The sequence below is a fragment of the Rhipicephalus microplus genome, unplaced genomic scaffold, assembly GCF_043290135.1.
Source record: "Rhipicephalus microplus isolate Deutch F79 unplaced genomic scaffold, USDA_Rmic scaffold_74, whole genome shotgun sequence".
Lineage (NCBI taxonomy): Eukaryota > Metazoa > Arthropoda > Arachnida > Ixodida > Ixodidae > Rhipicephalus > Rhipicephalus microplus.
Genome location: NW_027464647.1, coordinates 806,688 through 1,060,000, shown reverse-complemented (window position 1 = coordinate 1,060,000; position 253,313 = coordinate 806,688). Strand labels below are relative to the sequence as shown.

General features: G+C 44.0%; 1 protein-coding gene across 3 annotated transcripts; it reads right to left on the bottom strand.

Moving 5' to 3' along the window:
* Positions 1-11,476: 11,476 nt before the first annotated feature.
* On the bottom strand, positions 11,477-251,245 carry LOC119171577 (thrombospondin type-1 domain-containing protein 7A). Of its 3 annotated transcripts, XM_075885158.1 has the most exons (29): positions 251,003-251,138; positions 217,056-217,304; positions 188,528-188,723; positions 185,911-186,133; positions 184,667-185,067; positions 183,169-183,438; positions 181,611-181,714; positions 179,176-179,340; positions 178,163-178,368; positions 175,619-175,814; positions 170,187-170,382; positions 169,925-170,037; positions 167,527-167,769; positions 166,358-166,603; positions 160,382-160,561; positions 158,120-158,298; positions 156,246-156,382; positions 151,952-152,102; positions 150,700-150,954; positions 149,552-149,672; positions 148,690-148,835; positions 147,664-147,822; positions 145,744-145,843; positions 143,055-143,153; positions 142,353-142,433; positions 113,587-113,937; positions 18,548-18,638; positions 14,289-14,325; positions 11,774-11,912 (listed from the first exon to the last, which is right to left on the bottom strand). In XM_075885158.1, exons 1-28 carry the CDS (start codon positions 251,019-251,021, stop codon positions 14,307-14,309), a joined length of 4,896 nt encoding a protein of 1,631 aa, XP_075741273.1. In that variant the 5' UTR covers positions 251,022-251,138; the 3' UTR covers positions 11,774-11,912; positions 14,289-14,306. The 3 variants fall into 3 exon arrangements, with proteins under 3 accessions (XP_075741275.1, XP_075741274.1, XP_075741273.1); XM_075885160.1 differs by lacking the exon at positions 14,289-14,325 and having other exon boundaries at positions 11,477-11,912; positions 251,003-251,245; XM_075885159.1 differs by lacking the exons at positions 14,289-14,325; positions 113,587-113,937 and having other exon boundaries at positions 11,477-11,912.
* Positions 251,246-253,313: the final 2,068 nt, after the last annotated feature.

Here is a 253,313-nt window from a genome sequence, read left to right as displayed (position 1 = left end):
AGCGTCCGTGTTAAGAAAGCGCATTTATGTATCGAGATTAACACAAACTAACCTGCCTTATAGTTCTTCTCAATGTAATAGGTGTGGTAAATAAAATAAAACAAACTACTTTAATTTTCCAGCGCTGGGATCCCCAGAAATCGGATCCCCGCGGTCTGAAAGTGAGTGTCTTGAGCACCAGGCTACGCATCCGTGCTTGCCAAATATAAACTGAACCATATGAGTGCTTTCTACCGACGATTACAAAAAAAAAAAAAGAGAGAGAAAATATTGGAAGCAGGGCATTTCTTGTAGCGGCGTCATTTCAATGTTTCGTTTTCCGGTATTCCGACATCGAGAAAATCGAATTACTAAACCACGTTTTTGTGGTCTCAACAGATTGATTGATATGTCGGGTTTAACGTCCCAAAACCACCATATGATTATAAGAGACGCCGTAGTGGAGGGCTCCGGAAATTTCGACCACCTGGGGTTCTTTAACGTGCGCTCTAATCTGAGCACACGGGCCTACAACATTTCCGCCTCCATCGGAAATGCAGCCGCCGCAGCCGGGATATGAACCCGCGAACTGCGGGTCAGCGGCCGAGTACCTTAGCCACTAGACCACCGCGGCGGGGCGTGGTCTCAGCAGAAATTTTGATATTATGGCATAGTGGCTACTGGAAGTGTGCTCGTAGCAGTTAGCCAAAGCAGTGCCGCCACTATTATATCAATGCCAGCCAGATAAGCCCGATGCAGCTGTTCACCACCCTCTCCTCTAGTACTTTCCTGTTCTCGCCCTTCGCCTAGCCTCTGGTGTCATGGAGGAGAGAGCCCCTCAATTGTGTGCAGACCCGTGGGGCGGCGTCTTGCTTTCCTCGTGTTCCCAATATTGGCGGTCACGCTGGCTTTGTAAAAGATACGATGGTTTGAGATAGCAAGTCGCCGTTCGTCACGCTAAGCGGGCAGCCAATGGGAAAGCACCGCATCACAGCGCATGAGCTGTGATGCAGTGGCGGCGTTACTTCAAGCTACAAAGAAGGAGCACAAAGGAACAGATCTGACAGACCTAAGATATCGGAGTGGGAAACACGTCTATCGCATCTCCGAGTGAAAGGGTTCGGAAGCACATGTGATGAAAGCAGCGCTACCCATCATGTAGCGTCACGTCACGGCCACTCTCTGAACTAAGGCAGACCGACGGGAAAAGCGAGCGTTTGCACTGGTATTGGAAGAAATAAAGGAGGCCTTGCCCCAAAGGGCGTTTAAAAAGGCAAGGCCGCTCTTCCAGCTTTTGTAGCGACTGGGCTGCGCATTCCGCGCAGGCCTGGAGGATTTTTTAAAAAAGTAAAAAAAGATATAAAAAGGCCATGTTTTACTATAGTTGCTGCTTATCGAACGATAGTAGCAAGATTTCATGGCTTGTCACTTCGACAATCGATGGGACGGAATGACGCCCATTTTCATGACGTAGTCTATACTGAGCACTGTAGCGCCCCACCGCGGTGATCTAGTGGCTAAGGCACTCGGCTGCTGACCCGCAGGTCGCGGGTTCGAATCCCGGCTGCGGCGGCTGCATTTTCGATGGAGGCGGAAATGTTGTAGGCCCGTGTGCTCAGATTTAGGTGCACGATAAAGAACCCCAGGTGGTCGAAATTTCCGGAGCCTTCCACGACGGCGTCCGTCATAATCATAAGGTGGTTTTGGGACGTTAAACCCCACATATCTATCTGAGTACTGTATTATTTGGCCACCAGCTTTGGTTACACACGGACATTACAGAAGCGTTTATGGTGTCGCATCGATGAAGTAAAAACCATAAGAATAGCACGCTACGCAAATTTGAAGACGAATGATGGCCTGCGAGATACGCGCTGATCTCAAGCTTAGCGTGTTTTATCAGTGCTCGATTTATTTCTTGTGCGCTTACTTCTTCTATTTCGATTTTGTTCTATTTCAAGAGAACGCTACACGTCCAATAGATTTCACTCTCTTCTCAGAAATGAGCCTATACCCAGCATCCCCCCCCCCCCCCCCGTCTGTTCTTTCTTCATTTAACAGGAGAAATCGTCAGCGAGATCTTACAAACCCTGGTTTCTTCATTCTATTTTAACTGCTCCTAAAGCTGTAGCAATAGCGAGGGTGATCTCGCACTCATCTTCTAGCAATCAACACTGATATACCCGCGCATCCCTGCAAGGAAACGGACGTGGGACCCGACACGCTGCAGGAAATCACGCGTTCCATTTAACGAATTATCGCAGCATTGTACTAATTTAGCGATTACATTCGGCACTACGACCGCGCGGAAATTTATTCGGTTCGCAGAACTATCTATCGGAAGCCTGGCTCTCGTGAACAGCTGCCCGTGAGAGATTCGAGAGCGTGGCGTGAAATGTGACGGGCGCAGAGGCGAGTAATGGATGCGCCGACGCGGCTGCTCTTGGCGGCGACTGTTACGCTCTGATGCCCAAATGTCGTGACCAGAAAGTGTTGCGCCGGCATCGGCACATATCAGCGAGTCGCAGTTACGGCCGTGCCTGGCGTCAGCACATGACCGGAATAGTTTGGCCGCATTCGCATAGGAAGGCTCCCAAAACCAGGCCGCTTCCCGGTCATCCACACGCCTCGCAGAGACGATATACAGGCACGCAGTCCCCAGATAAAAAACAAAACAAAACAAAACAAAAACAAACATTAGGGATGACATAATAATAATATATATTGTTTTGCGCCCTCGAACTGCTATATGATTATAAGAGACGACGCACTGGAAGGCTGCGGGAATTCTGAACATCTGGTGTTCTTTAACGTGCACTGGAGAAGGACATTGGTACGCGCTTCATCATTTTACATGGTTCCGCGTTGAATGCACGGACGACAATCTCTAAAAGATACCATGCGTCTTGATAGGTCGGTCTCAAGTTGCATGACAATAGCTTGTTGATGCCTCTCATAATACGGATGCTAAATCTGTGTCACTCTTTGGAATGTTACTGTTGCTAGTGCTGAAGGAATCGGATGTGCAAACATGTTTTTTCTTTATTTTTTATTTTGTAGTGACGCGTTTCCATTGCTTTGCCGTAACTTTACGGTGCCAGAAATAAGGACTCGGAAGCCATGGATCTCGTAGAGTCTTGATACGCTTTTTCCGAACGACACCGTTACGTTATCGTCATCGAACGCAGTGAAAAAAAATTACGCCGTCTCCCACTAAAGGGAACCGTGCGTAGATGCGAAACTGCGGGCGCTACCGCTTACACTGGCGGTGACGTCGACGTTGGCGCTCATCGCGGCGTTGCGCAGGATAGAAACTGAGAAGGCGCAAACACATGTAGTGATGGAAGGTTGTTTTCTGCTGGAACATGTAAATCACTGATAATGGGCAGAGAGAAACAGAATACTCCGGTTGGAGACACAGCGGCCCGCTGCCCGCTTCTATAGTTAACACGCAGGCTGCGAATTTTGTTCAACAACGCACACGAGAAATCTGCCACCGGCACTACCTTGGAGGTCAAAATCCAGTGCCTATGTGTACAGTGAACGAAGAGCAAAGGGAGGGGCTTGTTGGAGAGAGATAAGAAAGGGAGTTGCCCATGTGTGGTGTGAGTGCGGATGCCGACGCCGCGGGACATAGACCCGAGCAAGAGATGCTCCGCATCTTTATAATTATCTTGTTGCTGAGCGCGCATTTTTATCTATGAAACTTTTGTTTATTTTTTCCTTTTTTCTCTTCAAGTGTTGGGCGGCGAAACACGTGCAAATTTGGCCGACCTCTCATCGTTCTTTCTGCTTCTTCTTGGCAGAAACACGAATGTAACACAATAAGGTGTTAAGTATGAGGTTGGTTGGAGCGTACCAGGAGAACTGAGTAACAGCGCAAGGATGCCATTAACCGACTTGTAGAAACGAAGCGCTTGCTATCGACAACATGGTTGACAGTGAGCGCTTCGTTTGCGTCAGTGAGTATCTGTCTTTTTCTTGCACTGTTCTCCAGTTCTTCTAACGAAGTTACTAATGTCCTTTAATTATTGTCTTTTCCCCCATTACAAAGTGACGAAACATTGCGAATGCACCGTAATAATTCACACAAATGTATCAGAGTAAAGAGAATGGCCACTTACTATTAATAAAAATTGATGAGTCAACAAAAAGCTGTAATCAAACCCAATATATCTATGAATACTGTGTGAACCATGAATAGGGGTTATAAAAGGCGAACCTCAAATTACGAGGCGATAGAAGAAAAGCGATTAGATGAGCTCACAAACAAAAGTAAATTGGCAGGCAGTAAGTAACAGTAAGGCAGTAAGTGTTTATTTTACCGTAAGGTGAAGTTGCGCATTTTTTAACATGGACAAGAGGGATAATAAGGACGCTACTGAACCTTACTATAAAATGATCAGTGACCAAATAGCCAAGTTATCAACAATATTGAACTGATGTTGAATAAAATTTTATTGTTTTCTTATGGTACCTTCCTATTATTTCGGAAATAACAGTAATTGCGAGAAGCCAGACTATCTGCACTTGCTTGCAGACCACGTATCACCACTGATACTTCCACGAATACGCAAAGAAATGAAAGAAGTATAGAAAAAAAAAGAAAACGTTTCGATTCTTCATATTCGCTAGGCTATACGGGTGCAGCCAATGCAGCTGCGTTCTCATACGACGAAGAAACACAGAGAGTGCATGCGTAACTACAACGGTAATCTCCTGGCGCACTTACGTATGCACACCACGGAAGCTTGCTATTGGAGCATGGATAAATATGACGGTAAGGCAATGTTCGTGCCTTGAGGGAAGATCGAGATGACCGTCGTGAACAGGCCAGAGAACCGACCGTGCTTTCAACTTTTGACTGCGGTTGAATGTTATTACCATAATGTTTTCGTTCGTTTTGTGTCTTTTTTTCGCCAATCCAATTTTTATCATGCAGTTCAACCTCTTGGTGACAAACAAGTGTTGTCATTGGTGGAATAATATGCATGTGTTTATAGACATTTCATATGACCACGCATGCTTATTTGAATTTTTTGAAGAAGCCCGATCACATAGGAGCAAAGAAGCAATGACGCGTGTTAATATTTAGATGAAAGCCGCCTTCGGAATCTTGCACACACGAGCCACATCTCAACTCTTTAAAACACAAACATAATAACACGCAGTGTTATACAACTTCAGCACTCGGTAAATGCTGGGTGTTTGAAAGGGATCCTTGGCAGTAAACGACTTAAAGGAAAGGCCATTGAACTCGGAAATCAGTTGCGGCGTGTTGCATTCTTTATAAGCCGACCAAAACGAATTCGCTGCTTCGTGCTGTGTGCAGAAAGATACAGCGGGCCCCGCCCAAGCGAAGCGTTCTTTTTAGCTGCGGAGCCAGTGTATTAACATCGACAACCCATTTGCTGCAGAAAACTGTGTCACGACACGGGCCAAGAATCAAAACTATTTATACCAGAGGCCTCACTGTAGCAAGGAGAGACTATCTATTTGAGCTTTCCGTGCCCTTAATGGTTTTACGATAAAGGGTGCTCATAAAAACAGCGACTTCAAGTAGATATATTGAATACGTAATGTATTGTCCGCAGTGCCGATTCTGGAAACGTGTCAGATATGGTTGAACGGCCACTTCGAACGCTGGTAATTTCTATTGCTCGTAACGTTCGGCAAATCATTTTAGTTTGATCTCTCGTGAATATTTGCTGAAACGTGGTCGAAACACAACTCAGAATGAATTGTTATATGACTTATATAAAAGTCAATCCAAAACATTTTCTTGATGAACTGATTTATCGATAATATGTTTGAAAAAAAAAACACTTAAACTCGTGGCACTTAACATTGGCTTAAAACAGGAACATGCAAAGTACCGGTTCCCGCGCAACTGGTTGGGAGTCCTCCAGGAAGAGTAAGCTTCACCACTGGGGTGACGCGTCACAGCCCATCGAAGCCCACCTGTACCCATTTTAGAAACCAGTGAGTGGCCGGTCGGCACTGGACATTGAACCCCGTACCTCGCGTAGCTGAAGCGGACGTGCACGAGCAATCCCACAGCTACGGTAACATGCAGAGGTAGAAAATGTTTAGTGGTAACCAGAGTGCGACTTGTGCAATCTTCAAGCAGTGCAATGTCTGTACGAAGCCAGGATAAAGGCTGTGGGACAGCGTGACAATATATTTATAGGCCACCTGTTGCCATTTTTGTAGTCGTTTATTGTTTCCAGGTGAATGTTTCATCTTAGCACCGTTTGGTGTGCCGGAAAAATCACGCCACTTACTTGGAAGCGATGCCACATTGATTATTAGCAGTTGTGACCTATGTTGCACGAAGTGTTATGAGAATTACTTTTCCAACGCCTCTGAAATTTTGTTCAGTGTCACTGCAAATGCGCGCTCTAAGTGATAATAAAAGGAAAGGAAAAGAAAAGTATGAGAAAATTTCCTCAAGCCAATGTTGCGAAAATACATTGTGGAATTTCTTGTGTCACGGGCGGCAATCATGACTCAGAATTAAAAAAAAGTAAAATTCCACATTCATTTTGTCCGCTAACAATGAGCTTATGACATAGACAATTACGAGAGTTTTCTGAGTGCGGTTTATCAATCTAAAACAACTGGTTGTTTCTTGTTAGAGTCCCTTTAAGTAAACTTGTCGAACTGGCAGCCATGTTCGTCCCGTGTTTCCTTGGTTTCGGCAATATCGAAAACAAATGATTTATTGCGGTGTTACAAATAGAAAAATACGGGCACAGGCCCTCCAAATGTCTGCACAAGCTATTGCACTATTGCTACAAAGTATGAAGTATACTGCGGTACCTGTAAGACTAAAAGATGCATGTGGTAAACTCATCTTCTATTAAACTCCTCGGCACGACAGGATGGTAAAAAAATAAATGCAAATCAGATGAGCGCTTCCTTGCTTTTCTTCTGCCCTGTCGCGCTGTTTCATAGAAGAATTCGCACCAGCTCGCCTAACTTTTCATGCGATACTTAATGTTCGATCCAAGGAGGTTCTGTAGAACCTCTGGAGTGGTAGTCCCGGCCGCCGTCAACGGGAGCAAGTGTAGCCGCCGGCGGCCATATTGCTAAAGGAAAAACAGGGTGGAATCGTCATAGACCGCAATGAAATACGCGCGTTGCGCGCGTCGGTTTGCAGTTCAACAATAAAAAAAGATGAGACGGAAACCACATTTAGTTTACACCAACGAATACTTGGCTCTTCTTGTCTATGAAACAAATTATTTCATGCACCCATTGTCAGCTGCACGCTGTCAGATCAATCTGTTGTCGAGAGATGCTTCGCATATCGAGCTTGTTGGAGCATTATTGCGTTACAAAAGGGTTGTAGTATATATTGGGTGTTTTAAAGAAAATGTGCCTGCAGATACTCAAGATCAAGGGGAACACGACGTTTGCTCGCCTCTATTGATTGATTTGTGGGGTTTAACGTCCAAAAACCACCATATGATTATGAGAGACGCCGTAGTGGAGGGCTCCGGAAATTTAGACCACCTGGGGTTCTTTAACGTGCGCCCAAATCTGAGCACACGGGCCTACAACATTTCCGCCTCCATCGGAAATGCAGCCGCCGCAGCCGGGATTTGAACCCGTGACCTGCGGGTCAGCAGCCGAGTACCTTAGCCACTAGACCACCGCGGCGGGGCATGCTCGCCTCTATCACATATGTGCTTGTGTGAGTGTGTCGGCAGAATACCAGAGAATATATGAGGAAGCTGAAATAATTAAAGCTGAAGTTAGAATAGAGAGGATATTGAGTAAACTGGGAGTCACCAGTAATTTTTCTAGAGTTATCGAATTCTAACCAATTTAAAGGCGGAACCAAAACTGAAACACCGATGCCGCGTGCACTGCCGACAAACTCCAGGAGACGTACCCCAAACGAACCATTTATAAGAACGATTGCAGTGGTGTTATAGTTCTGCATAATATTTATCAACTTCCGTTGGCGACGTGTGTTGTCATGGCAAGCGCAGCCTTCAGAGCCTAGGAACGAGGTAGATCGATGTTTGATATAACGCCTCTCACTCACTTCGGCAACTTCGTCTATCGGCGTTTTGGTTTCGGTTTCGTCGGCAAGATAGAACGGATTTCAAAGGTGTCTCCTCTTGTTTTAGACGCAATTGCTTATTTTCATCACTACACTCCATTGAATCTACGTGAAGCAGGTAGAAACTAACAGGTTTCTGCAGATGCGATCGGAAAGCAGGAAAAATAGAAGGTGCACTGCCAGGCCGCAGATCTGGTTGTCTGCCCCGTTCTGTCAAGCAGCCTCTTTCGAAGTGAATGCAACTAAGGCGTTCACCATCCGTAGCCCTTCAACTACTTCTTTGAACAGGACGTTCCCAGGCAGAACGCAGCGCACTGTCTTTTGTAAACATGTACTATGCATAATCACGGCATGGAATATTTTCTACGTTTGCGAATTCCTCGATAAACATGCAGCAAATTCGATATTCACTCGCCAAAAAAAAATAAATATGTATGCACGCCGCCAGTCTTCCCTTGTAAGACAACACCAGAAAACTTAGAATTCAAAGGGCATTCAGACGTCCTACTTGTTCCAATGTTTGATACGTGCAGCCATAGACCACGAGTGCTTCGTTCATAAACTTAAAACTCGTGGACAACGTTGTGTCAACGAGCATTTAAAGCTTAGAGTTACCTTCCATACAGCTATACGCATCTATTGCACGCATGCGCACCTTCCATATTTTTTTCTAATTTCACAGCATGCGCGAAAAAACAGGCGGTCGTCAGGGAACAAGCGAGAATACTTACACGTGCAAAGTGATCCCGGGCTTCTTCTTCATGCAATTTGTGTAGCCATAAGCGACGCACGAAGTCACGATGTCCTTGTAAAACCTTTCACTGCTTTACAAAAGCATGTCACAGTCTCCTAAGGCCATTGCGAGGGCGGAGCTACGAAGCGCGCTTTGTTGTCTGCTTCCGAGTCTTTCTTTTTCCAATATGGCGGCGACCAGTGTCACCTATCGGGCCGCACCTCCACTCCAGAAGACATAGCATAGAACCTCGTTGGTTTGACCTTAAAAGAGCACTTAGGTCGATGTACACATGCCATTTTGTTCTGCAAATGCCACCAAGGCTCTTCTTCGCTGCTGCTTGTAATGAAATCATCGTGCTATATGCTATAACGCCATTGTGAAAAAAAATCGAAACTTTTAGCATAATGCACTATTCGAAGTAAGCAGATGCCTTCCCAAAAGACTTCTCAGTCACAAAAGGTATGAAAGGGAACATTCAAAATAGTACAACTTTTTGTTCGCCAAGTACTGAAAAACTGAAAACAATGAGACCTGCATTTGTCACAATACCTTTCAGGGAAAAAAATGCAAAGATAAAGAAAGTATATGGTCACGAGTGTATAAGTTTCTTAAGATACAATTTATTGAAAAAATTTTTCCTGTATCACAACGAGAGATAAAGTCAGCTTCGACACCGGCGCCCTTCAATTCATGAAAGCGCATGTGGCATTAATGCAGCCAAGCGAACATTGTCTCTGTGGAATGTACACATACGCGACAACAACAATGGTAGGTTAGTGAGGTTCTAGCTAGATGAGTAACTAAACAGACACGCTGATGTGTCCATGGCACGATACACTCTTCCTCCACTTCACGGATGATGAGGCTAAATGCCAAAAATAGATGAAAGAGCTTTCATTGTACAAAAACGATAGCTTATGGAACCGCCATGATATATCTTTGGCAATTGACAATCGAGATTCGCGGTACGTCTTTCTTGGGAGCAGACTTTCAACGTGAACAACCAGGCGTGAGGTCATGAGGTACATTCGATATTGTACAGTTTGATAACACCTAAACTCGGAAATGTTTTCGAACTACCTGAATGCCCAATGTTGGCGAGTACCACATAGACAAGAAGAAAAGAAACAATACCATTAATATGACAACAGTATCCTTTGAGGAATACCAAACTTAGACGTTTTACTATAAGCTTATTCACTTTTCTAGTGCGTCTGCTTATGAATAATTCCAGAAGTATATCAAATGTACTGATTAGAAGCCCGTAGGACTATACTTGTACTATACAAGTACAAAGATATGCAGCTGTGAAAAGAATTTAAAGAGTAGGCACGGTACAAGACATTTCACATAACAAGAAGAATTTCTCACATGTATAGACCATTTTCCGCAGCTAATTTGTCTTTGCAAAACTAGATGGTGCCACCGCACTGATGCGCCACGGCCTTCTCCTGGCTGGCGCGGCCACCATGTGCATGTGGTGGACGTTGCCCTGCAGCCTATGGCTAGAAACGATGGTGGCAGTAATTCCTCAACGAAAAAAAGCCCCCCAATTTCTGTCAGCCATAAGGCGCCACGGCGCAGTGCCCAAGGGAGAAAAAAAAATTAAAAGAAATACGGGTAGCGTGGACTGTGCGCTGCGCCCGCTTTGCTGGCTTTCAACCCACGAGCGGCGGTGGCAAATCGGCCGGCCGTCGGCGACGGGGAAGAAGTGGAAATGAGGAGGCCATTATATCACGCGTTCAAACGTGTCACCGCTTTCTCGCAGCTGCGAAAAACCGTCTTTAAGTACTCCAACCTGGTTAGTTTCAGTATGCGTCCGATAAGTACAGCTTGCTAATGATTTGACGGCATGGACAGTAATGTATTGATCGTGTCATTCGCGAGTCTAATGCAACCTTATTCTTGCTGATTAGCAACAAACATGGCCAAACTTAGTGGCTACATGGTGCATTTAATGCATTTTCGCACGCAGTCTCACGATTAGTTTTCAGAAAGGTACCTCCGCTACGGTGATCTGCTATGCCATAGCACGCATTGTGTTGAAGTTCTCAGGTGCTCTTGGGAAAAAGACAGGCAACAAATGCTGAAGTCTCTTTACCATATTAAGCCCCGAAAAAAAATGCCACAGAAAAAAGTACATTCCATGCGATGCACCAGAGAAACGGGGAACAACACTTGTGCTTCCTTCTTACTAAACAAGAGATGGAGCCAGATTACACGAGACATTCGTTTACACATTTCGCAGTCACAGGGTGATCACAGGAGTCTGGGTCAAAGGTACGCACAACACAGTACAGTCATCGAAGTTGCCTTTTATGGAAACTTCACGAATCGTAACGTAGGCCCCACTCATGGAACCTCTTCCTCATGAAGGGGGTGCGTTTCTGCCAGTCACTGGGAGTTCCGCTGTCTTTAGCAGCAGTCTTCATTGTGCGTCGACTCATTGCGAACTTCGTAAAACGGAGGGCAGGAGAACTTCCACACCATTACTTCAATCGCCAGTTCTGTCGACCTTGGAGGTATTAACGCTGACACCATTCTTCAAGGTCCAGTACGTAGGAATGTTAGAGCAGGCAAGCACACAGTGGGCAGCATTCGTCACAGCGCGTTGTGTTTGTTACACTCTCACAGAAAGAGCGGTGGCAGCAAAGGCGCGTACGAAGCCTGCAGAAACGCACAGGGATTCGCTAAATCGCGCACGAGTGCCGTTTTCGTGTCACCACGGCTCCCCTGGAATGCTTTGAACCACTTAACACCGTCTGTTTAGCGGCAGTTTCTCGAGCGCCACGTTCAGATCTTCCCGACGTTCGAGTGCTGTGTTCACGTGAGAGTATACGTGGCACATCTGGAATGGGCTACGTGTTTCCTAGGGCCTTCGCTGCATCCATGGCGGCGTTGTTGGCAGCGCAAGCTGACCAGCGTGCAGCGCTGCCCTTGGCGTTGTGTCAGTACAGCTGCGTGGTGGACACCGCCGTGCAAGACGATGACGTGGGCGCCGGCTCGTAGGCGCAGCAGGCATTGCTCCTCGCCACCATGCTGGTGCTGGCGGCCGAGGAGTTGGACCGGTGTCGTGAGCTGAACGAGTAGCTATTCTTCAGCCGCTGACGCACGGAGGAATGGCTGCGAGAGAGAGAAGAGTTACCGTTTTGGATCAGTTCCGTTCAACATATGTTCTGCCGTGTATCAAATCCCAAGCCAGCCAGAAGACACAGGGAAAAGTTATCCGCGTTGCTAACACTATATAGCTGCCAACGAGGGGTTTGCGAGGGATTGCGGATACGCTGTATTGGCAAGTAGTTGAAACTGGACATGACTATGCATACACAGCCTGAGGAATACTTTCGAAAAAAGCAGAAACGTTTACAGCCAGTTCAGTGATGCGCTGATTATGGTTACTAGAAGATATACCATTATATACTCGTTATCAATAATTAGTATGGGAGAAAGAAGAGATTGCGAAAGCTACCTATTTGTGACTTGACGCGCGTAATTGCACAATGCTCGGTTACATACTCGCCCGTTTCTACAACAACAAATTGTAGATGAACTGATGTTTGTAAATACTGCGTTACTGAAACTGTGGCAGAGTTAGAGTAGAGTCTTCAGTACGCGAAATCACTCCATCTATCAACTGCGCATACAACAACGCTTTCAAGCATCCATAGACATGCTGGGATGTGTGAAAGCATGCTTCGTTCACAAGCTTTTGAATGAAGCGAAACTGATTAAGCACGAGGATTAACGAGCTTTTATTCCTAAACTGCATTAAACCGACATTGAACGAAAAGTTTAGATGAACATAAGCAATGATAGCAGCAGCTTACATTCGTTACGAGAGCTGCAGACATTAAATCAACCTCTTGCTTACAAATTGTCTGATGTAGGGTGATGCGCTCCGCCGCGGTGGTCTAGTGGCTAAGGTACTCGGCTGCTGACCCGCAGGGCGCGGGTTCGAATCCCGGCTGCGGCGGCTGCATTTCCGATGGAGGCGGAAATGTTGTAGGCCCGTGTGCTCAGATTTGGGTGCACGTTAAAGAATCCCAGGTGGTCTAAACTTCCGGAGCCCTCCACTACGGCGTCTCTCATAATCAGATAGTGGTTTTGGGACGTTAAACCCCACATATCAATCAATCATGTAGGGTGATGCGGGGACTACTCTTCTGCAGAGTTATTTCGTATCAGGCCTTCACACAATGATTCATGAAATATGCAGGCATGCTGCGTATCTGCACGCACTACTAAATTTCACGCGTGCTTTTGTAAGAGTTGTGCTCAGAAGAGCGATGATGTAAAATTTCACGTAACGGGCAGAGAGCTCTTAGTAGCACTGACACGATTACTGTGCCAATCGATCGTAATGTAGTTCAGCACTTACGTTATGAACAAGGGATACGAAAAATCATCTGTCGAGGTTGAATTACAAGATAATGTACGATAGTCGTTTGCTTTCGTTGCGACAAGCAATGAACTCGCCTCCTTTTCACCCAACACTGGCGCACACATTGCTATCTTTTTTTTTTGTCCTGAGGGCACCCACATGAAATTCTGATCAAAGGAGATTTTTTCAGGTTATCAGGTTAAGACATCTTAAGTATGAGCTAGTCATGCGACACCCTTCATTCTTGCTTTGCGCATTTGTCTTGAATATAATCCCCTTTTTAGAAAGTGTTCATTAATAAGCACTACGATGGAAGCTTTTACGACAGATAGCGTGGTGTTCCGTTGCTGGACAAAAGACTACCGCGATAGGTAGGCCAACGCAATAAATAAAAAGAAGTTCCCCAAGAAATATCCATCCATTCATTCCGCCAAAATATCACACGTTACAAATACTTTTGTGCTAAGAACACTTTTATATATATATATATATATATATATATATATATATATATATATATATATATATATATATATATATATATATATATATATATATATATATATATATATATATATATATGCATGTTACTGTAATCGGGAAAATATAATTACGTTGATAAGAAGTACCACCTAAATAATTGCAACGCTTCTTTTTACCTGCTTCACGGAAGTTCGTTAAGGAAGTCTTTCATTACATTTCCCATTCGCTGCCACTGCTCCAACTCATTTGTTTCAATACGAATAGATAAATAATGACTTGTCTCTGGTGACCTTCTCAGACTACATGGTTGAAATAAAGACTGAGTCAAGTTCCACTAGATACTGTTGGTTTAATCTGTTTATTATATCCGTCCTATATTCCAAGTTAGAAGAATAACTGTACGCTCCTTCTTAATTTTCATCTACAGAAAATATATATTGGTTAGTTTTTACCAGACGTTTCGTTAATTTCTTTAATCGTTTGTTTTTGTGCGAGTCAAGGAAACGTAAGCTGAGTAATTTACATGATAAACGCACTATTAAAACGTCTCGCGACAGGTAAAAAAAAATAAACTCAGCGATGTATCTCGGGTGACAAATATTGGATGATAGCATACGCATCGCTAGAAAACTTACATCTCCTCCATATCTTCTCTATTCACGCTCTGGAATGCTGCGGTCACGTGATAGCGTGCAGGGAAAGAGGAAAGAGAGAGAGAGAGATAGAAAAAGAGAAAATAGCAGCTGTTAGAGAACGCTCGTTTCTCGCTATTGCGACGTTCGTAAAATAAAGCCGCATATTTTTGTGGGATGACTACTTACGAGTTCATAGTGAAGGAGTTCATTTTTTTCAAAGGTTTGCTTAGATCTGAACGCATTTTTGGCAGACGCAATAAAATTTAACTTAAGTAAGATTATTTTAAAAACCTGTGTTGATGTCTTCCTCTTTTCTTCTTAAAAGTACTCTGCAAATATTCATTGTATATATATCTAGAAACCCATTTACATAAAACATACCGCTTCTCAGTTTTCTTGACTACACTTTGCTGCATAAATTTTCATTCTGACGGAGAACTACATAGATATATGTCGTTTTTCGAGCGATTCAATTGGCGTTAGAAATGTTTTCACACATTTTTTTTCTCATTTCTGAGCATTAGCAAATGACATATCTGAAGTGTTTAGCCCAGATCGCACAAGACGCGTAGAAGACTATGGGGGCATACACACTGGCGCTACGTGTGCCACACCTTAGTATTGTCTCGTTTTGGCACATGTACGCTAAACAGAAAAATTGTGCCAACGAAGCCAGAAGATAGCTCTATAGCAATTGCGGTACGTTGATTACAAGACCAATATAGGGCAGCGTCTCGTTCATACCAAACAAAACAAAATACCGGAACTATACAAACTGGGAGAAATATATAGCAAACTACGTGAATGGCGTACTCTCGGTTTATACGTATGTGGGCGAAGACGTTTAACACATCAGCGCTACCGCAAGCCATCCGCATGTGGATGGATCTTTCCGATAATATCGCCTCAGATAGTCATTCTAACATGTTTCGGCAAAAACTTGAGATACATTTTTTTATTATAGCATCGTGAGGTTGTTTTACTTATTTAACTTTCGAGCTGTTTTATGTTGTGAAATGTTGGCCTTTATTTTCATCAGCAAGTTGTACACTCTTGTTTTAAGTAATCCTGACTTATTGAATTGTTAGTTTTTGTTACACCACATTACGTTATTATTAACCTGTAATGTAGAGTTGCTCCTCAGAAGTTCACCTCCGCATTCACTGCAACCCCCCTTACTCAATGCCTTTGGACCTGTAAGGTATTTTGCATTAAATAAATAAGCAAAGTATGAAGTTGAAAGGTGCTAAAATATACACGTTCGGCAGGAAAAGCAGAAGCGTTGCAAATGAAGTGCAGCATATCAATACCGCATGCAAATTCAATATAACTAAATAAATATGAACGCCGAGAGAAAAAAATAATATCAGAACTGTAGTATTGTGTACGCGTCTAAACCTATATATGATTATAAGCCACTCTTTTGTGGGATAATGTGGATTATAGTTGAACTCTTGAGGTTTCTTAGCCCATTGCACGATACAGGTATGTTTTCGTATTCCGTTTTTTTAGGATGTAGCCATCGCAGGCGAGATTCTAACGCGCGACCTCGCGCTTTCTGACCTAATCCTGTATTCATTGAACCAATGTCAGTAAAATACGAAGCAACGCAATTGCATGCAGTAAAACTGCGCTTGCCGAGTAGTTTGTCTCTGTTACAAAGTGGCAGAACTGCAACAAACGAGGCGCTTGCACGAAATAAAAAATTGCTTGCAGCTGAAATGCATTGGTTCGTGTAACATAATGCGGTGGCACAACCGTCACCGAGCTCGGCTGCCGACTCGGCGGTCGCAGGTTTAATCCAAGTCATGGCAGTCGCATTTCGATGCATGGGGGCGTAAAGCTAGAGGACCTTGTGACTTCAGCGCCAGTAAAAAAAATACCAGGTGGTAACAATTTTTTTCGGCGCCCCATACTACGACATCCCTTTTAATCATGTTGTTTTGACACGCGAAATCCGAGATGAAATTATTATTAAGCAGCAGAGTAAAATAAGCAAGGCCACTGATGATGATGAAAGCATTTTCTTTTATAATATTCAAAGAAAACGGTGAGGGTATTTGTTGCAGGACACCCATGACAACCTCTGTGACTGCCCGGGTCTGCAGAACGAGCACCCGACAGACTTATGGGGCGCCGTAGCGAAGGGTGCTTTCCCATTGCTCCGGGGTATACGAGTGGACCGAAGAATTGGTGGGAGGGCAGGGAAGTATAGGCAGCGGTGCAGTCTACGGCAACGCATAGAGGTTGTGGGGATAGGTCAGTGAGACTAGTTCAACTTGCATAGAATTTGACGCATTGAATATAGATCGGTGACGCTGCGCGAGTATTTATTTGCGCATTGCTACACCTCGGAGCTGGCTTCCTATATAGCGTTTTAGTAGAGTTCTATTTCCCCATTTCACTCAATGCAATCTTTAAAAATTAAGCCGCGAATCAAAATTGAATGGACTCAGTACGTGGAGATGTTGCGCTAACAAAGCGGCGACTGCATTTGCGCGTCAGTGCCTTATCTCCGACTGAAAGACAGAAGCAAAACAAAGCTATTGTTGCGAACTAAAAAAACGTAGTATTGTTCGCCGCGTGTAAACCCGGTGGATCCAGACGCTATAGTAATGGGTGAATTCTACGGGCGTCTTATTTCAAGCATACGGGGGCGGATGATAGCACGCAGTGTTAGATATAATCTGTTAGATATAATCGCCAGTTGTGTATTAACTTAGCAAGTCTGAAATTAGCAAGGCATGGGAAACCGGCGTCAGCTACGAGGGGTTGTGGTAGTTTTAGCGTTTAACTTAGATAGACCAACGTGGTAGAATAGGAGATGTCACAAAATGGCGTCACAGTTCGAGCTATAAGAAACGAGTGTGCCTCTTAGGTTACACGTCAGATCAATGCATCTGTGCAGAATCCACACGTGTCATTTGCACACGTGAAATGGACTCGTGTAATTTGGTGGTGAGTGGTAAAAATACGATTGGAAAGTGGACATGGGCTATTGTTTTCAGTGATTGCCGTGTGTTACCGTACGTCTATTTTTTAGTGCGTCCATTCCTGTCCTATCTTTACGTCTAAATTCAATAAAAGTGTTTAATACATGCGTGCTTCAGTGCTCGAGATTATTTGAGACGTCAAAATCCCTACATTTCTATTAAGATGAGCAGTTAAGTCGCTGGCACCAAATCACAGCACACGTGACAACTGTCGCTTCCTCCAGACAAAAATTTTTTTAGACTCGCGCATTGATTTTGCGCGCGCTCAGTTGGGTGGAAGCGCGGTCAACGCTTTATCAAGGAGCGCAATAAAAGGCCTCATTATTTTCATTATCACTTGCGAAATGGCAAACAAACTCTTATTTTGACTTGCTCATCCGAACCTATAGATGTACCTTGCACGTGCCTTAGAAAGAAAAAAAAAGTGCGCTTGTCTGTTTCACACGTAAATTCTTGTCCCTAGGCACACCTTGCACCAATGGGCATCAGTGGGCATTCACGCACAAAAGTTAACCAGATTTTCTAGGAATGCAAGGGGTGTCATTTGTGGTAACGAAAAAAATTTTAAACTGTCCTCACAGCGTTGCTCTACCTTGCATACTTGGCATAGCAATTCAAGAGTCATTGTGTATATTATTATGAAAAATATAAAATGACACTACCTGTAATTATTTGGTGACTGCTTAGGATTTCTGTAGAGTACTCTCTTATGCCTCATGACGTGAAAGCTCCATTAATGAAATGCTAGTAGAAGAATATTTGCAGAAAAGGCCCAACACGTCACGCCTGTAGCAGAGCAACGTTATGTCTACAGCCTACTGAGATAGAGAAACATACAATCTGAACTGCTAGCGTTATTTCATTCATGGAAGAAACCAGTAGTCAACACAAAAAAGAAAAGATGTCTTCAGGCACCAGCGCTGCAGTCAGCTTTGTACTGGATTAAAAAAAAAAAGCACTGCATCCTATGGTCTATTTCAGCTGTAGGGTGCTGGGGTAGAAAAATATCTGCACAATCAACTAAAAGAAAAAAAATAATAGAAAAAAAATAAAGCAAGATAGAAACTAACAAAGAAACAAACAACGAAAGAAAGAAACAAAAATAAACGACCGACTAAAGTGAGTGACAAGTTTGTTCGGCACTGTAGGGCTAAGGTTACTTAGAATGCAAGATGTGCTGTAGAATTCATGGTTTCTGACAGATGACGGAAAAATTAAAAGAAAGAAAAAGCAACAGACTGCAATTCAAAGTACTGCCCGACTTACCACATCAGGTACACGGTGACGGCGACGAATATCACGAAGGCAGAACCCACTGAGATCATGGCGTACATCCAGAAGCTGTATTCGTTGTCGTCTGAAAAGAGAAGACAGGACAGACAAGTTCGTGAATATGGGGCGCACGTCTGTAGCGCGCTTTTTACAATACAAACCGGGGAAAGTGGTACTGCGGCTACCGATTTTTAGGGTTGAAGCTCCTCAGGGTCGAGCCATGTCCCCTGTCCGTCGGCGTGACACGCTATATATATTCATATGGATATTTATATGGATATCCACATTTATATGGATACCATATGGATATTCATATGGTTATTCATGTCCATATGAGTATCAATATTTATACGGATATGGATTTCCGGACACCTCAACACGATATGCACATTGTGACTAATAAACAATTTTGTATATATTGTACTGTACTCACGTGTTGCACGTCTTTGCATTACCGAGTGGGCAATGTACGAGGTTTAATGATCCTTTGAGGTTCGCCAACTCGTCATCATTCACTTCGTGGATATGCTGCAATTTTTTTGAAGACAATAGTCTTTCTTGGCGACTTTCGACGCCAAAAAGTTTGGTCTGTCTGTCTTTCTGTGTGTACATTTGTCTGTTTGCCCGTGGTAACGATCCCCCTAAAGGCACCAAACGATACCTCAGACGGCCAACCCCATCCGCAGCGCCCTCCAATATCGCTCAAGTTTCAGAGTTCATACTTGTGCGATTGTCAATTTAAAAAAACAATTATTGCGCATATTTGAGGCACCATAACAACATGTCGATGTTTTGTATCTGTGCCTTTACACTAGAGAGGGCACACACCAGTGCCCTCTCTAAGGAGCGTAGCGTTTATCACGATGCGCTGACAGGGCAACGCAATGCTCAAAAAAGCAAGTGTTTCCAACGCTTTGCTAAGACGACAGGGTGGTGGCAACTGCCCGTTGCTTTGCGTTCAACTCCTTATCACCTCCGAGACAGGCGCGCATCTTTATCCGCGGCCGCGCACGCCTTCTTTCGTTTTAGAAGATAACTGCCAGATGGCGCTCGTGTATAACGTGCCTCGAGGTGCCCATTTGCCTTCGCTGCACGGATCGAGACTCTCTAACACAGCGCTTCCAGAATACAATTCACCCACTTTCTCGCTCAGAACATCAAATAAACGTTTTGTTCAATCTCTCCACACGCACGACTATCGTCTTTCGACAACATTTGCAGTAAAACATGCAGATACGGGGCCAATTTTTTTTATCTCCCTCGTCTTCGTGAAAGAGAGACAAGGAAAATGAAAGAAGGGCATGTAATACCAGTGCCACACGGCCGGAGAAAATGGCATTTATTTTCTAAAGCCTTCAGACTGAAGGTCATTCCCGCGGTGCTACACAGATGAACGAAATGGCATTCGCCCAAATTTCATTCGTCACCTAATGGCATCGCCAGAACTCATTCAACGGAGAAGTGCGTACACTCGACGGCACAGCTGATGAAGTAATTGTATAAAACAACATTTGATTCGACTGGAAGGAAATTTTTCGCGTATTTTATTTACACCAATCACTTAAACAACTGCTTAAGAGCTTCTCTCCAGCCAGTAGATGCTGTAAAATAAATGCACCAGGCGCCATTTTATTTTTACGCTGCGGAACTGACTAGCTTTGGTTTAAGTTGCTACACGGTCAGTTGCAACATCGCGAAACAAAGTAACGGACGAAATCTAACGGCAGCGTAATATGTTTATTTATACTTTTAATTATTATCGGTGTGCACACGTGTGCTGTCGAATGTGCTGTGTTTATCTCTCTTCCCTCTCTGCTCTCTATCTTTCATCTCCCGCATCCTCCTCACATGCGCAGGGTAGCAAACCGGCTGCCCGTAGGCTGGTTAACCTCCCTGCCGTTCTTTTCCTCCTATGTTCCTTCCTTCCTTAATTATTATCGGATGTGCATGAAGCTTGTAAACGCTTGTTTATATTTTTACTGCCACTCACCGAATGCTCACGAGGAAGGTGCTGCGATCGAAATCATCAAGTCGAATGTCATTCGCTTTGGACGTGTAGCAGCGCCGCCGAAAAAATGTCATTCGGGAACTGAATGCCTTCGCCAGCGAATGTCATTTTCTCTGCCCATGTGGCATGGGTATTAGGCAAGTTTACCTCCATTTGCTGCCTTACTGAGGGTAGGAGAGCGGGCGGAAGCTGAATAAGAATAGAGAAGAAGGAAAGAGGGAAGAAGCACACCCACGAGAATTCCTCATGCAAGCACAGGTGCATGGTTGTCTTGAGAAAGCGTAGAAGTGCTCATGAAGGTCGCATATGAAATCAAGGTATAGGCACCATGATCTCGGCATGTTAATGCATAAGCAGTCCTTAGCGAGGTATCAAGAGGGAAACGTGTGTAAGTGTGGCTCTGCACCTCAGCAGAGCATGCAGTGTTACGATAAGCCCCGCCATAACATGTAACCCCCCCGTCCAGCCTCCCCCCCACCTTCCTTGCCTCTAAGTTCTTACATAGTGCTCTGAATCCAGTTTTCCGAACGAAGACGTGGGACATAAATATAAATCAGGCTACATATAACCACGATATGATTATGACGCACTCCTGAGTGAGGAACTTTTGATTAGTTTTGACCACCCGGGATTCTTTACGATAAATCTAAAATCACTTCTCGTATTCATTGCATTTCTCTCCCATCGAAATAAGGCCGCAGTGTTCGAGAATCAAAGTCGTGCTTCCGTACCACTGCTGTCCCGTGGTTGCATCCTATAAGCTACGCTGTAAGAAAAATAAAAACAGTACTGAGACTATATATTTTCATGCGAGCGTCTTTATTTGCCGCAGAGCAGCTTCATTTAAGAGAATAACAGCTCACTTTAGATATTATTGCATTCCCTTCGGGAAGTCGTTAATAAAGAGAGTGAATGTGTGGCGACCGAGGATTCGCGGAAAATGTTATGTAACTTTGTTGTTTTTTTTTTCACCATCACGGGCAAAAACAAGTGAAGAGACAAGATAAATGCATGACTTTGAATTACAAATATATTTTGTAACAATCAAGTGATTTGATAGCAACGCGAGTTTTTTTTTTATGTCCTGCAAAAACCGAAGGAAACGAAAGAACTTACCAAGTGAACAAACAAAATGAACCGAATATAATACTAACAAACAACAAAATATGGCGACTCAGCGTATGTACGTGAAAACATGAACAAAATACAAAGAACAAGCATAGTTATCGGCCATTTTTCCGGTGAGTTTCTCAAGCATCAACATCGACAAGCTGGCTTAGTTCGTTATCGTAATGGCAGCGAGCGGCCCGCCGTCCATTTGCCTCTCTGTTCGACTTTCTGTACAGTTTCAACTTTCCCGAGAATAAATAGCACCGTAAGCTTTTGTTCAGACAACAGAAGTCGAGGCATTATGCAAAGTTTTTGCGGGGAAGCATGAGCGAAGAATTCTCAGAGAAAGAAAAAAAAACAAGCGACGGTCACTTTATAAGTTCGCAGCATGGCGGCATTGATCGCGTCTGGACCAGTTCTTATACTAGCTAGTTCCCTGCACTATAAAGACGGGCAACAAAAAAAGGTAACTGTCTATGCGAATGCGTGTGCCGCATTCGCTAACGCATCAATCTTGTACCCCAGATCAAACTTGGTTTTCCGGAACCCAACTTCTTCGATGGGCTCATTAGAGCCTAGAGATGCATTCAGTCAAAGGCTACCCGTCTTCATGTTTTTTCTCTTTTCAAAATGTTTAAGACATCGGCATATTTCCACCAGAACGTTACTATAAAAAAAGCCTGTGTCAGAGAAAACAGATCTGATGCATCTCCAAAGTCTGCACAATACAGCATAGAAAATTACGACTGTTCCTCATGTATACGTGTTTGAAAGCCTAATAAATCAAAAGAAAATTTGAGACAGCATGTGCGGACGATGCGAGAATGCAAAATGAATATCTGGTTGTGTCAGTGATACGACTAAGACTGAGCGGATCATTATTCCTCAGATGTGCATTTATAATTTGAGCAAACGAGGTGCAGAGAATGACGACGGATTGCTTTAATTAGTGCGGCGTTCTCTTAACTAAGCCGCACTATGCTCAACTTTTCTTCCATTTCGACCGAAATGCAAATGATGCCGTTGCCATTGGTAATGCACCCTCAAATCTTGCTCAGCAGTGCTGGGACATAACATAATGTGCTGGTTTTGTTCGTCGTGCATTAAAACGTACAAAAATATTCTGCATAGGCGATCATACGTAAGCAGAGGTAATAGTTATTGGGGTTTACCACACGTCCCTAAAGACGTACAAATATATTCTGCCAAGCCCATCGCACGTCACTACGGTTGATTGCTTGATATGTGGAGTTTAACGTCCCAAAACTACCATATGATTATGAGAAACACCGTAGTGGGGGGCCCCAGAAATTTCTAATAGCTGGGGTTCTTTAACGTGCTCACAAATCTGAGCACACTGTAGCTATTAGGGTTAAACATACGTCCCTAAACACGTACAAAAATATGCAAAGCCCATCACACGTAACCAGATTTATTAGCTATGTAGGTACGTCCCTAAACAAGTGCAATTATATCCTGCAAAGCCCATCATACGTCAGAATATTTAATAGTTATTGGTGTTTAACGTATCTAAGCACGTACAAATATTTTCAGCAAAGACCACCGTACGCCAGCAGATTCAATAGTTATCGATGATGACATTGCCTGCATGAGTAACAAAAAGACGAATTACAGCTCATGATTACTGAATTGGGCACGGTAAGCCGAAGAGCAGGTGTGAAAATTAATATGCACGAAACTAAAGTAATGTGCAACAGTCTCGGCAGAAAGCAGCATGCATTTGGCGATTGATGGAGGTACTCTGAAAGTTGTAAATGAGTATGCCTTCTTAGGACAGGTAGTAACCGCGGAGTTGAACTGTGAGACTGAAATAACTAGAATAACAAGATCGGAGTGAATCACATGCGGCAAGCATTTTCAAATCATGAATGGTAATCTGCCATTAACCCTCAAGAAAAAGTTATACAACAGCAGCATCTTGCCAATACTTATCTACGGAGTAGAAACCTGGAGGCTTACCAAGAGGGTTCATGTTAAATCGAGGCCGACGCAGTGAGCGATGAAAAAAAAATGATAGGTGTAACATTAAGAAACAAGAAGATAGAGTGGGTCAGGGAACAAACCGGGGTTAAGGATATCATAGTTGAAATGAAAAAAAAAAAATAGGTGGACATGGATTGCGCACGTAGCACATATAGGCAGTATAACCGCTGGCCATTAAGCGCAACTGACCGGACTCCCAGAGAAGGTAAACACACGAAGGGGAGAAAAAGTTAGGTGGGCCGATAAGATTTAAAATTTAGGATGCAGGCATAACGTGGCAACACAAAGCACGAGACAGGCTTGATTGGCGGATCATGGGAGAGGCTTTTGCCCTGCATTGATCGTACTCAGGCTGGTGATAATGATGAGGTTCAAAGTCCCTAAACCACAATATTGCGAGAAACGCTGTATAATGGAGAGGTCCAAAAACTTCGACCACTTGGGTTTTTTAACGTGTACCTATTTAAAAATTAACGAGAAGCAATTATTTGCCCCTCATTCGAAAATGCGGCTGCCACAGCCGAGATTCAATACCGCGGCCACCGGGTCAGCACCATATAGCTACTGAAGCACAGCGGCGGGGTGTAAGTAAATTTAGTTTCGTAAACGAAAATTAGAGGTTAAATATGACGACAATAAGGAAAACAACATTTTTTTTCAATATTACTGTAGAAGTTATGTCAGGGCGATCCGCTCACGGTTCATTACTTAACTTTTCTAACGAACATCGGAGATGGTATTTCTAATAAACCGTTAGCTTTAGATCTGATAGTTTTGTTGAAACCAGCTTTTCAGGAAGACTGATTGCCATGAAGAGAAGGATTTAGCCATCCGCTTTGACATTAAGAACCGACTTTTTCGACAAGGCCAAACACAAACGCGGGGAAGCCGAGTGAATAATGAAAGTTTCGACATTATGGCGCTAGACCCTCGGTGTGGTTACTTAGGGCATAGTTACCAGTGTTCGCATTAATAATGGAACGTTGATTGATGTATTAAAAGGTGTAATTCAAAAGAGGCTTTCACGAGGAATTATCGTACGCAAATTAATTTACGCCACTCACGAGGCTGACCAAACAGCAAAGGCTTCTACTTCTACAATACCTTCTTCTACTTCTACAATACCGTGGCTTCTACTGAGCGGTGTGTGTGTATGTGTGTGTAAAACCCCACATACACACACACACGAGTAGAGTGGATCAGGGAACAAACCAGGGTTAATGATATCATAGTTGAAATCGAAAATTCGCCCCGTATCTGCATGTTACACCGCAAATGTCGTCGAAAGACGAAAGTCTTGCTATTGTGGAGGCTTATGTATATATATATATATATATATATATATATATATATATATATATATATATATATATATATATATATATATATATATATATATATATATATATATATATATATCTTGAGGGTTTTGCCTCTGCTCTTTCGTCTGGTGTGTAACAATTTCAACATCAAACAACATTGCCGCCGTAGTGCGAAAGGCACGGGAACCTTCACACCCGTACAGCCAGACATTGCGAATAAGAAACACCTCTCTTGTGACGAAAGAAGGGAGAGAGGGATTTGCTTTTCCCGCAACAAGGAACAAACAGAACCACCTCATTTATCAAGGCGCCACCGAGTACACAGAGAACGGCAAGATGAGGGCGAATGAGGACGAGGTGTAGCGCGGCCAAATGTATGCGCGGCCAGCATTCTCGCGAGCCCGGGGCTGATAAATCTCCCACAGATTCCCTGGCTGTGGACAACGAAGGCACGCTTTGACTGTGATGGTATTCGGCCGTGAGGCAGCGCCGCCACCAACGTGCCTTTGCGCCAGACGCCGAGCGCCGTACGTCACAGACCCGGCCTGCTGCGTTTGTGTGGGTCTCTTTGGTTCTATCTCTGTCGGCTTTTGTCCGTATATTTGTTTCTGTCTTGCGCGGCCTGCTCACACCCTCAGTCTCTGTGCGAGACCCTCACAGCTTACCCAACAACACAAACATGGAGAGGGGGGATGGAGGAGGGTCTGCCCTGCAAGCACGAGTCACAGCGGTCGCTCCGCCCTCCTTGCCCACTGAGGCCGTATGTCGCCCCTGGGAGACATTTGAGCGAGGCGCCACGCAACTCTCGCATGGCACGTAGTACAACGAACAAACGCCGCCGCGTTATCTCTCGTCCGCCTCCCGTGACAGGATAAATGGCAGCAGGGCCAACTTTGTTTGGGCGGCCACTTGGAAGGGCGCGCGATGCCTCGGCCACGAGGCACGGTGCTACTGCGGGCACTCTGTGCCTCTTCGCTCACGTCAGACCCCATAAGTTGTGCGTAATCAAATTTCCCCGCTTACGCACCCGAGCCGTTAATTCGTTGGAGTATCAAGAAAGTTGATACACGCCTTGTACAGTAGCAAGATTCCGTGGTGATGCACCGGAGTCTCCTGCGAATACCTTGAATCGCGCAGAAAGATGCACCTTCTCTTTTCCTGACAGCTTTTTTTTTTTCTTGTGTGGTTTTTAAAGAGAAAAGAAGAGAAAAGTGAGCCCCGTAACTGTCTGCATCAGAGTGGGACACCTGCACAGTAGCTCACGAGGGATGGGGGTAAGGAGGGATTAAAAGGATAGGATTAAAAGGTAAATAGATATAGAAAGGAGAGAAAGAGCGAGGCGCGGAACAGCGAACGACAGGAAACGATGGAAGTAAAGAGGAGATAGGAAAGATGGACATTGTCACAGGAGTCCGAGGACGGGGCATCACTCGGCGAGAGCTCTTGTCGGCATCAGGAGATGGCGTAGGGGGAGCCTAGTCGGCCAGAGCTGCGCTGTCGTCGGAGATCGCGGGGGCACAACCGGTCGGCACGAAATCCAGCGAGCGAGTGACCCCTTCCTGACAGCTTCAAGGCTAGCTCACTATACTGTGGCCAGTATTTCAAGCTCGAGCTCGGCGGGCTGTCCAAGCCAGAGGGTTTCTGGAATAAGGGACCCTCCCACCTTCACTCACAAGCTTCTTTCAATAAATGTTTTCTCTCTCTAGGCATTCCCCAAGTGCGTGATTGAAGCGAACCTCTAACGCTCGGAAGGTAAAGTGGATGCTTAGTTCGTCATTAAAAGACGCACAAGGTCCAAAGCGTACTGGCGCACAGAAGTCTCACAGGCAGTAGTAGCCATACCAGTTTGTAGCTTTTGTTATTTCGTACACCCCTTGGTCGATCACAGCCGTCTCTGGTACGCTTGACCTCACACGCGCCGAATCAATTTTTATTGTGCTTGTAGCGCATAGATATCGAATTTCCAGCGAAAAGCTGACAATCAATTCTATCATCAATGAATACGATGATGACGTGTGTGGCTTTGATATTATCTGTTGATTCTAGAATGTCGAAATCCTACCAACTTCTTACCGTTCTTAAATCTGGACCGAATTTCTCATTCGGAATGCGTTTTCAGCGTGTCCATAACAACATTGAAAAGCGTTGACGTATCTGAAGAAACTGCGGAACAGGGTGATAGGTGATAATCGTTATAAGAGTGATGAATGCGTGGTAAGCACGTGTGACTTTACGAGCTGTTAACTATCACAGTACTGCATGCAACGTCCACATGGCTTCACGGTTCCGCAAACATTACCGCGTTTTTCCGTGTCCTCGTTGGCCGAAGCATGGCCATCAGGCGTAATTAAGTTCCGAGTTTCCCCGAGTCGTCGGATATACGCTCGCTTGGCGCCAGAGTGGCACACACCAGTCTCCAGCGCGTCGCTTTGAGAATTAAGCCCTTATCTGCATGTCTTCAGTTATCCTGCACCACTACATTTGGCTCCCCAATCAGCCTTAATTTGATCACTCCTACAGCACAGCCGACGGGTCTCTTATTTTAAAGTATTACGAAATAGGCATCGGCACTAAGGCAGTGCTGCCTTGGTGCCGACAGCGTCGACAGGAAGTTAGGTTAGTGCGCGGTCAGTGTCGCAACGACCGAGCACGTCATGTCGTGATAGACGTGCTTACCCAAAGAGCCACCCAACATCCGGGCCACCTTTGGCGGAAAACTTCTCTTACGATGACTAGTTCTGTTACCACCATCATAGTTGTGTACCAGCACAGTTACCATGTATCATCGTAAGTGTTCCAAGTACCACGTAGACCTTAGTAGTTCTGTCGTTCTCTTGGATCCTTTCTTCTGTTTTGTAAGAGAAGATACGGAACCAAAAAGTACGTAATCTATACAGATTGCTCTGCACCTATTTTGTAAACGACGATAATAAATGGCGTATTCCTGAAAACTAACGCTCGATGTTTTTTGTGAACCAACTACGCAGTACTAATTTAACTATATTTTGAAAACAATCAACCTGCTTGCATAATTCCCTATTCCTGATGTAATTTTGCACAGCATATTTTTGTACTTGCTGCAAAAATATTTCTTGCAGGGCACCTTGGCATTGACGATAAGCGGGAACACGCTCCTGCGAGTCATACTGTAGCAAGACGCTTCACAATACGCAGATTGCTCTGTGTGATTTTAACAACGTATCATCACGATGTGACCACAACGCCTATGTTCGACAGGAAATAATGCTCTTATGCGGTAATTATCTTCTGTGCGTGCAAGTTTTTGGTAACAAATCTTTCACCTGAATAGCAGATAAACACTGAGCGGAATCTGTATGGTTTTTTGTCCCGCAGCAGTGGTTGACATTGTCGACCAACCTTTATTACAGTTGTTCAGTTTACAGTCGTGTTTTTACACATATGCTGTTGCGGACGACCGCAATTTGATTTATAGTTAGTTTTTATTCTCCAGCAGGACTTTGTGTTCTGTGTATGTATGTGTATGATGTGCTTGTGTCTTCGTCCTTTTGGGGCTGTTTTCCCGAGATAAGAACTACTTTTTGTCACACTTATTTCTTAGTTTTTACACGTTTTTATATAGCTGATCTGTGAGATTATTACGATGCGGCATCTGTGGTAATAAAATGTGTACATTAAAAAAAGCAAAATGATTTTGTGTCAGCTCTTGTTACGTATTCTCGTTTGTCGAAATCTGGCCACATCTTTAATATGCGCTGCTTATTGAGCTTTTTCCAACACCCCTAGATTCTACCAGTGTGCAGGTTAGTCAACTGGTCAACCGAGCCAGCCAACCTGTGGGCTTGCAGATTTGTCAGCACTCACAAGAGTATCAGTTTGCGCCAGTTGGCATACAATGACGTTTAGAGTGTTTAGAGCAGCCGAGGGTGAACAGGAAACCAAGGTATGCGCGTAGAAGGGAGTGGAAGATGACACAGCGCTCACGTGGTCTTGTCCTCCCAAACATTTCTACCGTTGTTTCCCTTTGCACTGTCTGAGTTGAACAAGACACACAGAATGTCAAGGTTGTGTCTTTCCTCGTCATACCTTTCTTGTTACGCTCTGAACGTGAATCACCGACTAATTTCAATAACTATTTCGACAAAAGCTGGTATTAGTCGAGCGACTGGTTTTGTTTTCTTATGTGTTATGCTAAATGTCGAAAATTAAAAGTAAATTAACAGTTTTGTTAATACCCCCAATGCTTATTCTGCATAACGCCTGTCTTTTCAGCATATCTGCGAACGCACCCGACGAATGTGTTTGTGCATTTTGTGTGCATTGCTGACTCAACACATAACACATGCGCCACTTGTAGGTAAAGTCACTGTGAATATTTTAGTTTCTGCACCGCTGGAACAAATATTCCAACAACTATTCGTGCCAACAGTTCCAGAAGTGCCAGAAAAGTTCAAAGTGGCAGTTATCAGGAGCAAAAGATTTGTGCCTGTGTCATGCTCTCTTTACGTTTTTTTTTTCTGTTCTCGAGTGAAATTCAACACATTTTTGTTTTCTTGTGCAACTCGCTGGAGCTTTTCTCTTCCTGTCACATCGATTTCGATTCCTATTCGGTGACGACCTGCATTAGAACTGCAACTTTCTACGACAAAGTCCACTCGTAGTAGGAGAAATTCTGAAGAATCTCGGAAGGTGATAAGAAGCTAAGAACACGGGTGAGAAAAAATACGCATCCCAAGCGCTTATTTTTATTCTGCGCAGCCGCACGGTAGACGTCGCTCAGCCAAGATGCAGATATACGTTAAAAAATTCAGATATCGGGTCCACAAAAATGTGCAATGTTTTTAAGGCTGACGCAACACGTGCATTCAAGGGGCCCCCATATTGAAGTTCTGTACGGCAGTTTTGAAATTCAGAGTTTTAATCAGTGTATACATACTTTGAATTAGTGATGTGAGACATTGTTTGTACCAACTGTTCACCAGAAAACAAATTTGCAGACAAATATACTGTTAACAAAACCCTTTACAAAAGTATTAGAACTAGATGAAAATTAACTTAGCTGGCTTTTTTCCCTTTACCCCAATTTGATGCAAGAAATTTCGGCATCGTGCTTTTTTATTTTTTGTAATAAGCCATGTATCTATCTGCATAAATAAACGCAATATTTTTTTCAAAGTCATCAAGCATACATGAATACAACCTGCTTTAACAAATCGATCGAAGGTAATCGATGATACGTGAACGTGGATTTCATAATAGACCCCCATGGTTGCATATATTTGACAGCTTGCGTATAGGCAATAAAATTAACCAAGCAGGATATGACAAAGTGATTACCAAGGACTAATAAATGCAACAAGGGCTTCATTGCGCGAAACATTGGGTAACGTATTGTTGCTACATCACTCATGATGTTCATTTAAACCTTGACGAATATTCCACCCAATGCTCTATTCCTAGGTTTTGAAAACGCATTCGATAAGGTTCCTGATTCCCGTCTTCTGTTAACATCATCACGCCTGAACATCCAACCACTTGTTCATAACTGGATCAAATGTTTATCTAACCTATAATAGTTCGTACATGCTAACAACTTCACATCATTTTCCTTCCCAGTTCTGTCCGGTGTACACCAAGGCGCTGTTTTCAGGCCGCCCCACAATGACTTGCCTAGTGATGTAACCTCTGCAATACGTATTTTTGCAGACGATCACGTCTTGTACCGCCCCAATAATAACCCTTATGACGTGTCTTTCCTCCAGGAAGACCTGCAGAGTATTCAAGACTGGTGTGCTACGTGGCTCGCGTCACTGAACACCAATAAGACTGTGCACATTTCATTCCATCGTTGACCGAATTGCATTACCTTCGCGTACATTATCAGTATTCCTTTAAGTATTTAGGTCTTAACTAGACTAAACATTTGTCTTAAACGGGGCATGTAACATACATAATAAACTCGGCTAACAAAAGGCTTGGTTATCCTCGCCACAATTTCTTCACGGCTCAGTCGCACGTAAAATTGCTCGCCTACTAAAACACTTGAGCGATCGAAGCTTGAATACGCTTCTGCTGTCTTTGACCCATACCAATCTAAACTCAGAAATGGTCTCGAATGTTTTCAGAACCGTTCTGCTAGATTTGTTCTATCCGACTGTCTTCGAGACTAATTTTAAGGCTATTTTTGCAATTGCTTCATCATTGTCACATGGGTGTTTCGTCACTAGAATCTACAACGGAACTATTTTCACTTTCCTCTCGTCGTCGCAGCTCTTGCCTGTGCCTCTATCAATTTTAATCACGCCTTACCCCGTGACAGCCAGCTGGTTCAACTGGCTCGCCGTACTTACTGAGCAGGCCACTAATTGCCTTACTGAGCTCGCACCACTATTTGCCTGGAGTCGTTCTTCGTCCGAACTCACCGGGGAAGCATCGCTCATCCGCGATGCAATGCGCTTTCGATCTGCTACCGGGTGCCTAGACTAATCTTTCCAACTGCTGTTTCGTGCCTTATTTTTAAAGGTCTGACTAACTTTCTAAGTCTATTTTTGCAAATTGATCATCACTGACATCCGTGTTTTCTCCGTGTTTTCTTTTTACTCTCTATCTGTGTTTTATATTTTAATGTCCACTCCTCACGCAATGTCCTACTTAGCACCCTTGAAATATCAATAAATAATGATGCTTCTGAATATTTAATGTATTTTACACATGTTGAAATTCTTCCTAAACCCCCCCTATTTAATGCCCTCCGGGGTCCTTAGGCTATGTAAATAAATAAATAAATAAATAAACGAAATAAATGAATAATATAAACAAGCACGAAATTAGTGCGTGCTTAAGCATAGAGAATGTGGGAGCGTCATCATGACACCGGCAACTATGACACATTCTGTTACCGGCCTACGCTCATGACGGTCATTAGGAGACGGATGGAGCTCATTTATATCGGCACCATCTGGCTGCAGTGGTTTTTCTAGCACCACAGACATGGTCGGTGCACTTAACTTCGCGGCTGCCACACGGGGTTTCTTAAAACGCCAGAACAAAGGTTTATTACAGGCAACTCATTCTGCTTGTGCCACCTCTCCATACTTTCCGTCGACGCGGGAAATCTTGTGCCGTCATTCCGGGGCACTGGCTCAGATTGAGTCAGAAGGTCGTCACCAGCAGCCATTTCAGAAGTTGAGCCATTTGAGAATGAGGTTACAATTTCCTGCAAGCGCCACCCTGTATGGCGCACCAACTGCGTATACGCCTCAGGCTGGAGGGTCGATGAGACCATAAAAACCTCGTTTCAAACTGCCCTCCCTGTGAGATGGCCAATAAGCATGGTCCGCAATCCGCAGTTCAGAGGTCCTCCCAACCCCACACCCCGTGTATATTTTGGTTCGATTTTACTATAATTGTCCTTCGTCCTGCAATCCGGGAAATGGGCAAACGCCATATATGTACGCGGAGCATTGTGCGGTGCGCCGTCATCACTTCTTTATTTCAGATTTCTTTGCGTCTGATTGTTTCAGCTTTCTGAGCCGAAGGTCAGAACAATGCGTTACATTATAATTCTGTTTTGCCTGGCTGTACCGAAACGTATTCTTTCGAGTAAAAGATGCCACGATGATAAAGTTATGCAGCCTTACGTGATCACCTTTGCTTAACTACCTTCAACTTGTGTCATTCTCGCTTGCAGAAAGTGGCTAGCTTATGGGCGTCATACGGCGCCCCGTTCTATTGATGGCGCTGGAAAGCAAGCGCAAGGGAGCGCTTCAGCGCAGTTGTCTTCTTTTCTCAAAGAATATATATATATATATATATATAATATATATATTTTGTACTATATATATATATATATAGTACAAAAAAGAAGAGGGTGCAGTGTTGATAACTAGCGTGTAAAAAAAAAAAACAGAATTTGTATTATATTTTGGTAGTGTCTCTAAGGTGGCAAAGGTCTATATATTATTTTAGTGATCATAACTTATTTTTAGAGGCTACTGCTCTCTCAATATAAGAAAGGGAAAAGTTTACTCTGGCCATGTAAAGATAACGAAACATCGAACCGGTTTCTCCTATGGGAGGTATTTTCTAGGCGTAGACGAACTAGAATGGTACCACAGCCTCTCAAAAGCCATACATTCGTCCCTCGTAGTAGTGCGTAAGCAGTCTTACGCTTTGACCTGCAAAGTGGTGCCTGTGGGAGATTTCTCCTGTGCGTTGTTGAACGATAAAAAATTCGCAGCGTGCGCGTCAACTAAAAGCCGAATTCTCCTGTCTCTCATTCCCCATTAGCAGCCATTGGCATGTACGCATGTACATTGAGCACTATCTCACAAGAAGGGGTTGCTACGTTTTACTCGCTGGGCATAACCTTCTTGGTTTTAGAAAGGTTTAGCGAGCGTTGGGCCGCAGTGCCATGAATACAGTGAACTAGTATATACAATGAACTCGAGGTGGTTAAAGGTGGGAAGTGGACCCGAAGCGCAAGCCGTAAGAAAGTGTGCGTGTGCAACCTCTCGTTTAGCCCTTGGAATGTCCGCTGGATGGTTGATTAATATGTGGGGTTTAACGTCCCAAAACCACTATGTGATTATGAGAGACGCCGTAGTGGAGGGCTCCGGAAATTTCGACCACCTGGGGGTCTTTAACGTGCACACAAATTTGAGCACACGGGCCTACAACATTTCCACCTCCATCGGAAATGCAGCCGCCGCAGCCGAGATTCGAGCCCGCGCCCTGCGGGTCAGCAGCCGAGTACCTTAGCCACTAGACCACCGCGGTGGGGCTCCGCGGGATGGTGGTGTTTCTATATGCGGAATATATGATGAAAAGAAGCGAGACGGTTGTACTTGGAGTGTTGACTAGATGAACGAACAGGCACACACACAGATCCATGGACGGACGCACGGATGGCTGCACGGACGAATGGACGCATTTACGGAGGCAGGGGCGGATGCATGGACGAACACAGGGCCTTTTACCAGACCTTTTACCGCAAACTTTAAAGGGCCTTTAAACTACACCGATTTCAAAGGTGAGAGAATAGTTTCCTTCTCGCCTTCCCTATTCTTCCTGCGAACGCTATATTCTCCTCGACAGTTATTTCTTCCTAAAACACGTGGAATATCAGCAGTACTCGTTGAGGCAGCCAGGGTTTCACGCTTTTTTACTACTGCTGGTATCTCCGCTTACGCAGGTGCAAACGAAAACTAAGTGAAAATAAATTATAGCGTGCAATAGACTTGCGAGACAAGGAAGAACGGGCATGCTTCTCCATGGTAAAACAGGACAGGTGACCATTCATAACAAGTCTCTCTCGTATATCGACCAACCAAGAGCTTATCTCATGCTGACGTCACGTAAGCAGGCTAATGGCGTCACGGATTGTGTCAGAACGACAAAGAACTTAAGAAGAGAATAACACGCTCGTCATTCTCATTTTCAGAGGCTGTTTATTGACCCTTCAGAGTTTACTTTTTAGCATTCCTCTTCACTACATAAAAAAAAAAAAACTGTTGAACTAATACTTCTTATGCACTATCAGTTTTTACGTCATCTGTACGCATACGAGCGGCTGTTACACTGAATAATGTATACACTATACGAAAGTATTTACAAGAATTTACATAAGAAGTCTCGCTTTTTCTTCAGCACAGAGTTGGTGCGTCGTTGGTGTGTCATCACACTGGCCAGGTAGCTGTTTATAGCACCATAGCTTCGGGACGCAGGATCTGTTAACAGACGCTTGAGACAAAATGAGTTGACGCAACGTGCCTTCAATCCGTGAAACCGACATGCTGACGCTACATGCTTCCTCCACGCTGTATACGGCGGCCGCGTCTGTCCGTCCGTGCGTCCGCTTCAGCCCACCAGTCATCATTTACCTCGTACCTCGTGGAGATATTGTAGATTTTATTTTTAAAATTTGGGGCTCACCACTTTGCTTTCACGAATGCTTTGTCAGGATGATAACGCGCCTGAACTTCATGACCTTGAAGAACATGAGTGCGCGGCGATAGTGCGAAGAAAGGCACGTGAGGTATATGACGATTAATGTTGTGGTAAAAGAAAAAAAGAAGACACATGGCACCGAGTTGCAAGTTCAGTGCCGTTTGGGCCTCTTCTTTCCTTTGTCTAGTGTTTTAAAAAAATTGCAATTTTATATTTTTTCCAGAATATTATGTTCCGCAACCAGGCCCATAGCCAGAAATTTTTTATAGGGAGAAGGGAGGCACTTGCTAGAGAGCTTGACTATTAAAAAAAAAACATTTTCATTCCTTACTTTCAGTGAAACGGCGCCCAAACACCTATTTTTATTACTTATCTTCACTACAATATTATCTGGGGTTTAACGTCCCAAAACCAAGATATCATTATCAGAGACGCCGCAATGGAGGGCTCCCGATATTCGCGCCATCTGGTGTGTTCTTAAACAGCCACGGACAGTAAACATGTACCTGCCATTTCACCTCCATTGAAGTGCGACCGCCGCTGCCGGGATCGAGCCACCGATCTTCGGGTCAGCGGACGAGCAGACTTACCACTCTTACCAGCGGACGAGCACACTTACCATTTTCGGAGCAACACCTCCCTCCATCAAAATCGGGGTAGGGGGAACAGTGCACTTTTCCATTCTGGCTATGGGCCTGTCCGTAAAATGTCGGGAGCCTAAGTTTCATGCACGTAGGGTGTCGAGAAATAATAATTATAGTCATATCTAGAATTGAAAGTGCTAGAACCATGCTGGTATTATGAGGCGCTCTGCAAAGGAGGTCATCGCAAACTTTGACCATCTGGTGGTATTGAACTTGCCCTTACATTGAACAGCATACACGGGCCTCTAGCGCAATTAAAATTCATTGAAATTGTGGCGGTCACAATTCTCGGGTAAGAAATCGAGCAACGCAACCGCTGTACCACCGAGGGGGACAACGTCGAATCAAGCACAGAAAGCAATTACCAGACCAATTACCAATTACCAGTTACCAGACATGCAAAGCAATTCACAAAAAATTCGCAAGGGTAAAGGTCGCAGGTGCATATTAGGGAAACGTGTTTCGCAACAAGATGTTAGTATGTGCACGCAACAAATCAGAACAAAGCAATGCATCAGCGACTACAGTAACGCTGTACAATGGTAAACATAACATCCACCAATAACGTTACGAGCAGCTTGTTTCATTAACTATTTACAATGCACAGTGCAGGGTGGTCAAGATGGCGCCAGTCCAGCAACAACCAAAAACAATGTCGTCTGCCCTCTCTTTCATGCAGCGACCCTGCTACAGCTGTTCTATATCAACATACAGCATTTCCACTGTCTGTAATGTGGCTATATATACGAGTTGGTGCGTTGAAACGTTATTACCCAGTTACGCGCCTGCCCTGCAGTTGAATGCTTGGCGCTTATATTTTAGCCAAAGACTGCCCTCCAGTGCTATACGAAAGCTCTTTCAACGGAAAGTAGCCGACCAATCGATAGAGCAGCGCACGTTCACCGCAGTCTGCCTGCGTGTGTCACTTTGCAGCGAAGGTTTTAATCACCGGAGTTCGCTAATCACCGAAAATCTTGACAGAAAGTGTCCGGAACGAATGCTTTGTTCGATAAAGTTTCCCCTCCGTCCCCAGAAAGAGGTGGCGTTTTCACTCCCTCATCGGTTTTCCCCTCCCCAAGAGAGACACCTCGCCAACGACTGAAGACGCCTACTGAAGCTCGTCCGATTATCGTAAACAAAAGTGAGGGATAATCTGTTGTGATCTCGAATGGAGAGTATATTTGAGCTTCTTACGACTTCAAGGATGAGAAATAAAAAAAAAGCGAGAGTAAAAACACATTCTGTGATGTCCTAACGAGCATCGATCGTAGTATTAAAATAACGTTGGAGCTTCGCCAAATGTGAATGACAAAGCACAGTCTTTTATACGCCAGAACAAGCGTTGGCCGCTTGCATATGAAACTGCCTTCCCGTCGGAGACGTTTCTCGAGAAATTCTGGCAGCGTGACCGTTGGCGTTCGCACAAACACTGTTTAACGGGCACCTATATGAGCATGATTTTAGACTAATGTGTGTACAACACACGAAGCCAACCTCTAAATGGCCAAGCCTGCAAATATTGTCTGCCCTTGAATTCCACATACTGCTGAAAGGGTAAGATCTGGGCAGAATGGCCTCAGAAAGGGTTTGTAACAGCAATGAGCAATTGTCTTACACGCGTATATCTCCACCAATCTCATGGAAGTTTATTACATCAGCTTTTGCAGCTTTTTAAAATACACAAAAGGGAGCATTAAATTACACAAAAGGGAAGGCTCGGGTTTTCTTTCTGAAGCGTGAATCGCATCAATGATTTTATAACTGCAACAGCACAAAAAAAAAAGAACAGTGGAACAGAAAGTTGAAGCGGTGAATTTTATATGACCTTGAAAAATAAAAAAAAGAATAAAGGAAAACTTCCCTACCACATTTAGTGCACGCCATTTTTTTTTACTCCTACCGTGCTCTAAACTGAAATGTGCAAATGAGAGTGACCGTCACAACGAAGCACTATTTTTACAGGATGCACTGTCCTCTCCAGATTGTGCTGTCTGCGCAAAATGCAGCGAGAAATCGAAACTATATACTGCGCGCTCAAGCTACATCTCATACGCTCCCCCTTCTTATTCCCAGCCAGTCGTCGCTATTATACACCACTTTATCCCTGTCACGCAGAAGCATAATATTGGACGAAAATAACGCCGCACAATCTCGTCGGCAAACTACCGCGCAATCTAGTGCACATCTTCCGGATATAAGCTATCCTCTCAAATGTCTAGACATGCCCCGCCGCGGTGGTCTAGTGGCTAAGGTACTCGGCTGCTGACCCGCAGGTTGCGGGTTCGATTCCCGGCTGCGGCGGCTGCATTTCCGATGGAGGCGGAAATGTTGTAGGCCCGTGTGCTCAGGTTTGGGTGCACGTTAAAGAACCCCAGGTGGTCAAAATTTCCGGAGCCCTCCGCTACGGCGTCTCTCATAATCAAATGGTGGTTTTGGGACGTTAAACCCCACAAATCAATCAAATGTCTAGACATCGCCACAAACAGCCAGGAGTAGAAAATATGACGTAAGAATGACGTATTAGGCCGGGAAGTCACGCGAACGCCGCTATCGCAGAGAGAAAAAAAAAAGAAAATGAATGACAGCAGATATGATTGTCTTCACTTGCGCTTCTTTTTCCTACTAGTTAAAACCGAGTGCGTATGCGGGTGACAGTGCTCCATCTGTCATTCCAGAAACAACGGACTATTACAATCGCGACGCTCTGTTTTCAAGACTTATGGATAGTGAGGGCATGATAAGAAAGATGAGGTTTCTTTACATTCCATTACTGCTGTATTCTTCTCGGTTTAACGTGAAAAAAAAAGAACGAAGCAAGAAGACGCTCTTATGAGCCACCGCCATCGCAGGAAGCCAACCACAAGGAGCTGCGAAAATTGGAGACGAAGAGAACAGCGCGAGCTGTATACGTCGATGCACTCACAACACCATCCATCTTTTTGACGGTGCTGCCACGCTCCACCGCTATAGTGCGGCCCCATAGCGTCAACAACGTGATTCAAGAGGACGCAGCAATGAGCCGACGGAACTGCTAGAAAAATAAATAGCTGTAGAGCCCGCACCGTCAAACTGCCGCATCCTGGGATCTGTGGTTCGAGTGGCCTTCGAAAATCTGGATGAGCCCGAAACATTATTCGATATTGAAAAATTCCTGCCGGTGTCTTTGTACTATAGTTAACGCTGTAGTCCCTAGCTCAGCAGTCTATTGCATTTTTTTGTCACTGCAGAACAAGAATGACAAGCATGGCGTTTTTAAAAAAATTACAAAATTCTACGCATCCCCTGAGTCTTGTATACTAAATATCGTGCTCTCCGTGCCACAGTGATATAAACTGATAGAATATGTACGAGGCCGTTGTGGATATGTAATCAATGCGCGGTGCTTCTTATAAAAACTAGTTTCGCATACTGACTTTAATGACAGGATACGAGCCTGCACCATAGATTTCACCTATGCCACACGCATAACAGATCCACTATAGGCTCTAAAAAATACGCTCGAAAGTTTGCAACGACTAACAAGGAAGGCACACAATATGTCATCAATGCTTAAGATACTGGAAAGAAGAAATCACTCGTGCAATATGTTTCTCTGACGACTGAACTAACTTAACATGATGATGAGCAAACTTGCTGACATTTATGCGTCGAAGTGACGTTTTAGTACCACGTACTTGTTACGTATTTGTGATTTCGTTTGTACACTGCGACGTACCCTACAATCATTTTCAACGTGATATACGTACATAATGAATTCTCTGCATGAACTTGTGACTGATGTTGTAATGAAGTCGTTGAAATGACTGATGTAGGAATGAAGACACATACACACACACATGAACATACACACGAATGCACGCATGCACATTATGTGATGCAATATTCCGCGTGCATGATAGGGATTCGCAAACATTATCTTTTGTTGAGTTGTAGAAATGAATGAGGGAATACACTTAATATTACAAAAAAAAAGAACTTTGTTTTTGATTTGGCTTTTAATGTAATATTTCTCTGAATAGAAGAGACACAACCACGTCCTTTCTTGGCAAATACTAAATGGCACGTCTATCACTAATTTATTTCGTGTCACTGTACTAAATAAAAATTAAAACGCATCTGCAGATCGACATTTTTTATATCCCACTTAAGATTATAGCCTTTGCGTATGAAATTAATGTACACGTCGTAGGCACCAGCGCTATAGGTCTCCGGCTGAGCGTTAATATTTCATACCTTGCTCCCGCACCCTATTACGTTATCGCGCAATGGGAAGAGCCAATAGCAGCAGCTCTTGCTAAACGACGTGGAATTCGCTTTTGTTCGAATTTGCCCTTTGTAGCGATGAACATCTCGAGTTCAGTAATCGCTCGTCATTGCACATTACACTCACGAGGCACGTAGACGTCAAGCGAAGTAATAGATTAATCCTGTTATGCCTACGGGGCAACCCGACAGGACTATTATTAAACGCGAGTAATGATAAAGCATATAAACTTTTTTCGTTAATTTTTCAAGAAATATGTACATTTTTAAAAGATGAATCACAACACGCTAAGCCAATGAAAATGCCTGAAGAAGTATGCTGTAGTTTCAAAAACTCCACATCATTGACTAACAACACATTTGGTATATACTTAGTTAATCTATACTCTGAAGTATGCGGAAATATGTGACACTAATACAACAGAAGAATTTTAAGCTGATGTACTTGTACTTGCTTCTCGGACTCAAAAAATGTCTCTACCACCCGATATCATATATAGTAAGAACATACACGTATTTTTGTCCCTTTATCTGCTATATCCGACACAGAAAAGTACTGCTGGGCGCGAAACGGCTCTACCTGAGAGGGTCATGTTGCGTTTCCGGTATCGTCAAAAGTAGAGAGGCATCTCATCGACAAAGTTCTCTGCTTGTGCAGGGAGAAATTCTCCCTGCTCAATAAGCAGAGAGAATTTCTCCGCAGGCACTATCAAGAAAATTAGCAAGCGATGAGTCATCGTATAGGTGTACTCTCCGAGCTAATACAAAGGCTGTCGGCGACGAAAAAAAAAATGTACCAGTACCACGAAGCGTAAAGCTTGAGGAGAAAGCATCCAAGGGCAGTAGGTTAGCGCCAATTCTATTGAACTAGAGCACACAGAGACGGAGACGGAGTGGGTGGGGGAAGGGTGTCAGAACACAAGCACACAAATAGGATTTGGGGGCCAGCCGTATAGTATATCGAAGGAACTCGAGGGATACGATAAAAAAAAAAAGATTCAATCCGGTCTGTCGAGACAGCAAAAAGGAAAAGAACGGCTTGACGTTCGAGAGGTGGGCGTAATGGATGGCTTCCCTTGAGAAAACGCCGCGGAAGAGGGCAAGCGGAAATATTTGCTCCCCCTTTAACAGCTCCAGTGGTATATGAGAATCAGCACGCCGCTTTTTTTTCTTGTCTCTTCCTCTTCAGACAATAGGGATAGCAGGATAGAAGGGAGGCTGGAAGAAGAATGCTGGAAGCTATAAAAACACAGAGTGAAGAGATGGAGGAGGTGCTGACAGCCAGAGCCACGAGTGCGGCTTCTAGGGCCCATGTGTGTGCTCCTACAGTCGTGGTCAAGTGGCATCCCGTTGACCACCGCTGTCTTCCGGCCCCAGTACCGCCCCTCGAAGAAGTGACCGCTAAATAACTGCTCGGCGTCTCCCACCGTTCCCCTCCTCATCCTCGTTCTCCTCCCCTACTCCTTCATTTAACCCCTCATTTACCATCGGACCCCATTCGCGCCCTTGCTATCTCTACCGCATGAGCCATGTTTACCACAGTGCCAGAATTTTTTTTTTCTTCGTATCGATCGTTACGAAGGAAACGCAACCAGGCCGCATCGTATCTTCGTTGCGCAGCGTTTGGGCCGAGAGGCGAGCCCCCAGTGGCGTTTTTGCAATAAATTCTAAGGGACGTAAATAGAATAACATACAGATTGGAAGCGCAAGAGGAGATAGAGACAGCGAGGCAAAACTGAAACATTGAAAAGGTCATGCATGATGGATGCCGTGGAGGCACAGCACTTTAGCTAAGAGATCAAAGTGGGCTAAAAGGATGGGCAGTGACCCACCCGTATAGGACATAAATCGCTGAACGTTGCTTCAGTAGATTGGCGGGCCCGAAGAAAGAAGTCAAACGTTGAAACAGGAGGTAAAGAAAAATGACAAAAAAGCAAAAAACGCTAACGAGGACGCGTTTCAGTAGAAATAAACGCGCGGGTAAAAGAAAACGAGAACTAGACACGGTTTGCTCAACAGTGACAGCTAGTCCCTTTGAGTGAGGATAACTTCGTCCACCTTTTATAGAAATCGCAGAAGAGAGCGTGGCCAAAGGGTCATCGGCATCAGCCTATTAAGATAACTCGCTTTTCGAGAACGCCTGTTTGCAGTTTGTCCTTTTCGGCAGACGCTATACGGTGGCAGCAGCAAATAGAAGCGTCTGGTTCAACTTTTTTTCGGTAATGAGCCGAAAGCTACAGGGGCGGAGTTCCACGTGTATACGGTTCGGTTTGACGCGTGTTTCGCACCCCTGTCGAAAGCGATGGCTTCACGCAATCACCGTTGCATGCCGACGCTGACAACGTAAATCGTTTGAGATACTGGCAGAAAAAGGTACTGTTCACGCAAGAAAGTACGCGAAGTTACGAGGGATAAAGTGAAATGAATACAAAAATTACTGCAGATCCATGAAGTGAATGCTGATGATGGAGTGAAGCTAGGTCAAAGTGAGCTCACTTTAGGTCTTAAAGTCCATAATGTCTACATTGAAGTCACCGAAGACTGGTGGAAGGACGGGTGTACGGATGAACGGAGGGTATATTTTAAACCTGTATGCGCGCTATGAACGCTCTACGTGCTTCTGTCTGACGGGAAGCTACGAGAACGGCGTCAACAGATATCATGAGAGCCTAAACAGGTTGGCTCCTCAAGAATATGCTATTGTGTTCTGATCACCTGTATCAAAGAGCTATATGCAGAAAATAAAGGCGTGGTGTTTATGTCCACCGCAGTAAATTGTGGAGCTACATTTATTACCAGAAGGATTTGCGCGATGTGGCTGCGTGGCCTTCAATTCATTGCCGAGAAAAGTTGTGCACGAGTACGTTTTATAGAACAATGCGCTGCAAATATCTGATGAGAAAAAAGGACTAAAAAGTTTACGTCAGCTTCACACTAGAATAAAGTATGGAGCTGGGCGGTTTTCTTCGTTTTTCCTTACTTTTTCCCTTTCTTTTTTCCCATTTTTAATTCTTTTCCTCTCTTACTTAAAAATTTTTGTCTTTTTTGTCTTCATGCTTCTATTGTTCTGTTTATAAATATTTACGGTACCCCAGAGAGAGTGACGCTGTTATTTTGCGACTAAGTGTAAACTGAAGCCTCAGGCAAGTTGAGAGAATTGCTTTACTTTCCACGTCCGGGTGATTTCTGCAAGCCTGAATATCGTTTCATCTGCCACCACAGTAAAAAAAAAAAAACTATAGCGGCTTTCTTTTTGAGAGTGGCGTAATTAAATAGATTAGATGTACGTAATGAAAGCACGATGAGAGAGTTGCGTTGTTGGCTCGAAGAGAAAAGCTTTTTCTCTCTTACCCCGTTGCAATGGTGTATTTTAATACGGCGAGTCATTAACGCCGTGGCTGACGAAGCAGATGTTCGTCAAATAGAAAGAAAAAAAAAACGATTACGTCTTTCCGATATATCGATCCAAGTCCAAAAAAGAATCACTGACGAGAAAAGGGTGTCGTGTGTAACTTAATCGTATCTTCTAAAAATGTCATCTTCGCAGATACTGCGCCCTATTCACGCTAGATGAGATACGGCCAATTATGATGAGAAAAGACTAAAAAAGAAAAAAAAAACATCTAGGGGAGTTAGGCACGCCTGCACAGCTTAAATGAGCTACTTGGACGAATAAAAGTAGAAATGCCAAAGAAAGAAAGGAACAGGAAACTTAATCAATTGATCGTAATTTAATGAAGACAGCGTGGAAAGTTTAGGCTCTTTTTAAAGTGCCGGCTGCCGCACCATATTTTTATGTATTTTTATTTATTCTAACCTTTTTGTATCTTTCAAATACGTTTCTATAGTTTGTAAATCTGAATTTGCTTACGTTTTATTAGTTCACGTCATGTTTGTCTATCTTTCTTTTTCGATTACTGCTATCATTTTTTGTCACTTTGGCCAAAAATTGCACATACAAAATATCTCGTTGGAGAACGCGAGTGGAAGTAGCTGCACAGTTCTACAAGCAAGTAAAAGTCTCTGATGCACTCCAGCAATAATGCACAATGATATGTTGGCATTGGGTCCGTATAGCAATGAGTGCTATGATAGCGGAACACTAAGTGAACGAACTCATAGGGTACCTTAATCTCCTTCGGAGACACTGCAGAAAAAAGGCCACCTACAAACTACAATCTCGTAGAAAAGTTAACTTTTTTGCTTCTGCTATAGCAGGCATTCTATCAGTTACTAATGCATTAGTATTGCTTGTACCCTAACATTTTTTATTTTACATTATCAGTTGTGTGTATTTGAAAGGACCCTGATGCTCACATAATTAACTACTGAAAAAAATACGAGTAATGCGCATAGTTATAAAGAATCGCTTAGTAGAATACATGGTTGTAAACCGTAATGTGTCATTCCTGCATAAGCGATGCTTCACCAGCTTCCGACTGAACGAACAAGCGATACGTGTTCAGGCTTACCAGAAACAAAATTTCAGTGAAATGAAATAACAACCCTACTAATGCGCATGGGCTGATCCATGCTCCTTAACTTATTTTTTTGGCATAGATTGAACATGCGAAAAAGCGAAAGTGACATGTACTAAAAAAAAAAAAACGTTTCTTTTTTTTTTTTTATTTTTTTTTTATTAAAAAAAAAAAAAAAAAAACGTTTCTGTATCGTATTTTTGCGCTTTCACGAGTAAAGGGTGTCACTAGTAATTGTGCAGATCCTCCAACCTAACACAGAAATAGGGATTTGTAACTATATGGCGAGAAAGTTTTGTTTTTTATTATTTTGACTCCCTTGCTTTTTTTTTTGTTAGCGTAGCGTGATCTCAGGGGTGACTGGAAGCATGAAAGTATAACGTTGAAGCAGCGCCAGAGAACGCGAAGTTTTCGCCACGTTCTTGTAATCCTGTCCGAGCCAATATGCACACGCCCCCAGGCAATGCGGTCCAGAAATGAGGGGCAAAAAGCGGGCGTGCTGCACACACACTGCAACTTTGCGTTAGTACGATCAGCACGAAATAAGAAAGGCCCGGAAGAAAGCTTGTGTTACTGGGTATCGAATGTTTGTGCTGCCGACGCGTATGCTATATATACCATATACCTCTAAGGCTCAAGCACGTCATAGCCATGCTGTGCACGCAGTGGCATTGCTCGTTCAAGAAAGCAACAACAACAAAAAAAGTGCACGGCAAGCAAGCCGAACTTCTGAAAAACGAAATAATAGAAGTGGGTATGGCAGGCATCGCGATGAAAGCTCCGGCCACAGTCGGTGGAAAACCGTGAGCCGTAAGGCCGTGCTGACCTCGGAAGAAAGCGAGATCGTGTATGTGATGCCGGACATACCATGAAGGAAGAACATCGCATTCCAACTGAATACCAAATGGAATTCTGAGGGACTCGAACGTGGATAAATAGGTTGTTTTTTTAGCTCATCGAATGTTACTCTGGAAGGAGTTCAGTGTTTATTTTCTTCTGAAAGAGCAACGAAGTTCCGACCATGGCAGCGAGTGTAAACGAATACCCGGAAAGAAAGTAAACGCCCGGGAAAAAATGTGAATAGTGTTCTCATGATGAACCGGATATTACTTTTTTTCAGTTTTTGTCATACACATTTTAACCTTTCTTTTCATGCGCACAGCGAATATCACTGATATAAACAGCGCATACGGTATACGATGCTTGCAGAGACAGAAAACCACTAAGTAGCGCTAGGAAAGCTGCCTCAGAGTGGAAGAATTGCCGAGTTTTCGGTTCTCGCACGCACGCGTGCTCATTAATACTTCATGTTATTCATGCCTGCTAGGAACGCGATGTACATACTTAACGGATCTTGGAAAACAAGTTGGCCATTCGTTTCTCCCCAACACAGTTTTCTTCTATCATCGAAGTCTAAGCTCTTCGGCAGATGAAGCTTCGTAACATCATTTTGTTGGCTTCGTAAAAAATAAAATAATTACAATATATATATATATATATATATATATATATATATATATATATATATATATATATATAATACAAAAAGATAAAATACACGGGGAAGATTTTGGAGAACCGCTACTCTGCACGACAACCGAACATAAACGAGTCGAGCAGGCCATGTAAGCTTAATTACAACACACTTTAACATACCTTTGGGACCAGGCAGTGTACTGGTGGGCTGAGTCTGAGTCCACAATCAATGGTCCACAATCAGTGGTTATAAGAGACGCCGTAGTGGAGGGCTTCGGAAATTTATGACCACATTGCGTTCTTAAACATGCAATGCCACCGCGCAGTACTCGGGCCTCTCCCATTGTGCCTCGATTGAAATGCCTCCGCCACGGCAATGATCAAAGTGTAGCTTGTCGCACGCGACGGGAATAACCGCGAGACTAACAGGCAATACCAATCCACACTTTCGCAATTCATATCCCTGCAGTTTATAATAAAAGAGTTCAGACTTCTAACTACAATGAATACAGTGCAGCACGTGAGGATTCCTCGAAACTTGCAACAGCGTTGTGTAAGTGCGCTTTCGCTGCGTATTCATCTCACCATGTCCTACGTGTGTGAAGGGACGAGATCGGTCGCTTTGCCCGAGGCCAACGAACCCTTTTACGCTAATTGGGCTTCGTTTTAAAACTCGCCTCGTGGTCTAATTTATCAAATGATTGTTCAATTTGGACAATGTGTACGTGAATAAAAAAGGGAAGGACGCTCGTACAATACACCCAGGCCTGTTAAATGTCGGAGAGCCCGATCACCCTAATGAATCATTGAAGAAAACATTTCGACGTATGTATTGTATAGGTTTTCGCTGGTCGTCGGCTGTAGCGGTGCTTCGCTGGTCACCAAAGCTGGTACCAAAAAAGGCTCTACAGAGTAATCTCAGAATAGGCGCTTCAGTTTCGATGTACCGCAGTAATAGCTTCGCGTGCGAGTTGGACGAAATTAATTAATGTGCTGGATGATTGAAACTTACAAAAAATACACACACGCGAAGAGAAAACATGGTGTCGGCACGAGAACGTTAAAGTAGCATTCGTCAAAGAAATGTCAGCCTCGTTGAGCAGAATGGCAAATGAACTATTTTTAGTGGAAGTGATGGTTTGGGCTTTAGTGGGCGGGAAGCGGGGAGGGACAGCCCTGAAGTGAGCCACTTTGCATAAATTGGCTTTAAAAATGAAGACAGATTTGGCGAAAAGCGAAGCGACGGTAATTAGAAATGACGAGCGAAATGAGCGGCATACCCCTCTTATTAATTGGAGAGGCACTATAGAAAATGTGAACGGCGCATATATAGTATACGATGCTTGCAGAGACAGAAAAGCGCTGAGTAACGCAAGGAAGCGGAAGAATAGTTAATTTGTCGGTTCTGACACAGGAACGTGCTCAAAAAGACGAAAACGCTCTGCAGACCTAATTCCCTGGCGGTTAAGGCGATTCCAATTATTTCACTACCGCGCAGCTTCCTTCATGTCCGAAACCACAAGGCTTAATTTACTCTGCGCGCTGGCAGATTTTTTTCCCCCGTAAGTTCAGACACGCAGAGCAGGATGTAGTCCGTTCTTTGTCGAGCCTATGGCTTTCCAAGTGGCACATAGTCATGAATAAAGGTGATTCTTGACAAGTGTTGTTAGGAACTTTTGAATAGGTGGCCCTTCGTGCAGCCATACCAATGTGTTGGTTGGCACTAAAAAAACACCAGCTAACTAAAGAAGAGTTACTCAGGATATCTCCTATAGTTCTGCACATTGGAACAATCTGTATGAGCCCCGCCATGGTGGTCTAGTGGCTAAGGTACTCGGCTGCTGACTCGCAGCTGGTAGAATCGAATCCCGGCTGCGGCTGCTGCATTTTCGATGGAGGCGGAAATGCTGCAGGCTTGTGTGTTCAGATTTGGGTGCACGTCAAAGAACTCCAGGTGGTCGAAATCTCCGGAGCCCTCTACTATGGTGCCTCTCATAATCACATGGTGATTATGGTATGTTAAACCACACATATCAATCAAATCAACAATGTATATGATGCCTCAAAAGCAACACAATAAGGATAGGCGGGTGTAAGTTCACCAAACGTAGGTACTTCTACATTAGTTCCGTCATACTAAATTGTGTTGACTGACTTATAGATTTTACTGAGAAAATCTACACCGCAAGTTATTCACATGACAATTGAGCAGTTGACGAGACTATCTACCTTAGTAGTTGTAAGCATCCGAACGCATGTGATAACGAACGTAACAACGATATATTGTTAATTTATGAGATATATTACGCGCCAAAACCACGATATGGTCCTTAGGCGAGTCCTAGGAGCGAGCTCAGGAATAATATACTACCTGGGGTTCTTCAACATGCACCTATCTAAGTTCACGAAAGCAGAAAAATTCACAGCTGTATTAGAATCGCTTAAAATGGCGGCTATCGGATGACGCATGCATCAGATGAATGTGTCCAAACGTGTCAAGCCCTGTCAGGTATAATCCGTGAGTTGCCCACGCTTCTTGGAATGCTAAAGACAAAGCTACAAGAAAGCAGACACGTCTGTCTCCAAGAAGCTTACCGGCATCGTAAGGGACCGAGACGCAAAAGCGGCCACGATGAACAGAAAACAACGTGACACCACCCAGACGTCTGCCGCTGCTGTCAATATCCTCAGCGTTCTTGCTGTGCAAGACGTAAACTGAAGCTGCGGCGGCACAATGCGCACCCCAGTCTCTTGGTAGCGCCCACGAATGCTGCGTACCGCCTTCATTCAGGCGTGCTTGTCAGCCATTACAGCGTAAGACAGGAAAGCTAGGCGTTGTCGGGACCAGCTCCTAGATTAAGACAGCCTCGTGCCGACTCTGGAAAATGCTTTCCTTCACACACTGCACACGGCAACAGCAAAATACACGTCGTCACGCAAGCCAGCCTAGCATGCCTGAGTATACTATAACGATAAGAGATTGTTGTGTGGCCGCTACACATTGTAATCAAGGGATTCAGCAAAAAAAAAAAAAGAATGAGAATGCACTGAAGCAAAAGAAACCAATTGGATTCGAACGACTGGCGGGAGTAAAAAAAAATAGAAAAGCTTGCGCAGCACGTGCGAGCAATCCCCCGGGATACATCGCTAGACCGGCACCGACCGCCTGAGCAACACGGTCACAGGCCTGCGGCACTCCCAGAGCACACACACGATGATTAAAGGGTACCGAAGCGGTGCACAAAAAGGGCGGGATGATTAACAGGTGCCCGTTAATCAATCAAGAGGATAAAGAGAACAGAGTGCCTCGTGATAGCGGGGAACGCAGAAGTTTGATGCTTCAGTAATGAAACAGTGTTTCGTTAAGCTGGGGCAGTGTGTTTACGATTAGTTTGTCTGTGTTGTCCTGTAAATATATAGCAGGTAGTATCTGTTCAATATAGTACAAAATTAATGGGTGCAAGCTTTGCGTGAGAACGGTAGGATTTTGCAGTTTACATTAGCATTATTTGGCACAGAAATCATAAATATGTAGGGAGTTTTGTGTCCCAAAACCACGATTTCAATATGAGAGACGGAGGGCACCACAAATATTGACCATCTGGTGTTGTTGAACATCCACTGACACCTACATTACACGGGCATCTACCGTTTCACCCCCATCGAATCGCGACCACCGTTGCCGAGATCAAAGCTGCGACCTTCTGGTTAGATGCCATGCATCATAGCCAGTGTTCCACCGAGGTAGAATGCACAAGAATTAGCCATGTCACTACACCCAGAACTTGTGTGTGACGTTACGCACGCCATGACATATCATTTAAACTACCGATGGCAGCAAAAGCGTTTGAAATACAAAACTTCTGACGCCAATCATGCATGCTAGAGAATATTTCATAGAACGGTTAAGTGTGGCCAGTTCCTTACGTTGTTGACGTGGCAGGGTTATATTTCATGCACTTCCGGCACATATCGCGAACATAGCCTGAGCCGCAACAACAAGAGATGAGCAGAACAGCGCTGCATGGCTCGGCAAGAAAAAATTAAACACATCGGCAGTGCACGCGTGAGCACGCGCACGCACGCAGTATGTTTGTGTGTGCGCGAAGGAGTCACGTTTAACTGCGTCTTCGAGCAACTCCCCTGCATTAGATCCTCCAGGTAGTTGAATCGCTTCAGGTTTTCTGTAGGCGTAACGGCAAACCCGGCAACACAAGCTTACCAATATTTGTCTCTCTAAACGTGCAAGAAAAAAATAAAGAAAATAATACTAGCTGCGAGACGAAGAGAGCAACGAAAGCTGCTTTGAAAATAATGCTTTTGGTAGCCCCATCGAACTGTGTTGCCACATGGAAATCGCATTAACTGTGCACTTCTGCGTGCGCAGTAAAGTTACATAGAGTGAAAAAAAGTGAAGAACTATAGCTTCGTAAGATGTGGAAAAGTATTAGCCCAGGGCTCTATTGAAAAAATCGCGAAAAAGCGTTCACTAAAGGGCCATTGAAGGACGAGTTAAACAGGCTGAATCCGAGCACGGAATGCTTCCAGGAGGTCCTTTAAACTTCCTTATCTTTCGGTGCTGAATATTGGCACTTAAAGCAAGTGCTACCAGTAACTCGCAGTAATATTTTCGTGATTTCTCGCTTTATTGAGAAAAAAAAATTGATCAGTATGAAAACACGTGCGCCTTTTAAAGGCGGACGCGAATAAACTTGGTTGGTAAAGTGTGCCCGGCTGCTGACTCATTGAAAGTCTCGGTTTTGATCTCGCCCCCGAAAATCGTATTTCGATGGAACTGAAATGCTAGAGGCGTGTATCGTGCCATGTCAGTGCACGTAAAGAACGCCAGGTGATCAAAATTTCCAGAAGCTTCCTTTACGGCGTTCCTCGTAATTATTTCGGTTCTGGTACGTAAAGCGCCAGTTATTATTATCATTATAACTAATAATTGATTGATATGTGGGGTTTAACATCCCAAAATCACCATATGATTATGAAAGACGCCTTAGTGGAGGGCTCCGGAAATTTCGACCACCTGGGGTTCTTTAACATGTACCCAAATCTGAGCACACGAGCCTACAACATTTCCGCCTCCATCGGAAATGCAGCCGCTGCAGCCGGGATTGGATCCCGCGACCTGCGGGTCAGCAGCCGAGTTCCTTAGCCACTAGACCACAGTGGCGGAGAATTATAATTATTAAAGTGAACACGTTATGTGTCTCATGCCAATGTGACCTTGAGTGAAAATCCGGCGTGTGATACAAAAGGTCACGTGATCGACCACGCGCTTCGAAGGTTGTGGCGCGTCAGATGCGTGCTTACTTTGCATTCGCGCAGTTCGCGTGACAGAAAAAAACGAAAAAACAAACAAACAAATAACATTCGCGTAATATGAAGTGCACGCTAAAATAGCCACACTGGATGACTTTACCGATCTATCATATATCCGCCCGTTTGAAGCATGGGCGCTCAGATTGTATTGCCACGACAAGATGAGTGTTTTATTTGTTGCAGTGAGGTGAACTACCAGAAAGCCAAGAAAAACAGTCACAGCTCTGCCGGAAAGGCGAAGAAATGAACGCGATAGCGACAAATTGGAAAGTCATGCGTAGAATGGTAAACACATCGAAACGTGCCCCACATTTTTGACGCACAAATGACGCACGAAACGTACTCACAGATACGTATGAACGCAAATAAGCGTCTCAGTTGTTACTTCGCTGTGTCTGAAAAGCGCGCTTTTAAGCAAACCGAAGTTGTGCAGCGATTGCAGTGACCTTTGTGTACCCCGTAACTACAGCAGAATCGTTCCAGTGCAAGTACAACGCCAGCCAAGAGGTATGATCCTTCCAACCGGGAGATAAGGGCGCGCGGGAGAAGTAGCTTGCCGTTTGAACGTTGAAGGAGGTGCAGTTTGGTGGCTCTAGATTCTGCTTCTGGACGCCGGTCGGCGCAGACGCAGGATAGATAGCTCGTCCCGAGCAGCGACAGCGGCCGACATCGGCAGCTGTACAGCGTCTCTCCTCGTTTCAAATGAGTACAAAATTATTCTGCCTTGGTTGCCATCGGGTGATGCGTCGAGCCGTAGCTCTACCCTGTGACGTCAGCGGCAGACCGTATCGCATCGACAACTTCAAGAAACATCGTGAAGACTTGGGCACATTACAGGAAGTAAGTGACATCGGGACATATCAGATGTCGCACGTGTGGTTATTGAACATGAAGACCGAGCAAGCGAAGAAAGTTCTGACAGAAGCAGGCATTCTCGAAGTTAAAGACCGGGTATGTCTCGTCATTGACGTGACGCGGCAAGAGGTTAAGATGAAATTGCCCTGGCTGGCTAGCGTTTGATGTTACAAAAGAAGATATTCGACGTGCCTTCTACGAATACGGCGACGTCAAGGAGGTGACCGATGGAGAGTCGAGGATATTGAAGGAGTTGAATCGACAACTTGTGTTATACGCATGCAACTGCGAAACGGTGTTTCTGTAGATCAACTGCCGCATCAAATGCGTATTGGCACCAGTATGGCACTGGTCGCAGTGCCAGGAAGACCTTCTTTGCGCTTGCGGTACCGAAGCACGGGGCACATGCGACGCTTTTGCTAAGTTCCAAGGTGCAGCGAGTGCCACTGTTTCGACCATGAGCGAGATGAGTGCAACCGTTCGTACGCCCGAGCTGCAAGACGACGATCTGAGAATCAAAAGAGTGAACTTCTCATGGATGAAGAGGAGTCAGAACAAGCATCTTTGCCTGCAACATCACAGAAGCAAACGGCATCGGACGACGCGCCGGTGCTGAACAAAAGTAAGAAACCTTCTTCATCTCTTGACACGATCGCCGAGCGGAGGATGGGAAATCCAGCTGCCGCTGACGGTACTTCGGCGACGAGCGAACAGAGGTGTCCTGCGCCTGCGATAGGGTGGCTAGAATCATTCTAGCCACCCTACCTGCCATGCACGCCGCTTCGCCGCCGAAAACAATGCACCCTGAAATGTCGGCGTCCCAGGCCAAAACCACTTCGACTCTTCTAAACTCGGCTTCACAGTATTCATTAGCGAACGAAACACATGAAAATGGAGGTTTGCTTTACGACCTGGATATTCCAAGGATGGAATTAGAATTGGCGTCTGCGAAACGCCGTCGCGACTCGGACGATGGCGCTGAATTAGACGAAACACAAGTGTAGTCGGAAACGCAGTGGAAGGTGGTCAGCGGAGGCAAGAAACGAAACGCTGCCCGACAACAGTCGTCGAACTTGACGATGACCGCGCAAACTAAAGGTGAACAACATGGATCCACCCTGGACGACGAGAGCCCAACAAGTGAAAGTGCAGGGCTTTCAGCCTGGACCCGCTCACCGATCTCGTCGCATGAGCTGGTTCGTGAAAGCAGCGACGCTCAACGTACGAGGATTGGCTTCCAGAAAGAAACAGACCCAACTCTAATGACTAGCCGTGGACCAGGACCCGGACATTATTGCAGTCCAGGAAACCAAAGTGGAGAGCGTGGAGGCCATCGAGAGCCTACTGCAACGTTTCACCGGACGCTACAGTGCCAGCGTCAGTGATGCACTTGGTAGGTCGGCAAGGTGTGTGATCTTTGTGCGGGATAGTTTAGGTGCCACTGTTCAAAACGTCACGTCTGATTTACCAGGAAGGTTTGTTGTATGTGATCTGGTCTTTTTTTTCTCTTCATTGGCGAGTGATTTGTTTATATGCACCTGTTAAAGTTGAAGAACGGTGCGCAACATTCGAAGAAATTCGCGCTTATAGTGAATGCGTTCGCACAGTTATACTGATGGGAGATTACGATTGTGTGATCAGTGCCGGAGACAAAACAAGTACATCCAATTTTAACGACTCAAGCACAGTAGCGTTAAGGAATCTAATGTCGGACTTAGGCCTTGAGGATGTTGCAGAGTGTATTGGTAAAGGACCAACACTGTATATGCATTTCCAAGGCTCGATTCATGCGCGCCTAGATAGGGCCTACGTGTCACTGGAATTAGTTCCGATTATCAGCGAGTACAATGTCCTCCCTGTTTCACTTAGGGATCACTGATTAGTATCATTTGTAGTAGGCAAAAGACACAGACGTAGACCAGTATTTAAAACGGGACACGTGGAAGCCTAATTCTAATCTCTTGGGAGATGAGATATTTATGAACAGTGTTTGGAAGGCGTTGGAAAACATAGACAGTGGAGACCAAAAAATTGAAGTGGAACGGGAACAATTTAAACAGGTTAATAAATTGAAAGCTATAGAGCGCTTAAGTGTAAGAAAACACGCAAAGAGTGAAGAAGAAAGAACCCTACGCTTAAATCCGAAAGAACTGCTAGCAGGAGAAAGCAAAACACCAGGCTTATTCATTAATGATATAAGGTCAGTGAAGCCAAAATTGAAACAAATTGACGAGGAGAAATATTGTTGTGCACAGATAAAGGCAAGGGCGGAAAAAATTACCGCAGAAGAGAAACAGACCAAAATATTATTCGGTCTCGAAAAACGAAACGCTCCACGGAACGCTATACATCAGATTGAATACATGGGTATTGTTGCAAGTGAACAGAGATATATAGAGGGTGCTTTCAATGAGTACTACACTACACTATTTGATAGAACTGAAGTAAATGTAGACGGATTCAAGAATGAAGTTTTAAAATTAATGCCAAAGGTTGAAGATTGTAGGAAAGAGAGCAGAGAACTTCCTATTTCTGAACCGGAAGCGACCAAAGCAATCATTGCCATCAATTCAGGAAAATCCCCAGGACCTGACGGCTTAACGGCAGTATTTTATAAGGAGTTCAAACACAAATTAGCACCAATCCTAGCAGTGGTTTTAACGAAGCTTTAGACATAAAGGTTCTCCCGCCTTCTTTTCTGCTATCTCATACTATGTTAATTCTAAGGACAGAAGACGTAGTTAAATTACGGGAAGTGAAGTGTACAGGCCAATCAGTCTATCAAATATCGACTACAAGATTCTGATGAAAGTGTTAGCAAGGAGGCTGCAGACAGTTATTAATAACATTGTACGCGACCACCAGAGATGTGGAATTAAAGGGCGCACTACATTCACAAACATTCACAAGGCACGGATTGTACTGGAGTGCTATGATGCCAAAAGCAATCACACCGCAATGATCCAGATAGATTTAGAAAAAGCATTTGACCGAGTACCCCACGAAATTCTTTTTCTTTTCTTAGACTATGTCGATGCTGGTCACGTGGTTCTCGGTACAGTTCGAATGGCATATACTGGATGTAAAACTCGGCTAATCATCAACAAAGTTCTTGGAAAACGAATTAATGTCAAACGCTCTGTGCCCCAAGGTTGTCCATTGTCTTCCCTTCTATTTTCGATTTATATAGGGTCATTTTGCCAAAAAGCCATGAGAAACAGTAACATAGAAGGGCACAAACTACAAGAAGCTAAAGTACGGGTACTGGCATAGGCGGATGATATAGTTGTGTTTTGTAAAGATTATGAAAGTATCGCTTAAACCATAAAAATCGTGAACCTTTATTGTAATACGAGTGGCAGTTTGGTAAAATGGAGCAAGTGCGTGGGTTACTGGCACGGCGAATGGCCTGTGACTCCACAATTCGTGGCTGGTATTTCATGAACTACTACTTCGTTGTGGTACCTAGGTGTGCCATTATAATATTATTGCGACAGTGAACCGTACTGGTGGCATCAGGCCGTGGAGCTACGAGAAAAAGCCGAACAACTTAAGATTTCCAGCTATTCATTTTTGCCAAAGTGACCTTTTGTAACATATTTTTAGTCAGTAAGCTCTGGTATGTCGTTCAAGTATTGCATTGTTCACGTGTGAATGTACAGAAGCTTAATCGAATATTTGCTGTTTTCATGTGGGGTTCTTCTTTGTAGCGAACAAGTAGAACCAACTTATTGACGGGTTCGCTCTGGTGCGCTTGGTTTGTGTCCTTCGTACTTTCGTCAGTGAGTTAATCAGCTACATGTGTTTTCGAAATAATCGAGATTCATTCATACGTATTGTTATACAGCTTAGGCTTGGGAGACGGTTGCCAGAATTTGTGGTAGCATCTGGTCACATGAAAGCAAGCATTAGACGTTACCTAAAAGAAGTTTTTGATTCATGTGTCTTTCCAAAAACACGTTTCTCATGGGAGTACCTCAATACAGTTTCACGTAAAAGGTTATACAAAAATTAGTAGAAACAGTTCTTCCTGTACCCCTGTATAGAACATTATACAGTGTAGGCCCAGGCCAGAATGTCTTAAGCCGTGTAAAAAAATGGAGGTATCACGTGGACCAAAATCCTTTTTATTTAAATTGCACACTTGCCCGTGAAAACATGGATGCAAGAAAAAAGCTTATTCGTTCCTTCGGGCAATGATTGTATTTTCTGCAAAAAGCCGGAAACAATTGAACATGTTTTCATTGACTGCTGGGATGCAGTCTTTTTCTGGGATTTTCTGCAAAGGACTGAAAAAGGATCTGCCTCCTGATGCCTATGGCATCAAATTGCTTCCGGTATCAAAGGAAGAAGGAATACCTTTCAACCAAGCTATGTTATTGGGCCTGCACAGTACATGGCAATCTAGAATGGCTGTGCGCCATGCTGATGTTAATGCACTTCAAGTTCGGCAATATTTTTTAAAATCTGTCTGTTCATTCATGGAACCACAAAAATTTCAACAAGATGTGCCCGAATGGCTTCATCAAGTAGGAAACCTTCTACAGACGAAGAAATTTTAAAACGCCGGTCAAGTTTGACGCTTTTTAATTATTTCTTTCGGTCATGCTTGTTCTTTGTTTGATGTATATTTGTTTGTGAATGCTGTATGTACACAGACAATAAAAAAATAAAAAAGCCCCTTTGTGGCTCAGTGGTGAATGCCTCGCATTCACGACGCGGATGTCCCACGTTCGATTCCATGCGCCGGAGTTTTTCTTTGTTTTTTTATTTCTTGCGTTTTGATATATATATATATATTTATATATATATATATATATAGTTGGAAGCGTTCCCATCCCCCTCCTCACAACTCTATTTCTGTCAGTCTGTCTCTCTCCTCTTTCCATTTTTTCTCTTGCCTTCTGTCTTTTTCGGTTCTCGCTCTCTCTTTCTTGTATGTGCTGTAACGCTCGTACATTTTTCATCTATACCCAACCAGCCGAGACCTGGCCTGGCACCAGATCCAAATACCAATATTAAATAAATAGATAAATAAGTAAACTTGTGGCATGTTTTACTCTCTGCCCTTATCCTCACCCTCACGACATTGCACACCCCAACACCATAGTGTACTATACAAGCTTATAATGTGCTCTGCCAGCCACTCACCTTCGGGCGGCGTGTACACGGGTTGAAATCTCACCTCCTGAAGAAATTTGCTAGATGCTGAGCATCGATTGCTCACGGGTATGCCACGCGTCCGGCGTCCACACACACACTACGCATGCGCGACTCTCCTCTTTCCTTCTCCCCGACAACTGCACGTTACTCTCTCCACTTCTCTCCTTCCACCTGCTTGCACTCGCTCGCCCATTGCGCATGCGCGTCCCCTCCCTCTCCCGCTCTTTCTCCTCTCCTACACTCATATGATATCAGCAAGCGAATCTGAAGGCTGCGAAACTGAAGCAAAACTGTTTGGAAGTTCGAAAGCCCTTTTTCTTTTTTTCTAGGGGAGGGGGTGGTGGTAGAGGGTAGAGTGGATGAATTGTCTGAAATGGACAAAGCGGGGTGGCTAAACATCAATGAAGCACGACACGACACAGAAATCTGAGCTTCTTTGGGGGCGCATTTGCAAAACTTGCGTCATTCTGCTACACCAACCTTCAAAAGACCTTGCTCTAGCCCTGGCCCTTCTTCCTTCTTCAAGTAATAAAAAGATACGAGTGAAAATAATAAAACCAGAATATTTTGATTCTGTGAGTGTCCTTGCATTCATGCAGTCTCGACAGGCGATAAATTTTTGCCAGTGCATTTTGTGACGACTTTGCATGATAGCTCCTTCACCCCTTTCTACCCGAAGAGCCTTGCTGTGCAGCAGACTCAAGTTCTTTCACGTAAAGCAAAAAAAAAAAAGAGCGAGAGAGAGAGAGAGAGAGAGAAAGCAAGCGAAATGGTCTCTTTCTTTCGAGATGTGTGGAGTCTGTCAGTCATATCTTGTGATGTCTTCTTTCCTCAACAGCTACTCATTCGAGCAGCCTAAACCAGACTTCCACAGTCGCTGTGACTGCAGTGGTTTACGACTGGGACGACAACTTTGAGCTTACTGAAGGTGTTTTATTTATTTACGCTATTCAGTGCCAACAGGCGCAGCGCTTTACTGTGCTGAAGACTCGTGTAACAACTTTATTGTTTTTAGTTTTTGTGGCGCGTCTGCCTGTTTGCTTGATTAACATATGGTAACAATATGTATAAACAATAATAATAATAATAATAATACTTCACGAGGTTTTACGTCCCAATGCCACCATATGATTATGAGAGACGCCGTAGTGAAACGCTCTGGAAATTTCGACCACCTGGTGTTCTTCAATGGTACCCTAAATCTAAGCACACGAGTCTCAAGCATTTTCGCCTCCATCGAAGATGCAGCCGCCGCGACCAGGATTCGACCCCGCGACCTGCGGGTCAGAAGCCGTGTATACCTTGGTCACTAGACCACCATGGTGGATTATCTTCTACATTTGAAAGCCGGTAACTGTTATAGAGGATGTCGGCACTTTGTGTAAGTGTCTACGCATAGATTGTGTAAGAACCCAAGCCGGGCTGCTCCTTTCTAGCTTATATAATGTGTTCCGGCCCTCTCTCAGCCGACGCGTTATTTAGCTGCAGTGAAGCTACCCATGGAACTCTCTGTGATTCATCTTATTCATTCTTGTGACCAGTGTATTGGGTCACTGCCCTTTTCTGCGTGAAGTAAATCAGTTTCATTGAATTAAACAAGTAGGACATTATGCGGAAACCACGTGAGCGAGGCGCATGGCGTTGTGTAAGAAAGCAGGAAACACTAAAGAAGATTGACTGCAAAAAGAAAGAATGAAAGCTGACGAAGATAGAGAGATAGAAGTCACTGAGAAAGGCGATTTAGGAAGCCGGAAGTTTCCGCATCCAAAGCCGGCAGTGCGGGGACAGCCATCAGCGGGAGAACCACTCATTGCAGTCCGTTACCCAATGGGGACGTCATAAAGCGGGCGCGACCATCGGAGATCGCCATGTCGTGTACCGCGACTCGGCCCGGTCACGGCGGTCACTTAAATGGCCACAATATCCACAGTAGCGAATAAAAAAAAACGAGGAAAAACAGTTGTACTCGCAGAAGAACGGCTCAGTCTAGGTGCGCGCACTAAGGCACAAGATTTGATGTACGCATACACAAGAGCACAGCCGCGAATCCCCCGGAACACCAGGCCAATTGATCGAAAGTAATAGCCCTGTGGTTGGTGCGGGTCGACTGAGGCAATCCGGGTTCAGCCCCTCTTGAAGCAGGGCATTGACGCCAAGCTTCAATTCGCCATGGTCTCTCGAATAGTGTGAAGTTCGTAGTAGCCAGCCAAAACTTGAGTGCTTCCGCTGATAAAATTCAATAGCGTGTAAGCTTGCTGGAGATCCACCTTAATTTACCTATTTACCCCCGACAATACCGATTAGTTATACAGAACAAATCAGACGGTAGTTTTGAACATTCTTGGGCCTGCTGAGTTGCGCAAGATTCAGCTGTGCTACTCTCAGACTGAACTTGGCGAAATCCTACTATTGCAATGTAAGACGTTTTTTTTGTTGCATTTAAAATTCTCAGCCATCGCTAACGAGTATAATCAATCAATCAATCAATCAATCAATCAATCAATCAATCAATCAATCAATCAATCAATCAATCAATCAATCAATCAATCAATCAATCAATCAATCAATTAATGATTCAATAAATAAATAAATAAATAAATAAATAAATAAATAAATAAATAAATAAATAAATAAATAAATAAATAAATAAATTGCTCACTCTTGTACAGAAGCAGGGGCCTTTGTCAAGCCGCTACATATAAAATAGCGGCTCTTTCTTTGCTTGTTGCTATCGTTTGTTTTGGATTTGAGTGGTGAAATAAGAGAGAATGTGTGATTCTGTGAAATAGTTTGGTACGAACTTAAGAAGGTGTAGGTTTAAGCTTGTTGGTACTCCATGACGAACTGTATATGTACACTTCTTGCGAAAAAATTTTCTAGACAATGGACGAAACAAACATGGACCAGCACAAACTTTTGAGTTTAGTATCGAAACGACGATAGTAAGTATGACAAAACTAAAACACCAATGTCACAGGTGCGAAGTGTGACAGCGTGCATAAACTTTGTATACGATCCTTTTGAAAGCACCAACAAGGAAAACTGAGCGTTTTAGATTTCGTGAATCTTGTGCCCTATAAGAGCACGCTTGTGACGTGACTATCACGTATACTTTAAATTAAGTTCAACTTTAACACGAACCTTAAAACAAAGGGACAGTTGCGAAACTGGAGAAAACGTTGCATAGACCGCGACCACTGAATCACTGATTCGAATGCTCCGCAGGCCTTCTGAACAATTTGTTCTTCCCTACAGCAGCCGCTTTAAGAAGATGGGTCACTAACAGTTGCCCAGCTTCGCTCGGAGCTTTCGAGAAGCGCATGCACACACATCGTTAGCGTCCTTGTTTGTGAACGGCACCATTAGCCCTTTTAACAACACATCCGCCTGCGTTAGACGTTCTTAGCGGGATCGATGTTCTCCTCCTGGTCGTGGAGTTGCGGTGTCTTTCCCTTTATCGCTCGTTGAATTCCCAGAGGAGCTGTACGTAAGGGTGGTCGTTACTGGTGCCACTCGACTAGACAAGACAGTGTGCGGCAACTGCGGCAAGTCGACAACATCGTTGACAGCACCCCCATTCTTAAGCGTCGACCAGCAGGGCTATACGAGAGACGCTGACACAGAACTCGCGAGCTTTACCGCGTCCAGAAGTCGTCTTATAAAGAAATTTCCGCGGCGATACTTTCTACACCCGCCACAGTGGTCTGGTGTCTATACGGCACTCGGCTGCTGACCTGCATATCGCGGGATCAAATCGCGGCCGCATTTTCGGTGGAGGCGAAAATGCTTAAGGCCCATGTGCTTAGTTTTAGGTTCACGTTAAAGAAGCCCACGTGGTCGAAATTTTTGGAGCGCTCCACTAAGAAGTCTCTCATAATCATATACTAATTTCGGGATGTAAACCCCAGGCAACATTTTAACATTTAAAAAAAAGTCTTTCCCTTCGGGGTTCGGTGACAACAATATTCATATTATCAGTTGCTAACTGCGTGCTCAACACTTTCTCATTAAAAACAAAAGACAAAAAAGCTGTGTCACGCTAATAGCACACATGCCAGTCATGGCCTGGAAGTATGCTGGGGACGTGACCCTAAAGCAAGAAAAGCCACGCGAGATGGAAGGCAACTATTGTGATACGCAAGAGAAAGTAAGCTCCAAAACGTGCGACTGTGTCTAGAGCTTGTCCGCATTTCAGAATGTCGCAGCCTTTTCTGTGTACTCAACGCCGCACCTCTCACAAAATGGGCCCGTCGAAGTGAGCGGGCAACAGCCGCATCGCCCTTGGAAGAGATGCGGTCACCACACGAATGGCCAAGGATAGCCCTTCTCTTCCTCGGTCTCCTTATCACGGTGCGCTTTCCTTTTCCGACTACACGACTCTTACTACAGTCCCAAAGGCTTTGCTCTTCCTGCACCGGTTAAAGTTCAAGGGCTCCCTCGGAGTGTGATGCGGTCCCTTCACACTAGGGAAAGAGAGATAGCTCCCATTTTCAGGCGTTCGCTTACCGAGAGGCTGGGAGGCCATCGCGATGTTCGCTACCGGTTCGCTATACTTGGCCGTTACACGGTGACTCGCGTCGTCTGGGAAACTGGGTCCGGCTCTTCCTTTAAGCAAGCCTTTTATCTTCGCTAGTGCCGACATCCATAATGTCGTCGCCGAGCGGTCGCTGGCACTTAGGGGCGTCATCCTTCCTTGCCGTTGCTTCCCTTTCTCCCCCCTCTCTTTTCACCATTCAGCTTCTTGCTCACAACGCAGCAGTAAGAGCGATACAAAGAGCACAGCTAAAGGTGCTTGTGTCACGGCGTCCAAGAGACATTGGCCCGGTTAGGCTAAATAACGCAAATGAGAAAACTGGTTATGCAAGCGGGCAAGCGCTGAAGCAATATTTAAAGGCGTAGTTTCATACTTTTTGTGTTTAAAAGGTTTACTTCGCGTAGGCTACTCCGGAAAATCACTTTTGTCTTAACTTGAGGCTCTCTTGAACGGTGGCGCGCGCGCGCACGCACGCACGCACGCACGCATGCAAACACACACACACACACACACACACACACACACACACACACACACACACACACACACACACACACACACACACACACACACACACACACACACACACATACACGAAAAAGTAAGATTGAACAAGCCTTACCAGGTCGTAGGCTATACAAAACTCTGCTCTGCCTTGTACGATACTCAACGTGGCCTGCTTTTCTGCTTTAGAAGCTCAAGCTTTAGAAAAAAAAAACACGTACCAAAGTAATTTGAAGTTGAGATGGTAACCTACAAATGTATCAAGAAATAATTGTTATATAGTTATTGCTTTCTTAGCGCAAAAATACATTAAATGCAATGCAAAATGTTTTGCTTAATGAATTGATGTTCTCTGCTCGGAAAGCTTGCTCTTACAGGGCACGTAGAGAGCAATGAAAATGTTTGTGGGGTAAGTGTGTTACAACGAATTTCGAAAACCACTCCAACTACATCGTAAAACCTTTTTCATGGCGCACACTGACACACAGACAAAGAGAGGTAACTACACCAGCACTGCTATAAACTGCTGAAGGCTTTATTCAGCAAAAGAAATTGCATATATATCGATGCTATCATCCACTGCCCATGCATACCTTCGTAGGCGCAAAGCCTGGGAATATCGCGCCCTCATAATTTCCGTCAGCAGCGACACTTCTCCATCAAAAATAATGTCTGATGGGTGGCTTATACAATATGGTTGCCTCATCTGGATATGATATGCCTCCGCGATCTCTCGTGCGGTGTGGTGTGATCATGCATCGTGCCTGTCACAAAGTGCTTGTTACAACTTTGTAAAAACAGATTGAAGTCTAACCAGGAGCTTCTAAAAACTAAGCCTGGCCTACAACTGAAAGGATAGCCACCAGTTGTTTAGAAAGTTTTTGTAGTGACGTTAGCTGTCTCTAAATACGCGTTTCCTGTCTGATAACGACAAAAAACAAAACAAAAAAAACAACAAAGTAAGAAGCTTTATTTACTAGGACTTAAGCTCGTTAAACTCGGAAACGAAACTATCACACTCCTTTCATCCGCGAATATTATGGACGCCATGGCTTTTCACTGCTATGCTTGTTCCCTCTTCCCATTTTCTCTCTCTCTTAATAACCAATTACCCACCCACGCATTCCACGGAACGCACTTTTCTGCCCTTTTTCGTTGCTCTTAGTGTATTCTAGGAACGGCTATGTCCTACATACAGCGTGCTGTTTTTGTTTTCTTCCAAGTCGCCAGTGTTGCCTCGCCTACGCAGCGACTATGTTCTTATGCAGAGCAGACGCAAGCATCGGCCAATAAAAACACAACAGCTACAGTAACACGAAACACAAACGGAAAGCGCGATCTTGTTTTCCAATGAAACAGTGGCCGAAAAAAAAAATATACCGCAGACGGCACCGCCTGATCTACAAACGCGAGAAACAAGCCTGCACTTACGAGACTTTTTGTTTTGTTTTTGTCTATACATTTCTCGTAAAGTGGCGCTTAGCAGCAGGCGGAAACATCGTCGTGTTGTTGGGCCTCCATGATTATTTGCTCGATAGGAGCGCGAAGCACTCGTCATCGCAAGCTCGTTACAGCGTCAACGTGCCGCGACGCTTGTCCGAACGTCCGTTTGCACGCCGCGGGGATCAGCAAATCGATGCGCATAGATGTAAGGCATTCTTGACGTATTGAAGCGAGAGCCACACGCGCGTGACGGAAAACATGTAGCAGATGAGCGACGTGTGCTTCTTAGATTCACCTGAAAAATTTGGGAGCGCCTATAGCGATTGGCGCGTTATACGGCGAGCCACGCTTACGGGAAGATCATATACTGAAATTTTACAGTAGATGTGTTTATAGACTTATTGAACCGAAGGTTGACACATCTAGGTCTCCTCTCGGACGTAACTGTGTTCATAGTTAACAATGGCGCAAAAAGCACGAAACGATGAGAACACGAGGACAGTGCTACTTAACTGTGTTCACGACGGTGATAAGACGAGAAACAATAATGAAAACGCGGAAAAAGCAATGGCCCCAAATTTTGTTCCAATTGCAATTTCAGTCAGTCATTCATGACCTCAGTGCCATCTGGCTTCGATTTCGCAATTACTATCGGTTTCTGACTGAATAACTTTTAAGATATGAAGGATATTTTTATTTAGTTACCATGTCACATCAATCTATCAACTGTCTGCTGAAAAAGTTTTTAGCTGAAATTTAGCTTTATCACCCCTTTTTCACCCCTTTTTTACGTCTATTAAATTATCACCCCTTTTTTAGGTCTATTAAAATAAAATCACGGCAAGTGTAATAAAGTGAAGCGAGACCTCCATCATTCTTCATGTATATACCATGAGGAAATGAAAAGAAAATACTAATGAAGTTCGCTATAATACATTCACCTCTTTCTTTCTATTTTTAGTGCGAAGATCATAACACTTGGGATACCAAGGAAAGTGACAAGTTTAAGGGCAATTGCCATACTTCAATGTACAATTTATTCTGATAAGAAAGAAATGGTGCATTCAACTTCATGTTTTAACCCTATCGCACCCAAAAGAAAAGAAAAAAAACTTGCAGAAACTACCGAACCTCTTTTTTTTTCGTTCGATTTGTATACTTTTCTTAAATAAATAAACCGGTATCGCTATTTCAATGAAAATAACGTTTCGTTACTTTTTAATTGCGTAAAAAGATGCTGCACGTCTGGTATCAGAGGCAGCAATGCAATGAAGAGCGACACACAGGGGGAGGAAGAGTAATAAAATATATTGAAACAACATGCACAAGTGGAGCTGCCTCGCATTGAAACAACTACAACGAACATAAGCGTCTTTGGTTCGACGTAGGACCATTTTTTTCTCTTGATGACCAGTACAGTTGTCACTGGTCATGTTGTTATGAAACCTTATGACGGGTGCACTAGTCAACGGTCACGTAATAGTAAATACTTGCATGTACAAAGAACTGTTGAAAGCGACTGAGCTCTATATACAAAAGTGGAAAACAAGAGGCAGAGACATGACCGGTATTTCTTTTTATCAAAGCGCAAGCTATAGTCTATGCACTACAGAAGCGCAACGTTGGTAAAAGCTGCAAAGATAATTTCAGTTTTCAGCATCGTTGTATTTGTCGTGAGCAGAAAGAGGCTTAAAACAACAAAATGTCTCCGAATCTGAGTGCTCCAAAAAAAAAAAAAAAAAAAAACTGATCACGGAAGAAAGCCCAGACAAAATTAGACGCATGAAAAGTGAGTAATGACCTCTCGGAGCTTGGGTTTTCAAGCGCCTTAAATCTTTAGCCATCGAGGATCTATTCCACAGCGCTAAGCCCACGGGTATAGGATGCTCGCATGGGCATCCAAGCGAATAGCATAAGCGCGTCAAAATGTCGGGGCTTAGCGCAGGTCATTGAGGACAGTGTAGTGATTCTCACAAGGGTATTTCTTTCTTCCTGTAAGGAAATAAATAAGTAAGTAAGTAAATAAATAAATAGGAAGAATTCAGACTACACAGAAGGAAATAGGTTGAAAATTTTTGATTCACTATAAAGGCTTTTTTTATAGCGACGCTGATTTGGCCGCAAGCAAGACGGACAAGTGAGAGACAAAAATGAAAGACGCGCCTGTACCTTGCCCAATTTTTTTAATATGTATAATCTTTGCGGCAAAGTCGTTTGATAAACCTTGATATCAATATTTAGCGCCCACCATTGTTTTATATTTTTACATTATTTTGTGCCATGGTTTTCTTTCTGTACGGCGTGTATGTCAATGTTCAAAAAACAAAAAATGAAAAAAAAACGAAGGTGGCCCCTACAACTCATGAATAGCGAAGGAGAGAGAGAAATAGAGAGATAGAAAGAGAGTGACAGCGCGAGTGATTGAGTGAGTTAGAGAGAGAGCGTCTGTTGTATGAGACAGACAGAATGAAACAGAGAGAGAGAAAGTTGATCGCACTGACATTTCGGAGAGCCAGAGGCTTTAAACGAACAAGACCGCAGCGAGTCGAGGGTCCCCTTCAAAGCCGGACATAAAATACTAAGTTTAATGGGCCGTTCTCAAGAGTGGCAACGGCGTCCGCATAGCAGTAGCTGCCGACGAAGTCCTTCGCGCCCGAACAAGCACCGAGGCACTCTCGCACTCATCGTCGCTGTTTATGAGCCGCCGCACAAGAGAGAGAGAGAGAGAGAGAGAGAGAGAGAGAGAGAGAGAGGCAGTTATCGATTGAGAATGGCAACACATTTAGAGAAGCCATGACAACAAACAGCGCTGCGTCAACACTTACCCGAAGTGGCGCGAACTTTTAGGAACGTTTTTTTAAGAAATTTAAGATACCTAGTTGTTGCTGCTCCCCTAATTCAGCCCAGAGATTCGTTCTTGTAGAAAGCACCATAGAAGAAACGAAAGAGGAAAAAGCGACCTAACAAGCAGAACTACCCTCTAGAGAGGCTTGCGATGCCTTCCTGCCAACTCGGCCGTACAAGTGAAACTGATGCGCATTTAGCCGTTGTCGAAACGCTTACTGTAATTGGCTCGCTGTACTTGAATGCTGTCGTTAATGTGAATTCATCTTTTATTGCTGCTACTGACCTTGACTGTGCAGTGAGTACTCTTTAGTGAGTATATATATATTTCTGAACTTAAAAGAAAGAGCATTTTGGGTCAAAGTAAACCTGGCTTTTGTTTTGATTATGCACTTTGCTCACAATTTGACAGCCACTGTTATTCAGCTCAGAGAGGTGACAAAAAAGAAGAAAAAAAGAAACCTGACAACTTGCCTCGAAGTTATATTACTCGCACTGATCCACGAATAAGAAAGGGTTGACGACAAAGTTTGCCAAATGTGCTGAGTACAGCGAATATGTGATGAATTTTTCTCAGCAAACACTGCACTCTGTCAACAACGGCTGCAACGAGCGCATTCACCCGCCATCTGTCAAAAAATTTTTTTCCGTAATGCTTGCTTCCACTTTGTCAGTACGGATGAGACGAACTCGCAAAGCATTTCATATGGACGCCCAGTCTCATAATGCGCCACTATATAGTTCGTGACGCATGTTTACACTGTTGTTGAGAAACGCCAGCTCGTGACACTGGTAGGCAGTGCTGAAGTGAGCACGCCTGAATGAGAGGTCACCCGCTGGTTATATTAAAGCAAAAATAAAGAAAAACCTTCAGTGAACAAACTAGACCTTGCGCAAACACTTAAGCTCCCTCCACAGCATAAGCAGCTCGCATCTCCGTTATGCTCGTCTTAATAGTTCTTTCTAACATTTTTTTTTTCGTGCTGCTTCTGCTACTCGGATGAACATTGCTTGGAGACCGGCTGACGACTTAGTGCAACGTCAGAGGGAATCTTCTTATTCGTCCAAAGCATCAACGCACGTGGCCCTAAGTAATCTCTCTTCACAAACAGTCGCCGCGAAAAGTCTGAAGTTGGCGATGATCCCGAAGCCCGATTTTTGCTTGTTGTTGTCTTTCAGGGACTTACTCTACTAAAGGGGTTCCTAAGCCATCCTGAGCTCGAAATTTAACTCTAGTGTTGCAGTTGTGCACGAGTTTTATACAAATACATAGTCGCGGGAACTTTGAAGGTGGTGACGCAATAGAGTGTATGCACAGGATTGATGATAAAAAAAGAGAGCATACTTTCTTTCGCTCTTTCCCTCGCTATGATTCGTTCGTCAGCTCGTCTCTCTTCGTACCCCAGCGTTCCTCCTCACTGTGCGAGAAGCCATAGCGGTGATTGTGCATCAAACAGGCTCTCCCTGCGATTGCTGACGCCATGGGAACGTCACCGTTTGAGATTACCGAAAATCTAGAAGAGTAGAACGGATTGGAATATGTAGCGCGCCCACTGCTTGCAGCGCTATCGCGCCTGGCATAGCTTATCGTGACGATGTTTCGTAGCGGATGCGCGCGTTTACTTGAAATGATAACAATTATCAGAGGCAGTTTAGCCTTTCCGCTTGTGTGATGTCACCTCGACTGTCGGAATGCCCTATCGGAGTGGGGATTGCGGGGGACGCATGAGCCAAATCGTCACCGCATCAGTCACCGTGAGGTTCATTATTAATTCTGAGCGCGATAAAAGCTTGAAAGCGTCTTATGCAGCGTATGACGCAGGTTAAAAAAAATCACACGTGAGTGAGCTGTGAAGAGGGGACTCCCTTCGCTTCGAATGTATTACGTTTTCAATACGTCGTCAAGTGAATAGCTCGTCAAGCGAATCTACGCTTTCCCGTGAATACGGTATAAGGGTGCGTTCGACACCGTTTGATTTTAGTGTGAATCTGTTTTTTTATACACGTTTCTCTGAGCATCATGTATAAATGACATCATGCCGGAAGCTTCCTGTAAGACCAAGCCATAAGGCAACGTTATCGTAAACTAAAAAAAAGCGTTACAACGTTACAAAAGACTGCTCTTCCGTTATGAAAAAAAAGTTCGAAAAAGAAAGCCCACTTGACTACGTACGTACACAGTACATTGTATGCATATTATGCTGGTGTTTAGCACTCAATTGATATACTAAATACCCAAACATTCCATGCAATGAGAACGCGCACAGCTACATGTGTAAGCGCCGTTCAGAAATTGTCGTTCTCAAGCTGGTTGTCACAGTTTTTTTTCTCACACCTTGTATACGTATGAATGAAGGAAAAACAGAAACAAAAGTTGCCGGAGTCCCCAGCAAGTGCGGACAATGAGGGTTTGTCCATTGGGGACAAGCGACCAAGCTTAGCGAAGTAAGCCGTTATAGAGGCTTCCAATAACACTGGTATTCGATGTGGACCCACGAAATGCACACAATGCTTAAACACCGACAAAATCAGTTAAATCAACGATGAGACAAAACAATCTGATATCCTTGAAGCTGCGTCAAATGCACTGACATTCCTGCTGCTTCACGTCGAGAAATCGCACATTTCGGGCTGGGTCTAAGGACCTTGCAAACGCGAAAGAAAGAACACCTTGTCAGCAATACGTGGAGCCGATCCCCCTGTATACCGATACCCCTATATCACCATGTATATATATATATATATATATATATATATATATATATATATATATATATATATATATATATATATATATATATATATATATATATATATATATATATATATTTATATATATATATATATATATATATATATACATATATTTATATATATATATATATATATATATATATATATATATATATATATATATATATATATATATATATATATATATATATTTCTATTTTATTGAAGCCTTAAGGGCCTGGAGGCATTACATAAGGCGGGGGCAAGCAATATATGACGGACTCTTAATCACACAAACGCCAAAAAAGGAAGAAAAGAAATATAAATATATATATATATATATATATATATATATATATATATATATATATATATATATATATATATATATATATATATATATATATATATATATATATATAAATAGCATCAGTTCACAAGCAGGCTGAATTCCTTAAGCGCGCGCCTTCATATGGTACTAAAAGAATAAAAAAAGAAAGACAACCAAGCTCGCGAAATACAAAGCTGAGTTGCCCTATTAAAAAGAAGATTGCAAACTCTGAGTCTTCGCCGCATTGATGCAATCTCGTACAGGATCTTTCTTTTCTTTATACTTTCGCGCTTTCGATTCTCCCTGACTCGCAACACATTCTTACTTTTCCAGCATCTTATTTCGTAATGCCAATAAAGCTAGAATCCTTCCTCCATTTTGAAGCAAAGCTCCTTCAATTTGCACACAACTACGCACCGCGTTTCTCCTTCAAAGAAAGAAAACATGCAAAAACACTATCTCAAATGAAGTTTCTTCTTTAAATAAGCCTTACGTAATCTTTTCTACCTTTCGGGGAATGCAGTTAGTCGGAGAACGAAGATGCTAGCATTAACCTAGGGTATACAAAGAATCTCGTTTGCCTCCGAACACGCTATTATGCTAAGGACAAGGTGAGCAGACTACATAGGCGCAAAGAACACGTGAGTTGAGATATAGTGAAAGGTATATATTGATATATATTTTATTATATAAAAATGAAGCGATCTCGCCTGGCGCTAAGGGCTACGCGAACGCCAGCGCACACGCTTTCGCAACGGGCATGTGCACACACCTCTGTTTTAAAAGCGAATGCCTTTCTTAGTCGGGGCATGTCAGGCATCAGTCGGTGTCCGCCCACCGGCAGGTGTTATCTCTCTGCTCTCACTCCCTCTCCCATAGCAACATCTGCGGGCGCGCGCGCTTACACTCTCCCCCACTAACCGGATTAGGTAGTGTAGGCAGAGTTGCGGGGACTGAGTGGAGAGGAGAAGCGCGCTCTGGCTTGTGAGGGCACTCGCATCGTGGGAGCTCGGTGGACGTAGATATGGAGTGAAGCGCGCGTCTCACTCTCGCCCATCGGATGACTGATGAATGTGTAAATAAATGGTTACATTTCAAATCCTCGTCTCGTCATTAACTTACGCCTTTAACATTAATGTGCCGTGTGCTCTCAGCGCAAGAAGTACATTCGCATTTCCTCACGACTCTTTTCAGGAAAGTGGGGGCAATTTTTTCACTTTCGTAAAGTAGAAGTTTGTAATTTAGGAGACAGGGAACGAGCGTTCTTGCGCGTCTCCCCAATTTTCTCGAGTTTCGAGAACGCTTGATCTTTCTCGGTCACTCCATGCTTACGAGGCTGTCTAGGTGACCGCGTAGGGGCGGCAGTCCTCTTCGTCGTTCTTTTAAGATTCTTACGCACTGGTAATTTTCTAAAATCTTCAAGAGTGCGTGCCCCGACACTGTTTTTACCAGGACTCCAGGCAAAAGGCACCCGCGATGCATGCCTAAGGGTCCAAGTTGGGCGTGTCTGCTCCTAAAGTTAACGCGAGAAAGCATTCCACGCAACGAGCGCGCCTGAGAGTAATGGCGCATGTGGAAGTTCTTTCTCACACTTGGCTTGCTTTCGGTGTCTCCCTTGATGGCAGCATTCAGGAAGAATCTCCACGCAAGTATTCGAGGAAGGGAAAGAAAGCACGCTCAACAAGCGAACATTGCTGGTCGTAACGCTGAGTTCAAGAGCGCAGGTCAACGCTTCAATTATTCACCTTTCAGGTGGTATGGCGCGAAAGCAACGAAAACAGCGTTACCTGATCACCGTCATTATCTTAAGAATGTGTCAAGGGGTGAAGCTGTGGCTTCATTACTAGGAGGACGTCTTGTCTAGGTATACCGAAACATATGACGCACCGTGTCTCTAATCTGAAACAGATATATGAATTGTGCACGTTCTAAATCTTATCAAGAGACTCAAGTTACATAGTTCCGGTTTCACAGCGCGTGCGATTTGAGAAATTCTCTCACTTACTCGCTCTCTCCCGGCCTTATGGCAATTCTTATTCCCCTCTCTATTTCAATCAATCAATCAATCAATCAATCAATCAATCAATCAATCAATCAATCAATCAATCAATCAATCAATTTAATTGTTGAATTGTGGACAATACAAAAATTTCGAGAACGAGTAACAACAAAATGTAACCTTGCTACTTGATAAATCCCAATAAATTTCTTTTTTATCACTTTACTACGAAAAAAAGACAGGTTTTTAAAACGGATGCATTCTTCCGAACTAAAAAAAAACGAGACATAACGTCGTTGTTTTGTAAAACGCAATGCCTTAATAAAGCAGTTTTGTCATACTTTGCTGCTTTCATTTGAAATACTTTGGGCTCAATGTATGATGGGTTGGGAAAACATCCACTATGATGCGCATATTTGAAGTAATTCTCAGTGCGACATAGAGGAACAACAACAACAAAAAAAGATCACCCCGTCTGTCTCTTTCTCTTCGTACTCATTCTTGTTGCGACGAGAATTATTTCCGCGACTATAAGCATTGACAACGCATCTACCTTTTCTTTTTCTGTTGAGAAGCCTGAATGTTACATTGAACTGTGTAACTAGGCATCGTTAAGTATTTATGCACACAAGACTGTACAACACGAAACTCGTATTGACGTAGCATAGCTAATCGATTCCCAGAGTCACGCTTCTCCGTCTTTTCAAACGCATTCAGCTTGAGCATGGAACTGTGTGAGAGTCGCTGACCGACAGGACAGATATAGCAGGCTACGCACGTAGGTATATGCGACAGGTATAAAACGCAACGAAAAAACCTGACCAAACTCGATTATCTGAGCTCATAGAGCAACCCACACAGCCGCGTCACACTGCTACCTGGACTAATCCTGCACTAATCCTCCCGAGCGCCAGCGCTCATTAGCGTTTTCACCCCGAGCTACAACCAAAGCTTAGTGTTCTGAATATACGAGCTGTAAGCTTCGGTTCCTGTACAGCACGACATCGGTAAATTTGAAGGTGCGTCAGTAGGCTGACAGGTGCATTGCGGGCATGAGTAGAGATTGGACGACTCAGAACTGGTCCAACTTAAAATGTTAGAAAGTGCGCTTATCTTGAAACGGACGTCCTAAAGATTTTGATAGCGTTTTCGTGATGTTTAAAGAGAACGCTGGTCTTCTCTAAGTGACTGAAAGTTGTGTATCATAAATAATGACATGGGCCAAGTACATAAAAATATCAAAGAATAAAGTAGAGATGTAATTTTTTTACCAGAATTGCCTCCACCCCCCCCCCCCCCCACACACACACTAACACACACACTAACACATTTAGCTCTTTATTAACGTGAACCCAGGGTTATACTATGCACATCATTTTTCTAGTGATCTCCCTTTTTAGTAGTGCATTCGGTCCAATGGTCAATGAGCTCACATATTCCGTCCAAATAAAAGGTTTTTGGTTGATCGTGAAGCCAGTTTTGCACCGCATTTGGCACGTCTAAATCAGTCACGCAAATCATCATTGAGTGTCCCAAACAAACGAAAGTCACATGAAGTTAGGTCTGGGCTGTTGGAATGGTGTTCCAATAACTCAAACTTTATCTTCTTGGTGGTATGAGTGGTGCGATAAGCCATGTGTGGCCATGCAATGCAATGGAACAACAACACTTTCTTCGTCAACAAACCTCTGCGTTTGTGGCAAATCGGTGGTTCTGTTTGTTGCGAATTGTGAATAATAGATGCCCCCAAAACGCACCTCCACGTGATAGTGCAATTATACTATATTTCTAGGATAGTCTGCGATGAATGTCTGAACCTTTGATCCCTTCCGATGAGAAGTACTGCTCGTTGTTCCTCTTTGGTGCAAAACTTCTATTGGAGCAGCCAGGATATATCAGCAACACAATGAACAAAAAAAAAAAAGGAATTGAGGTCAAACTTTCACAGCATTACCAAACCAGTATAATTTTTTTTATTATATGTATGTAAGGAGAGGTTGGTGCCAATGCGTGGCGCTTGCTACCCCTCTTCTCTTGCACAAAAGTCAACATCGCACATTCAGTAGCAAACACAAGGCTATACATATGTACATAGCACAACACTTACACAATGAGTTCACGTTTTTCTACACTGAGTGTCCACACCACACAGAGTTTGTAAAACAAAACAAAACAAAACAACAAAATGTGTGAGGACCGAAGACAAACTGCGCAATATTAGAATAGTTGTGACAACAGTGTAGATAATTTCTGACTTGCCTTCGTATGTGCGATACTTGAGGTAGGATGGCACACTAGTTTAGTTGGTTTAAATATGTCGTACTTGAGCATCTGCGTAGAAGACGAGGCCAAGGAATTGCGTCTTCTCTACCTTATGATTGATATATGGTGTTTATCGTCACAAAACCACCATATGATTATAAGAGACGCCGTAGTGGAGGGCTCCTGAAATTTCGACCACCTGGGGTTCTTTAACATGCACCCAAATCTGAGCACACGAGCCTACGACATTTTCGCCTCCATCGAAAACGCAACCACTACCACTGGGATTCAATCCCGCGACCTGCGGGTCAGTAGCTGAGTATTGTAGCCACTAGACCACCATGGGAGGACCTTCCCTTCCTGAGTGCAGTTTTCAAAGACGATAGACTTTCTTGGGGACCTTCAACGAAAAAATTTTGGTCTGTCTGTCTGTCTGTCTCTCTGTCTGTCTGTCTGTCTGTCTGTCTGTCTGTCTGTCTGTCTGTCTGTCTGTCTGTCTGTCTGTCTGTCTGTCTGTCTGTCTGTCTGTCTGTCTGTCTGTCCACCCTTAACGATACATCAAAGGCATCAAACGGCGGACTCCATCCGCAGCGCCCACCATTATTGCTCAAGATTCAGCGTTCATACTTGTGTGATAATCAATTAAAAAGCAACTATTACACATATCTGAGGTACCATAACAACACATCGATGTTTTGTATGTGTGCCTTTATACTAGAGAAGGCACACAGAAGTAACTCTAAGGACTGCAGCGTTTATCATGCGGTGCTGACAGTGCAACGCGGTGCTCAGAAAGGTAAGCGTTTCCAGCGCTTTGCTAAGATGATACGGTGGTGGCACCTGCCCGCCGCTTTGTGTTCTACAGCTTATCACTTCCGAGACAGGCGCGCACACCTTCATTTTCAAAGATAACTGCCAGATGGTGCTCTTGTCCAACGTGCCTCCATGTACTAATTCGCCTCTACTACACGCTCGGGGCACTTTAACACAGCGCCTGCAGAACACCATTTACAGATTTTCTTGCGCAGAACATCAAATAAACGTTTTGTTCACTCTCTCCAGACGGAAGACTATCGTCTTTCGACGACATTTGCAATGTACCATGCAGATTCGGGGCCATTTTTTGAGCTGTTGTTCAAGTACCATGCATGATACTTGGTGAAGCAAAGGCGGCCGGAGCTGTTTTTGTTGTTCGCTATGGCGCGCATGCATATCAATTTACACGTCGTGTCTGCGTGGCATTATTGTGCAAATAATGCGGCTTACAGACACATTCTGTTTTCGACACGGCTTACGCGAAGACCGTTAAAAGAAATGTGTGAAATAAAAACAATAAACCGGTAACGAAAATACAAGAAAATAAGAAGGGGGTGGGTATTGTGAAATAAAACGTTGTTGGAACTCCAAGATTTGACACTTCACCGATGAACGCCTTTGTTAAGCTCCCTTCACTCTGACTTGGTTTACTTCGGAGAAACCCTCCCATAAAATTGCAGTTTGATCGCTATAGACCCGTTTCGCAAGAGCTAAGAGTCGGGTGTCAACTGCTTGCGTGGTAACGACAAGATTCTTCCGAGTAGTTCGCTCTTTTTTCTTTGATCTCTTTGTTTGGTTTCTCGAGGAGTTTCAACAAACAAGTGTTTTCCGCAAGCCATCTGGAATAACAAGTGCTTATCCAGCGCCGCCAACAAGCGCGCATTTGAGAAACAAGGCTGAAAGCACCGCCTGCAAATGAGGACCCTCTTCCGAAGCTGTCATGCATACGGTTTGCTCAGAAGTGCGCGAAAAAGCAGAATGTAATCCCAGAAAATGAAAAAAAAAATGATATGTAAAAGTTCTACGTTAAAGCCGAGACACTCGTTATTATGGAAGAGATAAACTTGTGAGCGCAGCCACATTAAAGTGAAATTCAACTTCGGCAAACCGAACGCGTTGCGTGGTTCCGACGTGGAACACACAATTACCTTTGCTTTTCGAATGCTGGATATAATTAGCTTTGCTATAAACACACAACGTGCGACATCGTGACTGCAGGTTTCCTAGCAGAACCAGACACGTCTTTACGACTGCCCACGCAGATGCATGCACTTCCGTGTTCTCTGTTCCTCCTTTGGTCAACATCACGCCGCGCAGGCATTTCAGAGAAATGCTGTCATGATGCACTGGTGTCACCTGAGTCATGTCACTCGAGAGAGTGTCCTTGCCAGCCTATTCGTATTACCGGTATTAAGCGACACCATACGTGTAACAAGCCTCACTCCTTTGGGACCCTTACGTGTATATATAGGACGTTGCCCATTACGAAAATGAACGCGTAGGCGCAGTTGTAGCAAAGATGGCCGAGACCCTGAGGTGGTGTTGCTTACTAATCAATAGCCGCCTTGCTCGCGCTTGACTCCCTGTAGACATCACACCTGGAAAAGAAGCGCAAGAAACGAACGACCCCAAAAGGGCGCAACGTTAATGAAATCCAACACACAATCAACACGAGGACTTTATTTGTAGTAATTGTCGTATAAATGTAAAGAAATCAAAGTGGGTGAAAACACAATTTGCTGTCGTAAAGACCCAATCTGAAAGCTTCGAATAACCCTTTCTATGCTGTACCATTTAAGCTACGGTGCAGGTAAGCCCTCCCGTAGATATATAGGCGATAAAATGTATGGGAGGCCGAACGCCGCCGTTGCTCAATTGTTAGAGGATCGGACGCGTTATTCGAAAGTTGAAGGTTTGGTCCAGCCAGCGGGACGTCGTTGTTCACCTAATAACTGTGACTGTCACACTCACTCTGGGGCATGGGCCGAGAATTGTCTTTACGATCGCTTTAATTCATCCACAATTACGTCATAAATTACAAATAACGTTCTTTATACCTTTATTGACTTCATTGTGTCTTGGTTGTCATTAATGTTGTAGTTAAAAAAAAAAGAAAAGGACCCCTTAGATAGCCCTTCTTTCATTCATTCATAGCATGAGTGTTGTCCTGGCAGATTTGAAGCCTTGACCTATTATGCGAGAAATCGTTGGTCAGTTGCCAGCTTGTAAAAAAGGTCATTTGCTACGCAACGCAGCAGGCAAAAAAGGGGCGTGCGTCACTCTCACCATCATGTCTACAAGTGGCGTTGACTAACATCCCGAAGTTTAAATGCTGAGGTATAGCCGACAAAGTATACGAAAAAGTGACCACTGCCTTAGACCAAATGGAGAGCATCGGACGCCCCATTTGAAGGTTGCAGGTTTCTTCCCTATCGGTGGAAAGGTTTCTTTTCGTCTTCTTGAAATATTCCCTATTGATATCATAACCACTCAAAACAACGTCTTCTATGCTTTCTTCGGGTTGATTGTGTGGAAAAAAATAAAAGAGAACCCTCATGTTCTTCTTACGTTCACATGGAGGAATAGTGAGTCGAGATTACAGCGCTGTTCTCTACTTGTGTCCTTTCTTGTGTACTTGTTTTTTTCATACTTGTTTAATACGAGCTTTTTCAATTAGCCCAAACACCACTTCAGCGCAGAGTATCGCCTTGTACCTCAGCTACACTTGACATCATCAGAATAATATTATTTGTATTTATGTAGAAACAAGAAAGATCCGCGACACATCAACACCTAAGTTATTTCTAGACAGGAACATAGGTCTGGATGAGAAAGGGTGAGAGCGGAGTTAACCAAAAGAAGAAATGTGGCATGCTACACTACAACGGCAGACCGAGAGGTTGACATTGCAACCCACTCAGCATATGAAAGCCCGAAAGTGTCGTAAGAAACGGAACACGCCACCCTGCACATCAACTAGTGAAGCGTAATAAAACGCGTCTCCTGATCTTGAAGCTTGTTGCTGGGGGAAGACACGACCACGTTATGACCGACAGCTACTACTGCGATTGCCAGAAAACGGCAAGTTTTTCCAAACTCCGCGCCATCAAAATACCCCGCTTTCCTCCGTCCCGTCGGAGATTCCCCCGACCGCCTGCGAGAGCAGAGATCTTGACCCATTTCTTGCAATGTCGTGGCGAGATGACGTCTACTTCTTTTTTCATTTTTAAAGCTTCCGCCGTTAGAAAAGTAGCATTCGTCGTAACGACCGAGGATATCAGAGTCGTTTGTCATTGGCACTGTCATGCAGTTTTGAAAAAAAACAGTGTCTTTTTGGTGTTTTTTTTAAACGCGCACTCAGGGATGAGAAGAAAAGGGAGATAGAAATGAAGGAATCATAAGTAATGGGCTTTCTTTTGAGAGTGCCACGGTCACGACTTGATGCATCGGCAGTAGAGGCAAAGAGGGACTTCATTTTCCTCTAAAAGCTAGTTGCAAGGCTTTTATTTGCCGATTCGTGGAAATAAATGCGACTAATACTAGCGGGAAGGTCATGCACAGTTTCGTGGTATATGGCAGCTGCAATTCGTACAAGGAGCAGTCATGCCGATAAGCTGGTTAGAGGGGTAGTCAAGTTATACGATTAAACAAGCAATAAAACGACCATGAAAGGCGCAACTGAAATAAAAACAGTACCGTAGCAGACCACTGATTAATGACGCGGTGATATCAAGGTCAGTCTATTCTTATTCATATGATTTTGGCTCCCAGCGTCATTCCGCTCATATATCTTGTTGTGGTACGCGACCAACTTCCGGCACTGTTTTGGCTTCATAATTATCATCTTCAACATAATCTCAATTAAATTATTATTACCTTAAAGTCTGGATAAGTATAAATGCATCGCAGCAATAAAATGAATAAAAGCAGTCAGGACAAATAAAAAAATAAAATAAAAAATTCTCTCTACAAAACGTAAAGTAAGCTTTTCCTGCTAAAGTGTCTTAATGAGGTGAAAACAACTTGTACAGTTAATGGAAGGGTAATAGAAGCATCCAGAGCATTTCGACCACGTCCCATCAGTAGTAATATTTGCGTCACGAAGCTCCAGGAGCTGATGAGACTGTTCGTGCGAGGAAAGAAATAAGTTAGTTTGCGGTTTCTGAGTCGAAAGCAAGGGCTGCGCTTACATTATTCGGCTTCTCGAAGTAAACCAGCATGCTTTCTATTGGAATGCTCACTCTAACAGTTCGCAACCTGTAAGCCAAGTCATAAAAGAGATTCCTCCTTCGCCCCTCCCTCCCTCCCTTCCTCCCTCCTTACTTCCATCCCTCCCTCTATACCCCTTATTTTTGGTCTGATATTTATTTGCGCAATTAACATTGGATATAACATTCGCGCTAAGCCAAACGACGTAGTGAGCCAAGAAAAAAAAAATAGAGTACAGAAAACAAGTCTTCACCACCAGCCCTATAACAAAAGAAGCAATATATCTTTTGCGTCAAATTACCGAGTCTAAAATCGACAGAAAGATTGTAAAAATAATTTTTCGAATATGAGTACGCTGAGCGATTTGTATTGGGCGAAACACCTACGGCTCGTGGTGTCTGCTACTCAGCCAAGTTTGTGTGAGCTCGCGTGTTTTGTTTACACATCCGAGCGAGTCATTCCCCTCGCACAAATGATGGATAGCTTGGCCGGGCCGGTCATCGGGGACCACATTTTGCCCAGCTTCATTCTGTAACCGAACGCGGCTCGAGCTTTCTTCGCAACCTCCCCTAGCTAGTTTTGTGTGCCTAAAGCGATGATGAAATAGCTTGCGATCGAGACACGGCTTAGACAGCATAAAACGCCGACACCGGAGCTCGTCCAGACAAAAAAGAGAGACAGAGAGAGAAAAGAAGCGTCACTCAATATGTGGCGTATATGATATGAGCTTACAAGTCGGTACCCATTGAAAGTGGAGGTTTATCGGCAGAAAAAAAAATGATTACGCGGACCTTTCTGGTGGTTTGTTCTTCCTATTTCACTCGCCAGCAGGCTTGATGCACCGGACTCAAAGAGCCGACAAGTGTAATGGTAATAGAAGAGACGTCTATTTACATACCTGGCCTTTCTATTGAATGCATTCTGTCTGTATGAAATAGCCGTCCGGATATACTGTCGTCGTTTTTATGTTATTTTGTGGAGAACTAAGATTTCTTTTTTTTCAATTATAAAGAGCGGTCATGCATTGATATTCATACATATATATGTGAAATATGCTAGTCAACTTCAAGTGTGCGCGTTCATTGTGAGCACAGAATATCTTCCCTCCCGTTGCGCACACCACGAATGAACCTGAAAGCTTTCAAGAATAGTCGATATCTCAATTTCACCTCTCTTGTTTGCTTGAATTTCCGTTACTAAATATTGTGAAACAAAAAGTGACTTTGGGCGTCAGCGTTTCGACAAAGCGCCAGCCTTCGTCGAAGCCGACGAAGGCATTTTCTATAATCGAAATATTGGCTTCAGCAACGGTATTTGTTCGAATATTCATCAATATATTTATAGCTCCGATCATCCTCTGAACCTTACCCTTGTCTGAATTTGATTCCGGTTGCTTTTATTGTTTCTCCTCCACAGAGTTGCCGTAAGTAATTTGCCGAAGGCAGCCACCAGCTTATGATCGGTATCAATATATGTGCAACACACTTCTGATTGCATGCACTCAAGCCTGAACCCCTTAAGTACATAGCGTGCCTGCACACTCTACCAATACATCTGCATGCGAAAGGTGCTTTTCTTGTAGCATATTGAGGGTTGAACAGTGTGACGTAGATTGTCGAATTTCTGTGTTTCATATCTCACACGGCACTTGTATTCCTCAGCACCCTGAAGCTGATGACGTCAGTTCCAGTAAGCTCCAGTCCAGTAACGTTCAGCTGTTCAAGGAATGGAATAGCAACTAGCCCGCTCCCGCACGTTGGTTCCCTATTCGCCTACAAACTACCAGTAGATTATCAAAGAGGTACTTTTACAGCGAAAACAGAGACACGCCACAAAGAAACAGACGACACACACAAGCGCTAGACTATCAACTGATATCAACTGACTATCAACTCAGTGTGTGTCGTCTCTTTTTTTTGTGATGTTTCTCTCTTAAAGCGCTGTAAAAGAACCTCTATAATTGTGAACCAACAAGGCCCAAAAACAAAACACCGTTTCACAAGACACCAGCCTGCGGAATTCCTCTGTCATGTGGAGGAGCACATAAACAACAGATTGGTTGTTCTTTTCACGAAACGGCAAGAGAACGTAGTCTGGCAAAGTTTGATGAAACGGGAGAAATCTGTATGGTACAAAAATAATTGGAGAAGCTGAGGACAATACTGCAGTCTTTAAAAACATTCGCGAAGAAAGAAATACGACAAACAAGCTTGGAAACCTTGCGAATTAGGTTTTTCCGAATTGCTAGTGGAGTGCGCGCACACACGCACGCACACTGAGTAGGCATGCAAACGGTGTCCTTGATGTGGAAACAGTTCGTGCGCTGTGTGCGTGTGCATTTGTGCGCATGTTCTCGCACGTATGTGCATGTGTGTGTGCGTGTATACGCGCGCGCAAGTGAGCCACCTGGCTGAGGCAGTGGCATCTGTTTTTACCGTAGGGCAATTCAGTCGCGTATGCAAATAAAATAAATAAATAAATAAATATCAAATATATATTTGTTGCGCAAAAGAGCTGTTATTACAAAAGGCACTTTGCATTCGAGACTGCCCAAAAGATTTGCGCAAGTGCAACTTTCATCGTAGGAGCGTGATCAGGCAGAAGGGGCATATATTTCTTTGCTGACGCAAAGACCAACGCGAATACTATCACTAATGCTTGGGGAGAAAGAACATTCTAGAACAAACCAATCCCTTTGCGCATGAAAATAGGAGGTAGCTGGCAGTCAGGCTAAACACACGGCTTCTCTACATGTTTATGAGACGCTTTATCGAAAGAATAAAACAGGGGCCTTGCTACAATATTTCTGCCAGATATTCTATATTTGCGAATGAACGTGCCACGAACAGTAAATATTTGCACGGAATAATTAAACTTCCTTATTATAACTTTACAATGGTCCTGGAGTATACATTGCGCTTGAGGCCTACAAGCCCCCGTGTCTCAGTATAACATGAAAGTCAATTTCGACATAGAACTTTCTAAATAGGTAAAAGAAAATTATATAAATATACCTACGCATATACGGGAAGTAATTTCAAATTTTCTCCTTTAACTTGACATCTCCGACGGATGCACTCAAAATCGAAGTTTATTGCTTTTACGCCAATATAACTTACGATAAGCCTGGTGAAGTTGCTGTCTACGAGTCGCATATCTTGCGATCGCGAATGTGGGCCACAAAAATAAACAAAAAACACGCACGAAAAAGAAACCCGAATGAATATGTGTGTGCGCACACGCTATATATATATATATATATATATATATATATATATATATATATATATATATATATATATATATATATATATATATATATATATATATATATATCGGAAACGGAGCCTGTGATGCCAGGTAGAGAACGGTGCCGAACGAATGGTGCATCGTGGTATGGAGTAAAGGTGTGTACGAAGTTTTGTTTCAAATACGTTTTACGAGCAAAACTTTCATCAATGTAGATTTAAAAACTTTTTCTCGGAAGTGATTTGGCGAGAAACTAACACGCCATTCGTGCTTTTTATAGCATTGGTCGATCAGGTCATTCGAAAACGTTTTTTTCCCCTCTATTACAGCTTTGCCTTTTCGCATTTTCATTATGTATTTCACTCTTTATGTTTCGCTTTTGCGAATTGAAAGTCAGTGGCTTCGACCGAATCACCTCATCACTTTTGCCTGCTGAATGCGGCTGCACGTGACAGCGCACTATTTATTTTACGCTCTGCTCGGGGTCGGTATCAGAATAAGTATAAGGCCTAACGCTAAGGAACTACGTGGAGTAGGTTCTGTAGGCAGCGTCCAGATGACGGAGATATATAGGTATAGAACTACAATTTTACCGGAAGCTCAAGATTACTGTTATGCCGACGAATAGCGGCCCAGTTTAGTGCAAGTTCACCACAAAAAATAAACGGACGAACGAACAAATTAACAAGCAAGCATGCAAATAAACTTTAGAACTTTTTTACTATAAATGGCTGGAGAGTATTTGATTCGTACAAACAAACAAACAAACAAACAAACAAACAAACAAACAAACAAACAAACAAACAAACAAACAAACAAACAAACAAATAAACAAGCAAACAAACAAACAAACATGACTTGCGTACTTTTTTGAAGGTGTCCACGTGAAAGTTGTCTTTATGTCTCCTGAAGCGTGCTGTATACTGCTCTTAGAAACATTTGGCGACCAATAATCTGTCACCTGGACTTTACTTATTATCTTTTCGGTTTTAGATCATTTGTTCTCTACGACGGCCTCAATATCTGTGACTTCAAAAATAAAATAAAAATGCAGAGGCGGAAAAAAAATGGATGCTAATATAACAAATACTTGAAAAAACTGTTCCTGCTCATTAAACTTCCCATGTGAGCAATTTTTTCATCTCAGATAACATACGTTGGGGAAAAGGCACTCTTTAAGACGAATCGTGCATTATAAGTCACCTCAAATATTGCCTAACCGCAATATAAGGAACAAAAGCATACGATACGAGAGTCAGTGGTACGATCTCTTGTGTTTTTTCCACTCATCGTACAACCGAACTGCTAAGCATAAAGTGATTTCCTTCTTTCTCCCGGTACCTGCGACCTGTTACTATGAAAACAAGAGGTGATCACCCACAAGTCGAAAAAGAAATAATAATGCACTGTATACTCAAGAATCATATGGACTCGGCAAACCATTCGAGTGCTCGGGTTCACATTTCGATTATTTCCCCTCCAAGTTGCGTGAGAAGAGCAGCCAGTGCCTTGAAGATGTGTCCAGCTGCACGTTTAGTTTATGGATGTGAAAAACAGTATACGAAGGAAAGGACGGTGTTGTATGAACTAAGCTGATGAAAACAACAGGTCAGACAAAGTGTTGACAATAATGTGTAATAATTTCATTGTAAAGTAGATAATTGAGCTTTGCTTTTCCGACTCGGTCGATATGAAACATGACCAGTTTTCTACAGGTAGTCAAGCTTACAAACTGCTAGAAAAAGCCAGTTCGTACGATATTGTCAAACTTGATACTAAAGTGCAGGCAGACTATCAAAGGGTGCGATATAACGTAGCAATAACATAGGAAAGAAGTGTATCATCAATCGCCACGTTTGACTGGCTGTACAGCACTGGCCAGCGACCATTAATTCTGTTGTGAGGAAAGGCACCGTAATTTTTTCACTGCTCTAAAACAGAACCCTAAAACACTCCAATGTCTCCTGACTAAAGAAGAAGAGTCTATTGCCAGCCATTTTTTCTCATGCACTCTACCATGCCGATAGATGATACTAACTACAATCTTCCTCAAGCAGTCCATCATGTGGCAAGATGATACTAGGTATAAATTTCGGCCATGCTTCTAATTTGGACCGGGTCCCAGCTGACTTCTTGAGTCTGTCGACCTCATGCAGATTTTATAGCACAAAATAAACTGTGACAGTTCCTCTCGTCACCTAGCTATGATGCATATATAAAAAAAAGACGGAATCGCGTAGGAACATCAGATTTCTTCAGCATCTGTGTCACAAACGACTCCAATTTTCGGAGCATCCGCGGGCCCAACCTTCAAGGAGGGGCGCTTTTGTGTTGGGGGACGACATCCGGCGACTATAACGACCCAACGTGGCGCCGGCTCGTCTTCCCTGCACCGGTACTGGAAGGGGCACCGGCGATCTAAACAAGAAATATTACTCCCAGATGAGACGGGAGCACGTGTACGCCCCTGAGCCGGTTTGAACTGCATCGGAAGAGCAGTTGACGTACAGCCAGCAACAAGTGCGGTCGTCGGTGTCGCGAGTCTCGCGTAGGCGGCGAGCACGGAGTGACCCGCGCAACGTATTGAGACGGCTGCAATTCCGGGCACCCTCGTCGTCTACCAAGCCGGCGAGGCCTTCAGCGGCACCCGTCAACTCCCCTACGTGCACCAAGAGCTGGCCTGGTCCGTATGGAACTTTTATTGTGACTTTTTTTAAACTGTTAAATTATTTTAACCAGCCTTTTTTTTTAACATTTGTAGTGTGCGCTGCGTCGCACGTTTAAATTCAAAAACGCGACCAATGATCAATCTGTAATTATTCCCTTGTATCGCTCTTTTCTCATTTCCATTTTGTCGTTATATTATTAACATTCCACGTATTGGCCTGTGCTTGTACCTCTTGTGGTGTTCTTTTAGCATATTGTGTTATCTAGCTGTTCTTTTGATCGCGCGTATCAGTTTCCCTCCTCTGTTATTTTTGTAATCTCCTGCCTTTGCCCCTGTTTTAATTAAATGATTGTTTATGTGTAATCAAACTCAGTCTCTGCTCTATGAGTGCGTCGGTCAGGCCCACACATCACTACACGTGCAACCCCACACGGGTCGGCCAACCCGCAAATAAATTTGAAATGCACCACTTCGAGGCCTTTCAGGCGTCGCAGGCCGAAGCGTAAAGTGGAAGCCTGCGAGTCTGCCGCACGTCGATGTTGGATCGGCGGGGCCTCACTCGAAGTGTGTGACAATTTGACATCAATATTTACAGCGAAAGCTTGTTATGAGATCACTTTTCTGGTCACGCGCACTTGCATGTTGTCCGCCGCCGCCGCCGCCGGTGTCCGTAACCACATTGCGCGAAATTAGAAAAAAAAAACCCTAGCGCCAATGGCATGATAGGGCTGGAACCCGAGTCCGCTTGGTGCCAGCCCAGTATTCCACCACTGAGCTACAGCGGTGCTTTTTTTTCGTTTTTTGTTGTTGTTGTCAAACTTGCCTTAGGCAGGCTTGATGTGGGGAAAGCAGTCGCGTTAATACGACTTATAAAGCGCTTTGCAACAGCGAAAGAACAACCAGTCGTCGCACAATGCGAATCGCGTAATGAGTGGGCCGTCCAATGCTCCAACCTATCACAAAAGTTTGTTCTTGTTTCTCTGTGGCGCATACCCACTTCAGCCATATTTCCTCATCGTCGTCAGCCACTGCATGGGGCACGAAGTTCCTTGCACGTCTTCAGCGGATATTACGCTTCTCAGAAGAATGACGAAAAATAACATAGCGAATTCCGGCCTACTACCCAAAAGATTACCAATAATGCCCTAGTGGGTACTAAGCTAGTGTGCTTGCAGTAGTTACTCAATGAGTGTTTTGGAAAGGCTCTGAAAGGCCACTCTTCTAACTTTCACTGTGACTGTGCTGCGTCTACCGCGCAGGCCTGGCGTTTCTTGCGTGAGAATTTCAGTGCACTTTTTGCATTTTTCTCTATATAAATGGTTCCATGCGTCCGCTGTAAAAAAGTAGGCTGCGCTGTCGGCTAACGTGTTGTTGACGTCACGTCGTGGAGACTAATGAACAGGAGCGCCTACCTTTTGCTTTTACCCGTGCATACTTCGCTGCTGACGCATTGCGTCAGCAGCGAATTGCACACTCTTGAAAAACAAATGCCTCACGTGCCAAGCGACCACCTCTCTCCCCCCCTTTCTACCCTTATTCACCGATACCTGATCCAATTTACCACTGTCATCGTCGTTGCGAAATTTTATTAAATAAAAGATGCCCTTTGTTATACGGTCTATCGTAAACCACAATGAATGAAAAAGGGAGGATGGTTTTTGAAAAGGGGTGCTTCAGAAAGGGTATTTCAGAAGAAAGCTTGGATGATAACGCAAAACACAAAATGAGAGGGTTCATACTACTGTGACCTACGTTCAAACTCTCGCTCAAATTAAAGAACTACGCGCGGTGATTGCACATTTTATCTTCAGGTGTATCACTTTCCCCTGCACTTATATTGCATATTATCTCATTCCGTTCCTTTATGGCTTTCGTTTGTTGAGTTGATCAAGACCCTTATTCCCGTGGTATAAAAAAACAAACTTCCCAAAATACAGTGGAGACGACATACAGTCGTATTGATCGAGACTCCAACTAGCGTTCACTTGACTGCATTTGCGGCGCTGTCTTTTCACCGTCTTTCGTTCGATAAGAACCGCGAGCTAGCATTGCTGTGAATTACAAAAGGAGGGCAACTCGGCGCACGAATAATTGTTCATTCGAATGCAACAAAGAACCTGCGCCAGTCAGGCTGTTATGTCGAGCAAACTAGAAAAAAAGTAAAGCTATAATTCAGATTTTCTTGATAGGGAGGGCACTGCAACGTATTGACAGAAACAGAGATATAAAAAAAAGCTCTTTATGAAGACTGCTGGTTATTGTATGAGTTGTCAAGATTCAGACATGTTTCTTGTGTCTGAAATTCATGTTAACTTTTTGCATGCTACAAGGAAACAATAACGACGAAGAAAGAACAATACGCAACAAGATTCTTTCTGCGTCGGTTTTTTTTGTTTTTTTGTAGCATGCAAAACATTTACCCCTTGTGCAACCAACTTCTCAGCAAGCTTACTACCCTTTTTAGCAATGCCACCGAACAAAACTGTTTTAGCTGGCGTTGCCTCTAAGCATCCCTCCCAGTGGCGTTTTCACACCCGCGCATGCGCGTCTCCTCCTCCTCTATCGCCTCGCAACGACAAGGCTGGCAGCGTCTGCTAGCTTACGCTGGCTCCCTTCTCTCCTCTAGGCATCCCCCTCAGCGGCATCTACAGCGCCACTGCGCATGCGCGTCTTCCATTTTCCCTCCTGTCGTTTGCTACCCCCTCTCCCACCTCGCAAGCTGGCGCAGCAGTGTCTGCTAACGACTGCTGGCGCTGCAGAACCGTTACGCTCGCTCCAACCTCTCTCCTCAAGGCATCCCCCTCAGCGGCATCTACAGCGCCATTGCGCATGCGCGTCTTACCTTCTCTTTCCTGTCGTTCGCTACCCCCTCTCCCGCCTCGCAAGCTGACGCAGCAGTGTCTGCTAACGACTGCTCGCGCTCCACAACCGTTACGCTCCCGCCTCTCTCCTCTAGGCATCCAGTGGCGTCTGCAGCACCATTGCGCATGCGCGTCTTCCATTCTCTCTCCTATCGTACGCTACCCCCTCTCCCGCCTCGCAAGCTTACGCAGCAGGGTCTGCTAACGACTGCTGGCGCTCCACAACCATTACACTCCCGCCTCTCTCCTCTAGGCATCCAGTGGCGTCTGCAGCGCCATTGCGCATGCGCGTCTTCCCTTCTCTCTCCTGTCGTATGCTACCCCCTCTCCCGCCACGCAAGCTGACGCAGCAGTGTCTGCTAATGTCTGCTGGCGCTGCACAACCGTTCACTGGTCACCCCGTATATATAGGCACTGGATCTTGACCTCCAAGGTAGTACCAATGCAAGATTTCTCCTGTGCGTTGTTTAACAATAAAAATTTGCAGCGTGCGGGTTAACTAAAAGCGGACTGTTGGTCTCTGTGTGAAATTGGCGTCTTCTGTTTCTCAACGGCCTTTAACAGCGATCGGGATGTTCTAGTAGGAAACACTGGTCCATCACTGCGTGCTTTGTGCCTCCCCAGGTTTCTCTCCTACGAAACGCCGCTACGAGCGGGAACGTCAACACCACCACCAGTGTAAGCGTTAGCGCCCGCTTCATCGCATATACATACACATGGTACACTTTAGGGCGAGATGATGAAACTATTTTAAAGGCGAATCCTTTCTTAAATTCGGCGACTTTGAGCGTATCTATCTATCTATCTATCTATCTATCTATCTATCTATCTATCTATCTATCTATCTATCTATCTATCTATCTATCTATCTATCTATCTATCTATCTATCTATCTATCTATCTATCTATCTATCTATCTATCTATCTATCTAGCCGCTTACGTTTGGGTGCTCTCGTGGTCACCCCATTTACTTGGCGTGAACCAAACTAATTAGCATGAGAGGGTAAGATGGTTTGACGAATACGATGCGCTTGTCAAGAAATGAATAATGTCACAATCCCGTCACGTACGTCGTCAAACACTTCTCGCCAGAAAGTGGCAGATACCCACGGGTGGGTATGTGCCGCTGGTATGCGTGTATGTGCCACAGGTGATTGACGCTTGGTATCTGCTCAAGAACGACGAGAACACACATGGGCAATTTTAACGCACGAGTGTTAAGAAATACCCGACGTCGGTATACCGTCTACTCGACGCATCCCAGCTGGAATCGAACCCAAGCATTCTGGGTGCCAATGAAGCATTTTACCACAGAGCTAGGCCAGGTCTCGGATCGAACGCGTCGAACGCGTTATTCGAAGGTCGTGGGTTCGATTCCTGCTCACAGCTGGTAATTTTTTCATCCACTTTTCTTTCTTCTTTCTTCCTATTTACATTCCATTGGTTCTAATAACTTCCCCTGTACATTCCTTGGCATTACTGTCTGTTACATCTTATATATATATATATATATATATATATATATATATATATATATATATATATATATATATATATATATATATATATATATATATATATATATATATAGAGAGAGAGAGAGAGAGAGAGAGAGAGAGAAAGTCTTCTACAACAACGTTACTCGTATGGCATTATAGTTTCTATGCAAATGTGACATGCATCAGCAGTTATAGCACAATACAAATTTTGAACTAGGTAACCAAAGTGATCCACCAAATTCTTAAAGCATGGGGCCCCTTAGTACAAAAGCAAGACACGGTGTTGACTGTTACTGAATAAAATACCCTTTGTATAAGTACTGCAGGCCGGGCAAGCCTTTCGATGTCTTCAGTGATATCGAAAACGCGATACAGTCGAGCGAGGAAAATAGTTAAGACACCTTTTTTCTCACATTTTGTGGCCTGACAAAAGAGATTAGGCATATATGCGAAATTTGAATGGTCCAGCTCCGGTTGCTGTTTTGCACCACCTCAATTTGTGGTACGCGGGAAAACACGACTGGTTGGATCCATTATCATGTACGAACAAATTCAGGGCAACGTTCTTGTTAATTCAACAAATAGGTCCTTCTGTGTCGAGGTAACAAAGAAGGGTGTAGAACAGGGGACACACAATATCTCCATGCTAATCACTGACTATTTAAAGGAGGTTCTGAGTATCGTATATTGACAGCAGTTAGATGGATACAAGTTAATAGTGAATATCTTAGTTACTCACGATTCGCTAATGACATTGCATTAATGAGTAACTCGGTAGTTGAATTGCGATTCACGATTGCTGAATAGGCCTAGAAAGGCAGATTGATAGTTAAAAAGTTCAAATGAAGAAAATCAATCCAACGTTTATCAGTCTAACAAGAGAACAGAGCTTCGCGACAGGTAATGAAACACTGGAAATGGTAAAAAAATAATAATATGTAGACTTTTACATCTCAAAACCAATATATGCTTAGGAGAGACGTCGTAGTGAAGGACTTCAAAAATTTCGACCATTAGGTGTTCTTCAGCCTGCACTGGCATCGCACAGTGCGCGTGTATTTACGTCAGCCAGCATCTTAAACCCTGATCCAGCGCGGCGGACTTGGTAAAGGAACATGTCTGCTTAAGAGAAGTAGTGACCGCGGACTAGGAAAATGCGAATGAAGTAACTACAATAATAACAACGGCTTGGAGAGACTTCGGCGGGCACTCTCAAATGATAAACAGTAGGGTACTACTACCTCTCAGGAGGAGGAGGAGGAGGAAGCAACAAAAGGGAGAAGGCAGGGAGGTTAACCAGAAAGACATCCGGTCGGCTACCCTACACTGGGGGATTAGGGAAGGGGACAAGAAAGACGAGGAAGAGGGAAGAGAGGGAAAAAAAAGGGTGGGGGAGAGACTGACAGTCATTACAATGCAGCGTGTAGAACTCTACCGCATGTCAGAGGACAAGTAGGAGGATTGTACATAAAAGTGAGAGGCACACAGAACGTTAGATCGGCAGATGTGAATAAAAAAAAGTTTGCGGAGATAACGCCTACTTAGGGGAGTTAGGACAACGTGACTACAACAAGCACACGACTGGTTCGGTTGGCGAAACATGGAGGAGGCCGTTGGCCTGCAATAGGCGCCTGGGAAGCAGACAATCACGATGTTAGCTTCAAGCTCATGTTGCATGTAAGGGTAACATTCACCTGATGATGGCGTAATGTGGAAATGCGAACTTGATGGTTTTCAGGGCGTAGAACTGAAAATTCGTTGTGCAGCTAAAGACCAGCTCACAGGACCGCATCTTGGGAGAAAAAAAAATGATTAAGATATTTAGGCGATGCTCGGCTTTCGAGATTGCGGCTATGGAACACGCAACACGTACTCCTATATCGCCGTGTGAAAGAAAGTTGGAAAAATTATTATAAATTGACAAATTTCATTTTCTATTTTATATAGCTGGTGTGAAATAAATAAATTTTGTTTTTCCTTCTCGAGTACGGTGCAACAAGACTTCGCAAACAACATCTCTTGCGACACGAGGTTTTGAAGCGCTTCACACGCAGTGCAATGATTTGGTAGCTCACACACACACAAAAAAATACTACGTGGACAGATCGGTTAGCAGAGTGGAAATGAAATGTTTATCTACATTACGTGCGACATTTTTGTGCTGTTGCTGACTACGTCAACCGAACAACTAAAATGAAACAACACTGTGCTATATCTACAAGAAAGGTATCGATTTTAGTGGTACCATTATCGGAGCTAGCCTTGGAAAAGAGAAGGTAGAGTTTGCAAAGAAATAGCAAGATGCAAAACAAATAGAGCGAAGGGAAAAACAGACAATTAAATATGGCATCTGGCGAGAAAGAGAGGGCAAGCCTATGTGCGCGGCGAAGCAATTTCGCTCGAGTGTCCAAAACAGCCGTTAAAAAAAAAAGAAAACAACCTATGCGCACCGTGAAAGTTACGCCGAAGAAATGGAATTCTCGTTTCTCATTCTGAAGTGTGATAAAGCGCAGCAGCGTGAGCACATCCTCCACACTTTGCCACTACACGCGCGAAACTTGCGCAAAGGCCGAGAAACAGTCACGGGAATTGGAAACTTTGCGCAAGAGAAGCCTTCAGTTCTTTACAATTTTTCTTTCGCGGAAAATGTGCGTTACACCTGCTTCTGCAGCGTCCTTGGAGCAACAGTAAGCTTAAGCATCCGAATTCAGGACCGAACGGAGAAACAACTTCAGAGAGCTTTCGATTTTCTAGTTGTATTCACCAAGTTCGTGCGGACGCCTCTGTGTGTGTTTACACTCGGAAAGTTCACGCGGATGGCTCATTTCGAAGAAATGAAAAAAATACATTCGTACGCCCATCTGTTCTGCCACCTCGTGTTCCACCGTGTTCTGCGCGCACGCATGAGCCTTAAGAACCCCTTCAATGTTCTGTCCGTACGATCACGTGACTCTACTGCTCTAAGATTGTCAAAAGCAGTTGTGAAAATGAAGACAGCTTCGACCAATGGTTTCTTACTGTACACTATATTTACGCCCGCCCGCAGGAGTACAATATACATGTAGCAACAAATACAAGTTTTGCGTTTTTCATAATTAAATACATATTCTTTTGATTTAGTTTGTTCCCCTTATGACATCAATATATTTTACGCATAATTGTTGAGTTCTATTTCGTTCACACAGTCCAGGAAAAACCTGAGGTGTTATCCTTGAAATGGCTGCTGTAAACATGGTGGCCTACTGAGCTGATGAAGACAAAGGAATCACTACACCACGTCGACTTCTTAGCAAACCGAAACAATTTTGCGTCCGAATAAACTCTGTAGTTTGCGGCCTTACCAGCACTCGTCCTGTTTCATTCTCGTGCAATGTGTGTTGTGGGCTGCTCAAGAACGTAAACAGATGGATCGACGTTTTTTTATAGTAACTATGAAGTCTCAGAATCAAAATGTGGCGTTTTCCCTCCTGCAGTGTTGCATGGAGCTTCAACATGTGCCGATCTTAAGTATTGAGGTCATGTAATACGTTTTCTGCAGCTCTCTTGGATTAAGGAGAAAAATTATTTTCAAAAGCCAGTACGCTTGTGTGCCCTGCATAACACACACCTGTGTTTTTGTAACGGAAAGAAAAAAATACAGCGCTCAACGCACAAAAAAAGTGCCTTGTACAAAAGTACACACTCTTTTAACACTCTCTTGCCTCATGCCTTTGTTATTCTGGCATGGCAATACTAGGTGCCCCTGCACGCTCTTTAAAATCCTTTCTTACATTCTTTGCTGCCGAAATGCAAGCAATTACGGTCCCTCAATAAGTTTTCTTTCCTCTGCAATCACACCCTCACAACTTAAAAAAAAAGCAGTGGGTCTCGCTTCAACTTCGCGCTTTGTGCGAGTGATAGGGAAAAGAGCACGATAAGTTCACCGGGTTCAAGTCAACGCGAGAATAGGAATTCGAAAATTTGAAAAGTTAGAGGAGGAGGAGGAGAAGGGGGAGGTGCGTCGAGCGAGACTCCTGCTTCCGGCACCTTTCTGCTTCTTCCATTGCGGCTCATGCTTACTCCCGGCCACTAAAAGAGAAGGCGCTGACAAGATACGCGGGACAATCACTGCGCAGGCCGGAATGCAAATACGACAGCAGGACGGGGAGAGGAGGCCGCGCGCCAATTTCCATGACAACCAGGGGGAAGAACGCACGCGCGACCCATTTAGATAAGAAAGTTGGGACGAAGGCGAAGTGAGAAAGGCGGGGGCTGTGAAGGATGGCAGGAGGAAGCGGCCTTCCTTATCTCGTCCTCTCATCCCGCTCGTTCCATTCCTGCCGGGTGTACACACGTGAACCACCTTCCAACGTGGCGTTCGACTCTTCGAGCGGAAAGCGGGACAGCCGTGCGTGAATAACGTAAGGCGTGAGAAATGGCCTCGACAACGCAGGCCACGACACGAACCACCGCACGGGGGTGAAAAATGGCCACTACCCAAACTTAAACACACGGAACAACAGTGTTTCGCGCCTGTGACTGAAAAATACAATAAAAATATTGACAGGGTAGGTTTTTTGAAAAAAAAAAACTAAAGGTAATTTCGAAAACAATGACATTGGAGGTCACGTTTGATAAGCTCTCTTTTGCTTCTCTACCTGATGAGTGGCGGTGTCGCCTTTCCGAGCTAGAGATGCCCTTTACAGGCTGTCGTCACTTCGGGGCCTCGATAGTTTTTCTTTTCAGAAAGTGTACGAGTGCTTATAGGAAAGCAACTTCCGCGCGCTTAAGGTAAATTAATTGTTTTCAGTTAATGAGCTGAGCGGAGACTAATCTCGCGCTTCGAATGACACTAGTCAGAGGGCTCTCTTCTTTGTGTTATCTTGGCGCTGTCAATTGTGATGGGGTTACAGTGATGAGCGGGAACTCCCCAGGTCCCGGTAAAACTGATGCTCTTTCATCAATTAACTTGCACACCTGGAATGTATAGATGTATGATCCAGGAAAAGAATGTAATAACTCTTCCTATACTCACCGATAAGTACCACTTGCAGTGATGAGTGTAAGTTTTGTCAGGAGCGATAGCAATGAGAGGACACACAAAGATGCGCCGTCTTCCAACTATAAGATAGAACCTATTAAAAATCAAACATAACTTATGCTTAGACGGTGTGCAAGTAAAGGTCAGCCCGGCCTCATGCGTAATCACTTTGAAGGGAGAAAGGGTTGCAATCTTGCCGCTATTTCTGTATATGACCAATGACTGGTTGTCTTGCTAGCCACTAGATGACGTGAAAAGGGGCCGTGGATTAGGAAGCCTATAGATCACCAGGTCATGTAGGCTCGATACCGCATGTGGTTGTTCTCGCTCTCACAAGCAGCCGCCGGAACACGCAGGCCACGGGCTCGCGTGTTCCCTTTCATAAAAATTGACAGCGTACACCACAAAAGACTGGGCGTGCATAAACGGACCCAAGGGGCATGTCGAGGCAACATAAGCGCCGACTAACAACAGCACAGGCGCACAACGGTCGATAAGAAAGAAGGCATTACAAAAGCTACCAATTAGGCCTGCGTGGGGGTTTCAATAAAAAGGCGTAATAGCTGCAAATGATCTTTTTTTGATGACCTTTTTTATGAAAAGAGCACACAAGTACCAGGATGCACAGAAAGAGTGACGCGCGGGTTGTTCATCGTTCTTTCTTCTATCCCGGTCCTTGATTATTATAGCAATTCAGAATTAAGGTAGTTTATTCAGCACCAATTTGAAAATTCATATATTGACTGAGATGGAAATTCTTTTTGGTTTCTGTAGGTACAGTTACATGCGAATATATAATCTTGTGATTTTGAAGTTGAATTGGGATCACGACATTAACGAGTCCTGCATCGGCTGAGTAAGCAACATGCGCAGCAAATCATCAAATAAAACCCCACATACGTTAGTGTGAGACACGCTAATCAAGGCACGGGAACGTACCGGAACCCAAATCATTCAATTAAGCTTCGGAAAAAGTTGGACCTGAAACGCTCAACGTGTCGTTCACTTGTACAGAAACAAAAATGAATGCAATTCTGGGACGCCTTGTACAAACTAAGAAGGACCTCCAGTGTCCACTAAAACATCACAGACGAACTCCAGCAAATGCATTTTGACACAAACGCGTCACTGGCATTCCTGTCACTGGAAGTCTCGGGTGAAGTATGAACATTATTCGTTGAACAAAGTCAGTGAACCAACCTTGCTCTTCGTCAAGGATAACGTGATCGTAATCGGGAGTTCTTGTAGCAATTTCCTTTTTTTTCAGATGTCTATTTGCACTGCTTAGCACTCTCTTCTTCTCGCTTTCATTGCTGACAGTCGAAACGTGAGTCCGTTACTACGTGCTCTGAAAACAGCCGTGCCTTCCACGATTCTATTAACCCTCGCAATATGAGACATGATATCTTGTAGCACGTTTAACTTTTTCTCTTTACCGGGTTGCTTTAATTCGAAACGATTACGTAAAGCGAAGCGTGGGCAGTACACAAACAGAGAGTTGCAACAGCTGCGCTATGTCTAAAGCACGAACGACGTGTTGAACCGCGCGCCTTACATTGCAGCTTTAGCCAGCGTCAAATGGAAGGCGTTGTCCGGGCCCGTCTGTTGGATGTGCGTGAGCACGGCTCACGAAAGAGAAGAACAGAAAACGCAGAGAACGCGAAGCGTAAGACGCCCCGCAGAGGAAGCAAATAAAATGTATTGGGGAGGCACGAAACGACGAAAGGTCAGGGAGGGAGAGCTATATACACATCAACACCAGGGAAAGAAAGAAAACTAAAGCTGGCGATTACAGAGTGAAACAAAAAGTCCGCAGCTCCTAAAGCCCCAAGCTCAGGCGGGCTTGATGGTTTGAGACAGAAACAAACGACCCGGGTAGGAATCGAGAGCGTGAGCAGCAGCGCGGAAGGCGAACAGTGTGCCAGGGAGAAGCATGCAAGATTGCTTACTTTTGCCGCGAGGGCTGTATACTGCAGTGGTTGCCATTTCTGCCGTTGTCTTTACTTATACCAACGGCTTTCTATGAAACTACACCCGCTAGGACGCGCACGTCGACCCGACAGCCCTTTATTCCCACAGTGCTGGCTTCTCTGCCGCTTTCACATCCGACTATAGGCGTTTGTTTCGCTTAACTCCGATGACATGGAGCGGAGTGGAAAGAGAAAGAGACGTTCATAAAACTACAAGAAGACAATACGGGTGAAATAGAAATGGCAAGTGGGCTTTCATCACGTTTCACTGCCTCTTGTTATTCACGCAATACGCGCGCATGCGTTGCGTATACGTGAAAATTCTGTCCGAACCATGAGCACTACTGCTTTTGCACCAAGCATCGGGCCAACCCCACGTGGACTATTTCTCGCAGCATCATTTTTTTTCTTTTTTATTAGGATTTTTTTGAAAAAGGGAAAGTGAGTGAAAGTTTTGGGAAGGATAATTACAGTGCGTAGAAAGAGTGTGCCATCGTCCATAAAAGAAGAGAACACTTCGCAGAACAAACTTAAGCAAATAACAACGACAAAAAAGACCAACTAGCCTTTGTATACACAGAATAATCTGGATGAAGAAGATCTGTAAAAAATGAGGTAACATCGTTTTTTGGCTTACAAGCTTGAGAAAGTGTCCTTTTACTCTTTTGAGAATTCTGCTTTGCCACGTATGACTCTTTTTGGGGGTCATTATACTCTCGTCGGAGAGTCGTGCGGCCCACTAGAAAGTTAACGTCACACTTTTCGTTCCTCCCATTTCCTTTACAATCACTTCTTGTAACCTCCCCTACACTTCCTGCGGCATGCTTGTTTGTTAGATCTCATTAATATCGAATCTAACAAAGAAAACGAGCGCTTAAGTTTACACTACTTTTGCTCTTTAAAAAGGAATTAAGCACGCGGCAAGTCATTCCTCAACCAAAAAGAGTCACACACACGCTTTTTTTCTTTAGAATTTAGGTGTCTGGTGGTGGCAGTCACACGTCGGCATTCGTGTGCTCTGGTGCACTTCGTGTTTCGTGCAATACAGGAGCGCATCTTGGAGGCCACGCAGAAAGAGGCTCATGGTCTGGACCTGCTCCATCAGGTGTCGCAACAATCCTAGCTGTCCATAATCTTGTTCGTAAACTCAACCGATTAAATTTAAACCATCAACCTGACTTGTCTTGCTTTTTTTTCATAAAACGTTGTGCTCAGATGTTCTATGCATCGAATATAACTGTTAACTTGAACCAGAATAATGGATATGAATTTTTAGAATGCTGTTTATGAATGTCCGAGAAGTCAGAAGTGCTCAACTGAGTGTTCCGAAAGAGGAACAAAAGTGTCGCTCAGTGAGCGCACTACTAAAAAAAAAAAAACGACTGGCTTCAAGGAGTTCATGCACATTAGCAGCGAGACCAAGTATACCGTTTGCGCCGTCGATACTCTTATGCTCTCATAATAGTTACGCACACATGAAATACGTGTCTGAAGGGTTAGGAGGCCTTTAGAGACCTTCTAGTGCAGCTCTGCTCTATCGGCTGTGCTGGTGCTACAGCAGCGTTATGGCGTCTTACGAGCGCTTTGCGCACAAACGCGAGTGTTTATTGCTGAGCGGTTGTGTAAAAACAACACCGTTGCACCTAGTCTGAGTGTGTGGATATAAACATGGTGGCGAATTTAGAAAGTGGCGTGCTCAGTGGATTACCAACAACAAATTATCTTCAGCTCCCGCCTCATACAAAGATTAGCGTTGGATGCCGTTGGTGGTGCTCTTAGTCATGATGGTGCTCTGATACGCAATGTCGATATTGTTATCTCGCTCTATTTTGATTCCTTTAGTGAAACTACTAGCTTAGAGCGGATGCTTTTATTCAGACATCCTAAGCCACCTCATTCCAGAAACGCGTCACACCACAGTCTTCAGTGTTATGTTCTCTGGTGGACAGGGTGTAGTAATACGACTACACTTCTGGATTAGTCAATAATTGCCAGCTAGGAAACCCTAATGAGTTCTGTAACTTCGGTATACTGAAAAAAAAAATACTCTTCTTATACCAAAAATGCATGCACGATTACAAAACTCTTGAAGTCCTACTGATGAACACATTATGAAACGAGTTTGAAGACAGTTTTCTTTTATTATTACTTGCTTTTTCTTTTATCAGTATTCTCGAAACCCTGTCATTGCTCATTGCTTCTACAGAGTAGACGGGGCTTAGTGTAGTTGCTATAGCCGCAAATTTTTCGCTTTTTCGCCGTATGCCTATTTCGACCATTGTATTTGCTTGGAGAAAATAAATACTGACTGACTCTATATATATATATATATATATATATATATATATATATATATATATATATATATATATATATATATATATATATATATATATATATATATATATATATATATATATATATATATATATATATATATATGTACATTTTATGATGCGCTGTTCATTATGCTGTCCATGTACGCACTAGCAGCTGACTACAGACGTTGCACGCAAAGCTGTGACCCAGGCTTGCGCATATTACAGAATTACCGATTACCAATTTACTCATCCCTTGTTGCAAGATGCGCCATTTTTTTGAAACGCAATTTAGTATATTCACATAACGAATCTACACCATCTTCCAAAACTTGCAACGCTGATGGAATGCGAAACTGCCGCGTTGCGCACAGCTTGAATGGCGCTAACGCAGGTGTTGCGGTGAGTGCTGGAAGATTCATTTGAAGATATGGCTGGCGTAAGTCTTGTGGCACGTACAAAGATGTTTCAACGCGTAATTTAGGCGCGCGTCAGTTTTATTGCGCGTGAACCGAAGAGTAGGCGGTGTAGCGAGCGGCAGTCGCGGTCCTTTGTTTTTTAAGTAAGTACGAGCACGCTTTCAAAATAAAACTCGTGCATAGCGCGACGTAGGCCTGCATAAGCAGGCGGCCTTTGTGCTATACCACCTGCAGTATTGTGCCGGTAATCACTCGCTGCACTATACCCCAAACATAATTATCACCAGTCACATGCGAGGTCTGTAGCAATCAAAAATTTCAAGAGAAGTCACGACACCTGTTTCCTGAAGATCAAGGAACCACGCGGAAACACAATATCAGTCACACTGTGACATGGCGAGCCTAACTGTTTCAGTTCCTCAAATGAACCTTGCAGTTCCTCCTTAAGCTCATGACATCTAAGCAAATAGTAAAAAAAGCAAAAAAGCAAAAAATATCACCGTTTTCCATGCACTTCGGGCACAAGGGCGTCGCGGAGAGTCTGGTCTTGTGAAGCCATGCTGGTGTACCCGCTGATCCCGTTCGAATGCGATGAAGAAATCAGGCCTCTTCCCTTGATAGCCCTTGTGTCACACATGGCTGGTGAGGCGTCACCCATAACGAGTGAAAATGCTTATTGACAGCCTCTCGTAAGATACGCTGATTGGCTTCTCACGCACTATTCCTTGATCCTGTACCATTTCAGTGCGTTCACACATTAAACAGCACCGAGCCCCTAAGTAAGCCAATTTCTAGTTTTTAAAAAAGAAATGACTTCTTTAGAGTGACTACAGAGTGACGGCAGCACTACGCATGCTCTGGATTATTTTCTTCGTTAAAAAAAAAAAACCTTTGTGTGGTTGTGGCATTCATGATTACAACAATAACGCTAGTCTTGAAGCTTCTCTTTCCTTGTCCCATCGACGCTCACGGTGGCATGGTTCACGTTAGTAATTGCTTGTATGCCCGAATGTTTCCGGCCACGCTCGACAGGGCGGCGCTGCATGTTCACGGCAACTACCACACTGGTTCGTTATAGGGCTAGCGAAAAATATATAACACATCGATTAAACACCGAAAGCATTGTTACTGTGAGTATTCTTTACCCTTGGGACGAAGGTGTTTGTGTCGTGTGCGCACCATGGTCCAAGAGATGTGAATGTTTGATTAAAAAAACAAAGCAAAAATAACTTGCGCTAACTGTTTATTTTTTCAAATTCACTGCTTTCCCATGGCTTTCACTATACAGCATGAAAACCGACGCGTATTCATCCACCTAACTTTCCTTTCATGCAACGTACAGTCGGCCAGAAACTAAGTTTGGCTTTCTGGCTTGCATATATTTATCGATTGCGTGCTAAGAGCGGAATTATGCTAGCTACCGATCATAATGGCGTGCCCCTCTACACAGAGAAGGGACCAGGGACGGTAGTCGGAAAAAACTTTTGAATGGAGCGGCTCTGGGACAAATTCATACAAATCACTGTCCGGCCTTCAGCTTATGGTAATTCCAGCACTTGACAAAGTTTTTCTTTTTATGTCATGCACTGACTGCGCCTCTGTAATAACTAAATGGCGTTTTCGCCTTTGGAAATATAGAGCCCAGAGAGGACTGCCCTTCTTACCATGCTTTACATAAGCTTCTAATCCCCAAGCTGATTATGAGCCGAATGTAAAAGCTTCACTATACAAGGCGAAATACAGTTCCTAGCTGTTCGAAGGCACACAATAACGCTGTACGTATTTCAGAACTCAGGGCAAATTATTGTCCTTGCAGCGGCAGGACTGTCAGGCGTCATTGACATTCAAATACGGTGGTTCTCGAATTTGCGAACTGGCTGCATTGCGTCTGAACAGTCTGTATGGTTTTGTTCTGTACACCAAACGCAATCATCTACACTAGGTAACTTTGGTACTAGCCTTGTTAGTCAAGTCAGATAGATGTTTTAGCCAGAGAGTCGCAAACATTTGACAAGGATGTGCGTGTAAGACGGAAGTCTGCTGGATGTGCTGTCGGTTTTAGCTGCGTGTACTTGTACGGCCAGCTCGTCAACATACGCTGTTGCGCAGACACACCATTCGATGACGGCTAATGTAAGCTCTACAACGAATGCCCGTCTCCTGTTTTAGGATTCTGTCTCTCAATCTCCCTCTTTTGTGTTGTTAATCTAAATGCGCCTGTAAAAGCAAATCCGCGTCCACTTTCTGGAACGTCTGAAAACTCGCGGGGTCCCTAGTCTAAGACCGCTGGAAGGCAAGCTATCTTTTTATTACTGCTTGAATGCATTGACACTTCTCCTCAACTCCCCCCCCCCCCCCACCCGCGTCCCTCTACCTGGTGTTGCATATCATCCTTTATACCCCCTACCTTCCGGGATCAAGCAAAGAGGTCGTCTAATGACGTCATCACTCCTGATCCGAGGTCAGACGTTATGTCGACTAGGCCACGCGGATTGACACTACGCAATCATTACATAAAAACAAATTTTCGTGGCCTATAATGTCAACATGACGCCCCATAATGACGTTTCACGCGATGGATCTTTGTACCAATCGTGTTGTCGCTGCAGACGTGGGACGCCATGGTACGAGTTTGATTAGACATCTCCTTAATATGGAAACTGTACTCAGATAATAAAGCCGAATATTGATGTTGACAGAGCACTTAGCGAAGAATTCTTGTAGGCTGTTGACTTGTCGCTACTCAGATGTGAGATCGTAACAAGAGATTGAGACGTAATGTATGGCCGCCCGAAGTGTCAGCTCTGGTTGCTCGCACTTTCCTATATTTCAAACCTCACATGCACAAGAACGGAACCACGTTTATTCACAGTATCGTGAACGCATCTCTATACGTTGATGTTGTATACACGAGACTTCTGCAAAACTGTACTGAAATTGTTATTTCAGCAATAAAACATCACAGCATGCAAATTTCGTTTTATAAACAGTTATCTTATATTAGAGCAATATGAGGCGCGCTTCGCCGTTAATCTCTCTATATTATTACAGACGGCTGTGAGTTTTCTCCAGCCTGCAGACACAAAGCGTTCTTGAGGGTGTCCCGGCAATAATTACCAGGACGAAGAATTCACCGCTGAAATTACCAGTTGTCGCCGGGAACAACTATGTCAGAGAGGGAATCAGCAAATGCACTCACCCTAATGCACACGGAAGGCGCAATGATGAGCCATCGGGAGCCGACAAAAAGAAAGGCGTGGCTGGCACGTTCATTGTGATTCGTGACAATAGCACCAGCTTAGCTCATAATACAACGCTGCACAGATTAGCAAAAGAAAAGTGCAATACAGTATGTCTAGGACGAGTTAACAAAACGGGCCGAGAGCGCCTGCTAGACAGAGTGAGTTCTCTCCGGGAACATCTAACGTCAGTACTCGGAACGTTTTCGCACTGCTGAACAATGCCTGCAAAAATGTGCTATTTGGACAGCCACGAATTTATGTAACCTAATTCCTATAACTAGGATCGAAAAGTAAGAGCTGGCGACGTTTCTCCTTTCAAATGTCAGCTCCCATTTCCTCAAGAAAGAAGACTAAAATCACAATAGAACTCTAGACTTGACTTCTTATCGACAGGACATTTTCTTGTATAGAAGAGCATTTGAATTATAATTATAGTTAGCTGCATACTTACATAGCTACATAGGTCCAATTTCGATGGAGGCGGATTGGTTACGACCCGTGTACCATGCAATGTCAGTGCTCGTCAGAGGCCACCAGATGGCCAAAACTTCCTGAGCCCTTAAATAATAATAATAATAATAATAATAATAATAATAATAATAATAATAATAATAATAATAATAATAATAATAATAATAATAATAATAATAATAATAATAATAATAATAATAATAATAATAATAATAATATTATTAATAATAATAATAATAATAATAATAATAATAATAATAATAATATTAATAATAATAATAATAATAATAATAATAATAATAATAATAATAATAATAATAATAATAATAATAATAATAATAATATAATAATAATAATAATAATAATAATAATAATAATAATATCATTACCATTACGTACTACTGTTATTGATATGTAACTCTATAGCGCTTTAATTATTATACTTAGCTCAAATATGCTTGTATCTGCTCGAGCTAATAGCAGCATATTTTATTCTCGCACAATTTTACCACCCCAGCTGGTGAAATTTTAAACTAGAACGGGAATACTAGCGCAAAACAATGTACTCTCCGTTTTTTTACACCAGAGAAAAGACACTAAGCAGGCGAACATTTCTGTAATTTGATCATCATCCTTCTGTTTCTGTATTTTTTTGGTGCTCAATGCAGCTCGAATGCTTCTCTCAATGATTTCCGGCCCACCATATCTTATGCAAGCTGATTCCGTTCTCAGATTTTTTTTTTTTGCATTCCCTCGGTATTCATCCCGTAACTCTAAACGACCCCAACTGCCACCTGTCATACGTTTTACGAGGCTGGCAAATGCAGTCTTATCCAGCCGTGTTTTTTTTTTTTTTTTGTGGGGCATACCTTTCATTAATTTTCTAATTTCATTTGTAGGTACATAATAAACTGCAATGTCTCGTTAAAATTGTAAGTTTTGGTTCCCAATGAAAGATTTATCTGTATGTTGCCAATTACAACTACTAGTTTACTGCTACTTCACTACATCACTGAAGTTGCTGGTAACCTTATCCTGTTTGTGTTTTAGTGCTTGTGCAAGACATTCAGTATTTAACAAATGCTGTTTTCAAATTCTGTGCGGGATGTAATACAGTGTAACGTCTCCCAAAAATGTTCATCTTCATCGAAAGCGCAATTTTCAATGCATTTCTTTCGAAAAAAAAAGTCTAAAATGGTAACACGCAGTTTTTTTTGTACGACTACACACGTATTTGAGCACCCCGCTTACATCATGAGTGCACATTTCGTATGTTAAGAATTGGCGAAAACTTGTGGGGATAGAAAAATAGAACCACCGAGTGCTTATACTCCATGTATCACCTTACAAGGAATGAGAAAAAAAATTAAATATACATTATTGCTATATCATGCTGCTATAATAACTGTTTTCACATCACCTTAACGGTAAGCAAAAGCGCAGGACAGCTCGGTTGTTATTTGACAAACTCCGCGCGCTGATAATGGCGAAAGTGCTGCAGGTATTTTGGACTCTGTTCACGTCACCGTTTTGAGAAAAAGCAGCACACAATCAAGCCAAAGAACGTAAAGCGAACGTTGATTGCACTGATTTGAGCGTGTTGTAATAATTGCGACACATGAGTGGGGAAAATGAAGCGGACGCAAAGACAACTTGCCGCTGGCAGTGATAGAAGCCGCAACCTTCGCACTGCGCGCCCCGTGTTCTAACCGGCTGAGCTACAGCGGCGGTCGCGCCCTCGTCCTTTTATTGAGTATTCATGTGCAAACACCCTGGAAGTGTTTGACACAGCGCCATTCTCCCTTCTTTCACTTTGCCTCGCCATTCTCCCTTCTTTCACTTTGCCTCGTTACGCGAAGAAGCGAGTTTTCCCCAACAGGCTCAAAATTTAGAACAGATAGCGAAATCTGAGGTGACCAGCTACAACCTTTACGTCTCCGGGAACTGAGATTTATGTGCGGCACGCAGAGTGCGTGACCTATTCCACTATCGTATCGCTCCTTTCCCCGTCCCGTAGTTCGAAATGTTCCGTGACTTGCTCTTTCGATATTCATATTCTAGCTTTTTCGTTCTATTAACATAGGAGGTCCCACCTGCAGTTTACTACCTTGGGACCTCCTCCTGCATACATGGTTATAAGGGCTGCAGCGCGAGCACAAAGGTGCTAGAAGAAACAGACAAAAGGCGAGGCACGGAAGGCAAAGAGGACAACACGAGCGCCTTCCGTGCCTCGCCTTTCGTCTGTTTCTTCCAGCACCTTTGTGCTCGCGCTGCAGCCCTTATTATCATGAATTCAAACCAACTAGCCCAAATAGCCATTCTTCTTCCTCCTGCATACTTACTCACAATGCACATTTCTGATGCTAATAAAGAAACATTGATTGATTGACTGATTTATTGATTGGTTGGTTCAAAAAGCCTCGACGCTTGCGGGCACCGCATCACGTTAAAAAAACGAACAAACAAACAAACAACGACAACAACAACAAGACACTGTAGCGACATAGTTACGGGTCACTCGTAAATTACCGATTACCGCTCACAAAGTATGGACAGTTAGAAAAGTACGAAAATAAAAAATAAAGTAAAGTAACAGTAGCCCTAAAATGTACGGGCGAAGGGCAATCAAGGGAACAACGGCGTGCGCATGTGCCCGGAAGCGAGAGGTCAAGACGCATTCCGTGCCAGCTTCCGCGGCAGATCCTGCGAAACGTTATTTTGTCTTTACGGTAATGCGATTGTTCCAGAACGCTGCTGGAAGCCAATTTACGCTTCCTTCTCTTTGTTTTCCTTGATTTGTAGTTATTTTCTCCCCGCGTTCGTGTCATTACTCATTACACGCGTTCGGTACCAGAACTTTCACTGCACCTGCGTAGTTGTGTATTGCTGTATCCAAGTAAAACTAGATGATGAGGCAAAAGAAAGCGCACCGCACGTACTGATTGCATGGTGAATAATAATGACGTTCTGGTACAATTTTAGCATGCCCGACTACCTTCATTTCCTCTTCCGGCGTAACGCGAATCCTTCCTGCACTTTTTTTTTACTGTTCTCTCGCACGCATAGAACTGAACAGTGGCAGAAAGAGAAAAGATTGTGCTTACATGAAATTTCGCAAGCATTGCTGACTACCTCTGCTAAGTACGCCAGACGAGGGTTTATTGCTGATTTTTCTTTCCAACTCCGCTTGTTTCTGCCAGAATTTCGATTTAGACGTAACCATGTTGGGCCACGCCTCTGACGGATTCACGTAGGGCACCAGTTTCCTTGCTGTTCTGGTATGCAACGCGGGTTAAATTACTCTGGTTATTCTTGATGCGGAAGTAAGGGAATTCACCCGGGCGTTCAATGGGCCTGTTTATTACGGAAAGATGACGAAAAAGAAAACTAAAGAAGAAGCACAGCACGATAAACAAGAACCAGTTAGGATAAGCGCCTCGTTTTGATAGACGCGAGCCCCGCCAATTAATCCAGTGTCTTCACATTTCTTTTCGTTGCTTTCTTGCGTACAGCATCTGCCGGGGAACCCCTAACGCAATAGACGATCACGTATGCTGCTCAGGATGGCAAAACCAAAGGAGGCATTCCGGATGATGCATTGCTCGGTAAAGTAACCATTCCTTGGTTCCGTGTGCTGCTTAAGCTAAAGCATGCAAACGATGCACGCGCAGTGGATTCAATGCTATTTCTTTCGGGATACGGAACGTTTGACTCCCTATTCGAAAACTCTCTAATAGGGGGGAAAGGACAGGGACGTGAACTCACGTCATGACAGTTGCACTAAGTTTAAGCATGACGAAACAACAAATTAAGAGGATAATATTTGAATTGTTTCAAGGACGACTGAATAGGTCTCTGCGTTAGGTCAATCGTAACTAACAATGTAAGGGAGGTTCAAAATCTAGATGGGAGTCAACAGAAGGAAACAAAGTAGTGTGATAATCAGGGTGAACAGTGGAAGGGCCTAAGTCTAGCTGGCCGATGTTTCGATAGGAGGACTCATCTTTTTCAAATTAAAGGGGTTAGTGGTCGCGTCATCTCCTGGTGGTGGCGCGTGGCGCTGTTGATAATCACCGTCTGAAAATGAAAAAGTCCTCTGCTTTATAGTTTTTTTGCTTTTTAAACAGCGATTATCAACAGGGACACGCACCAGCACCAAGAGATGATTTAACTCCTAATCCCTTTAAAACTAACACGCAAAAGATGACACGGCGCCTCTGAAAACGATAGGTCCTCCTATCGAAACGTCGACCAGCCAGTCCGAGGCACTTCCACTGTTCACCCTGATTATCCCACAATATAAAGGAAGAGAAAAGAAAGTGGAATAAAAGGCATGGAGGGTAATCAGTGCATTTGCCGGCTGGTTACCCCATGGTGTGAGTAGAAAGACTAATTAGTGATAGCAGTTGAAAAGTTATAAAAAACACGAAAGAAAACACGTGATGCAACGCAATGTGACTGTCAGTCTGTAGCACAACTCAATAATTCTTAAGTATTACAACACTACAATTGATCGTCGCAGTCCAGTATCAGGCCAGCATAGTAAACGACACCTTCTGCCAACAAGGGGTGATCATTCACTCTATCGAGCACAGTCCAGCACGTCTTTCATGTCACAGTGCCACAAAGACATAGGGGGGAGCCTGATTGGCTTAACATAGGATCCAGCATGAACAAGTTAGCCAGGAGGGTGGAAAGTTGGGCTAGTTGGATTACGTTCATAATTGAAAATTTTGTTGAAGCGCACTAAAGACGGACGGACAGAAGAAGCTGACAAGGACAGCGATTGCAAGCGCTGTCCTTGTCAGCCTTCTCTGTCCGTCCATCTTTAGTGCGCTTCAACAAAATTTTCAATTACAAAGTTAGCCAGGCTTCTACGTTTGCGCAGACAGTGCATTATTAGAGAAAAAAAATCCATATGCTTCATTTGTTGCAGATCCTCTATACTTCGCATGACCAGGCCCGTAGCGAGGGAAGGGGGAGGGCACCCTGTCCCCCTCGCCCAAAATTGGGATAGAGGTGTGTGTTTTACCGAATACATTAATAAAAAATAGGTGTTCTTGAACGCCTTGCTGTCTTCCCTTTCGCCCCCCCCCCAAAAAAAAACAACTTCGGCTGCGGGACTGCTTCTGAAAAATACTCAGCTGGGATCCGGGATTTATTTTCATGTCGTCTTAATTAAGATACGAAAGTGAAAAAAGGCGCCTATACAATCAATTACAACGAGATCACAGGTCGCCTTATTAACCCTGACCATTACTGCTTGAAATAAATGGCTTCCTATTCGTAGAGAAGCGTTCGAGACAGCACGTCAGGCTGTCTGGACTTAACAACTCTGGGGGAACCACCGATTTAAATTCAAGGCGCGTCAAGGCGCTCAAAGGACTGTTTACTACTATGAAAAATCAAGAAGCAGCGGTTTCCCAAAGACAACTGAATTGGCCAGACATAAAAAAGAGACAATAAAGAGCCAGGTGCTGCCGCTTACGTGTGAAAAAGTGCGCGGGAAGGGCGGTGAGAGTGGGGAATGCACGTGTCTTGACTGAGGTTATTCCTTTAGCGGCTGTCATTACAAGTGGCCGGACGACATACGAGACAATCAGTAGAAGAGAAAAAAAAACGTCAGCCTCTAGCTGAATTCATGTCGATGCTATACAGCACCGAAAGAAACGTACTGCCTCACGCGAAGTGGCTTTTTTTTTATGTGGTCGATAAAATAAATTTACGAAGACATTCTTCCGTTTTTTTACAACATTTCTTTTCCCACCCTGTTAACCTCCCGAGGATCCTTCAAGTGTATGTATTTCTCGCAAACACCAACGGCAGCTTTTTTCTTCTTCTACGCAACAGCTGAATATCTATTTCGATTATTTTTTTTATCTATAACAAGTGACTTCAGCAACACCAAATCAAAAGTATAGTGACTATAACAACATTAAAATCCAAAGTTGCCGTGTTCCGAGTTGGCAATGCCTGCAGAGAATTCAGGGATGCTTTAACAATGAGGGAAAAGCTTACTAACGGTCACTCGTGGGACCTCGGAGATGTCTCAATTCAGATAGCTGCCCAGGGGCAACACTTCCTCAACTGGCATTCCGACATCGCGCTAGAGTCGTCTACAGTACCTCAGAGTTGCCGAGCAAGGCACGCGTTCCAATTACCCACCGCCTGCACGTATAACCGGGCCGTCTGCCCGAAGCCCTATTGATTGATTGATCACCAGACTGCACGACCGCTTGTGAAAGAACAGTGTAAGACCATGCTGTGCAGTCTCGAGCTGACTACTTATTATTATCATTCTTACTCTTCTTCTTTTCTATCTCTTTCCTTTCTATTATTCTCCCTTTCCCTCACCCCAAGTGTGGGGTATCCAATTGAGCCAAGCTTGGTTAACCTCCCTGCCTTTCTTTTCTACTTATATATATATATATATCTCTGATATGTGGGGTTTAACGTCCCAAGACCACCATATGATTATGAGAGACACCGTAGTGGAGGGCTCCGGAAATTTGGACCATCATATTTGGATGCACGTTCTTTAACGTGCACGCAAATATGAGCGCACGGTATCCGCAGCCCTAATAAAGCAACCGAGTGAAACGAGCAAAAAAAAAATGATGCCTGCTTTTTAAAATTCTTTGCTTTGTTTCTTTTTTCTTCCATAGTGCGAGAAACGAACTCATGATAGTCTAGTTAAAAAGCCACATCTTTATTTTTGCATCCCAATATCTATTCTTTTTACGTTATACTTTTCTTCAGGAATGGCGTGGCAGCACTCGCCACGTCACATGACGTCACCCAATGCACATTTACCTTCTTCGCTGGTGATAAAATCTTATATTATTTGCTTTTTTCAGCGCGTCCCTGGTAATTAGGCGAGAAAGCAAGAAGTCGGAACCTTATACTTCGGATGTACGCCATCATCCGTGCTTTCGCAATCGCAACTCAAATTTTCAAGCAAACGCATCTTTGGTAACAAGCTTTGCCGTATCCAGCATAGTCTCCGCTTAATTAGTGCTATAGCAGCGAACATAAGACGTCCAAATGCCGCGAAGAAGAGCGTGCACGCAAGTAAATTACAGAGCCATCGGTGCCCAAAAATGTTTCCACAAACGTGGTCCACGAAACCATGCATCTCGCCTGGCACTTCAGAGAAATTTTCATAACTGAGGCACGAACGAAGCTTTCAGAAGAAGTAATAAGCATCATTTCAGTTTTCACTCGTATACTTCGCGACTTGTTTTAGCACCATTGTGCATTTAAAAACAGCGCTATGGCATGCATGTACCAAGTTGTGTGCAACTTTGCATAAAGTATGATGTGTTCTTTCTTCCACACGTGGACCTAGAAGATAGCGTTACCAGCACTAACTAGCACGCAGCGACATTTCTTGATTCAGTCTTTAGATAATTGCCGAGTGCGACTGTAATAAGTGACGACCTTGACAGTGAACTTGATTCAGAAATGTTTTTTGGAACGATTCTGTGCTAGCACATTAGATATTCCTTTACAAAAACAATTATTTGTCCCCTTGCTTTTATATGTATTTTCTACAAAACTATTGTGCTTTGACGTGACACAAGAAACAATAACGACTTAAACATCTGACAGCAAAAAAGGCGCTGCCCCGTGGGCGTGCTTTTTGTCATAAGCATAATTTCACGTGAATATGAAGAAAAATATGGCTGACGGAGCGATAAGGGTTTTTGAATACATTGATCTATACCCTATTACGTTCGCGATATTCAAAATAGATACGTAACGAAGACTTGGTAGGAGTTAGTTCGTCACACATGCTTATGAAACCATCTTGAAGTAAATAACAGGAACAAGAAAACGAAAAAAAAAAACACTGTTGGCGCCCGTATACTGCCTATGACGTTCTTTGTATTCATTGTGCTTAGATATTTGAATAGGTACTCAGAAGAGGACTGAAGAAGAAAAAAATCTGAAATGAATTAAGAAAAATTTCAAAGCAACATGAAATATTCAGGATTTCGAAAAAAACAGCTATTGAATTTCCAGAACATGCTTGCTAACAACACAAACAATTTTCAATGTAAAATATTTATCGGTGTTTGTCAAGTCAATGCGCGCAGCATTGTATACCTATGCGCACCGTACATTTTCGACCTCATGGCAACTACACAACACTAAGTCAGCGCGCTTGCTGGAATACGATACACATTTATAGCAGTCATAACCCGTGTAGGAAAGCATGCGTTCATTTCGTAGTAATTATAGCAATTTAAAGCATCTACATTTGGTAATGAAGTCGGGTTTCAATACAGTTGTCAGAGCGTTTTTCACATTCGTGTTTTTTCGATGCAAGCGTGTGTAAAGTTGACGTAACTAACTAACTAACTAACTAACTAACTAACTAACTAACTAACTAACTAACTAACTAACTAACTAACTAACTAACTAACTAACTAACTAACTAACTAACGAACTAACTAACTAACTAACTAACCAACTAACTAACTAACTAACTGAATAACTAACTAGGTAACTAACTAACTGACTAACTAACTGAATAACTAACTAGCTAAATAACTAACTAAATAACTAACTATCTAACTAATAAACTCACTCACTCTTACTCGCTTTTACTCACTCACTCTCACTCTCTCTCACTCACCCCATCACTCATATGTTTGTTTTTGCCATCACTCAGATTTGAACCGCATCCGCAGGTGTTCAGTTTCCGGTCTAGGCAGATGACGAGAACCTCACTAAGGAATTGCTTTAAGCAATTCAAAGAACGAAAGTGCCCTAGCAACGCAGCGTAATCATCGAGTTACGCGAAAGTACGACGATAACTAGTTATCTCGCACATAGAAATTCATTTGAGCTTAGCACTGCCACGTGGGCTGTTAACTTTCCAGAATTTAAAATAGCCTCTCAACTAGACCGAAATCACAGTACTAATTTTTCTGCTGTTCGATTTTATGCTGCAGTAGTGGCATATATGTTAAACTTCGCAGAATAGGCTGCTCGCACGTCAAGTCACAGCATCGTCACTTGTACAAAGCACGAACCACGCTTAACCTTAAGTGCCCTCTTTGCGCGCCCCACTTCACTTCGAGCGGGCAGCTTTACCAACACTAATCATTCTAGGTCGTGTTGGCTGTTGGTGCAAATGGGTTTGCAGTGGCGCGACGGCGGGTCACTTGGCGTCTTTGGCCCGATTAGCACGAATTTTTCAAGAGGAAGTATTTCGTAAAAAACCTCTTAGCAAACGGCAATTCGATCTTCAGAAAAAGCGAGCTTAACGAATTTGTGTGCCCCAACGCTACGTCCCTAATTGCTGGGCATTCAGGGCTAATCATGGCTGGGCATTCATATATCGTAGTTGAGTGGTTTTCGGAGTCGTGTAGAATATATAGGCTAACTAAAAAATTTTCATGGCTTGAAGGCTGCCGTTAATCCCATAACGAGCAAGCTTTCATTGAAAATCAATAAAACATATTGTTCACCAGACGTACGACGTGTTCTTTCAAATAAGAAAATCGTAGTAGAAAAGCTCAAGTAAGTTCTGTCTTTTTGGTTTACTCTGAAGTACCTCGAAAATGTTTCACAACGACAGTGATTAAAGCTTCATGTTGCTTTAGCACAGCAAGTCTCCGATGTCGATATAATTATATAAAAAGAAACAAGTTCGGCGAAAAAAGCTGTAGTGTTCTCTATTCTTGATTCGGTGTCACAATGCATAGACAATAGCATGGCTCAAAAACAAAACAAAATCATGTTTTCAGCCTGATCAAGAACAAGCTTCTGTAATGGATTGTAGTATTTGACGAGCCACTCGTTACACTATTCGCAATGTCTGACGCCTGATTGTTCCTTTGCTGTTCTAAAATGCTTTATTACTCATATTAACGCATTTTCTTTCCCGACATCAAGGCTACCAGGGCAACTTTGAGACGAATTTCCAAGCACCAGCGTGACTCAGTTGACTAGGCTGGCATGCAGCGGACCTGGTTTGGAGCCTCACTGTGTCGTTGGTATATTTTTATTTACCGAGTTTTTTTTCCCTCTCGATACTGGTTACGGACACCTGCGGCAGCGGACAACTACGGCGCCGCGCGTGACCCGTGTTCTGATCTTGTAACAGCTTTCGCTATAATAATGCGCGACATATATAGTACATAAAGTGCTCTGCTGTAACGCAAGCATATTTAAGCGGCGATCAGGCACGTCAATGGCGCCAGTCACTTAACAGTTCATAGCTTAAACTCTATGAATATCGCAACGTGACGAATGTTATCTGAAAATTATGGGATACTGAAGAATTGATAAGAAATACTTGTATCATACTATGGTATAATACTGCTAATAAAGAAAATTGTAATAGAAGGTGAATAAAGAATATTGTGTTGCACAGCACTGACGAAGCTCACTAAATTAGTCACATCAGCGGCAGATATTTGTGATGAGACTATTGCCGTAAAATACTTTCACCGCTCGAAAAGCCCCAGATGGGTCATGAAAAGGTTCGCAGTTTAGCTCACGGCATCTTCGACGAGACATTCGCCGGTGGCAAAAAAATAAATCCGTGTATCACACCTTCCGCGCAGGTGCAGCTAACTTTCGTATTCGATAACTTCGGGACACATAGTGACGCAGGTTGGACGCAAGTGACACTTGACTGATGCACGTGAAGCTGCTTTCCCGGTTGTGGTGCGGTAAACGTTCACGAATTTTCGGTAAAATGATGCCACCGAAATTCGCTGCAATGGTTACTCTTAAACACGAAACTTCACTATAGCGGAGCATCGTCCATCTCTCTCTTTCAGTCAGCCTCTTTCCACACAAGAATTCCACACAAGCATTAGCAGTCGTCTCTCCCGACTTCGTTATAATGGCCACTCTTGTTATAATGGCCACTCAACTGAACTATTTAATAAACTTGACCTGACTTGACTTGACTTGACTCTCAAACACAAACTTTCGGTATAGCGGAGGTCGGTCACCCCCATCTCACTTCCAAATTTTTTTTCCACACAAAAAAATAACATTAACAGCACGTCACGTGCCGATGTGAGCGTTGACTCACCAGGGTAGTACTTGAGCAGAATGTCCCCGGCCGCGGCGGCAGTGTGGTTATCGGCGGCGTGTCCCGCGCCATCCATCGTGGCACGGATGGGCTCGCAGCGTGCCAGCAGCGTGCCGCCTGCAGCACCACCAGAACCACCGAGGACGACAACACCACCACCGCCACCAGCGCCACCGGTCGGCAAGGTCTCGCTCGCAGGAGCCGGAGACGGGAGAGACGCGCCAGTCTCGGGTCCGACAAACACTGGCACCGTTCCGCGCAAGCACGAGCACTGGCCCGTCAGGGGATCGCAGCGCGCCCCGGCGGGGCAGCCCGGCACGCAGGGGCGAGGGCGGTCCGCGCAGCCAGCGCCTGAAGCCGCAATGGGGAAAAGAAGGGAAAGAGGAGTCGACTTTTACTTCCCACGAAGAAAACCCAAAAGGGGCGCGACTACGGATAAGTTGATTCCTATTACAGGGCGTGGGAAGAGCGCGCGTAACGACAGAGCGTTAGGACAGCGCGTGGTCCGCTGGGTCCCGGTTGTTCGCGTCACGCAGTTAGTAGGTTCTATAACAACTTCTCGCATTACCCAGGTTACGTTATATAAGCCCTACTAGAAGCACACTATTAACGAGAGAATAGAAATGATTAAAGCAGGTAAGCGTAAAAATGGTTCCCCTATCAGCCTGTAACAAGAGACAACTCCTAATTCAACAAGCAGGGAATTTACTCGGCATAAATGGATTGCTGACTGGCTACTCTGCGTGGAGAGGGAGATTGGGGACTGAAAGTGCGGATAGGGAGAAAGAGACAAAAAAGAAAGACAAGATCAGCCTGTGACTAGCGTATAGTGTAATCACTGAGGTATTTGCTCATCAAAAGCTCTCTAAGTGCTGGCCAAACATGCAGTTCATTTTCTCATTAACATGGACGATCCTTTTTTTTCCAACGTGTGCATTTTGTATTTATTTTTATCGTCCATTTCACTCAACTCCAAAAACGCGAATTTTTGTATTTTAGAAGGTTTTTCGCCTGCTCCTGATTAAGGTGAGCCGCACGGAGCTTTACAGTGCTGATTATTCTACATCGATCTCTGTACTAAGCGAAGTCTATGTGTACAGTGTGGCGTACAAGTAATGGTAAATAATTTAAAATAGTTCAAAGACTAATATAAATTCACTAAAAGCGTCAGTGTGTTACGTTTAAATGGGAAGTAGAAATTACACAGAATATATGCGGCATACATCAATGCAAAGCTCTCATAAGCGGTACCATAAGCTCTCATAAGCGGTCATAAGGGGATACCTGCCCACTGCGGAATGCAAGGCAACGTCCGGGCTGATAACGTTGCCAAAGCTGGACATGACACTTCAGCAGAAATCGTCGAGATACCTTTCTCGAGGCAAGACGCAGCAACGCTAGTGTCGGCACACGCCTGGCGCCTCCAGCGATCCCTCTGGACAGACCCAAGCCAACAGTATGGGCCTCTGTACAAGACTGAGCCATCGTGTGGCTTCAGGATGCCGCCAAATCTCAACAGGCAAGATGAAACGTGTTTACACCGCATCCGATTAAACGTTGCGTATAGAACTACTTCAGGAACAAAATCGGTCTGTCCGACTCAGCATTCTGTGCCCAATGTAACGTCGTTGAAGGCATCAATTATGTCCTCTGTGAGTGTACGAAATACGCACCAGAGAGGCAGTCTCTAAAGATGGGCTTAAAAATGCAACAGGACGCAAATTTGGAGTTTAAAAAATGGCAGCATATCCACGGAGTGAATGATGGAGAGTTGGGCGAAGCAATCGTACGTCCATTCGTTCTTGCTTCCGTCCATCCATGCGTCCGTCTGTGTGACCATTCATGCGTCCATCCGCCCGTCCGTGCGTGCGTCTGTTCATGCGTCCGTCCCTGCGTTGGTTCATGCATCCGCCCCTGCGTCCGTTCATGCGTCCATCCATGCATCTGTCTGTGTGTCCGTTCGTCCATCTATTGAACACTCCAAGTACCACCATCTCGCATTTTTTCACCATATATTCCTCATATAGAAGCACCGCCATCCAGTGGACTTTCCAAGGACTAAACGAGAGGAGGCACACGCACACTTTCTTACAGTCTGCGCTTCGTGTCTACTTCCCACGTTTAACCACCTCGAGTTCATGGTATATACTAGTTTACTGTTTTCATGGTACTGCGGCCCAACGCTCGCTAAACCTTTCTAAAACCAAGGTTACGCCCAGCGAGTATAACGTAGCAACCTTTTCCTGTCAGATAGTGCTCAATGTACATGCCAATGGCTGCTAATGGGAAATGAGAGACAGGAGAATTCGGCTTTCATATACATTCTTACGTCTTGCGCTTCGTATCTACTTCCCACCTTTAACCACCTCTAGTTCATTCATGGTATATACTAGTTCATTGTATTCATGGCACTGCGGCTTAACGCTCGCTAAACCTTTCTAAAACTAAGGAGGTTACCCCCAGCGAGTATAACGTAGCAACCATTTCTTGTCAGATAGTGCTCAATGTACATGCCAATGGCTGCTAATGGGGATTGCAGCGTGCGCGTTAACTAAAAGCCGAATGCTCCTGTCTCTCATTCCCCCTTAGCAGCAATTGGCATGTACATTGAGCACTATCTTTTATTGTTCAACACTGCACAGAAGAAATCTCTCACCGGCACCACCTTGGAGGTCAAAGTGTTATACTTGTTACACATATACAATGGCTACGAGGGACTAACGGGTGCTGCTATAAGGAGCTTCGTCCCTAAAAACATTTTGGGCCCATGGCAGAACACCTCCGGTGCGCTAGGCTCAACAAAAGCGCTACTGACGTTCTTACGGGCCACAGGCTTGAACGAAACGTTGTAAATAGTGCAGTGCGTGTGAGTGACTTTATGTGTTAAGTGACCGTTATGCGTGTATGTAACTATGTGTGTTGTGTGTTTATCATTGTACATATCTCTGCCATCACCTGGCAACTGGAGTAGCCTGTCAGGTGAAAAACCAGGCAAACCTCTCCAGCTTCCTATTAAACTATTTCTCTCTCTCTCATAAGCGGTTAGAATAAGGACGTGCTCACGAATAACGCATTGCTGACAAATAACGACGTATTAGAACTACACATAGCTCCGATTTGTTGCAATATTAAAACTTTCACGCCACTTGGATTTTTTTTTCTGCGCGTCTATTATGCGGTTCCAACAACAGTGTAAATTCACTGCATCACTTTTTTTTCCTCCCTAGTTGTGGTGTTCGTGCATTTGCCTTAAGCCGCGACGCCATGGTGCGATCGGTTAAGCCTTTTGCGTCCTTTGCAGTTATAGACTAAACTTCACGTCTATTGCACATTTTGTTATTGTAGGATAAAAAATTATATGTCAAAAAGGTAAAGTAACAAAAATGGCGGCAGATCGTAAGCATTGTGTGAGAATGGTTTCTTTCGAAAGATTCAGCCAGCATATGCAGGATTTTCCTTGGCCTTCAGCCAAGCCGTACGCGGTGGATCGACAATCTCCTTTAAACTCAGTTGTGTGCACATTGTGGGCTCATCTAGCACGTTGACCATACATTAACGTGTGCAGATCAATGTTAAAGGTAGTGTTGACATTCGCATTATAGCTCAGTTACACCTTTTATCGAAACAAAGAGCCCTAACCAAACGTTCTTTCAGGTATTCATGCGTTGACGAGCAACGCTACGCTACAGCTTGCCGAGTCATAGAAGTAGATATAATCGAAAAGCCGATACACAGAACAGTAACCATGATTCGTGCAAGACAAGCAGAACCAGCACAACAGATGATAGGCGTTGATGTAATACATTTACTTACACATTGTACGCCGTGGCTGCTGTCTATCGGGTGCTTGCAGCACGTTTGTCAGCGTTCGGCTGCTACATTAATAACACCGACTATGACAAACGGTATGTAATCCCCTTGTTTAACCGGCGTAAAATGTATTGGGTGAACGTGACATCACCTGCATGTCTATGCATTAAATCTAGCTATATTCGTGGCCACTGCAACAAATAATGATCGTCTGTGTTCTATGTTCTCGGCTTACGTCTACGCTGACAGTGTCCAGTGTATGCAGCAAAAATGACTCAACGAAAAATCTGAAATTAAGGTAAAAAAAGGGGCAAATAAGCTGTATTACTTCTGAAAGAAGCGTCATTTATAGACACGCCGTCGCATACATTTATCATGTGTATTTAGTTTGCGGTTAAGTTTAATATTCGACAAAAGTTGTGGATGTTTTATTGGAAATTGAGGGTCACGTTAGCCACATTCGATACACAAATAGCCGGAACAGTCAAAGACGGATTGCACCGGAGGCAGTGTGATGTACGACGAAATAGTTTGCGTTATCTTGTTGCAAAAGCAGTACGTCAGTGGAACTCGAAACATGTCTTCTAGAGCATGCATTCGGTTGCAAGCAGTAGTAGTAACAGTGGACGTTTATTGCTTGAAAGTGATTGAAAGCTGAGCGGTTCTAAATCAAGGGATCCACTGGCCTTTGCGGATCGCCGAGTCCGAGCAAGTGAGCGAGTCGATTTGTCACGCACGTGTAGACAAGCATCAAGTGAAACCGAAATACGATGATCGCTGCTGCACAAAAAAAAAAAAAAAAAATCACTGAAAGAGGCCAAAAGCGAAAAAAAGAAATCAAGGAGGTTTCGTCCCACTGAAGACGTGGGAGTATACGTTTGTTAGGACAGTCCCGTCTATTTCGTTCGCGCAGTGAGACGAGTGCCACTTTGAGGCCGCGTTAGTGGAGACAATAGGATGTTTTTATGAGATAAAAAGCTTCAAGAGGCGCGCCACCGAGCTTATTAAAAAAAAAACAAAGACAGAAAGCAGTCCTTCTCATATGACAAAAAGTGAACTGAAAACATTGTGCTACAAGCGCTTGTGGAAATTTACACAAATTTTTCCAACCGTCTTTGTTGTTTCATTTCACTTACCCTAATTAAGAACGGAAAATATTACCGAATGACAAGCTGGGAAGGTGCTATGTTATAACAGCTGTGTAACACCCGAATAATTTGACCTAAGGGGAATTATAGGAGTTATCTTTAAGGCACCAGTAGGATATCTTTGAGGCAATGTTTAAGCGTACTTATAGCTAATTTTTCCCATATATTCCTCCAGCTTAATGTATGGTTTCATGCCGTTAAAAATAATGCAATATATATCTTGCCGCAAGAAGCTTGTTCTTGCGTTTTGCGACATAATACAAGGGTTAACTGGTGTCACGCAAATCTACGTAATTAGAAGTAGGGTATTTGTATACGCTAATTATCTGATAAACTTGACAGAAAATAACACACAACCACAAGGGCAGGAAATGGGGGGGGGGGGGGTTGTTGACAAGCGACAACTATATATACGAGATATCTACGCACCCATCGTCTTTATCACTCTTTAGAAAACGAAAATGAAAACAAGAAAATTAAGAAAGAACTTTGTTAAACAGGCCTGATGTTGCACAATGTAGCTAAACTCGTACATTTCATAAGATATTGCCCAGTTTGACACAGTAAACATTGTAGGTGCCCCAGCATGCAATGTAGGTGCACCTACATTGCAGGTGCCCCGCTATAATGTAGGTGCCCCGCTATAACAATGTAGGTGCCCCGCTATAATGTAGGTGCCCCAGCATGCAAGACAAGACACTAGAAAGAATTTGTGGCTGGCCAATAGCCAAGCCTTGGAGCCCCATGTAAAACACATAGTGCATAAGTTGCATTATTTGACTAACCTTGGCCGCTGATTACTTTCTCAATCGCTTTTTCCCGCCATCGCCCTTTGATCATTCCACTAATTTAGTGAAAAAAGGTAACAGCGGTAATCATGACCTTCGCTGCCACGGTGTACCAAATGAAGATCAAATGTGTTCTCTTCTCATAAAAAATTCTGCAGATCCCACGTAGCTGGGAATCGACGTTATGCGAAGCATGCAGAGGGAAGGTGACCATGTTGCAATTTCGTTATTGAGCGACAGTAATGAAGAAACGCTAAAGCACGCACAGACATGTGCGGAAGAGTTGTACAATCTGGCCCCGCCGCGGTGGTCTAGTGGCTAAGGTACTCGGCTGCTGACCCGCAGGTCGCGGGTTCAAATCCCGGCTGCGGTGGCTGCATTTCCGATGGAGGCGGAAATGTCGAGGCCCGTGTGCTCAGATTTGGGTGCACGTTAAAGAACCACAGGTGGTCAAAATTTCCGGAGCCCTCCACTACGGCGTCTCTCATAATCATATGGTGGTTTTGGGACGTTAAACCCCACAAATCAATCAATCAATCAGTTGTACAATCTGATAGAAACAGTTGTTTGCGCTTGCGCAACGATGCCAACTGGAACATGCGTACTAGCAACACCAGAAGCTGATATGAAGCGCTGATGATCGCGAAGATGCTGGCCCCAGACACCACTACATAAATGAACTTCAGCGCATGGAAAATAACCACAATTGACGTTAACGCGACGTGACAGTGGCACCAAAAGAGTACATATGCGATGTTTATAAACTTGGAAAGGCAGGTATTGCAATCACTATTGACCATTCACGAAGATTAGCGTCTATTTGAAAAGTAGTTCCGAGAAGTGGCGCCGCTATGTGGTAAAATGCTTCATTGCCCCGCACAATGCTTGGGTTCGATTCCAGCAATGGGACCCTGACATTTATTCTTTGCATTCGTCCGACCAACGCTACCGATGTCGGGTATTTCTCAACGTTCGCGCGTTAAAATTGGCCATGTGCGTTCTCGTCGTTTCTGGGTAGATATTGAGTTTCAATCGTCTGTGGCACATACCCGCATACCAGCAGCACATACCCACCCGTGGGTATGTGCCACTGTCTGGCGGGAAGTGTTTGACGACGTACGAGATTGGATTGTAACATTATTCATGTGTTGACCAGCGCGTCATATTCGTCAAACCATCTTACTCACCCATGCTGATTTTGGCTCACGCCAAGTAAAGGTGGTGACCACGAGAGCACCCAAAACGTAAACGGCTAGATAGATAGACAGATTGAGACGCTAAAAATTACCGAAGTTTGCTAATAAATGCTTCACATTTAAAATTGTGGCGAAAGGGCACGTAGGAAGGGTGTTTTAGCTCCAGTGACGTGAAACATGGTTAGGAGTGAAGCATGCAGTGTATATAATGGTGTTTCCCACATCAAAGTGTTTGCTTCGCTGCTTGTGTGTTTAGAAAAAGTTGTTAACGATTTAGAGTGAGAGGTACTCTACTATGGGAGAGCATAAAGCCGTCCCGTAGGCCTCAATAGCTTGTGTGTTTAGAGAAATTGGGTAATGATTTAGAGTACTACTATGAAAGAGCATAGAGCCGTCTTGGTTGTTTAGAAAAAAATTATTTACACTATGTACAGAACACAAAGGCATCATACCATTCCAGTAACAGGGCACATACACTTCAGCACATCTATGTATCACGACCAACGTGGTTTAAGAGAATTTTATTTCCGGATATATCTTACATAGCTTATGTGCACACAGAAAATTGGACAATGATGATCAATGCGTATGTACAATGCAAGCTGTTATATACAGCGAAAAGAACTGATTTGCGTATGCAGTGATGTACAATGCAAAAATTGTACAACAAAGACAGAACATTCATGACCATCGAGATGATTAAACTTAAATAAACAGTAAGGCTATATGAACAAACAAGGGGGGAACATAGTTTAAGAGATTTTTATTTTCTGATATACCCTACGCAGCTTATGTGCTCACAGAAAAATGGACAATGGGGATCAATGCGTATGTGTGTGTTTAGAAAAAAAGTTGTTGACGATTTAGAGTACGAGCTACTCTATTATGAGAGAGCATAAAACCGTCCCTTAAACTTGAAACCAGCCTCACCTGAACGAGTCACCAACAAAAGTCTCGTGCGAGTAGTGTTTAGAAAAGAGTGGTTAACGATTTTGAGTACTTAGTACTCTACTATAGTAGTACAATGTGTTAACTTAGGCACTATAATTTTGCAGATGTGTTTCAGAAGTGGCATTTCCATTAGATGACTTTACCGCAGAGATGCACGTTTGTGTATCTGGTTTTACATAAGAAACTTGAGTGCCTCGGTAAATTTTTTCAGGTTAATATGACAGATTGGCTAAGCCAAACATTTCGTTTTAAGCAATAACGACGAACCTTTAACTCATTAAATGCAGAGTATGAAACAATGATGAGTAGTACGATTACCCAATGTTTCTGCTGCAAATCTGTTTGTGATGGACCGCGATGACGACATGACGCACCTATAAGCAAAGACTCCAAGGTCCTTTAACCCTAAAGGTATGCCACATCTGCGAAAGTGTTTGTTAACGCTTGAGAGTGAGTGCTAGCTCAATCGTCTAGTTTTATTACTTTAATATCTTAAAAACAACATAGGCAGCGGCAAAACAAAAGTAATGGGAACAATTACAAACAGACAAGCTCTGAAAAGTCAACCACACGTAAGTTCTAGGCATTAAATATAGGCTTAAGCGGAACGAACACAGGAGGAGAACACGACGGGACGAGTGCCATTTGTTTATACATTCTGCTTAAGCAATGATCAGTCAACACACCCAAACTGCCTTACTTTTAAGTCTAGGCAGCGACCATTCGGTATTTGAAGGAGCAGTGAGACCACCTTTACGGAAATCGCGATTTTTGCGTGAACGCGTATTAATCAGTCCCCTAGCAACAATTAGGCACTAATAATGTGACAGATAGACGAAATTATTGTAATATCAATTAGTATAACCAGTATCGAACCCAATCGAAAACGGCCGCGAAGCCCGCCAATTTTCAGCGCTGCCAAGCGGTCACCTCCCGTGGCCCCGCCCCGTCTCCCAAGAGGGCCGCACGAAATAGTGGCGCGTTCTTGGGTTGACATTTCGTCTGTTCGTCGCGCATGTGTGTAGGCATGTCTACGCCACCACCATCACTGTAGCCAGTTTGATCCTGGTATGGTTCGACCCTCATCCGGTTCGATTCTCTTCTGCGGAGCAGCGATTGAGACCGACGCCGGGCAGAACAGCGACGAGGCAGCTGGAAGCGCACGCCTGGGTAGCGCTAGCTGGTAAGACGTCACGAACATTGAGTGCGTGTCACTTGTTCACGATGACCGTAGATTCAAACTATCACATTCTCGACCATGACTCTACGATAAATCAACCAAAGTGGCACAAAAAAAAACGCTAGATTCACGCAAACACGCTGCATAAAGTGAGTGAAACATAGCAAGTCGTTGGTAGCCAGGTGTCGCCGCCGACGGTACCACATGTAGGTACCGCGACGACAACACTAAAATTGTCGTCGTCAACGCTACTCACTTACCATCACTCGGTTCCAGAGGCGGGACCCTGGAGTGTGCTGAACATGTGAAAATACTCCCGATGTCCTGGCCGGGAACGCGCCAATGAGCCTTGGGCGCTTTTTGCGCTCAAAATAGAACAACTTCTACGCAACGGCCATAATTCGCTAAAAAAAACTTGTGCGTACCGAACAATCGAATGAACACCACATCTCGAGTTTGAAAATTGGTGTCACTGTTCTTTCAATGCTACTCTGACCTTAAAACAGACACGCTGCTACGTAGGGAACTATTCTTGTTACCTTACAGTGAGAACGCAAGTGGTACGCATGACAAATAAAATGTAGGACTTCGAAAGCGTTCAGAAGTGGGTACATTAAATGGCTTCTGGAATTAAAAACCACTTGAAGTGCGAACACGAATGGTCACCGTAAACATAAACGCCGCATATTACGGTCCACCGGTTGTCACGCTCAACGTCAGGTTAGGTGTGTCAAATAGTCGGCGTTCGGATGAACCTAATTAGTTGGGAAGTACTGGAAGCGCAGTCATAAACTCTGCTCGTACCTAATTAAAGTTGGCTTCCCTGCACCTGACTGCATGCGAAGCGTGAGTATACAGGCAACATGGTTCACAGAACTAGAGTATAGTTGCTTCCGCCTGTTTATTCGTTAGGTTAGGGTATAACGTATAAGTAAAAGCAGTCAAAAAGAATGCTGGAACATTGAGTACGCATCAGGAGCTGGCCCAGATTCAAGCAGTTTCGTACATATACTTATAATTCTTTTGTTACATTCGGCATCAATGTTTATAGAGGCGTTACAAACAAGAACAAATCGATCGGATAATTCATAAACTTTGGTACTAATGCTGAAGGATATCCATTAAGATATTAGCGCACGCCAAACAACTATGGTTTTCGAAGGTTAATTGGCTGCTTCTATAGTAAATATTCCATCACTAATTTGGTAATGCAAGCCGTTTCGCAGCTGCTGCAACATACCCACTGTGGAAACGTAATTCTAGTACTATGTCCATGGCAAAGACATTCTCACTCCGATGAATTGAACCATAATGTTTAGTTCCAGAGTTTGACATTTTAGTTGAGGGCTACGCATTTGGACTTATAACACTTTTAACGCTTATTCACTAATGGTTGCTGGTTTTCAAATTAGAATAGTAGCAATCTCTTGTTACCGAGAGTACGATACTATTACATGACATTTATCTTTGCATTTACTACTTGATTTGCTTTCCACGTTCACATTTGCCAGATTAGGACCTCAAGCTGAAAAGACTTCTGCAAAATTCAGTTTGTCCATCAATGACATGAAAATTAAGGCACTCTTTCTCATAGAAACTTGCGTCATAAAAATATATATTACTCTAGCATTGGTGAAAAACATATTTTTGCGAAGAAGGCATTCATAAAGAATTATAACTATTGTGAAGTATGCAGCAGATTAAATTATCATAAGATTCAGCTTTCCAGCTGATGAGTGATGCTACTCATTTTCGTAATCCTACTTTACGTTTATTAAACTGAGTTTCGAACGCGAAAGCGTTTGTTGGCGAGGTTAGAGAATGTGTGAACCGAGGTGGCGTCCGCAAAAGTCGTGTAGAGAGAGCCCGTGATCTCTCCCACGGAAGTGACACTGGTACTAATAACTGCCTCAGCAACCACCAGCACTCGTAGCGTAGGAGAGTACAGTCTCCCTGGAAGACCTTGCAGCAGCCCTTCGTAACAACAACATAGCCAAAGAAACGATGTCACGTTCTCACCTCATAAGAAAGTGCTTGGAGATGCTCTGAACAGTTTTTTCATCACTGATATAGTTTACTGACATAAGTCTAATGCAAGCTGAGTTTCGCGAAGTCTAGGCGTGTACATGATCCTGAATGTTCTTCGAGATAATCTTTTGTACGCTGCTGTCGCCGCAGGTTCTAGGACAAGTCATTATTCGACGTTTTAGGGGCGAAACTCGTTATAGCGGCACCCGTTCGTCCCCCGTAGTATGTAACAAGTGTAACATTTTGACCTCCAAGGTGGTGCCGGTGAGAGACTTCTTCTGCGCGTTGTTGAACAATAAAAAATAGTGCTTAATGTACATGTCAATGGCTGCTAATGGGGAATGAGAGACAGGAGCATACGGCATTTAGTTAACGTGCAGGCTGCAATCACCATTAGCAGCCATTGGCATGTACATTGAGCACTATCTGACAAGAAAGGGTTGCTACGTTATACTCGCTGGGTGTAACCTCCTTAGCTTTAGAAAGGTTTAGCGAGCGTTGAGCCGCAGTGCCATGAATACAATGAACTTGTATATACCATGAATGAACTCGAGGTGGTTAAAAATGGGAAGTAGATACGAAACGCAAGCCGTAAGAAAGTAAAAGCCGAATTCTCCGCCTCTCATTTCCCATTAGCAACCATTGGCATGTACATTGAGCACTATCTGACTGAAAAAGTTTGCTACGTCATACTCGCTGGGCGTAACCTCCTTGGTTTTCGAAAGGTTTAGCGAGTGCCAGTGCCATGAATACAGTGAACTAGTATATACCATGAACTCGAGGTGGTTAAAGGTGGGAAGTGGACCCGAAGCGCAAGCTGCAAGAAAGTGTGCGTGTGCCACCTCTCGTTTCGCCCTTTGAATGTACGCTGGATAGAGGTGCTTCTATATGGGGAATATATGATGAAAAGATGCGAGATGGTGGTACTTGGAGTGTTGAATAGATGGACGAACGGACACATAGACAGATGCATGGATGGACGCATGAATTGACGCGGGGGCGGCTGCATGGACGAACACAGGAACGGACGCACGAACAGACGCACGCACGGACGGGCTGATGGACGCATGGACGGTCACACTGATGGACGCATGGACGGACGGAAGCAAGAACGAATGAACGGACGAATTCTTCGCCCCACTCTCCATCATTCACTCCGTGGATATGCTGCCATTTTTAGGGGCGAAGCTCCTTAGGGCGTGGGCTGTGCGTCCCCTGTAGCCTGTATGTAGCCACCTCTAGTTTAGTTCCTGCAGTGTTCACTAGATGGCGGTACCATCCCCTGTATGTAGCCACCTCTAGTTTAGTTCTTGCAGTGTTCACTAGATGGCGGTACCGTCTCCTGTATGTAGCCACCTCTCGTTTAGTTCTTGTAGTGTTTACTAGATGGTGGTACTTGTAGCTGATGATGAAAAGATGCAAGATGTTATAAACTAGAAAGCGGTACTTGTAGTTGATGAAAGACGCGAGATCTTATAAAATAGGAATGATGTCACATATGGCGCGTGTCATTGGTTGAAGGCAATCGTTCGATTTAGTGCGGCGACGTACGCTAGGGGGAGCGATGTAATAAAATTGAGTGGGCAAAATGTACAGAGGATTCATGGTTTACCAGGTTTACCTCCGGAGCTTCGCCCACTCATCATCATTCACTTCGTGGATATGGCGGAATTTTTTTTATCCGAATACCTCGGTAGTTGGAAAATGAAATGTTACCTTGATGTTCCCTGAACAATACCAAATACCTTGCTATTTGAATAAAAATAAATGAATATTAGAATTCCTTCAGAATGTTGAACATTTCCGTCAGTATACACGTCCATTCATCATCAAAAGCTTAGACATTTCGATGTTCGAAAAATTGTTTGATTTTTCCTAAATTTCTTAACGCCTTCGATCGCACTGTATGAGACATTTTGTTAGCGTGTTTCAGAACAGGCCAGTAAACTACATCCAAGGCTGCTTTCCGAAACATCGGCAATGTTAAGCTTATTCTTGTATCTCTTGGTCACTAAGTTTTCGACACCGACTGCACATTCGTCTACATCGCAGCGAATAAGGTAGGTGATAGCGGCGGCTGTCAACCGCCGAGCAGTAAATCACCTCAAGGCCACGTTATCGGGTGCAACTGCGTCTCGACTTATCGTCGAAGTACGCGTGCGTGGGATACCGGAATTCCGAATCACGCATAACTCGTGCAAGCGTGATACGGCCGATAGCCGGCAATCACACTAAGAGGGGAGCGCACTTGACCACACAACTGTGTGGGTGGCACAAAAGGACGAGAATACGCTCGCAAAAAGGAAAAAGAAATAGAGAAGATAAAAATAGCGAGCTAGTGCTGGAGCTTCTTGCTAGGAGGCTCAGTGACCCGTTGAACTTGCGCTCCGCAGCCAAGAACAATAGAGCCTCGGAACAAAGAAAGTTGTGGGAGCCAGGCTATCAAAAAAACAAAACAAAAAAAAACAGCCACCGTATATGGCGGCGAGCTTATCGCTTTTACTGCTAAAGACCCACTGCTAGATGCACGATTTGTTTTTGTCGCTCGTCACGGATACTGCGCGCGCGTGTGCCTGAAATGGCGGTGGAGAGGAGGCGTTGATATGCTTTCGCTTTGTTTCGCTCCCTAAGCTGGAGACAAAGTTTCCTCTTTTTTTTTTTTTTTTTTTTTTTGTCGGCAAGCCGAGCACTCTCATAAAGCGCTGACTGAACCAGGCGTCTCAGCGGGGCAGCCTAGTCTCCTGGCAGCGCGCAATGAGCCGCGAACTCTTTGGATGCGTCTTTGGATATGGCCTTGGACATAGACAGCGTCATGCAATAGTCGCGAGCGCCACTCGCGTCCAGTCCAGTGGAAAAAAGGAGCTGCCAGTGTTTCCCATAGAACTTGCGCATTCGTTTTTTTCGCCGCATAAGGCGGTCAACGCTCTGCGTCGTTGTTTGCACTAGAGACGTGAAGCCGTAAAACAATATTTCTTTTGAGAGACCGGAGCGTAAAAAGAACAAGCTTGCGGCTGCTTCTGTGCGCGATGTTTTTTTTTAAATGCGAAGAATTTCTTAGCGAACTTCGGCGACTTTGAGCGTATCTATCTATCTATCTATCTATCTATCTATCTATCTATCTATCTATCTATCTATCTATCTATCTATCTATCTATCTATCTATCTATCTATCTATCTATCTATCTATCTATCTATCTATCTATCTATCTATCTATCTATCTATCTGTCTGTCTGTCTGTCTGTCTGTCTGTCTGTCTGTCTGTCTGTCTGTCTGTCTGTCTGTCTGTCTGTCTGTCTGTCTGTCTGTCTGTCTATCTATCTATCTATCTATCTATCTATCTATCTATCTATCTATCTATCTATCTATCTATCTATCTATCTATCTATCTATCTATCTATCTATCTATCTATCTGTCTGTCTGTCTGTCTGTCTGTCTGTCTGTCTGTCTGTCTGTCTGTCTGTCTATCTATCTATCTATCTATCTATCTATCTATCTATCTATCTATCTATCTATCTATCTATCTATCTATCTATCTATCTATCTATCTATCTATCTATCTATCTATCTATCTATCTATCTATCTATCTATCTAGCCAACTACGACTTTTAGCTCTCCTGGCTGTTTCGATAATGGTATCGGTACCACACTTGATATGGCATAACATGTCTGTATGGAGAACATATATGACTAGTCATAACATGTAAATCATGATATGTATGTCATGAATGTCATGATTTACCTTTCATGTTCCTGCTGCTCTTGCGGTGGTTTCGTTCACATGACATGCTTCAGAACTGGTATGATATGACATGATTGCATGGCGAACACCAGCAACAGACCCTAACATAAAATCATGACATGCGTGTCATGTAACAACATGACTGCATGCCACGCTCATGATGCGCTCGTGGCTGTTTCGCTAGAGTCAAAAATACCAAATTTGTATTACGGTACGTGAATGGATGACAAAGGTATGGGACTGGTGCAAACATGATAATCATGAGATGCGTGTCATGTAACAGCATGACTTCATGCCACGCTAATGATGCGCTGGCGGCCATTTCGCTAGCGTCGCATATACCAAATTTGGTATTACGGGACGTGAATGAATTATGTAGGTATGATAATAGTGCGAACATTATAAACATTAGATGCTTGTCATGTAGCAACATGACTGCATGCTACCCTCATGATGCGCTCGTGGCCGTTTCACTAGCTTCACATGTACCAAACTCGGTATTACGAGACGCAAACGGATGACATAGGTAAATGACACATCCAAACATGATAACGACGACATGCGTGTCATGTAAAAACATGACTACATGCCACACTCATGATGTGCTCGCGGCCGTTTCGCTCGCTTCATATATGTCATATTTAGTATTACGTGACTCCAATGGATGACGAAGGTATGTGACTGGTGAAAACGTGATAATCATGGGATGTGTGTCATGCGAAAACATGACTACATGACACAGTCAAGGTACCAATACATTTCGACGTCATGCAGTGCGCATGCTCGCTGGCATTCCTTTCGTCGCGTCGCACCGGCGTGGCCACGTCAGGCGCCGGTCTTGCCATATATTACCAGGCACGCGCCTCACTGCGTTGCTTCGACGCATGCGCGTTTTAGTGCGTCCGGCGTACCTCAATCACGAAAAGAGGCAGACGCAATGTTGTCTGGGTAACGCATCGGCGCGAAATGCCGCATGTCGCATTTCGCGCCGGTTGCCGTCGGGTCGCGCTGACGGACACCGGTGGCACCTGGCGTCAACTATAGAGTGCTCGCGGTTTACTAACATAGCGTCGCTGTGCCCATCGTACGTGTGCGTCAACGCTACTTTGGTGTATATTGGGCCCTTCATAGTGCGCTCGCGGCCGTTCCGCTTGCTCCCCATTTAACAAATTCGGTATCACGTGACTTGAATAGATGACGAAGGTAAACTAGAAATCCATACATAATAATGATACGTAAGTCATGTACAACATCACTTACCTTCACCTTGTAACATTGTGCTGATTTTAGAGTGACTTATTAACTTTTCTCATTCGTGCTTCGCATATCATCAATTTCCACTGTACGTGGGATCTGCCATTTTTTTTTAGAATGTGAAGCGGCTTTCTTGCTAACCTGTGTAACGCTGTCGCTCCGTACACCCCGTATGCTTGCGTCTCGCTTCTCCTGCCGCATGCTCGCATCTCGTGCCGACCCAGGAAGACACTCGAAAAACTGTCGCTCCCCTCAACGCCGACTAAATTTCAAGGCCGAAAGGTTGCCGCAGTGACGTCAGAGGGCGGGGACCCAGTTACGCCGCGAACGCGGCGGAAAGCCTGTGTTTCGTTCGCGTTTTAGGAGAACGAACGCTCCCGCTCTCGCAGATGCTGCGGCTAGATTGGAGTGAATAAAAGATGTGGAAAAAAAAGTCTTACTCAGCATGCTCAGTTGGGCAACGGGGCCCCCAACCTCTGACGTCACTGCGGCAGCCTTTCGGCCTTGAAATTTAGTCGGCGTTGCTCCCCTGCCCCTCTCTCGCCTCGCAAGCCCGACATAGGTAGCGTCTGCTAGTTAAAAAAAAAAAATGGCAGCATATCCACGGGGTGAATATAGGAGAGTGGGGTGGAGCTTCCATCCGTCCATTCGTTCTTGCTTCCGTTCGTCCACGCGTCCGTCTGTGTGACTGTCCACGCGTCCATCCGCCCATCCATGCGTGCGTCTTTTCGTGCGTCCGCACGTCCATCTGTGCGTCCATCCCTGCGTTCCTCCATACATCCGCCCCTGCGTCCGTCCATGCGTCCATCCGTCCGTGCAGCTATCCATTCATCCGTCCATGCATCTGTCTGTGTGTCCGTTCGTCCATCTAGTCAACACTTCAAGTACCACCATCTCGCATCTTTTCATCATATATTCCGCGTATAAAAGCACCGCCATCCAGCGGACATTCCAATGACAAAACGAGAGGTGGCACACGCACACTTTCTTACGGCTTGCGCTAATTGGTGGTGTTTCGGGACGTTTGCAAGATGTTGCAATTTTGACCATGTAGCTATACAAAACGCTGTTCTGTGATTTCCTCTAGCTTGGTCTGGTTTCATGACGTTTTGATGTTGCCATTTGGCACTTCGTGATACCACACAGATACCTGTATATAACGTGACACCCTGGATATAACAATTTGGCGCTCTGAACTACACGCATTACGTGATTTTCTTTGTTAGCCTGGTTGTTCATAGGTTGCGTACATTACGTTTCAAGTCGGAAACACGTGCACACAATAGTTTCATACAAAGTGTCCCACCGTGATGGTCTAAGTGAATATGGCACTCGTATGCTAAGGCGAAAGTCGCTGGAATCAATCCCGGCGTCGGTGGCTGCATTTTTGATGGGGGAAAGAATGTTTGAGGCGAGTGTACCCTGATTGAAGTGCACGTTAACAAACAGATAGTCAGAATTTCCGGTGCTCTCTACTACAGTGTCTCTCATAATCATAGCATGGTTTAGAGACTTTAAACCCCAGATAATAATACCAGTTTTTTAGAAAGCAGAACGTGATTGTTTTACGCGGCAAAATAAAAAAATTGCCCGCAGCTTCCCTCGGGAGAACACTGAGGAGGATGCGGACCATATAATTGGTTAACGGGGTGTTAAAGTGCGACTTACTTGGGTCGATGGCTAAATTGGTTAACGTGGTTGTGAAATGGGGTGTTAAATTGCGACTTACTTGGGTCGATGGCTAAATTGGTTAACGTGGTTGTAGGAGGGGGTGTTAAATGAGTGAACACGTACACACGTATGCGAAAGGGCGGCGCTGGTCGAAGGGACGTCGATCATTGTGTTTGTGGATTCGTTGGAATTCATTTCACCGCGACCTTGGACGTCGACGCGCCGTACAAACCAACCGACGAGCGGCAACTGAGCGAGCGAGCGCCGACCTTGAGTATATATACAGCACGACGGCGCATGCACTGTCAGCTGTTGAATGTTCTCGAAGCGCGACGCCACATGCGCGTCCACTGGAGAATCAGGAGAATTGTAGATGTCGAACGCGGTGTGTAGAGGAGGAAGGGTGCACAGATGGTGGAGGAGTGAAGCGCGCGCGGTGTGTAGAGGAGGAAGGGATGCACAGATGGTGGAAGAGTGGGCGACGGCGCGACGGCGCATGCGCGCGCGTCAGCTGTCGAATGTTTGAGAAGCGGTGCGGACGGCGCGGACGGCGCACTACAAGGCGCGAGTATAAGATGCTCCGCATCTAAAATTTGAATAAAAATTACGCCGCGGTGGAAGACTAGAATACTTTTCATCTACGCAGCCTTCACAACTCGTGACTAAATCTCGAAACTGCCCCCCTCCGCCCTCTTTTTTTTGCTTTTATTCTTTTTGAGTGGTCTAGCTGCAGGATGTGTGTGCCTTAGTGATTGCCATGAACAAGAAACACAAGTACCGAGACAGTTATTTAGCGTTTCGCTCTGTAATTTTGTCCGCATTCGTGCCCCCATTTCGTAATTATGGATCCATATTATAACTCGCACAATTTGCAGACTGATGCCACGTTTCCCTAAATTGCGTCAGCTGCGACAATAACTTTAGCGGCTCCATTGTTAGCTCGACTCATGCGATGTATATTGGCTTCTACATGAGCTTGTATTTCATAACTGACAACACTGTGGTGTACAGAAACGTGGCTCACATTGCCGTGCTAGGGTCAGCTCGTGATCGATGAAGACTTCTCACCATATACGCTGTGTAAATGACGTAATACCTGTCTGGTGCAGCTGAAAAAGGCGTGCTGCCGTGATCACTGAAAGAAAGGGCTGCCTAAACAATGTCGCATTAATGTACGCCAGTAACACGCAATCCTATACTGAGTATCATCCCCAGAAACTTGTAATTATCCCGCCGGGTCTACAAATTGCCTACCATGGATTTCGAATGACCCGAGAATGAAAGGCTTGATGATTGTGCGCCTAAGGCTGACGAGTTGAAAAACTTACTTTTCTTCCTGATTTTCGGTTAGCAAACAATGCGCTACCGATAACTCTTGCTTCTTTCTTTTTCTGCCTTACTAGACGTCGTTCTCTCTCTGTTACATTATATTCTTTTGTCTATGTGATATAACTGATGCATTCTTAAATAACATTCTTTTTGTGGTGTTTGGGAGTTTTATTACGCAAATTTGGCGCTTTATTTTTTTATTGAAATTCAGTGTCATTTTATTGCTTGTATTCCAGTTCTTTCGAAGTTTTATGGGTCTGTATAAATTTATTTTAGTGTTTTTCTAGTTGTCGACCTAAGTCCACTATGAAACACGCTCTTTCAATCGTAGAAAACGCCTGTTATTTTTGCTATATTTGACTTGTACGTGTGAATGGATGAATGAATTATTCAATAAATATTTTATTGATGATCATGTGCTTTACACATTTCTGTTTACAAGGATTATTTCACATTCTGAATCACTTTGTGGCATCGTTGTTGCAGGAGAACTAGTTTTGTCAGATTTAGGTAGTCACAAAACTTGAAAGAACCGAGGCAGCAGTGACCGACTCTACCCGTTTATGTCTTCTGTGTCAGTCTTTATTTAGATACTGAGAAAATTTTGTTTGCCTAGATAATGGTTAACAGTGCTAATCGCAAGTGAGAGTGAAATAAGTTTGTTTCTTGTAGAGCACTCAACTTTCGTCTAAATTCAGTACCATTTTTCTGAAGTAGTTAGTTTTCTCCGGCCAATTGGCACGAGTCTCCGAGGTTTTTATTGAAGGATATTAGGCTTACGAAGTAAAAGACATGTCATGCCGCTCAAACAGCTATGGGGTTTTTTCATGCGCGTCTTTTACAGACAGGCCAGATGCCGTCACAAAGAATGTGCCTGAAGACAGCATGCATACGTAGAGAATAGGATTTTGAAAGCTAAACATGAACTTCAGTAATTTTTGTTAGTTATCCCGGGAGTTGGCCTGGTGTATATTTGTTATTTCTGCACATTATAATTCAGGGCATCGTTAGGACATATTAGTTTCGAAGGCACGAGAACATGCTATACAGCATAAAAAATTATATAATACCACATTGATTGCTTAGACACGGACATACGTACAGAACATCTTAGTTATAGAGTATGAGAAATATTCAACTGAATTCCCCTAATAAGTTACTTAACCCGGGTATTTTTTTATATGCCCGGGTTATGCTACCTTTGGCAATGTCTTTGGCATCGTGATTAAAACGTGCTGTTACCAGTTAACTTCGGCGGAGCAAGACAACTCCACAGCCATGTTAGATCTTGGTTATGTACATTACTAACCACTCATCTTCATTGTTTTGAGATTTTAAATGTGGAGTATTTTAAGGAATGCAGGGTGTCTTATGCTGCTGTTGTGCCTTAGCGTAACGCAGGCAAAGCCATGCATAGCTTTGTAATCTGTAGCCCGCGCTCACGCCAAAGAGAAGTCTGCTTTCTCTGGTTTCCTATATTACTGTCAAGGTGCTCGAAGGAGCGCGTTGATGGTAACATATTCCTCTGGTTACCTGTTACCGCGCTATGACGGTGATATCTGTTTTCTGGGTTACTATCAGTGCCTTGACGGTAACAGGTAACCGTTGAGGCACTCGGAGTGCCTTGACAAAAATATTAAGAGCGGAACACTTTGAATATACCCTCCTATAAAATAAAAAAAAAACAGGAAGAAAGGAAGAAATGGAAAGAAAATGAAAGAAAACAAAGCTGGAATAAAAATAAAAATAAACAGAAGTAAAAAAGAACTCGAAAACAAAAAAAAAAGAACGGAGAAAAGAACAAGAAAAGCGAAGAGAGAGAGAGAGAGAGAGAGAAAAAAGAACGCTGCCAAGCTCCACAGTATCTTCGTTAGTGCGAAGCTGAATATTTTTAATCGTTGCTGCCTCTGTGGTATTGCGATATTGATTCATGGCTGAAGTATGTTGAAATAAAAAAAATAAAAAAGTTTACGCATTTATGTTTGTTTATTAGTATGCAGTTTTGTGGACATATTGTAATAGAAAAAAAAAGTACTTGTCATAAATCAACGCGAGTAGACGTGGAGGCCAATGTAAAATATACATTACAACACGTATTGTGAAAAAAAAAATCCCAAATTTTCGCGCAGCACAACACTAAGCAAGAGCACTACTCTTTAGTAATGTTGTTAGCCCCAACAACAACGAGTTTTTTACCAAGAGAGGGGCCTCCTACGTGTCCTCTGAAGGCATCTTTTTTTTTTTCGTGTGAAGAAATAAGAGCGGTGTGCTTCAGATTAAATGCGAAGCATTTGTTTGCGTACTGCAAACACTTTAGGCATCTATCTATCTATCTATCTATCTATCTATCTATCTATCTATCTATCTATCTATCTATCTATCTATCTATCTATCTATCTATCTATCTATCTATCTATCTATCTATCTATCTATCTATCTATCTATCTATCTATCTATCTATCTATCTATCTATCTATCTATCTATCTATCTATCTATCTATCTATCTATCTATCTATCTATCTATCTATCTATCTATCTATCTATCTATCTATCTATCTATCTATCTATCTATCTATCTATCTATCTATCTATCTATCTATCTATCTATCTATCTATCTATCTATCTATCTATCTATCTATCTATCTATCTATCTATCTATCTATCTATCTATCTATCTATCTATCTATCTATCTATCTATCTATCTATCTATCTATCTAGCCGCATACGTCTGGGTACTTTCGTGATCACCCCCTTAACTTGCGTGATCCAAAATTACTATGGGAGGCTAAGGTGGTTTTACGAACATGAAACCCTGGTCAAGGCATGATTAATATCACAATCCCGTCGCGTACATCGTCAAACACTTCCCGCCAGACAGTGACACATACTCGCGGGCGTGTATGTGCCACTGGTATGCGGGTATGTGCCACAAGCGATTGACACTCATTATCTACCCAAGAAAGATGAGAACACATATGGAAAATTTTAACGTACGAGCGATAAAAAAAAAAAAAAACCTGACATCGGTAGCGTTGACCCTTCGAATGCAAAGAATAAATGTCAGGTTCCCGGCAGAAATCGAACCCAAGCATTCTGCGTGGCAATCAAGCATTCTACCACAGAGCTGGGCCAGGTTACTTTCAAATAGACCCCAATGTTGATTAATTTGTGGGGTTTAACGTCCCAAAACCACCATTTGATTATGAGAGTTGCCGTAGTGGAGGGCTCCGGAAATTTTGACCACCTGGGGTTCTTTAACGTGCACCCAAATCTGAGTACACGGGCCTACAACATTTCCGGCTACATCGGAAATGCAGCCGCCGCAGCCGGTAATCGAACCCGCGACCTGCGGGTCAGCAGCCGAGTACCTTAGCCACTAGACCACCGCGGTGGGGCAATGTTCATGGAACGTCAATTGTGGTTGCAGTGCTGGCTATCAAAGTTTATAAGAATTGCATACGCACTTCTATCATATAGCTGTAACGTTGGGTTAACGTCAATTGTAGTTAGGTGCCATGCGTGTAAGTTGATTTATGCAGCAGTGTCTTGGACTACCATCCTCGCGAGCACTACCACTCCATATCAACTTATCGCTTCTGGTGTTGCTGATACTCACCACGTTCCTGTGGGCATCGTTGTGGAAGTGCAAACAACTGGATATATTAACATCTGCTCCACTTTAACATATGTCCATGCGTGCAACATGTATACATATATTTAGTGTTATTTCATAACTTGCCACTCAAAAAAAAAATTACAACACGGTCACTTTTCCACCACATGCTTCACATAACGTCGATTGCCAAGGTACGTGGGATCTGCCTATATTTGGTTCATTTTATTTCTTTTTTTAGATAGTGCCAATCCCAAAGGCATCATAGCCGGAGGGCAGTGTATTATTATTGAATACAATCATTTATAACGCAAATTGTGACAAAATGTCAACAACAAATAATTACAATGAAAGCGCAAAATAAGAGAAACGATTATCTTGAGAATAAAGAAAAAAGAGGGTCGCAAATAAGACCACAAGGGAAAAAAAACCAGCAGATCATCCGGTCATAAGGTAGCTTATGACCTGATGAACTGACAAGGCCCCAATGTACTTAATCTTTTTCCGTTACCAATGGCCTAATGTGTGCCACATTATATAATCTGAAAGTACATTATTACGGTCAATAAGATACGCATAAATGTGCTTGGTACAATGGTATTGTGTTTTGTATGTAGTTTTAGCTAGATATTTCGCGTTGAGTGCACCATTTTTGTTATAGGTTTCACTTTGGTTTACTTTTATGGACATATGCCCGTATAAAAACCTTTTTTTGAAGAAAGTCAAGGGGCTCTTAGCTGGATCAGAAATCAAACTTTTCGCAGTTCTCTACGGATAGCAACCACACCACAAATTCACATAGTCCGCACAAACAACATCAAATTCTGGAGCTTCACTTGCGGAATTCATTATAAGATTATGCATCCAGCTGGAATGACGGTTTTCAGGTCAATATTAACCACGTGGGTTTAGTTTAACGTGCATTTAAATCTAATAGTACTAAGATTTCTCTAGAATTGCGCCCACATCAAAATGCGTCTATCGTGACCGGGGAGAGCACTCGCACCAAACCAAAGCAAGCTACCGCAACGAGGGCCGTTAAGGAAGGGCATCCTTCCTTTTGAAGAGCTGCGTACACAATCCATCAGTCTCAATGCACGATTTAATTAATCTCAGTTCACGCAAGCACAAAGCGTTGGCACTAAGCCGGGCAGTAATTACCATCCTTTTTTGTTGACCATGCAAGATTTGTTTTCCGTTGAAGCATTTGTGAGCTGGTACGCCGAATACGTAGAAAGGACAATACGACCTTGCTTGCTCTCTTCTCGCAATTAGCAAAAACGCGAATTAGTGTGCGTCGTAGCGTGACCTTGATGATTTCTACGAAACGTTGATCATTTCACACCGAAGAGTGGTGTTCGGGAGAAAAATAAATTCAAGACAGCAAGGTCAGTTGGAGGAAGATGGTAGGCTTGGAGAGTTGGTCTAAGTTAATTTTTTGATGAAACAGCGTTTTACTTAGCACTGGACATGCGCTGAGCTAGAAACTGAAGTTTATTACAAAAACACTTTTAATCAGCGTTGCATACGTTACAGAAAAAAATCGAAGACCCCACGGACAGCGGTAATAAACGATATGCGAACACATATTAGGAAGGTTGATAGGCCTTTTTAAAATCAGCACAACGTTATGAGGCACACGTAAATTATGCCACACATGACTTTCATGTCACGATTATTATCTTTGGGCGTGCCATTTATATTCGTCGTCTGTTCACGTCAAGTTATAATAAATTTGGTATACGTGGAGCTATAGCGAAACGGCCGCGAGCACGCTATGAGCGTAGCATGTAGTCATGTTTTACATGGCGTGCATGTCATGATTATTATGTTTGGACGTGTCATTTACCTTCGTCGTCTATTCAAGTCTTACAATACAAAATTTAATATACGTTAAGCTACCGAACCGACCGCGAACGCACCATAAACGTAGCATGTAGTCATGACATACAAGGTATGCATGTTATATTTTTGACGTTATGGCTTGTCATTCATGTTTGCCATGCAGTCATGTCCTACCATATCAGTTTTTCAATAAGTGAAGTGAACGAAATCACTGCAGAAGCAGCAAGACCATGACATGTAAATTTTGACATTCATTGCATACATGTCATGATTTTTATGTTATGATTAGTCACTCATGCTTATCATGCAGCCATGTTATGTTTTACCAATTTTGGCACAAATCTCAATATCGGAATGGCCAGGAGAGCTGAATGTCGTAGGCAGATAGATAGATAGATAGATAGATAGATAGATAGATAGATAGATAGATAGATAGATAGATAGATAGATAGATAGATAGATAGATAGATAGATAGATAGATAGATAGATAGATAGATAGATAGATGTGGCCAAAGCCGCCGATGTTCGCCAAGAAATGCTTCGAAATGAAAAAGAGAACCAAAAAACTTGTGAATTCCGCGTTTGTATCATGCACTGCTTTTCTCGTCATTCATCTATTAAGGTTCTGTCTCATCAAAATAAAAGTCTAGTGATGTATATGAAATATCTCAACCCGCTTTCGCAACTTCTGGTCACCATAAGCAGCCCGCAACGTCATCCGACATTCCACGCAAAGGCTTACATTCGATCAATCTTGGAGTTACATCAGCGCTGCATCGCATTTACATGGCGGATGCACCCTCACCATTGCTCCACAAGTTCCTGATAAATATATCAAGATTCAGAGCAAGTACTCAGCCTTGAACTGCACAGCATAATGAACAAAAGAAAAAGCACGAAAAAAAAAAGAAGGAAACCTCCCGAAACCGGCTGCTCTGATGGTGATGACCTTGACCGCTTTTCAGAATGCTGAAAGAGGCCAGTAAATTTCGTGGCGCCTTAAATACAGCCCTGTCATCAGTTGACGGAGACTCTGAGTTACTAGGAGACTGCATCCTCCTTCCACAGTGCGAACTGTTGCATAATACGCGCGCGGATATGAAAGGGGAGTACTTCAACGCACTGCGTGTGGTCCTAGTTTGTGCCCATGCGGAGACCGAATATATATATATATATATATATATATATATATATATATATATATATATATATATATATATATATATATATATATATATATATATATACAATCGCACATAGCGGCAACCTTATACAATAATATCATTTGCAAGCGATTCACTCTGACTTCAGTTCGCGAGCTACAGCAGCCACTATAGTATTGCTTGTGCTTTGCTTTCTCCAATGTCCGGTCACACGTTCACTGAAGAGTTTCGTATTAAACATGCTGACTGCGGTCATCTACAACGTCACGACATGAAATAAATATATAAATAAACAAATAAATAAATAATAGCTAACATATGGGCGAACAGTTACTGGTAAAAAAAAAATGCTGGAATGGAAGCTCCTGCAGCGCTTTTCCAGCATTAGTGAAGCCAGCTTTTGCCCTGCAAAGATCTGAGAAACATGCTATATTCTGGTGGTGCCCACGTAGACATCAAGCGGCTTTTATTTTTTAGTCTAATGGCTACATTAATTATACATTAAGAGATAGTTGTTTCCGAAGAAATATTTTGCAGAGATTAGTATTGGTTTCTTAATATACAATAGAATTTGCCTCGAGTGTGAGGCTCACTAAAAAAAACTAGTAACACAAGGACGCACTTTGAGCACTATCTGACCCGAAAATGTTGCCACGTTAAACTCGTTGGGAGTGTGAGGAAGACGCTCCTTCCTGGCTCACTGGACGGCTTTCAGCTCTCCCATAGTAGAGTACCGCGTACTTTAAATCGTTAATCACTCTTTATACAAACACAGCCAAACGCCAACAGCTGATCATGCCCCTAATAAGATGGCTGCCGCAGCCGCCATCTTACGGTTGGCAAGGCTTCTCTCGCGGGCAAGAATTTTCGCTGCAGCAATTTTTTTAAACCTCCTTGGGTCAAACTGATAGGCGAACATGTTTGACTATTCAGTTTTTGTCTACACACCTTAATTGCATGTTGCAGATAGCGAGCAAGCTCTTATGATCAAGCATTAGATTTACGTAGTTGAAACGCCACGTTTCTCAAAGTGCCTCTTCAGGCCTGCCAGAAGTGCTGAAATTGGGATTTTAGCAAGATGGAAAGGGAGCGCGAGACCAACAATCAAAAACAAAAGAAATGCGGAGAGGGAAGACATTTGCTGTGCACATGCACTGTCTGCGCTTTTTTAAAATGTTTTAGATTTGTAAACTTTCTTGAGCGGCTTTACTATTATTGTGAAGCCAGACAAACATGTCCGTCTGTCTGTTCTAACGTGATGTCACGCAGGGTGCGTCTTTTATTTAAAACACATGCATTATTGTGACCAGATGTGGCGGAAAATGTTGCCTGCCACACGTTAGCGCCGAATGCCCAATCGAAGCATTCACAAATATCGACTTATAATGTACGAATGTCACGAGCATGGAGAAATACAAGACATAATTGTAGCTCATCATTTTGGGTAATGTATAATTGTGTTTGACGGCACGGGGTACACATTACCAAATGTTTCTTAATGGCTTGACAACTTTTTGTGAAGAAGATGGTGGATAGCTTTTGGAGGAAAAAGCAGATAACTGACATTGACAATGCTAAAAGACTGAGCATATAGCAGAAATTGCTGCTGCGGTCGTTCGCACATAACATTAACAACAAAAAAACCCTAGACGTCTTAGCACTTTAGTAATACAAAAAAAAAAACACACCCTTAAAAAGAGCATATCTCGAAACTCATTTCATGGTCAGGAAAACAGCAGAAAGTATATAATCCATACCGCCATGTGCAAACAGCGTTTGCTAACATAATCGTTAGCCATCAGTGATGAGGGCCTTGCAAAACCATTTCTAATTCAGTTCGAAACTTCGATATTCAAATTGAGACTTGCGAAAGACCACCGATGTGTAACTTATACGCAATGTGATACGGTGCTGCTATGTGAGGCAATGATGTTTTCACATGTGCGGTGTGGCTTTCGTATTTTGCATTTATATTTCAGCGAATAAAAGCAGTCGCAAATGGCACCTTTTTCTTATGCTTTCTTCTGCCCCCAAGCAACGCCAAATGTTCACACATTACCGCTACACTGAGAAAGTTGCGTCAACACTAGGGCAACATTGTGTGCTACTAGGTATGGTGGTGCTTAGCCGTTATATGTTTTCTCAAAGAATCATCACAGGCGCATGTACCCTGTCTTTCGTCTTTGTACGCATCTGTTACGCGTTTTATTTTATTTCCTAACCTCCCTGCCTTCTCCCTTTTATTGCTTCCTCCTCCTCTAAATGTGCTGTGCAAGAAAGTGTGATTCCACAGTGCACCACCCTGAAGTTACTAATCCTCCCAAAACCCACCTTGGGAAAAGTAAATGGTGTTTTGAGAGAAATAGGATGTTGGAATCGTAACTGGAGTTCTTTTTTACCTTTGTAATACCACTTGAAATGTTTTATTTCGTGTCTTCTTGCGGTTTTCTAGAAGATAGTACGGTTAAAATTTGGCATTTTTCAAGGTATAGAGTCTATTACGACGAAACACGAGTTTTCTCATATATTATGGCTATGCAGTCTCACAAAATGTAAAATAATTTGCATTTACATCCATCGACGAACCACTACATATTCTGGGAACATATGTCCAGCATTTGTGCTGACTACCTTAATGATTTTTAGCCATTAGACAGCCGAAGATTATTAGGCCCCAAATGTTTTGCTTAGAGAAGTTTAAGTTCACGGAATGCATTTTATGCTTGTATCATACGACGAGCCGCTCTCTCCAAATGCGATAAGAGGCTGTTCAAGATTCACGCAGTTGGAGAATACGGCGACATCTGCCAAGCTTGGGAAAAACCACGGCTTCTCGTTACCAGCGCCAGATGTCAGGAGCCGCGATCGATTTATTCGCGCGGGAGCAGCAAACGCCTCGCTTTGGTACAAGGCCTATAAAAAGCATTACTTAGATTTGAAATACCTATTTAGACAAAAATTGTTTGATAGCCCGAAAGTTGGTCGCTAGCACGATTGTTATTGATAATATCGGAAGTGATAACAGGTGATGATGTAAGACTCACCTTCGACAATAACGCCATCGGACCGGGAACATTGCAGCGTTCCATTCACAACTCTCCACGAGTACGTCAGGCACACTCCATCTGCGGGTTTTACCCATTGAAACATGAATATATTACCACCATAGATTACTTTTTTTCTGTACGGGACACTCAACTGGCAGATGCCCGTTTAGATTCTTCCACGGCATTGCTACTCCTGATCTCTCAGTTGACAGCTGTTAGGCTGAGTAGACTAACAGATGTGTAAAATACTGAATGATTTGTATCCAGACCAAACAGGTAGGAAATCAGGTAATGTTATGCTGAAAAGTTATAAAAAATAAAAAGAGGACAGTAATTCGTTTGTAATCCAATTACTTAAAAGAGATCCAACCACACAATGCGTGACACCTTTTTTGTCTTGTTTTACTAGCTTCACAAGGTCTTGTTACAAAGAAATTATTGCTGTTTTCATTGAATTTACGCTTCAAATGAAAATTTATTTTATTGCACACCTCATTGTAGTTGGGTAGTTTTGTGTGATCACACACTTATACCATTGCTGAACTACCCAAAGCTGTATTTTGGATTTGCAACCGAAAACGCATGTTGTGACCTCCCCCCCCCCCCCCCTCCCCTCATATAAAAAAACATATGCACTATATGAGGAGGGACATTAATGCTTCAATGAGGAAGGACAATAAATGCTGCCCCTGGACGTACCCCAACAAGGCCTTGTTTGAATCATTTCAGTTGGACAATGACCAGTATTTCCAGTCTTTGCAGGAACCATGACCGCTCGAGAACGTGACGTCTGACCAACTGGAACGAGAGCGTGAAAAGCCGTGTTATTGCCACTGAGTGACCACGAAACAAAGTAAAATGATCCTGAATGTCAAGAACGTTGCCTTTTTGTTAAGGTAACGTTTCCGTACAAAACCGTTTGTCACGGCCCTCTCGTAAAGGTCTCCTACACATAAGAATCTCTCATACGCATAACCAGTTACAATATTATGTCACCACCCAATGTAGACATTTTTTTCTATTTAAAAGAAATCTCATGGAAACGCTTTTGTTCTTTTGTTTCATTAGTGTTGTTATTATTTTCTCATTCTTTGCTAATGAATTAAGTGTGAGCTGTTCAATAATAAAAATAGAAACACTATCTTTTTTGCCTCACTAATATTTTATTTGTTTTCTTCTTGAAGTTACTGCTAGTATAAGTATGAAGGAGTAATAAAATGTTGAATTTTCGTGAATTCTGATAAAGCGCCGAATGAAGGCAATGTATTGTGTAACGCTTTGTGTATTATGTGAGCGTAGCGTATATATTACCCTTAAAGCCCGCAAAAGCGGCTCACTACTTGTTTCATTTTTATGGCATGTATTCGACCTTTATAGCATCTAGTGGCATCTTCGCATGTATAAATGCCAGTGTGATCTCATTTATATTTTAAACACTATTGCACCGTGATATCTGGCATGACATGTAGAAAGAGCCGTCTTTTATTAAAGCTTGTTCTTGCTTTTTCTGAAGAAAATTACTCATGAGTGAGTGGCTCGGGCAGAAACACGGTAGGTATTGTTCTGGGCGTGATGGTATATGAAGTCTTCCTAGATCATTTAATTCAAATTTAATGCGGTAACATTCTCATGCATACATGTATTGCGTTGGAGCACAAGATGAAACAAGAAGTGCCAACAGTGGCTCACCCTTCTGGATATCTGGTGTTTTCAGACATGCCATGTCTGACATGCTGGCAAGTGCTTGTCCGCACGAAGATAGTCAATGCAGCGGTGCACCCTTTACAGGAGCCGAACAGCGGCGAAGATTGACGCACGCGTTATCGTACGCTGAAGACAGCAGTAGGGGAACTTCTTGTCACCGCTATACACAAGAGTTTGCCGTGACCTGAGCGGCAACGTCGCGTTTGCCGTTACAATACCGCCGAAATTTGAATGAAAGAGAAAGGTTCTGTCTGTTGTTGCAAAGTTGTCGTTATTTTGCCAGTGTCAATAGTTGGCCCATGTCGCTGGGGAAGAATAACCTACGCCGTGACGCCTTCGTTTCTCACTACTGCCAGAAACAGAATCAGCAGTGACGTGAAACTCTAAAAGTGACGTCATACGTGACGTTTGCGCTCATGTAACGTGGCCTTCCTTCATGTGACGCCTACCAGAACCTCTGCTGCTGTGCTCCTTAGGAAAGCATAGCAGAGTGTCATATTAATGTAAAGTTCTAAAAAAAAGTGATCTAGTTAGCCCCAAGAAAACTTGTTTTGTGGTGTCTATGGCATATATTTTTGGTCTTTTCATTTCTCGTATTATTTGGGGTTTTACATCCCAAAACAACGATATGAAAATGAGGATGCTATAGTGGACGGTTGCGGAAATTTCGATCATTTGGTATTCTTGAGCGTGCACTGACATTGCACTATACACGGACCTCTACCAATTCGCCTGCATCGAAATGCGACCACCGTGACTGGGGTCAAACCCGTGACCTTCGGGTCAGTAGTAGAGCCCCGTAGCCACTGTTACACCGAGGTGGACTCCATTCCTTCTATCAGCTGCAGAATGTAGTCTTTTTAAAGTGAAATTTCACAAGTTGGGACTAACCTGTGGCTTTCGTACCATGCTTTTCAAAGTTTTTACGGTCTCATACATGTTTATTCTCGTTTTGACAAGAATAAAGCAAAGTAAGCTACCAGGAATTGCTTTGTGAGACACTTGGTGCAATCCTTTGAGACGAATTGAGGTTAAAAGATGTGTTTAAATTAATCTTAGTTCGGCTGAACTTACACACCGAAATCACAATTTTATTGTTTGGTGCACTGTAGTAGATGACTATAATATAACAGTGTCGACAATTTATGCTTACCGTGCACTTACTTGATCTTACAAGATTGTTGTTTTGTCATTTTATTACCTTGCATGCAAGCGTGGTCGCCCTGGCCTGGTTCAAACGCACTACTTTACGCTCATAACTCCAATGGAAGGGCTAACGAGCTACCGCGGTGTGTTAAAATAGTTCCTAAGCCTGATCGTGCATATGTTTGGGCCCTGTTACTGTGCTGCTTTGATGTGGCACAATTTGTATTGATCGCAAGGGGACGCAGAAGTTGGTTACATAGTACTGCATTACAAAATTCTTAACACACTACAAATACACAAGACGAAATGGAAGATACAGACGTTACACACACTCAGTAAGATTGTTAACTAAATCTATCACAGCTACAATTAGATAAATAATGCACCGTTTCTTTTTTGCATTCGTTATTACTTTGCCAGTAAGGTTAAACTTACTTTAAAATGTAATTGTGAAACTTTGCTGAAGCATATTAATTTATTTAATTGAACTTTTTGCGGGTACATGTATTTTCGAAAATAAATGAAATCAGCTACTCACGGATTTCACCAGTGTCGCAGTTCCTGTTGCACGGTGACCAGTCGGACCAAGGGAACAAAGCACAACCTTGCGGGCATGGGACATAGCATTCCTCTTCCGTCTGCAAGGACAAAGAAAGTATTTTTAAAAGTGCCTTTGTCGCAACCTGTGAAAAGTTGATCACATCTACGTGCATGTCAAAATGCGTCCGCGGCGAACACAAAAGTATCGGTGACAGAAATAGCTTATATATAGCTTCACTCTAATGAACTAATGTCAGTATACAAGAGAGTGTCGATAAGGAGCTAAATTATAAGCCGATAGGAACCTGCTGTTCCGGAACCCTGTTTTGTGAAATTCATTGCAAATATGCCCAATGCCGAACACAAAAAGCAGCAGTATAGAATATTTGCGAAGAATAATTGGTTTAAGATGCTTTTTGTTTGACTGAAAATTCTTACCTTAGACAAGCACCAAGCACGTTATCTTTTAGGGGATACACGAAAAAGCACTAGTGCAAAATTTCCGTGTATAACTATACGACATCAGGATTCCAGCTACATCTCAAACAATGATATCTCTCTAAGAAAGTGACCCTCAAGAAACTCTGCATCACTTATCCAATAGTAACACTTGTACGCCTTTGCTGCAGTGTGTTTGCTGTCTACAAACAATGGTAAAACGCATGACTGTTTCTTTTGGATTTCTTTTCATTTATTACACCCTCAAGGTCACGTGGTATAACATACAAAAATGATAATGAAACAACAAGCAAAACTACCAACTGTGGTAATGAAACAAATACAGTAGGATTGTAGTTTCAGTACAAGAGTGAATAAATCAATGCGATAGCAACAAATCAGAATGTTCTACGAAGTAAGGCTAGCAGCTAACTCATTTATTGCCCAACCTGGTGAAACTCAGCAAAATGTAAGCGTAAAAAAACGTGGTCGCTGCGGCCAGCAAACAGACCTTCGTGGCGTCTATCGCTTCAACGCTAACGTAGTGGTGTGAGCGTAGCACGTATAAAGGTATGAACTACAAGCGCAGATGGTAGTGCATGTGACACGATCATAGTACTTGTCAAACAAATACTATACTCTATCTCATACGCTCCTTTCATTCCTGTGAAGGCTGCAAAGCCTCTTAGCCAATTGAAAGCCTCAGCATCTCCAAATGTATTCCTTCGCGTCGCGTCGTCTGCTCGCAAGCGTAGTGCTAGTAAAGCCAACAGATGGCATCACCAAAAAAAAAAAAAAAATGGCTGCAGCTAACACAGCTGGTGCCCTCCGCCTCGAAATCATCGAGCCGTCAACATGCAATATGTGACCCATAAGTTACAAAATGAATATTGTATTAGCTTTAGAATAATGTGCTCATACTTCGACAGCAGAGTATTGGTGACTATAGCACGTTAATTTTAAGAACGATTACATAGTTCGCGGCGTGTTATGCTTAGAAGGTGTGACTAAACAAACGGCTAATCTCGTAAATACTGACGAGATGTACTTTATGCTTCGCGTTCACCATGAGATGGCGGGTCATTTTACCATTTATTTGTTGCTGTCAGTGCAGTGGGCGAATATCAAGCGCAAGTTCGGATCGAAATAGGCGGGTGGTCCCGCTGCATGGACGCAGCCATGTTAATTTCTAACCACAGTTCGTTGTGTTTACTGATAGAATGGTGAAAAACACATAAAGTCAATGAAGAAAAAAACCAGAAGAAACATATCAGACATTGATGTGACGCCACACGTGCCAAACAATCGTCCTAAACAGCCGTGTCAATCGTATGGTAATGAGATCTGTAACTACGTTTTGCTGTTTGCTTACACCCCGTATGATTGATAGTTCTAAACAAGAGTGGTGAGATGGAGTATAGTTTAACATTGATGAAACAGTTGGTTATTTTTATTAATTACCTCGAACTTAAACAATTACCTGAACATTGTTTCCAACGATCAGCCAGTCGAGGTAGAGAGGACCTCCCACGTATGAGGTGAAGTTGGCCAGATGGCAGAAGCTTTCCTCCACTAACTCTCCATCAGACCGATAACACGCTACATCACGTCTGCGGACGCCGAATCCACAGTCTGCTCCCTGGGTGAAAGAATGAGAGGGACCAAAAGTATGTAGACTAGCATGAAAACAAAATTTGGGCACGTATAGCAGGCTCATTCTGCACAAGGTTCTCTTGTTGGCACACATTTTCGCTGATCTTAAATCATTCGGGATTATTAATAAGTTCCATAATTTACGCGCAGCGTAACCTTCTAAAGGCGATTTGATAAAATGTTTCACTCTCACTAGCTCTATTCACACAAACATTTCCCGAAGAATTCAAGCGCACTTATGTAGGTAGTGATAATGGTAGCGAATAACGCAAAAACTTTGAATCACCCACTATAGTATATCTTTTTATACTTGGTTAAAGGTTTGAGTGGTCGCCAACTTATGTTATTACTGGGTTTGACTGGTCATGATGCGAAAATGAAAGAATAAGAGAAAAAAAATCAAAGTGCAATTTATGAAGACTATGTAAGCTTTTGCTTGTACAGACACTATACTTGTTTTATTTATTTATTTATTTATTTATTTGGATATACTTCAGCCCAAGTACAGGGCTATAGCAGGAGTGGATGAGTAATACCGGACAAAACAACAGAGAAAAAAGAACAACAGTATAAAACTAAAATACATTAGACAAATACACAAGAAAACAACACTTTGCATGTTACAAACAAGAACATATGTACGAAGCGGTATTAATATTTAGAAAAAAATAAGAATGAACTCACTCCACTGCATCTGTTAACTACACACCCCAAGTGTATCACTGGTAACAAAGAAAACTTGGTCTCTTTCCTGCTAACATATGTAGCCTGCATACGTGGTAATTTGACGTAACTGACCCCCTCCTGGAGCAACCTACTAAATATTTATTAGGTAAAATGAAGAGTCACTCACATGAAGTTCGCACTGTGACCATGCACCTATTGACCAGCGGTAGCAGGGAGTGAAGGGACAAGGCTTTCTTTGGGTGAGACTTGTGGGACAGGGCCTTCCACTTTCGGTGGCATTTTGAATCACCTCGCGGTGTCTTACCTGGTCTCCTGCAATAGACGCTTCGTATAACCAAGCAGCCAACAGTCCGTATCAAAACATTACGCAGGAATCTGTGATATACAAACCATCCAGAGCATTTGCATGTTAAAAAATGGTTACGAATATAGCGATTCCTACATACCTCATATCATTCGTGTGTAGGAATGGAGACACACCATCGACCTCTAGTGATGCTGACAAGGCTGTACATTTGAATTGTCTTGAAACAACATCAATATTCACGATGAATAAGAACATTTGATGTTTCTATAACTACTTATATAAATCGTATGACATTGGTTATTATAGATAATATATTATGAGTAAATTATTATCGAGAGAGGAAGTTAATACCACGTATGATAGGAATAAGTTCAATAACATCGTTGTGATAAATATGATACAACAGCCTCAGATTTGTTTATCAAAATGTGTAACTTTTTTGTGAAACACCTTAACAAAAATTTTCATTTTTAAAATAAGAAATGGCCGGAAACAACATTACAAAATTACACATATAAAATAAATAATTTTTTTTAGTTGATCGTGTACACAATATGTAACCTTAAAAAAAAACACGTTACATACATCAATGTCACTTTTATAGCAGAGATAAGTAATCAAGACAAAAGTGAGTAAGACTTGTCATATTATCCTACGGTCATAAGAGTACATGTTTTTAGGGCGAATATGTGCGATCATCAAATAAACAATGAACCCTCACCAAAACTACCGCAGGGCTCGCATCCGGTTAGATCCCACTCCGACCATTCTGAGACCATGCAGTCGATGGGACAAGACGCGTTGCAAGCCGTCTCCACATGCTTGGTTGATGGTCTAGTGTTCTGTGGAGTGATAAGAAAGTAATTACTGAATGAGGAAGCTGTAGCCAACGTCTTGAGTACCTCATAGAGAGAAAAAGAATACTGAGCAATAAAAAACAACAGTTAAGAATCATATGTGAAGAAATGTAATCAGAGGGAAAGAATAATTGGGCTTGTTAAATATATATATATATATATATATATATATATATATATATATATATATATATATATATATATATATATATATATATATATATATATATATATATATATATATATATATATATATATATATATATATATAGAATGTGAACTAGAAAGAAGGATGATGAAAAACAGCGACAGAAGGTTTTTGGAGCTAGCTGGCTTTTACCATAAGCTGGGAAGAGGGGCAAGAGAATAAAAGAGTTAAAAGGATATGGTAACTAAAAATACAAAAGCGGGAGATTATCAATACATTAAATAACATTAGGCTTGCTCCACATGTCACCCTGCTCCTATTGTTTTCATTTTTTGTTTTTTTAGTGTGACAATTTCAAATGTTCATTTGACAATATATAACTTCTTTGCATTATTTTGGTTGTCCCTATTGCCAGTTTGCTGACTCCAGTTTTCGTTGTACTATATATACTTATTGTTGTGTCCGTCTTAGCAAAGTCTACAACATTGCTGTATCTTGCCGCATACGTTTGTGCAACGTGTATTGTCCGACAGGAGGTACTCTATCAGGTATGGGCTTTTGGAACCCAATTTGTATACTTGTGAAAACGTTTATGTTGTCTAGAAAAGTAAGGTGAACTTGTGACGCTAACGTGGTAGAACCATCATACAAATATGAAACACGCCACAACGACTTCACGTTGGCCATCCACGAAAGTAAAGTGAAATTGTGAGGCCTAACGTGGTAGAACCATGGTACGAATATGAAACACGCCCCAACGAATTCACTTTGACCATCAAGCGTTGAAAAACGTGCACCTGAACGTAAGCACATGAGCGAAAGATAAGTAGACGGAATTTGAACCTTAGTTACGAATTCGCTTACCGGATCGCAGTACTTGTAGTCCACCCGCAAACCGTCCGAGTCCCTCACGCAGTAAAGAGGCGCCCTGGAAACTCCACTGCCGCAAGGGGTGCCGCCGTTGACGACGCAGGAACCCGGTGCTCCTAGCTCCCAGTGGTGCTTCAGACAGACATCTGTCTCAACTAAACGGTACGGACAGTGCCTGCCATGCCTCTGTGGTCGAAGCGTTCGACGAGTGCGATTTCGCTCGGTGATAACGGCTCCCAGTTCTGGGTCCTGGAAAGATATAACGGTGTTTTTATTGATATAATAGTGCATTTGACGGTACAGAAGGAGCCTTTCTCAACGATCCGTAACAGTTAAATCGGCGACTCTGTCTTTCTGACTTTACATGCTAGTTCGGTTACACCAAAAATTACGTATGCCAAATCATGCTTAGGACTAGCACATACGCTTGCAGTATGTAATAAATGATAAATAAATAAATCACGCTAAGCAACTGCAGTAGCATAAATTCAAGGTGCGTTGATTGATATGTGGGGTTTAACGTCCCAAAACCACTATATGATTATGAGAGACGCCGTAGTGGAGGGCTCCGGAAATTTAGACCACCTAGGGTTCTTTAACGTGCACCCAAATCTGAGCACACGGGCCTACAACATTTCCGCCTCCATCGGAAATGCAGCCGCCGCAGCCGGGATTCAAACCCGCGCCCTGCGGGTCAGCAGCCGAGTACCTTAGCCACTAGACCACCGCGGCGGGGCTTCAAGGTGCGTTGGCTATAATAAAATACATACGTATGAAAAACAAAGCTTTGGTTTCATTTACTCTATACACCTTAATGAAGGTAATTGAGCTGTTATATTCAAAAAAGAAGAAAAAGAAGCCTAACAATTACTGAGTTTGTCACAGTAGCAAAAAAGTTAGACAACCTAATATATATACGTAAATAACTAAAAGCTTACAAAATAGAGACACCACTATTTGTATGCGTGACACATCAACATGTTTTGTCGATCGATGACAAGACTGTTCAACCGGTGCATTTCCAAGGTTTGTGACTAGTCTGCGCACGCATGCACTACGCAGTTTTGGGGTCTTCCGTCATAATTAATTGTCTGGTAGCGCTACCCGTACATTTGCTGATGTGTGCTTTCTTCACGCGTGGCCTAATGTGCGCAAAATACACGCTTTATCGTATAACAATAATGGCAAAAAAAAAGGTCCCGTCGAAACGAGCAAATAAATCAGCCGTGACTGGTAACGTGCTCACCAAGCACGATGACCACTGGGACCACTCAGAGACCACACACTCTCCCGGACAGTGCAATTTGCATGCTTCGCTGTCGAGGGGCTTCTGAAGCGGATCGCACTCATCTTCGGTCAGTTCTTGATAGGGGTCACCGTTGAGCACAGACATGCACCTGCAATAAATATGTAAAACAAGAAAGTTACTCATTTTGATTAGACGAGACAAAAATTGAAAAAAAAAGACAATTGGGCCCGTATCTGCATGTTACACTGCAAATGTCGTAGAGAGACTTGCGTTTGGAGAGAGTGAATAAAACGTTTATTTGATGTTCTTCGCAAGAAAATTGCAGCGGCTGCATTTCCGATGGAGGCGGAAATGTTGTAGGCCCGTGTGCTCAGATTTGGGTGCACGTTAAAGAACCCCAGGTGGTTGAAATTTCCGGAGCAGTCCACTACGGCGTCTCTCAAAGTCATATGGTGGTTTTCGGACGTTAAACCCTACAAATCAATCAATCGCAAAAAAATTGGTGAACGGTATACTGGAGGCGCTGTGTTAGAGTGCTTCGAGTGTGCAGCGCAGGCGACCGAGCGCATCAACTCACGTCACACTTGAGACATGAGCGCCATCTGACAGTTATCTAGGAAAACGAAGCGCGCGCAGCCTGCGCGCCCGTCTCGGAGGTGACAAGGTGGAGAACGCAAGGCGACGGGTAGGTGACACGACCGTGTCGTCTTAGCAAAGCGTCGGAAACACTTGCATTTTCGTGCAAGCGTTGCCTGGTCAACGCAACGTGATAAACGCTACGGTCCTTTGAAATACTTATAGAAATACGTAAAAGACACGCATACAGAATATTGACGTGTTGTTATGGTGCCTCAGATATGCACAATAATTGGTTTTTAATTGAAAATTGCACAAGTATGAACGCTGAATCCTGACCAATATTGGTGGGCACTGCGGGTGGGGTCGGTCGTTTGGCCACTTGGGTACCGTTTATGGTATCGTTAAAGGTGGACAAACAGACACATGTACCGACATACAGACCTTAAATTATTGCGTCGAAGGTCCCCAAGAAAGGCTATCATCTTAAAAAAAACCTAGCAGCTGCTCTGTGTGCGAGTACAACTGATGAGTGGAGCCACTTAGAAATAGGACGCAAACCACAATTTATTTATTTATTTATTTATTTATTTGAATACTTTCCATGCCCGAAGGCTTTACAGAAAGGAGTGGGGGTTATACAACAAAAAGTAAGCGAAATGTAACAATTGCTGCAAAATGGAGAGTTTGAAGTTTGCAGGGTCGATGAGGGATGCGGTGGCAGCGGAAAGGCAGTTCCAGTCTTTGCTTGTTCTGGGAATGAAGGAATCACTGTAGTGGTTTGTTCGGCAAAATGGCACACCTACATTAAAGCAATGATCAAAACGAGGTCAAATATAAGAGGGGGAAGAGAGAAGGCTCTCTTCTAAAGATGAATTGTAATCATAAATTTTATGAAGAAGAGAAAGGCGAGAGCATTTTCGACGGAACGATAACTCGGTTAGGTTCAGAGTTTTTTTCATGGCTGTGACGCTGGCATGACGGGAATAACTGCACAAAATGAAACGGGCTGCGCGGTTTTGAATGGCTTCTAGAGTGAGAGTTAGGGTTCTTGACCGGGATCCTAGATGGCGCATGCGTATTCCAGTTTAGAGCGTACTAACGTTTTGTAAATGTTTAGTTTCACTGACATGGGTACGGAAGAAAAGTTTCGTCGCAAATATCCGAGCATGCGGTTAGCATATTAGTGACGTATTCGACGTGTTTCTGCCAGGATAAATTGTTAATAATGTTAAGCCCAAGATATTTACACGAGTGCACTGAGGATAAGGGAGCATCATTAAGAAGATACATGCAAGTTTCAGAAGCTGAAGTTTTTCGAGATACACGCATGCTTTTACATTTTGTTGAATTAAGTTTCATCCGCCAGTCACGACACCAAAGAGACACGTTATCTAGGTCATTCTGAAGTCTGATAGAATCAGTTGGGTTATTGATTTTGGAATACAGCACACAATCATCAGCAAATAATTTAACGGTTGAAAACTTAACACAGTTAGGAAGGTCGTTTATATAAATCAAAAATAACAATGGACCTAACACAGAGCCCTGCGGCACCCCTGATGTTACGGCAGAGGTATCGGAAGAACAGTTGTTAGCAGTGACATATTGCGACCCGTTAGAGAGAAAGGACTTAATCCAGCCAAGCACATTAGGGTCAAGGTTCAATTGATTTATTTTAACGAGGAGAAGTTCATGAGAAACGGTATCGAACGCCTTATGAAAATCAAGAAAAATGCAATGAGTGTCGTAACCTTCGTCAGAATTGGCAAAGAGATCGTTAGTGAAAGATACTAGTTGGGTTTCGCATGAAAATGTTCTCCTGAAGCCGTGTTGGGAAGGATGAAAAAAAGAACTTGTTTCAAGGAAGTCCATTAAATGTGAGAAAATAATATGTTCGAGTAGCTTACAGGAAATGCTTGTGAGAGATATTGGTCGATAGTTTTCTGGAAGATGCGGGTTACCTGACTTATAGACGGGAACCACCTTTCCGGAATTCCAATCAGCGGGTAGCGATGAACACTGTAATGACTGATGAAAAAGCTTTGCAAGGACAATGGATGAATACACTTCTGTTAACTTCAACATTTTAGAGCCAATTTCATCGGGGCCTGCAGAAGAAGACATTTTTAAACCCTGAATTAGCCTAGTTAAGCCCACCCAGCCAACAAAAATAGGTTCCATGGGCGAAAAATCGGCATGGGGTTCATGGGGTACATCTGCCTGATCTCGATGCTTGCCTTCATGAAGACGCTAGGGTGGGGAGTGGATGGGGAGAGCGTTTGTTGAGCTTGGTGACGGGAACGCCTGCGCTCCCGCTCGTAGGGGGCGCCGCGCACCCGTTATTTTATTCGGCGCGCTTTCCCGGCGCAGGGAGCTTCGACGGTGACGGCGCTGATGCTGGAATGCGAGCCCAAGGAGCTTCGCTTCTAAATGTTAAGGCCGCTTTGCCCTAGTCGTGGCAAGCCTGAAGGAACTGCGGGTAAGGACAGTCTTCTTTCTCTTTGGTTCTCCCTTGCCTTCTTCGTCAATTTATTTCCTGTTCTTGTTTTCTGCATTTTACGAGTTCTTCTTTCGCATTTCTAATTCGCCCCGCCTTGGTGGTTTAGTGGTTAAGGTACTCGGCTGCAGACCCGCAGGTCGCGCGATCGAATCCCGGCTGTGGCGGCTGCATTTTCGATGGAGACGAAAATTCTGTAGGCCCGTGTGCTGAGATTTAGGTGCGCGTTAAAGAACTTCAGGGGGTTGAAATTTTCAGAGTTCTCCGCGACGGTGCCTCTCATAATCATATGGTGGTTTTGGGATGGTAAACTCCACATTTCAATCATTTCCTATTAATTAGCACTTCATTCCCATTTCCCCTTTTATTTCTTTCTCTGTTTATTTCTCGCTTGCTTCCTCATTTAATTTTATGCGAGGTTTGTGTTGTGTTTCCCTAGCCATAGTTGTAATGCCTGTAGAATAAATTATCACCAAGGCGCTCAAAGAGCAAGGAAAATGAGGCTTCTCTTTGGCACGAGCACCCTCTTTATATGCTACAGCCGGCTATGCTGGATGCGGTGTCGTCTGCGTTGCGCCAAGTGATGGCGCCAGCTTACGACAGGCTGCCTCAATAAATTGCTCTGCATGTAAAACTCACGTGAATAACAGAAAGTCCCAAATTAGTTAAATGGCTGGTCAGGTACCTAAATGCTGAACAACTCTCCATGCCTCCTGTCACTAGTTCTCGTGATTATGGTCGATAATTGGGCACGTGTTATGCTATAAATACACATATAAGTCCCGGTAACCAGGTATATTTAACTAATCGCCACTATACATCCCTTAAGGAATATAAACTTACATTCCACGTCCTATGCGAATTTCAGTGCACACAGGCCATTATTTTAACATTGCCCGTACAAGTGCACGTACTGTTACTTGCTCGTCTTCATTTCTCCACAGCACAGCCGAAGGCTGGAAAGGCGTTCCCTACGTCACCACTTGCATCGCCATCTCACTTACCTTCATCGAGGAAATGATAAGATTTATTCCTGGAGAAATTTTGTGATTTTTGTTTGTGTCACACACCTCTGGGTTATGTAAGGTAAATAAATGAAACGAAATGAGAGAAATAACTCCCAGACAAATCGCATAGATTTTATAGCATGGAGTACTGAGGCTCGAAAAAGGCAATTTTTTTTTTGCAGTTCCTCCCACAGTAAATGATACTTACAGGATAGATCTCGTCCTGACTCCTTCAACGCCACACCGCAGCTTTTTGGTCATATTCAAGGGTCGACACGGGGTCCATCCTGACGGGAGCCACACATTGCGTCCGCAGTCCACGATGCACGTATCGGTCTGAGTTTCCTGCAGCACGAATTCAGAAAAGTTCGCAGGAAAAACAGACGTTTTCGCTGTCGTTCGATGTGCTGCACTTCTAAATACAAAGGCATGCTGGCTGAACTACCAGTCATGAAGGAGAAGAGGGCTGGCTAAATGTGAAAATGCCCGTATACTCGAATTTAAGTGAAACTCTAAAAAATCGAGGAGATGAAGATATTCAGTACTGCCGCACCGCACAACTATATTATATTTTTGACAACCAGGACATCTGAATTAAATTTATTATTTATCTATTGTTTCATGCCCTCTCAGAGCTCCTGATGTGTGGTTGCGGACATATGAAGTGGTGTCTGTGACGTAAAAATTCAGGGGTGTGATTTCCCAATTTCTCTCGAAGCAGGGATCTCGGTAAAAGTATAGTGCACGTGTAAGTGTGGCTGTTTAGAATTCATTAATTTGTCTCATACCTTTTATTAGTTTGCAGGTGGCAGTTTACTACCGAGTGTTCTAAACAGTGCCATTATTTATTTGCAATGTCCAAAGCCGGTGAGCGCACCTATAATAGATAGAGAAATAATTAAGCGTTTTTTTTTGGTTGCAGGAAGCATATTATGCGCTCAAGGATTGAAATACTCTCGGTATTTTATTTATGATTACTATATTTATGTAAAAACACTGAGTTTTCGTGTAAGGGCGCGACACTGTTTACTAACTTCATTGAAGCGTGGTCACGCAGGACCACAAATCTGTGACGCACAAAGTGATATATCGTCTCTTTTCGTACACACACACGCGCAATCAATCAGACGCTTTCAATACGCGCTCGCTGGTTATCATGTCATGTAATTAAAGAAATGCCGGCAATATTCTAAATTTGAAATCTAAAGCCCGACGGCAACAAGTCTGTCCGGGGAAATGCATAGTGTTGTGAGACTGCACGTAATCTGGTCGCTTTGCGCTACCTGGTGGTCTAGTCGTGAAGCCATTTCGTATTTTTTCCTAAGTGCGTGTGAACACCATGACTGTGTTCATACCGTCGCTGCTGCTTATTAAAGTAATATTCGTTATATTGTCGCCTTGCTTACGTCACCGAGATCTCTCAGTGTAAAACGCGAAAAGATACGCCGACAAAAAAAACGAGCACAGTTTACTTATAAACTAAACTGTGTTCTTCTTTGGTCAGTTTGTCTTTTCGAGTTTTACAATATTCTCTAGCTCAGCGACATGCTGAGAAAAATGACCGAGTGTGATTTCGCAGGTGATGCTCTCGAGGCTTGCCCGGTACTGTGGGGCTACTTGTCACCGCTCACTGTGCAATCACTCTAATAAAACATGACGTCACCAAAGTTTTCTTTACGCTTCCTACAGAGTGACACCTGTGTCATTGCGCTCGCAATAGGCCTCAATCGCAAGAAAAAAACATTCAAACACACTTTCGAAGCAAAATAATATACAGTTTAAACGTCTGCCTGATATTTGGTGTGTGGTGCCATTGCACACAATAAAAGCCTACGGCATGCTTTTTCATGGCCTCGAAATTTGGTGCCTTAAATCCTTCAAGCAGAAAAAAAAGGTTTCCCTACTGAAACGTTCCGTATGCGATGTCCAATCATTCCGTATGTTTCCGTAAGAATCTTACGGAAATATATGGGAAAAATATGCATTCTTTATGGAAACATATGGAATTATTGGACTCACATACGGAACGTTTCAGTATGGTTTCTTCTACAAAGAAAAAAAAAACGAAGAAATTGTACTCACCATGTCATTCGGAGCAACGACCGTGCAGGGTCTTCCACCATGTTGGTGCCAGCGGACAACCCTGCGGGTTCGGGTGCGAGTGCCACCACCGCAAACGGCGTCGCACCGCGACCACGGGGACCATTCGCCCATGACGCAGTCGACAGGACAAGGTTCCTGGCAGGTGGCATTCTCAAAGCCTGTTGAACAGTCGTCAAATGTGTGAATGGCACGCGTTCAGGCATCTGTGCATCATCATAGAGTACCATCAGCGCAAAACGTTAGATGATGATGAGAACGACTTGGTTTGTTGCTGTTGTTGCGGTCGTCTATGAATGTCTGTAAATGATTCACACCCACTACGGTGATCTGATTAGGATAGAGTGAGTTGAAAAATGGGGTAGATATGGATGGCTCCAACAAGAAGAATTTTTGCATTGATTAAAAAATTTATAATGTAGCAGAATAAAAATATAGCAAAAATGATTAGGATTTGTTAAAAAATATTGAGTGGCTTTGCAGACCTACCTGTGATGAACTCCTCCTGAGGACACAACTCAAGACCTAACATCCGAAGTGAGACCATTCAATTCAACTTGGCGAATTGATAAATTTTGAAATAGTTTTTCATAATATTTACAATGATGGTATGAAAAAAAGCATTGCTCTAATGAGACATGAAAACAACTGATTAGCACAAATGAGGGTGCATCATGTCACCTCTCTGCACATGAAGACTGATTATTGGATTCGGAATGAACAACTGGTTTTGCCGAAAAAAAAAGGTCTGAGCAACCTGTTCTAATTTAGAGGCATCGTTTGTATAAATTAGCCAGCTTCGCAACACCGAAAGACATAATGCATACAAGCAACCATCAAAAATTCACAAAGCAAACAGCCAGAACGAGAGAACACTGGTAGAGGCATACAAAATAATGATTTATGTGTAAGATGTAAAAAAAAGGCGTCACTATGACAGCGAATTCGGCTAGTTGGTCAACGATTCTGTCTGAGCTTGCGTAATTTAAAGTTCGTTACAGGCGCAAACAAGGGAAGTAGAAAGAACAGCGTCTACTCAAACAGAATTTTCGGCGAATGAAAATGTTGCTCAATTTCAAGTACGCATATCAAAGCAGTAGCTATTGTCTCGTAGTCGTGACGTTGGAAATGGCACCAGTCGGGGAGTTCAGGTCGGAAACTTTATTAGGCGAAGCTGTGCCCGATAAATGAACGGTTGAACGACAAGTAATAGACATTGCACAGTGCTCGTAGCAAACAGAGCGTCGGTTATCAGCAATCCGCCACGCGATAAAATGCATTGGCTTGTTATTCATGTGCTATTGAAGATTTGAGTCTTATTGCTGGTGGCCGCGTAAGCTCTCGAATACACTAGACTATTCGCGTCCGCACGTAATCTTAATCAAATGACCTCAAACAATTGGGAAGCTGCTTAAACGTGGCGGCGTGCTATGCACCGAGCATTACTAGAAATCTTTGTGGATGAAAACCGAACACATTCAAGTAAAACGCACGTAGCAATATCAGCATATTTTCTGGAACACCACAGATTCGGTGCACAAAGTTTAAGACAATTATTAAGCGACTCGCTCGCTGGATTTTGTGCCGACTGGTTGTGACCCCACGATCTCCGACGGCAGCGCAGCTCTGGCCGACTGGCTCGCCCTACGCCATCTCCTGACGCCGACAAGAGCTCTCGCCGAGTGGTGCCCCGTCCTCGGACTCCTGCGACCGTGTCCATCTTTCATATCTTCTCCTTACTTGCGTATGTGGCTGTCTCTGTGACTCACTCTCTCCTTCCGCTCTCTCTATCTCTATACCTTTTAATCCTATCCTTTTAATCTCTCCTTACCCCCCCCCCCTCGTGAGCTACTGTTGAGGTGTCCTACCCCGGAGAGACAGTTATGGGGCTCACTTTTTTGTTTTCATTTAAAAATCACTTACTTACAATTATTAGGCATGCATAAGTGACTTCTATCCTCCTCTGTAACCTCTCCCTCTCTTCCTCAGCACAGGGAAGCCTACCGGGCTCAGCCCTGGTCCACTTCTTTGCCATTATTTTATTGTCATTCTCTCTTTCTATTATACGTATAGAGTGTCATAGCCCCTATCATGTAACGTAAACTGATAGGACGAAGTAGACGGTCACACAACGAACAAAAAAGGAAGGGGAAGAATCGCCTGCATTTGTCATAACCCGTCGGTGGTCGTTTAAGGCTTGCATTCCAAACGTTAATATATTCACACAGAGAATAAATTACATACCAGTGGACCCGCATGTTCTCCCACTTGCCGACATCATTTTAAAGCGAAGTCCGGTGCCGCAGAGTGCCTCTCCGTGAAGGATGCAGTCGCTCCAATCCGCATTTTCCACCTTGACATTTTGCGTCGGGGGACACGGTCGTTCCTCGGTAAGGCTCACAAGACAGTTGGGACTCGATACACCTAGAACAAGTGTTTTCGCAAAGTTGCATGTGGGATCAAGAGCATTGGCCGTGGAAGCAAGTGTCTGCCACGTGCTTCTCTACAGCACGCGGTAGACACTAAACAAAAACGAGAAAAAAAAGTGTTTTGTATACTTTAAAATATATTAAGTTCCCGGAACTTAGGCAATGATCGTAAATAAGGCAAATTAAAATCAAGAGCCATAAGCAAAAATACAGCGCCATCATTATTAGAGAAGTGGTAGCCGGAGACTGCAGACACGATCTAGAGAAAATCGACCCAGCGAAAAACTTAGAAAGAAGAAAGACAAAACAGAAGCCGGAAAAACGCACCTAAACTTCGCCTTTAATTCGTGATGTGCCCGTTCTTTAGATTGTCATATTTTAACATTATTTAAAGACATTTACAAACCTGCCCAATCCCTTGTCATCTTTGTACATATTTGTAAGGTTGTTGTAGGAAGTCATTCTCTTTCCTGTCGTGAGACAATGACCTTCTACAAAGCGCTTTGCTTGAAACCGGTTTAGGGAGAAGGGGAGGGGGGGCAGTTCAAAACAAAACGTGACCCGGTTTGTTAACCCTTGGTTCTCCAAGTGCTTCCTGGTTACCGGGGCATTTTTAGTGAGCGGGGACCCCAACCAGATTTATTTTGGCTCGGTCGTTCTGGTTGAAATTTCTCCACACCTTAGCCGTATTCAATCCCACACTCTTCCTAATAAAGCCGAGAAGAGCACTCTTATAATCGCTAAAGACAGCGTGAGTACTATGTTTAACGGTGGCCAGTGCTGCGGCCATTTCCTCGGCGTCCTTGAATAACGCGGCTCTCTAGTTGAAGCCACATTTGCGTTTCTAAATTCTCCGTCCACAGCACTCGGCGTGTATTGTTGCGACCGCCGCCTGCGCTGACAAGAGAGCGGCGTTTTTTTTTTATCCTCAAACAAGTTACCAAATTGCTGGTGGTATACGTCCGCCAAGTATCGTCCTTCTTAGCCGGAAGGTGAGGCGTCGTGTCAACCGGCGCCGTAAACCGTTTCACGAGACGACGACAAGTGTTTATGCTGTTGCAACATATACCTTGGAAGAGCCAGCGGTGGCAGCCGCAAATCGCCCAGCTAATTGATCGATCAGTTCGGTGAACCATTTTGAGCTACTGCGGCGGCCCTTTTAACGTATACTGCCGTGAGCTTGGGACCCCTCACCCAGTGGCACATACACAACGGGGAAGAGTCACATTGGTGTCCTATTGCAGTGCAGTGACCACGCCTGAATAGTGAACGTTTTCTTGGCCGTGTGTGTGCGTCACCCACGCAGGTTGTGTGTGACACGTGATTGGGCAGTACAATCTGCACCCATTCCCCGTTTTAGGGATCTGGGGAAAACGTACCCTTTATAATGAGCCACCCGGCTCATTCGAGGAGAGCTCGCCATGTACAACGGACTCGCCATGTACATATTGTAAATGAAGCCTTTGTTAGCTTCACCTTCCTACTGCCTCGAAAACTTCAACCCGAATTTCCGGCGCCTGCAAAGACGGGTCGCAACAGTATGTATTGTGTTCCTTGCTGGCGGCATCGACGAAGACCACGTTTTCGTCTTGCTTGTGCTTTTTCTTTAAAATAAGTGCTCTAGCTTTTCTCCAGACGTCGTGTCTGTAGCAAGGGTGTTTTTATGTTCTAATCAATCATCAGGTAATGTCTAATTGAGGGAAATAGTGCTGCACTGCCTCCGTGGTGTTTATGAGCTTAATTTTCAGTCTATTCAGAATATGTAGTTCCATAATCGAGTGTGATAGCCGTGCTAATTGTACACCTTTGTGCACTTCAACCAGCTCCTATAATGCGTAATGCACTACCAGTTGAAGGAGATTCTCTGCTGGTATGAAGAGACATACCTAAGAACAATTTTTATTCCTGTAAAATTATAGCCTCCCTTTTATTCTTGTCTGGCTTCCTGATATGATTACAGGGGAAAACCACACTGCGTGGCTGATTAAAAAAGTCTGAATGAGCCTACACAAATCCACCTCCTTTCTTTCTCTATGTGTGTCGGCCACTCTCCTGTGCAGTCTATCGATTTTTTTTAGGTATTTTGTACTTTCGCCAAGGCCATGGTATTTCGCGTGTTACAGCGAATAAGCGTGTCCAGCACTTGAATGGTTATACAACGGAAGAAGCGGGTAGCTTTTCAACACTATCTTTATCGGTGCTTGTTGTCGGGTGTCGGTTTCTGGCGTCTTTTCTGCTTTATACTTAATGACTAGGAGTTCTCGTTTCTAAGAAGAGCATGTTAAACCAGTGTGCCTAACACACTCTTGTACGATGTTTGCTGCTCCCTGTATAGCATCAATTATCGCACCATCCAAACCACTATTTGTCCAGATTGTAACATCGTTCACATATACAGAGTGTTTGACGTGTGGTATCCTGTTTAGTTGGTGTGGTAGGTTTATAATGATGATATTAAAACGTAGGAGCAAGAGGACGGCACCTTACGGGGTTCCTCTTGTCCTTATTGTAACCTTTGACCACACATTTCACCCAATTGAATGATTGCTATTCTTTTTCTTTGAGAAAATCGGGAGTGCAGGCGAGCGTTATTTTACCGTATTCAACTTGGATAAGCGATTTAGGATTACCTGATGTTCTACATTGTCAAACATTTAATGATGTCCAGACCTAGGATGGTGCGAATGGCTCACACTCGGCCTGGTCAAGTATGTCCTAATGTAGTTGAAGCATAAGAGCTTGTATTGACAGACACTTTCCGATGCTTCTAGGGGGTCAGATTGCAGGTATTATTTTTCAATGTAATTGTTTAGTCAGATGCTTCATGACTGCTTTAGCAGGAAGTGATAGAAATTGGTCGCAGTCTTGCCAGTCCTGTCTTCTTTGTCTGTTTCAGAACCAAAATGACTAATACCCAGAACGCTTATTAATGAAAAAAGTAAGTAAAACTTAGAAACGATACAAGAACAAATTAAACAGTTGGCTTTGAGCAGTTCGCAACTGTATTTGCAGTAGGCATCCTAGAATAGCTGGAAATGGTTCAAAAGACGCACACAGACGTTAGTTTTTTACGGCACAGTTGAGGCATCCACCGAAACCGGATGCAGGCTGGAATTTAGGAACGTGATGCGGGCAGGGTCCAATTATGCCATCATGTTCAACTCTTAAATGCGAACTTCAAGCATCCTTCAAGGTAGCGTTTTGTACTTCATCCCTTTGTAAAAACGGCCGCCGTGGTCTGACATTAAACTGTAATCGTCTAGCTCAGCATGCAGCGCGACATCATAGCAGGTAAGCAGCCACGGCAGATAAAGATAGAAATATGAGTATGAAGAGATGGTTGGTAGAAGCTGAGGAGGAAGTAGTGCTTAATGAAATAAACATGGCATATGAGCCAGGCCACGTCTCCCATTCATCATAGCGTCACACGAGTCGACGGGATGAAGACCTGCCAGCCCCTTCATCAGTCGCTCATCATCTACGCAGTTCTCCGCAAGACACCCTGACCACACATGGACTACCGTACAAGCGCCTAGTATTACGCATCGGCCAGCATCATGTCAGAATCATCTGCTGACCTTGACATTCCCAAGTACACCGGATCAGTGGACGACGGACCAGTAGAAGACTGGTTCAACCTCTTCGAGCTCCACGCCACCGCTGCATCATGGTCGGAACGGGAGATGGTCATCAACTTTACCGACTACGTCTCCGGTGAGGCTTTCAAATTTTACATCACCCACATATTTGAAAACGACGAATCATGGCAAAAAATCAAAGAAAAAATGATCATTCGATTTAAATATTACGATGAAGATTCACTTAAAACCCGTGATCTGAAGGCAATCGATCTCAGTTGTCACAACCACCAGCAGTCTTCTAGCACTAAAACAGCCAGATCGGGTCGGCCAATTCCATTTCGACAAGACAAATTCAAACATCCACTCACTGAAAGACATAAAGATCTATTTCCACGAAAAGTTAATCTTCCACCTTGTTTTGCTACGGCACGACAATTGACCTCTACATCATTACTGTAGCATAGGACTCGTGTTACCGAACCATCCAATGCACTGTACTCCCCGCATCGTACACTTGGCCCACCACCTGGTTTTCCTTCATTTGGCTCTTCAGTTACTCACAACGCCCACCTCACACCTCACACGCTCGCTACGGTTGGTATACAGCTGAGGAACTCCGAATATACTCAGCCAAGCCCAGGGTCTACCGTCCATATTCATGCATCAGAACAGTCAACCTCCAAAGTCGCGCAGACAGAGAAACATTCCCAAGCAAAATCCGACCAAATCAAGCGTTTGTCAGTGTCGCCGTCAAGTTCCCAGCCACCTAAGAGTGCAACGCACACAGTAGGCTTGGAAGAATCAACTTTCAAGCACTGCCCTGTACCAGAAGCGTCTAATAAGAACGGCATTGCAAGAGCTTCCAAAGACCTCCCTGTCGATTCTTGTGCACCACCTTCATTTTCTTTCGAGAATCACGACAACCAAACGACTACCAACTATATACTAGTCACATCAACTAGGAAGAAAAAGCAGGCTCGTGTTGCTAAAGGAGTACCACCTCGTAAGATTCCGCAACATCAGCAATGCCATCAAGAACTCAAAGAACTCTGGAAACAACAGCAGTTACATCAAGCACAACGACGAACTAAATTGAAATCACAAGCAGATAGTGTGGCTTAAGGGTGGTCGTCAGAAACCACACGAACTAAAGGAAAGACCAAGTGAACATCTGAGCCATATTCGTAGAAGGAAACGTCCAAGAAGTCACCTTTACGAGATATCAGGCTTCATGTACAATCCTACCGATGGAGATACCACCACAGAAAACCATGAAAGAGACTGAACGTTAGCATTTGCAAATTGCAGGTACACAGACATCGTATCATGAACTTCGGTTCTCGCAAACGCAAGCTTTAAGCAATGCTTCTGTCTCAGCCACGTCAAAGAATACAGCACCCACGACAGAAAACTCGGCGCTTACGACGTCCGACCTTTCAAATTCTACAATGACGTCCAGCCTCGTTGGTTCTTCGCAGCTGCTGAAGCCGTGTCATGGTCAGTGCAGTTGTGCAGGACACAGTTATCTTCTCGAGAACGCGACAGTCAGCCTCGCCCACCAGAACTCCTGCGTAAACCAGTCTGCTGCACTATCTCCTGAAGTCTTTGAAATTTTACGGAACCCCCTCAAGCATAGAACCAGTTATGAATTTTGACATTTGTGACTTTTCAATCTCTCTTTGTTTACTACTACTTGTTCGTAATCCATGCCTTCTTTCGGGGTGAGGGGGAATCGTGTGACGTATGAAGAGATGGTTGGTAGAAGCTGAGGAGGAAGAAATGCTTAATGGAATAAACATGGCGTATGAGCCAGGCCACGTCTCCCATTCATCATAGCGTCACAAATATACAATATATGCAACTTGGTTCGCTATAATTTTCTAAGCACATTATATTATTGAGGATATCTGTTTTGATAAATCGGAATCATTGTTTCCGGAAATCAGACTATTCTAGAGACGCTATCTTCTCGTGGCTACGTCATTACAGCTTGTTACTCTGCGTTCCCATTTAGCTCACGCAACAACGTTGTCAGTACGGGAAGGTATACGTATTTGGTGTGTTTTTATGTGTAGGTCTTGAAACAATGCTTTAAGGGAAAAAACGAGAAAATTTTGCAGTGTTCTGTGTTGTTTCAGTTCTTCACACAACATAGCATTGTTTCCTCCACATGTTTCATCAACAATCCACTCTTAAGCGAAGTTGCTCACCAATGAGTTGTCGTGTGCGGCGGCTCACGGGGTCTTTGTCACAGATGCTTGCGTCATCAGGCTGAGGACACGGTGACCATGGTGACCATTCAGACACGGCACACTGGTCGTGGCAGCGAACGTGGCATTCCCGGTGAGCAGGGGGCGCAGAGAGCATTGACGCACGCGAGTTCACGATGGCGCTGGTGAGGTTGATGCACATGGCTGGCTCCGTGGGAATGTTCTTCGAATCAACACATGATACATCTGTAATGCAAAGAGAATGTATGCTTAGAGCTGTTAAGCGTTGCCAAGAGTTCAAGAAAGTCACACGTCACACCATCTCTGCAGGCAGTGGGAGCTTGCCTCGGCCAACCTTAGCGGCAAATTAACTAATAGTATCATTCCTGATGAAAAAAAAAAACTTAGTTAAATGGTCACTGAAGTTTACGGATATAAAGACCCATCAGGTCATTCTGGTCTATGGAGACCAGTTAGTTTTTTTTTTGTGATCGAATAGTCATAAACAGAACTCAAGCCCAATGTTCGAAGTCCCTGTGTGCAGGTCAATAATCGCACTTGTTTCTTAACACACATTTTTCTTAATGCATATGCGTTCACAAGCTACCCTAGAGCAGTTGGAAGGAAGTGCCATTAGGGAATTTTCGGACTTCACGAGTAGAAAAAAACAATACTAATCAGTGCCGCAGTTACGTACGGTGTAATAGAGGCACACTCCTTCCAATGGCCTGCGCAAGAATTTCACTAAGCAATAAGAATGGATGTAAGAAAACTAGCATGTGGAAGAACAGAAAAAAAAGAAAATTTTGTTGCCTTAACGATATATGGCCCATGTAAAACCTATTCATATTCATTAAATTTTAATGATGATCTTGCTGTTCAAGTCCCTAGTTCAACGATTTATTTTTACTATTACACGGCACCTACTTAAATCAGCTTACAATCTATACGACACAAACAAAAAAACTGCGATCCGCTATAGGTTACTTCATATCCGATTGGGCTACTCATATCCTTCATTCAGTGCGTAATGAGGGGATATATCGCGAGTAATGATCACGATTACTACCTCTGGATTATCGCCAGCTTCCTGCACATGCAGTGGATATGAGTGTTTAGGACCATTTAAATCATTGTATAACGTTTTCTAGGCAAGGTAGACGACTCACTGCGCACTTGGTGTCCGCTTCCACAGCGGGCATCCGGAGCAAGGACACACTGTGACCATGGCGACGTGCTCCAGCGATAGGGACCCCGGCTGTAGTGCGAGTTTCGTCCCAGCATGCACCAGGGCCCGCCATCGGTAGGGCCACAGAGCTTCACTTCCCGAAGGCTCTGCCAGGGGCATGGCTGACCACCTGGTGTCTCTCGTCGAAGCACGAACCGCTCGCGCACCAGCACAGGCCCAGATCCTGGTTGATTGATTTGATCGATTGATTTGTGGTGTTTAACGTCCCAAAACCACCTATGATTATGACAGACGCCGTAGTGGCGGACTCCGGAAATTTTGACCACCTGGGGTTCTTCAACGTGCACCCAAATCTGAGCACACGGGCCTACGACATTTACGCCTCCATCGGAAATGCAGCCGCCACAGCCGGGATTTGAACCCGCTACCTGCGGGTCAGCAGCCGAGTACCTTAGCCACTAGACCACCGCGGCGGGGCCCAGATCCTGGTTGAGCGTGGGTGTTATCGTAGACAGGAACCGAAAACGAGGCCTAGGAAATGTTCTAGGTCCGTGCATTTTATATGGCCTGACCTTGGACTCGTAGTATGTCAACATAATCGGCGTCGGCTATAGACAGGGCTACACTGGGTACGAGGTTTAGTAGTGTTGTGTGTTTGGTTATTTTATTTTTTTCATTCTTTTTATTGCGCCGTTTGCCCCCGTAACTGGGCAACCCTCGACTGCTGGTCGTGTTGTCATTTCCCTTACACCTTTCGAAGAAGGCTGCATTACCAGCAGAAAGTGTACGAGAAAGCTGAAGATGGATATTTCCCTTATTTCAGTATTTCCGAGCTTTCTTACAGCTTCTATCATGGTAGCCATGATCATTTTGGCGCTTCAAGGCATTATCACCAAGACTGAGGTCTCGTCCAAGAGGCTAATAAATGACGCAGCATGTATCGCAGCTTTAGACACCGCCTTGTTTTCCTGTTTGAGTGTCCATTTGTATATTTGCGCAGCTTCTATGTTCAGGAAGAATGATTGTGCTCCTAAAAGTTCGTCCAACAAGGAACAGCGATGCTATAGCTTGGGATAAAATAAGCAAGAACATAAATGTTTGCGAAATCCACAATTTTTTTTTAGCATTTTAAAAATGTTTATTGACACTGCTCTCGTAACTACACAACTTTTAAAGATGGCAGATTACATTTAAATTCCATAAACCTGCAACTATATATGAAACACGTGTTGCAATGCTCGCCATGTATTTTCGTAACTGTATCAGCATGAGACAGAAAAAGAAATAAATATTGCAATCACATGCTGAAACTGCCAATTGGTTCAGGCTAGGCCCTTTTTATGGGCCTACTTCCGATCGTGCAAAATGTGCGCTTTCCGCCGCACGCGTTATCTACACGTAAATGTATGCCTTAGGTATGAGCTTGTCATGGCGAAAAATAAATTGTTATAAGTCACTGTTATATCATCGTAAAGGGAGCTTTCCTTCTGCCTCCAAAAGAATGTCTGGTGTCACCGCCGTTTTTTGGCAGGCGTGTAGGCGAGGAAAATCACAAATATGAATGGGTTAACATTTACACGAGCAGTGTTCAGTTCTCGACACTTTAATTGAAACCTTATGGATGCGGTTACCTTGGCTGCAGAGATTTGATGCCAGATTACCTTATATAAGAAGCTCAGACTGTTACGAAGTTGCTGCGTGAAACACGAGAAAAATTTCGTGATGTTTCTATTGCTTTGGAAAATAGTGGCGATTGCAATAACACATAAAAAGCAGATATCAATAAAATTGACCTTTTGGGGAAGAAGTTTTTTGTTGTCTCCCGTGTGATTCTAAACTTTTCTGTGCACTTAATTTTTTACGTGAGATGATTTTTCAGGAACTGATAAAATGACAGAAGCACGCCGCTCGCGTGTACGGACAAGCTAATGCATTTCGTTGGAAACTCTGTCATACTCGTATATATCCTCAATATTACATTGCAGGGGCCAATGTGGAAGAAACACCAAAATTTGTGTCATATAGCCACAAAAGAAGCCGGACGCCATAAAAAAATAATGCATTACGTGAGAGATTCTCGTTAGTTCACCAACACTCTTCGCTATTTGCATGATTTTTTTAGGGGTTGTTGAATATTGCTTCAAGTTCAGTTTGCGGCTTTCTAGCATGCTTTTCTACTCACCAAAATCATTGTTCTGAACTAACAGTGATGATTGCTTATTGCACAATAAGTACTATGCGTCGAATAGTAAGGTCAGACTAGTTAGATTCAATTGATTGCTGAATTAAGCTTTCCAAGTGTCTAACCATGTACTCCTAATGAGTACAAAAACGGGAATCCGACACTGAGGTACACGATTGCAAAGCCGATAACTCACCATCGCCGCAGTCTCTGCATAGTCTCCACTCAGAAAAATTGGTCACTTGGCAATCGACTGGGCAAGGCACGTTGCAAGGCTGGGAATTGGCTGGCTTCTTAAGCGGAGAGCACCTGAAGTAGAAATCAGAAGAGAAAGAGAAAGATAAACGGCACGTCCCCACTTTCTGAGTGCTCACACAAACACGAAAATTGGTTGCGGCTGGACTAAGTTCTCGGGCTACCATATTTAACAGAAGTCTTACGCCATCGCGCCAACTCACTTCTTGTCGGATACTTTGTTTTCTTTGAAGAAGCACTTGACGGCGCGGTTTTGTTTTCCGCGGCCACAGCGGCTGGTGGCGTTCTCCGCGACGCACTTTTCCCAGGGGTCGGTCTTCCAGTACATGCCGGAGCAGCGCACGATGTTACAGTCTTCCTTCTCCGACAATTCAGATTTTCTGGGGCACGGGGCACCACCTGGAGTTTCAACACAGAGATCAGCTTAACCCGGTGGTAGGCGTTTCATAGGGTACATCATGGCATGTTCAAGGGATGATGAAGCCTTGCAGAGGCGAAAAAATTCTCAATATTAAGTGTTGGAGTTTAACGTCCCAAAACCACGATATGATTGTGAGAAACGCAGTAGTGAAGTGCTCCAGAAATTTCGACCACCTGGCGATCTTCAACATGCACATAAAATTAAAGTAATGCGCAACAGTTTCGGCAAAAAACATTGCTTTGCAATAGGATACACTGAAAGTTGTTAAAAAAATATGTCTACTTCTGACACGATAGTAACCGCGGAGCCAAACCACGAGTGTAATAACTAGAAGAATAAGGATGGTGTGGATCGCATTCGGAAAGCATTCTCAAATCATGAATAGTAGATTACCACTCACTCCAAAGAGGAAGTTATATAACAGCTGCATTTTGCCGGTACTCACCTATGGGGCAGAAATCTGGAGGCTAAAATAGAGGGTTCAGCTAAAATTATGGACGACGCAGTGAGCGATGGAAAGGAAAAGGGTAGGTGTAACCTTAAGAGACAAGAAGAGAGCAGAGTGCCTCAGGGAACAAACCAGGGTTAAGGATATCATAGTGAAAGTCAAGAAGAAGAAATATATAGACATAGGCCGGGCACGTACAGCGTAGGCAGGACAACCACTGGTCATAAAGGGTAACTGACTGAATTGCCAGAGAAGGCAAATGCACGAGGGGGAGACAGAAAGTTAGGTGGGCTGATGCGCCTAAAAATTTCACAGGTATAACATGGCAGCAGAAAGCAGGAGAACAGGCTCATTTGCGGATCATGGGAGAGGCCTTCACCCTGCAGTGGGCGTAGAGGGCTGATGATGATGAAATTTATGCACTCTGGCCTCAGGCATTTTCACCTCTTAAAACATTTTCAGATACAGCGTATCTCTGGAGTCAACATTTTGACCAGTGGTTCTGCCTTTTTGTAAGGCCGAACACGGGTTCATACCGAGTGCGAGTCCGGAAAGCTGCATGTGCGGAAAATCAGTGGCTACTTGCCCGGATGAACGCGTCTTGACAGATATCCTCTGCCCGAAGATGCCCACTTTTGCCGCAGCCAATCAGGGCCTGAGACGCAAGCACCCAGTATCGCATACTGCCACATGATTGCGACAGGTCTTCGTACCACACTATGCGCGCAAACGTATACGCAGTTGCAGCGTTGAAAACCTGACAGCTTGTCAAAGCCATTGCTTTAGCGACACCCAGCCAACAAGAAAATTTTCATCTCAAAGGAGTATGTAGCAATAAAATGGCAGCTACTTATTGCCTTGCTTGTTGAACTGGCTTTATTATTCTAATAATGCTGACAATGTTGAAAACAAGTCACCTGGTTCTGACATGTCACTTCCCATTGAACGTGAGGCGATGCGGAGAAACAAGAAGCCTGCTGTTGACTGCCGCGAGCTTCCTTTATCATTTATGTTGTGCATCGTGTAACACACCATTTATTTTTTTTAAAAGTACATTCTCCCGCACAAAGCCCGTCAGGATGCTGAAACCTTCGTGATACTTTTGAAGTTTAGCACTTCGAAGGCATAAGTTAAGGCATGTCTCAAAAGCAACGCGATTCAAAAGATGTGCTAACTGGTGTCGGCCCTTCGAATTTTCCAGATGCGATAACCTTAACACCTTTGCTGTGTTTGAAGCTGTTCCATTAAAAGCTTGATATGGCCTAACACGGCGTTTCGATGAAGGATTGGTGTTATTTCTCCCCCCAGTTACTACATAAATTTTTGTTGGATATATCCCGTTGGGGTTTCGTACTACACGCAGACAATGCGAGAGATGCTTGTGGCTCATGATTAAATATCTATCCAAAATAAATATTAATAGCCACTTTCATTTTCTTCAGCTGCTCGTAAATTTCAATTAATAAGAAAAAAAGCAGACTTGTAGAAGTTAACTACATTACAATATTCCTGTCATTTTAAGAATTGGTATTTAACACCTTTTATGAACTTCAGTTGCGTACTTAATTACGAGAATGTGGTCGAGCGGAGGTTGCAAAACTTATTGTACAGAAAAATAAGTGGGACGGAAACACAACTCAATGCTTTCAAAGATGCGCTCAGTGTTTCATGATTACGTTCAGTGAACTAAAAGGTAAACAATAGCACAACGGAACACCAGCCCTAAGCCAAATCAACCGGCTGACGGCAGTCGCTTTCGGTATGGTATAGAACAACTTTATTTATGTCTGTCGGGGCGTGAACTAGCCCGTTCTCATTTGAAACCACGGAGGAAGGAATTCCTTCCTCCGTGTTTGAAACCGAATTCCTGCAAACCGGAGAAAATGACAAGAATCCATGTTACGAGGTCTGTGCGGTGCTGCCATCTCTTTGCGCGAGAGAAAGCTATCGATCCGAGAATTCGGACGCCAACCTCGAGAGAGCGCCAAGAGCGCGAACGTTTTCTTTTCTCGCGTTTGTTCGGTCTTACTTCAGAAGCGCACGTTATTGGTACAGCTGTACGAGCCTCTATCGACCAGGTAATAGAGGGAAAGTTTTAGACGTCTCATGAAGCGCGAAAATTGACCGTCTGCGTCCCTCGTTGATTGCGTCAACACAAGTTATACAAAAGGCCATCGCCACCAAACTTACAACATTTGGATCCGAAAGTGGCAGGTTCGGTCTTGCGGGTGGTATCATTTTTTTCAATCAGTTTACTTTCTTCAGATTTATATCATATTAACTATAAATACCATTCCCTATACTTCTTTGTGTTTATTGTCCGCGCGTTATAATTAATTTCGGCGCACCGTATGCTTACATATGTATGCATTAGGCTACGTGTCGTACAAAAGGGCAGCTAAGCAACAATATCCTACGTTAGTTTTATGGCACGCATTTCCAAATCCGCAAGTCATCTCAAAATCAAATTATCTACCTGACAGAAGCTTGAAACTAAATCGAAAACCCGGCTGCTGAACCACGGGCCGTGGGTAGAGATGCAAAATTTCCGAAAATTTTGAGCAGTCGAAAAAAAAAACCAGTTGTCTACCCTTCTTTTTCCGAAATTTTGGAAAAATGAAAATGAATGAAATTAATTTTTTTGACATATGGCAATAGTTAATTGCCATATGCTAATACTTTATTGCCAAACGTCAAAAGCAGTAACATTTATTCAGTAAATACCAGAAAATAAATGCCTCCTCTCTTTTCACAAACGAATACAGCATTCGACAGATCGATAGCAGGCCAGAAGCAATATCGCGAATTAAGTTAGCACTTTGTGGACTGGTGCGGCTTCCCAGAATTGTTATAGGAGATAAAAAAAAGAACCAAAAAGGTATTTGCTTTGTGGTGACTTCGACTGTGGAAACATTATTTAATATGTTAAAAAGACGAAGTGCAAACTCTTAGTCAGAGTCAGTATCACTGGCTGCATCTGTAGCAATGATGCATGTTAAGAAGTTGCGTTGGGAAAAACGTAGCTGCTGTTGCAGTGCTTACAGAGAGCGAGTCCCCGCTTCCCGCCACCCGTCTCTTCGACCGTGAAGTACATCCACATGAGAAGTTAGCCCAACCATTGCAGAATCTGCTTGCACACGGCTTTATAATCAGACGTCCGCCGCTGGCGGCAGAAGTGTACAAGGGAAACTTAAAACTTGACAATAGAGAGTTTTAGTAGTGCGGAATGGTGCTACGTACGCATCACGCAAGCGCCTTGCGTTACGTGGCGTCGTTTGCCACTAATCGGCTTTTAGTACGCCGTAGTACCCGCGTACGTAACGAGCGTGAAGCGTGTTGCGCCATCTGGTAGATCAAAATAGAAGCACGTGTTGTTGACAGCCAATGTGAGCCAATCCAAGTGTTATAGCCAGATTATGGCCATATTTTAAGCCACAGAGCCGGTCGGTGCTTGCCTTCGATGCCGCCATTTCGCAAAACGAAGTCTTGCGCTGTCGCGAACTTGTTCGAGAGCGGCGCGATCAGCTCATACGTACGCACGCACGCATCTCATGCGTGCGTACGTAGCGGCTGCGTACGTAACGTGATACGTGTGCGTTGCGGTCTGCGCATGCGCGCTACGCAGAACGTGGCGTCCTTACGTACGCAACGCCGCCACGTACGCAGCGTACGCAGTACTAAAGCTCTCTAATAGCGAGCACGAAAACATCACGAGTCGCCCCCATCACGACCACGGCCGAACGACGAAACGATGTTAAGATAAGTTAAGCTGACGCTGAAGCTGACTATACGTGATGTTCATAGTGAATGGTCAGCCGTCGTTTGGTGTTTTGGTATCATCTGCGATGTTTTGGTTTCACGTTCTGCGCTGGGTGTCGCAAAAGCTTTATTTTAGTACACTTAACCCATGGGAATTTCAGTCAGTTTTTCAAACTACGCGGAAAAAGAAACAGTCTGTTCTCCGGAATTTCCCTGTTTTTTTTTTCTTCCGCACTTCGCATCTCGAGTCGTGAGTTCGATCCTGACTCTGGCGGACGCTGTTCGATGCATAGAGTTTTCTATAAATACACTAGAGGGAGCTCTGGCACGAGTGTCTATGGGCGTTGCAATACACGGCCCTTCAGGGTGCATGGGAATGATGGGTAGTACACGAAATTGTCTAATATTCGTACTCTCGGCTCCGGTTGGCTTCAGGTGACTTGGAGCTGCTTTATCACGAGGCGACAATCGGCAAATGTTAAGCAGTTGAATTTCACCACCTTAACATTTTAGGCTCACCAATTCAAATCGAGTCGCGAAGTACAAAACGGTTCATTTTTTACTTCGAAACAAAACGAAAACAAAGCAATAAACAAAGCCGCAAGCACGTTCGAAGCCCGCAAGCCCGAAGACTAGGGAAATCTATGCACTATCCATAATTACCATGGTCTCTGAACGATCGCAGCGCGAAAGTCTTCTCTAGTTAATTTTAGCAAACTACGGTTCAACAAAGGCGAAATGTTCGAAGCCCGTGTAGAGTGAAGCCAGTGCTCGTTAATTTCTGGAATTCCCCATTACGTCATGCTTCCCCATAATATCGTGGTTTTGGCACGTAAATGCTCTATATAATATTACTGCAAGCAGAAATGAGTAGATTTTCCTCCGAAAAAAAAAAAAAGCTTTGAAGTTCAAGAAGGAAACATTCATCTGTTCTTTTAGTCGCACCGTGCTGCCAGCCGGGTCGTTGGTAACTTCTTTATTTTTTTCCTGAATGCAGAGGTACCCACCTTTTCCGGCGTGTCCGAGTATCGAGCGGTTTCGGAACTGGACGCCGTAGTCCAGCCGCTCGGCACACAGAGAGGAGCAAGATGACCATTGCGACCAGTCGGACAGAGCGCAGTCGTCCGGACACGGCACCGTACATTCGCGCTCCTTCATTATCGGTGACTCGTAGATGATGCAGTGTGCATCGTCAACCACTTTCTGCCTCGCGGAAGAAAAAGACAAGAGGGGGGGGGGGGGGGGAGGAGGAAAGACAGACAGGGCTTCAAATGATAGCTGACTGCCCAGCAAGGTCTCCTAACAAAGAAGCTTATGAGGAAGTACGCCTAGTTTTATTGTCCTAGTGCCACACTAGAACACTATGTGGCCCCACTGAAGGGTGACATTAGCCACCTTTCGTGAAGCTTCACGATTGTCTGGTATCACTCTGTTACAGATTTGGGTGCACGTTAAAGATCCCCAGGTGGTCGAAATTTCCGGAGCCCTCCACTACGGCGTCTCTCATAATCATATGGTGGTTTTGGGACGTTAAACCCCACAAATCAATCAATGGTATCACTCTGTTAGTTAAGATTACGCCGCTATCAGTGCGCAGTGTGTATTGCCGCACTTTGGGTTTTCACTTGCCAGTCACAAGTTCCGGCCAGATAAAGAGTTTCATCTTGAACACGCCCACTGCTGCCTTCGTCCAAGTCACCATCCCATGAGAATAGTGCACACAAGCGGACGTGACCCTAGTTAACATGGCAGCGTTTGATGCTGATGCTGATGATCTCTGAAGGATTGCGCTCACCCACAGAGGGGGATGGGCCAAGAACCGGGTGGCAGGATACTTAAATGAAACTAAAATGAAAATGAAGCCAATGTGAAAAAGTAGTTTAAAAATAATACTTCAAAAAAAAAGTTTGCTGAGCAAACGGTCAAACCATCTCTTGTTTTTGACAGACATAGCTATGATTTATAAACTAAAGATCTGAAAAAGTTAGGGTTCACTAGCATGGTAATCTTTTAGTTGCGTTGATGTACTCAAACACAGTGGAGAATATATCCCTGTGGCAGTAACCAAATGAAGTTCTGCCAAGTGATAAAATTACTGGTAGATTTACTTGTATTCCTAAATTTTGTACTGGGGCTACTAAAAATTTTTTTCTCTAATAAGAATAACGATGACAGAATAAAAAGAAATGTTCAATTGTTTCAATTTTGTTGCACCAAATGCACAGCGGTAACGCCTTGAGTCGAGCTTTGATAAGGTAATAATTTAGTTGTGGAACTGCACAGCGCAATCTGGTATAAGTGACCTCTAACTGGCGAGATAAACACCATTGTTTATTCCAGAAATACCTCAAATGCTCGAAATCTTTGAATTTATCTAAATTACCTTTTCTCCATTGCAGACACGCATTTCGGAACCTTAGCGCTTCTTTTCACCGTGCGCTTTCTAAGTCAAGGTTTCAGCCTAAACTTTTTTTGTTTAGTATGCAACGTGGTAAAAGTAGAAACATAGACTCTGGCCGTAGAAGAGTCGAGCAAAATAAATATAAATTTCATGTTTTCACGAAGAACTTATTGTTTGATATGTGGGGTTTAACGTCCCAAAACCACCTTATGATAATGAGAGACGCCGTAGTGGAGCGTTCTGAAAATTTCGTCCTCCTGGGGTCCTTCAACGTGCACCAATATCTGAGCACACAGGCTTACAGCGTTTTCGCCACCATAAAAAAAAAAATGCAGCCGTCACCACCGGGATTCGATTCCGCGACCTGTGCGTCAGCAGCCGAGTACCTTAGCCGCTAGATCACCACAGCGGGGTGGTTTTCGTGAAAAAAGCCTTGTTCAGAATGAAAACCAAAAGTGCTGTAAAGCAGGGTACATAAAAATATTCCTTCAAAGCTTTTTACGAACAGCTAGTCTGGGTATTCACTCCATTTTTTTATCATTTCTTATTTTTCTTTCTCTGAAGAGTCGTGTTGTAGGCTAAGTTTTTGTTACCCCGACTGAGAGCCTTAGACCACGCTACTTATTTATTTATTTATTTATTTATTTATTTACTTATTTATTTACTTATTTATTTACTTATTTATTTATTTATTTATTTACTTACTGTACCCTCAGGGCCCGAGGTCATCACAGAGGGGAGTGGATATCTACATAACGGAAGCAATGTAAAACAGCAAGGAAAAAAACTCACAGCAGATAAGTAAGTGAAATAAAGTAGGCATAAATGACAACAATTTGATAAGTAAAAACGTATACTAACAATAGTAACCTTATATATACACACATGTACTACATATATACAAACATATATATATATATATATATATATATATATATATATATATATATATATATATATATATATATATATATATATATATATATACAAACATTTAGAGAAGATTAAGAGATTAATCTTTTAATCTCTACTGTGACTATTATTCTCACGTATGTTACTTATTTAATCGGGTACGTAATCGTTGCATAAATATTGACACAAGGCGCTACTGTTAATCAAGTCAGATTGAATGAATGAAAGGGCATCGTACTCCGTTGAAGAAAACACATCTTGCGTCTCGCGTCTGTACGCCGTCGCCGCAGTTTCCTTCAGAGAGGGGCTTGCAGGGACCCCACGGCTGGAGTTCCCAATGAGACAGCACGGCTCGATCGCAGCTCTCAACCTCCTTCAGGTGCGGGCAATTCGCACCGCCACGAGAGGGCGCCGTCAGTACACGCCGTGTGCGGACTCGGTAACCTGCAAAGGAATTGCGCAAAACTTCGTGCTACAATACCTGTGTTTCTTAAAATTATGATCATCATCATCATTATCATTAGGTGAAGCTTTAATATTTCCCAGATTTCGGCTTCGTGTTTCGTCTCTTTGGACTTCCGTGGGGAGTCGAATGGTGGTGACGCCGCAGTAGTGTTCTCATCGTGGGTTGAACTCTTTGTTCAATAATAATAAAAAAACTGGGGAGGATAGAAGCACGTAGGAAAGGGTATTTCAGATACACCCACATGAAACCTGGGAAGGGGCCAAGCACGCAGTATTTTGAGAGAGATTTCTGCGATGAGGCACTAGTGGGGCCACCAAGCCTGGAACCGAGCGTGTGGGAAGGGTGTTCCCGCTCCATGACGTCACCATAAAACTGCGATAGAATGCAGCTTATCTTAGACGGTACTTCTTTCTCATCCCTACTTGTCCGGTGTCACTTGCCAGCGGCATGTCAGGAAGTGCGTTTCCGCTCCACAGAACTCGTCGGCTATTTGTTAGGCTATAACTGTAGCGACCATTTTCAGTGGACCAGTGGTGAGTAATGCTATGTATACCCATTGCCGCGAATTCCCGTTTTTATGATGACCTGGACTACATGACACACCGTGGCGACAGGAGATGCCTGCAACCCTATAGCCCTTATGGTTTACGGCGATAATTATTGCCCACGTTTTCGTTAAACTATGTTATGATCTTCATCTCATCCAGTGTGAGAGCAGTATAGTGGCAGCAGGGTATAGTAGGGCATGAAATGAATTCCCGCATATTAACGTCATCTTCACTTACCTTCTTCAGGAGCTGGAAAAGGCGATCCACGTATGAGGGGCAGACACTGTCCCCAGGCTGACCAATGGGACACCTGGCAGTCCACGGGGCACGGCACTCGGCACTCCTCTTGCAGTGATGGCCGCGGAAGAAAAGTGCACAGATAGCTTGGCACCGGAGTCCAGTCTGGGCTCACAGAAGTTAGAGAAACCGAAGTTACCGGACCAGCCTTCGGCGGCTGCACACTCGCCACATAATTAAGGAATCATGACACAATCACCCACCAAATCGCTGTTTTCTGCTAAACATAGAAGTAGAGGGTACATTGTACCTGTGCATTTACGAAAAAATGGACTTGAAAGGAGCATTTCAATGCAAGAGAAGCCCTAGAAGTCACCGGCTGTAAACCACGCACACCACCGACTACTGCCAGTTTGTTATGGCGAGTGTGTGACATCATGTGTCTTACAGAGTGGAACCGTGGTCTTCCACGTAAGTTTCAGCCGCTGAAAATCTCTCACTTTTTAATTCCCAACTTGAGCAAGGTCTAATAGCTCCATTGCACGCACAGATAACCACAGAACAGATTAGTTGGCCGGAACACAGACACCAGCAACGCTAGTGGCTTTTACAACATGGTTTACGAGTGCGCCAGCGTTGCAGACTGTGGGGGCACTTAGGCGTTTATAAATATGCTCGTTATCAAGTAAGTTCTCGACCGAACGCGCTGAAATTTTACCAGCTTGTTGTCTAATACCCAAGGATTAACGCACATAGCACGGCTTAAGAGCAAAAATTGGTTCTCACGAACCCTTTAAGACGCACCACCCTTTTCGTAATCACGCTGTCTTGGCATCGAAAATCCCCGGAGAATCACAACTTCTCCAAAATGCCACCATGCGTCAGCTCTCAAAACCAATAAAATAGTCAAAAGTTTCACGTCGAGCTTCTTTCATTCAGTATAATGCCGGAGCCAAATCAGCGCTATGACCCCATTACTGGCACGAGTATTTTGCGTACATGCATTAGTATTCCTGCTAAGCGTCTACATGCAAAACACATCATGGCGCACAGCTCCTGTGTCAGGGAAATGACGCAAATACTTTTGTTAATCACTATTTACACGCCGGTAGAAGGCATTTTGAAAAGGGCAAAGTTATGCGTTGCCACGACACACCTAAGTTCATTGCCGAGAGAACCGGAACTATCGTCTGATTGCATCGTATCTGACGTGCTTCGGAAATATTACGAGTGTACGACGATAAATAGTAATGCGCCTGCTTGATGTGTAAGAAGAAATAGCTGAGATATGGGTGCACTCATCCTATGCGCAGGCGGTTAGTTTTAGTTCTCTTAATCCCTATGAACTACCCATAGATAACACGAACGATCGTTATGATGACCAACTATAGTGCAAATGCACCGCCGGTAGCAACATTACTGAATCGCTATGTACAGTCATTATACGTATTATCTGGTATATATAGTCGTGCTTTCTGGTAATTTTGCTTATTCGTATAGCTGGGATTGATATGTACCGTATCCGAATCTCCAAAACCTAATACACTTATGCGAACTGTATACTAATGAAGGCCTGGATCCTGTGAGTCAGCGCTTGCTTTCTGCTGCGCACAGGAGTGGTAAAGCCGACGATGCCTCAACGCACTAATAAGTGTGTGCCGTAATAACTTGGACTAGCATCACTGTCACCCTTAGCGAAACGGTATACTTAATCCAGACAAGGTTTTACTTTGTAACATCCAATTGTGAACACACCCTGGGTGTCCTAATGGCATGCCCAGCATAAGGAAAAATTTGCGAGAGTTCGACGTACTTCATAGTTGTCAAGTGGCTACGCGAAAAATTGAGCTTGAAACATTCTTTGTAATGTGTATTATTTTGAGTTCCGGTCCATTTTTTCTTCCTCGTGTTTTCATCTCACGCTGTCGCTTGTCAAACAGAAGCGCCAGAAGCTGACCCCGTATGTCCCCAACGATTAACTGACAGGTTGGAAGTTACAGGTTACAGGTTACTGACAGGTTGGAAGTTAGCGCTCGTGTCTTTCGTGTCTTGTTTGTCTCTGTGTCGTCGTTTTGTTCTCGCGCTATAACTATCGTCATGCCATACCAACTAGCCCAAGCTGCCACACTTCTAAGATTCACTGAAGGCAGTTTCCAATATTTTTCCGATCTCTTGGCTATGCATTGCACTGTAAGCAGTGCTACGAGTTCATAAGCTTCTTTTTTAGACATTATTTTTGCGCATATACTACCAAAAATACTAACAGGAATAAGCGATTGGTATGGTATGAAAAAAACTATTTAGGTCCATCGGGGCATGAACTAGTACGTAGCGGGCCGCTCCCACGTCGAGACAAGTAGTCCCAACCTGTCAGCCACGTTGCCTAGCAGCTTCATTCCGACGCGAACTTTCATTTCGACACTTAAGAACGCTACCTTTGGTCCTAATGCATGTGACGTTCCTGCGTCGAGTGCCACCATTGCAGAGAGCGCCAGGTACAGGAACGCAAGCACCCCACTCGGACGTAGTCCAGCTGAAACTGTGCGCGCCAATAAAGAAAGCAAAATAAAGTCACAAGGTTGTCTGAAGCACACACGCATTTATTCATGTGGCAGCAGACATATTAAGACAGACCTCGCCGTATCACTGTCTTGGCCAGCACATCTACCTTCGCAAAATAACCAATCCTTTTGTGGGAATAAAACACGCTAGATGTCATTTTCACTATCACTGCATGCTGCTTCTATACTGTCTATGGAAATATCTACTCGTATTATTCATGATTGTTCACTATTACTGCATGCTGCTTTTATACAGTTTATGAAAATATCTATCCATATTACTCATGAGAGCCATGTTTAATAACACACACGTATACAATTGTGATGGCTTACTGATGTGTAACGAACGCGTATTCACCACTTATGTAATGTCACTTAAAATTTTCGATGATATCAAAATAAAGTGAAACGGAAAACGCTCTTTCAAGCACTTTCTGCATAGCAAGAAATATGCGGGTCGTAAAGGGCCCGACACGAGGGAAAAGGCTGTCGCCAACAGGCCCGCATCACGGTCGAAAAGTTTCGTCATGCATGCGAAAACATTTCCTTTGCGCGAAAGCCAGCCAGCAAGTTTCAGTCAGCATCTTTTTGCCGCAACCTCGCCAACCACTGGCAAAGGTTTGGCGTCTGCCGGTAGTGTTTGTCATACGAGCCTCGCGCAAACTTTGAAGCACACAAGGTACTTAAAAATTCCCCTTTGTCTGAAGTTGAGCGAGAAATCAGAGTTACAGCGGGCGCAGCTAAGCTGCAATTTGTGGAAACTTCCGATGTTCTGGTATTAGGAGAACAAATACGCCATGATTCGTTTTTCGTCTGGAAGCGCGGTTTTTACTTAATAGTTATTTACCCTGAGTGACCTGAAACGTAGGCAAACACGTGAAAGCTGCCGAGCTCGAATGCACACCTTTTCACTTGGTCTCGTTTACTGCTGCTCCCTACAAAACAGGTCCATAGATTTTGCTGTGCAGTAACTAAAGCTCGATACCTGTGCAATGCAATGACATGTCAGCCCTCGCACATTTAGGACGTCTTCTGTACCCTGCTCCACCACTGCAATCAAAGTCCCTTTTTAGAGTTGTGCGGCAAACAAACAAAAAAAGTACACACACAACGCACACACATACACACGACACACACGCGCACGCATGTAGAAAGGGACTTGCCGACAACTACCCGTTTGTAGCACGAAACCAAATGGGGTGGTTGTCTGCAGGTGCGCGTCAGGTATCTTTTTCATAGCGCTGTCACCACCTTGCGGGATTCTACGGAGCTCATTTGCAATGTGCATGTAAAAGCACACAAACATGACCGTACTGTATACAGGTCGCTTGTTACAACTCATTCACTGATTTGGTTATTGAAAGCGAGTGAGCTCCGCTGTGACTGTGCGGTAATGCAAGTTCACTGCTTCTGTAGGTCATGAGCACCCCACCTGGAACACAGCGGCAGTCGATCTTGCTGGAGCGCTGTCTCAACCAAAGGTGGGCAGGGCCTTCCAGCGCCGTAAGGAAGTTGCTGCACGTATCGCATGCGGCGTTTAAGCCGCTGACCACCGTGCCAAGTTTCTCCGCTGTCCAGCTGGCAGCCCTCGTGCTCCAGCTGCCACGGAGACCACGGGGAGACGCCGCAGTCTACGGGCACGACGCACGACTCGGCTTCGTGCGGAAGCGGACGCTGCTTACCATCGCTTTGCCTGCATTTCCTGTATGTTTTCAAGAGATAAAACGCCTGTGCATTGGAGAAAAGCACCGAATAAAAACACGCAATTACAGTCACTGTACTAATGCAATCTGGACATCGTTTTCTTCAGCAAAGATGCAGTCGGACACTAATTTTCTGTCTTGCCCGCAGGCTCGATTTACGAGAAAACGTATCCTTGGCACGTACATAAAAATTGCATCCGCTTTGGCAATGTAATGTGCATATTTCAGAAAGAACTACTGCAGCTCAATAAGATAAATATTAAAAAGAAAAGCGGAATAAATATAACGCAAGTTAACCAGTACGGCCCTACTGGTTACTATAGACAGAGGAATGTGAGTAGAAGGGGTAGAGGCAATGACGTAACGCAATGATTCATAGTATTTAACTGGAGAGCGCTCTATTATACACCAGCTGCTCTTCGCTGCTTAATAAAAGAAAGTTACCAAATCTGTCATGCTGTGTGCCTCAGATTACTAGGCTGTGCGTTGCGGCCTCCTATCTCAAACCCCTCCGTAAATGATGGAAATATTTCATTTATCACAATTCAAATATAACATCAATCGCATGACAGAATAGAAACCAGTTATGAAGAATTACGGTCGACGAATAATGTGTAAAGCCTCGAGGTATTATCGAACACTCTGTCTTTGGTGATGAAAGAGAGAGAGAGAAAAAGAAACAAAGGACAGGCTGGGAAGTTAACCAGGTTGAACCCAGTATGCTACCCTACACGACGAAAGGGGGAAGGGAGACAAAAATAACAGAGAAGGAAAGAAGGAAAGAGAAGTAAACAAATACGCGTTCACGCATAGCTGTGTGTAGCTCGCATGCTCAGGTCATAAAATTGTGAACTGTCAGAGAGTAAGGGTCGACTTCGACTGTCTTATATGAAGTACACTTCAACCCATGATGTTAAAGAAGGCTTGCTAGGACTGGCTCTAAGGTATCCAGAAGAGTACGCTGAAAATGCAGGGAAGAAGTCGAGAGTTAACACTGCAGACTACACTCCGCTAAGAGCAGATTTTTGAAAAGATAAGTTCATTTCACATTTAGTTTCAAAGAGAGGACAAGAGAATAACTATTATTAATTCAAGGAGTACTTATTTATGCTCTGAAATATAATAATGACGAAGCCTATGATATGGCCCATACGAAAAGATTCAGCCCTAATCTGCCCGCAAGTAGTGCATTGTTTAGAAGATAAAGTTGACTGGAACAGCCCTCACCCGATGTCTACGAAGACACCGTTGCTGTCCATGCAGACAACTTTCCTCCGCCGTGTTCCCAGCTGCGGTTGTCGGGAAGCGACCGGCAACTCGGAGCCTTCCTCAGTCGCCAGGGGCTGTACAGACGTGAGGTAATCGCTTTGGCACTGGCCCCAGGGCCCGACTCGGAGCACGTAGTCGGTGGAGGGTGCTTTCCTGCGAGATTTGCGCTTGCGCCACTCGCGGCAGCCCGGTCGCGCCGGGCACTTTTTGGTCTCGGAAAGAGCGGGGCACTCTACGCCGCCGTTCGATGGGCCGACGAGCACGATACGACGTCGAACCACACCGTGCACTTTGCAACTGTTCGAGCTAGTAACGTTGTCACATGCCGGCCAAGGCTCAAACGGTGTGACCACGCAGTCCTGCAAAGCACCGGCAAACAGAGATGATGTTATGACTAGTCAAATATGCTCGTTATACAGTCATGCTATGCCGTACCAACTTTGGTGTTGATACCTATATCCGAACGGTAAGGAGAGCTAAAAGTCGTAGGCGGCTAGAAGTGCCATGTCATTCTAGATTGTCAGTAGCTTTTGGTGCCAGTGAGAAAAAGCAAAACGTAGGCTCTCCAAGATGCTGACATATCTTGCGTGTTACGCTCGAGTTAAAGCTATCGCATGGCTGTCCAGAAGGCCCACGATGAGGCGGTGAGGCTAGGCCTCCCCGTCCCTACGTGGGAGCGGCCCGCGATCCTACCCCTACAAAACGGGGGTGGAACCCTTCAGGACCCCAGTAAAGTTTTTCATCCATCCATCCATCCCTCATGATTTCAAACGGGGTAGGAGCTTTGCGTGCATGAAAGAGTGAGACAAACATGAAATATGAGACAAGCTCCAAATTTTATGTCCTTAAAGAGTGTTGAGAATCGTGAGTTTGTCTTCTTTTATGAGTTGTAAAAATATAAATAAAGTGAAAGACTTGACGCAACGGTACAACGACAACAAGAACAGTTCTTTTTATCCCATCTTTCTTTCTTTTCGAAGCCTTGCACCACGTCTTCAAACAGTTATGCATGGACTAGCTCAATATATAGTGTTGTTAAGCGCTCAAATGCGGCGAATGTACTTAAATTTACCAGAAGCTTTCACTTTATCATAACACTTCAGGAGAGGCCAAATCTAGGTAGTATTTTACGTAAATAAATCCATGCATTTCCGTATCGCTCTCATGCATCACAGGAGACGCGACCTTGCTTGTTCGCTCACTTGTGGGCAGCTGATGGCGCATGGCATTTCGCTAGGCGGCTGCGGCAAGTGGGCGCACGCCACCGCGTCCACGACCCGAGGAGGTCCTGCCTCTGGTTCGAAGACGCAGCTTACGTTTCGCCGGGCAAGACCCTCAGCGTCCCGCGCTTCAGGTCTGCACTGGCTCCGTAGATGCGGCCGCCCGTTGACATCGTCGCAAGGACTCCACTCGCCGGCTTGCCATCTGCAGGTGATAACAAGTCTCACACGCCGAAACCTTGACACGATTATGAGAGACGCTGTAGTGGGGAGCTCCGGAAATTTCGAGCTTGTGGGGCTCTTTAACGTTCACCTAAATTTAAGCACACGGGCCTCTATCAAGTCCGGCTCCGTCGAAAAGGCTGACGCCGCGGCCTGGATTTGCTCCTGCGAACTTCGTGTCGGTAATCAAGAACCACTGTGTGGTGTCACGTGAAAACAGCTTCAAGAAAAAGAGACAGACACTCTCCCACTAGATTGCACATTTTACAAACAACACAATAGCAACTAGTCGAGAGAAAGCTATGACCGAAGATGAAGTTGAATGTGATTGAAGATGAAGATGAATATAAATGACGCTCACGGTGAATTTCAACAACGAAGCTGGTATTGCCGGCGTGAAATGTCCATGGCTGCCAGAAAACTATGAAGTAATCTAACTAACCCAACTACCTAGTTATGCTAACGAAAGCCTAGAAACAGCTTGGAAGTAACCAGATTAGTCTTGGAATCATCAGGCTTTGTTGTTTCAAGCCTTGCGGAACTTATTGCAAGCTTGCTTCTTCTTTCGTCATTATAAATATGTGTGCAGCAAAGGCTGACGTCATGAGCGATTTCTTTAGCTTCTTTTATTTTAGGTTCCTCGCATGAACAAACAAACAAACAAACAAACAAACAAACAAACAAACAAACAAACAAACAAACAAACAAACAAACAAACAAACAAAACAAACAAACAAACAAAAGTTCCAGCTTTACACAGAGCCCATTGAAACACTTATCAACTACAGAACACTCGAGCAAGATTAATAAAGTTGAAGCACATATTGCTATTTCCGATGGAGGCGTAAATGTTGTAGGCCCGTGTGCTCAGATTTGGGTGAACGTTATAGAACCCCAGGTGGTCGAAATTTCCGGAGCCCTCCAAAACGGCATCTCTCATACTCACATGGTGATTTTGGGACGTTAAACCCCACATATCAATCAATCAATGAAGCACATATTGCTGAGGTAGATTTATCTGATGCTTTAAAAAATTGTTTCTTGGTGTGTCGAATTGTCAATGAAGTACGCTCGTGGCACGGTAAAACACAATGGGTGAGGCATTACGGACGTCTATGTGACCGTTTCAAAGGATATTTGAGTTCTTCCAAAATAGCCACGATGCGGTTACAGAGTGTGCACAGACAGCATATAAAACATTGTTAAAGCTTGTCGGTGTGCCAGTTGGTTTGGTAGCGCTGTAATAAAAACAAGACCGCAAGAACAAAAAGATGGTAGAGGCACACGAACGAGCGCTGACACAGCTGATTTTTATTTGCCACAGTGTCACCGCTGCTCCATGACATAGCATACACACAAAAATAAAAAAGCCGTTCAACAATATCTTGCAGCTTTCATTTTCGCCAAATAAAAATCAGTTGTGAGTCGGCGCTCGTGTGTGCGCTCCTTCTGTCTCTGTCTCCTTTCGCTGTTTTTTCGTTACAATGCAATAAAACATTCCTGCATTGTAACTGAGACATTAGTTCTGGCAAGCAATTCAATTGATTAGACCGTCGAGGTTCGGTCAGCCGTGTTGATACCTATAATACTTACCGTTGACCATGCATGATTCCAAATTTCACTCTTGATCACGTAAAGCCTTGTAAGCGAAACAAATGAATCCAACTGACTATCAGGTGAAAGAAATGATAGGTGTGGTAAGTGTTGTATTTAATTGCAGTGCTGGAGGGTTCTAAACCCAAAGTTTTCAGATTACCGTCCGATGCTCTACAAATAGCGCTACAACAAAATGAGCGTCCCCTTCCACGTCACTTGGTAGTGTTAGCTCGTAGTGAGTGTCACTATTGCAGAACACTGTTTGCGCTAACAATAAACAGTTTCCTACAATGATGTATTTACTCCGTTGCTTCCTCTAAACATTTTCTACATGTTTTAAAATGCAAAATTGACATTATCCTTCAAGACATGTTTTCATATTAGATAATGTCTATAATGATCTTAGACTCCAGGTCATATTTTGCCAAATGGCACAAACGGCTTTGTAAAGCCTTAATGGCTTTTTGCTTTCGGCCTACAGCATCACCATTTGTGACTTTCGTTCTGTCTCCAGTGATTTCAAAATAAACTGAACTGAAATTGAAATTGAAGTATTGTGCCAGACTGGGTCACGTGGCACGTAATCTTTGCACGAAGTGTCAGCTGACCCATAAACTCTCGTATGCTAATTTAAAACTGTCTGTTGAGGCCCTCGCTATGAAAGAAATAAAAATTACCATACATTCATTACTGCAGAGAAATGAATATGATTAACTACTGAACGCCGCAACATTCTTTCAGATGCGGAGTCAGCAGCAGAGACGCAGCAGGAAACTCTCACCTGAGGGACTGCCGATGTGTAGCCCCAATGCCGTCATCGCACTCCGTGCTGCAGGGCTGTACGGCGCGTGGCCGGACGTGGCGGTGACAGTGTCGTTCTCGGACGGCGTCGCCTCGCACGTCCACACAGCGTACGCTTCGACCTTGCCAGCCCTGACCGCAATAGCCATCCTCCATAACGCAAGGAAGCCATGGACCTGTCAACGACAACAGCAAGCACCGCGTAAGACAGGCACTGCACACCCAACTTTGCCGATCCTGGCCTACAGTTGCGTACATCTGCGCAATTGCGTACATGTGCTTCTAGGCCTTTCCGCTCCACTTCTCCCTCTTTTCTTTACTTGTCTTAAATGTGACCGCCTTTTGTCGTTCACCCTCATGTCTCAATGGCATATCTAGAGATGAATGTCGCATCTTATTCTCTTGGTATCACACTCAAGCGCTTAACCAAGTGTATGTGAGGAAACGATCTTCGAAATGCCTCGAACCCACGCATTCATGGGGGGGGGGGGGGGGCGGAGCAGAACCGTACTCACGTAAATAAAAACCGTTAAAAGTGTTTTGAGTTTCAATGATACGAGACTAGAAGTACGGTGCTACGGCATGGTTCTCTGAACGTTACCCATTAGAGCTCTGTGAGATCATTCCTCAGTGCACGAGCTGTCATGCCAATCATGACTAATAAGTTGCATAGTTTCTAAGATTATATTAGTTGCGAAGAACTCATGCGTGGCTACGTGGTGTGACCGCGGTCAATATGCACCGCAACCATGGTGAGTGATTTGTCTGAGCTTGTTTGAAACAGTGCTCTCATATATTTTTGCTGCAATACGTGTTTTGTTGGGATGCATGAGAAGCAACCTGCAGAAGGGGGGGGGGGTGAACAATAAGAGGGAAGGCAGGGAGGTTAACCAGGCACATGCCCGGTTTGCTACCCTACGCTGGGGGAATAGGAAGGGGGCGTAAAGATGCGAGAGAGAGGAAAGAGAAGAGAAAGAGAGAGAGAGAGAGAAAAAAAGGAGGATTGTCAGTCAATCGGCTGGCGCGTATGCAGCGGTGGCAATACACAAAAGTTAAAGGTGGTCACATAGGCCTGTAGTCCTCGAAAAGCACAAGACAGCTTTGACTGCTTTTTGAGCCGACGAAAGGCGATGACGGTGTTCCAGTAGCATCTGCACAGAGAGTGGCCGATCGTCCAATTGTCGCAATGCGTCCGAAAGCTTCTGTCTTTCAGAGGCAAATCGAGGGCAATGGCATATCAGATGGTCGATGTCTTCTTTGGTGCAGCAGACGTCGCATTCCGCATTGTCGGTCAATCCGATGAGGGTTCTATATGCTTTTGTGAAGGCAACGCCCAAACAAAGGCGACAAAAAAGTGAAGCTTCACGTCGACGAAGTCCGTATGGAGGTCGAAGTTCCAGTCGAGGGTTTATTTGGTATAGTCTCGTATGTCTTATGCTTGGGGTGTTCCACTCCTGCAGACTCAGACTACGTGCCAGGTGACGAAGTTGATTTGCCGCGTCAGTCCTTGACAAAGGAATCGGAAGGGTGTGTTCTCCTTGGTGCGATGTGCGAGCCGTGTTGTCTGCGGAATCATTGCCACTGATCCCACAATGGCCAGGAATCTACTGAAACTTGACTTCGTGGCCTGTTTCTGTGACGTGGAGAATGAGCTTGACGACTTCGTAAACTAATTGTTCATGGCAACCTCGTCGAAGGACTGACTGCATGCTCTGTAGGGCTGGTTTTGAGTCGGAAAACACAGCCCAATTACTAGGTCTTTGGGATTTGATGTACTCTATGGCGCCACGCAAAGCCGCAAGTTCTGCCGCTGTGGACGTAGTGACATGTGACAGTTTGATTCGCAGAGTGATTCCTCTAGCTGGAATCACCACCGCACCACCAGAACCAGACGCTGTGGTTGAACCATCGGTGTATATGTGCACGTGGTTGTTGTACATTTCGTGCAGATGGCTCAAGCTCAATTGTTTTAGGGCTGATGAAGGCAAATTTGATTTTTTATGTATTCCTGGAATTGAAATACGTACTTGTGGAAGTGTCAGGCACCACGGAGGATACACCAGTTTCTCAGCAGGCGTAAAACCTGACGTAAACGACGCACGATGAGCGCAGACAATTGCCCTAAATTTCGTGCGGGGCCTCTCAGTAGCGAGGTTTCCCAAGTGGTGGGAAGGATTCCTAGCATGTTGCCTGAGGTACGTACGCGTCGTTTCAATGGTGAAGTGCGTCATGATCGAGTAGTCCTGCGCAATGGCAATTGTTTCAGCTGTCGATGCGCAGCGGGGTAAACCAAGGCATATCCTAAGCGCTTGGACCTGCAGAAGAGTAATATAAAACCTGGAAGCTGGAAACTATCTATTACTAAGCGCAATGTAACGCAGAATAAGAATGGTATGATTGCGACCGAGGAATAGATGATCAAAAGCTAAAAAACTAAAGAGAACGTTTGAGAAGCAGAAGAGAGAGAGATAAAGATGCAAGGAAAGGCAGGGAGGTTAACCAGACGCACATCCGGTTTACTACCCTGCACTGGGGAAGGGATAAAGAGGAGAAAAGAGGTTGCAGAAAGATGAGAAGGTACACACAATCACGAGCACACTCGGGGAACACACACTGTCTACAGGCGGTCGCTCAGGTTTGTTGACTTAAGGTAAAGTAGCAGTGCTTTAGTTGCTTTCTGCGCAACTGAGGCAGATGCCCAAGGTCCTAGTATCTTCTGCACACAAAATGGTCCGGGGTCAAGTCGATTCAAAACCATCCGGAGCTGGCATCGCTGTGTGTCGTTGCAAGTGCAGCTGCACAGGACGTGCTCGATGGTCTCTTCGGCTCCGCAGTAGTCGCATGTAGGAGTGTCTGCCATACCAATGCGAAAGGAGTACACCTTTGTAAATGCAACACTCAACCAAAGGCGGCATAAGTGTCGCATCGGAGCGGGAAAGTTGTGGTGGTAGCTTTAGCTTGAGCGAAGGATCCAGTTCATAAAATTGACACCTTTGGAAGCTGGTAGACGACCAGAACGTGCGTGTGAGATCTCGAGCCAGCAGGTAAAGTTGTCTTGCTGCATCATTCCTTGATAGAGGAATCGGGACTACACGGGTTTCTTCATGGGCTGAGCGGGCTGCATCATCGGCTAATTGATTTCCGGTAATACCGATATGTCCAGGCAGCCATTAATATATAATATCATGCCCTCGTGCTAGAGCTTCATGATGGCAATGTCTTATTTCTTGTACCAGTTGGTCATGACTCCTCCTACGCATGGCAGACTGCAAACTCTGTAGCGCTGCCTTCGAATCACAGAATATGACACATTTTCCTGGACGTTCTTGAACGAGATATTCTAAAGCAGCCCTTATAGCAGCAAGCTCTGATGCCGTAGATGTAGTCATATGCGACAACTTAAACTTGATTGTCATTTCTGCAGCCGGAATTACAGCGGCACCTGATGAGCTGCTGGACGAGACGGACACATCAGTGTATTTCTGCGTTCGGTCTAAGTACAACTCATGTAATAATAGAAGTGTTCTTGCTTCAATGCTACTCTGGAGTGACTGCTTTTCTTTTTGATTCCCGGAATTTCTAGACGTACTTGCGGCTGGTCGAGGCACTACAAAGGACATGCCGTTCTCGCAGCTGGCGTATATCCTGATGGAATGCTGTTTAGGTGCTTGGCTATGACGTCTGAAAACGTAGCACGTGGTCTTCCGGAAGGTAGAAGGGCCAAGTGGTGGTCGGGGACACGGCTAGCATGTCGAATGTACGCTGTGAGGCAATCCACAACTATATATGTCCTGACCGGATGGTCTTTGGCAAGCATGATTGTGGCATAAGTAGAAGCGCATCGGGGCAGTCCTAGGCAGACACGCAGTGCCTGACCCTGCAAACTCTCCAATGAATGAGTATTCGATTTGCAAGTGTTAGTCAGTACCGGCAAGCTGTAGCGCAACAGACCCAGAAATAGGGCCCTGTACAGCTGTAGCATGGAGGCCACAGAAGTTCCCCATGCTTTACCGCACAAGAATTTTATGATATGCACAATAGATAGCAGTCTCTTCTTCAAGTACGCACAATGTGGGCTCCACGAAAGACTTCTGTCGATTATTATGCCCAGGGAACGATGCGTCCGTGCATATTTGACTCTCTGCCCATTGATGTAAACAGGGTATGTCATTGGTTTGCGTGTAAACGCCATCAACGCGCACTTCACAGTTGATATATTTAGGCCTTGTTTCTGAAGGTAGGCTGTTGTGAGGGTTGCTGCCCGCTGTATTCGTGCACGCACCTGAGGGCGAGTAACTGCAGCACTCCAGAGGCAAATATCATCGGCGTATATAGATAGGCACACCGACTTTGGCAGAACCTTCACCAGACCAATGAGGGCTACATTGAACAATGTGGGGCTTAAAACACCTCCCTGAGGTACTCCGCAGTAGGTGTGATGTTGGGCAGTTGTACCCTCATATGTTTGTACAAATAAACCCCTGCCAGTTATATAATCTTTTATCCATTGAAACATTCGTCCACCAATGCCCAATGCTGCGAAAGAAGTGAGGATGGCATCGTGAGCTACATTATCATATGCACCCTTCACGTCAAGAAAGAGTGCCACTGATATGCGCTTGCGACTTTTTTCTTGTTGAACAAATGTCGATAAGTCAAGGACACAGTCAATGGAGGAGCGGCCCCGACGAAAGCCTGCCATGCAAGAAGGGTATTTGGCGTATCGTTCCAAGTACCACTCGAGACAAAATAGAACCATTCTTTCCATCACTTTTCCGAGGCAGCTTGCGAGGGCAATAGGGCGATACGCTGTCAAGTCCAATGGTGATTTTCCCGATTTCAAAAGTGGCATTAATCGACTTATTTTCCATTCTCGGGGAACACTGCCGCTGAGCCAGGAGTTGTTGAAGCATGTTAAAAGTTCTTTTCTGGCTTTTTGTCCAAGGTGTCCCAACGCACTATAAGTAATACCATGAGGACCTGGCGATGACATGCGCTTTGAAGCGACTAACGCACCTTCCAGTTCTTCCATGGTGAACGGAATGTCCATTTCTGGTAATCGCGTCTCAGGAACGATCACGGCGTCGATGCTCTCGTTCACAATATTCCCGGCAACTCTCGTGCAAAATTCTTCAGCCGCCTCGAGTTCTGTTTTTCCATGATGGAGTGCCAAAGCTTTAAAAGGGTGCCGTTGTTGCGGAGAGGAGCGAAGACCACGAACTGTTCTCCAGATATATGACAGTGGTTTATGAGGGTCTAGAGATTCGCAGAATGCTTTCCAGCGTTCGCTTTCCAGTTTGTAAATGCGTCGTTGAATCTTTTTCTGGAGCCGCCTTGCTTCCCTGAGATCGTAAATTGATCTTGTGCGTCTGTATCGTCGTTCAGCACGCCTTCGTATAGCTCGTAATTTTTTCAGTTCGATGTCAAACTGTGTTATTTTAGACCAAAATGGTAATTTACATTTGGACGCTTGCATAGCTTCCGCTAAGGTATTTTCCAGGCTGCAGGCGAGGCCTTCTTGGCAAGCGTTCTCAACACGCGATGCAAACATCGACCAGTCAGTGCCAATTGCAACACCGGAAGAGAAGTTTTTTATGATACCATCAGTCGTCACGTAGGTGGGTATGTGATCACTCCCATGAGTCTCAATATCGCAAAACCACTTAACTTTGTGAGAGAAGCACCGTGACACCAATGTCAGGTCAAGGCAACTGCCATACGTGAGACCCCGCAGATATGTGGGGGTACCATCGTTCATGATGGAAAGGTCGTAATCGGAAGAGAATGTAACAATGTTCCGGCCCCTGGCATTCATCCTAGTGCTCCCTTAAAGCATGTGATGGGCGTTGAAGTCACCGGTGATGATCCAAGGCCCATCGGTTCTCATTAGGATGTTTTTTAATCTGTCGCAGTGTCACACACAGGTCCCGTTAATCAGGGAGGCGATCGCCGGGCTAATTCCAAGGGCCGAAGTATCGGCCCTCCGAACCGCACCACGAAAGCGTGGACAATTTAGAAGTGGTCCTTTTTGGCGCGCCAGCGGACGCCGGCTGTGGCCCAAAGAACAAGTCAGAGCCTAGAGTTGATAAACAAACAAAATTATATTCTCAATGTTGGCAGATCGAAAACAATACACAAGAATGCACACTCCACAATAGTTGAGAACAATATGTAACCAATCAACCAATCAGACAACGTACTACACCGTACAATCAGCCACTCTCGAAACAACGGACACAGACAACAATACGCACTACAATGCAGTCGCATGCATTTAACAACCAAGACACTTAAGGACTAAAGAGATAGAAAACCTATTCAGTCCAAAGTCCTTGGAACAAAAGTCTGAATGATACTCTTCCGAGAATCACTCACTCAAAGTCCAGCGTTGTTGTCGTTCCGCAGCCCTCGAAGTTTCTCTTCCAGGAAACCTCGCGCCTTCAATTGGCCATTCTCCAAGCTTCAAACTTTTCGCCCGAACACGTCGGCTTCACACACGCAGCTGTCGCCACGCGTCTTCGCTCGATAGCGGTAAACACACTCTCTTGCCTGTAGCTCGGGCCTTCACCCCTCAGGTGGAAATCCTCTTCATCTCCTGCTTCGTCCCTACGGACAAACCTTCGCCGACTACACGGCGGGAACCCTTCGCACTCTGGCGCAACTTCCGTCTTCTCCTCATCTCTCATCTCGGCTGCTCGGTTAAATACCTTGCGCGCGACATTCCAGATGGTTCTCGTCATTTCGTCGGCGCGATACGCAGCGAAGGCTGGGAAGAGAGCGAGACGGTTGGAATGCCCTCCGCGGCCGATGACTCAACTCGGTATGACCACGCCCCTTTCGTTCTGGAACTTTCGCGGGCGATCTCGGCCGCCGATGTGGGGCGAGGAGGTTCGTCGGCGAAGCCACGATTCCGAGGGGAGAGCGCGCGCCCCGGGGAGCCTTTAGATGTTTGTTTTCTTTTTCTTTTGACCTCGCGGCGCCACTCCGGCGTTTCGTCGCGACAATTTGGCGGCGCGCCCATTTTTAGCGCACGTTCTGTGACACTGCCCCCCACTTTAAGAATATTATCTCCTAATATTCAGAACCACACAAACGACCGCGAACAGTGACCACACACTCTGAAAGACTGTAACACAAACCGTCATTCATGAAACTTCATATTCGGAATAGATCCTCAATACAACTGTACATTGTAATTCAATTCCACGACACATGAAATATAGCCACAGGTACATGACTTCAACACTTCATCACGCATTCCAAACAATACAAATGTCTAAAGTTCTCTCATTACAACAATTACTATACTCGCATCATTACTATACATCACATCACCGAAACAAACATTTTGACTCACTCAACATACAGTTGCGACACAGGACAACAAGAACATTAACACAACATATGGCACTCAGCCCTGCCAAACACAATCCGATTCTACCTCAGCACCTATCCTGTGTATTTCGAGCGGCGCTTGCGCCCTTTCTTGCGGTGCTCTCTCAATTTCTTCTTATTGTTTTTGCTCGTTTTGTTCCGGTGAGCCCCTTCCAACGACGGTATCTGAGGCAGCGTCTCAGCCATCGTTGTCACTTCCGACACCGTTAACGGGTCATAACATTCAACGGGTCCTGTCTGTTTATTTACCAGCTTGATCATGTCTCTACATTTTGCCTGGCTGGCCGACTCCGTCTTCTTTGTACTGTCGGTCGGTTGAGGTCGGGCCGACGTAAGTCCGGTTGCTCGGCCCGTGAACTGATTCGACACGATCGTCTTCTCCTTCGCTGTCTCTTGCGCCGCAGCTTCACCTTGGGCTCTAGTGAGATCCGTCACGGGATGTTCCTCCACTGTATCTCGCAGCCGCTGTGTTGGCGAGGGCTCTATCTTCGGGTCTTCTCCCAAACATTCTGGATCACTTGGCCCTCGCGCCCCGTCGATGTTTCCGATGACAAGGTCATACAGGGGGGTCGTCATGCATAAAGCAGTAACCTTCCCGCTGAAGTACGGGGTTTCAACCTCAATTTCTGCTTCGGGAAGCAGCCGAACTGTACGGTCAATTAGGCAAACCGGTTTCGTTCTGCCTGTCAACTCACTTTCCCGTACCAAATTTCTCCACACGATAACAGTGGAGCTGCCGGTATCTCTTAACACCGTAATCTTTTTGTCCGCAACTTTTCCTGGCAGCGTCGGCATTCCTTTCGTAACACCGGTTGGCTGTTTTGACATTACAGCACCCACAATAGGGATTTTCTCCCCATTTTTCAACTCTCCGAATCCATCGGTGACGTCATCAACGGTTTTTGGTGCCACTTGTGCACAGGATACCTGGTGAGTTTGACTCGCTCCGTTACGACATGCGTCTGCCTTGTGCCCAGTCTGACCACATTTGAAACATTTTACAACCGTGGGGCTCGTGAAGTTAGTTCGGCAGTGGTTAGCACGGTGACCCACTCGGTTACACAGAAAACATCGCGGAATGCTTTCTGGTGCACGCTTCTTTTCTTCGGGAGCCAATTTCTTCGAATCATCGAGACATTCCTTCTTGACTTTGGCCAAATTAGTGCCACCTTGCGCTTCCAAGAATTGGTCAGCCAATTCAAGCATTCCTTCAAGTGACTCAGCCTTCCTCTCTTTCAAGTACAGCGACAGGCTTGGGTGGCAACTAGTAAGAAATTGTTCTCTAATTAGGAGGTCTCTAAGTTCATCGTACTCCTGTGCTGTCCCTGAAAGTTCAATCCATCTGTCGAAATAATGGCAAAGTCGGGCGGCATACTGCGTAGCCGTCTCACCATCAGCTGGCTTTCCTGTCCGAAATCTGTCCCGGAATCCTTCTAAAGTAAACCTAAATCGCTTCAGCAAAGCAGCTTTCACCTTTGCATAGTTGGCTGCATCGGTCGGCGTCAGCCTACCGTACACACTGAGCGCTTCACCACTCAAGCAAGTACTCAAAGCAGTTGCCCATTGATGTTCCGGCCAATTCTGGCTCCTTGCAATCGTCTCAAATCGGTGAAGGTACGCGTCAAGGTCGTCCTTCCTTTCATCAAACGCTACGAGCAGCTTGCTTGGGATCAAGCGGAAACCATTATCTTCCCGTTCGCTGCTTTCAACTCTAGCTTGGACCGGAGTTTCACTTCGCTGTTGCAAACGGAGCCGCTCGAGCTCCATCTCGTGCTGTCGCTGCCGTTCTCTTTCAGCCATCTCCGCTTCTCTTTCTTCTTTCAGCTGTCGCTCCCTCGCTTCTCTTTCTTCTTTCAGCTGTCGCTCCCTCGCTTCTCTTTCTTCTCTCGCCCTTTCGGCTGCCAACTTCTCTCTCTCCAGCTCCAACTTCAATTGTTGCTCTCTTTCTTCCTTCGCCCTTTCAGCTGCCAACCTCTCTCGTTCCAACTCAGCTGCTTTTTCTTCCTTGGCTCTCTCAGCTGCCAACCTCTCTCGTTCCAACTCAGCTGCTTTTTCTTCTTTGACTCTCTCAGCTGCCAACCTCTCTCGTTCCAACTCAGCTGCTTTTTCTTCCTTGGCTCTCTCAGCTGCCAACCTCTCTCGCTCTGCCGCCTCTTTCTCCTTCTGGCTTACCCATTTCCGTAGTTCGGCGCCAGAAAGACCCATCTTCTCACCAAGAGCGACTAACTTTTCGAGATCCATTGTGTCTCGCAAATAAAACCTTGCCACGTGTAAAAAGTATCTGCCTAAATAAGTCTATCGGAACGCTCCCCTGCTCTGGGTCACGAGAGCACTGAACAACACACAAAATCGTTCCGATAGCACTATCAACAACTCGAGGCTCTTTCTCACTACTTTGGACACACTGTGCACCAAAAGGTCCTGTCGCGGACGCCAGATTAATTGTCACACACAGGTCCCGTTAATTAGGAAGCGATCACCGGGCTAATTCCAAGGGCCGAAGTATCGGCCCCCCGAACCGCACCACGAAAGCGTGGACAATTTAGAAGTGGTCCTTTTTGGCGCGCCAGCGGACGCCGGCTGTGGCCCAAAGAACAAGTCAGAGCCTAGAGTTGATAAACAAACAAAATTATATTCTCAATGTTGGCAGATCGAAAACAATACACAAGAATGCACACTCCACAATAGTTGAGTACAATATGTAACCAATCAACCAATCAAACAACGTACTACACCGTACAATCAGCCACTCTCGAAACAACGGACACAGACAACAATACGCACTACAATGCAGTCGCATGCATTTAACAACCAAGACACTTAAGGACTAAAGAGATAGAAAACCTATTCAGTCCAAAGTCCTTGGAACAAAAGTCTGAATGATACTCTTCCGAGAATCACTCACTCAAAGTCCAGCGTTGTTGTCGTTCCGCAGCCCTCGAAGTTTCTCTTCCAGGAAACCTCGCGCCTTCAATTGGCCATTCTCCAAGCTTCAAACTTTTCGCCCGAACACGTCGGCTTCACACACGCAGCTGTCGCCACGCGTCTTCGCTCGATAGCGGTAAACACACTCTCTTGCCTGTAGCTCGGGCCTTCACTCCTCAGGTGGAAATCCTCATCATCTCCTGCTTCGTCCCTGCGGACAAACCTTCGCCGACTACACGGCGGGATCCCTTTGCACTCTGGCGCAACTTCCGTCTTCTCCTCATCTCTCATCTCGGCTGCTCGGTTAAATACCTTGCGCGCGACATTCCAGACGGTTCTCGTCATTTCGTCGGCGCGATACGCAGCGAAGGCTGGGAAGAGGGCGAGACGGTTGGAATGCTCTCCGCGGCCGATGACTCAACTCGGTATGACCACGCCCCTTTCGTTCTGGAACTTTCGCGGGCGATCTCGGCCGCCGATGTGGGGCGAGGAGGTTCGTCGGCGAAGCCACGCTTCCGAGGGAAGAGCGCGCGCCCCGGGGAGCCTTTAGATGTTTGTTTTCTTTTTCTTTTGACCTCGCGGCGCCACTCCGGCGTTTCGTCGCGACAATTTGGCGGCGCGCCCATTTTTAGCGCTCGTTCTGTGACACGCAGTCAAATCGCGATGACGGAGATATATATCCACCAATAAGCGTGAACGAAACTGCATTCTTCTTTACACGAAGACACACGTACTGATTGTCGTCATTTGAACTTATTGGGTGCGAAAGATAAGTCAAGTCTGTGTGAATGTAAACAATTACTTTGCTTTGTTCTTCGCAAGCGACTGAACAAAAAGCTTCATAACCGGACAATCTATAAGGCGTTGATACGTTTGGTTCACATATGACAAGTATGGGGAATTGATTGGCCCGAACAAATTGGCGAAAGTCCGAGATACGGGACTTCATGCCTCTGGCATTCCACTGAAAAATTGACGCACTTTTAACATCAGTGCGGAAGTTGAGATTTTGTTGAGCCATTGTGCTTATACGAAGTTAGCAAGAACTGGATTCAGTGCATCCAGTATTTGCAGTGCACTCTTTGCAGACGGAGATTGTATGCTGCTCAGTAGCGTGTGAATCGTGGCAATTAATGATTGCACGATTGCAGTCACTTGCCTGTCTTGGTTGGAAAGATCTCGAACCGGGACGATTGCAGTCACTTGCCTGTCTTGGTTAGAAAGATCTCGAACCGGGAGCGCGGACTGGCCGTACGTCATGAAACTCCTTCTGTTCGCTTGATGCTGCTTCCCTTTGAAGTGCCGGCCACTCTGTAGCAGTTAGGGTATGCTCACTGGCTTTGTCCTTTACAGCCTTTCCCACGGCATGTGGTCTGGGAGACAAAGGAGGTGGTACTGATGAGGGATCACGCAAACGTGTCGAGGAGGTAGCGGGCGTCCTCGAAGACCGACGTCGACGTGAGCGACGCCTTCTGACTTTAGCTGCGGCTTCTCGATGAGATGAGTGATCGCGCACCATCTCCTTCAAGATGGCAATTTCCTTCTGAATCCGCGGGCAGTCCTTCGATGTGCCTTCATGGGATCTATTGCAATTAGAGCATTTCTTGACAGTTGCGACGCACTTATCCGCTTCATGGTGCTCGGCGCAGCGGTGGCATACCACCGAATTCTCGCAGACACTGCTCACATGTCCAAGTTTCATGCATTTACGGCACTGAAGAGGCTTTGGAATGAAAGGCCGCACAGCATGCCTGAAGTACCCCAGCTTCACATGAGAGGGGAGTGATGTGCTCTTAAACGCAATCTTTACACAGCGAGACTTGCCTAGCCGGGTGACATCAACAATTGGAGTATCAGTTGTTGACTTGACAAGAAGTTGTAAGTCATTATTGGAAATAGCGACATCAATGTCGTAGATCACGCCGGTTACCACATCACATCCCAAGGGAACATGAGAGCGCACCTGGTTGCCGTCCAAGTCAGTTACACTGCGCAGAACGCCCAACGCACTTGCGTGCATAGCGTCCACAGCCAGTATATTCTTTCTGGCGTTCACTCTTATGTCCGTGATCTCATTTGGCACGAGCGTTTCCAGAGACCTCGACACAGACTGTCTGTTAAGGCGTTTCATGCTAACGGTAGGAAGTGCAAGCAGAAACAGGATGGCATAAGTGTTCGATTTCGGCGCTTCACTTACAGTTTGAATAGTTGAGGATGAGGATGTCCTCATGTTCCTCATCTTTGCCTTGCGGCTCAGCACAGGTTGGAAACCGTCATCTGAGAAGTCCGCACTGCTGAGATTGTAAGCATGAGTATCTTCCCTGTCGCTGTCACTCGCTTGTCCCATCCACTTCCTGGAGGCGGCCGCCGCTGACGCCGCTGGTGCTGGCAGGCGCCCGGGGTGGTCTACATCCATCCCCTCCAAGGGAGCAGCGAAATCTGATCAACAGACTTAAACTACAACTGAAATATGCCGGAGTTAGCAGAAGTAGCTCCTATTCAAAACACACTTCTTCGTCTTCTCTTCTTCGTCTTCGTCTGCAGAAGAAACTTCAGCAAGCTTAGGAGGTTATGTTGTGGTAACAGAGCTAAGCTTTTAAGGAAAGAAGTGTATGTTTAAGAGATCGTTTTCTTTGTTACACAACACAATATTATTGAGAACTAACAGACAGGTATATATATATATATATATATATATATATATATATATATATATATATATATATATATATATATATATATATATATATATATATATATATATATATGAAGTTCAATCTTTCAGGCATTCCAAAATTGATTTTTCAGAAAGCGGCTGGTCAACGAGGCGTGCAAGCACTGCTGACAGGGACTGCCTCTGACAGCTGTATTGATGGCACACTGACACAAAATATGTTCGATGGTTTTGTCAGCGCCACACTGTCACACGCAGCAGTCTGTCCATCCGATGCGGCAAGCAAAGGCGTTCGTTGAGACACCCCAAGCCACAAGCGGCTGAGAACGGCTGTGTCAGATCTGGATTAATCAGAGGGAATGGCAAGTCGTAGGCACGAATCGAAGCGGTGAAAACGGGCGTGAAGAAAACCGCGCATGTTCCACAGAGACCTGGCGACATTGTGCGCGATCGTGTTAATCCTTGCTGCTGCTGCTGCTGCTGCTGCTGCGTGAGTTCCTGATAGTCGAATGACTATGATGCCAAGCAAAGTATAGGGAATGTCATTAGTAGTAATTGCGATGTAAATGTGAAGAAAGAAAAAAGTAGACGAAAAATTAACTTGCCACGGGCAGGGACCGTGCTTGCGACCTTCGAACTTGCCACCTCTACCAACTGATCTACCATGGCAGCTATCCCCCCATCCACTTTATGACGGTAAATACGCGCATTTAAACGTGGAAGAGTCAGTAAGTGCCACCTGTAGCCATTATGGCGAGTTCAACACGCTTAAATTGTATATTTTGAAGCTTTGACAGGTCGAAATTAGAGAAAATGTAAATCTTGTGAAGCAAATTTTAGTCCTAATTTTCCGGCACATGTTTTTATGATACGTAAACGAGATTGCCACGTTATGCTGAGATGGTACTGTTCTTACTGCAGTATACCTTATTTATTCATTGGTGAACAAGTTGGTGGAAAATTGGACACATGAACACCAAGTATTTAGTAGTAGTTTGACAGAATTTATCTCATTATTTATTCGCTCATAGAACAAAACGAATATCCGCAAACTTTCCTGTATGATAGAGAGGTCAGCTTACGGTAATATGTGTAAGAAAATGCTTACTTTATTTTTATTATAACACGAATACTCCGTTTTGGCAACACCCCAACTTGTACCTTTCAGAAGCTATCTATTATTTTGTCTTTGATTGCAATGCCTGTCATGCTTTAAACGCCATCTAAATTAGTCTTTTTCAGAAGGAATCGATGAAATGACGTTCGATACTTCGAAGTACGTTACACGTCAAATGCCACGTCGCAATCGAAGCGGCGCTATCGGAGGGAGCGCACGGGCACTAGGCGTACAAATTCCGCCATTCTCTGGCTCACACACGTCGCCGGTCGGTGTCAAAAACGTCTGCCAAGATAAAACGCAGCCGCCACGATCGCTGAAAACAAAAGTGGCACCTTCAGCGTAGCGTGCGCCTTTCAAAACGCGGATGCATTAGTGCGTGTACTTATTCAAAGCGACCGCTACGCGCCTGGTGGCCTGACAAGTAAAGACGTGTGGACGTAAAGAAATATTCTTGTAACACCCCGCAGTGCAGAATATACGGGGACAAGGCGTAGTAAACTGCCCCGCAAAATTTTAGAGGCTTGCTTGAAATTCACTGCATGCGATGCGTCCGCGTGTGAAGGCGCTGTCAGCTGTGTTCGCGCGCTGTATTTAGAAATGATATAGTGTGCAAGTACGTGTACTTTTCGTTTGTGTACACTTGTGCCGATAAGAGAACGTCAACCTGTGACACAGCCAGAAATTTCTTTTTTTTTTGGGGGGGGGGGGGGAGACTTAACTCAATATAACGTTTGTTTGTGTGTGCGTATGTATGCGTCTGAGTGTATATATCCGCATACAAAACTAAAAAGCCTAAAGTGGGCTGCTGAACCTCTAAGAAATACCCAAACAAACGCCTCCCTAGCCACGCCAGTTATGGTGAGCCTTAGCCTTCGCTTAACAAGACAACCACTATCTGAAATCCACGAGTGTTGAAGATTGGGCGAGTTGGGTCGTCGTACTTGAACTGGTATAGCGCATTATGGGGAAGAAGAAACGGCTGAGCAGACCGACACAAGAGGACAGAGCGCTAACTTCCAAGTTAGCGCTCTGTCCTCTTGTGTCGGTCTGCTCAGCCGTTTCTTCTTCCCCATAATGCGCTATACCAGTTCAAGCACTATCTGAAAAGCATAGCAACGAGTGCTTGGCGCATTATTAGTTTGAAAACCTGACGAGATGGCCAATCTCCTTCTAATGCACATGATAAAACCATTCCGCGAAGATCAATGAGTGTGTTAACAATAATGTTCTAAATAACTTTACATTTTACAAAGAGTTTGTAGCTCTAGTCTTCTTGCTCAAAGTCCCGGAACAATATTCGTCACCTGGCTTTCTTGCGCTTCAGTAAAACAACAACAACAACAACAACAACAACAACAACAACAACAACAACAACAACAACAACAACAACAACAACAACAACAACAACAACAACAACAACAACAACAACAACAACAACAACAACAACAACAACAACAACAACAACAACAACAACAACAACAACAACAACAACGACAACAACAACAACAACAGCAACAACAACAGTTGCTCCTCCATTGTCTCCGAGGAGCGGTGCGTCACAGTAATAGCGTGTACGTCTCTAGTGAAGTGTTATTAGCGTGCTTGTCTCTTCAGTGTAAAGAAATGTACTCCGATCAGAGGACTATTTCTGTGGAACAAAAAGCCACCGTATAAGGTGAAACTCTTTTCAGGGTATATATCATTTACCACATTTTGCTTTCAGACTAACTTAGATATAATAGGTAGATCACATATGTCACAGGTGTTGCATTCACAAAGGCTCGTACAGTGTGAAGGCAGGCCATACTCGAATTGCCGTGCACGAACAACAGTGCGAGAGCACTTCACGTCCACAACGAGAGAAAAATCAGTGTCTCCAACATATCTGCACCCTGATTTCTTAGATGCACGCCGCCACGGTGGTCTATAGGCACTTGGCTGCTGACCCTCAGGTCGCGGTATCGAATCCTGGCTGTGGTTGCTACATTTTCGGTGGAGACGAAAATGCCGTAGGTCTGTGTGCTCAGATTTGGGTGCACGTTAAAGAACTACAGGTGGTCCAAATTTCCAGAGCCCTCCACTACGGCGACTTACGTAATCGTATGGTGGTTTTGGAACGTTAAACGCCAGAAAAAAATACTTAGATGCAAGCAACAAAACAGAGTAAACGATTCGAGCACTTACATCATTCTGTCGGCCGCAAAAGTTTGTGAGATCTGCAGTGCATGAAGGTAGGTGGAGCAGCAATTAGGTTTTCCATCGCTCGACCATGAGCTGCAGATTCCGCAAATTTTTGTGGTCATAAGTACAACTGTAATGTACCGTGTAGTGAGAAGTACCTCACTGAAAAGTACTTCTCACCGTGTAGTGAGAAGTACCTTATGTGTGTGGCCTTGCTTACCAAAAGAATACTGACAGCATGGCACCATAAAAACAGTCACAGAACGGAGAGCCAACGTATCGAGTCACAGCCGGAAAAACAAGCAATATGGTTTCCTACGTCAAGTTACTGCGGAAAACTTCCGTCCACACATGTCTTATCCAACAGCCACTTTTGTGTACAAGTGGGTTTTATTTACTCGCTTAATATAGGGCTCCTCGGAGTACACACGAGGTCGTGGAGCGGCCTCACAAGTTCCCGAGGCCCACCGAGACAACAACTGTGGTTGTAGGATCTTAACAGACTAAGCTTTGATGGGCAACTGTAACAATAAAAAGTGACAAACAAAAGCAGACGCTTGTCACGCGTCATTTGCGAGACAGCGAGGGTGGGAAGGGGACAAGAGGTGGGCGGAAATAAGCTTACAAAAACAGAAATGCCGCCCCAAGTACACCACCGCTGATGCCTTCAGGTACATGCATTGAACAAAATAATGCATCTGACAAAAAAAAAAAAAAAAGCAGCGACAAGTGAGTTAGCTAACGGGTGACGGACAACAAGCAGGGGGTTGTCGTTGATTGCTTTATGCCCTGACCACCAGCATGTTTTTGGACACTGGCAGCAAGTGTACTTGCCGGCGCTAGATACAAACTAACGTCTGAAAAAAAAAACCAGTTCTGATTGGAAATTGTTTCTTTCTGTGTTACGAGGCAAACTGGTAAACCTCTAGAAGAGGGATGTGTCTTGACGCGCAGAAACCAAATCAGCCACGTCTTTTTTGTGCAGCTTTCTCGGTGTCAGCCAGAGAACAGCAACTACAGCCTGTGGCACTTTTTTATATCAACGTGATTTTTCAGGCTTCTAACATGGCATTGTAATACACTACTCGGATTTATTGAAAATAATATTTTGAAATCTATTTGTTATTTTGATATTATTTACTCAATTTTAGGGTGAGACAGGGCTGGCAAACGGTTAGGACAAAGGATGGAATTTACCTATAGTGAGGTAATCCTACTCGCCCCAGAGAAACAGGAGCAGAGTTTACCTAGCTATATATAGTCGAAATGCAAAATGCCCGAAACGTACAAAGTCACCAAAAAAGTAGTCAGATTAACAGCAAAATTTAACATAACACAACGTTATGATAAATAACAGCAGGTACTTCTAGTTACCATAGTCGCCACAAGCGCCTATGTTAAACGGCTTTAATATGTCGTTAGTATGTCGACGGCGCCTACCACTGCTTATGAACATGGAATAGGTCTATATAGGGTAATAAGAAGAGGTACTTCACAGTCTGAAGTGAGGTCAGTTTGCCACAGAACACTGACCTAAAAAGCGAGACTCAGTAAACAAGAAGAAAACTCGAAATATTCAGGGAAAAGTAAGGAAACGACCAAACGTGTTTTCATTGAATGTGAAAATATCCACGCGGTAGTGTTGGAGCGCGAGTCCATATTACGCCTTGGCTTTCAGGGACAACAATGAAAAGCTGAACACGTCCGCTTTGAAAATAAGCCAAAACAGTTATGGGATTAGTGGCGGAAACGTTTGAATTGAGGGCATTATTAAATAGTGGGAGAAATATGGCCAGTATTCCAAAAGAGTCAGAGAGATGTACTGTTACTTTGCAGTTTTACATACCGATAAGCTCAGATACTCTTTTTAGTCTGATTGAAATGTTTTTGGTGTGTGTCACTCAACAGAACGATTTGTCAAAACTTGAATGTACATTAGATGGCTATCTGTATACGAGTGTGCCGCTTGATCTTGATGTAACCAGTATCTATGTATTTGCGAATGATACTCTTTTTCTCTTTATTCTTACATTATTCTCTCTGTAAGTACTCAAAAGAAAGTTGACAGTATTGCGAAACAAATGAATCAATGGAATGCGAACGGTGGAGTGCGTGGCCGAGCATAACCAACGGTAAAGTTCCCTCCATTTAATCATCGCCATCGACAGGTGCTCACATCTCGAGTGGCAGCACCATTCAAGAATGGAGACAACTGCAGCTTTTTTGGCCGAACTTGTTTCTTTTTTTTAAGTAATTATATCGACATCGGAGCCTTGCTGTGCTAAAGCAACATGAAACTTTAATCACTGTCGTTGTGAAAAATTTTCGAGGTACTTCAGAGTAAGCCAAAAAGACAGAACTTACTTGAGCTTTCCTACTATGATTTTCTCATTTGAAAGAACACGTCGTACGTTTTGTGAATAAAATGTTTTATTGATTTTCAAGGAAAACTTGTTCGTTATGGGATGAACCGCAGTCTTCAAGGCATGAAAAATTTTGAGTTAGCCTATTTTTTATACGACTCCGATTTGATATGTGGAGTTTAACGTCACAAAACCCTTATATCATTATGAGAGACGTCGTAGTGGAGTGCTCCGGAAATTTCGACCACCTGAGGTTCTTTAACGTCCTCCCAAATTGGAGTACAGGGGCCTACGGCATTTTCGCCTCCATCGAAAGTTCAGCCGCCACAGCCAGGATTCGATTTCGCGACCTGCGGGTCAGCAGCCGAGTACCTTAGCCACCAGACCACCGTGGCGGGGCTTCAGCTATACCGAAATGAAACAAGAAATGAAACACGTAGAGCAAAATAGTATAGAGAGGTGACCGTTCTGTCAACCGCAAAAGAATACCAGCACTTGAGCTGTCTTCATGTGCGTAGTCGCAATAACGGTTGCAGACTCGAGCGATCAGGAAAAACTTGACGAGTTGCTCCCGTAAACAACTACAAATAACGGGTAGTCATTTGCTTCCCAATGCCATATATAGTAGTAAATCAAGCGTTTCATGCGTACATTGCGCTCTTTTGTGTGTTTGTTTAGATCTTGGGTGTTGCATCTTCAGCTTTTCTATGCCAAATATTGGAAGCGTGAAAGTCGAGGAGGGAAAGTGCCCTGGCAAAAGCGAACATCGGCAGTTGATTAAAAAGAGGTTGTTATGAGAAGAAAACAATATGTTCAGAAAAAAAACGAATAAATCACGCACACCCAAATAAACAAAGATCGTTTACACTTTAGACGATTGATTAATTTTTGTTGTCTAGACGCTGGAAATATTGGTGTTGCTTCAATTGAAGTGCACAGTATTACAGCAGCAAGCTAAATATCGGTGCCATTTCTGCTTGAATATTAAAAGAAAAAGCCGGCAGAATCAGGCTGGAATGAAACAATCTGTCGTACATATAATAGATATGTATAGTGATACTACTGCTTGGAAAAACTAATTATCGCAAGATAATATTATAAATTTCTGTTAAATATTGGTGCTGTAAGCAAACAGAGCTCCTCGCTTTGGATTGTTGCGACTTTTCTCAGAACTACAAATAAGGACAACTTTAAAATATTTTTTCATCAAGTGTCGTTCCTAGAAAAATAAAAGAAGTGGGCAGCAAAGGAGATTACAGCTGTAAGAAAAGGAGAAATATTTTCATGGCAGCAGCGGAACCCACCCAGAGGTTGTCACTGCAACTCCTTCCTCTCCTCCCAAGATTCCGCCGAACAATGCCATAAGCTAACTTTTCTGACGCGATTAGCGTAGTGTAAGAAACGACAGCGCGGGCAGGAGGAATGTCGTCTTTAATTAGCGACTCCGTTTAATTGGTACCTTCCGAACAGTATTCAGCTTTACGGTGAAGACGCGGGAAAAAACGGCTTCAATAAAAATAAAAATAAAAAGTAAAGCCTGCGTTCGGTTACGCTGAGTCGGTCCTTATCGAAAGCCGAGAAAGTCACACGCTTCACTCCTCCGTCGAAAACGCGAAAGTATTAAAACTTAAAAAAAACAACACTAAATGGGAAGTGGCGCTGTCGAGCAAGCAAGTTTCTTCACAAAGAGTGAGAAGTGTGCCAGGTCAGATTTTTTCATATATAACCTCCAAGTCAAAAGGTCAGTCACAATTGTAATAATGAACGTAAATATTTGAAGAAAGTATTGAAGACTTAAACCACTAACAACACAGGCGAAACGAAAGAGTGTCACTCGTAACTCACAATCAGTAGCGAGTTCCAACACAAATCTGTTTGGCTTAGGTTAAAAAAGCAGCCTTATGTTCAAACATACAACTAGATGATATTGTGGTCTTTAACCATGCTTGTGGTGGATGCATAGCCAAAGAGAGCGAAACAGAAGTTCTAACATATGGCTAGATGATATTGTGGTTTGTAACCAAGCTCTTGATGAATGCATAGTCAATGAGAGCAAAGCACATAGTTTTATTCGTCCTTACGGCTTAAATAATTCGCAAATTTTATGCATGTGCTACTTCAAAAATGATTCAATAATTTTATCTATCGAAACTGCAGTGCAAATGAAGTGTTAATAAGTGTAATTTTGTTGTATATGCAATATGCGGTAATCGACAGATGGCTGATATAACAAAACAGGGTTAAATAAATGAACTTGTTTTTTTTAGGCACCTGATGAATTGCACCCAAATAACACACACTAAAACCAACGAATGTGCGGGAGAAGTTTTGTGTGGTAATTAATATATAACTCTGAAGAAACCATAGTGGTCGAAAAAATGACCTGCCGCGGAGTGGGACCAAAACTGAGGCTTTCGGATAACGCATTCAATTTCTTCACATTTACATAACAATCAAAACAAATAGCATCCTGCATATTTTTCTTTCATTTTGTTGTAATTCTAATACCTATGGTTAATAGACTATTTGTATGGCTCCTTTAAGGAGTAAGAAAAGATTATGTACATCACCATTAATTTCGGCCTTCATATCTTCGACGTACGCTTACTGGCGCGCGTAGGCTCTCGCCTATGAGCATATGCGTAATATTCATTGGCGAAGATGATGATATCGGCCGCATTACCGGTGCGTTTTCGGTCTGACATTATCTAATGTCAAAGGTAAGTAACAAGAACATTTTAATGGCTGTGTGCTACAGGTCACTTCCGTCAACCGGCAACCACAGACATCGCGGAGAGGAACGCATCATAATCGTTTCCCTCGAGAGTAAATATCTCAGTGAAGCGCTCTACGCCACAGGAAAAGATGTGCACTACAGGAGCACGTCTTCGCCATGTCAGACGCAAGAAAAACTTGCTTTACTGCTATATATGTCATTGGGCACCCATCTTTTGTAGTGGTTTACGGGAACAACTCGTCGAGTTCTTCCTGATCGCTCCAGTCTGCAACCGTTCGTGCGGCTGCGCCCATGAAGACTGCTCACGTGCTAATTTCCCATCGTGGCTGATAGAACGGCCATTCATTTATAGTATTTTGCTCTATGCGTTTAGTTTTTTGTTTCGTTCCGGTATAGCTAAAGCCTTGCCGCTGTGGTCTAGTGGCTAAGGTACTCTGCTGCTGACTCGCAGGACGCGGGATCGAATCCTGGCTGTGGCGGCGGCATTTTTGATGGAGGTGAAAACGATGTAGGCCCGTATGCTCAAATATGGGTGGACGTTAAAGAACCTCAGGGGGTCGAAATTGCCGGAGCCCTCCACTATGGCATTTCTCATCATCATATATTGGTTTTGTGATGTTAAACCCCCCCCCCCCCCCCTATCAATCAATCGAATCCGGTATAGCTGAAATGCTTGCCTATGCACAATCGGCGTCAAATGAAGCGCGAATGTTGGAGCGCGTGACGCAAGCATAACAGGTGTAGGTGCGCCCTCAAGTGGTCACCATAAACAGGTCCACTCCACACACTGGGTCTGGCAGCACTGTGCAATTCCCCTACAGTGTGATATATTCGCTTGTGTTCTTGTTCTTCTATTTGAAAAGAAAGCAACAAAAATAGAATAAACTGATAGGGAAACGGCCAGAAGCGCTTGGCATGCCCATGTCATACCCTATAATTATCGCATTAGATCTAGAATGCAAGCAAAAGTATTTCATTATAAAGGAATCGCACGGCACTGCCACACCCGATGTGAGCACCCGTCAGTGGCGATGACTGAATGGAGGGATGGATGGATGGATGGAAAAACTTTATTTCGTCCGAAAGCAACTGAGGATGATTCCGTGTTAGATGGCCATCAACCCAAGGTTGGCGGCAACCTGTGTGGCCCACTCCACGACCCTTAACTGGACGACTGGGTCTGAGCTGGTCAACACGGCCTCCCAGTGCTCAAGAGAGGGATCACGCATAATATCCACCGGCGGCGGCACTATGCTACATTCCCAAAGTATGTGATCATACTTATGTGATCAAAGTATGTGATCAAAGTATGTGATCCCAAAGTATGTGATCAATGGAGGGAACTTTACCGTTGCTAATGCTCGGCCACGCGCTCCACCGTTCGCGTTCCAATAATTTATTTGTTTCGCAATACTGTCAACTCTCTTGTGAGTACTTACAGAGAGGATAACGTAATAAAAAAGAGAAAAAGCATATCATTTGCAGATACACAAATAGTGGTTACATCAAGATCAAGTGGCACATTCGTATACAGATAGCAATCTAAGGTCCGTTCACATTATGACAAATCTTTTTATTCAACAGCACACACAGGAAACATTTCAATCGCTAGATAAGAACGAGTATCTGAACTTATCGGTATAAGCCCTGTACGCTTGGATTGCGCTGTTGTGGTTCGTTTTTGAGCTCTGTGTACCTAGTGGCAGTAAGTATACTTCCTTGCCAACATTTAGTTGACGATTGAGTATTTGAAATAATAGCTTAGGCGATTTTGTTGCGTGCGCGTTCCTAACAGATGCAGGCCATACGCAGGCAGCGTCTGCGAGCGAGTTTTTTGATCATGGTTTCTTAAGGCGATGAATTCACTCAACTGTTTGAAATTGTATAGCCATTGTTTCAGATATGTGCTCCAAATTAAGTTCCTTTACGTTTGACTGTTTCTACGCCAGATTCGGTCTCCGTTACACGAAACACCATCAAGTTTTTGCGCCGACTTCTGTTCTTGTAATCAATCAGCTTTCCAGCCTGTTGTATACTATCTTTTCCAACTTCCCAATCCTGCTGTTCGTCACGTCGAATGCATTCAAAAAGCCCTGTGTGCTGTCTTTCTTGGCACTCAATGTGACTGTTTCACTTTTTATGTCATCCATTGTCCGATCAAACGCAACCTGATTCTAAATAATTTCTTCCATCCACTTGTTGACCTTTGACCCAAAGTTCTCCTCAATGTCCCCCACCATATGAAACAGCCCCGCCGCAGTGGTCTAGTGGCTAAGGTACTCGGCTGCTGACCCGCAGGTTGCGGGATCAAATCCCGGCTGTGGCGGCTGCATTTCCGATGGAGGCGGAAATGTTGTAGGCCCGTGTGCTCAGATTTGGATGCACGTTAAAGAACCCCAGGAGGTCGAAATTTCCGGAGCCCTCCACTACGGCGTCTCTCATAATCATATGGTGGTTTTGGGACATTAAATCCCACATATTAATCAATCAATCAATCAAATCAACAATATGAAATAAGAGAAGCACTTGACCAGCGATCACGCACAATATCAGAACACTTGGGAGAGCACGGCAAGACTATCAAGAAGGGATATTTGTTTCGATACATAGCTGTATTGTTCATAGACTTGCCTGCGAAAGCAGTAGCGGTGGTTTTGGCATGTAGCTCTTCGTCAAGGTGCAAAAAATTTGAAGCCAATAGTACGTGTACATGCTACGCATGCCCCTTCTATCACTTTACGCATGCGTTCTCGTTCCTCTGTCACTAGGTCATTTGAAACGTCACACATTTAAGCAAGAAGTGCATTGCACCGTTGTCTCTCATCAGTAGAGTGAAAATGGGAGCCAAATACATGGAAGAGACACGTCCAGTTTGTGAAAACGTCTGTGTTGTAAACTTTACGTGTCCCACAAGGTTTGTGTAACTTCATTTGCAAGTTCACGAGCTTTCATTTTAACATCTTTTGTTGAGAACGGGGCGGAAACATGTACGCCAATTTCGTGTCCTGATCGAGCAACTGCATCGGCAGCTTCATTGCTTATTATGACAGAGTGGCTTTAAAGTCACTGAAGAGTGATGTCGTGTCCTTGCTTGTCTTGGCTAGCCTTTAAGTTTCGTCGGAACGATTCTGTTGCAGCTACCAGGCGCACAAAGGTCACTGCAATCGTTGCACAGCCTCCGTTGACGAAAAGGAAGCGCTTTTCAGACACAGCGAAGTAACAACTGAGATGCTTATCCGCGTTGAAATGTACCTGTGAGTAGGTTTCATGCGTACTTTGTGCGTGAGAAACGCGGGGCACGTTTCGATCTGCTTGACATTCTGCGCGTGACCTTCCGATTCGTTGCTATCGCGTTCATTGCTTTTTATTACTGCTTGTTCGCCAAATCAGCTGCGTAAGGTAAATATCAAATTCTGAAGAGCTGCTTGGAGTGTGCTACCATGCTCAATTTCTTGGATGTTTGGTCACTAATCACTGCGAAGAGCAGCGTGTCCCGTGGCTGTTGGTGTTGGTACAGCCTCGAATTTTCATGAAGTGTGCGCAGTTAGTGCTGATATGTTTTGTACGCTATGATTTGTATTATTAATGGCGCAAAGCTAGCGACACCTACTTAGCGACGAAGTTTGGTGTCAAGAGGAAAGCGCTTAAATGCGGCTAATAATAGAAATGTGTTCTAAATTATTCTGAGATACGCAAACAATGAAAGTACCTTTAAAATACACATCAGCACAGAACTTTAATTCACCATTTGACCACTTTTGCGGTGTAACTGAACGTACTCAGTAGATTCCAACCAGTCGTAATGCTGGACTTGCTATAAGCGGAGGTGGTTGACAGTAGCAAACTGCACTAACGAACAAAAAACTTCGTGATTTCAGCCACGCAACTCTAATCTGCAGATTACAGAGCTGCATATCAGCCACCCTCACAAAAGTGCGAGTCCGTTCAAACGCGCACTAATGACATTGTAATCTACGGAAACCTACCGTTAGATTGCCATGGCTACGACGAATGCTTGTTGCAAAGTTCTCTAGTTCAGAGCGCGCGCTAACATGTTCTGATACACTCTTGAGCGTGTTCATGCGAAGCATCCCTCGTTAGAGCACAGCGATAATCTGATTCGAAACGAGCTCGCCTTTTTTGAAACGGGCGACCACTCATTACGTAATCTCACATAATCTTCTCAAGCGGTCCCAACCATGCCGAGAACGCAGATGGGCCTACAGTGTGGTGCGTGCTATACTTGAACGTTTCCAGCAAACCAGAGGGAAAATAAAATATATGTCGCAAATGCATGCGAGCTATATGGCGCAACGCCTTTTTTTGTGCGCCTGGGTTGATGTATAGCAGTTTACAGAAAAGGGCGGCGTGCTTTGAAGCCGCACAGAACGACCCTTAATCGTGAACCTACTTTCTATTTTGCGCATGTCGGCGTTGACTACGCGAAGCCACTAAAACACTCTGTGATCCACGCGGTAGAACTTCAAATCGGGTTGGTATGCAGGCATACCGACTCGCTCACGAACCGAAAGAAAAAAAAAAGAAGACAGCAGTAACGCTAATGGTGCGCTGTGTATCTACGGCTCTTCACGCACTTACAGTGAGGCGCACAGTCATATGCGTTGCAGAAGACTGCGCTCCATTGTTTCAGAACATCTGTATATATATGTAGTGCCATTGCAATAACTGAGGAGGGATTCGCCACAACGTCTGTATGGACGGCTGCTGAAAGGCACATTGTATGCGAATAAATGGCGAACGCAGCCCATTTATAAACATCGTTTTCACGGGTTGTGTCAAAAGAGAATGATTCGTCTTTTCTAAACCTGACGATCCTCGTTGAGGGCGTTGCGTAATAACGGTCGAAACTGCTGCGTGGTCCGCATTTAGGGCTCGCTATTGCTGTTAGAACGTTGTCTTAATATAGCGTGCGCGATTGCGTCTGTCTCCACCTCCACGCCATGAATTGCAAAACATTAAAAAAAAGCGAATGAAGGGCCACTGAATCTTCCAAAGTATGAGGTCGATGCCCGTATCGACGCCCCTAACGTACGGGTAATTTCCACTCACGTATACTTAGCTAGGGGCCACACAGAGGCACAAAATGTAAAATAACGCATTCGCGCGCTGTTTCGCAACTCGTTACAAGCTGGCAGCCTCTCCTCCTCTCCCACCTCGTGCGTGGAGTGCGCACGCATACATCGTCTTCAAGACTTCGAGGCGCCTGGAATCCGGCGCCATTCGATCGGCGGTTGGCATGAATAAGTGAACGGGTCACGCCATGGTTTGTCCTTCGTTCTTGCAAACGAAGTCTGCGCGCACCGTTGCGATGCCACGCAAGCCACACTTTCGCTCCCTAAACTTCGGCGCGCGACCGAAGAACGCGTAGCTGACGCGTTCTATCCCGTCGTCGTGATTGCGTAATCAACGCCGTTACATCACGCAAGCATCGTCCGTCACTCCGACTGAGACATCTGGATCAACTGATGCGATGATGCTGATGCAGAGCGCACGATGAAGAGCAGATGCACCGTGCAATTAATGAAATATCGCGGAAACTAGTTGCGTCACCCACACACGAGATAACATAGTCTAAATGAATTAGTTTCACCGTGACACAGTGAAAGATAACGTTTCGCAGAAGTCTTAGTGTCGCCGTCGTTGGTAGCGAGCAAAAAATTAGCGTTGTCTGCGCGGAAAAATTAGTAATATATGCAAATAAATAAATAATATAAATTTGGTTCGAATGAGGTTTAAACCAAGGTCTTCTGCGTGACGAGCAATTGTTATATCACAGATCCACGCCATTAACTTGAAACTGCTTCCAAAAAAAAAACAAAAAAATTCTTGTACGATATGTCATGTGAGGCACCACTTAGCGCAGTAGCGTGGTGTGGTAGACGCATAGAATCACGCCAGGTGTCAAAAAATGTGAACTGCACAAGTGAGGGGTTCGAAATCCCACTCATCGGAAAGCGCTCAGACCTATTTTCCCATCATACACAGCGAAAGCATCAACAAAGTGTGGAGCTGCGTAGGTTTGCATGTTGCCTTACGGACGCACGTCTATTCGTACAAGAAAGAAAAATGGTGGCACAGTGGGCGCTTCACCACTGCGATTGCAGTTATCATTCAAGTACAGTTTTGAACGGTCAGTGTTACTCTAACAGACGTTCATCACTTCGCGACATGGTTGAGATGGGCACAGTGAAGAAGGCACTGACTGAGAAGGTGATGCAAACTGTGCCGGATTAGGCGATAACATTTTACACTTGAGGCGAAGCCCCAGCGCTCTCAAACTTTTATTGCGTTATTTTCACGACAACAAGCGAACAGGCTATATATTTCACTAATTTAGTTTTTTCAACCCGGAATGATCGCAGGAGTTTTTTGTAATAAAGAAACTCAAATCAGTAATGAACTGAACTGATGGTTGACTAAATACCCTTACTGCATTAAACAAAGTTGCGATGTTGTTAGCTAACGGATGGACACGGAATCACAGCAGTTTTAAAGCTCTACGCATCGGGAAGTCTCCGGGATGTTCACGCGGGAAGTTCCCCAAGGCCCTGTGCTCGGAGGAATATTTCCTCTCTCCTCTCTATCTTTCATCTACCCCATTCCATGCACAGGGTAGCAAACCGGCTGCCTATAGGCTGTTTAACCTCCCTACCATTTTTTTTCTCCTATTTTACTTCTTGCAGCTTCTGTGTCAGTTGTACAACGTGATCATAGAGAGCGGTGACGAGCTCTGGGCTGGGTAGAGCCTATATACGCAACGGGACGTCGATTTAAGCACCTTGGTATGTCGACGGCGCCTAACCTGAACTGTGCGTGAGGTTTGTGTGTCACGTGCAATGCGTATTTCCTCCTCTCTCTCTTTTTCTCCCTCATTTCCTTTTCCCCTGTGTAGGGCAGCAAAAAGGACTTAGTTTAGTTAACCTACCTACCTTTCTGATAATTTTTTTCTTCTCTCCTACCGCTGTTTACGAAGATGGACTAGGTCTGTAGCGCACAGAAAGGACAACACACACGAACACCGAGCTCACGTTATTTAACGTTTTCCCGTGAGTTGACGTCATTGCATCGTGACGCTCACGGGCACCATCTCACCTGTGACCCAGTGGTGGGACCGGTGCCTCGTCCGCTGCGCTGCGGGCGAGGCCCGTCCGGCGTCAGCCGTCGAAGCGCATTGAAGCAGCAACAGCAGGAGCGGGGGGAGTAGCCACTGCACCAGGGACCATCGCCGTCGCCTGCGCCAGGGGGCGCTGGTGCGCCACGTAGAAGAAAGGGCGTGGCCTCTGGCCATCCCCGATGATGGACATGGGGCGCTTCCGCCGTCTCTCTCGGTGCTCAAGTGCACTGCAAGAAATAAATGGTACACGACTGATGTCATTGGACCGATATTGTATTAAGGGAGCATTGTAGTCATAACTGCAAACATTCGTCATCACAAGACAACAGCAGTAAACACTGTCAACACTCCAGCCAACAGCATCCAACACAAGCGTACATTTTAACAAACAGTATAGAAACACTAGTGGACATTTATTTATTTATTTATTTGTTGTACCCTCAGGGCATACAGCATTATAGAGGGGAGTGGGTTTAGAAGACAAAAAATACAATTGAAACGTGAAAAACAAATCACATTCAGTACATGCATACAACACTCGAGAACAACGTGTAAATGACAACGCTTACACAATATCTAAAAAAAAAAAAAACCAGGAAGCACCGTGACAAATCAAACAAGGAATAAAAAAAATCAAACAAGGAAGCACCGCGACAAAAAAATACCGTAATGACGATCTAACACACAAATGAACGGTAACCGAACAGCAGCAAACAAAACCAGGGAAAAAAAATTGACAAAAAAATGACATTGGCCAACATACAACCGACATTGGCCCACACGTGGTAGTGTGAGATAAAATACCGGAAGTTGAATTCCTACAGGAAGTTGTGGTTGCGCTCACACCAGGTTTGCTGTACACTCTTAAAAAAAGTTAGTGAAAAGGTAGCAACTGCAGGCAAATAGGTAGTAACTGCAGTGGTTACTATCTTCCTTCGACCGTTACTACCCTTTTGCTACCTTTTTACTACCTACGTTAGTAAAGAGTTACTACCTGCAACCGTTACTAACTTTTTGTGACCTCTTTACTACCTACGTTAGTAAGCAGTTAGTAACTGAAATGAAAGAGGTAGTAACTGCAGCCGTTGCTACCTTTCTTGCCCGGTTACTATTTCTTTGCTACCCGGCTTTTGACTATCTATTCCAATATAGTGTGTGAATGCGATTCTCATAATTTATGAGAGTATTCGTCTCGACGTATAATCATTACACAGAAAAATGACGCAGAAGGTATCCATAGATAAAAAAAATACATTTTCTTTTAAATTACGCAACCGAGATATGTAAACGTCATTCTGATATTGTCGCAACGAAGAAGTACAAGTTAACGAACCATAAGCAAGTGCTACACGTATCGTAATAGACAATCACAGCAAACTTAGTAAATTGCAGCACATATTAACAAGACCGGCAAATCAAAATAACCAGACGGTCACAATTAGCCTCGAGGACAGTCACAGTTAATCCACTGCGGCGTGTCTCCAAATATTATCATTGTTTTGGCGTGCCAAACCCCTAAAATGATTATTACCTTTTAAACGCAGTTATATTAGTCGTGTGAAGCATTCTTTGCACTGAGATGAGTTCGGTAGATTGCTCCAACCACTGTACATAATGCCTTTTTTGTGGCCATTGTATAATAAATAACTATGATATATAATTTTCATAAGCATGTCTGCTTAAAAGTCTTGTGCTACGTCACAAAGCACACGTAACTAGGTAGTATAATATAGTGCTATAGGTTTATATTTGTAAAAATTCATCCAGAAACGCAAGTGCTCCCCTGCGCCAGACATGCCTCTGCAAAGTAGGGGCTATATATATACCACACGCTTACTTTTTACTACATGTATACGTAAAAAAACAGTGCACTTCGCTCGCTCTCCGGTGCGCCGATGCTGGTCACAGTGTAGCAGGGCCACGAAGATTGAACAATGTGAGATCCCGGATTGAATCTACACGTGTTTCAATGAAGTTTATCGGCCAGCCATTCCGAGCATTCCAAACAGACATGACTCCCGACATGTGGCCATTCACAATTACATCCCCTGATGTCTTGAGGCACGTCACTTGTTCTTTGAAAGGATTAGATTGTGAATGTGATAAGAAAGCTTTGAAACAACCCTTGTACTGTACCAACACTTATATACACTGAACCAGTAAACTTGCACAGGTCGAGATTCATCGTTTGGACATAAATCATCGAGCAGTTCGAACTATACGGCACGTCATAGTGGATTTCTGACTTGCATATCATTCTCCAATTGGCATGGCCATGTTGCAATATCGGTTCCGCCAGAGCCAGCCACCGCTTGCACACCCGCTTGTACCTGATGAGACTTGCGCCATCCACTAATACCAAGATGGGTAGCCGAACCTCGTTTGGCACTACATCCATGGTTGCTTGTACTGTCATCACGTTTCGGCGTGATCGCTTGCTGGCGTGCGAAATAACCTAGCAGTAATAAACAGATGCGGAGTCTACAAGCGAAAATTAAAAGTTGAGCTCGTTTGCGCCTAAGTTGAGCAAGTGTTCAAATCATCAGCATCGGCACGCCGGAGCGCGACCGAGCGTAAAAATAGTGAACTTCTTTGGTTTACTCATTCTTCGCATTCACGGCACACCCCGCTTCTTAAGCGAATTTGTCTAGTTGTAAGACATTGATTAGCCAACATTAACAGTGGAGAAATAATATGCCAAAATGCATGACCTGCGTAGTATCGGTTACTACTTTTTTCTTTAAACCTTAAAAAGTTACTACCAATCAGTGGTAACGGCTAGGGTAGTAACAGTTACTAACTGCTGGTAGTAACAGCAGAGGTAGTAACTGTAACCACCCTCGACGTTACTAACTGCGCTTACTACCAGGGTTGTAACATATGTGACAAACCATTATTACCTCAAAGTTAGCAAGTACTACCACCTTTTTTCTAAGAGTGTACTGTGGATGCTGTAGAATTCCAGCATGCTGTCAAAATCGCAATCTTCACAACAGTGGCTGGTCCAAAGGACTGCTAAGGGCGCCGTAGTTGGTTTAAATGTCTCCATTGTAGAATTTGACAATATGGCGGCATTTCACAGTGGCCAAAATAACGCTCCATAAAAGAAAGTAGACGCAAGTGTCGTTAAAACAAAGTAGTTTTTAACTATTCATTCGAGGAAAATGATGACATCAAAAGCATCACCAGCTGTAACGCAACGTTAATTGATGATTGCTTGTACGGTAGCATGATTTGGAGGCGCAGTCGGTGTCATAGCCGAGCACAAGAGGTGGTGTGCGTTCGCAGATTAGTTACGATGCAAATTACTCATGGAAGATGATGTCGGTAAGTTGAGAAAGTGAAAATTAGGGAAAGAGGGTGACCCAAAGGCCAAATGAATTTGTTATTGAAAGTATTTACCAAACTTAAATTTGGTTTGAATTCGCTACCTTCGCCACAACCGGTTGCCGTGTAGAAAAAGCGACACAAACAAACAAAAATATATATTTTTATTGCACTCTGAGATTGGCGCAAACTTAGCAGCGCTAGGCACAAAACCTTGATATAGTGAAAGACAGATGATCAACTATTAACAACCTATTTATTGCTCGGAGCAGGTGTCAGCTGAATGAGGGGCCAGGCATCAGCAACGTTGTCAGCATCAAATTGCCACTTTCGAATGATAACTCTAGGACTGAAGATATTATCTTTTCGTACGGCGGATCAAGCTTTACACGATTTTGCACTTAATGTGCCAAAAACGTCCCCTATTGAAGGATCACTTCTATGAAGACTACGGAAGTCGTCCACAAAGTGGAAAACTTCGCAACACTGGCCAGCGGAAGGTTAGCCATCAGGCTTCTCTCAAATCTTACTAACAAAAGGCTGATGCAAATAGTGGCCTTATACTGTAAACTACGCACATGCCGCACTGCTGAATGAAAATGGAACTGTCAAAACTTGGTTCTGTGGCAAGAAAATAAAATCTGCATGTTAATCTGCAAATGTCGTCGAAAGACGATAGTCTTGCGTATGGAGAGATTGAACAAAACATTTATTCGATGTTCTGCGCAAGAAACCGGTGAATGGTACTCTGGAGGTGCTGCGTTAGAGTGCCTCGAGCGTGCAGCGGAGGCGAACGAGCACATCAAGTCACGTCACACGTGAGACACGAGCGCTATCTGGCAGTTTTCTTGGAAAACGAAGCGCATGGCTCTGAGACGAGCGTGCGCACCCGTCTCAGAGATGATAAGATTAAACGCAAGGCGACGGGTAGGTGCGACCTCCGTGTCATCTTAGCAAAGCGTTGGAAACACCCGCTTTTTCGTCTAAGCGTTGCACGGTCAGACCAGCGTGATAAACGCTACGGTTCTTGAAATTTATTATGTATGCCTTGTCTAGTAAAAGACGCACATACAAAATATATACTTGTTGTTATGATACTTCAGATATGCGCAATAATTGCTTTTTAATTGACAATCGCACAAGTATGAATGCTGAATCTTGAGCAACATTGATGGACGCCGCGGATGGGGTCGGCCGTTTGGGGTATCGGCTGGTGCCGTTCAGAGTACCCGGCATCCTTAAGCGTAGACAAAAACACAAATGTACAGACAGACAGACAGACAGACAGACAGACAGACAGACAGACAGACAGACAGACAGACGGATGGACGGACGGACGGACGGACAGACGAAAATTTTTGCGTCGAAGGTCCCCAAGAAAGACTATCTTTGAAAGATAGTCTTTGAAAAAAAAAACAAGTATTTCCGTCAATCAAAACGGCACCTACTAGTTTCTTTTAGTCTGTCTGAAGGTGACCCGCTGTTGTGGTCCAGATAGTTATTGCACTCGACTGCTAACTCGAAGGTCAAGTGGTTACAAATGCTTGTCTTGGAAAGTAAAATTTTCGATGGAGGCGAAAATGTTTGAGGTACGTGTACTTAGATTTAGTTGCACGTTACTGATTGATATGTGGAGTTTAACGTCCTAAGATCACCATATCGTGTGCTTAGATTTGGGTGCACAATAAGCAACCCCAGATGGTCGAAATTTCCGGAGCCCTCCACTACGGCGTCCCTTAATCATATGGTGGTTTTGGGACTATAAACCCCACATATCAATCAATCAATCAATCAATCAATCAATCAATCAATCAATCAATCAATCAATCAATCAATCAATCAATCAATCAATCAATCAAAATCACCATATCATTATGAGAGACGCCGTAGTGAAGGGCTCCAGAAATTTTGACCACGATTGGTTCTTTAACGTTCACCCAAATCTGAGCACACGGGCCTACAGCATTCCCGCCTCCATCAGAAATGAAGCCACCGATGCAGCGACTTGATCCCGCGACCTGCGGGTCAGCAACCGAGTACCTTAGCCACTAGACCACCGCTGTGGGGCATTAGTTGCACGTAAAGAACCCCAGGTGGTCGAAATTTACGGAACCTTTCACGGCGTCTTTCAATCTTAAGGCAGTTTTGGGACGTTACATCCTGATATTATTAAATACTCAGTCTGAGAGTAATACGAAAAAGAAAACACTGTTCAGGCTCATGAGTGCGCGTGTATCTTCGTTTGGGAGGACATGTGCAGATGACTATGTATCGATTGATTGATTTATTTGTGGTGTAACATCCCAAAACTACCATGTGATTATGAGAGGCGTCGTAGTGGAGGGCTCCAGAAATTTCGACCACCTGGGGTTCTTTAACGTGCAACCAAATCTGAGCACACGGGCCTCAGCATTTCCGCCTCCATCGGAAATGCAGCCGCCGCAGCCGGGATTCAATCCCGCAAGCTGGGGGTCAGCAGCCGAGTACCTTAGCCACTAGACCACCACGGCGGCGCACATGACTATGTAAGTAGCGATGCACCCATGTCAAGTACCACGTTCCAGCACGATGGCTCTGAATCGGTTGTCTTGCTTTCGAAGCACGCATGCTCACCTAACAGTGTTGCGCCCAGTAACTTACAGCCCAGCACTACGAAGCATGCAGTTATAAGCTAAAGCTTGAGCATTGCACCATTTTGGAAACATGCAGAGAGAAAAGGGAACGTGAGATAAGCGAAGCTTCCATACAACCTGCCCTTGGTTTTTCGCACGGTGCAAGAATACTTTAGGTGAGCGAACGCTGTGGAATGATCGTTTGGCGGGGAGGGACCGATTATGTTCTCATTTGCGGCATGCCGATAGATGGCTGGCCGCACTGAGGACCATGGCGGGCTGCTGGCAAATTTCGCAAAGCACATCTGGCGCGTCGGTGACAGTTTGAAAATCTGAGAAAAGTGGACTATCGCACAATATAAACTATGCGTGACACGCATAAAGCGGCGCCGCTAAGGAGAGGGTGATAAGAGAGGAGGTATGGCACGGTGAGGTTGGTATGGTGACAATAAATGAGCGCCACTTTCTTACGTCACGGGGATTTCATACACTGAAAGAAAAGGGGGGGGGGAGCCAGAGCAAAGTTTGTAGCCCTTTATCTCAGGCTTTTTGCGAAGCAGAACATTATCGGGCAGCAGATAGTCCCGGCGTTCGCTCCCCTATTCTTGCACCGTGGTTTTTAGTCACAGCTCTGTAGGTAGTTACTTCCTAAAAAGTGTGTGCTCAGATTTGGGTGCACGCTAAAGAACCCCAGGTGGTCGAAATTTCCGAAGCCCTCCACTACGGCGTCTCTCATAATCATATGGTGGTTTTGGGACGTTAAACCCCACATATCAATCTTCCTAAAAAGTGATACCCCGTTTTGCCGACACATGTGACTTTACGACTTCTGTGCTTCGTCTGCGCAGATATTGATTTTTTTTATTACGCAGGGCGAAGCTTCGATCACAGGTTACTCAAACACGTGGCCCACGGAAACTCTGCCAGCGGCCCACCACGCATGTGACGTTCTTCATCTCATATTTTTTTTGGCAAGTTTGTTCGTAAGTTACACGGACGTGATTGGCCTCCATCCTTATTTTATAGACTCATCCCATGTGGTCACCATGCTGTAAAACATACACAACTTTGGAACAAATGCTATAAATGGCTTTCGAATTGCAATCATTAAGGCGACCAGTATCGCATCAAATACTGTTCACTAGTGGCCCACTTATGACATATTGGAAATGCCCAGTTTCAAATGGCAAAATTAGCTGACATTTTGTTTAGATTCCGCCTAACTCTCCTCTCCTCGCTGCGAACTTCTCCACTGCTCCGGTCCTTGCTGCACTATATACTACGGCTGCGTCCCGCTAGCTGAGGCGAGTCTGAGACGCGTCTTCTATCATATCTCGCATATTTCTCAGCAGTAAACCAGTGGCTGTCAGATGAGCGCCGTGTCTGTTGGTCTATAACCATGCCCTGCTTGGCGTGTTCACACGTTTATTTCAAGACATCTTCGATACGGAAGTGGTGCATGTTGAGATGGGCTCTTGATACCAATGGAAACAAATCTTTTAACCAGACCAGTCGAGGTAGATAAAAATATAAAAAACGTCCATGTTTCAACTTCTACTACACTAAACTGCAGTTAAAAACTGCAATCAGGCCCCCCTACAATTTTTTTTTACTTCGTTGTCCGTTGGCTTCATTAGTAGGTCTCTAACAAAAGTCGCCTAGACACTTTTTAGGCTCATTGTTGTCACTATTCACTAGGCAGAATACAGGCGTGCCTATTTGCCTATAGGCAACACCCTTAAAATGATGTATAAGCCGGCCCAAAACTACGAAAACCAATACCTAAATATCTGTAGCTTCCGGGTGGTGTGATTGAGATGTTATCTTACATGCTATGCATCGCATGTTTCCACTTAAAAAAAAAATCAATGGATACAAAGACATAAAGAAAGAAAGAGAGAGAGAAGTGATTTGGGACTTTGAACTGCACACGTTGGAGAAAACTTCGCAAAAAGCCTGGATTTCTTGTTGGTCGCATATACTCGATCGACTAGCCGGGATTCCTCGTCCAACGCTATATAGCCTGGGGGCTCACGTTTTGCGCACCGGTATGCATATATTGGTGCCTATTATGCATACACTGCTACTTCAGACCCGTGCTTTCGAGATAATTTCTGCGCTAGTGTTATCGTTCTCTATAATTTTCCTTCGGGCATGTTTAAAAGCAGTATAGGCTGTTTTCACAGCGCGGTTTCTTCTTCGACTACCTCGCTTCGCCGTCAGTGCTTCCTCTCACGGCTTAGTTTCTCATTTCGTAATGCATTTTTTTTCTCAGGACCAAAACAGCATAAAGGAGTAAGAGAAAAAGGGTTCGGTAAAGAGGAATTGAAAAGAAACAATGACGGAGCTGCTTTCCGCCTTGTATGCGTTCTCACCGAGTGGAGCTCATTTTTTCGTGTCTCGCAGTAACCGCAGCGAACGGTGCGACGCTGTTCTCAGTTTTGTTTCGGAGACTACAGACTCCGAATTGGTGTTTCTTGCCCTTTGCTCATCGCCGGTACAAATCGTTTCACGGTCTTCGCAGTATAGGCTTAAAACAAGCGCCCGCTCGGAGTTTTTAGAGGCAGGGACGACGAGTCGCGAGATGTCTTTGCGAAGGAGGACTTCCAATTCAGCGACTTTATATCTCTACGTTCGCTCCTAACTATTCTTCCGCGTTCTGTATGATGTTTCGCCAGTTTTTTTTTTTCTTGTGCACGTGTGACCTCCGGTTTGTTTTCGTATTTGTTTTGTTTTTCACTCGTTTTGTGCTGTTCTGCGAAGTTTGTCGTCAAATACGCCGACTGAAACAAAACTGAAGCACAAAAGCAAGCAGTGTAGTACAAAGAAACAAAGCCACAATTCAGCGGACAAGCCAAGTGCGAAAGGTCGCTGGAAGCCTGCATGATTTTGATGCTTTGTAATGCCGTGACTTGGTATGATAATCCCTGCATTTGTATGCGTCCTGTCTCTCCGCTTCTGACCCCATCCGCCGTCGAGTGCGCTCTCTGGTCGCACACTGAAGACGCTGCAGGGTGTGCGTGTTCCTTGCGCATTTAAATTGCCACCCCAAACTGATGTGGCGAGTTTGCCAGCAAGCGCGCGACTTTGGCACGTGACTACGCTGAAAGCCGAAATGAACGAAAACAGCGCGTAAAACAGGAAAAAAAAACGCTCTTCGATGTCAGCACGTTCCATGTGGGCAATCTTCGTCATGACTGCCACGTTGTAACGCTGGCGTGAGGATGGAGTACGTTGTGGGCGTCATCATGTAGTGCCGCGAACGCGAGGGGCTCAATCGTGGAAGCGCCTCAGTTATGCTTCATTCTCGCTTGCGTTTTTACGAGCCCGGCTAGGTTTCGCCGTCCGTGGCGTGTTCAATAAAAAGGTATTTGTTCAACATCGCGACATCATTTGTTATCAGTAAGGCAAACTATAGCAAATAGAGATTACACGACATTATGCACGACTGCACTTAAAGAAGTGAGGTGAAAGAAACGGCAACGTTCTTTATCTGAGCCAACTTAAGCTTCTCATCGTATACACAGTGGGAGGGGCAAAACGGAGAACATATTCCAGCAGATAAGTCGCATTTTGGCAGTTTATGTCATGCGAAGTAGTCACCAAGCAGCGAACTATACAGCATTTCGTTTACTGGGAGTCGGACGTTACGAAGTCGATCAACATCTTTGTTTACAATATGTTCTTGTGGAACATCGGTGGATTTAAGTGAATGCCGACTACATAGACACATGTGGTTTACGATTGCACATAACGCCGGCACTCATATTACACTTTATGAGTGAGTTTTATCCGAACGAACAGCCCGCTATCATGCGAGAATCATGCATATCATATGTAGCGGTCATTGGTGTATTCCCATACAGGGTGAGAAACACTTGACTATTGCTTGCTCCGTCATAGGAGCACGTATGTTTATTACATTGCTGTAAAATCGAAACGTCAACATTGGAACCACAATTTACGTCAACAACACATGTGTTTTTCCGAAGCAGTTTCAAGCACAGCAGTGGCTGTGCGGTAAAATATTCGACATCCACGCAGCTTGTCTAGGTTTGAGTCTAGCTCGAACCATGATTTTCATTTTTTGCGTCAATCAGGAGTTTTCGCTGACCAAAAACGCCGTCAACGCCACCACAGAATCTTTTGCGACAATGCTTCCCGAACACTGTCATGTGAACATTTCCTAAACATATTGTGATAGTTCCTGGGTTGGTATAGCCTTCGAATCACGTGTGGCCCATACCCACGTTCTATGAGATGTAGTATGCGGGTATGCGCCCACATGACTGGTAGAAAGAATTTAATGACGTACGCGACAAGCATGTTAGACTATTCATGTAATGACCCACTAATCGTTTTTGTGATACACTAGTGCCCTCTCATGCTTATTTTGGTATATATGAAGTCAGTTGGAGACGTTCCGAGAACATAAACTCGTAGGCGGATAGATAGATAGATAGATAGATAGATAGATAGATAGATAGATAGATAGATAGATAGAAATTCCACAATCACAATTATATTAAAGACCTGCAGCTATTGAGCATAGCCGTCATCAAAAAAGGCAGACTTGCTTTCATTGCCTGCAGCCTGCATGACGAGTGCTGTGTCAAACGATGGTCTGTGTTTGACGGAAATGCTACTTGAAAATGTTATTCGTGCTTTTTGTGCATATGTAATCTCCAGATTGTAAGTTAAGTTCAACACGAGTGCGCCGTTTCCAAACACAAACAAAGATTTATTGACAAGACAAACCGAGTGAACATAAAATTAGAAGTGGTAGTGTGTTGGAAGTTCATCTAAAGTGTACGTAAGCCTAGGCGTAATCTGGCAATTGAAATAGTTTTTATTACGTATTAAAACATTCTCATCTAAATGTAATGCCAAAATTCAGACCATGCCATGTAGGTATGCTCTTAATAAACAATAACATGAACAACAAAGCGTTAAGGAATTTCAAATAACCATCTCAAACAGCCTAACTGATGCGTGTGCTATGAGATGTATATCCCCGTTCATTCTTAAAAAAGTGAAATAAAAGAGAAGTACAGCCAGAACAGCTATTTTCTACGAAGAGAATTAACCAAAATTGGTGCAAGTGCAGAATTTTGTTTATTATAACTATTTGTAGTGCTGCGTGGATTGCTGTTCAGTGATATGATGTTTGCGCGAGAGCAATAGCTAGTTTCCCTTATTCGTCTTCATTAAAGCGAAAGAAAAGTGATCAAACAAACGAATAAGCAACAAGCCAGCTTTGACACTGTCTTTACTCATAGCAACACGCTACGCCCAACCACGTTACCATTTACAATGCAAGCAGGACCCGAAAACCCGAGACTGGGCAAACACTGGTACTTTCATGCGCAAACTTCCTCTTGGCTAGCGTTGTTCGCCAAGCTTTATTGTTTACCCAGCCAGGAAATCAGTTTAGCTCGGCGCAAGGGAGCAATCACTGCTTCGGCATGCAGAAAGCCCAGCGATCAGCCACGAAATGACGAGCAAGGCAGCAGGAAGGGCATGAGGAAAAAAAGCTTGCGGGAAAGTATGCAAAAGTCGTTCCTGCTTTTTTATTACAGATGAAAAAAACACAAAAAACCTTGGTTTATGTCTGAGCAGAAAGTTCACCAAGGCGAACATGATAAGCAATGTGAGAGCAAGCTAAAGTAAACAGTATTCCAAGTCATGCAGTAAAAAAAATTAGAAAGAAGAAAAAGCAGGGTGCTCTGTCACAGCCTATTACCCCCTCCCTTAAGCAGGAAATCAACCAGTTTCTCGCACTGCCACTCAACAAAGCACGATTTAAAAGAGCCTAAGAACACGCTACTAGATTTGACAATCGAAGGGACAGAAAAAAAAAAAGCCGGGAAAAGATATCACGTGATAGAGTGCCGGGTTTTAGGAGAACAAAAACTTCGAGTGTATTGGTGTCTCACTCCAATAATAAAATTCATTACACCTAAAGTAACAAAATCGAGGAAGGAAAACAGGACAAAAATGAAAGGCAGAGATGTTAATCAGTTCAGCATAACCGGTGCACTACCCTGCGCAGGGAACAATAATGGAGGAGTCTGCAAGAAGAGTAAATAAAGATTAAAAATAAGATCATGAGTGCGTATCAGCGCAAACGACCAGAGAAGACAGAAAAGAGGACAAGCACAATTCTTCATTCTTCTAAAGAAAGAACGAAAGAGAAAGACAGAAGAACCATATACGTGACGTCATGATCATACAGTATAGCATGGTATACGGCATCACTATTTGTCTACAGTCACTCATGCGAGTCTGCTGTCCTTAAAATTTTGAAAAAAAAAAAGTCTTCGTTCACTTTATAGTTCAAAGTTTATTCAGGATGAGATTCGAGGACAGTTAGCAACTATGGTTTGTGGTCAAAACGAGAGTAGGAAGCCGCGAAGCAGAGATATTTGATAGAGTACACGGCAATGTGCAAGTCCCAATGCTAAGACAAAATCATATGCAAAAAACAGAGACATTGTTGTCATGCAGTTCTATAGGTCAACGCTAGCAGATATATTGCCTCCTGCCCCCCCCCCCTTTTTTTTTGTGGCGGGAAAAGCGAACAGCTGGCCATTTGTGGCGACAGACTTCGACTGTTCGATATGTATCGTGTCGGCGTGCATATTATTCTACGTCTCCTCTCACGTGTGAAAATGTAGCCTGTGGACGTGATGAATTTTCATCACCTACATATGCAAACAAATATGAATAGCAGAGAAGACTAAGTGGCTAAAAAGTTCAAACAGTTCTATGGACGAACAAAGAGAGAGAGAGAGAGAGAAAGAAAAAAAGGGACATCCCCACAGGCATTTGTGTACATAGCCAAACGACAGATATAACGGATTGTGTGAATTAAAGGCCATGTGACATACGTAATCGCGATCCAAATCATGCCCAAGTTTCTCCTTACCAAACAGTGACGCATTTAGACTCAGTAAGGTAGCGCAGGCAATAATTGATGCTTCTCAAAAAATAAGTTCAAATATTTCTTGCATCAGCGCTTGGGTGAATGCATACAGAAAGGCTTTTTTTTAAGAACAGCGTGACGCAATATATCTCAAGGCACTCGATACACCGTGGTGGGGTAGCAGGCAGCTATGCCATACCGTTGGTGAGCCTACGGTCGTAGTCACAATCCTGTAACTTCCAAGTAACCTAAAAAAACTCAGACATCCTCAAATAAACTACATCACTCCACTGGCATTCTCTACCACTGCGCCTGCTTGAGTGACCTCGATGAAGCTAAATCTCTCAAATAGTTTTTGCCATTGTAGAAAAGCATTGCAGAAGTTACAGAACAAGGGTTTACAATTGCTAAAGACGCTGTCGTCATCTTTACAACAGTCCCTATGTGTAGTAACAAAATCAGGACATCAAATGTAATCAGTGTCAAGATTCGGATGTGAGCAAGTTAAAATTTTTTCTACCGTCCTAAAGCCAGTTTTAAACTATTATTACGGGCTGTCGACGAAGGAAAATCACTCACTCTCATTGTAACAGTAGGTGTTCAGGTGCGACGCTGTCGCAATTCTGCCGGGGTTTTCTCCTGCCATCTCCCTTTATCTCTAACACATCGATCTGCTGCGCACAAATGCACCTAGCCCTGTTTACTGGCCAGCCGAAATCAAGCCGATCGCGCATAATTTCCACCTCAGACGACGGCCGTCGCAACTTCCTTTCGGAAACGTAGCGGTAGACTTCGGCAATGTTTACGCAGTGCCATGCGCTCACACCCCGAGAAAGGTGCCGCCATGTGCTTGAGAGTCCGCATTGCAGCAGCCACGGCAAGCAAACGAGTGAGCGTGGCGTTAAGGCAACGGACACAGTAGATATGGAACGAGAGCGCGATGTCTGAGTGAAGTATGCCTATAGGCGTCTTCGTAAACATCGCCCGTTCTTTGTGCAACCGTCCAGGTCTGAGCCACAAACGGTAATGTATGGTAAGTTGCACGCCTGATCGCGAAACGCTTTTCTTCCACAAAACGTCTGCTGAGCCGTGGCTCTGCTTGAAAACGGCGGAGGTTGTTTTCGAAAAGATAAGATCAATAGAAGCGAGCACGTTGACCTCTGTACGACAATGGTTGATGTCAGGTAACGCTTATTTACTGAATTTGGGCCCCTTTACAGATAAAGTCAACGCTTCTGTGTTATCAAGAGAGTCGCGAGAACGGTGGCTATGCAAGTAAGAACAGGTACTCGCGCTTGCTGCTCTAGAGGTAAAGCAATGTTGTTTCTATCTTTGTGCAAGTGAGGCTCTGAAGGCGTGCCATCAAAACCCTGATGGGCTCCAGTTTTATCAAACAGCTGTTATCTTACCTGACGGTAATATCTATCTATCTATCTATCTATCTATCTATCTATCTATCTATCTATCTATCTATCTATCTATCTATCTATCTATCTATCTATCTATCTATCTATCTATCTATCTATCTATCTATCTATCTATCTATCTATCTATCTATCTATCTATCTATCTATCTATCTATCTATCTATCTATCTATCTATCTATCTATCTATCTATCTATCTATCTATCTATCTATCTATCTATCTATCTATCTATCTATCTATCTATCTATCTATCTATCTATCTATCTATCTATCTATCCATCCATCCATCCATCCATCCATCTATCTATCTATCTATCTATCTATCTATCTATCTATCTATCTATCTATCTATCTATCTATCTATCTATCTATATAGATAGATAGATAGATAGATAGATAGATAGATAGATAGATAGATAGATAGATAGATAGATAGATAGATAGATAGATAGACATTTCTATTCCAAAACAGTGAGCTGTAATGATCAGTCAAGTATCTCAGGAGACACAACTGTGCTGTTTGAGGGCTTCACATAAGCGAATATTTTTATCACATCAAATGCAATGATTGTTTCAATAATGCGAAACAGACGCTGTAGTTAGCTGAATTATTCACTTGAGTGCGCAATTTGATAGTGAAATGGAAACATTGCAAGGCTCTCATAAAACGAAGAGTCATGCTTTAGTATAATATTAGTGGGAGTGAAAAACATTTTAGCAGAATTAGAAAACATTTGTAGGATAATTGCCAATTGGGCATGTTGTTAAAGGTTCATGAAAAAAGCCCTACTTTCTCGAAGTCTCAGAAAGGAAGCGCGAGATAGAGCGCTCCATCCTGTGTGTGTTTTTTTTCTGAGCCTTCGTGCATATTGTTTTTTTTTGTCATGAGGAAATTCAGGCGTCTTCGCTGCACATTTTGGTAGCCCTACTCTGTAAAGGTATGTTAGTCAAAACTTGTGAGTCATTTCATCGACATGCTGTGCTATTCAGCAGAAATCAATGAATCAATCACGTTCCACTCGAATGCATCTTAGTAGACGTGAAATCTTGCACATGAATAAGTATTGTCTCACTCTGCTGGTGATGACAAAGTATTGAACTGCGTATGTTTTCCTAAACATGAAAATAGAAACCTTGCAAATGAGCAGGCGTTTCCTGTTTTTCATATAATACAAGAAGATGATGGTGCTCAATTAAGGCGCTGAAAATTACGCATCTATCAACTTTCTCACAGTAACGCAAAGAGAAACAGGGTTATTAAGAATGAAAATAAGAAAACTGCCAGAGAACGTTTTCATTGTAGCACCAATAAGCTTGACACAAAACGCTCAGAGTCAAAATACTCCACTCATCCGCTATCGTTCTCTCTTCAGCTTCCCTTTATTCAATGTCGTGCAGCCAGTACGCATCTGAGTATATGATTCGCTGCAGATTTTTCTAGCACAAGTGGAAACAAAGCAGTCGACAAAGTTTAAAACTTTATCGCTCTAAATAATTCATTTACAAACAGTTGAAACAGCAGCTCTTCACAAGGGTATACGGGAAAGCTCAGCCGATGTTGTACACTACATCTCAGTGATGGAAGGAGATGCAGCTGTCATTCCAAGGCAGTATTTTAAACCAAACAAATTTCACTCTCTCTACCACTACGCGTTAATCATTGTTACCACAAAGAAGCTCGTTTGAAAGTAAGGCTCCAAGAAATGTGTACATACGTGCAAGTTCCACAGCGAACTATCGACGAGCGAAAAAAAACATTTCGCGCTCAGACCAGCTCCCTAGCGGAGAAGCCGGGAAGCCTCACGAAATGCTTTCAGCGTTCTAACACAGGCGTCTGACAGCCAGAGTCTGCACAGGCGCAAAATTTCATACAAAACATTTTTGTAAAGCATGGTGACGTGCCTTTCTCACTTTCAGAAACGCGAGATTGTACCATTGCGCGTGCCACGAAATGGAGAAACGATCTATCCACTGGATCGGTGTGGGTGGTGCACAATCGAAAAGCCATTCCAAATCCTCTCCAATTCTCCTCCCCCTCCCACTTCTAAGAAGTTACATGTAGTGAACGACAAAGCACAACTTTGAAACAAGTCAAAAAGACTAACAATTGAAGCATTGTTTATACACGTAAAAAGATGCTCGCTTCATGTTTCTCGTGGCGTATATGCATTGATATGCTTGTTTCATCTTTGTTTCACCGTGTTGCTTCTTTAGAAGTCTGAAGATATAAGTTCCCAAGCATTTCATGCTCACAGATGCACTCTAAGCCAGAGCTTTCGGGAACTTGTGCGCGCGAAGGCTTTTCGAGACTCTGCTCGCGAGCACACACGACCAGTTATGACAACCCATATCGCAAAGTGGGGGCGGCATTGGGCGACGTTGGAGCACTTCTTAAATCCGAGGTATAAGCCTGGACAAAAAAAAGAATAAAAACGAAAGAATTGTTGCTTCTCGAATGCAATACCGGCTCAGACCACCGTACACAAAACAGTCGCATCGGATGTGTACCGCTTCTCCGTGGATGAGCATCCACGCCATACATTTCATAATGTTGCCTCTCTTTTGGATTTCATATAGCTTTTAACTTGCAGTGTCTCATAGCTTCCACGACTGAAAATAGCTTTTATTTTGGTTGGATGCTTTGTTTCTGTGTATAGTGTTCACCATATTTTGTTCGTATAGTAAAGAAAACGAAAAGAATGCAAGAAAAAAAGAAATGTTCACAGTGCGAACCCATATAGGCGGTTGCCCCGCGTAGTAATAGGCATTGCTTGAGCATGGCCCTGCTCGCCGCACGAATATTTTCCATACAGCGGAGGGCCGCGACCGCTTGAAACGTCCGGTTCTTCTCATTTCACGCAACAAAGTGAAAGAGAGAAGCCTGCCGAAGCTCGAGGCTGGCGCATTTTCAAGCGCTGCGGCTTTAGTTTCGCGTTTCATTTGGTCTCGCCGCCCGGTAGAGCAACCAAAATAAAAAGCGTCGTGCCTGAACAGTTTTATTTCTCTCCGTTATGGTACTCTAGTTGACCTCTCTAGCATGCATAATGTAGGCAGCTTAAGGTGCACTGAGAAAATAGATAAGCTTGAAAAAAAAGCGATAAATAGAAACGTACACTTACATAGCAGCGTGAAGAAATTTAGAGAATTAAATTACCAGCAATAAAGAATTTTTAGGACCGGGGGGGGGGGGGCCAATGAATCGCGTTCCCGCAAATTCAGACAGATTTGCGCTCACAGGCGGCCTTATATGTGAATGGTCTCTGCACTCCACACCGAAACTTATACCGAGCGGGCTTTCAATACCGAGCTGCAAGCACCACTTGAGAACAAGTTGTGAGGCACATGATCATCGCAGTGTATATATTCTAACTGAAGCTGTCATGGTGGGTTGTTATTAAATATAGTGCTTCTCAAAGAACGTGAAACCTAAAAGAAAGTTTTTTTAGTGCGTCTTGCACAAAAAGGGAACAAGCCAGCAAAAAGAAGATACCTTGTTTGCTTGGCATGTTAATTTGGCGCAAACCTATAAACACGACCAAAAGACAGGGAGGACAGGGAAGAGAGAGTGGAGCGCCAAACTACCAATTGTTAATATCCGGCAGAGGCTGGAAATCAAGATAACCTACATGCATGCGCAGTGACTTGAAATTGTGACGTCAACATAGGAATACGTAAGCTGTTGATTGAAAGTTATATCTCAGATTGATACCATAAAATAGATGTGTCAGTGACACAGGCGCTGCCACTCCTTCAAAACCACTTCTGAAAGTTCACTCGTCATTTGGTCCCTGCTATTTCCACCAGTAGTAGCTTGCCAAGACTGTTGGCTTGAGCAGAGATCAAACATATTTACCCAACTCAGGTGCCAGCTTGAGTTCTCTTTGAAAATTTCTCGCTCACTAAGTAGAAAAGACCATTTTCAAAATGAACTTCCGCTACCTGGTACCCAGGTGGTGTCATTATAACTCACTAGCTAGAAACAACAGAAAACCACTTAGTCCATTTAACATAATTGGACTTTAAAACGGATGGTCTTGCCCATTCGCTTTGAAAAAAAGCTCATCTTTCCCTCCCCCCCCCCCCGCCACTCTTTGTAATGTAGTGGCAGAAATTGCATCTCTGTAAGTCCAACAAACATATTTATCACTATAAGTATTTTCAAACTCTTTTCACAAAACACCGTCATAAATCTCCTATCGCGCCGACAACAGACACAAGCTATGCGGCATATTCTGAGTCGATTATACTAGAAAATTGTATAGACAGGAAACGTCTAGCCCGGTTATGTTGAAATCAACGGCGCCGCTCGTTTTTGCGCTGATATACTTAATTTCACTAGCTGTCTGCGATTCATGCTTCAGTTGGCAAACTGAAGCATGAAAACCTTCTGGTGGATAAACTGCCGCCAGAAGGTTTTCTCGTTGTTCACATTCACGCATATGGATGCCGGCCTTTGTTCCAGAGTACAATCATTGTTGGTCGGCTGAAGATGAGATGACTCGGTTGATCATAGAAGCTGAACTTTTTGATGCTCTTGGAGATGTATGTATCAGCAAGCCTTCAATTGCTTTGTCCTCCACGGAACTGGTGTTGGTTTGTACGCAGTGATACGTGATTTTATCTGTGATATTTGTGTTGTCCTATTTATCGTTTTTTCTTGTAGGTATATGACATTGTCGTGCATTAATCTGAATACACGTGCTTATCTGCTTGCTCGCCTGACGATTATGGCTTAAAAGCGGCTTGGAGGTCGAAAATGAACATGTTGTTGCTAGTAGCGCTCTGTCCTCTCAGTCCATTCCTCTCTGTGTCCGTTTTTCACCTCGCGCTACATAAATTTCTTTCAGTTTGCCGTCTTGTTGTACATGTGCTTTGTCGCGGAGTTACCTTTCTTACTACTCTGGACACTTTTTTATTATATTTGGTACGGTATGTTTATTGTTGTTTGGGCTTGCGATGGTCCCTCTACTCCACAAGTTTAAAGTACTCTGAAAGGAAAGATGAATTATATGGACGGAAAAAATTATTATCGCCATATGTCCTATGTGACGCGGGCAAAACAGCAGAGCCGCTGGACACCTATAGCTTGTCCTGGCTTGGCTTGGCTTTTGTCCTCTTACCTTGCTTTCTCCCAGATTTTGTTAAACATGACTATGAAGCTTGCTCTCTCCTAAAGTTCGTATGTGCCCAGAACTTGGGCAAATAAATGTATTAACCACATTTGTCCAATAAAAATAAAGGGGGCACACTGGTGGCAAGCACCAATTAGGAGTCACACGTTGCAACTTTTTATGTTGACCATTTTTTACGGAGTGCTTGCGCGGTAATAGAGCATACGCCGACTTCTCGTAATGACAATTATTCTATCAGTGATACACGGCAGACATTCAACAGAACAACGCCGCTGTAACAATTCCTAAACTTTCAAAACTGTAGCAATTTCTTTGTAGCAAGAAGGTAAATGTGTTTTTGCTGATATCGCTTCAAACTGTATGTGGCACCTTCAATATTGCCCGAAATCACGCAAGCCAGAGTGCTAGGCCAGTGTGTTACGTAAGAATCACTGAAAAGATAGTGGTCGGCTAGCTGGTTGTGGCCTACGCAAGTAACACAGCATGCGGCCTACGCAAGTAATACAAAAAAAAAGTTCTAGTGTCTGATTTTGAGCTCACAATATTACCCACAAGTGTGCTGTGCAATTACAACAACAGGTACGTAAGATGTAATTTTGCAGTTCCGGTGACATCTGTTCCAAAAATTTTGTATCAGTTCGGGGCGTCCGTGTGTATCTGTATATATTTGGGATACCTATTCCGTCCAGGCGGCAGTGCTTGTCTCATTCTTCCAATCTTTACACATCGTGTGATCACGTTATTATTGAGAAACACGTAGTACAATTATCACCATGACATGAGGCACAAGATAGTGCTAATGCCTATTATATGAACTGGTACATTTGTAGGAACTAAGGAAACGTTCATAGGAGATTATTATACTTCACAATTTGAAAATGGTGTGGTGGTCCCTGAAGTTGTGAAAATGTCTCCTTGATTACGTATATTCGCAGAGAAATGTTATCAATTTTTCAACAGAGCAAAGCTATCTTTATCTAACGCAGAAGGAAATCATGGTTTTCAGTGTGACATTTCTCGTCACCATCAATGTGTGTGCAGCTGCAGGAAGGTGGTTGCATAACTGCGTCATCACTCCAACATGGCTGTACGCGAATAAGTGGAACTAGTATACGCCTAGTTTCAGCCTTTCCACATACTGCTGCAATTACATTAAAAAAAATCTTCCGAGGTGCTCAGTAGAGAATAGCTCCTCTGGCACAATTCCGAACTAACAAATCCTGAAAAATTCATGTTAATTTGCAAAACAAAGCGACTGGGGAAGCAGCGTGGTCACAGAAATGGCTGTCTTTCATATTGAGCTCGCCTCCAAACGTATCATTACTCCAGTTCTCGCATTGGGCCAGCTCTCCTTTGTCAACGGTTGTGCGTGGCTTACGTGCCTTATGAAAAGAAAAAAACAAATAGCTGAGCACCAGGCCTGAAACATGACGATCGCATACGCGTGCAAGGGAGAAACCACATTTTGATCTGCTCACGTTACGTGGCCACACGAAAAGCGATCGCTCCTCTTGCGCGTGGCTCCTGTGGTATACGTCTTTTCGTGCAATGTTGGTTTGCCCCGCTCTCCTTCCCGCCTTCAACCATTTTGTCTCTCGCGTGAGGTGTTTTCTTCCTGCATTGCGTTGAGGTTCATTGCGGCAGGAGTCGACGAAGGCCGACGGCATACGTGCTGAATCAGCTGCACTGTGGCAGTGAGGTGTGCTTTGGTGTTTCGTTGCAAGGCGATGTTTTTGTGTTGTTTCGACTGGAGGCAGGTGGCACGTAGCGTACGTAAAAGGCCGTATACAATATTTCCCCTCGTATACATGGCCGAAGCAGGCCGCTCCTCTGCGAATCTGCCTATACGCACGAGCGAGTAAAACTGCCAGGCAGATTCCCCGAGCCGTGACCGAGATTCACAGCATGCACCACTGTATGATATCGCACAACGTGTGACGTGCAAAGGAATGAAGCTATTTTTCCTGCCGTTCTTTTCGTACGTGACGCTGACACAAAATGTATGAGTAGATAGTAGTGTGAGAGAAGAAAAAACAACAGAAATATAAATACCACATAATAACACTTGTTTTGTGTTATTACATAGCAGTACAATGTGCAACCTCTTTGTAGCGGATTTCCAAGCGAGCAGCTGTCATAAAACTAAGTTCGGGTGTACGTATTCAACAGCCGTTTATAAATGAGTAGCTACTGAGATATGGAAGAGTGCTGTTCAGAAAACCCTCAGTTTCTCTGACTTCGATTCAAACCGATAGTGTGTCTACATGCACGACGGCACAGGTGCAGCACGACAGGTATACGGAAGCGCTTCATACGGTGGAATATTATGGTAACATTTCGCTATACACACGAAGGAAAATATAATTCACAGTACAAAAACAACATAGATCAAAGAAAAACCTTTCAAAGAAACATTTCGAAAAATCAAACAAGGAAGCGGTAATTAGAATGTGCCTTTTCTCCAAATATTTTTTCTGGAACGCAACCATATAAAAATTAATACCTGAAATACGTGAAAATGTTCGTCTACACAAGTTTTCTAACTTGGTACCTGCATAGTTTCAGCTGAAGGTCCACTTTGTGATTGTGTAATTGAGCTCTAATATGAGGAACGTCAACGAGTAATTACTACCAGAACTTTATTTAACCACAAAAGAGAGCGTTGTGGTGCGTTCGTGGTTTACAGGAAAGATCAAAGAACGTCTTCACTATGCCTTTGTTCGCAGTTAAGATTAACTTGAGGAGAGTCAGATCTATGTCTTTCGTTTACTGCCGCATTATAAAACTAATAAATAAAGTACACTTCCAAAACAATCCAATGTCTAATGAGTAATGCTGTTTTCGGAAACGCATACCGCTGGTTGCCAAAATTTGTCCTAGCTATGGCCAACAGGAGTTAAATTTTTATGTAGATATATTTATTAATACAATCTCCACAGATGTTAATTTTTGGTTGCATGGAATTTCTTTTAAAAAGAACCTAAGGAATATTTAAATAATGGCGGTGTGCGTTTTGTGTAACCCTGTTCTTTCCATTATTGTAAGCGGAGAGCCTGTTCCTGCAAGCGCAGGTAATTTCGTATTTTATTTTGTTGTTATATCATACGTTTTCTGAAGTCAAACTCTACAGTTTAGCCTATAGGTGTTTGTCAGGTTTTTCAGCTTTTACCTTGGCTTCCTCCTTTGCATGAAAAAGAAAATGAACTACACTTCACAACACTTCGCTTCATTCTCGCAAAACGTACGGTAAAGCTAAAGTTCGAACTTAGTTTTACACATCAGGACACCGAAAAAAGAGGCTGGAGTTAAGAACACCAGCGCGCAAAATCATACAGTCAGAAGGATCCGCACGTTGAAAGAAACCGCAATAATGGCTCATTAAGCTCGGGTTAATGCTACCTATGCTCACACTGTTCGTCTTTGGGGCAAATGGGACGTTCTCATAAAGCGCTCCTTTTGTTACCGCCTTTATTACAAAAACCATGGCGGTGCAGTAAGGTACACAGCCCGGCACGCCTCAAAAGCGTGCTGCACCTCATATCACACCTCACACAGCCGCGCACGCCAGCGAGCAGCAAGAATGTGTCTGCGCAATCACCACGGTGGGCCTCAGACACTTCCCCCGATTTCTGCTGCCTTTCGCCCGGTAATTGTTCCGGCACGTACAGACCGAAAGCAACGAAGTAGTCGACGTACAGTCTCTCCTGACTGAAAAAAATAAATTATAAATAAGACAGCCACGGTGCCTCGGCCAAGGAAATTGGAAATCACCAGAGTGCTGGTGGCGGCAATTACGCTAGTTGCTTTCTTCACTGGCAGACCGCAACAGCGCTCGTTCAACGCTCCTGGGAAGCGTCGTGCCGGTCGTTACCTTGAAATCTCCCTTTCGGACATCGTCCAGATTCCTGGCGCGCTTTTACCACACGAACAGCGACCATCCCAAGCTTTGTCGCAGCGCTCGTGCGACGCACGTTCTTTCTTTGTTGAGTACAAGAAAAGAGAGCTGAATGCCTGTCTTTTACTACCGTATCAAGCCTGCCTCGGGTCCATACACCGTAATACTCGATTAACCGCGAGCACCTCGCGCGCAGCTGCGGCTTGTCGTACGAACCCGTGAGATTCGGCTCACTATCTCGAACTTGCAGCAGCCGACACGGATCAGCATGTGCGCAGAAGTGCAGCGTTTGGATGTACGACGACGCAGAGCGAGCTAGATGACGCGGGACCTTTAGCTCGTTCGCCCTGCCACCGGCCACCGTCACGTCTGATATACTCGGGAGAATACGATGGGAGCCACGAGGGAGAGCGGACGAGCTCCCGGGACTGCGATCCGAGACAATTAGGCGCGCGCCGATTACGATTCCGACAGCAGGAATGCGCTCAGATGTTCACGGCTCGTCGCGCAACGCTGAGTGGAGACCCCCGTCCGTCCGTCCGTCCTGCGCAGATAGCCAAAGAATTGCGCCCTCGTGAAGGCGAAGGGCGGAGAAGCCACTCCTACACGGCCATCAGTGGCAGATCTGTTTCATTAGCGGAGAAACGAGAGGGGTGGTTGCACTGAGGGCAGCAGAAAAGCTGCTAATATGAAGAAGAACATAAGGCTCGACGGTTTTACTTGGATGTTTTTGTTCTGTTTTTGTTAATAAATTTTGGGCTGAATCTAGCCCTCACTTTTTCCCCATTTTATTCTCTATTGGGATGACAATATGTAAAATAAATTGTTTAAATCAGGAAGTCTGGAATGATCACCACGCAGCTGATCGGTGAACTTGGCTGCATCATATAGTTGCCTGCTTGAAAAATCGCGACACGATGTTATTCTAGAGTCACCCCTACCGTAATTTAATATGAACATAAACTGACGCCATTCCGAAAGGCGTCCGTGTACGCAGCCTCACATAATTTGACCTCAATTCTGAGCTCTAGGAAATAGGGTCAGGATACCATAGCCCTTACCGATGCTCTATAGACTACTTCACCTAGGACTTAAGGGCAATGCTATCTTGGGACTTTGACTTTGTAAGCCAAAGTTTCCTTTTTCTGTGTGTTGTGTTGTCAATTATTGACGCCAACAAACATCGCATGCACCAACCGACCCCCCCCCCCTTTTTTTTGGGGGGGGGGGTATACGTCTACCGTAACACTTTTCGCTCAGTTGGTAAAAGCAAAAGCACAAATATTAGCAGACCAATGGTGGCACTGAGACCCATTCGTAAAATAGTATATAGTAGCGGTAAAGCAACAAGGCTTCTGAGAAATAACCGAATCTATGCGTATTGCATTCTGCACATTTTTTGTGCTATAATTGCATTTGATAACATACAAAGCGTGTCAAAAATGTGCTAAAAGTAAGATCGCAAACTGCTTGCATACAAGGCAGTTTCATCAGTTGAGTAGTCATGTTTGTTCACTTGGTAAAAGCAAAAAAAAGGCTGGGTTAGAGTTTTAGGCCGATTTTGGTTCGCTACGATTCGCTACTGCACCCACACTGCAGGCTTGATAAACCGCTACGAACGCTGGGTAATGATGAGGGCAGATCAACATCACGCAAATGAGTGGAAGCTAACTTGTACTACGGTTTCCGCATGCATCCTTCACCACATAGCAGCAAAACAGGGTAGCGACTGCAAAAAACACCTACGTTTTTGTGTGCTATTGGTTCCCTTTTATACCGAGTGCAGGTTCGCTGCCCTAGCAGGAAATGCCATTCTTGGACAAATGTGCATGCAACATTAATGGAATATCTCATACATTTTTGATGTATATACGATGCCTATTGGGAGATATAAGTAGTAATAAAGCATAGAGCAGGGTTTATGGAATTTGACACAGCACTCTAACGCGTCCTGCTGTGATGTTTCGTTTCAGCTAGAAATAAAACACAAGTGCTTTTGACTCAAAAATAGAGAGAAAGAGAGAAATAAATGTTCGGCAGATCCCACGTACATGAGAATTGATGTCATGCCAAGCATGCGGGTGGAAGGTGACTGTTTTGTAATATTTTTTTGAGCGACGTTATGAAGTGGCTCAAAAGATATGCACAAATGCGCGTGCAGACATACAGCCTAAGTCATCGACAAGTTTATGCACAGCATAAAAAAATATCGTCATGTATATTCACAAATAAGAATAAAAGTAGATATTTTCAAGTGCCCTTCAATGTAGTTGCCTACCAAATAGACACTACTGTTTCAAATATTCATTTCCACAACACTGCTTAAATCACTGTTCTTCGCACATGCATAAGAATATCTCGGGCTTTGAAAGAACACAAACGCCTTTGACACCCTTTATGCAAATAACGGTGGTGTTCGTTAGAAAGAGCACCCCTAAAACATTTAGAAGGTTCTTGTTTGTAGTAGTACTAGTAATAGTAGAGTAGTGCTTCGGAGGAAGAAAGAAAAAAATCACAACATATTCACGAAGTGAACGATGACGAGTGGGCGAGCCTGCGGGGTTCATTAACCTCCCTACATTGCCCAATCGGTCATGCAAACACGCGACAATACGTGTGTACAGTATATACAAAGTTGTTTACTAATCACAATGCGAATATGGTGTTGAGATGTTCATATGGATAGTCATATGGATATCCAGATGGGTATCCATATGAATACCTATACGGATATTTATAATGATATCCATATGATTATTCATGTGGGTCATATGGATATTGATATGGATACGGATATCTATAGCGTGTCACGCTGACGGACAGGGTACTAAAGACAGGAGACATGGCTCTACCCTAAGGAGCATCGCCCCTAAAGACGCTAATTTCAGCAACCCTTAAGGAGTCACGCCTAAGCGCCTTTTAAAATAACGGTGATGTTAAGAGTACTATCCTAAAATGGCGTGCAACGCAATTACATTGTGTGCAGTATGCCTTCGTTGGTGAAGGCTGGGGCAGGACAGTACACAATATGTATGATGATAGTACCAACACGAAAACAGAGGCCTGTACTGACAAACTATATCATCTGTATACACGAAGAACCTCCCCCCGCGTGTGCTCTTCCGCTTTCACAACCCGCATCGAAAATACGGTGCAGTGCTCTCCGTCGCTGCTCGCGTGCTTCTCAGCCCGCGTGGAGGCGCTCTGCTCAACTAATCCTCAAACACAACTATTTCTTTTTTTCCTGGAAGAGCCCGCATGAAATGCGGCTCTCTCGACTCTTCTCGAAGGCTGTCTTCTTTCTACACTGCTCTTCCACGCAGCACATCATGCACACAGCGTTCTCCGTATACGTCCATGCTTTCCAATCACAAGTTAATTAAGGAACCTCCTCTAGATGAGTGCTTGCTTGCTTCGCTGAAGCGCTCTGGTGCATAACGCGAAAACATAATCCAGAAAGGCATGCACAATGCGACTTTTCGTGCCCGAGTTGTTGGAAAAAACACGCTTTCCCCGCGTTCCTCGTATACATTTTTGCGTCTTTCCCTGCATTTTCTCTTGTTTTTTTCTTGTATCACGCTTCGTAGGAGGCTCTCTTGCGAGCGTCGAGGCCAACTTCAGCAGATGCGGAGGCATGTAGACAGCACTGCTTGTGATAATATAAAACGTGGTGTATCCTTAAAAGGCCAGTCCTTATACAAGCGCTATTTGTGAAAACGGCACGGCACATAATATATATTCTGTTGTATCCTCCTTGTTGCTTGAAGATTTCTGTTCCGCGACTTGTTGGAGCCGCTAAACACTCGCTTTTGTTTTTCCTGCGCTGTGCAAACACCTTGCCTTGAGCATTAGTGACAAAGAAGCTGCAGATATATGGCGATTTTTCCACCACGCAAAACTGAACGAAGGGCGGGAAGGCATGCGGGGACGCAGCTCAACATTTTGTAGTTCTTGTGTGTTAAAGAGTAACTATACTTAACCAACGTACCCAAGCACGTGCTTTTTCGTCTTACTTTTACGTGTTTATTCAAAAGAATGCATTGTAGTACCACGGAATACGTGGGCTCATTGTGTCTTCTTCTTGTCTTTTTGCTTCAGTGTATTCGCATTAGATGTGGATTGCTAAAAAATGAAAAAAAAAACAACCACAATCCGTATACAGCGAAAGCGTGAACTCGACTAGCATGTCGAGAAGCTGCGACAAAGTATGGGGAGGTGATTCAGAGTAACGTTTGCGCAACTAAGGAACAGGGCTAAGCTGCCCCCCCGTTACACATGGCGATCACAAAGCAGCTAAAACGCAATGCCAGAAATTTCGACATTAAAGCTTGATCATTTTGAGTTCAGGTTCAAGTTTAGCAACGTGAATATTTAAAAGTGTCCCTCTATTTAATATGGTACTTGATGTTACGTAAACAAGCAAATGCTTACTTGGATGCGAAATTCACACATATTTTTTTCACTTTTCTTTTTCAAGTTTGGAGCAGAACTAGCTCACATCGAAGAAAGAAATTTGGAGCAACTGTTCAGACAACATATTTAGTTCATTTAGTTTTTTTAGTTTTTATTCTGTTTAAAAATTACCGTGAAGAAGAGCTTCATATTATCTGAGGATATGGAAGCATAAATTGATTGTCCACAGCCATAAAATTCGGAAAACGGAAAAGGTTGCCATGGTGTCAGGTATTCTTTTATTTTCATTTCATTATCGCTGTTTTGATCAATCATTGACTTGTGTTGGCACAAGACACGCAACTTGCTCGAGCAGATCATGAGCGAGCATGAACATGCTTGAAAGTGTGTTTTTTTTTGTTTTCTGAGTGCAGGGTGGCGCATAAAACGAAAAATGGGATAAAAAGAGGCACCCGGCAAAAAATTTATAAAGGTAAAATCATAGCATGCCAACGTCCTTAAGACATCCCGTTATGTTTAAAAAATTGGTTTTTGAAACGCAACAAGACCTTCTAAAGTCGCTTGTGTTAGATTGGTCGCACATTGTAACACAGTGCACATGATTTGTGTCGAAACAATGTAACACATTGTGCTACCTCACACAATGCACTTTCTAAATATTCATAAAATGTGCCATATGGTGAGGGCGTCTTGCCAAATTTCATCAGCCTTATGGTTCACCATATTTAGAGTATAGCAATTGAAATGTCCCCACGTAAACATTATCTCCTTTGATGCGCTGGTTGCTGACCTTGCTATCAGCACCAAAACGAAATAAACGACACACAATGTTTGAACATGCCCTCAGCAACGAACATGGCAAATAGCTTTTTTTTTTAATTGAAGCAAGCACCTGCACATGCTTCAAAGAACCTGATCGTGGCCTGGTTGGTACTTGCAATTAGACATAATGCTTTGTACGCGTGCATTTAGCGTCAGTGATACCTTAGCAATCCTGTGCACCTTTTTGTATTGTGTTATGAATTTGCTGTGTCGCGACGGTAGCGGTGGCGACGAGCGGCGAGCCGTCGAGCGGACTTCGCTGAAGCCTTAGCCCGAAGGCGAAGCAGGGAGGCAATCCGTTTTGAAAACAGCAACAAAAGGGAGCGTTTACTGTAGCAGGTTGTCGTTTGTACAGGGCCGGCCAGTACGACAACGTCGGCTGGGGCAAAATCTCTCTAACATGGGGCCGGCACGGCCTTAAATAGCGTTTTGGGACTCTTCTGCGAGACCAGTTCTCCGGAACGGCACAGTGGCTTGGCTGAGGAGACGCAGCCATACCCGGAACTGCAAGGTGGTTCGGCGGAGGAAGCGACGTTATCCCCGGAACTGCACGGTTCTTCTGCACGGAAGGCGGCGCTGGGAAGGGGGGGGGAGAGAGTTTTTCGGAACAGCGCTCGATCTCGTGAGACGTGCTCCAGAACGAGGAACATGTCTGTGGCACAACAATTGTAACGTGGCCTGTACATGGGTGCTAGTGCTTGGCTGGACTATCACTGGGAAAGTGAGCCTAAAGGTACACTATATAAACAAACGATTTTTCGTCTAATAATAAAGTACGATTTTACAATTCCGAGAACCCCACTCTTACCGCGACACGACACTTAGTAAGCGAGAAAATGTGTGAAGAGAAAATGCGGGTTAAGGCGCCATCTTGATCACCGTGATGAAGTAGGTTTTGAAGGTATTCACTGGGTCCTATGTAGCTTTTAATGAAAAAAAAAATGAAGTACAGTGTCAACTGTGGGAGCCGCAGACCTATCATTCAAAGTTTAAAAAACATTAATCAAGCCAATATTGCTAAAACATCAAAAATACGGTTTCAAATTAGTGAGGTCACGCACGGAGGTTTCAGCACGGAATTTAAAAATTAAACTTCAACCTTGATTTTCTCATTTAAAATTGAACATTTCGCAGTAAAACTCATGGCGTTAGATTTCTCAGAGAAAACTTCCTCTCTCTGAACCAAGTCATTGTTGCGCTTTAGGACCCTTTTAGGTAAAGCATTGTCGTCCTGGGCGGCCACGCTCCTGAATACGATAAGAGACGTCCTGCAAGCTGTCCCGCAAGCCAATAAGAGAAAAAAAAACCTTGCTTTATTAAACCGGATTGTTATGTATAAGGTCGGGTTCTACTAAACCACTTGGTGACCCGCAGGCCATTCTCCTGATGACCTCACTCACGTTGTTGTGGATGTGGTCTTGGTTGTCCAGATTCGAGTTGCGCAGCGGTTCTTCCTAGTCGTCGTTTGGAACAAGAATTACATTTAAACCAATAAGAGTCTGGCGACATATGCGAACACACATCAGCGGGTGACATAAAGGCAACGCTGTTTCCGGTAATTTCAACGTCATAAAAATATAATATGATTATCAGAGACGCCGTCGCGCAGGGCTTTGGAACTCTAGACCAACTAGGGCCCTGTAAAGTGGCCGAAAGCTACGTATACAGGCCTGCAGCGTTTTCGCCACCATGGTGGGTTGAGGTAACGTCAAACCACTTCGTTTTTTTTTCTTCCAAGGAGCACTACAGATAGCGTGCACGATAGTGTTTCGCCTTCGTCTAACTTTCTTTTTTCAAAAAACAGGACTCTGTGATACGTAGGGAAGTGCACGACGTGGAATGAGAGGCTCAGGTCGAGTGATTATTGGCAAAGTATGTCCTGCTAACCCACCTTCAGTAGCAACGTCGTAAATGCCAACATCCGCATGCTTCCACGACCACCAGCTGTATAAGGTAAAAGTACGAAGCTTCTTAGATACTAGGAAACGATCCGCGGAGAATTAACAGTAAAGACAAATAAAGCAATGCTATCTACTGCGCCTTCAATGCCACGTTGAAACAAGAGACAGGCAAAACTTTCTTGGTCGTTAGAAAGATGCTTATCTTAAGGAAGAGCGTGACTTCTAGATAAGTGCTATATCTGCAACCTGCGCGCAGAGACTGCTCAACCCATGCAGCATTCCGTCACGGCGCGAAGCTTCAAGTAGCACGTAACAAAAGTTAAAATGGCACGTGACACATTGTCTTCGACGATGCAGCTTCGAAGCGCAGTACATCGTTTGTTCCGAAGCATCTGTCCATTTGCAGTGAAGATAAAAAGGAAGAACGGAGATCGTAAGGCAAAGAAGATCTCACACAAAATCAACATCAAGTCACTAACAGAGTTCAGTGCCCCATTGAGGGCAGCAGAGGTAGAGTAGTAATAGGGACAGATCACGCGGAGCCTGTATAGGTGGTGTTTGTCTTGCAGGGTGTGTTTGCTTTGTTACGCAGCCATTCCGGTCATGACATCGACCTCCCGCTACGCCGATTCGGGAGACGGAACTTCGTAAATGCCGTAGACGCGAGCTCCGGGTGCTTCTGCTTCTCCGGATGGCTGTAAATCAGGCTAAGTTCCGGAAGAAGGCCGCGTCATTGCCGCCTTCTTGCAGGAACTAACGGCCCAGAGACGTGATGTGGACTTCTGATCGTCGCTTCAAAGACGCAATGGCAGACAAGAGACTATGGCGAAAGAAAGACAATGAAAAGTAAAAAAAAAAGAAAATCGTTCCATGAACCACCTTCCCCGAATGGCTGGAATAGCCGTGACACTGGGCAACATTTATCTCTGAATGTAGCCAACGAATTGACTTGAACTTTGCAATGTGGAAAAACAAGGCGAGAGAAAGTAGAAAGGAAGAGGGAATGAAGAAAGATTATGGTGGAAAGCGCAAAGTTTTTGACGGGATATGTGTACGCAGACAAATTCTTACAGGCAAATAATCAATTCTAGCTCAAAGCCAGCATTGCTAATTTTACAATAGAAAGATTCTTAAGCTTTCTCGACTTCGGGAACCCCAGCTGCTTTTGTCGAGTGCGACGGAAGCACAAACATTTTTTGAGCATGAATAAAATTATAAACCAAGGAGGAGGGAGGGGACTGGGTGTTAATAAGGCCTGTCAACGCGCACAACCACTGCAGTCACACTGCCTGCCCTCACCTGTTCTCTTTTTTTTTACATCAAAGGCCATCACCATTTATGCAGAACTCTTGATAAATAACTTGCGATTCCTTCCATGCCGTGCCGCGAGTCGAATAAAGAGCCCGCCGACAATATATGCGGCATGCTCAATTGAGGCTCCGCGCAGCATAAGCGATGTGTTCATGCGAACGATGAGTCAGATGTAGGGCCTGTGTACTTTTTCTTTACTACAAAAGGAAAGCCTACTAGTTGTGCAGTAAAACGACCGATACAGGGGTCGTACACCTAAGCCTAAGCGCTATGGCTAAGCCATTTTGTTTTTAAATCACACAACCGACATAGAGCCACGAAAAACCATATATATAAAAAAATGTGCCAAAGGATGAACAACGAGTCACGAATAAAGCACCAGAGAGCCCGTTCATATCGTTTTAACTGGTTAAACGGTCACAAGCATTAATTACCAGCAGTCTGTGTGGTCTGCTACCACCAAGGCTTACCGTGAATCAGCAAATCAGGGGGTTATAGTGTACGAGAAAGGCTATAGTCGTGCGCTAAACGACGGATATTTAGTGCTGCTACCACGTGGGTCGCTATTTACCCACCGACACACGATGTGCGGATGTGGCGTGCGATGGTTTCGTTAAGTACCGAATTCGATAGAAATTTACTTTTATGAATAAATGAGCTGCTAATAGGGCACGACGGGGGTGGAGTCACACTTATTTCGGGTGCTCACGAAACCTTTTACACACAAGCTCTTTCACAGAACATTCTTGATAAAGATATATCGTGTTAGTCGAATATGTCATAACAAGGCCCTCACAGGAATGCAACCCCTGATAACTCGTGTTTAAAGCTACAAGATAAAAAAGGCGTATCGTAGAGCCAAGAATATGTGACATGTTGACACTGTACAATCGGAAATGCTAATTTTACGCCAGCGGACTCGTGAGTCGACTCCCCCAGACTCTCTCGGACTCACGTCAAACCGTGAGGCGGAGTCTTGAGTGAGTCCCTCAATTCGATCTGTTCGTAAATTTGAGTCTGAGTGAGCCCGGTTAGAAAAAAAAATTGGTGAACCGTATTCGGAGTCAGTTCTGTTGTGGAAAACTTCGACGACTCTGAGTTTCAGTTAGCTTTCAGAGCACAATGTGTTCCATAGGTGAGTTTGAGCGAGTTCCAACGTTTTTGCCGACCTACAAAAGCACAGATGTGTATTTGCAGTGGTGCACATTTGCAGCAATGCAAATACACAATGTTTTCCTATTGCTGTAACGCAAGAATTGCTACCTGCACATTTGGTCAATTGTATGTTTGATGGAACGTAAGATATAACTTGCGAATACAAGAAAAAAAATAATGCTTTGCCAAGAGTGGCCTTGAGGGCTACCAAGCACGCTATCGATGCTTTGAAAGCTCACTCAAATGCTTTGTCGGGTGTGTGGACTACCTTTCTATTACGTGCGAGTGAAAGGCGCCCATCAATCATCATCTGATCTGCAAATGTCCCCGCCATTATGAATAGCGTCACACCATGTTTCGAAACCAAAGTTCAAAATTATTGAAGAAAACAACATTGCAGTACAGGCACGATAATATGTTCAATTGTCACCTGTACACACATTGGAAGCGTTCTTTAAATAGACAGACCTGAAAAAGCGAATGTAATGTACCACTTTCTGCCTTGAGGCAAAGAACACCCGTGGGTGTTTCTTTTTGCTTTCTTTCTCTTCAGTCCTGTCCCGCCCCCTTTTAAACCATAAACTAAGCATGACCATGTCTTAAGAGCAGTGCAAGAATTGTCATGTATGTCTCAGTTACCACAATAGTGAAGTACGAAGTGCTGTGCAATGATTACGTAACGTCTCACTCATAATATTTTAAACAAGCTAAACAATAACGTGCTTGTGTGTCTGTAAAGAAGGATATTCTCTTATCAACTGAATATAGTGTACTTGAATGCTGCGAAAACGTTTGTTGACCCACCGTAAAGTTTAGGCAAATAATACATTTTATATTGCTTTAACGTTATGCCAAAAACAAAAGAAGATCAAAACTAAGCAGAAACGTATAAACAAAAAGAGCAAACAAACAAAAAAGGAAACGCACCCGAAAAGCTCTTCTAAATACCAGAATTTAGAACTTCACGAAATACTTTCGCAACGCAGAAGGCTTAGGTAGGGCTCACCTGAAGAAGGCAACCTCATGACATGGAGTACGTTGTCCAACTTTCCCAACTTCTGTGTCGAAACGACGGTCGAGAATGTATGGCACCTTCCACGGCAACAGATGGGTTCACGGTCGCAAACAAGCGAAGCTTGCAACCAGCCCCGGGGAACCAGCAGAGTCAGCAGGTACGACGTTGTAATGCTCGAAGATTCACATACCCGCACGCACACACTAACACATAATACGCAGGTGACGCCTAAGTGTGCTATTCAGCTCATATTGGAGGCACAAGAAAATAATTAGATAGCGTCGGTTAATCTTTTAGCTACTAGTCTCACCGATTTCAACAAATGCGTTGATCTAAGCCAGGAACATGCCATAGGCGCAAATCCACGAGCTTGTCGAACCCGTAGAACGCGATAGTGTACCGGGTCGTTGCGGCATCTCAACTGCAAGGAAGTTTCCCCGCTTCTCTATGGTGGGTAGGTACGAAAAGGTGGGAGAGAGAGAGAGTACCGGCGTGTGTTTGCTCACTACCTCTACCTCGAGACGCCGGCGCGAAAAACTCGTAGAGCAGCGGTAAGAAGTCGAGAGGGCACGAGCGATACAGACGGAGGAGGGAACAGCCTGCCTTGACAGTTGGCATACGTAATGTGATTTAGAAAGCGAAGGCCGAACGGATGTCAAATCCGCAGGCAGAGGGGCGACCGGGAAAGCACCATGACGCTCCACCGCCCGAAAGCAATCGCCAGCGGAGGCGTCGTCGTCCTGTTCACTTGGACGACGCAGAATTAGGCAACCACCACGTCGGTGGTGGTGGTGACGACGTCTGCGACGGGCGGCTCAAAAATACACGCGTCATGCGCGCGTTGATGCCGACGCCCCTTTTGCTCACTCGCCAAGGATGGGATTTATGAAGGCACGAGGAGAGGGGATTGCGAGTGTGGAAGTAGACGACAGGAGTGAAGAGGAAGGTGGTGGGTGAGGGTAAGAAGCGGTGTGTCTTAGGAGGAGGCGGGATACCGGTAGAAACTGTACAGGAAGAGGAGAGGGAGGGGAATACGAGATGAAAAAGTGTGGAGTCTAGATGCGCGCAATCGGTGATGCAGCAACGGACCGCATCAGCAGCTTCATCTGATGCAGCAGCAAGTGCGTACCTTATAGCTGGCAAGAGCGCGCGGCGGCGACACACGCCGGAAACAGCGCGAGAAGAGAGCTGAGTCCCGGCGAGAAGAGGCACAGGCGATGCCGACGAGAGGTAGAAAATCGTAAACAAAAATTACACGACGAGAAATATTGCGAGAGATAAGAAAGCACTCGTAATGCCCCAGTGTTTTTTTGTCTTTGTTAGTTTTTCGTTCCGAAGGCAAAACGGACTACGTCCTTCGCGACGTCTCGCACACGTGCTCTCTCCGTCTTGTAAAATGAAGTTCTCGCTCACCTTTCCGGCCTCATCGGCTTTCGGGATGGTTCAGAGAAACGTACCTGTTGTACGCGCCATCTTACACTCGAAACAAAAAATGCACGCAGTTGAACGAAAGAAAACAATAAAGCCCACACACTGAGAAAAAAAAAAATGAAACGGAACACAACAACAATACGAAAATCCCCATGAGAGGCACACGTAGACGTACAACGTGTGCACACCGCAGGAGAGTGAAGGGCAGGTAGATGGAGAGCTGAGCAAACACTTTTTTTCCAGAAGCGAGAGTGACCGTGCCACCCGGCGCGGATCCGGTGTTTGGCGAACCCGCTTCCCGCGGACGTATGCAGGCTTTGAAGTGGCCTTCCGCTGGGCTTATGCGTCTGCAAGTGAAGTGATGCGGGTGAAGCAGCGAAACGGTTTCGCGAGGCATAGCGCAAGGCGTAGGCATGGAAAGGATGTCGCAGTTGATTTGCCCTAATTAATATGTGGTGTTTAACGTCCCAAAACCACCATATGATTATGAGAGACGCCGTAGTGAAGGGCTCCGGAAATTTATACCATCTGGGGTTCTTTAACGTGCACCCAAATCTGAGTACACGGGCCTACAACATTTCCGCCTCCATCGGAAATGCAGCCGCCGCAGCCAGAATTCGATCCCGCGACCTGCGGGTCAGCAGCCGAGTACCTTAGCCACTAGACCACCGCGGCAGGGCGCAGTTGATTTGCCCTAATTAATGGCTACCCAAGCTCCAGTGGTGAAGATCATCGATATCACTTTTTATTCATTCGTATACATTTAAAAAAGGTTGGTGTAGAACATGCACATTATTATCACTTGTTTGTCAGGTATGTATACTTTCCATGGTGCACGCACCCGAAATAGCCACACGTTGGCAACCGAAAA

Excerpts from the sequence above, each read along its gene's own strand:
- LOC119171577 (XM_075885160.1), bottom strand. Across the intron at positions 149,673-150,699 it reads ACTACAAGTACTGCGATCCG|AACACTAGACCATCAACCAA; the intron begins GTAAGCGAATTC and ends ATCACTCCACAG. Across the intron at positions 145,844-147,663 it reads TCGTTGGAAACAATGTTCAG|ACGGAAGAGGAATGCTATGT; the intron begins GTAATTGTTTAA and ends TTGTCCTTGCAG.